A 288,358-nucleotide genomic window follows, 5' to 3' on the forward strand; every position below is an offset into this window, starting at 1 on the left:
TATAAAGAGCATATATGAAAAACCAACAGCCAGCATAATACTCAATGGTGAGAGACAGAGAGCCTTCCTTCTAAGATCAGGAATGAGACAAGGATGCCCGCTGTCACCACTGTTATTCAACATTGTGCTAGAAGTGCTAGCCAGGGCAATCTGGCAAGACAAAGAAATAAAAGGCATCCAAATTGGAAAGGAAGAAGTAAAACTGTCATTATTTGCAGATGATATGATCTTATATCTGGAAAACCCTGAGAAATTGATGATACAGCTACTAGAGCTAATAAACAAATTTAGAAAAGTAGCGGGATACAAGATTAATGTACATAAATCAGTAATGTTTCTATATGCTAGAAATGAACAAAGTGCAGAGATACTCAAGAAAAAGATACCATTTTCAATAGCAACTAAAAAAATTAAGTGCCTAGGAGTAACTTAACCAAAGATGTAAAAGACCTATACAAAGAAAACTACATAACTCTACTAAAAGAAATAGAAGGGGACTTTAAAAGATGGAAAAATATTCCATGTTCATGAATAGGAAGACTAAATGTCATTAAGATGTCAATTCTACCCAAACCCATCTACAGAGTCAATGCAATCCCAATCAAAATTCCAACAACCTACTTTGCAGACTTGGAAAAGCTAGCTATCAAATTTGTTTGGAAAGGGAAAATGCCTCAAATTGCTAAAATCACTCTAAAAAAGAAAAACGAAGTGGGAGGACATATACTCCCTGACTTTGAAGCTTACTTTAAAGCCACAGTAGTCAAAACACCATGGTACTGGCACAAAGATAGACATATTGATCAATGGAATTGAATTGAGAATTCAGAGATAGAACCCCAGATCTACGGCCAACTGATCTTTGATAAGGTCCCGAAAGCCACTGAACTTCGACATAACAGTCTTTTCAACAAATGGGGCTGGGAGAGTTGGACATCCATATCCAAAAGAATGAAAGAGGACCCCTACCTCACACCCAACACAGAAAGTAACTCAAAGTGGATCAAAGATCTCAGTATAAAAAACAGTACCCTAAAACTCCTATTAGGTAATGTAGGGAAACATCTTCAAGACCTTGTATTAGGTGGCCACTTCCTAGAGCTTACACGCAAAGCACAAGCAACAGAAGAAAAAACAGATAAATAGGAACCTCTCAAGCTTAGAAGTTTCTGTACCTCAAAGGCATTTGTCAAAAAGGTGAAGAGGCAGCCAACTCAATGGGAAAAAATTTTTGGAAACCATGTATCAGACAAAAGACTGATATCTTACATGTATAAAGAAATCCTACAACTCTATGAGAATAGTACAGACAGACCAATTATAAAATAGGCAAAAGATGTGAAGAGACAGTTCTCTGAATGGGAAATACAAATGACCAAGAAACACATGAAAAATGTTCAGCTTTACTAGCTATTAAAGAGATACAAATTAAGACCACAATGAGATACCATCTAACACCGGTTAGAATGGCTGCCATTAAACAAACAGGAAACTACAAATGCTGGAGGGGATGTGGAGAAATTGGAACTCTTATTCACTGTTGGTGGGACTGTATAATGGTTCAGCCACTCTGGAAGTCAGTCTAGCAGTTCCTTAGAAAACTAGATATAGAGCTACCATTCGATCCAGCGATTGCACTTCTCGGTATATACCCGGAAGATCGGAAAGCAGTGACACGAACAGATGTCTGCACGCCAATGTTCATAGCAGCATTATTCACAATTGCCAAGAGATGGAAACAACCCAAATGTCCTTCAACAGATGAGTGGATAAATAAAATGTATATACACACAATGGAATACTACGCAGCAGTAAGAAGGAATGATGTCATGAAACATATGACAACTTGGATGAACCTTGAAGACATAATGCTGAGCAAAATAAGCCAGGCACAAAAAGAGAAATATTATATGCTACCACTAATGTGAATATTGCTGGGGGAGAGTGCAGGGGTGTTGGGCTTCCCCACCTCGATGGTTGATGATGTGCTCACAGACATTGGGGACTGGTGGTTTGATGGGCTGAGCCCTTTACCATAGGACTTGCCCTTGGGAAGACTGTTACTGTAAAGGAGAGGCTAGGCCTGTGTATAATTGCGTCTAAGTGTCTCCTCCTGAATGCCTCTTTGTTGCTCAGATGTGGTCCTCTCTCTGTAGCTAAGCCAACTTGGCAGATGAAATCACTGCCCTGCCCCCTACGTGGGATCTGACACCCAGGGGTGTAAATACCCCTGGCAACATGGAATATCACTCCCAGGGAGGAATCTGGACTCCGCATCGTGGGATGGAGAATATCTTCTTGACCAAAAGGGGGATGTGAAATGAAATGAAATAAGTTTCAGTGGCTGAGAGATTCCAAAAGGAGCTAAGCAGTCACTCTGGTGGGCACTCTTTTGCACAGTATAGATAACCCTTGTTAGGTTCTAATGAATTGGAATAGCTAGCAGTAAATACCTGAAAGTATCAAATTACAACCCAGAACCCTTGATTCTTGAAGACAATTGTATAACAATGTAGCTTATGAGGGGTGACAAAGCCATATGGATCACACTCCCCTTTGTCCAGTGTATGGATGGATGAGTAGAAAAATGGGGGCAAAAAAAAAAAAAGCACCCAGTGTTCTTTTTTACTTTAATTGTTCCTTTTCGCTTTAATTTTTATTCTTATTACTTTTGTGTGTGTGGTAATGAAAATGTTCAAAAATTAATTTTGGTGATGGATGCACAACTATATGGTGGTACTGTGAACAATTGATTGTACGATTTGTATGACTATATATATTTGTATCACTATATATGTGAATATATCTCAATAAAATTGAATTATTGAAAAAAAGAATGAACATCTGAGACTACTAGTAGGTTGTGTTAGTAAATACATTCCGTACAGTTCAAAAAAAATTATAGTTCTGAGACCATAATATTCCATACTAAGGCATTAACAAGAGGATACTATCACTGAAGAACAGCTGATGGCGTCCAGGATACCTCTGCCAGCTGAGAAGGTACGTGACTGGCATCTGCTGGTTCTTTACTCCCTGGTTATGTTTCAAAATGGCTTTCTCCAAAATGTCTCTGGGCTTCTGCTTTGCTCCTCTCTCTCAGCTCCTGTGCATCCTTGCTTCTTTCTCCCAGAGCGTTTCTCTCTAAGCATGTGGGGGTCCTTTCTTAGCTTCTCCAGGGCAGACTCTGGGCTTCATCTCTTAACTTAGCATCTCCAAACGCCTTCTGTCTGCATCTCTAAGCGTCTCCAAGTGTCAGCAAGTGTTTGTGTTAGCTCTTGAGTTCTCTTAAGTAATCCAGAGAACCAGTCAAGACCCACCCTGAGTGAGCAGGGTCCACACCTCCACAGAAATAATTTACTCAAAGGTCTTACCCACAGTTGGGTGAGTCACATCTCCATGGAAACACTCAATCAAGATATCCCACCCAACAAGATTGGGTTAAAAGATCATCAATTTTGTGAGGGACATAGTATACCTAAACTGGCATACCAAGTGTCCATCAACCAATGAACGGATAAATAAAATGTGGAATATACATTAAAAAAATGAGGTAAAAAAATAAACCACAACATACTATATCCAATAAGTGGATATTCACAAAGAATAGAAGTAGATTAAAGTCATTAGATAAAAGGCACCCATTTTAAGATTGCTTTAAAAAAAGGAAGAAATGTATATGAGGGGGATATAGGGGAGGAATATGGGATTCTTGGTAGTGGTGTTATTTGCTGTCCTTACTAGTATATTGTATTGTATGACATGTTATTTTTCTTTTTATCATTTTTTTTCTTATTGCTAAAAAAAAAACAATTTTTCTTGTAGTAATCAATATGTTCAAGTGCTGATTGTGGTGATAAATGTACAACTTTATGATGATACCATGAACAACTGATTGTACACTGTGGATAAATGTATGGTATGTGAATATAACTATAAAATTGTAGGAAAATATACATATAGGAGTAAAAGTGTTGGAGAAAACATGGTGAGAGGGATGTACCTATCTACCTGTTGAGGAGCAGGTAGAATGGTGTAGCCTTTCTGAAGGTCAGTGTGGTTGTTCCACAAAAAGTTAAGTATGTGGGGACCAAAAGGTCCTGCAACCGCATTATGGGGTATGTCATTTGAAGATCTGAGAGCAGAGACATGAATGGACATTTGCAAACTGGTGTTCATGGAGGCAGTAATCATGATTTGCAAAGGGTGCAGATGACCTAAGGGTACATTGACTGAAGAATGGAATGGTGTACTGTGGTGTACGCATACAGTGGAACATTGAGCAACTACAAGAAGGAGTGAAGCTGTGAGACACACAACGAGGTGAATGGATCCTGTACACAGTATTTGAGTGAAGTACACCAGAAATAAATGCAAACACTTTAATGCCTCACCAATATGGACTAACTACAATGTGTAAACTCAGAATTGAATCTTAGAACATAGCCTAACGTGGACATAATAATTGTAATAGTCCCTAGATTGTAAGCTCTTACAGCAGTTAACTCTATCCCCGAATTGTAATGCCTATCTCTAAACTTTGAGATGCTGATCCCCTAGCATATAACCTGATTGGTCTCTGGAACAATGCGTATCTCTGAGACACCTGAAACTCAGAGCTAGAGCTCAGCAGATATGAACATCAGTATTAGTGCATACAGCCACTGTTAAAAAAAAAAAAAGCTGAAAAAGAGCCCAGACTTCAGTTAGTGATATGAATGAAGCAGGTCTGGTTAAGACCACGGCAAGCCAGGCCAAAGGGTAAAGGTTGAAACTGATTGTGTTTTAAAACTTCAGCTTCCATATGAGACCAAGGGAAGAGGTATCTATTTGGTACAGGATCTAAATTTTCTAAATGGTACAACTCTACAGTCGATTTGTTCAAACACCACAATTGCATGGAAATTTGATTAGGAAGTGAGATACGGTAGGTTAGTATAGGCTGGAGTGAAATAGTGACACATCCCTGAGTAATTTGGGCAGATAATAAAAAATATATTTACAGCCTCCCCCTCCTCAGCCCCAAGGATCTGGGGGAAGGTGCAGATGTGTTGGACTTCCTCACCTGGACTGGTGTTGATGTTGTCACAAACATTGGGAGTGGTGGTTTGATGTGCTGAGCCCTCGATCATGCGACTTGCCCTTATGAAGCTTGTTACTGCAAAGGAGAGTCTAAACTTGCATATAATTGTGCCTAAGAGTCTCCCCCTGAGTACCTCTTTGTTGCTCAGATGTGGCCCTCTCTCTCTCTCTAACTGAGCCACCTTGGCAGGTGAACTCACTGCCCGCCCCACTACGTGGGACCCGACTCCCAGGGTTGTAAATCTCCACGGCAATGCAGAATATGACTCCCGGGGATGAATGTGGACCTGGCATCGTGGGACTGAGAGTATCTTCTTGACCAAAAGGGGGATGCAAAATGAGACAAAATAGTTTCAGTGGCTGAGAGATTTCAAATGGAGTCGAGAGGTCACTCTGGTGGACATTCTTATGCACTATATAGATAACACCTCTTAGGTTTTAATGTATTGGAATAGCTAGAAGTAAATACCTGAAACTACCAAACTCCAACCCAGCAGTCTGGACTCCGGAAGACAATTATATAATAATGTAGATTACAAGGGGTGACAGTGTGATTGTGAAGACCTTGTGGATCACACCCCCTTTATCTAGTGTATGGATGAGTAGAAAAATGGGGATAAAAACTAAAGGACAAATGGGGTGGGATGGGGGGATGATTTAGGTGTTCTTTTTTCACTTTTATTTTTTATTCTTGCTCTGGTTCTTTCTGATGTAAGGAAAATGTTCAGAGATAGATTGTGGTGATGAATGCATAACTATGTTATCATACTGTGGACAGTGGATTGTATACCATGGATGATTGTATGGTGTATGAATGTATTTCAATAAAACTGAATTTAATAAAAAAAAAAAGGAAGAAATATGCCACTTAAGTTACATACCTAAAATAAAAGTACACAAAAAGGTTGGAAATAAAATGATAAATAATTAAATATTCTAGGCATATATTAACCAGAAAGAAGCTAAGTATAATATCAAGCAAAATAGACATTAAAGCAAAAAAGCAAAAAACACTATTACTGGAAATTCCACAATACTTTCTTCTCTTAGTGTCATGACACTATAACTATACTCTTTTATTTTTTGCCACATTATTTCCAATCTCTTTCTATGCCTTTTTCTGGAGTTTCCTCATTTCCCCGATCTCTAAGTATCAAAGGGCTCCAGGTCTCAGAACCTGGCTCCCCTATCACAACAATCTTTATTCTTTCCCAAAATAGTCACACTCAGATCCAAGACTGTGTAAGAAGCTGCCAGATCCTTTTCCAAAGGGCGTGTCCCATTTAACACTCCTATCAACAATGTATGAGAATTCAAGTTGCAGTTGTTCACATCTTTGCCAACATTTGATTCTCTTCTTAACATTAGCCATTTTGGTGGCAGTATACTGGTATCTCATTGAGGCTTTAATTTGTATTTATCTCAAGACTAATGATGTTGAAGACTTTTTTATGTGCTTATTGATAACTTACTTATGAAATATTGGTTCAAATATTTTGTCATTTTTTAAAAATGGGTTGTTTGTCTTTTTATTATTGAGTTGTAGGAGTTCTTTATAATCTGGGTACTGGATCTTTGTCAGAAATAGTTTTGTGACTATTATCCCTTTCTGTGCTTGCTTATTCATTATCTTTATGGCATATTTTGATGAGGAAGTGGTTTTCATTTTAAGTCTTATTTATCCATCTGTTCTTCACTAGTCAGGTAGGCCTGTGTCCCAAGAACCTTTGTTTACCCATAAGTCACAAAGATATTTTCCTGTGTTTTCTTCTAGATGTTTTAGCTTTTACGTTTAGTTTATACCTCTTACATTTAGGAGGTGTTTGCTCCATTTTGGATTGATTTATATATGGTGTGCAGTAGTGGTCCAAATCCATTTTTGTTTTTTTTTGCATGTGGATATCCATTCGTCCCAGCATCATTTGTTGAAAAGACTTTCCTTTCCCCATTGAATTATCTTTGGTTCCTTGTTGAAAATCAGTTTACTATAGATGTACAGGTTTCCCTTAGGCTTTTAATAGGCCAGGTGTCCAAAGAAGAACTCCTAATTTTCCCCTCTGTAACACATATGTACAGGTCTGGTTTATTAGATGATACATAACTCATCATGAAACTCATATATATATATATATATAGAAAAACAGGCAAGTGAAAGAACAATGAAGAAAACAAAGCAAAGAACGGGATAACAACAGTATGGAGACAATGATAGATCAGACGGTCCAGGAGAATCTTTCTGAAAAGATGACATTAAGGCTGAGACTTGAATAACAAGAAAGAGTTAGCCATGTGAAAGCCTGAAGGAAGAACATTCTTAACAGAATAAAAGCTTTTGCAAACGCCTCACTGTGTGAAAGAGTTTGGCAAGTTCAGGAAACACAAGGATTGTCAGTGTGGCTAAGTAGTAGTAAGGGGAAGACTTATAGAAGATGAGCTTGGAGAGGAAGGTAGAGCTGGTGCACATGGTCTTTTTGGCCAGGTAAAGCAAAATGGGTTTTATTTTAAATGCTTCAGGAAGCCATGGGATGGTTTTAAGCAGAAAAGTGAGATAACCTGTCCTACAATTTTAGAAGATTGTCTGGCTGCCAGGAGGACACTGGAGCATAAAGTGACAAGAGTGGAAGCAGGGAGACCATTAGGATGCTATTGCAGTATTCAAGCAAGAGGTGATGATCATTTAGACAAGTGTGGTAGCAATGACAATGAGGGGAAAGTAGAACAATTCAGGACATATTTTGAGGATAAAGATTTGGAGGCAGAGGTAATGGTTGAGGTGCTGTGCTGAGGGAAAAAAGGAAATTCAGGGTGATTTCTAAGTTTATGTTTGAATAAATGGATGGATATTTCCTCCATTACCTCCCTCCATTTGCTGACATGGGTCAAACCAGGAGAGGAACCAGTTTGGAAGGGTTGGGTGAACCTACTGGGAATTTCTGTAGAGGACAGACCTAGACCCTGAACTCCACAAGACCCATCATCACAGGTATAATTAAGTTGAATGTGTTCAGATGTGTCTTGAATGTTGATAAGCATCATATGTGCATCATATGTGACTCTTACACAGAGAACATAAAGGAAAGATGATATCAAGGATGGGAGAAAGGCTTTTAGGGGGTGGGAGAAGAGGAGGTGGGAAAGGAGGGGAGGAGAGGAGCTTAGAGGGCAGGAAGGATGCATAGAAGGTGGAAGAGGTAGTATGTGTATATACATAGAAAGGATTATGTGCTATTCTTCATTCTGCATTAGGAATACTAGAAAAGCCCACTACCACATTGTATAATCAAGCTAGTCCCCAGGAATAAGTGATATATTGAAGAATGTGAATGGACACTAAATTATTTCCACTAATCCACTGAGACTTGTACCTGTGAAATGTTATAAATTTTCTGATCAATGATATAAATAGGCCTTTGGCAAGTTACTTATACATATTTACAATGTGGTTGGAAGAATTAAATAAGATTAGATAGATACAGGATAGATAGATAGATGGATATATAGGTAGGTAGGTAGGTAGATAGGTAGATAACATTTATTGCCTGGCATACAGTAACCTATTAATAAGTGACACTAATTGTTATTAAATGACAAAAATAAAAGATCAGAATCAGCAGAAATTTCTGGTGGTGATAGCAGTACATTAAAAGATTTGTTTAATTAATTAGGGATTCTGTTCTCTCAGTTTCTTCTCTGAAAAACTGGTGATTTCTACATAAAAACATAACTTTGTTTCACTGTATATATATATATATATATATGAGATATTTTTTCTTAAGCTTTTACTCTCTTATATACTTGCAGCAATGAAGAATGCCAGATTCTTTGAAGATTAAGAGCTTGCGGTGTTATCTATAATAAAACTGTAAACAGGTGAAATAGAATTATTTTAATTAGTGATACTTAAATAAATTTTAATATCTCAAACATGATTATTTTATGAACTGTCATACATAGCACTTTGAAATGCTCTTAAATTAGTAAAGAGATGAAAAAATTCACCAAACAAGCATTTTCCACATGTGAATTACTCCTGGTTTCTATTTTCTCCTTGTTCTTTCCCTTTTTTGGTCAAAACTGTTTTCAGTCTTCTTAGAAATTTTATAAATTTGCTATTTGGTTTATAACAATGGTGTTATATGCAGTCTACTTATCTGCTGATGAAAAGAAGGATTCTAATTTTAAAACATCTTTTGACAACAAAATAAGACTCACACACTATTCCACAAATACTGTTGGGCAAGACACCTTAATAACTGAGGAAACATTTTCTTTCTCAGCATAAGTTTGACTGTATTTCTCCCAACCCCAACATTAAAGACTGCTCTTGATGAGGTGCATATGCTCAAAGGAGCACATCTATTTGTTAAAGAAATGAACACTTATTTTAAATATTTGAATTTTACTTTGAGTTCATAAATGATGAAGACTGAATTATACTTAACTCATATTTATTTCTCATTTTTCCCCACATTATTTTATCCCCTCTATTATTATTATTATTATTATTATTATTATTATTATTATTGCCTACTTTGCCTACTCTGTGATTTTTCTTATGGGGAAATACACTATATGTCCCTCCCCATCATTAAAGAAAATTGAGGGAAGTAAGATACCTTGTAACTTCTATTGCTCTTTTTAATAACATATAAAATACATGTTCTTTGTAAAGATTATAATGTTAATAAACTCTTTGAGTATAAATAAGGAGAAATGAAGGGAGTAACAAGTACAGAATTAGGAATGAGAAAGGAGTCATACAAGAGACATATGAGCAATTAAAAGAAGGTCAATAAATTTGAAAACCAGGGATAAATAGGTGATTTACTAGCAACATATAAACCAAACTAACCCAAGAAAAATGGTAAACCTGAGTAGACTAATTATCATACACAGGATTGGGAGAGTGTTAAACTCTAACATAGCAAAATGTACCAGAACCAAATGGGTTCCCAGCTGAGTTCCATCTATTCTTTAGAGAGCATAAAATTTCAATGTGATTTAACTTTTCTGGGCCATTAAGGAAAAGCATGGAAAGCCCACCAATTCATTTTATGAAGTCAGCAACTTTAAATCTATACTCAGTAAAGATAATACAAAAAGAGCAAACTATAACTAGTCCCATTTATGAGTACAGATGCACATTTCCAAATTTATGAATACAGATCCATGATTCCAAACAATTACATTGAACCAGCAATGAAATCTGGTAGGGTTTTTTTTTTTTTTTTTTTTTTTTTTTGAGGTGGTTTAGTAATAGAAAATCTATCAATATAATCCAATACATCAACAAATTTAAGGAGAAAGACTATATGATTGTGTCAATAGATGCTGAAAAGATATCTGATAAAATTCAGTAGCCATTACTAATAAAAATTCTATATAAAATCAAAATAAAAGGAAACTCTTAATATAATAGACTATTTACCAAAACCCAACAGAAAAGATTCTAAACACACAAAACATCAAAACCATTACATTAAAATCATTAACAAATCAGAGAAGCAACTACCAGCATTATTATTTAATATTGTCTTGGACAGTCTAGTATTTGCAGTAAGAAAAGAAAAATAGCATAAATATTAGGAGAAAAGGAGAAAAAACTCAAGAGATGCTGGTAAAAAAAAAACCCCACTAAAATTAAAGAATTTGATGAATTGATTGAAGATAAATAAACAAGAGCTAATAGCTTTTCTCTATTATTTTAATAAGCACCTAGAAAAGGAAATGAGGTGAAATATTGTATTCACAATAGGAGAGAAACCTCTAAATTATTTAGAGATAGTTTTGACAAGAAAGCCTCAGAACTTAAATGAGGAAAACAATAGTATCGTATTTCATAATATAAATCAAGCTTTGAATAAATGGAAAAATATTAATGTTCTTAGATGAGAAGGTTAACATTAAAAAGTCAATTCTTCCAAAACTGATACAGAAATTTAATGAAATTCCAAGTAGTATCCTAATGAGGTACGTGTATGGGTTAGAATTGGATAAACTGACTTTAAAGGTTATATGGAAAAACAAATGACTGAGAATAGCAAAATAAAGAGTGATGGGAGACATGAGATATCAGCATACACTAAAGAGTTACCAGATATTAGAGCACACTGTTATCAAATCATTACAGAACTCTAGAAGACTAGGCAAACATATCAATGGATTCGAATAAGAATCCAGAAAGAGATATTGTTACATATATGGCAAATAATATGTCACAAAGGTGGTAGTTAAAATCATTAGGAAAAAGATGAATTATTTAATAGGTAGTGCTGGCATAACTATCTATTTTAAAAGAATACATTTAGGTCTCTGGTTTAGCCATGAAATGGGTTGGGTTAAAGATTGGGAGCTTATTCCCTCATGATTTTGAGGCTAAGAGAAAGTTCAAATCAAGGTGTCATCAAGGTGATGCTTTCTTCCTGAAGACTGACATTCTAGGGCTGCTTGCCAGTGATCTTGGCTCCTCAGTCACATGTCAAGGCACATGGTGGCACCTCTTGGTCTTTCCTTTCTCTTCCAGATTGGGTCAATGCCTAGCCTCTTGCTTCCAGTGGCTTTCTGTTTAAGTTTCATTCAGCTTATATAGGACTCCAGTAAAAGGATTAAGACCCATCCTGATTGAGGTGGGCCACACTTTAACCAAAGTAGCCTCATCAAAAGGTCCTACTTACAATGGATTCACACCCACAGGAATGGATTAGATTTAAGAACATGTTTTTTCTGAGGTACATACAGCTTCAAACCACTACAACTTCTATCATATGTCAGATATAAAAATAATTTACAGATGGATAAAAAACCTAAAATCAACCAATCAAATGAACAAAAATCTTAGGGGGAAAAAACCTAGGAAAGTATATACTTAACATATAGGCAGGAGAGAATGGAAAGCCAGAAACTATAAAGGAAAATACAGACATATATGAGTCTATAAAAATTTTAAATTTTTGTATGAATAAGTATGTAAGCAATATAATAAGCAAAATCAATGGATAACTGACAGATGCAGGGAAAATATTTGTAAACAGAGGGGAGGAAAATATTTAATAACTGAAATATGAATGAACTCTTACAAATGGAGGCAAAAGAGAATAAAAGACTAATAGAAAAGTGTGCAAAAGATATGAACAGACAATTCACAGAAAAGAAAATCTAATGGCCAATAAACAAATGTAAAATACAGTAAATTCACTAGTGGTTAGGGAAAAGTAAATTAAAGTAACAATGAGCTATCACTTTAAATACATTTGTTTGTCAAAAATTAAAAAGAGCCATAATGCCTATTGATGGCAGACGTGGGGAGAAGGAAATTCTCATACACTGTTGGTGGAAATGGGAAGTATTAGAGCCTTTTGGTAAACCAATCTGGCAATAACTATTCAAGTTATATTTATTTTCAGCTTTTTCCAAGCAATACCAAACCTACTTTATATCCCTTGGAATAAAAGTATCAAGAAGTAATATTATATGTATGAGGACATTTCCTTCAGTTTTGTTTATATCAAAAAAAATTAAACAAAGCAGATAGCTACCAGTTGACATTGAGGGATTACCACAAGGAATGACTGAGTGAAAAAAAACATGATGTCCAATGTGGTCAACTTGCCCCTGAATGGCCAATTTGTCTCCTCAATAAATGGCACTATATTAAGTGCTCAGTGTTGATCTGTGTAGCTGGCAAGTTGGATATTCAATGGCAGCAATAGCTAGAGCAGCCTTGGTTCGGTCCACACATAACCTCAGTCTCTGCCTCCATAACCAATTCATTCACATGTCCCCTGTGTCAGCACTGGGATGGCCTGTGACAGAGGCTGACTGACATCAACTGGCTGAATCATTTTGTCTCTTTGTTAAATGCTTTACCCATGGTGGAGTTCTCTCTGGTGGGCACTGAAATTTGATATGAAGATCTGTACCCTTTGTGCCAACTCCCATAGGCCTATCTGTGTGCCTCTACCCCAGACCTCCTTGTCTCTGATCTGTCAGTTATTTTCCTTCTCAATCCCTGATCATTGACCACCGCCCAGTAATCTGCATATATTCGCATCTCAGGCCACCTAGCCCTTCCACACAAAGTGGATGGACCGGTAGTACCACTTACAGGGTCTGTTTATTGGGAAGATTTTCCCTCTCTACTATCATTCAAGGCCTTCCCTAAATGTGGACATAATGTAGCCATCCATAGTCAGCTTGAACCCAAGTACCTAACTGACACATCAGTAAACCAAATTTGGGCTTGTTCTTCCTCCTTTAGCTGGTTTTACAAGAATTCCCCGCCCCCTCAAATATAGCTATAGGTGCGATCTAGGGGAGAGGTACTTGTGTAACCATGTGAGTCTGGACTACCTTACTTGTGCTCTCTGTCCTGCTCAAGTGTGATCCTGGATATATCATTCCATTTTACGATGGACTGCTGCTGGAGTCGTCTGATTTTATTATTTGGCTGGTCTGACAAAACCCCTAATAGACATCTCTGGACCCATAGACCCTTGGTGTCCCATGGTCAAATATTCTGTTTCTATCATGGCTCATTAATACACCAGGAAATATTTCCTAAAGGTATATAATTCTTTGCTGCAGATGGCATGGCCTCACTCCAGAATGGTCTGCACTGTGAGCTTGCCATAAACTTCAAACTTCAAACTGAAGTAGATTTAAGTTAGTTAAATCTGAGCTTTTTGCAGGTTTACTTCAAAACACTGGTATGAGTGAAGGCTACTGGAGGGAGAACAATCTGAAAGATAGATATTATGCTATTCGGAGAATCATGCTATTTAACACTGGCTCATGGTCCTTGATGTTTCATGGTTCCCCAAGCCCTCATGCAAACAGGCTGTTGGCAAGCGTGTCCCACCAGGCTTCCAAATATACTTGAATCTGGAACACTGCTTAGACTCCATCTGGGCCCCAGCTGTAACAGAGTACAACAATCTCTGACAAGAGTTGTATAAAACTAAGTAACCAGGTGCCTAGATGTTATCAGACCATATGTATAAAATGAGGATGTATTGACTCAAAAGTCAAAATCACAATGGTTTAAGCCCCTACCAGTTTGATAGTTTGGACCTCAGCAGACCATGTAAAGCAGCCTCTAATTACTTCTGGGAGTCTCTAAAAAGGATACTCCAGGCCAAGCAGCCAAATTGCCCAACTCCAGGGGACACAATTGACATTGTATTCTGGGTGAATGTCAGCTCCTAGAGCACAACTGCGATTCACATTAAATAAAATGTGGGTGGTGGCCCTGGAATTGGGTATTGTATTGACCTGCACATCTTATGTGTTCATAAACCTGTTCCCACTCAGTGTCCACCATGTTCTTTCGCTTCTACTTTAGTTGCCGCTGGCCATTGTCCGCTGCCCTGGAACTGTTTAAAGGAGAATTACGGATGCTAATGCTGAGCTCCCGCCTTCACCAATTCCCTCCACCACTCATGCCAAGGATTCAGCCTCCTGATACTCCCAGAGCCATTGTTTACACATTTCCAGCACAGGGGCTGGGTTCTGTGGAGGTATGAGGAAGAAAGTCTCCCAAAGTCCATGACACTTTGCTACCCAGGGGCTCAGCCTAGATGTCACCAAGTCTGTCACCAAAGTGTCCCTTCAGCTTCTCCTCTTCATTCTTCGTCTCCTGCAAGCTGCTCTCAACACTACCCCCCAGCAACAAAAGAATTTGCCTTACCCTCAGAAATAAGTAACTGTGCTAGTAGGCTCAACACACAATATACCAACAACTCTGCATGCGCTCTCCAGTCCATCCAAACAGACAAAGAAGCAAATATCCAGATCAGAACACTCAGCATCGGTGATTATTTTAACGGTGACTTTTTATTTGTTTTGTTTGGTTATTTATTTATTTTTGAGGGAAAAATAAAGATTTTTGAGGATGGGCTTTATACCTAGGACCACGCTGGAAGTAGAAAAGTTGGTAACTTTTTGTTTTTAAAAATCTTAATTTACCAAGTGTATAATATTTCCAAAACTATTTTCCTATGACCTATTTTCCCATGGAGAATAATTAAATAAATCACATCTAAAGATGTGCAATTACCTGTATGCTGAAACCTTGATGATGAAATAAGTCTTCAGGGACAGAGAAAGGAAAACTGATTTTATACCTCCCATAATTCTTCAAGGTTCCAGTATCTAGTGAGATCAAATTACAAGCACAAGTGTCTTGAGGAAAACGATAATGACCTTGAAATAGTCATTCTTGTTCCCCATTATCAAAAAAATTGAGTATGACTTCCTGCTCACAAATACCTTAACAGGAGTGCCAATTCAATATGGGGGATTCAATTCTGACTCAGTAAAATTAAGCTGGTTAAGGAGTTTGATGATCCTCATCTTGGATCTTTGATACTTAGCATGTCCGTTCTTGAAGCAAAGGCTTTTAAATTTCTTTATTGTGTCATTCTAATTAGCTCATTTTTAGCTACAGCCCTCTCTAAGTGCGCTTCAGTATAGGTCAGGAGTTTCAACCTTGATCTATATATTCAAAAGCTTCCAGAAGTAGAGTAACATCATGAGTCTGCTGTCTGCATTTATCAATATCCTGTAAGCCAGGAACAATAAAATGCAGTTTCTGGGTGAGCCTGACCTGGCTGTCTGCCACCACCACAGCCTTGCCTTGCCAGAGAACTCCTGTTTATAACTTTTAAATGACCATTTTAGCCACGTCTTCTCTTCAAAATTTCAAAAATCTATGGACCCAGTCACACTCAGAACAACCCATTGCATTTACAGTATGTTCAAAATGTGTTAAGAAACATAAAATACAAAATCATAGACCATTAAATTTTCTCCTTAAACTAATAGTGCTCCTGACCCCTTAATTTCCTAACATCAAACTTTTTTCATTATTTTAGCAACTAATAACCTCTCCTAGAGATCGAATGATTGCCCTGTACAAATTCAGAGAGGCAAAATTTATGTTCATGAAAGAGAAGTTCTTATATGAAAAGTGCCACCTATAAAACCACACCTATTCTGAGGAGTGGGAGGGAGATACTACTATATATAATGAAAGGTCTATGGTCTACAGATGCACTAGAAATCTAAATCAAATATATGTACAAAATTGTTAACACTGACTTAAATTATCTAATATTGAGTCATTGAAATAAAAATGAAAGGAATTCGATTATTGATCATTTCAGATGCTAAAACCAAAACTCCAGATCCAGGAGGCAAAAAGACAACTAAAGAAGTAGCAAAGTAATAAACAATAGTGTTTTGAAAGGGAAAAAAGTCCAGATTTTCCTGCAGAGAAGGATGCCTTATATGGAAAAGACGTAAAGGGGAAGAAATATCCAAATAAGTTGACCAATCTTCTGTTGAAAAATTTCAGAGGCAGCTGACTTCAATTACTAAAAAATATCACTGGGATTATCTTATAGATTTTGTTTAATTTGCAAAAAAAATAAAAGATGAGATAAGTTTTTATCTTAAATAAAAAGTCAAAACATGTTGCCACCAACCAAAAGAAAAAAATACAAAATGAGCAGCCATTGGGGCAGAAAGTGGGGATCATAGAGCTCAGTTTGAGACTTGAGGAGTTTGTAGTGTCTATAACATATTCAGGTGCAGAAATCCAATAGGTACCTAGATACCGAATGTTGGGCCCAAGCAGAGGTGTCTAGATTGTAATATATATTTGGGAGTCTTCACTGTAGATAAAACCAATGAATGGGTAATAGGATAGAAGGAATTCCGTGAGAAATGATATGGGCAAAGATGGAGCCCTGGGTGGTGAAAGCAGAAAGAACTGACTTTCAAGAGGGTAACCTGGGGTCTGTGCAATCCTGATATCTAAGAGATTTAAAGGAAACAGCCAACAGTATCAAATGCAAAAGGAGGAGTAATACTTCCTACTGTAAGATTCAGAAGGAGAAAAGAATAAGTAAAAATGCATAGAAGTTTGTACTCGGAGAAATTGGAAGCTAGACAGTTCACATCTTAAAGTCTTATTTTCTCTGTGAAGCAGGAAGCAAATCCTCATAGTAAGGTTTTTATACTTAAGAATCAAAGACAAAACCAGACACATACTTAAAAATTGGCATTAGAGACATTAAGCACACAAAAAAACAATAATGGAAATTCTGATGTCCGTAAGTGTTGGGTAATATTAGAGATTTGTTCTTTAGAGCGGACTCTACAAAGCTCTCCCAGAGCTATGGAAAGTGTTAAAACAAACAACAAACAAACAAATCTAAGACTTTCATTATTGTTCAGATTATATAAAAGCCTAGCACATTGGCACATAGTAGGTACGTAATAAATATACTTTGAGTGAATGAATGAGTGAAGAAATGGAACCAGGGAACACCATAAAAATATCTAAGAACAAAAAGATACCAGCACAGGTTTTACTGCAAATATTTATAATTTTAAAAAATATGTATTCCAGATAGACATTTGAAAAATAAAACATTTAACAAATGGGAAAATTCCTAGTTGATAGGTAGGGAAGCATTACAGGATGTTATTAACACCTGAGTGAGAACCAGCAAAAACTTTGTCTCATGGGCTCTTATTGTCAAGGAATCATAATGCAAAATGGTTTAATTCCACAGTAGCAGAAAGTAAAAAACATCATCAAACTGGGTTTATCAAGAATAGACCCTAGGCAGATAATGAAAGAAGGTAAAACAATACAATATTTTCAATTAAACAACAAACTCATGTAATAGTGGTAGATGCCTAAGAAGTTTTTAATTCCCTGGAAGAAACGTCCCTTTAGAAACTTACAGAAATGTTTTTATTATCATAGTGTGTTGCTTTCATATTACAAAAGCAAATTTCCTCCAACTTAAAAAAAATTTCAAGTGTATAGACAAGTTAAAAGTACAACAAATACATTATCATATCCTTCATTTAAATTCCTGTTTCAGTTTGCTAATGCTGCCATTATGCAAAATACCAGAAATGCATTGGCTTTTATAAAGGGGGTTTATTTGGTTACAGTGCAGGCCATAAAAATGTCCAAATGATGGCATCAACACAAATAGACCTTCACTGAAGGAAGGCTAATGGCATACAGAAAACCTCCGCTAGCTGGGAAGGCACGTGGCTGGCACCTGCTGTTCCCAGGTTGTGTTCTAGCTCCACTCTCAGCTCCTGTTCATTCTTCACAGTGTCTCTCTTGGCTGCAGCACCTCTTTCTGTCTGTGAACTCTTTTATAGAACTCCAGTGATTCAATTAAGACCCATCCTGAATGGGTGGGGTAACACCTCCATGGAAATTATCCAGTCCAAGGTCTCGTCACAGTTGATTGAGTCGCATCTCCATGGAAACACTCAAAGGATTCCAACCGAATCAATACTAATACATCTGCCCACACAGGACTGCATCAAAGAACATGGCATTTTGGGGGACTTAATACATCCAAACTGTCACAATTCCCCTGTCCTTAGTATTTGTTACCTTTTCTGAGTCATTTTAAATAAGTTTCAGATATCATGACACTTCACCTTTAAACACTTTTGCTTTCATCTCATAAGAATAAGGATATTAACATTAATTAAATTAAGTATAATAACACTGATTCACAAATATCGTTTACTATATGGCCCATATTTCAATTTCTCCAATCATACCAGAAATGTCTTCTCTAGTTTATTTTTTTATCCAGGAGGCAGTTAAGTTTCATGCATTGCATTTTGTTGCTACATCTCTTTAATTTCTTTTTATCTTGTACAGTCCCTTACCCTTGTTTTCCATTTTTTGTTGTTTCATGGCCTTGAGTTTTTAGACTCAGCTGTCTTGTAGAATATTCTACATTCTGGATTTGATTGTTTCCTCATGGTTAAATTCAGGTTAAACATTTTTTGGCCCAAATACTACATAGATGATGCATCATATCAGGAGTTACCTAATGTTGAACTGTCCTCCTATTGGTGATGCTAAGTTTGATAACTTGGTTAATGTGATGACTTCCACATCTCACCATTGTAAAGGTACATTTTCTCCTTTATAATTAATAAGAGTTCTGTAGGGGTGGTATTATGAAACCATGAGACTATTCTGTTCCCTGACTGCCTTTTATTCAATAATAGTTTCAGCAACCACTGATGGTCCTAATATTATTGCACTGGTGGTTGCAAAATGGTGATTTTCTAAGCCTATCATTCCTTCTCTATATATGAACTGGCATTCTTCTCTGAAGAGAAGCTTTCTCTCCCACCCACCCACCCTTTCTTTCAATCTCAATCTCTTGCTATGTCTCTCATCACTATGGACTTAATGGATTTTTAAAGTTTTAATACATTGTAATCCATTACTGTCATTATTCCTTTCTATCTTTAAGTTGTCCCAAAGTCTGCCAGAGAGAATCTCTTAGTTGGCTCCTTAATTGATATGACCTAGTAGTCTTTGACCTAGTAGTGTACTTGCTCTCTAGTGTATTGTCTTAGTTTCCCAGCTGTTATGCCAAATACCATCCAAGGGGTTGGCTTGAATAACAGGAATTTATTGTCTCATGGGTTCAGAGGTTAGAAGGCTTCCTTATTCCCAGGTAAGTATTCTGACTGGCTGCAATCTTTACGTTCCTTGGTTTTCCAGACACATGGTGATATGCTCTCCTTTCTCTTTTGGGTTCCTTTGACTTCTGGTTCCTTCACATTCTCCATCCTGGCTCCTTCTCTTCCTAAAGCCTCTAGTAATCTCATTCAGTTAGGCCACAATTTAACTAAAAACAACATCTTCAAAAGGTCCCATTTATACTGGGTTCATACCCACAGGAATGTATTTTTTTTTTTTTTTTGGCTTTATGATTAGTATAATTCACAGGAATGTATTAAGATTATGTTTTTTTCTGGGGTACATAATTCAACCTACCACATTTACCAAGAATCATCCTATGAAAGCTCAATTTATACATTTCCTGCCCCAGACCTGGAATCAGCCATTTCTCCAAGGAGCCCTGGTTACTTTTAGTGGAGAATGATATTTTGAAATCAAGATCCAGTTACCAGATATATTCGTTGCTACTCTTAAGTGCCCTTTCAGTGGGCAGAGCTAAGAATGTGTGTACGTGTGTGTGTGTGTGTGTGTGTGTGTATCCTGCATTCACACTGCTACCTCTAAGTCAAATCCAACACGATCAGCTTCTCTGTTCTATATTTTTCCTCCCTTCTCCCACAGTAAAAACCCTGATTCCCAACAATATTGATGTATGTAATTAGTCATTCTATCACACAAGAAATACAAAATCATTTCAGAATTACAAAATCAATATGACTAACAATAACAAGCCTTGTAAATAAAGCCAAAGATTTATTTGTAGTTCTTTTAAAATATATATATATTCCAGTCAGTAATAAGAAGCAGAAGCACTAGGAAATGTAAAAAATAAGAAATTTGTTATAGGGATTTGATCTTATGACATTGTGAAGCTGGTTAAACAGTTTATGTGAGGCTGGTGTTTCTGTGTCTACTGCTGGAACCTAAAATCCTCTGGGCAGGAAGTCATGAAGGAGGAGAGAGGTGAAATGGAAGCAGCAAGGATAAACTGATCTGTGAGGCTGAGCTGGAACCCATGAGGAAAGACTGAAAAACACACCAGACTCTTACCACCTCAGACTGTCATCAGAAATTCTCCAGCAGGGGAAGCTGGAGTTAAACATGCATCCCATCGAAATAGTAGCAGTTCTTACTGTCATTTTTGGTTTACAGAGGAGAGCCACAGAGCTCAACGTATGCTGGGTTCCCCTCACAAATGCGGTTCTTACAGCTTTGGTGAAGGGTGTTGGCTCTGGACCCTCCCAGGGTCTATACTTAAGGGGGTGAACAGGTGGGAAATGGTTCCAGCTTAGCTAATTTGACACACTGCAGATCCACCATAGTCTACAGTCAGAACTCTACATTCAAAATCTACTTGGTTTAATCACTTTTTGTGCAATTTTCTTATCAATTTGGTTTAAAATTAAGTTCATTTGTTTCCTTTATATTTAAATTTAGATTATACTTTTTTATCCTTTTAATTTAATTTAATTTTGTTTGGAATGTGTAGAAGTATTACATCATTCATAAAGTAAAACTATATTAAAAGATATATTCACAGAAGACGTACTCCCATTCTATCCCCTCCACTTTGTTCTTATCCATCCCTTATCAGTTACCATTTTAATTATATAAAATATTCTATATCTTTTGTTTATCTGTTTGGTTTGTTTCCCCTTGCTCCTTACCTAACGGTAGAACACTGTGTACACTCTATTGCACTTGCAATAAAAGGAAATTTTTTAAAATTAGCACACACAAAAAACAAATTATCAAACAACATTTCAAAAAACTCTGTATCTTATTAACACACCCAAGGGTAGAATAAACTAGATATCCTTTGGTAAATGCTAGAAATACAATACCTAATAAATTTCATGACTCTAGAAGCAAAGTATTCTGTCATAGGCAAGAATTAAAGAGTCTGTGGGAAATGTAAGTTCAGTAGAGGAGATGGCAACGATGCAAAACAGATTGAAGGTCTAGACTTGGCATAATAGCACTTTATTTAAAAAAGAGCAGGGATTTTTTTTTTTGTTGATCACAAACTTCATATGCACCAATAATGTGGTGGGGCTGCTCACCTGCTCTTTGGTTCCATTAACAGAGGCGTGGTTCCCGAGGTTATGGCAATTAGAGATTCTATCCTCTGCTGGTCTGACCAAATCTGTTGGTCTGTTCCAAATTGAAGCAGTGTTCAATTCATGGGACCAAGTTTTAAGAAGGACATTGAAAAGAGTACACAGAGGAAAGAGAAAATGTTTCAAGCAGAGAATGAAAGGAAATGGAACTCCCTTCAAATATTTGAAAGAAGTTACATAGATCAAGAGGTAGACTTGTCTTGTGTTCCATTAGAAGGCAAAACTCAAACCAGTATATAGATGTCATAAGAGGAGGATTTCAATTCAACTTCAGAAAAAAAAGATAGTTACAGTTGAATGCATTAGTGAAGTTCCATCACTAAAGCATATAACAGAGTCTGGATCCCACAGAGGAGATTCCAAATATCACTTGGTGGAAGGTTGTGCTGATCAACTCTGTGATTCTATTCTCTATTCACACTTAGATCCTGAGAGCAGCCCTCTATTACTCAATGGAAGTTGTATGATTCATTATGATAATTTTATTCACAAAGAAAATATTAAATTATGATCAGCTATACATCACTGAACCTTGCTGGAACTACAGAAGCTTCTAGAGTCTACTTATTTGTTTTCTAGTAGTTGACCATATTCGTGGCCAGGCATGTCTGGGAGACTGGTGGGACTATTTTCTATTAGAATGCAGGATGTAGAATAGAAAAGCCAGTCAGAAACAAATATCTTCAGGGAAGAGAGAGTTAGACACATCAGCGAGACACTTAGTGTCTCGGTCATCAACAGAAGCAAATGGTTCTGAGGTAGTGCCTCTCACCTCAATTTGTCTTCCAGCTTCCCATGAATGCATGGGTGCTTTAGGGGTAAGGGAGTTTTAGGTGAGCAAAACCTAAAGGAACTGTGTCTAATTAAATGTCTGTAAGACTTTAGAATGCAAGGTAATACTACTTTGGTGCCTATATGACAAATAGCAACACGAAAAGGAGGTGTTCTTCCTGTTTTTGCTCAGAACACAGTCTGGCTTGGTTCATTACAAGGTCCAGGAATATAGCACCACTGTTTTGTGTACAGGGTTCCAGCCCATCAACACTGCCTGTGGCAACATTTGTATCTGAGGGGAAGTACCCAGGAGAGGACAGAGGCAAAGGACCTCCATTTATTTTTTTTTTTTTTTTTTTTTTTTTTAATTTTAATGGTTTTTATTTTTTTACAAATACACTGGAGAATCATGCAATGCTACCAGCATTGGATGCAATCCTGGGCCACAAGTCTGCACATTCCTTTGCAACTGGTCCTGTGATGGCAGAACCTTTCATCTCTCCTTTATTGTTTACTATGACCCCTGCATTATCTTCAAAATAAAGGAACACACCGTCTTTTCTCCGATATGACTTTCGTTGTCGAATTACCACTGCTGGATGTACCTTCTTTCTGAGTTCTGGTTTGCCCTTCTTTACTGTGGCCATCACCATGTCGCCTACACCAGCAGCAGGAAGTCTATTCAGCCGTCCCTTGATCCCCTTTACAGAGATAATATACAGATTTTTGGCTCCTGTATTGTCAGCGCAGTTGATCACGGCTCCCACGGGAAGACCCAGGGAAATCCGGAATTTTGCACCGGAGGACCCACCACGTCCTCGCTTCGACATCTTGGACGCCGGAAAAAGGCAGAAAGGAAAGTCCATTTATTTTTACATGCGGTGGAGGCCTCATAAGTTGAAAAGAGAAGGTAAGCGCTCATTCATTAGCATATTGAGATACAACTTGTTGATTCCCAGTAATAAATGGGAGAGAATTTGTGTGTACAATTCCCTCCGGAGAAGGTGAGGGTGGGTGGCCAGAATACTAGAGTAGCCAATTCATTACTCTGAACTTGAGCTGTAGTCATTTTAAAACATGCTTGTAAATTATTTGACATATTTCTTGTTAAGAGGTGGGATCTATATCCCTTCTTCTTGAATTTGGGTTGGGCTTAGTGACTCATCCACATCCAAAAAAATGCAACAGAAGTGATATTGTGTGACTCCTGAGACTAGGTCACAATGCAATACAGTTTTTACCTTACTTACTGGAACACTAGCATCTGGAGCCCAGTGCTGCCATGGAAGAAGTCTAACTACCCTGCAACTGCCATGGTATGAGGAAGCTCAGGTCACATGGAGAGAGCATGCTTAGGTATTCTAGCAGACCACCCCAGCTGAAGGCCCAGCATCAACCACCAGACTTGTGAGTAAATATACCTCTAGATGATTCCAACCCCAAACCTTCGCGGTACTCCCAACCATTGAGTCTTCCCAACTGAGACTCCAGACATCATGGAGCAGAGATAAGTCATCCCTGCCATGCCTTATCTGAATTCCTGACCCTCTGAATCTGAGCATAAAAAAACTGGTTGTTTCATGTTACTAGGTTTCAGGATGCTCTATTACACAGCAATAATAACCAGAACATGACCACATTAGAATCTCTCCACCGATGAGGAGTGGAGGGAATTAGGTGTTGTATTAGTTAGGGTTCTCTAGGGAAGCAGAACCAACAAGAGATATTTGTAAATATGAGATTTTATAAAAGTGTCTCACGCAACTGTGGGGATGCACGAGTCCAAATTCCGTAGAGCAGGATGCATGAGTCCAAATTCCGTAGGGTAGGCAGTGAGCCGGCAACTCCAATGAAGGTCTTCGATGAACTCCCCAGGAGATGCTGGCTAGCTGAAGAAGAAAAGGAAGTTCTCTCTCTTCTCCTTTAAAAGTCTTCAAGTGATTGGATTAAATCCAGCTGACTGAATTCTCTCATTGCAGAAAACACATCCTTCGTTGATGTAAGCAGCCACAGATGCAGTCAATTGACTGATGATTTAATAAACCAGCTTCTGGTTTATTAACCAGCCACAAATGTCCTTGCACTAACAGTTAGGACACTGCTTGCTTGAACAGACAGCTGGAAACCATCACCTGGCCAGGTTGACACATGAACCTAACCATCACCTAAACATCACCTTCAGGTCTCACCTTTAACACCATTGCCTCCTGGAAGCAATTCCTAATCCTTCAGACTAAGTTACAGCCCCTTCTTTTCCTTAATAAAATTTATGATAATTATAATTTGATAGTTATTTCTGTAATTACTTATTAATGCTTTATATACCATTTTTGTCTTTAGCCAAAGAGGGACTATCTCTCTATTCACTTATATGTTCTCAGTATCTAGTACAGTGCCTGGTGGTACTGCTTAATACATATTATATCATTTATGCATAAATTTTAATAATAATTCTTGTGTCTTTAACAGGTGGCACCTACTGGTATGACATATTTTTAAGCTATTCCTTCATGTAGGCACTTCCAAACTTGATTTTTTTAATAAAATAAAATTTGTCATTAAACATGAATTTGTTAACTTTCCTTTATAAAGGATGAATAAACAAAGAAATATAATAGATTTAAAAGAAATAAAGCTAGTAAGTAACAATCTAATATCCGCTTTGCTAAACTGCAATTGCTGTAACTATTGCTTGGTTTAAAATGTATGAATATCAATATTATAAAAGATTTTTAAAATTAAGTTAATGTGATTCAACTTCATTGGTTCCATTTGAAAGCTAAGAAAGCAGAAACAGCACGAGCCCTGGATCAGTCATGTCTAGGTTTTTGGTTTCAGGTTCCTATATATAAAGTGGAGATACTAATTCCTACCTCCCAATGTGGTTGTGAAGAATCAAACAAAATGATATATTTGAAGCACACTGAAATTATAATCCTAAGTATTAAATCAACTCTGAACTTTTTAATACTTGCAGATATTCTGGATGTTTAAAAAAAGCAGCATAAAATCTTTGTCCTCAGCCTCTTAAACCTTCTTAATTTTTAGTACAACAGCTAAAACTGTTGAGTTCTTATTCTGTGTTAGGTACTTGGGTGGGCATTGGAGACAGAAAGATGAATAAGACTGTAAACATCATGAAGGCAGGGACCATATCTTTCTAGTCCACTACTGTATAGCAGCCCTGTGTCTGAAAACATAGTATGGCACAGTAAGTATTTGGTGAATGAATGAATGAATAAATGGTGAAGTCCCTACCCTAAAGCACACCTTTGCAAACTCCTTGTCACCTAGGCATTAGAGGCCCTGAAGCTAGTTTAGCTCTTTCTGGGCTTAAAGCATTATAACTCTTATCTCTTTATCTGAAACATAAGTGAAAAGATGAGGGAGCTTTGGGAGGCTCTCAGGATGCTTGCTGCCACCTTTTTCCAGTATCTCTGAGGCTTTGAAATCATCACTCATAATGTATAAAGGTACCCTATAAATCCAGCTGCTCGTCATTTACTTTCACCTTTGTGCTTCTGCAATCTGTATGAGCCATGGCTCCTCTCACCTCTATAAAATCTACCCATCTTTCAAGATTGGACTTAAATATCAGGCAAGTTTCAAATTTACAAAATTCTTCTTAGAGTTAATTGCATAATACTCCATTCTCCTGTAATATTTTGCACATGCTGTTACTAAAGCAGTTATCACACTGAAATTTTTGTGATACTAATTTCTATTCCTTATTTTTAATTTTTTTAAACTTTCTGTTTTTAAATAATTTCAAACGTACAGGACAATTGCAAAAACAACACAAAACCCATACAGAGAACTCCAACATAACCCCCCACCCAGATATCTAGGTACACCAACATTTAACATTTTGCCACATCATTCTATCTATCTATCTGACTATGTATCTATGTATATCTATCATCTATCTATCTATCTATCTATCTACCTATATCTATCTATCTGTCTGTCTATGTGTCTACCTATCTATTCATCTATCTATTTTCTAAACATTTGAGAGTAGGTTGAATACATCATGCTCCTTGAACATAATATTTCCATGTCCTTTACCTAAGAACAAGGATATTCATTTATACCTATTCACTATACCTATCCACCTTAGGAGTAGTTACCAAGTTCAGGAAATTAAATATTGATTTAAAGTTTACAGTCTATATTTCAATTTTTTCATGTGTCCCAATAATGTCCTTTTGGGCATTTTCTCCTCCATTTTTAGATCCTGTCCAGGATCATGTATTACATTTAGTTGTTATTGTCCCTTTAGTCTTTCTTTCCTTTTTTGTAAATGGTGGAAACATATATACAGCATCAACTTTCCCATATCAACTACTCCCAAGCATAAAATTCAGTAGGATTAATCACATTGACAATGTTTTGCTACCCTCACCACCATCCATTACCAGAACTTTCCCATCACCCCAAACAGAAACCCTGCATCCATTATGCATTAACTTCTCATTCCCGCTCCCCCTCGCCGCCCCCCCCCCCACTTCCTGGTAACCTGCAATCTCCTTTCTGCCTCTATGAACTTGCATATTCTAGCTAATTTATATAAGTGGATTCATACAATATCTGTCCCTCTGTGTCTAACTTATTTCATTCAGCATGATGTCTTCAAGCTTCATCCATGTAGAAGCATGTATCAGAAATCACTTTGAATTTTAATTATTTTTTTCATATTTGTGCCCCTAGATTAGGTTCTCCCTCTTTAATTAACATAGATTTGCCCAGATCATCATATACCTAAACAAAAGGGGAAAGTTTATCAAAACCTTTTACATGTGAAATGGAAGTGGAATTGGAAAGCTGTTGGAAATGTGAGGAGGCTCTGAGTACCAGCTTCTTTGTTTGCTCCTCTCTTGGGGCCTGCATGGTTTTGCTTTCATGGTATTTCTCGTTCTCTCTGCATGTTTGCTTGGTTCTCCTCTGAAAACTAATTGAACAACCCTCTACATTGCCTCCACTTCAAATTCTAGATGGAGCTGGTATGGCTAGTCATCATAACCCCTTTTGGGCAAGAGCTCTGACTGACCAAACCATAAGTAAGCTACATGAGGGCCAGTGGCCCAGCCTTGCTCTACCTCTGAATGGATGGGGGGTCTCAGCCTCATCTTCCCTGGGTAGGAGGTTGTGGGCAGGGAAATTTTACCAGAACATGACTGACATGTACGTTATACCCTACCACTTTGGGAGGTAAAAGTGAAGGAAGGACAATGGTGTCCTACTAATCTCAATATCCCAGAAGGGTTGCCACAGTGTCTGCTCCATTGTAAATGGTCAATAAATGACTGCTGAAGGAAGTCTTGAAAGTGCATTAGATCTTTAAGGGATAGAATATGGAAGGAGAAGAGAAGGATGCTGACAATTGAACTGTGAGAGACCCTGATATTTTGGATTTGAGAAGCGGAGTCAGAGACAAAACAAAACAAAACCAGCAAATGTGCAGTCTGGGAGAAGGTATAAATTTGCAAAAATTAAGCGAGGAGATAATTTTGAGATGGTTAACAAGGTTGAATGCTGAACAGAGGCCATGGAGAATGAGATGCTAAATACTTATAGCACTTTATACTTTGCAAGGGGCAAACTATAATGTTAGATCCTCAAAATAATATAGTTATTTAGGACTAGCAGTATTATCATTCTCATTTTATAGATTTTAAAAACAAAAACAAAGGAGATTTAGGTTTAACTGCTTTACAGCCAAGATGTGGCATGGTGATACTAAAATCCTGATCTTTGGATTCCAAGGATTCTGTTCTATCTACTGCTTCCTATCTGGATACTGTGGGCCTTTAGACCCACCTAAGGAACTCAATATATCCAAAATTTGAAGACAAGTTCAGAATATGTTGAATGAAAGGGAAGCTAACAATAATCAATATTAAATGGATGAGATCAGCCATCCTCTGGAGAAATAACCATGCAAGATATGATCTATGGATTGTTGCTGATAAATAAGGCAACAATTTAAAATGGAACCAATAAAAACATACTATCATGACTTTTCACATGTTTTGAGGAACTGTGAAAGCTAAAATGATAAAATATTTTTAGAGGCTTATTAGAAAAAAATGAAATGGGAGAGTAAGAGAACAAAAAAAAACACAAAAACTGTTAGTGTGTTTCTCATGAAATAAAGGGAAAAGATGTCATGATTGGTTGATGGAGGCGTTTTAATTTGCTTAGAATGTTGTTACAGTAAAGAAGGGTGCTTCTTACTTACAGACTAGTATAGCTTGATGACATTATCCCTTATGATCACTGCATTTACTCTACATCTGTCAAGCCACCTTTTGATTTAAATGTTTCTCAGGGAGACTTTCCTACTTAGAAGAGAAGGTATAATGAAGAAGAAAAAATTCACTATGCTTATTTGATAGGTTGTATTTCTCATTGTGAAGGAATATTGGTGATATTGGTTCATCAATCAGCTTCACAAACAATACCTTGCCCTGGGAGTATAGATAACCTCCTGGGCTTTTGGTGACCCATGAGCATACAGATTATGCAGATATCCTGTTTCAGAAGCCAGTTAGCGAGCTTTATATTTCTTTAACCATCTCAAATACAATAAGGAGATCACTCCCACCCCATGGGAAATACAAAAAAGCAGAGTCCAGGAAAATTCTTATGTCCTCACCTTCAATTATATGTTTAGGTTAATTTGGTGATTACATGCATATTACTGGGGGCCCATAGTAAGTTCTAAATTTCTCATTCCTATTTATCCCTTCCCTAAAAAGTTTTTTTTTTTCTGATTATCTCCCTTTCCTTTCTACTAAATGTATTTTTAACAGCACTTTTGATTTCTTTAATTCTATTTTATAATTGGGCACCTCAAGGTGATCTTACCTCTCCCTTTCCGATTGTTTCAAGCATATTTAGCACAGAGAATGCCTTGGTATATGCTGTTTATAAAGAGCACAAAAGTATATGAATGATTTTCTTGAGAAAAACTGATTAGTTTTGATGCTTCAGATATCTAGATGCTATGTCCTTTATACAGGCCCTAGCACACAGTGCTCAAGTGATAACTGTTAAACGAATCGGTCTGGAAAATGAAGACTAAAGGAAAACATTTTATTGCTCAAAAAAGCTTTTAGACTTCCATTTAGACCCACTAAGCAGACCAATCCGTAGAGAAAAGGATAAAAGCACTACACTGATTATTTAGCTGTTCCAAAGTATGCTTTTTATCCAATCCTACTTGGATGCTTCAATCTTGGGGTTTAAAATCTTTTTTTTTTTTTTTTTTTTTTTTTAACCACGGAGATTTTCATTGAACTGGAATTAATTCGAGTACTATGGGCTTTCCCGTCTTCAACTTCTCAGACACCAGCCCTCCTCCTCTAATAAATCCTACATTACTGAACAGGCTTAGGACCAAGGAAACGATAATAAATAGGAAATCAGAGCCACGGAAACCAAGGAGCGCAGAAAACGCGACAGCGCGGGCGTGGGTAGGAGGGAGTAGAACCTTCTCTTGACTACGGCGCGAGAGCGCTCCTACGATTACGTCACGCACTACGGGGGTGACGTCACGACAGTGACACGCGGGTGACGCCGTTGCCGCGGCGACTTCTAGTCGTCTCCGCCCCTTTCCCGTGCCCCCCGCTTGGTGTCCTTCCCCCAATCCCCCCAGGCACCGTTTCGCCCGGGGCCGCGGGCCGGTACCTGAGGTGGCTCAGGCGCCCTCCTGCCCCGGCACCACCACGAGCGTCCCTCCCCGCTGCTCCCCGCACCTCTGCCCCCGCCTCCCGCCGCCCTCCTCCTCCCCGCCCAGCAGCGGTCGCTCGGGCTCCAGCTCTCGGTTATAAGATGGCGGCGCTGAGCGGCGGCGGCGCGGAGCAGGGCCAGGCTCTGTTCAACGGGGATATGGATCCCGAGGCCGGCGCCGGCGCCACGGCCTCTTCGTCTGCGGAACCTGCCATTCCCGAGGAGGTTAGTGCCGGCGCCACATTACCACTTTTTTGTCTCCTAGCTGGACTGGCTTGTGTTTATTTTGGGGAAAGAGGTGGTGGTGGGGCTCTGGTGTCCTCAGCCACCTTCTCCTTTCGGCTTTGCAAGGTGGGAGTTGGGCATCTCCCCGATGCCTCTCTCTGTTTTGCAGTTCTTCGCTACGTAAACACACACAGTGGCCAAGGGGGATTTCCCCTGACTCCTACCCCAGCTTTGGGGATAAGGGCAGCGGTGACTGAGCAGGAGGCTATCAATAGGGGGCGAAACTCTGGATTGGTCCGAGAAGGTCACGACTGGCTGAGGTATCCAGCCCTGCATCTATTAGATGTTTTCGTTTTCCGTTTTTTTTTTTTTTTTTTGTCGGGGGGTGGGGGTGGGCAGGCAGGAGGCGGCGGCACCGAGGTGGAGGATGTAGGCTAGAAGGTGGGACCGAGACCTCGGTCTGACTTACTGTTACGTGTAATTATTACAAGGTAATGAGGATGAGAGGGCCCATAATTCCCTCTCTACTCTCTCTGACCCTTTTTTTTTTTTTTCAGTCCACTGCCCTCCCTTACACTTGTTTGGTCATTTATATTTACCTGTTTTACTCGGCTGATGGTTTTGATTTAGTCTTTACTTTTTCAACTTAAGTACTACAGTTTCCGCTGTCATTTCCATCCATGTCTCAGGACACCCGTCCCTAAGGCTTATCAGTGCTCTGTCGCTGACTGGCCGCCCCTCATCCCATCACTCTCTGTTGCCCCGCTCATTTTCCAGGTGTTGGGACCTCCCTGCCTTTTAACCTCAACTTCTACTTAAGACCATAATTGCTCTTCTCTTGCTGTAGTCTTCTTGAGGCCTTCTACTTCATTCCACCGCTCTATAACATTATTAAATCCTTCTGGACACTTTGAAGCGTCTTAATTTCTGAATTCCTGAAGCTGTCAAAATTCCATCTGTCTTCCACACTTGTGAATCTTTTTTCACCCTAGCACTACTGTCACTTTTTCGCTAGTCTTTCATTGTGCCTTTGCACCTCTTTATTCCTACCTTTTTTTCTGTGATTTTGATTTGTTTCTCCTATTGCCCTCCTTTTTTATCCCCATTATTTCCTTTCACTTTTCTCTCTTTAGGCCTTGCTTTTCTCAGCCTGTTTTGGCATTATTCAGCCTCTTATATTTTCAAATTACTTATTTACATTTCATTTTTATTATGTAAAATTTAATGCATTTAGTATTTGGTATTTTATTACGTAAAACAATACACTTTAATGTACTTTACAGATGCAGATACTTTCGTACACTTTATGAATATTTTATTACATAAAATAATACACTATTATACTTTACAAATAATAAGATAACAGTAATAACTGTTTTACAATTATTATTTAAGTAATGGGGCTTACTCTGTTGACTTCGCTCAAAGTTTCATTTCCTTTCTACTACTTATATCTTGTTTCCCGTTTGCCATAACCTCTCATTCTTTCTTCTATCTACACAATTCTCTTTTTCCTGCTTCTTCATCTTTACTCTGGAAATTCATCTGGTAGGCCTGTTCACAATAGTATTTGTTTTCCATCCTGTTATACCACCTCCATCTATGCCCAAAATGTGTTTTGTGCCATCATTTGATCTAATCTAAATTTCTCATAGTTTTTTTTCTCCCTTCCTAACTTAACAAAATCACACCAGTTACCACTTACTTTCCAGGTTGCATTTCTGCTCAGGTAGGTTTCCTCTAATATCTGTTTATTTTCGCCAACTTCTTGGATCTAAGGATAGGGTTCTTCTCTTCCGTTTTCTAGTTTATTCTGTTTTCCGTGTCCTCAGTTACCATTCATTCTGCCTTGTTTCCTGGCTTTTGGTACTTAGTTTGCTGAAGCTTCCTCTGTCTTCCCCACACCTCCACATTCCTTCTTATTTATAAACAGCTGTGTTCCCTTGACATGGAAGTTTATTTTTAGGATACATTGTTTTTAATGGGTAAGTACTAAGGGTCACATCTGTTGTCTATTTTTTCCATGAATCGGATATGTCTTTGTCTTACCAAACACAGGTGCCTCTAGGCTTTCCTTTACTCTGCAGTGCATGTGTGTTTTTGTTGAATTGTAGCTTTGTTTGAAGACTATTAAGGAATGGAAGGGTGGATAAATCAATGGGTATAGGTTATGAAATTGTTTACATTGAGAACTTTGTTTCAGAGTTATTAGAACAGTTTGTAATGATAAGAGAAGACTTTAGTTAAGTAGAATCTTTACTCTGTTATCCTGCTCGAAAGGGCCAGATTGGAGTTTACGGATTCCTGGGCATATCCCCTGAACATTCTAATTCAGTAGGTGAGCATTAGGATCATGGGTTTTTGTACTTGGCACACTTGCTGGCCAACTCTTGTTTACACCAGGACTTGAGAACCTCCAGGCTAGATGAATTTAAGTTTAAATTACCAGTAATTGGAAAGCATATTCTTATTTCCTGAAACTATAAGAATACTCTGAACTAATTTTAAGTAGTTAAAAGAGATGTGTTTCTCACTGCCTTCTCCACCCAGTTTTTGATGTTTAGTGATGACTAGTTGTTTACTCTATATTTTCTTCTGTGCTGATAATAAATGTGTTGGGGGTGTGTGTATGATTTAAAAAGTTGATCTCTTGAATATAGGTATCAATATTATGGATGGTAGAATAAGTTCCTCCAAGAAATAAACTTAAATTTGGAGTTGATATTGTTAAATCAGTAGAAGCTGAAATGTGTTGTGGTATTTTGGTTAAACTGTCTTCCTCATATCCACTTAAAGGGATATCTTACGATTGCCAAGTACATGGAAAGAAGTGAAAATTTGTGCTTGTGTGTAATAACACATTTTATTGTAAAGAAGTTACCTGACATGAAAATAAAAATTCTTTTTGTCTTTTAAGTCTCTTAGAGGGGAATTTCAACTGCATTATTTTTTTTTTCTTATGACAGAGACAAAACATGTTCATTTTCAAAAAATTAGGAAAATGAAAGTATAAAAACAATAGAAAAGTCATCTGTAATCTTGCCACTCAGTATAACTACTATAAACATTTTGATGTATATCCATATATATCCATTTACTTTGTTTAATGTGTGTATAATATATGGTATATTGTTTTGTAATCTTTTCTAACTTAATATAGCAAAACTGTTTACTTATGAGATAAACTACCATTTATTTAACCAGTTCTTTTTTTTTTTTTTTTTTTTTGATTTTAGGTTGCATCTCATTTTTTACCATAACAAACATCTTGAACATAGAATGTAGATTTTAGCTTTTAAAATTGTAAATTTTAGTTTTTAAAGTTGTTAGGGAATGAACAAATTTGTCCTGTATTTGTAAGCTTAACTTCATAGATGCTTAAAATAGAATATTATAGTAAATGACAAGAGTTTATTAAATATTTGTGAAATGAATGGACTTAATACTTTAGGCATTAAACATCAACTTATTTATATTTCCCTGATGTTACTTTCTATGACTATATGGTATAAGATTACAAAAGTGTGGTATTAACTGCTCTCTAATGCTGTGTTTCTCTAGAAGGGCGCTACTTACAATTCCATTACAATTACAATTTTATTGTTTTCTGTTTTCAAGATCTCTTTTCTCTAATCTTGGTTAAGCTCTGTAATTATAATGCTAGGGAATATTCTAGAATGGAATCTCCTATAATAGAAGACTTCTTTATGAACCATGACAAACTAGATTGGATCACATCATACCTCTGGAAAGTGGTAGTCCCACTAAGGTATGTGCTCGTGTAGTTCTGCCTATTGCCACTAATACTTGCCTAGATATATTTGAAGGTGGACAAAATCTACCCTTTAGGCAAAACTATAAAATAGCCATTTGTCTTTGGTATTTCTACTATTCCCTTTTTGTACACTTTCTTTCTCCTCATTTAATGAACCTTCTCCTTTAGGTGTTCATCCCACCTCTTTATTTAGAAAATTTCTTTGGGATTGGCTTTTTTTTTCCCAATCAGCATAATTCCCTGGAGGTTCATCCAAGTCATTGTATGTATCAATAGTTCATTCCTTTTGTTGCTGAGTAGCATTACATGGTATGGACATACCAGTACATTTAACCATTCACCTGTTGAAGGACTTTGGCCTGATTCCAGATTTGGCTATTACAAATAAAGCTTCTATGAACACATGTGCACAAGTTTTTGTGTGAACATAGGCTTTCATTTCTCTGGGATAAATGCCCAGGAGTGTGATTACTGGGTTGTATGATAGTTGCATGTTTAGTTTTTTAAGAAACTGCCAAATTGTTTTCCAGAGGGGCTGTACTGTTATTATTTTTTTAATAGAGAAATTGTAGATTTACAGAAAAGTCTTGCAGAAAATGCAGAGTTCCCATCTACCTGCCCCCTCCTTACACACACAGTTTTCCCTAATATTAACACTTTGTATTAGTGTGGTACCTTTGTTACTTTTGATGAAACAATATTATCATAATTATTCTGTTAACTTTAGTTCATAGTTTACATTAGGATTCACTGTGTTGTACAGTCCTACGGTTTTTAAAAATTTTTTCATTTTAGTAATTTATGGATAATCTAGAATTTCCCTTTTTAACAACATTCAAATACATAATTCAGTGCTGTTAATTACATTCACAATCTTGGCTACTATCACCACTATCATCAAAACTTTTCCTTTACCCCCAACTCTGTACCAATTAAACATTAACTCCTCATTCCCTATCCCCACTCCAACCCCCTGCTAACCTGTATTCTAGATTCTGACACTATGAATTTGCTTATTCTAATTATTTCATAAGAATGAGATCATACAATATTTGTCTTTTTGTTTATGGCTTGTTTCGCACAACAGGATCTTCAAGGTTCATCCATGTTGTCACATGTATCAGAACTTCGTTCCTTTTTACATCTGAATGATATTCCACTATATGTATATACCAGACTTTGTTCATCGGTTCTTCCATTGATGGACACTTGAGTTGCTTCCACTTTTTGGCTATTGTGAATAATGCTGCTGTGAACACTGGTATACAGATACTTTGAGCCCTGCTTTCAGTTCTTTGGGGATTGCTGGGCCATATGGTCATTCCATACTTAACTTTTTCAGGAACTGCCAAACTGTTTTCCACAGCATATGCACCATTTTACCTTCCCACCAGCAATGTACAAGATTTATGTTTTTCTACATCTTCACCAACACTTGTTACTTTTCATTTTTTAATAGTAGCAGTGTACAAGTTCTACTGTTTCTCTACTCTTCACCAACCACTTGTTACTTTTCATTTTTTAATAGTAGCCAGTCTAGTGAATATGAAGTGGTATCTCATTGTGGTTTTGATTTACATTTTCCTAATGACTAATGATGTTGAGTGTCTTTTCATGAGCTTTTTTAGCCATTTGTATATCTTCTTTGGGGAAATGTCTGTTCAGATCCTTTGCCCATTTTTAAATTGGTTCATCTTTTTGTTGCTGAGTTGTAGCAGTTCTTTACATATTCTGGATATTAAACCCTTATCAGATACATGGTTTTTAAATATTTTGTCCTATTATGAATGTTGTCTTTTCACTTTCTTGATAGTGCCCTTTGCACAAAAGTGTTTTTTGTAATTTTCATGAAGTCCAATTTATCTGTTTTTTAAATTTTCTTGCTTTTGCTTTTGGTGTAAAGTCTAAGAATCCGTAACCTGATACAAGGTCCTGAAGATACTCTGTTGTGTTCTCTTCTAAGTTTCATATCTTCTGTTCTTCAGAGTTAATTTTTGTATATGGTGTGGGATAATGGCTCACTTTCATTCTTTTACATGTGGATATCTAGTTTTCCCAGCACCATTTGTTGAAGAGACTTCTTTCTCCACTGAGTAGACTTGGTGTCCTTGTCAGAAATCACTTGGGGTTTATTTCTGGACTTGTGATTCTGTTCCATTGGTCTGTATGTTTGTCCTTATGTCAGTACCACATTGTTTTGATTACTGTAGCTATATAATAAGTTTGGTAATAGGGAAGTGTGAGTCCTCCAACTTTGTTCATTTTCATGATGGTTTTGCCTGTTTGGGGCTAGTCCCCCAACCTCTTAACTACTGAAGTTTTCATTTCTCTGCATTACATGTTGGTTTCTCTGGGAAGAAAAAAAAAAAAAAAGTCTTACGGCAGTAGAAATTTTAGAGCTTCTTTGTATAGAAGAAAGATTTGTGCTGGCGTGTCATAACCTGTGTAGAAAATTTAGACTTGTGTCTAAGGCAGTGGTCAGCAGACGTTTTCTGTCAAGGGATAGATGATAAATATTTTAGGCATTGCAGCCCATACTGTCACTTGCACAACTATTCATCTCTGCTGTATAAGCACGAAAGTAGCCATTGACAATATATAAAGGAATAAATGCAACTGTTCTAATAAAACTTAGTTATGGACACTAAAATTTGAATTTCATATAATTTTCATGTGTCGTGAAATATTCTTTTGAGTTTTTTTCAACCATTTAAATATATAAAAACCATTCTTAGCTTGTGGACAGTACAAAAACAGATGGTGGGCCAGATTTGGTCCATGGGCTGAAGTTTTCTGACCTCTGGTCTTAGAGAGAGAAACTATATTATATTTGAGCCTCTGAAATTATGATGCAGGTTAGAGGTCTATAGAACATTCATAATTGCTTATTTTTAAAAAAATCAGGTTTATTGAAATATAATTTGTATGCAATAAAATTCACCATTTTAGGTGTACAGTTTGAAGAGATTGGACACATATATACATATATATATATAGTCATGACCACCACAGTCAAGATAATAGAACATTTCTGTCATTACAAAAAGTTCTATAGTTCTTTGCATTCAGTCATCTCTCCCTCCTCTCAGTATCTGTCAGACACTGGTCTGAATTCCCTCTCTGTAATTTTACCTTTTCCACAAAGTTTTATAAATGGAATCATATAATATGTAGTTTTATGTATCTAGCTTCTTTCACCTTGGGTAATATTTTTGAGATTGATCCATGTTGTTACATGTATCAGTAATAAGTTCCTGTTTATTTCTTAGTCTGTTTATGGATGTACTACAATTTGTTTATATATTTACCAGTTGATGGATATTTGGGATGCTTCTAGTTTTCAGCAATTATGAGTAAAGTTGCTGTAAACCTTTGGGTTCATGGTTTTGTGTGGATATTGGTTTTCATTTCTCTTGAGTGAGGACCTAGAAGTAGGATTGGTGGGTTGTATGGGAAGTGTATGTTTTTAAGAAACTGAAAACTGTTTGCCAGCACTTGGTATTGTGCATCTTCTTAGTTTCAGCCATTGTAGTAGGAATATAGGAATCTTTCATTGTAGTTTTGGTTTGTATTTTCCTTATAACTAATGATGTTGAACATCTTTTTATGTGCTTGTTTACTATTCGTTTATTTTCTTTGGTGGAATACTAATTTAAGTCTTTTTATTCGATATTTACTTTGTTATTATAGAATTGTAAGTGTGCTATATATATTCTGGATAGAAGTCCTTTATCAGATATGTGCTTTGCACATGCCTCCTAGTCTTTTTATTTTCTTAAGTATCTTCTGAAGAGTTATTTTTGATTAAGTCTAATTTATCAATTTTTTTTCTTTCATGTTTTTGTGTCCTATCCAATCTTTGCCTAACGCATGGTCATAAAGATTTTCTCCTATGCTTTCTTCTAGAAGCTTTGTAGCTTTAGCTTTTGCATCTAGGTCTACAGTCCATGTGGAGTTAATTTTTGTATATATTGTGAGGTGGAGGTTAAGGTTTTTTTTTTTTTTTTCCCCACATTTTGATACCCAGTTGGTTTATGATTTGTTGATACGAGTAACCTTTTTCTGTTAAATTACCTTGACTGCCTTATCTAAATCATGATTATTGATTATGCATTGGACTCTTCGTCTGTTTTACTGATCTTGTATGTCTATTCTTAGGCAAGTACCACATTCTCTTGAGTACTATAGCTTTATAGTTAAGTATTAAAATTAGGTAAGTCTGATTTATGGAATTTATAGAACTTTGAATTTTTATTGTTATTTTAAAAATTTCCTGTGTTGCTATATTTTTAGGAGGAGAGGGTGCATAATTTTCTTCAGATTCTCAATGTTGTCTTCAACCCAAAAAAGACTTTAGATTCACTGCTTTCTAGAGTTAATACATCTCTAGCTTGAGTTACATGGTGGTGAGATTTATGAAAAGTGGTGGCTAATAAAACATGTATAATGCAAAATTAACTTCTTTAAGAGAAATGAAGGAGGTACTCTATTAAGTTACAAAAGAGTTAAACATTTCCTTTTTACCATATTGCAAAAATATGAACTGTAATCAAGGTATGTATGGGGGGATATTGAATATATAAGATGTTTATTCATCAAAAACAAACTCAAAAAGTCATTGAAAATGTCAGTCTGCAGAATATATTAGTTTATAATACTAGCTATGTTATTCTTTTTTCTTTTTTTTTTAAATTCAGTTTTATTGAGATATATTCACATACCATACTGTCATCTATGGTGTACGATCAGCTGTTCACAGTACCATCATATAGTTATGCATTCATCACTCCAATCTATTTTTGAACATTTTCCTTACACCAGAAAGAATCAAGAGTAAGAATAAAAAATAAAAGTAAAAAAGAACAGGCAAATCATCCTTCCCCCCATCCCACCCTATTTTTCGTTTAGTTTTTGTCCCCATTTTTCTCCTCATCCATCTGTACACTGGATAAAGGGAGTGTGATCCACAAGGTTTTCACAATCACCCTGTCACCCTTGTAAGCTACATTGTTATACAGTTGTCTTCAAGAGTCAAGGCTACTGGGTTGGAGTTTGGTAGTTTCAGGTATTTACTTGTAGCTATTCCAGTGTATTAAAACTTAGGAAGTGCTGTCTGTATAGTGCCTAAGAATGCCCACCAGAGTGACCTCTTGACTCCGTTTGAAATCTCTCAACTGCTGAAACTTTGTTTCATTTCATTTCGCATCCCCCTTTTGGTCAAGAAGATGTTCTCAATCCCACTGTGCCAGGTCCAGATTCATCCCTGGGAGTCACATCCTGCATTGCCAGGGAGATTTACACCTCTAGGAGTCAGGTCCCACGTAGGGGGGAGGGCAGTGAGTTCACCTATTGGCTTAATTAGAGAGAAAGGGCCACATCTGAGCAACAAAGAGGCACTCAAGAGGAGACTCTTAGGCACAATTATAAGCAGGTTTAGCCTCTCTCCTTTGCAGTGATGAACTTCATAAGGACAAGTCCTGTGATAGAGGGCTGGGTACATCAAACCACCAGTCCTCAATGTTTGTGAGAACATCAGCAACAATCCAGGTGAGAAAGTCCAGCACTTCCGCATTTTCCCTCAGCTCCTCAGGGGGATACTGCATATATATTTTTATTCTCTGTCCAAGTTACTTTGGGATGTGTTGCTATTTCACACTAACCAATACAAACCTACCATATCTCACTTCCTTTTCAAAGTACTATGTAATTATGGTGTTTGAACAGACTGACTATAGAAGTTATATTGTTTAGAAAATATAGATCCTGCACCAAATAAGCATCTCTTCCCTTGGTCTCACATGGAAGTTGAAGTTTTAACACAGTCAGTTTCACCCTTTACTCTTTGGCCCGATTTGCCCTAGTCTTAACCAGATCTGCTTCATTCATATCTCTAATTGAAGTCTGGGCTCTTTTTCAGCTTTTTTTTTTTTTTTTTTTTTAACAGTTGCTGTATGCGCTAATACTGACATTCATATCTGCCGAGCTCTAGCTTGAGTTTCAGGTGTCACACAGATACCCAGTGTTCCAGAGACCAATCAGGTTATTCACAAAGGAATCAGCATCTCAGAGTTTGGAGATAGCCATTACAATTCAGGAATAGATTTGACTGCTGTAAGAGCTTACAATCTGGGGACCATTACAATAATCATTTCCCTGTTAGGCTGTGCTCTAAGGTTCAATCCTGAGTTTACACATTGTAGTTAGTCTATATTGGTGAGGCATTATAGTGTTTGCTTCTGTTTCTGGCATACTTCACTCAAAATACTGTCTACAGGATCCCACTCACCTCGTTGCATGTACCTCAGCTTCACTTCCTCTCTTAGTTGCTCAATATTCCATTGTATAGCTATGTTATTTTCCATCTTATTTATAAGAGTTCTTCTATTTGAAAACTGTTATGGTCTCTGATGTTCCAGAATCACCACTTTTAATAATTTTAGAGCCATCATTACCGTATTATTATTTTACTAAGGATAAGCATATAATGGCTTTTGGTCATATTTCCATCTCTTGTAGTGGGACTCATGGGGCCCTTCACCTTTTTTTTTTTAAATTCAGTTTTACTCAGCTATATTCACATACCATACAGTCATCCACAGTGTATAATCAGTTTGTTCACAGTACCATCATATAGTTGTGCTTCATCACCACAATCAATTTGTAAACATTTTCATTGCTCCAAAAAAAAAAAGATAAAAATAAGAATAAAAATAAAAGTATAAAAGAACACCCAAAACATTCCATCCCTCTATCCCACTCTATTTGTCATTTAATTTTTGTCCCCATTTTTCTACTCATCTGTCCATACATTGGATAAAGGGAGTGCCTTCATCTTTTTTTTTTAAGTGCCACTGCTTCTTAGCTAGGGGTAGGGTGGAGCTTCCCTACAATATAAAATTATGTTTCTAGTCATTATTTTTACCTAAGAAGTTAAAATAAACACAGGAAATTCATGCTCATAGAGCATAAGTCTTGAAAACCTGAACAGTACAGAGTCGTGTGACAATAGGGAAGGTAGATATTGCCTAGGAGATGGCTTTTGTTCATGTTGTAAGAACTGTCATTTCAGTTGTGTTTGGCCACCTTGCAGATTTTGAAACTGTACTTCCAAGGAGAGAGAGACATACTTTGATAGACTGTTTTCAACTGTTGTTGCAAAATTAGTTGTTTTTAAAAAGGTGTCTATTTCTTTATTGTAAAAAATGCTTTGTGTTTAGATTGAGAAATACTCTGCTTTTGTTTTATACCTTTTGTTTCTTATAATAAATATGTAAACTTTAAAGACACCATAAAAATTTGACTTTATTTTTACAGCAGCTCAAATAAAATAAAATTTTAGGATGCTTTCATTAGTCACTTACCTTTGAATGTTTTTAGGCAGTTTAAAATACTGCTTGGGGTTGTTCCCTATTGACCTAGGATTTTTAGACTGTATTTTCTACTTTGCAGCATTTTTGTGGCAGGTATAAATACTCATTTGGTCTTATAGATGTATTTTTAATTGTAAGGGGATTATTGATTATTGGCTCCAGCAGTTAAATTGTAAATAGTTATTAGAACCTATATTTTATATTTTGTATGGTCAAACTTGGATCTTATCCCATTTCTGCTGTTTTTAAAGTATATACACTCAGAAATCTGTCTGTAGCTTAGAGGGGAAAGATAACAATTAATAATTTAAGATCTTGGTTAAATAGGTGTTATTATTTTTAAAGAGTTCTTATTAGCATAATTTCTGGTAATGTTGTTTGGAGGTAATTTAATTCCCATTTGTTATAAAAATATCCTGTCTTTTTTATGAATACCAAGCAGTTATTGCCTTTATAACTTAAAAAAATTTTTGGACTCTAAAAAGTATCATTTGTTTCTAAATAACTCAGAATTACTCTTTTACATGTTATACTGCTGTACTTCCATGAGAAAAAGTGTCAGAGAACTTCAGATAGGGAAGAGATTCAATTTAGAATAGTCCTTAGATTCTGCTCTAGTACCACTGCAGGTGTTCATTTCCTCTTAGTTGATGTGTGTGTGTTTTTAAAAAGGTTTTTTTTACAAACAGTCCATATTCACCAAACGTACACTTCTCCTCCCTTCTCCCCTCATTCCCTGGTAATCTCTAATCTTCCTGTTGCTGTAAATTTGCTATTTCTAGACATCTAAGTGACATCATGCAATATTTGTCCTTATGTGTTTTGCTTATTTCACTGAGCATATTTTCAAGGTTCTTCCACATTGCAGCATGTCTTAGAGCTTCATTCTTTACAATTACCGAATTCTCTTAATTTTTACGATTGTCTCTAGCATTTGAAGTTATTCCACTCATATTCTTCCTGTATATGCCTTCTCATATTGACAGTAAGTTACACGATCTCAAGTTTAAGTTTCATTATAATGAGAATTCAGTTCAGTGTCACTTTTTTGATAACTCTGTATTACAGAAGATACATGATTTTTCTACTAAGCTTGGAACTTAGTTTAATTTTCTGTAAAGGTTTATGAAGTAAATGCTTGGTTGTTGATTATCATGGATACCTCTTTGAGAGAACAGTTTAATTATGTAGTCATAGAATTGACAGTCACATCCTGCTTTTCACTGGCATCCTTGATACTTCTCTACCCCCAACCCCCGTGCTATGTGTTGAACTTCTAGTAGCCCAAATGTATAGGAGTGGTTTGAGAATAAAGTGAGATGATGAATATATAAAAGCCTTCAGAAAAGTATAGTAGTATTATTTTTGCTGTTGATCTTCAAGACAAAGGAGAAATACATCTAAATTTTCTTTCAGAAATCTTTGTAGCATTTTTTTAGAATGTCCAGTGACATATTTAGCATGGGAATCTAGTTGTTAGAACACATCGCAGTTCTTAATATGGATGGTTGACCTAGTAGAACGTTGATTACATTGCGTTAGTGTTATCTCCAAATCATTGTTGAATCAAAGAGGCAGCATATTAGTATTTTGGGTAAGCATTTCATGGGAAAGAGATAAAACTTCTTAAAATGATAGTTGAAAGACTGTGTCCCCTGGCTTTAGAGGTAAGCACTGTGATTTGTGAGTGTTTTGGAATTTTTAAAATTATGTTCCACAGCTTGTTTTGTCGTTCATCCAAAGCTACAGTGATAATTTTTTTTATTGAATCGTTTAATAGGACATAGATATTCATCATTTAATAAATATTTGAATGCCTACTATATGCTTGCTGGATACTAATCTAGGTTCTTAGGAGTCTATTTGAAAACAAAGATAGCTACCCTTTTGTGACTTACATTCAAGTGGAGGAGTGTGAGTGTGAGGGGAAGACAAACAATAGATACATTAAAAAAGTAAATTGTATAGAATGTTAGAAGGTAATAAGTGCTATTGAAAAATGAAAGTAGAATAGGGTAAGTTTGGGGTAGATTCCAATTTAACAGGCCTCAGTTGAGAAGGTGCCATTTGGATAAAGACTTAAAAGAGGTTAGGGAACAGTGTTTCAAGGTGAACAACCAAGAAGTTGAAAGTTTCTGAGTCAGGAATGTGCCTTGTTTATTCAAGAAACAGCAAGGAGTCCAAAGATGCTGGAGTGGCTTGAAGAAAATAGGTGAGCAGTAGGAGATGAAATCAAAGAGGTGCTTGGGGAGGTTGGGGAGTATGGCCAAAAGCCTTTGTGAGGATTTTGCCTTTTGCTTTGAGTTAAATGTGAAACCATTTCAGGGTTTGAACACCCAGAGCCTAGTGTCATAATCTGGCTTATGTTTTAATAGGATTGCCTTGGTTGCTGTAGAGAATAGACTGTAAAGGGTCAACAGTAGAAGCAGGGTAAACAGGGAGAATGCTATTGCAGTCATTTATGCAAAAAGGTAATGATGGCTCAGACCAGAGTGGTAGCAGTAGAAGTATTGAGAAGTGGTCAGATTTTGAATATTTTGAAAGTAGACCCAATAGGATTTGTTGATGGATTGAATGTGAGGTATGCAAGAAAGAGAGGTGTCCAAGATGATGCTTAAGGCTTTTGGCTTGGGTGACTGGCAGTGATGTTATGATAAACTTCAATAGGGAAGAATTCAGTATAGCAAGTGAGGGGAAGAGGGAGGGCAATGATAAAGAATTCAGTTTTGAGCATGTGAAGTTTATATCTATTTGATATCCAAGATGTTGGGTATGTAGTTAGATATGAGTCTGGAGTTTGTGAGAGAGGTTCTGTGGTAGAGACTGGTCACCATATCCATGTATCATGGAAAATGTCTCATTTTCTTCTAGGATCTACAGGTACATAGCATTTCTCCCTTGTAGTTAGGTATGGTCATGTGTCTCCAGCTAATGGAAAGTGAGCACAAGTAATGTGCTCCATTTCTAATCTGACGCATGGAAACATCCTCTATCTTGGCTGAAATGGATCCCTAGGGTATGTTGGAAGCCATATTTTGTTTTTGTTTTTCTTCTTTAAATTCAGTTTTACTGAGATATATTCACATATCATACAGTCGTCCAAAGTGTACAATCAGTTGTTCATAGTACCATTGTATAGTTGTGCATTCATCACCACAATCAATTTTTGAACATTTTGGTTACCACACACAGAAAAGAATAAGAATAAAAGTTAAAATAAAAAGAATACCTGAAACATCCCATACTCCCCATCCCTCCCTATTATTCATTTACTTTTTTCCTCATTTTTCTATTTATCTGTAATACACTGGATAAAGGGATGGGAGCCACAAAGTTTTCACAATCACATGGTTATACAGAGTAAGCTATATAGTTATACAGTTGTCTTCAAGAGTAAAGGCTACTAGGTTGCAATTCAACAGTTTCAAGTATTTCCTTCTGGCTATTCAAATACACTAAAAACTACAAAGAGATATCTATGTAATGCATAAGAATAACCTCGAGAATGACCTCTCAACTCTACTTGAGATCTGTCAGCCAATGAAACTTTATTTTGTTTCATTTCTCTTCTCACTTTTGGTCCAAGAAGGCTTTCTCAATCCCACGATGCCAGGGCCAAGCTCATCCCCGTGAGTCATGTCCCACATTGCCAGGGAGACTTACACCCCTGGGAGTCATGTCCCACGTAGGAGGGAGTGCAGTGAGTTTACCTGTAGAGTTAACTTAGAGAGATTGGCCACATCTTAGCAACAAAAGAGGTCCTCTGGGGGTGACCTTTAGGCACAATATAAGTAGGATTAGCCTCTCCTTTGCAGTAACAAATTTCATAAGGGCAAGCACCAAGATTGAGGGCTCAGCCTTCTAAATTGGTAACCCCCAATTCTTGTGAAAGTATTATTAATTCCCCAGGTGGGGAAATTTAATTTTTCCACATTTTCCCCCAGTCCCTTAAGGGGGCTTCGCAAATACATTTTTATTCTTTGCCTAGATTACTCTGGGATGCATTGGGGCTTCACACTAGCCTATAAAAACCAACCAGATTTCCCTCTCTATTCAACATTCCATGTAATTATGTTGTTTGAATAAATTGACCATACACGTTAAATTATATAGTGTTGCAAAAAATATAGATTTTGCACCTAATAAACATTTCTTCCTTTGGCCTCACACGGGAGTTGAAGTTATAAAAACACCATCAATATCATCCTTTACCCTATAGTCTGATTTACCTTAGTCCTAACCAAGTCCATTTCATACATATCTCTAATTGAAATCTGACCTCTTTTTTTTCAGACTCTTTAACATTTGCTGTATGGGGTAATGCTGACATTCATAGCTGCCGGACTCTGACTCTGCGTCTCAGGTGTCACATAGATACCCAAAGTTCCAGGGGCTGATAAGGTTATACACAAAGAGCTCAGCATCTCAGAATTTAGAAATAGCCATTAAAACTCGGGAATAGATGTAACTGCTGTTAAGAGCTTACAGTCTAGGAACCTTTACAATAAGCCTTCCCCTGATATATGCTCTCAGACTCAATTCTCAGAGTTTACACATTATAGTTCATGTTACTGAGGCATTATAATGTTTTTCATTTCTGGTTTATTTCACTCAACATACTGTCCGCAATGTCCATTCACCTCACAACTTCACTCCTTCTTGTATCAGCTTTGTATTCCATTGTATATATACACCACAGTTTGCTAGTCTGTTCATCAGTCTGTGTACCCTTAGGCCACCTCCATCCATTGCAAATCATGAATACTGACACCATAAACCCCACTGTCCATTTGTGTCCCTCTTTTCAGCTCTTCCAAGTTTATACCCAGGCCCTGAGTTGCAGGACCATATGGCAACCCCATGCTTAGCTTCCTGTGGAATCATCACATTGCCCTCCAGAAGGGCTACACCATTCTACTTCCCTACCAGTGGTGATTAGGTACATCCCTTCTCCACATTTTCTTCAGCACTTGTATCCCTCTGTTTATTTTTTAGGCAGTTTTATTCACACACCATGCATTGCATCCTCAGTAAATAATCAGTGGTTCCCTGTATAATCACATAATTATGCATTCATCACCACTATTTATATGAGGACATTTGCATCTCTTCCGCAAAGAAAGAGGAAGAGGCAAAAAAAAAAAAAAAGACAACTAAAAAGCAACAAAAGAAAAAATAAAATTAAAATAATATACAATAAAGTTGTACAACAACACCAAGAATCCCATACCTCTCCCTTATATCCCCCTCTTACAGACTTTTAGCTTTGGTGTATTGCCTTTGTTACAAATAATAGAAGCATATTACAATGTTACTGTTAATTATAGACTCTAGTTTGCACTGATTGTATTTTTCCCCCAATACCATCCTCTTTTTAACCTTGCAAAGTTGAAATTCATTTGTTCTCCCTCATGTAAAAACATTCTTATATTTGTACCTTTAATCACAATCATTGACCACTAGAAGTTTTACTAACTTACACAGCCCCAGTCTTTATCTTCTGTCTTTCCTTCTGATGTCCTATATGCTCTTTTTTTTTTTTTTAGTTCGATTTTAATTGAGATATATTAACATACCATGCAGCCTACATGCTCTTAACCTTCCTTTTTCAATCGTACTCAGTTGCCTTTGTTTAGTGTACTTACATTATTGTGCTACCATCACCCAATATTGTGCTCCAAACCTCTCTCTCCTGTCTTTTCCTGTCTGTAGTGCTACCTTTAGTATTTCCTTTAGAGCAGGTAATACTCTCAATGTCTGTCTGAGAATATTTTAAACTCTCCCTCTTTTTTGAAGGACAGTTTTGCTGGATATTGAATTCTTGGTTGGCAGTTTTTCTCTTTCAGTGTCTTAAATATATCATACCAATGCTTTCTCGCCTCCATGGTTTCTACTGAGAAATCCACACAGTCTTATCACTCTTCCTTTGTATGTGATGGATCACTTTTCTCTTGCTGCTTTCAGAATTCTCTTTTTGTCTTTGACATTTGAGAATCTGATTATTAAGTGTCTTGGCGTAGGTCTATTTGGATCTTTCTCTTTCGGGTACGCTGCACTTCTTGGATCTGTAATTTTATGTCTTTCATAAGAGATGAGAAATTTTTAGTGATTATTTCCTCCATTATTGTTTTTGCCCCTTTTCCCTTCTCTTCTCCTTCTGGAACACATATGACACCTACATTCATGCACTTCATGTCGTCATTCAGTTCTTTGAGACACTGCTTGTATTTTTCCTCTCTTTACCCTATCTGTTCTTTTATGTGTGGGATTTCAGATGCCTTGTCCTCCAGTTTATGAATCCTTTCTTCTGCCTCTTCAAATCTGCTGTTGTATGTTTCCATTGTGTCTTTCATCTCTTCTATTGTGCCTTTCATTCCCATAAGTTCTGCCAATTGTTTTTTCGAACTTTCAAGTTCTTCCTCATGTTCACCCAGTGTCTTCTTTATATCCTTCATCTCTTTTGCCATATCCTCCCTCAACTTATTGATTTGATTTTTTAATTGATTTAGCGTATTTGTGTGAAGATCTTTAGTTGTTTCAACTCCTGTGTCTCATTTGAAGTGTAAGTTTGTTCCTTTGATTGTGCCATATCTTCATTTTTCCTAATGTGACTCATAGTTTTTTGTTGTCTAGGCATTTGGTTACCTTGTTTTCCTCAGTCAAATTTTCCCAGACCAGATGGGCCCTGGTCTCAAGAAGATTGTGTAATCAATATCAAGTGTCCTTGGGGATGAGACCCAGAAAGTTGTCAGACTTTCCTGTGAGGCCTCTAGATTCTGTGTTTTTTTTTTTTTTTTTTTTTTATCCTGTCCAGCATGTGGCAGTTGTCAACCTGCAGCTCCCCACTGGTGTAATGAGGTGCGGTTCCTTTAATTCCCAGCAGACTCTGTCCTGGCCTGGGCTGAGGGTGTCAGAAGTCAGGCTTAAGTTGTTTCTGTTTATACCCCCCGCCTCCCCCAGGCCCTGAATTCTGAGGGAGGGCAGCCACTTTAGCTGGGCCCCACCCCCCTTTTCTTAGGGAAGATACACCCTTTAAGGAATTATCTCCTACATTTGAATTCTTCCTTTGTCTGTCTGACTCTGTTAACTCCACTCTTGCCTGGGTCAGTGCTGATAATTGAAAATGCCCAAGGCTTTTTCTAATGAGCTACTTAGAATGGGAGAAAAAAATAAAGGAAAAAGAAAGCAAGCATCTTTTCAGGGCCAGTCCCCAGCTCCTCAGTTTTGCTGGTTGACTGGTGTTGGTACCTGGTTCTCTGTACCCCCTTTCTTGGGACACAGCCATTTTCCAGTATTCTGAGCTCAGTCACCTCCAAAAGACTCTGTTTTTATTATTATTTTTCTATCAATCCTGCCTTCTCTCTGCTGGGAGACACCTCAGGGTTCCTTTTCTGCTTGCTCTGGTTTATCTGTGCTTGTAGCTTGTATTCAGTAGTCCGGATTTGTTAATTAAAACTGCAATTGAAGCTTGGTTGAGTTTCTTTCCTTTGCTCCAGGTAGCCTGCTTCTTTTTTTCATGGGGAAGTGTTAGAACTCAACCTGCCATGGCAGTGGGAGAGGGGCACCAGCCTTGCAGCTTGGGGAGCTTTACTCTCAGTTCTATGCTGCAGTCTTAGCCATTCCACCCATTCCAGGCTGGTGTACAATGTGTTTCTAGTCACAGATGTCTCCCAACAATTTTTCCAGACTATTTGCTAGTTGTTCCTGGCTATTTACTAGTTGCTCTAGAGGACTAACTAAATTCCATACCTCTCTATGCCACCATCTTGCCCTATCTCAGCCATGTGTTTTAAATGTTAGAATATCCCATCTAACCTAGGTCCCAGAATGATTGTGTGTTTAAGGGTCACCCTGCCAACTTGTTTACTCACCAGTATACTGTCAGGTAAGTAAGAGATAAACTTCCATTTTGTTTGAGTCGTTACCTATTTTAAGTGTATTTGTTATGGCAACTAGCCAATCCTAAATTTGGCATTGTTGCATTTATATGATATTTAAAGCTATGACACTGATGTGGTTATTCTGGGAATGAGCATCAGTAGGAAAAAGAAATGATCTAAGGTTGGAGAAAAGAGGAGGATCCTGAGAAGGTACAATCAGTGAGATAGGAAATCAAATGAAGAACATTAATAAAGAGAGTGATTAATTGTGTAAAATGCTGCTGGTAGGTCAAGTAAGATGAAGACTAAGAATTTATCATTGGAGTTAACAAAGTGGAGGTTATTGGTGATCTAGAAAATAATAGTTTAATAGAGCATAGAAGTGAGGTAGTAAGGAGGTAATTGATGATAGGAATGAGCCATCAGAGAGTAAAACATTGATAACTTCAGCAGGGAGTGAGATAAAAATTGCCAGAGTGACATCTCTGAAGAGACAGGAGGGAAAGGGATTTAGTGTATAAGTAGGAAAGATTGGCTTTTATTAGTAGTATATATACTTTATGGTAATGAGTGGTATTAGTAAGGCAAAGTATGTGGATACAAATCGTGGTAGGTAGATGGATGTGATGGTGGGAGTTTGTCTGTATTTGGTATCTTCTGAAGGAGTATGGGAGGGTGAATGGACAAGGGACAAAAGGTATGATTGATAGGCAATATTAAGTTATTTTATATGAATTGACTAGACAGCATTGTGGGCCTGCATACTCTTTGGTGCAGGTCATCAGATCAGAGTTAAATGCAACTTGGCAAGGCAATTTAACAATCAATATGAATCATTCTCATTTTGACTTACAAACATGGAGTCATTGGGAAGTAGAACATGAATTATTACTTCTTTATGCAGTATCCGCCATTGTCCTGCCATTAATTTCAGCTAAATTTGGAGAGGTCTAGTTACTAATTTTCTTTTACTTTCCTTTATTCTTTCTTGTATTATATATTCTTTTGTCTACATAGACTATCATTTCTGTCGTTGTAATCTGACTTTTATATTGTACAGTGAAGCAGTATTATCCTGTTATTTTTTTTTTAAACAACACTTTCCAAATTTGACTTGTTTCTGCTCATACTTTTACTACTGTCTGGAATATAGATTCTCTCTCCTGTCCCCACACCCCAAACCTTGTAGACCCAGCTTACTTACCACTTATTGTAGGAAGCTTTCCTTAACCTCTTTTCCAGGCCTGGTTAGGTGTCTCTACTTTGTGTTTTTATAGCATTCCAAAGTATGCCTTTTATCACTTCATTTACTATATTGTATTATAATTATTTGTTGGTGTCAGTCTACTCCCTCTAGACCATTCCTGGCCAGTCAACCTTTCTGTGATGATAGAAATGTTCTGTGTTGTCTAATATGGTAGGTACTAGCCACATGTGGCTATTGTGAACTCAGAATGTGATTAATAGAAGTAAGGGACTAAATTTTAAATTTAATTTTTTTACCATACTCAGAACATATTGTATCATTTTATTCTATTTCTGTATTACAATATTTTAATGAAATGTTTTAAAAATAAAACTTAATGTAAAATAAGGATGACCAAAGATTAAAATTTTAAATAAAGAAAGGGTATATATTACTGATTTTTCTTGTGCCTTCAGTTCCAATGGCTCTTTCACATTCTGCCTGGAGGCAAGAACTCTGATCTTGTATCATTGTATCCCCTGCAGCCTCCAACCCAGGATCTGACACGTCCTGGGCATTTGTTCATATGACTGCAATTTTCTGCATCCTTCATGTCCAGATTGCTGTGCTACTATCACCCAAAATTGTGTTCCAAACCTCTCATTCCTGTTTTTTCCTATCTGTCTGTAGTGCTCCCTTTAGTATTTCCTGTAGTGCAGGTATCTTGTTCACAGATTCTCTCATTGTCTGTCAGAGAATATTTTAAACTCTCCCTCATATTTGAAGGACAGTTTTGCCAGATATAGGATTCTTGGTTGGCGGTTTTTCTCTTTCGATGTCTTAAATATATCACACCACTTCCTTCTTGCCTCCATGGTTTCTACTGAGAAATCCACAGATAGTCTTATCAGGCTTCCTTTGTATGTGATGGGTCACTTTTCTCTTGCTGCTTTCAGGATTCTCTCTGTCTTTGACTTTGATAATCTGATAATTAAGTGTCTCAGCTTAGGTCTATTCAGATCTATTCTGTTTGGGGTACATTGCGCTTCTTGGATCTGTAATTTTATGTCTTTCATAAGAGATGGGAAATTTTCATTGATTATTTCCTCTGTTACTGCTTCTGATCCTTTTCCTTTCTCTTCTCCTTCTGGGACACCCATGACACGTATATTCATGCATTTCATGTTGTCATTCAATTCCCTGAGATGTTGCTCATATTTTTCCATTCTTTTCCCTAGCCATTCTTTGTGTGTAGGATTTCAGGTGTTTTTTTCTCCAGCTCCTGAATGTTTTCTTCTGCCTCTTGATATCTGCTGTTGTATGTCTTTGTTGTGTTTTTCATCTCTTGTGTTGTGCCTTTCATTTCCATAGATTCTGCCAGTTGTTTTTTCAGACTTTCGATTTCTACCTTATGTTCGCCCAGTGTTTTCTTTATAGCCTTCATCTCTTTTGTTTTATCTTCCCTGAACTCATTGATTTGGTTTTTTATTTCATTTAGCATATCTCTTTGAAAATCTTCAATAGATTGTTTCATTTAAGTGAAACAATATCTCAGCTCTGTCTTGATTGAGGTGTAAGTTTATTCCTTTGACTATGTTGTATCTTCGTTTTTCCTAGTATAGATTGTAATTTTCTCTTGTCTAGGCATCTGGTTCCTTGGTTAACCCAGTCAGATTTTCCCAGACCAGAACGGTTCAGGTCTCAGAATAGGGTTATGTTCACGATGTATCTTAGGGGAATGACAGACTTTCCTGTGAGGTTTCCAGTCACTGTGCTTTTCCTAACCTGCCCAGCAGGTGATGCCTGTCAGCCTGACACTAATGACTGGTGTAAGGAGGTGTGGCCCCTTCAGTTTCTATTGTGGCTGTTTTCCTCCAGGCTCTGGGGTTTGGTTCTGAAGGGAAAGCTGGGCCCCTCCTCCTTACTCTTAGGGAAGATACACCCCCTAGGGATTTATCATCTGCATTTGAATGATCTCTCTGTCTCTGTTATCTCCACCCCTGTCTGGATTAGAGACTGGGAATTGAAAATGGCTGAGGCTTTCTCCACTGAAAATGATGTTTCTCTCTCCTCTTAGCCCCTCAGGTTGAGAGCGAGAAAAAGGTACAGAAAGCCCCTTTTTAGAGCCAGCACATGGCCCTCCAGTTTCACTCATCAGCCAGATGTAACACCTGGTCTTCTGGGCCCCTCCTGCCTCTACAGATGGGTCTTCTGGTTCTTTGAGGTCATTCGCCACTAAAAGCCTCTGTCTGCTTGTTGGGGGTTTGTAGCTTGTATTCAGCAGTTTACATTTGTTAATTAAGACCCCAGTTGGAGCTCAGCAGAGCTATATTTGCTTGCCTGGAGAGTGCTGCTAGTTTCTAGCACAGTGAGGTTTTGCAGGAAAGCCTGCCGTGGGGGGAGGAGCTCCCGGCATGGCTCTGCAGCTTTTACTTAGAGGTTCTGTGCTGTGATCTCAGGCCTTCCTTCCAGTCCAGGTTGGTGTATGATGTATGGACAGTCACGGCAGTTATTCCAAATTATTTACTAGTTGTTTCTTGTTGTTTATTAGTTGTTCCAGGGCACTGACTAAATTCTACTCCTCTTTATGCCACCATTTTGCCCCTCCTATCTAAATTTAATTTTAATTAATTAAAAGTTAAATAGCCACATGTGGCTAGTGGCTCCCCTGAACAGTGCAGCTCTAGACCCTTTTACAGTCGTCTGGTGTTGAATTTATCCTTGTTTTCCCATTGCTTAACAGTAGTTCACACTGGTACTTAAAGGTCTGACTTCTTTTGTTTATTCTTTTTCCCCTTTAGGACTGAAAAATCGGGTACTATCAGATTGCTTCAGGGACTGTCTGAGGGGTGGGAGATGCTAAGGAAGAAGCTCATTGGGCCAAGCACTGGTGGTATCAGGGTAATTTCTTCTTCAATCAAAGCAGTTCCATTTTATAAGTTAATATATTGGAGTTATGGTTAAGATTTCATTTGGAGGAAAAAAGGGTTCTAAAAGATAACAGTCTTAATTGAGGAGATAAGGCATGCATCTCTCAGTATATGATTAATTTCCAAGGTGGATTATAGAGAAAAACAAATGCTGTAGGACTTCGAGGGGAAGGGGGTTTATTATAGACTAATGAGGTCTTGATGTATTTAACCTAGGCAGGTAAAAGGAAGGGAGAAAGATGTAATAGGCGGTGAAAATAGAATTTGCAAAGAATTGGAGTTAGAAATACACGTGATAGTTTTGTTTAAGGAAAATTAGAAAGCTTATTAATTTTCAACCTGAATAGCCATCTCAAGAAGTATTTAAGCACCTGAAAAATAAATGCAAAGAAAGAAGGAAACAAGTAATAAGGATGAGGTGATATTAATGAAATAGAAAATAAACATATAATGGAGAGCATCATCAGAGCCAAAACTGATACTTTAAGAAGACAAATAAAATGGATAAATCTTAAGTGAGATTGATCAAGAAAAATGTCATAAATAACCAAGAGCAAGAGTGAAAAATCAGGATGTAACTACATATACTAAAGATGTTAAAAAATACTGTAAGCAAGAATTATGAACATCTAAGCCAATTAATTAGGAAACATAGCAGAAGTGGACAAATTCCTAAAAAAATAAAACCAAAGCTGTTCCAAGAAGGTACAGGAAACTTGAATAGTAGTATAATAATTTTAAAAAATTAAATCAGTTAAAACTTTCCCACAGAGAAAACTAGGCTCAGTGCTTTCACTGTAATCCTAGCATACATCCAGGGAAAGCATCTCAGTCTTGCAGAAATTCTTCCAGAGGAAGAATGGAACAAGAGAGAATGTCCTCCACTGCGTTAAGGTTAGCGTAACTTTGGTTCCAAAGCCAGGAAAAAGAAATGGTAAAGGAAAATTAACAGGTTCACTCATGTACATAGATACAAAATTTCTAAACAGGAATCAGTCAGTGGAGAGTTTCTTATGACTGAGTTGGATTTATCCCAAGAATGTAAGATTAGTTTAATATCAGAAATGTAAATGTTATGTATGTTACATCTTAATAGATTAGAGAAGAAACATGAATGGGGCAAACAATGCTTAATAAAATTCAGCGTTCATTCATCATAAAAATTCAAGCAAATCCAACATGATAAATTTTATTTACTTTTTATAAAATCAAATTTTATGATTAATGTTGAAATGTTTAAAGCTTTTCCCCTGAGATTAAGAAAGATTCAAGGTTGCTCATTATAAATACTTCTCAGTGTGTACAGAAGGTCCCTATTTCAGGTAAATATGGGAAAAATTCTGAGAAAGCAGCTAGTTCAGCTTGTAACTCAAAACAATCACATAAAGGCTTTTCCTAGAGGCAACTATTGTACTTCAGTTTGTAGGAACAGTGTGTTATGTGTATTTCACGTCTTGTCACATAGAATACTAAAAATATATGTACTTTGGTTGCTAACATGACCACAGACATAGGGGACTGGTGGTTTGATGGGTTGAGCCCTCTACCACAGGTTTTACCCTTGGGAAAGACGGTTGCTGCAAAGGAGAGGCTAGGCCTCCCTATGGTTGTGCCTAAGAGCCTCCTCCCGAATGCCTCTTTGTTGCTCAGATGTGACCCTGTCTCTCTAGCTAAGCCAACTTGAAAGGTGAAATCACTGCCCTCCCCCTACGTGGGATCAGACACCCAGGGGAGTGAATCTCCCTGGCAACGTGGAATATGACTCCAGGAGAGGAATGTAGACCCGGCATCGTGGGACGGAGAACATCTTCTTGACCAAAAGGGGGATGTGAAAGGAAATGAAATAAGCTCCAGTGGCAGAGAGATTCCAAAAGGAGCCGAGAGGTCACTCTGGTGGGCACTCTTATGCACACTTTAGACAGCCCTTTTCAGGTTCTAAAGAATTGGGGTAGCTGGTGGTGGATACCTGAAACTATCAAACTGCAACCCAGAACCCATGAATCTCGAAGACAGTTGTATAAAAATGTAGCTTATGAGGGGTGACAATGGGATTGGGAAAGCCATAAGGACCACACTCCACTTTGTCTAGTTTATGGATGGATGAGTAGAAAAATAGGGGAAGGAAACAGACAAAGGTACCCAGTGTTCTTTTTTACTTCAATTGCTTTTTTTCACTCTAATTATTATTCTTGTTATTTTTGTGTGTGTGCTAATGAAGGTGTCAGGGATTGATTTGGGTGATGAATGTACCACTATGTAATGGTACTGTAAACAATCGAAAGTACGATTTGTTTTGTATGACTGCGTGGTATGTGAATATATCTCAATAAAATGAAGATAAAAAAAACCCAAAAAACTATTTGGGAAAGAATGAAAAAAAAATATATATGTACTTAAGGATCAAAGTTTAACAACAATAAAAATGTCCTTAATAAAGCAGTAAAAATAATTAGCTGGCTTTTTTTTTTTTTTTTTTTTTTTTTAACTGCTGTTGTGTGGTGACAAAGAATATAATGACTCTTAGTACAATTAGGTGCTACTGTATTGATTCATGTGATGGGATTAGCAGTTTTACCCACCAGTGTACCATCAGTGCCAAAATACCAATGTCATGAAAAGGCAAATAACATCTAGGTATTAATTGGAAAATAGTTTTGACCTCTTGTATCTCTGGAAAGGGTTTCAGGACCCATAGTGTTCCACTGCCTACAGTTTTTAAAGTACTTGTCTAAATGGACTTATCTACAAATGTATCTGCTCTAAACCATATGCATGAAGCCATATATGCACATCCTTAGTTTGATGCTTGTTTGTATACTAAATTACCTATTATGTCCCTTTATTCCTATTTGATCCATGAACTACTGTCCAATATTGCAGATTTCTTTCAGCATGTTTGCTGTAATAAAATGTGCTTCTTCCATTCCCAGACACATGCACTTAATAATCTTTGAGTGGGTAAGAGATGAGTATTTATGCTCATAGGAAGGAGAGAGAATAGATACAAGGTATAAACTGGTGAGAGTGTGTGGGGGGAGGCATCTATGGTAGAGAAACTGGCTAGAGCAGGACTGTAGGTGTTTTTGAACTTGCTGATACTTTGTAGTGCACCACTGTTTTCCTGAGGACAGTTAATTTTGTAATCTTTATTTAAGATCCAACTTAATTCTTTGTTGGAAGGTTGCTGAATGTCCTGTACTAGCCAGCCAATCCTTAAGTTTTCAGAAATTGAACCTTGAACAATTATTTATTCTTAGGTGGGGTCCTATCAAATACATAGCGAAAAGGATTTTTGCATTTCACATTGTTTCCCATAGTCATAGGGTTTAGAGATATTTTGTTTATTTATATCCTGTCTCATTCCAAAAATGATATGAGGAAGTACAGAATTTAGAGTCAGGTAGAATTTGTCTCAGCTCTTACACAGTACAGATATTTCTTCTGTAGCATCCCTGACAAATGATTATTAGGTGTTCAGTTGAATATCTTTAATAAGGTGATCTATGCCTTGGTAAAATATCTTTGTTATTAATAAAGATAACTCATAATATGGAGCTCACATATACCTTCATAATATGGAGCTCACATATACCTTCCTTTTAACTTCTGTCTCTAGCTTCTAACATCATCCTAGTTTAGTCTCCTGAAACAGCACAGAACAATCTGTCTCTCTCTTTAAAAAAAAAAAAATCTATCTCCACCCCCTCATTATTTAACAGACACACATACACTTTTAGAACTTTCTTTGGCACTATTTGCTTGCTGTTTGCCTTCAAATGTATCCAGGTTATCCTGTCCAAAAGCAAAAATACCTTCTGTGACTGTGCTAGTTCTTGATCTCTTGTTTCTCTTTCTGGTCCCTTACTGCTTTCTCTTACTTAGTAGTTACTCAAACTTTGCTTCTTGAAAGTCGGTCATCCATTTCATAAACTCAACTGAATCTGTTCTTTCAAAGCCACTTTAACAGTCAGGCTGTCCTCTGAGCCGTACAGGGTCAGTCCTATACATGGGCATCTTTACCTGAATGTATCACTGACACCACAAATTCAGCTAAACTGAATTAGTTATCTTTCCCTTTAAATTACTTCTGCTTCCTTCTTGTAGTACTCTCTCCATTTATCATCTATGCTTGAAACCTTGGAACATATCTGATATCTTCTCTATTATTTTTTCCTGTGTAGTCAGCTCCCATATCTCTTGATTTCCCCTTTGCAGTAATCTTTATTTTTCCTCCCCTCTCAGTACTCTTAATTTATGCCCCGATTATTTCTCTTCAAGAACAATAATACTAGGGGTCTCCTATTATTTTCTCCTGTGTTTAGTTTCTTCCATTTCCAATTCATTCCATATACTGTTGGGCAAATCTTATATTGTAGTTCTGGTCATATCACCTGCTTGTTCAAAAATAGTGACTCCCTTTTGCCTCCAAACTAAATAAAAATTCTTCACCTCAGCATTCAAAATCCTCTATGATCTAACAACTCCAGTCTTATCTCCTCCTGCTCTCTTGAGTTCTGAACTTACTGAGCTCTCCTGTGCTTTGTTTCCTTTCTTTGTCAGTTCTGATTTGGCTAAAACTCCCAAATCTTACCTCTCACCTCTATCTCTATGCAGTGCATTCTTTCATGTCTTCCTTGAAGCCTTTCCAGTCTTCTCAGGTGCAAGAGTGTAGTACAAGACAGTTGTATGTGATCATGGACATATTTTAATTTTTTGAACCTCTTGTCCTAATCTATAAGATGGTAATGATAATACCTCTTTCATAGGTCAGTATTCTTATGGAGGCTTATAAGACTCTGACCCCAGGTGAGTAGGGACTATCACTACAGTATCTGTGATGCTCAGTAGATCATGTGGCACTACTATTAGGTTTTTTTTTTAATTCATTTTTATTGGGATATATTCACATACCATGCAGTCATGCAAAGTGTACATTCAGTTGTTCACAGTGCCATTATATAGTTATGCATTCATCACCAAAATTAATTTTTGAATATTTTCATTACCACACACACAAAAATAATAAGAATAAAAATTAAAGTGAAAAAGAACAATTAAAGTAAAAAACAACACTGGGCGCCTTTTTTTTTTTTCGCCCCCATTTTTCTACTCATCTGTCCATACACTGGACAAAGGGGAGTGTGGTCCATATGGCTTTCCCAGTCATATTGTCACCCCTCATAAGCTACATTTTTATACAATCATCTTCAAGATTCATGGGTTCTGGATTGTAGTTTGATAGTTTCAAGTATTTACTGCTAGCTATTCCAATTCATTAGACCTTAAAAAGGGTTGTCTATATTGTGCATAAGAATGCCCACCAGAGTGACCTCTCGGCTCCTTTTGGAATCTCTCTGCCACTGAAGCTTATTTCATTTCCTTTCACGTCCCCCTTTTGGTGAAGAAGATGTTCTCCATCCCATGATGCCGGGTCTAGATTCTTCCCCAGGAGTCATATTCCATGTTGCAAGGGAGATTCACTCCCCTGGGTGTCAGATCCCACATAGGGGAGAGGGCAGTGATTTCACCTTCCAAGTTGGCGTAGCTAGAGAGAGGGCCACATCTGAGCAACAGAAGCATTCGGGAGGAGTCTCTTAGGCACAATTGTAGGGAGGCCTAGCCTCTCCTTTGCAGCCACAGTCTTGCCAAGGGCAAGTCCCGTGGTAGAGGGCTCAGCCCTTCAAAACACCAGTCCCCTATGTCTGTGAGGACATCAGCAACCATCAAGCTGGGGAAGCCCAACACCCCTGCATTCTCCACCAGCTCCTCAAGGGGGCTCTGCATATTTTTTTCATTTTTTTTTAAATTAACACTTTTAAAAAAAAATAACTATTAAAAAAAAACAACAAATTAAAAAAAAATACAATAGAAAACCTTACGAACAAACCATAAGAAGGGCATAAGAAAAAGACAACTAACCTACAATAACTACTTTACTTCCAACATGTTCCTTCTCTACCCCAAGAAAATAACCTAATATAGCAACATTTCTGTGAACTTGTTCCTACCATACCCACCAAAAATTAACAAACCATTGTCATTCCTGGGCATTCCCAGAATGTTAAATTTACCCATGATAGCGTCTCTCTTCTTACTGGGTTATCGTTCCCTCTCCATTAATTGATCTCTATCGCTAGATCCCCTACATTCTACATTATAAACCATTTATTTTTCATTTTTCAATGTTCACATTAGTGGTAGCATATATTTCTCTTTTTGTGCCTGGCTTATTTCGGTCAGCATTAAGTCTTCACGGTTCATCCCCATTGTCATATGTTTCCCAAAATCGTTCCTTCTTACTGCCACGTAGTATTCTATCATGTATATATACTACATTTTGTTTATCCACTCATCTGTTGAAGGACATTAGGGTTGTTTCCATCTCTTAGCAATTGTGAATAATGCTGTTATGAACATTGGCGTGCAGATATCTGTTTGTGTCACTGCTTTCCGATCTTCTGGGTATATACCGAGAAGTGCAATCGCTGGATTGAAGGGTAACTCTATATCTAGTTTTCTAAGGAACTACCAGACTGACTTCCAGAGTGGCTGAACCATTATACAGTCCCACCAACAATGAATATAAGAGTTCCAGTTTCTCCACATCCCCTCCAGCATTTGTAGTTTCCTGTTTAATGGCAGCCATTCTAATTGATGTGAGATTGTATCTCATTGTGGTCTTAATTTGCATCTCTCTAATAGCTAGTGAAGCTGAACATATTTCATGTGTTTCTTGGCCACTTTCATTTCCTCTTCAGAGAACTGCCTTTTCATATCTTTGCCCATTTTGTAATTGGGCTGTCTGTACTATTGTCATTGAGTTGTAGGATTTCTTTATATATGCAAGATAACAGTCTTTTGTCAGATACATGGTTTCCAAAAATTTTTTCCCATTGAATTGGCTGCCTCTTCACCTTTGAGGTACAGAAACTTCTAAGCTTGAGAAGTTCCCGTTTATCTATTTTTTCTTTTGTTGCTTGTGCTTTGGGTGTAAGGTCTAGGAAGTGGCCACCTGATGCAAGGTCTTGAAGATGTTTCCCTACATTATCTAATAGGAGTTTAAGGGTACTGTCTTTTACATTGAGATCTTTGATCCACTTTGAGTTACTTTTTGTGTAGGGTGTGAGGTAGTGGTCCTCTTTCATTCTTTTGGCTATGGATACCCAACTCTCCTAGCCCCATTTGTTGAAAAGACTGTTATGTCCCAGTTCAGTGGCTTTGGGACCTTATCAAAGATCAGTCGGCCGTAGATCTGGAGGTCTATCTCTGAATTTTCTATTTGATTCCATTGATCATTATGTCTATCTTTGTGCCAGTACCATGCTGTTTTGACTACTGCGGCTTTAAAGTAAGCTTCAAAGTCAGAGAGTGTAAGTCCTCCCACTTTGTTTTTCTTTTTTAAAGTGTTTTTAGCAATTTGAGGCATCTTCCCTTTCCAAATAAATTTGATAACTAGCTTTTCCAAGTCTGCAAAGTAGGTTGTTGGAATTTTGATTGGGATTGCATTGACTCTGTAGATGAGTTTGGGTAGAATTGACAGCCTAATGACATTTAGCCTTCCTATCTATGAACATGGAATATTTTTTCCATCTTTTAAGGTCCCTTTCTATTTCTGTAGTAGAGTTATGTAGTTTTCTTTGTATAGATCTTTCACATTTTTGGTTAAGTTTATTCCTAGGCACTTAATTTTTTTAGTTGCTATTGATAATGGTATCTTTTTCTTGAGTGTCTCTGCACTTTGTTCATTTCTAGCATATAGAAACATTACTGACTTATGTGCATTAATCTTGTATCCCACTACTTTGCTAACTTAGCTCTAAAAGCTGTATCGTCGATTTCTCAGGGTTTTCCAAATATAAGATCATATCATCTGCAAGCAATGACAGTTTTACTTCTTCCTTTCCAATTTGGATGCCTTTTATTTCTTTGTCTTGCCAGATTGCCCTGGCTCGCATTTCTAGCACAATGTTGAATAACAGTGGTGACAGCAGGCATCCTTGTCTCGTTCCTGATCTTAGAAGGAAAGCTTTCAGTTTCTTTTGATTTGGGTGTTTGGGTTTGGGTTATCCATATAGTCAGGTTTTTTCATATGTTTTAAAATTTTCTGTTGTTTTTGGCCTCTTGGCATTTACTTAAGTTGATTGAGTTCTTTTAGGATATGTAGACTGATTTAGACACTTATCTCTAATTTGTCAGATCTACAGCTTTGTGGAGTACACTTTAACTAACCAGCAGGTGGTGTCCGCCAGCCACCTATTCCCCCCAAGCCAATTCTCCCCAACTTTGTCTTTGTGGTGAGTGGGGGTGTGAGTCTTGTGGGGTCCAATTGTTGTACCAAGTTTGTGTGTGTAGTTGGGGCTGCCCGCCCTGTATGTGGGGCATGTGTCTGAGTGGTTAGGCGGGGAGGGCAGCTTTATTAATCCATTCTCCCAGGTGTTCCTGGAGATTTAAAGCTATTGCAATAGTCTAATTCTTCAGTTCAGTCTCACCACGGTTTGTCTCTGCCACTGACCCAGAAGTCCTTGGTATTAGCTTGTGGTCCCTGGGACTTACGAGTGGGTCCATTTTCCAAGCCATGTCCTCCTAGGTCCTCTGCTGAGGGAAGACTGTGCTTCGTCACAGGTGTGCGCCGTCCCCCAAGGGAAGCTCTGGGCCGCAGTGCCATGTAGGGGCGTTCCCAGTCTGCTGAAAGGATGGCTGAATGGGGCATTAATTTCCCCCTTTTCACACAGCTCCGCCTTCCCATCTCTGGGACAGTTAGCTGTGTGTGTGCGAAATGCTGTTGTCCACGCCCTATATTTTGGTGTGTGCGCGTGTTGTTGGAAACACTTCCCGTCACACTGGGTTGTTTGGGGCAGCTCTGGGCTGTGGCGCTGGCTCAGGACAGGAGCATTCCCAGCCCTCTGGGAAGATGGCTGTTAAAGGGGACACTCGCCCTTTTCTTGGGAAGTTGTGGTGTTTAGCGAATTTTCTCAGCCACTAGACTTATTTCTTTGTCTCTCAGAGCTATTTTAGCTCTGCTCTTGCCTGGGCCGAAATTGCAAGTCTCTGAGGCTTTTTGTAATGGGCTTCTTAGAGTAATTGTTTTAGATAAAGAAGAAAAGATTAAAAAAAATAAAAGAAAAAGAAGGGCCCTCCTTGCAGATCTAATGGGCTAACGAAATGCTAAGAGGCAAGGAGATTAGGGTCATTACAGAACAGTCAAGAAAATAGAAACTGGCTCTTCAGACAAGGGACCTGCCCTCTGGATTTGCATATGAGCCTGATTCTGTTTGAGCCCTACGCTTCTCCGTTTTATGTTCACCAGAACTCCAAAAAGTCTGTTTTTATTTTGGGGTTTTTTTTTTTTTTTGCTGTTTTTGCTAGCCCTGTCTCCTCTCCACTGGGCTGACTGCTCCCGGATTCTCCAGTGTCTAGTCTCAGTCTATCCGTGTTTGGAGTTTCGATCAGCAGTCTGAGTTTTCAATCAGAACCGCAACTGCAATTCTCCCTCCTGGTGCCCAGCCCAACGGCCCCTCCTCCCACGAGACTGAGCCTGGCATAGAGGGGCACAGGTCCCCTGGCTGCAAGAACTTACAGATTTTGCTGATCTCAGCTGTTCCACGCGTTCGTAAGTGTTGTATGAAGTAATCCCAAAGTCACATTGCTCTGTGGTGTCCAGTCCACGCAGTTCCTGGCTTTCTACCTACTGCCTTGGAGAAATAACTCAGTATTATTAGGTGTTTATAAAATGTGTCAAAAAGGGTGATTTCCTTAGAATTAGGTAATATACATAGAAGGTACTTAATAAATGGAAATCATTTCCCTTATAAGATAGTTAATACTCTACAATCAGAGATTACATTTATTCGTTCACTTGTTTAAAAATGTAATAATTGAAAATTAAGCTCCTTTGTGCTGGTCATGTGCCAGGTGCTGGGAAACAGAAATGAATGACAGTATGTCCTCAAGGGACTATCAGTCTAGTGGTAGAAGGAGACAAGCAAATCTAGAAATAAGGACAGTGTATTGTGGTGAAGGTGTGCTCAGGTCAGAGGAATCACAGAAGAGGAGCTCACAATTTAAAATGGCTGTAGGGGATGGCGGGCAGAAAGTTTACCTAGAAAAGGAGATATTAAACTGAATTGTAAGTATTTAGGGTGTACAAGACCTTCATAGAGAATAATAATAAAAGAAAATACAAATAAATGGAATTATATATCATGTACTGAGAGTGGGTTAGAATACTGTGTATGGTAAAAATGTCAGCTTTTTCCCCAGATTATTGGTTGATTTCTCAAAATCCAAATCCTGTTTCTGTGGGACTTGTCAAATCAATTCATCAATTTCTATGAAATTATAAAGGGACAGAACAGTCAAGACATTCTTAAAGAACAAAAAGGTGGGAAGGCTTATTTATCCATTCTTTCATTCAACAAATTTAAATGCTTGCTTTGTGCTAGGCATTACTGGACCCTGGTTATTACCTTGACAGATATGAGGCATGGCTTACAATCAAAGCCACTTGTGGTGATATGTGGAATTTTTAATAGACCACTTCTGATGTATCAGATGTGTTATCATGATTATCAACAAACTTACTCTAATTTAATTCTGATTTTTATATTTAAAAATATTCCTGGTTGAAATGTATATGTGAATTGTGTTGTTTGTTCTGGGATGTGTGCAGCCTGCTCTTGTATGTTCAGAGGACAGAGCAGTGGATGATGGATGGTGGATGGGGAGGGAGATAGGGAGGGAGAGAGAGAAGGAGGGAAGTGGTGGTGTGACAGGATGTTGAAGTTGGTGGATTGGGGTATCGGGGGAGGGGAGTTCTGTGTGTGGGTTTTGTATTGTTTTTGCAACTGTTCCTGTGGCTTTGAATTTATTTCAAAATTAAATTAAAAAAAAAAATTCCTGGTTGTGGTGTCTTGAAAGTATATGTACCCCAGAAAAACATGTTCTTAAATCTAATCCATTTCTATGGGTGTAAACCCATTCTAAGTAGGACCTTTTGATGAGGCTATTTCAGTTAATGTATGAACCACCTCATTCAGGATGGGTCGTAATCCTATTACTGGAGTCCTTTACATAAACAGAATGAATACAGAGTGAGATTGAGAGTGAGAGAGTTTTTGTCTTTTTATTGAGTTGTAGGATTTCTTTATATATTCTGGATATTCAACCCTTATCAGATGTGTAGTTTCCAAATATTTTTTTCCCATTGAGTAGGCTGCCTTTTCACCTTCTTGACAAAGTCCTTTGAAGCACAAAAGCCTCCAGTTTGAGGCGGTTCATTAGTCTACTTTTTCTTTTGTTGCTTGTGCTTTGGGTATGAGGTCTAAGAAACCACCGCCTACAAAATCTTGAAGAAGGTTCTCTGCATTTTTTTCAAGGAGTTTTATGGTTCTTCCTTCTGGCTCTTATATTTAGGCCTTTCATCCATTTTGAATTAATTTTTGTATAAATGTATGACATGGGGGGTCCTCTTTCATTCTTTTGCACATGTATATCCAGTTGTCCCGGCACCATTTTTTTTCGTGTATTAAACTTTTTTTTTTTTAATTTTTTTAATGCATGTTTTTTTTACTGTGAACTTTAACATATATACATAAGTGACAGCTTTCAAAGTACAATTTAACCAAGTGGTGAGAGAACAAATTTCAAAGAATATTATGGGTTACAGTTCCATAACTTCAGCTATTTCCATTATTGTAAAATATAACATATATAAACAAAGGTGTTAACTTTCGATGTACAGCTCAACAAGCAGTTATATAGGTAATTTCAAAAATTGTTATGGGTTACAGTTCCACAGTTTCAGTTCTTTATTATGCAATATAGGGTATATACAGAAAGGTGAAGACTTTCAAAGCACAATTCAATGAGTAGCTGTAGAGCAAATTTCAAAGGATGTAACAGGTTACAGTTCCACCATGTCACTTATCTCCTTCCAGCTATTCCAACACCCCAGCATCTTAAAATATATATATATATTTATATGTTTCAGTATTCATAGACCTTTGTTAAATCTTACCTTGTTTATTGCTATCCCTTCCTTTTGCTTAATCTCTTTCTCCATCTAAAGGGGTTTCTAGGCAGTGAGCAGTCTAACTTGTTCATATTGAAAGAGGGTGTCGACAGTATGGGGAAGTGGGCTGCATCTGATTGTTGTTCTTAAAGAAGGCTGTTGCCTCTGGATTTTAGGATTTGTGTGGCATGGGAATACTCTGGTGGATTTAAGTTTCTAAGAGCTAAAACTTAGTGAGTGAATCTTTTATAGTATCTAAGGTAGGGACCTAGGTATTTGGGGACTACTTCTGGTAAGGGAATGGTATATCGTGGCCATTTGGGATGTCTAGCTGGAGCTGGTATAAGAGAAACCTCCAGGATAGTCTCTTGACTCTATTTGGGATCTCTCAGCCACTGTGACCTTAGCTTGTTACCTTCCTGGTAACTGTTCTGTCCCAGTTGAGTGGACTTTAAACAGCCTTGTCAAAAATCATTTGACCACAGATGTAAGGGTCTATTTCTGAACTCTCAGTTCAATTTCATCAATCAATATGTCTGTCTTTGTACCAGTACCATGCTGTTTTGACTACTGTTGCTTTGTAATATGCTTTAAAGTCAGGAAGTGTGAAGTCCTCCAACTTTGTTCTTTTTCAAGATGTTTTTGGCTTTTAGGGACCCCTTGGCCCTCCAGATAAATTTGGTAGTTGGCTTTTCCATTTCTTCAAAGTAGGCTGTTGGAGTTTTGGTTGAGATTGCATTGAATTTGCAAATCACTTTGGGTAGAATTGACATCTTAACTATATTCAGTCTTCCATTCCATGAACATGGACTATCTTTCTGTTTTATTTAGGTCTTTTAAAAATTTCTTTTAGCAATGTTTTGTAGTTTTCTGAATATAGATCCTTTACATCCTTGGTTAGATTTGTTCCTAGATATTTGATTTTTTTAGTTGCTATTGTAAATGGAATTTTTTCTTGATTTTTCCCCTTGGATAACTCATTGCTGGTGTATAGAAATACTACTGATTTTTGCTTGTTGAGCTTGTATCCTGCCACTTTGCTCAACTCATTTAATAGTTCTAGTAACTTTGTCATCAGTTGTTTTGGGACTTTTTAAATTTAGAATCATGTCGTCTGCAAAAAGTGGAAATTTTACGTCTTTCTTTCTGATTTAGATGCCTTTTTTTTTTCTTGCCTAATTGCTGTAGCTAGAACTTCTAGCACAATGTTAAATGACGGTGGTGACCAAGGACATACTTGTCTTGTTCTTGATCTTAGAGAGAAAGCTTTCAGTATTTCACCATTGAGTACCATGTTAGCTGTGGGTTTTTCATGTATTCCCTTTATCATGTTGAGGAAGTTTCCTTCTATTCCTATCTTTCAAAGTGTTTTAATCAAGAGAGGATGCCAGATTTTGTCAAGTCCTTTTTCTGCATCAGTTGAGATGATCATGTGGGTCTTCTTCCATTTGTTAATGTGATATGTTACATTAATTTATTTTCTTGGGTTGAACCACCTCACATACCTGGGATAAAACCCGTTTGAATGTGGTGTATAATTCTTTTAATGTGCTGTTGGATTCAGTTTGCAAGTATTTTGTTCAGGATTTTTGCATCTATATTCATTAGAAAGATTGGTCTGCAATTTTCCTTTCTTGTAGTATCCTTATTGGGCTTTGGTATTAGGGTGATGTTGGCTTCATAGAATTAGGTAGGTAGCATTCTCTCATCTTCAATTTTTGGAAGAGTTTGTACAGGATTGGTATTAATTCTTCTTGGAATGATTGGTGGAATTCACCAGTGAAGCCATCTGGTCCTGGGCTTGTTCTTTTTGGGAGAGTTCTGATGACTGATTCAATCTCTTTACTTATTATTCGTTTGTTGAGATCTGTTTCTTCTGGAATCAGTGTAGGTTGTTTGTATTTTTGTAGACAATTGTCCATTTTATCTACGTTGTCTAGTTTGTTGGCATGTGGTTGATTGTGGTATCCTCTTATGATCTTTTTTATTTTTGCGGGGTCAGTAGTAATGTCCCCCTCTCATTTCTGATTTTATTTATTTGCATCTTCTCTTTTTGTCTTTGTCAGTCTAGCTGAGGGTTTGTCAATTTTATTGATCTTCTCAAAGAACCAACTTTTGGTTTTGTTGATTCTCTATTTTTTGTTGTTCTCAATTTCATTTATATCTGCTCTAATCTTTGTTATTTCTTTCTCTGTGCTTGCTTTGGGATTGGTTTGTTCTCTTTCTAGTTCCTTCAGGTATGTACTTAGGCCTTTTATTTTAACTCTTCCTTTTTAATGTAGGCATTCAGGGCTATAAATTTCCCTCTCAGCACTGCCTTTGTTGCATCCCATAAATTTTGATGTGCTGTGTTCTCTTTGTCATTCATTTTGAGATATTTACTGATTTCTTGTGCAGTTTCTTCTTTGACCCACTGATTGTTTAGAGTGTGTTTAACCTCCATAAATTCATGCCTTTTCCAGCTCTCTACCTGTTGTTGATTTCCAGCCTCATTCCATTATGATCAGAGAAAGCGCTCTGTAGAATTTCTGTCTTTTAAAATGTATTAAGAGCGGTTTTGTTACCCAACATGTGGTCTATCCGTAAATGATCCAAGAACACTTGTAAAGAATGTATATCTTATTGTTTTGGGGTGTGTTGTCCTGTATATGTCTGTTAGATCTAGTTCATTTATCACATTATTCAAGTCCTGTTTCCTTATTGATCCTTTGTTTAGATGTTCTGTCTATTGATGAGAGTGGCTATTGAAATCTCCAACTATTATTATAGAGATGTCTATTTCTCCCTTCAGTTCTGCTACTGTTTGCCTCATGCATTTGGGGCATCTTGGTTAGGTGCATAAATATTTACAATTGTTATTTTTTCTTGGTTAATTGCTCCTTTTATTAATGTATAATGTCTTTGTCTCCTATAACAGCTTTGCGTTTAAAGTCTATTTTGTCCAATAATAGTATAGCTGCCCTAGCTTCTTGTTTTTGTTTGTTTGCTTTTGGATGCTGTTTGCATGGAGTATCTGTTTACATCCTTTCATTTCAACCTATTTGTGTCCTTGGTTCTAAGGTGAGTCTCTTAGAGACAGCATGTGGATGGCTCATATCTTTTTTTTAATCCATTCTGCCAGTCTGTGTTTTTTGGTTGGGGAGTTTAATCCATTTACATTCTGTGTTATCACTGTAATGGGAGTACTTATCCTTTGGCTGTTATATGTTGTATCTCATTTTTGTCTCTCTTTATACCCTTTTCTTTATACCTTCACCGATACTGTTCATTTCTACATTCTCCTTCAAGCTTCTTTCTCTTGTCCTTTCCTTTCTGCCTGCAGGATTCCTTTTAGCATTTCTTGCAGGGCAGATCGCTTGTTAACGAAGTCTCTCGGCTTTTCCTTATCTGTGAATATCTTAAACTCCCTCTCATTTATTTTTTCCCATATAAAAAGTCTGTATAGATTTTATAATCGTCTAGTACTTGAACAAGATGAGCCAGTAAACCTCACAGTCTTTGGATGTTCGAACTGTACAGAAACCCCATGCCATTGCCAGGAGGCTTGGACCTGAGGTGTTGACATGCAGCAGGCAACAGTTGGTCATTTGCTCATTGGCCATTGTGCTTTGAAACTTTTTTCCCTTCAGAGGCGTTGACGGCAGTTTTCAGATGTGTTCTGGTCCCTTGGGACTAGGGCTTTCCTTTATATAAGAAATGCTGTTTTAGCGATTCTCAGGGAGGGCATAAATCGCTTGCTTTATTAAGTTGCACTGCAGGTATAAGAGGACCTTTTCAAAGCAATCAGCCAAAAGGTACCAGTCCATTTCAGAGCATCTTTACAGCTGGCTGTTAATGGTAAGAGTCAAGTGTTTGCTAATCTAAGACTTGCATTGGGGACCACAGAAAACTGCAGTTAAGAATGCCCTACACAGTTGAATGGCTACATTTTCCAAAAATATTTTTTACAGCATTTTATAATTTATGAAAAGCTACAAAAATCATTTTTACCAGGACACCTTTGTTAATAAAAACATGGTTTTGTGTCAGTGTATGTATATACACAGCTGCAGAGAGCAAACCTGTTCCCACCTCCTCAATCACCATGTCACCTGCACGCTCACAGATACTCACAGGTACACACTGCTTTCTGCAAATGCAGTGGGAACCAGGACATGGACTCACAGTTTGAGGACCCTGCCCTTAATGACTGAGCCACCATCTTCCTCCACAGAGGTGTTACTGAATTTGATGGTATTGCTGCCCAGGGCCTCCTGGTTTTCCTCACCTCTATGGAGGACCCTCTACCTGTGCCACAGGTCTAACAGGTTTTTTTCGGCACCCAAGTTCCACATGTTGTGGAAATCGAGCCCAGCCTGAGACTTCCTGTTTGCCCAGTGCCCACCTTCCTTCTACATGAGCAAGTGTGAGCCTCCAGACACCGCCCATCGTGATCTCTTGGAGAGTGGAGAAGGACGGCTCCTGCAGAGGCAGACTCAGCGGGGAGCTGAAGAGACCTGCTTGCTTCACCTCCCCCCCCACAAGAAACGCTCTTCCCAAAATGGAACAAATCGGGGGAGAGCAACAAAGAACAGGTTTTTCTTGGGGTTCATCACAAGGTTGGGCTAGCACCTGGCCTGCCCATCTGCCCCCTTCTCTTTCTTGCTCCCAAGGCCCCCTTTCCACTTGGGTGTTTCCCCACTGAGTTCAGTACCCACATGTTCGGCAGCCTGCACCGTCCAGCATAATCGGTACAGTGGATGGCCAGGTCTGCCTGAGGCCATAGCTGCGACACATCCCCTGCGCCCCTGGGCTCTGAGTCTGTAAGCTTGGACTCTGAAAGCTGACCTGAAAAGATCCGGTGCTTTTCTTCTCAGCCACAGCTTTGGAACAGCTTGACAGCTGACTGAAAGTGTTCTCCACAGCAGTGGCCTTGAGCCCTCTCAAGCTCTGGTCTGTTACCATAAACATTTTTCCTGCTTGCTCATGACCCTTTGGCAGATACAGTTCCACTGGTATTCCTGGGTGGGTCTGGTTCGCACTTTGCCAAAGCTGCAGGGAGGCATAGTTGATGCTCTTCCTGCCCTGGCTATACTCTGCACCCTTCCATCTCATTTTTGAATGAGTTTTGCTGGATAGAGAATTCCTGGCTGGCAGTTTTTCTGTTTCACTATCGTGATGTATCATACCACTGCCATCTCCCCTCCATGGTTTCTGATGAGAAATTGACTCTTAGGTTTTATTGGGCATCTCTTGTATGTAATGGATTGCTTTTCTCTTGCTGCTTTCAGAATTCTCTCTTTATCTTTGGCATTTGGCCTTCTGATTAGTATGTGTCTCAGAGTAAGTCTGCTAGGATTTATTCTGTTTGGAGTATGTTGTATTTCTTGGACATGTATATTTATGTCTTTCATAAGAGTTGGGAAGTTCTTGGTCATTATTTCCTCAAATATTCCTTCTGCCCCTTTTCCGTTCTCTTCTTCTGGGACAACCATGACTTGAATGTTTGTGTGCTTCATTTTGTCAATTGATTCCCTGAGATCCTGCTCAGTTTTTCCATTCTTTTCTGTCCTTTTGTCTGAATTCGGATACTCTGTCTTCTAGCTCGCTGATCTATTCCCCTCAGCCCTATTCTTAGCTGTCAGCTCCAGACAATGGTGTAGCTGTGCCTGGCTAGGAGGTTGAAACCTCCATTCCCAGCAGTCCAAATTTGGCAGCCAAAAACTAGAGCTGTGCTAGACCATGTCCTGCCCTGCTCTCGGGAGAGTGGAAATCTGCTGCCTTTTCAGTCTGTAGCTGCCTGCTTGCCAGGGATTGAGACCCTTGAGAGTGGAGGATGGACACCAGGAGTTGGGGCTGAGGGAGGTTAGTTACAGTCTCTTACCACAGTTTGTCACTTTGTCTCACACTTAACTGGGTGTTGTACAGCACTCCCCCTGATCTCCAGAGCTCCAGAACCATTGCTCCAGACAGTTTCTGCCTGTTCCCTTGTTTTTCTGGAAGAGAAGTGAGCCCAGTCTCTCACTAATCAGCTATTTGGAATACTCTGTGGTCTCCTAGTTATATATTTTTTTTTGATAAGGTTGTTCTCCCTTACTATTTTGTTGTGTTTTCTATTTTAGGCGGGCTTTATTTTCTTTCTTATGGGGTTATGCATGTAAATGTGTATATTGTAATTTGTTTCCCATATTGTAATATCTGACGGTGTATAATTTTACTAATTCTATTACTGACTACTTTTATAGCTTTAATATTTGTAAATATCCATTTCTTGATTTTTCAAGATAATCAGGATTGTCTTAACTCCTTGCTATTAAAGATAAGGAAATCAGTGTACTTACACTTTTCCCCCACCACCCTTTCCTTCATCTCTTCTTTTGGGATATAATCCTTATCACTGAAAAAAGAATGCATTTATTCATGTGACTTTATCCTTAAGTCCCAAAGTAATATATTTGAATGGAATTACTAATTATTTTTAATTTTTTAAAACCATGGTTTCTTATTTCCACTATTTTACTCATCTTTTAGTATGGCTAGATTTTGCTTTTAAGTAATTCTCTTTTTTTGGGGTTTTTTTTGACCCCCCCCCAAATGGCTTCCTTGAGTTTTCAAATTGACTTTCATGGCCTTTATACTTGCATGAAGCTTGTGTGGCTCAAAATCTTAGGAATAATTTTTTTTTTCCTCTGATGCTGTATTTTCTTTATCATTAGCACTTTCTGTTGCAGCATTAAATATTGCTGGGAAGAAAAGTCTTAAGACAGCCTGATTTCTCCCCTCTGTTCCTTAGCCACCAAGTATAGTAACTTCTCCAGGATAAATATTCTTCTAGTACATTTGTTATGTTTTCCTCTCCCAGAGCATCATTTATGTTTATGTTGGATCTTCTTCCTCTTCCATAACTACCATTGTTTCACATTTTTAACTTTTTTCTTTTTCATTTCATTGAGTGTGACTTTTTCCCCCCTCAATCTTATTGTCTGTATTCTTGAAGTGAACACGGTGTCTATTTCAGTAGTTCCTAGTAACAATGTGGTTTTAATTTCTGAAATGAATCTTACTGTTGTCTACCATTTCTTTCCTGGGCCCTGCTAGTTCACTTTTCATCTCCTGTTTTGTCTATTATTCATCTTATCGTCTTTTTTAAAGCTCTTTCCTGGACTTGTTCTTTTGGTGTGTATTTTCACCTGCCTTTTGATTCAAGATCATAGGATTGGAGGAACGTAGAAGGAAAAATCACTGATTTTTTTATCATATGTCCTCATTGACTTTGGTGAAACAAGGTGTGTGTGTGCGCATGTGTATGTGTTTTAAGTCTGGAGGATAGGGGAATGAATTGGTTTGGCATAAGTATTTTGCTTGTAAAATATAAAAACTTTCAAGTTTAGGAAGCTAGATGTGTAATGTTGGGCGTATTTTTAGAAATGTGAAGACGACATCATTTTAAGCTGTTTTATGGTGTATTAATCAAAAGTTGCTGTATTATTTCTAAAATATGTGTAGATTATAAAATACTCATAAGTGGGTATTGGTGTTGAAAACTCTGCTTAAGTGTTTTAAGTACTTTAGTTTAAAAAGCTCCTTATAGTCTAACTTATGTAAATGAGTAAGTAAATTTCAGTAAACAGATTTTATCTTTAACCTTATTATTTGAGTTTAGCTTTAATTGTATAAATGTAGCTTTAGTTATATAAATTCTTTACCAGTTTAACACTTGGTCTTGAACCAAAACAATAGCTGCTATATAGTGGTTACACTTATCTATAGTTATGGCTTTAAGTTTATATACATTTTAAAAAAATTTATAACTAGTTTTTTGTTGGAATGTTAATATGTGCTCTTGTCAAAATTTTCTTTTAAATACCCAAACATATGCAGTGAAGGGTAAATTTCCATCCTGGCAGACCTCTAGGCTGTAACCACTGCCAGCAGTTTTAGTGTATCATTTCTGAAATTTTCGATACATGTATAAGCCAACTGTTCATGGACTTTGAAATGGTTCACTAAAGTTGTTTTAAAGTGTGTGATAGTAGTGTTTATGTTAACTTGCTCACAGAGCTGTCATTTTGATTACACTGTCTTGTTTTATGTTCAGCTATATTTAATGGAGAATTGGGGTTGGAAATAAAGATAAACAGAAGAGTGAATCTAGTCATTTAAGCTGTTTGATTCTTTTTCTCTCAAAATTTAAAATTGATTGCTTAAATTGTATTGGCGGTTTTCTCTTTTGTATTGGAAAAAGAAGAACACTAAATGAAGGTCCAGAATACTTCTAGTCTAGGGAAGCTTTTAAATTTAACTTTTAATGTTGAATAGATAAATAGTAGAAACAGCAAAAATTTTACTTTTCCATTCAATATTTTGAATTATTAGGGAAATTAATAGTCCTGTGAAGTATAATGAGAAAATTATTGGATATTTTTCAGATTGATATAATGGTCAATATCACTCTATCTCAATCTATTCATTTACCTATTGTCTGTGTTACTGTGTGTCTGTGTTGACAGTGAATGAATATAGATATTTTATTAATCCCCTTGGTCAAAAAGAATTTAAGAAACTTAGAATATTGTGAAGAACCAAATCTCCATGATTGCAGTGGCATATGAATAGCCCTTAAGAAGTAATATTTTACATTTATATGATCTGTACTTGTTCGTAAATATTTTAAAACATGAATCTGAAATTGTAGACAGAAGCAGAGAAACTAATTGTAGTCTAATTTCTACAGATTATATAATAGATTACTTTTTTAAAAAATTATCTTTCCTGGAAAATTCCAGTTTTAAAGTTCATTCTCTGTCTCCAGCTAGTGACAAAAATAGCTGAAAGTAAAAAGACTTTTAAATCAACTTGATAAAAGTTTCAGGATGTGAATCATTCACTGATTTAATAAACATTTGCTGAGTACCTACCATGTGGAATGATAAGAGGAGTTTTGTACAGAGATGACAGTTGAAAAAGATAGAGCCCTTATGTTGGTGCTCACAGCCTATTAGAAGAAATAGGCGAAAAGATAATAGATTTTTGTATTTTAGTTATCCATTCCACATCATGGGGCTTAAGAACACGTCACCCCCTGGATCTGGAAAATCCACGTAAAATTATTTTTTCTTTCAGGGTTTCAGGAAACTCCCTAGGCTGCCTCTTGATGAGCAGACACAACCTCTCCCATTACTTTTACATTGCATGGGCTAAACCTTTTTTTACTAAACTTTTTACAGTATCTCTGCATTTCTAGCCTTTGTGTGTCTTCTGCTGGCCTTCATGTGATGTCTGTGGTTTCTGTGAAACTCCCCCAAAACTCCCATTTAACTTCTCATGCCAACTCATGATATATCAAAACCGTGATGGGGAAAGTAGTGATTGGAAGGGATGACTGTACTATAGTGTGGCTGAGAACCAGACTTCTATATCCAACTGCTTTTACTGGTCATCTCTCCTTAAATATTCCATGGGGCCTGAAACTTGACATGTCTAAAATGGAATTTATCATTTTCTACATAAACAGTGTTCTTCTTCTGTGTCCTTGTCTTGGCATATGATACTGTCTTTCTAAGCCTTTCCCAGGCTGAAAGCCTTGATATCATTTGCAAAAATTGAAAGTTTGGAAGTCCTAAATGTTGATGAGGATGGTGCCATAAAAGCTGTCAAGTTTTGGTTGTGGGAATGTAAATAGGATTAACCACTTTGGAGAGCAGTATGGCAGTTTTTATAAAGTTGGTGATGCATATATCTTGACCTAGCAATTCTGTTTCATTTGCTGGTGATCAGTGCTATGGAGAAAAATAAAGAAGGGGAAGAAGATAGGAAGGATTGGGGGTGGGGTGGAATACTGGATTGTATAGGGTCTTCTTTGTAGGGCATTTTAAGGACATTGACTTTTATGGTGCCATTGAAAGGTTTAGATCAGAAAAGGGATTTCATCTAACTTAAGTTTCAAAAAGAAATCACTAGTGTTGGCAGAATAGATTGGTGGTGTTGGGGCAAGGGCTGAAGTAAAGGAGACCTGTAAGGACTGGGTTTCCATAATTTAGATAATTTTGTTTTTTGGCCAACAAATGGCCTATGCTAGAGAATTTTCTAATTTGAGAAGAATGTATATTCTGCTCTTGCTGGATCAAGTATTCTATAGATGTCTGTCAAGTCTAGTTTATAGTATTGTTCAACTCTGTCCCTTATTGATATTCTGCCTCGGTGTTCTATCCATTGTTGAAAATAGGTTATTGAAATCTCCAACTATTATTGTGGAATTGTTTATTTCTCCCTTCAAGTCTGTTAGTGTTTACTACATATATTTTGGGGCTCTGTTGTTTGATGCTTATGTTTATAATTGTTAGATCTTCTTGATTAATTGACCCTTTTATCATCATATAATTACCTTCTTTGCCTCTTGTAACACGTTTTGATTTAAAAGTCTGTTTTGTCTGTTAGTATAATTACCCCTGTTCTCTGTCTTTTCACCCTTCAACCTATTGTGTTGTTAAAGTAAGTCTCTTTTCGACAGCATATAATTGGATTTTTAAATGTTCATTTGCCAGTGTGTCTTTTAATTGGCGAGCTTAATCCACTTACATTTAAAGTGGTTACTGAGAAGGAAATACTGTTGCCATTTTGCTATCTACTTTCTGTCTTCTTATATCTGTTTTGTTCCTCAACTTCTACAATATTTCTTCTTCTGTGTTGATTTTTTTCTACTTATACTGTTTTGATTTCCTCTTCATTTCTCTTTATTTTTGTAGGCTTTTAGTTATTGTCTTATTGGTTACCATGGGGGTTGCAATTAACATCTTAAATTTGTAAAAGTCTAGTTTGAATTGAAACTAATTTAGCTCCTGTATATCTTGATATCCCTCTTTATGTTGTTACTGTCATATGTTACATCAGTATACATTATGTGCACATTAACATAGGTTTATTACTATTGTTTTATTTATTTGACACGCAAAGAGGAGTTTCAAACCCAAAACTCAACAATACTGGCTTTTATATTTGCATTTACCTTATTTTTAAATTTTGAAATAAATTCCATCATACCCTGACCCCCCTCCCCCGATAGCCCACTCCACCACCTTTAACGTGCTGTCACGTCGCTATTTCTTTCCCTCCCTCCCTCCCTCCCTGTCTATCATCCATCATCTATTGCTCTGTCTTCTGCACATATGAGAGCTAGCTGCACACACCCTTGAACAAGCACTATAATTCAATATACACTTCCCATGAATAAGAACATTCTTTTATGCAATCCCATTAAGCGCAGCTAAGAAGTACAAGAGATTCAACAATGATACAAAGCTTACATTCTATATTTCCTTTTCCTTGTGTCTCAACTGTGTCCCTTTGAGCCACTTGTCCTCCATCCTCCAATCCCATCCAGGCTCATCCTTGGCATTCAGTTGTCGTCTATTTAGACTGTCTTTTTTTTTTTTTTTTTTCAATTGTGGAAACATATATACAGCCTAAATCTTCCCATTCCACCCCCTCCCTAGCCTTCCATTAGTGGGATTAATCACATTTAGAATGTTGTAATGCTCTTTCCCACCATCCATTACTAGAAATTTCCCTTCACCTCAAACAGCAACCCTGCACTCATTTCTTAACTCCCCATTGCCCCTTCTCCCATTTCTCTTAACCCATACTCTGCTTTTCATCTCTACGGTTATATTCTCTGATAATTTCTTTGTGTTTACTGTGGGGCTTAAAATTAACCTCTTAAATCCGTAACAATCTTGTTTTTCTTTGATACCACCTTCACTTCAATAGGACACATAAACTATATTCCTATACTCCTCCATTCCCCCATTTTATATAGTTGTCTAAAATTACATATTTTACATTGAGTTCAAAACCACTGATGTGTCATTAGAGTTTGTGTATTTTATATCATGTAGGAAGTAAATAGTGGAGTTACAGTTCAAAAATTATTGACTGCTATTTGTATTCCATTGTGGTTGGAGAATGTTCTTTGAGTCTATTCAATTTTTTTTTTTTTTTTTAATGAGGCTTGTTCTGTGTCCCAGCTTATGGTCCCTTCTGTAGAAAGATCCATGATCACTAGAGAAAAATGAGTGTCGTGGTGATTTGGGATGTAAGGTACTACATATGTCTGTTAAAATTCTCTATATCTCTTTCTCCTTTCTTTGTTTCTCTGTTGGTAGGGCTCCTTTTAGTATCTGAAGTAGGGCAGGTCTTTCATTAGCAAAATCTCTCAGCATTTGTTTGTCTGTGAAAAATTTAAGCTCTCCCTCAAATTTGAAGGAGAGTTTTGCTGGATAAAGTATTCTTGGTTGGAAACTTTTCTCTCTCAGAATTTTCTTGCCACTGCCTTCTCACCTCCATGGTGGCCGCTGAGTAGTCACAACTTAGTCTTATGTTGTTTCCTTTGTTTGTGGTGAATTGCTTTTCTCTTGCTGCTTTCAGAACTTGCTCCTTCTCTTCATATTTGACAGTCTGATCAGAATATGTCTCAGAGTGGGTTTCTTTGGATTTATTCTATTTGGAGTTCGCTGGGCATTTATGCTTTGTGTATTTATATTGTGTACAATGTTGGGGAAGTTTTCCCCAACAATTTCTTTGAATACTCTTTCTAGACCTTTACCCTTCTCTTCCCCTTCTGGGACACCAATGAGTCTTAAGTTTGGACGTTTTATTTTATCTGTTGTATCCCTGAGATCCATTTCGATTTTTTCGATTTTTTTCTCCATTCTTTCTTTTGTTCTTTCATTTTTTGTTCTGTGGACTTCTAGGACACTGAGATATTGTTCAGCTTCCTCTAGTCTTGTATTGTGAATATCCAGAGTCTTTTTAATTTGGCCAGCAGTTTCTTTTATTTCTATAAGATCTTCTATTTTTTTTATTTACTCTTGCAGTGTCTTCTTTATGCTCTTCTAGGGTCTTCTTTATGTCTTTTATATCCTGGGCTATGGTCTTCTTGATGTCCTTTAAGTCCTTTGCCATGTTTTCATTCCTCGATTGTAGTTCTTTGATTAATTCTGCCAAGTACTGAGTCTCTTCTGACATCTTGATTTGTGTGTTTGGAGTTGGATTCTCCATATCATCTGGTTTTATCATATGCATTAAGATTTTCTGTTGTTTTTGGCCTCTTGGCATTTGCTTTGCTTGATAGGGTTCTTTCAAGTTGTAAAAAAAAAAAAAAAAGATGCCAATCTAATTTTTCAGAAACACAGTTTGGTGATGTACACTAACTGCCCAGCAGATGGTGTCTGTGAGTCACCTATACCCCTCAAGTCAGTTCTCAACCTTGTTCTGCGGTGTGTGGGGAAATGATTCTTGTGGGGTTCAGTTGGAGAACTCAGTTTGGGTGTGTTGCTGGAGCCGTCTGCCCTGAATGTGGGTCGTGTGTACGGGTGGCCAGGGAGGAAGGGCTGCTTTAATATTCAAATCCCCCAGGTTCCCGGAGATTCAAGGCTGCCGCAAGAGTCTAAGCCTTCATTTCATTTCAGCCCCAGACCCTCTCTCTCGCTGTCCCACAAACCACTGGACTTGGCATAGTGTCCCTGGGTTCTCCGAGCGGGTTCCGCCTTCCAGTCGCGATCCTCCAGGAGCTCTGCCAAAGGAATGCTGTGCTACGTCACCAGTGCACGCTGTCCCTCAAGGGAAGCCCTGGGCCGCCAGGCCATGCAGCGGCGCTCTCAACCTGATGCAAAGATGGCCGAACAGGGCGTCTCACCCCCGCCTTGCACAGTTCCTCCTTCTCAGCTCCGGGACAACTGGCGGGTCTCTGGGCTGTGGGCATGGCCCCGAGCAGGAGTTTATCCAGACCTCTGGGGAGCCAGCTGCGAGCCGCAGGGTTTCTTTCTGCTTCTGGCTCTCCCCTCTGTTCCCCTGGCCCCCCTCCAGGGTATCTGCAGCGGACTATCCTCCAGGCCAGACACCGAGAGGATGGCCCAGCCCCCTCTTGCTGTGTTTTACTGTGTGGTTCCCACTATTGCAACTGCAGCCGCTCCTGGGTTTTTCCCTTTGTTTTTTTTTTTTGTTTTTTTTTTTAAAAGAGCCAGTCGGTCTCCAAATGCCAAGCCCTGGCTTCCCCACAACTCCGCGCGGCTGCGGGTCTTCCAGCCAGCTTACTCGTTTCAGAATGCAGACTCCCGGTTTCACCAAGTATACAGCCCCTGTGATACTAGCAGACCTCATCCAGCTGGTGCGTCGCTGTAACTGGTATTCTGGGTCACTTTCTGGTTTTTATCTAGTGTTTTACACGGAGGTGTTTTTTTGCCCTGTCTCACCTACCTGCCATCTTAGTTTCCTCTTGCATTTACCTTTAATGGAGTATTTTATTATTCATGTGGCTTTCAGTTACTTTCATTTCAGCCTGAAGGACTTCCTTTAGCATTTCTTACAGAGTAGTTCCACTAGCAACAAATTCTCTCAGCTTTTCCGTATCTGAGAATGTCTCAATTTATACTTAATTTTTTCAGGATAGTTTTGTCAGACATAGAATTCTTGTTTGGCAGTGTTTTCCTTTCAGCACTTTAAATAATTATCCCACTTTCATCTGACTTCCATGGTTTCTTATGAGAAATTAGGTATTAATCTTGAAGATCCCTTGTATGTGAAGAGTCACTTTTCTTGCTGCCTTCATTCTCTTTGTCTTTGGCTTTAAAAGTTTCATTATAACATGTCTTGGTGTATATCTCTTTGAGTTTATCCTGCTTGGAATTTGTTGAGCTTCTCAGATGAGTAGATTCATGTCTTTCACCAGATTTGGGAAGTTTTCTGCAATTATTTCTTTGAATGTTGATGTTGTCCCTTTCTCTGTTCTTCTTCTGTGACTCCCATAATGCATATGTTGGCATACTCGATTGTGTCCCACAGGTCCCTTAGACTGTTCATTTTTCTTCATTTTTTTTTTCTGTTCCTCAGACTGAGTAATTTCAGTTGTCATATCTGCAAGTTTGCTATTTCATTCTCTTGCTTGATCAAACATGGTGAACCCCTTTAGTGATTTTTTAAAAAAATTTTATTTCAGCTATTGTAATTTTAAAATCCAGAGGTTGGTTGGTTGGTTGTTTTTGTTTTTGTTTTTTGTACTTTAAAATAATTTCTCTCTCTGTATTGGTATTCTGTATTTGGCCATACTTTATTTTCCTGGTTTCCTGTAGTTCTTCGTTCATGGTTCCTTTAGATTTTTGAGCATATTTAAGTCAATTTAACATCTTTGGTAAATTCCATGTCTGGACTTCCTCAGAAATGGTTTCTGTCCATTTCTCTTTTTTCCTTTGAATGGGCCATATCTTCTTGCTTCTTTGTATGCCTTGTGATTGTCAAAAAGTGTACATTTTGTGCATTTGAATGTGGTCACACTAGAAATTAGATTCTCCCTCTTCCCAGGTTTTGTTGTTTATTGTTGATGGCTGCAGGTGTCTATTTAAGTGACTTTTCCAAAGTATTTGTGTAAAAACTGTATTGCTTTCCCTGTGTGTCACTGAAAACTCTGTTCTGTTACCCCAGCAGTCAGCCAGTAACCTGACAGATTTCCTTAAATGCCTGGAGCCACCAAAACAAACAATAACTTGTGGTCTCTGAGTTTGGGCAACTACACCAAGCCAGTCTGCCTACAACTCTGCATTAGCATTCACTTCCAGCTTGCATGGCTCTCATAATTAAACAGAGATGGAAGCTTAGGGTACCTTTGTGTCTTTTCTGAGCATGTGTTTGGCCCTGGGCATATGTGTTGTACTCCAGCTTCCCCATTTGTCAGGATGCTGTGACAAATTCTACACAGTGGTTTGACTTAAACAACAAGAATTTATAGGCTTACAGTTTTATAGACCAGAAATCCCATATCAGGGTATTGGCAAGGCCATGCTTTCTCCCTGAAATCTGTAGCATTCTGGTGCTGGCTTCCTGTGATCCTTGGGTTTCCTTAGCTTGGATCTCTGCCTCCTGTCACATGGAGATGTCCCTGGTCTCCAGTGTAGTTTTTTATGACTTCTGGCTTTTTATAAGACTTCCTAATAAAGGACCTTTTGATGAGACTACTTCAGTTAAGGTATGACACATATCATTTGGAATGGGTCTTAATCCTATTCCTTGAGTCCTTTATAAATAGAATGAATACAGAGAAAGCGAGAAAAGGCCATGGAAGCAAGCCCCCGAAAGCAACAAAACCTGGAAGAGAAAAGAGAGACCAGTAGACACTGCTCTGCCATGCCATTTGGTAGAATTGCCAAGGATAACTGGCATCTGGTCTTCAGGAAGGAAGTATTGCCTTGATGATGCCTTGATTTGGACATTTTCTCGGCCTCAAAAGTGTAAGCTAATGAATTCCCAATGTTTAACCAACCCATTTCATGGTATTTGTGTGTCTTTCGCAGTATGTTTCTTCTAGTCCTTATGCCTTCTACAAGGAGTCTGTTCTTGTGTGCCATGTTCAATAAAACCAAACCAAATTCTTCCTTTAATGTTATTTGGCAAATATAGTGTTGTTCATAACAGAAACTTAACTCATTCCAGGTTAAGCAAAAAAGGAAAAGGAAATATACTAGGGTACCTAACAGAATTGAAGGTAGAACTTCATGAATCAGGCAAGGCTGGACCTTAGACTATCAAATACCAGCAATATTCTCTCTTCCACCTTTCATTTACTTGTCTCTATTAGCTTCCTTTTCTTCTGCTAAATAGAAGCTTTCCTCCATGATGGAACATGGCCCCAGACTTGTATGCTTCCACTTATGTGACTACAGATTCAAGAAAGCCATCTTTCAGGAAAATTCTTGGGAAATAATCAGTTATATGGTTGGGATCATGTGCCCACATGACCCATTTGCCCTGGCAGTGGTATGAAGTATGTGATTGACACAGCCTGCCTAAAATGCCCTTCCTATAGCCAGGTAGCATGGTCTAGTATCAGAAGAAGTAAGGGGTTACAGAATTATTATGGATCAGAGAACCACATTATATTTGTCATTTCATTACTCTGCTGGTTTGGATGTTTTATGCCCCCCAAAATGACATGTTCTTTAATACAATCTTATGGGGGCTGATGTGTTGATTAGGTTGGAATATTTGGATTTGGCCATTTCCATGGAGATGTGACCCATCCAACTGTGGGTAACACCTTTGATTAGATTATTTCCATGGAGGCGTGGCCCTGCCCATTCAGCGTAGGTCTTGATTAGTTTACTGGAGCCCTGTAAAAGGTCACAAATAGAAGGATCTCAGAGTAGCTGGGGTTTAAAGGATAAACATTTTGGAGGATGCCATTCTGAAACGCGCCCTAGGAGCAAGCAGATGCCAGCCATGTGCTTTCCCAGCCAACAGAGGTTTTCCAGACGCCATCAGTGTTCTTCAGTGAAGGTATCCTACTGTTGATGCCTTTGTTTGGACATTTTCATGGCCATAAGACTGTAACTTTGTAACCAAATAAATGTCCTTTATAAAAGCCAGACCGTTTCTGGTATTTTGCATAATGGCAACATTAGCAAACTGGAACAATTACACAGTACTTGTCTTATTTCCTAATTCCTCGTCTTTTCTTTTACCACCCATTGGAAGAAGAGAGGAAAACAGAACATTAAATTTCAAGTCCTTAGTTTCCTAACCATAATGGAATTTTAAAAATATGTTCCTTTTATTAATAATAGGGTGGCATATGGGATTCCTGTATTTTATGTGTAATTGTTTTGTAAAAACCACAACCTCTTCAATAAAGAAAAAAAAAAAAAAAGAAACGACTGTGCCCCCTCCCCAAAAAACCCCACCAAAATGAAAAATAAAAGTAAAATAAAAATATATTTTTTCCAAGTTTATGATTGTGCCATTCATTTCTACATGGATCAGCATAAGTAAGGCTTAGCCTTTTCCTTTGCAGTAACAAGCTTCATAAGGGCAAGCCCCAAGATTGAGGGCTTGGCTTTCTAAATTGGTAGTCCCCAATGCTTGCACCTTAATCATTCTTTCTAAACCAAAGTTTAAAGCTTTCTTTCTGTAAGTTTTCTTGCATCTCTGGGTTTCAGATGGATTAGTCTTCCGTGGTAGTCATTAGTTCTTCTCACCCATATCCAATTTTCCCATTCTTCTGATCATGCAGAAGACCATATGACTAGTTCTATTCAGTGTGTTCTGAGCAGAAGTGACCCATGTCACCTTCATGCCATATATCTAATTGCCAGCATCAGGCTCTCCTGAAACTTCTTTTTTGTCCAGCCTGGTGATTGGCTTTATTGAAAATGGTGGCTGCTCTGTTAACCTGTTTTACTGCAATGAACAGGACTTCCCTACCTACCTGAGGTGGGCATGTAGCACGAATCAGAAATAAACCTTTTCTATTTTAAGCCACAGAGATTTGGGGGGGGTGTTTGTTTTTGTAGCATAGTCTGTACTATCCTGACTGCTACACCTTCTCTGGAAACTGCCCATTGATAGAACTTTTGTCATGTACCTTTAAAAATTAAATGATAATATCAGTATCTAGTGATTAAGTTTAAGCAATCTCTAAATGTTTTATAAATATCTCACTAAATTCTCACAGTTCCCCTGTGAGGTAGGAACTATGATGAGGTAGGTATCTATCCAATTATCACAATTCCCCTATGAGATTGCAACTGTAATGAGGTAGAAATCTATCCTATTATCCCTTCTTTTCTCTATCTACTTTCATGTTCTTGGTGATCTTAATTCAGTTTCATCTTTTTAAATACTTACATCATTTTTCACAGAATTGATAATTTTGATAGTAAGCTGTGCTGTTGTTTCATGTACAACAAAGTATAGTGAAACTATTTCAGTGCTTATAACTTAAAATTTTTATTTTATGCTTATTGAAAGAGTTCTTTTAGGTTTATTTGCTTCACAACATCAAATTTATACTCCACATCTGTTTCTCTGCCTTCCTGCATACATAATAACCTCTGATTCAATGCTGAATTCTATTGTAATCTTTCTGAAAGTATTTTAAAGTGGCAATTAATCTCAACATATATAATACCAACAATGCACATCATGTAGTTGAAGTGACAACATTGGAATAGCCTTGACCACGTTGTAAATGTGCAGGCCATGACAACTACATCATGCCTGCCACCTGGACAACAGCAATGTTAAGATGTCATCAATTATAAGATGCATTCTGATTTCAAAATGTTATAATCTGAAAAAAGAAACCTCTTCAAATCACTGAAAAATGTGGTGTTTCTTAATTTCCGTATTTGTATCTCCAGCTCAGACCTTTTTCTTGATTTCCACATTTGTATAACCAGCTTCTATTTAACATCTTCATGCTAACATTTAATAGGCCTCTCAGAAAGTTTAAAATCAAATTTTTGATTCCACATGCTTGCCCCCTCTTCCTCACCCTTAGTGCTTCTCCTGTAGTCTTTTCCGTTTTTGGCCCTTACATCCTTTGATTTACTCAGGTCAAAATCTGTATGATCAGGGATGACTCCCTTTTGTCATACCCCACATCCAATTCATTAGCAAATCCTGTTGGAGCCACCTTTGTAATCTATCCAGGACCTGACCACTTAGGACCTCTGCCACTATCACTCTTGTGAAAGGCACCATCGTCTTTCATTTGGCAGTCATTTCTCATCTGTTTTCTTGGTCTCCACCCTTGTTTTCACTGTGGTCATTTTCAATATAGCAGCTAGAGTAGTACTTTAAAAAAATAAAGTGTTACTTTCTTTTTTTTCTCTAATAGCTTTATTGAGAGATAATTCACATATCAGACACATTCACCAGAATCAATTTTAGAATGTTTTCTTCAACCCCCCAAAAAAAACCCCACATCCCTTAACTCTCATCCCTTAAACTCCTTATCCTCCCCAGTCCTAGGCAACCGCTAATCTACTTTGTGTCGCTGTGCATTTGCCTATTCTGGACATTTAACATAAATGCAATCATATAGTATGTATGGTACTTTGTGGCTGGCTTCTTTCGCTTAGCGTAGTATTTTCAACGTTCATCCAAGTTGTAACATGTATCAGGATCTTTTTTCCTTTTTATTGCTGGGTGATATCCCATTGGATGCATATGCTGCATTTTATTTGAGTCATCAATTGATGGCCTTTTGGGTTGCTTCCCTTTTTTTAAATTTTTTTTTTTTATTTTTTTTAGCTCTTCTGAATAATGCTGCTATGAACATTCATGTACAACTTTCAGTGTGGGCATAAGTTTTCATTTCTCTTGGGAATATACCTAGATGTGGAATTGCTGAGTTACATGGTAACTCTGTTTAGCTTTTTTTTTTTTTTTAATTTAATTTAATTTTATTTAATTTTATTCATTTTTATTGAGATTGTTTGGATACCATACAACTATCCAAAGATCCAAAGTGTACAATCACTTGCCCCTGGGTACCCTCATACAGCTGTGCATCCATCACACTTAATTTTTGTTCAATTTTTAGAAACTTTTCATTACTCCAGACAAGAAATAAAGTGAAAGATGAAAAAAGAAAAAAAGAAAAGGAAACTCTAATCCTCCCCTATCCCTATTTGTTTAGCTTTTTGAGGAACTGCCAGGCTATTTTACAAAGCGGCTACACCATTTTAACTTTCTCACCAGCAATGTATGAGGGTTCCAGTTTATCTACATCCTCTTCAACCTTTGTTTCTGTCTTTTTTATTATAGCCATCCTAGTGTGTATAAATTGGTATCTCAGGATTTTGGTTTGCATTTCCTTAATGACTAATGATGTTGAGCATCTTTTTATGTGTTTATTGGCCATTTCATTTTTCTTTGGAGAAACATCTGTCTTTTGTTTTTGAGTTGTAAGTGTTCTCTATATTTTCTAGATACAAGTCCCTTTTCAGATACATGATTTGTCAGAATTTTATCCCATTCTGTGGGTAGTCTTTTTACTTCCTTGTTGGTGTTCTTTGAAGTACAAACTTTTAAATTCTGATGAAGTCTAGTTTATCTCCTTTTCCTTTTGTTTGTGTGACTTTCTCTTTTTAAAATCCTCTAATGGGTCACAGTGTCGCTCACAATAAAAAACAAAGTCCTGAAAATGTCTTACCATGAGTCCTATATTATCTGCTTTCTCTGACCTCCTACCACTTACTCCAATTCGGTAACACTGGATTCCTTGCTGTTCGTTGAACACAATGTATTGATTATCTGTGCACAATAATGATGTGTAAAAAAACTTCTCCCAAACTTAATGCTTAAAATAACCACTAAGAGTCTATGGGCGGGCTATTCTGGGATGAGCTAATCTTGGCTCGGCCTGGTTGTATATCTGTGACCAACTAGTGGTTCTAGGTAGGCTGGCTAGTCTAGGATGGCCTTGAATGACACAACTTAGTTCTTCTCCAAGGTCTCTTATATTCTTCTAGTAGATTAGTTCAGGCATGTTCTCATAGCAAGGTAAAAGTGCAAGGCAAGTAAGTTCAGCTGTGCAAGAAGGCAAGCAGAAACACATATTTGCATTTTATGCCTCTGCTTAGGTCATGTTCACTAATATCCCACTGCCCAAAGCAAGTCACATGAAGGAGCCCAACATCAGAGTGGGAAGGGACTACAAATTTAAATTGTAAGGCAAACGGTGTGACTATAGGGAAGCCATTAATTGGGGTCAATAATACAGACAGTCTATAAAACACACCAATTATATTTCTACCTTAATGTTTTTTACTTTGTTTCCCCTCTGTTGGACTGGTTTCCTATTTTTTATTTTAAATTCAATTTTACTGAGATATATTCACATACCATGAAGTCATACAAAGCATACAATCACTTGTTCACAGTACCATTATATAGTTGTGCATTCACCAGAATTAATTTTTGAATATTTTCATTACCACACACACAAAAATAATAAGAATAAAAATTAAAGTGAAAAAGAACAATTAAAGTAAAAAAGAACACTGGGTGACTCCCCACCCTCCCACCCCCTGTTTTTCTACTCGTCCATCAATACACTGGACAAAGGGGAGTGTGATCCACATGGCTTTCCCAATCACATTGTCACCCCTCATAAGCTACATTGTTATACAATCGTCTTCAAGATTCAAGGGTTCTGGGTTGTACTTAGATAGTTTCAGATATTTACTTCTAGCTATTCCAAGTCATTAGAACCTGAAAAGAGTTATCTATACTGTGCGTAAGAGTGCCCACCAGAGTGACCTAGGCTCTTTTTGGAATCTCTCAGCCACTGAAACTTACTTCATTTCCTTTCACATACCCCTTTTGGTCAAGAACATGTTCTCCAACCCACGATGCCAGGTCTAGATTCCTCCCTGGGAGTCATATTCCATGTTGCCAGGGGGATTTACACTCCTGGGTGTCTGATCCCACGTAGTGGGGAGGGCAGTGATTTCACCTGCCAAGTTGGCTTAGGTACAGAGAGAGGGCCACATCTGAGCAACAAAGAGGCATTCAGGAGGAGACACTTAAGCACAATTATAGGCAGGCCTAGCCCCTTCTTTGCAGTAACAGTCTTCCCGAGGGCAAGTCCTGTGATTGAGTGCTCAACCCATCAAACCACCTGGACTGGTTTCCTCTTATATACCTGCAGGATGGTCTTGCTCCCTCATTTCCTTCAGGTTTCTGCTCAAATATTATCTTATCAATGAGACCTTTCAAATTTGACCATTCTACAAAATTAATAGCTGCACCCCCCCATCCTGCTTACCAGCTGTATTATTCTCCATAACTTTTTATCACCATCTCATTTATTACATATTGTTTCTTTAGTGTTTCTTTTCCTTAGCTGTGATGTATGCTCCATGAAGTCAGGGACTTTGGTTTAATGGTAATGTCTACATTGCCTAAAACCCTGACACATAGTAGGTACTCATTATTATTCATTGAATGAAAGACTTAATTTATACTTATCCACTTTTACTTAAATTCTAATTATCTCAGTGGTCTAATCTGCCTTCATTCTGTGAAATGTATGAACTGTCAGCCACTCTTCGTTCGACTACCTAACAGAATATTTCTTCTGGTTCTCATAGAAACATTATTTATACAATCTAACTGTCTGCCACTAATTAGCTGTCTGGTTTTGAGTAGCAGTGTAGTGTTCAGCAGTTGTTGCGTTTTTAAAAGTTAAGTAAACTTAGTGAATTTTTGGACAGTTAAAAATAATTTGTACTAGTTTTTTTTCTCAGGCTCCCTGAAACTTTCGGGTTACCTGCTCTTAATTAGCCAGAAAATTTTTTGATCCTTTTATTACATTTTACATTATTTTGGATGAATTTCTATGCTTAATTCAAAGTTAGAATGTTTTCTGCATATTGATTTTAAGAGTACAGTTTCCATATTTTTATTTCTCATCCTCTTGGCCAAAGAACTAATGGAACTATGATCAACAAACTCCTGAGTCCTCAAGTCTCTGTCTGGCCTCTGCTTATAGTACTTTATCTCAGCTTTCTCTAGTCAGACTGTTTATTCACAACCCACATGCTTCAGGCCGAGATATTAGTTAGGAGTGACTATAAAAATGATTGATATCCTTAAATCTCTGGTCTCTCTACCCTTTCATTATTTGGACCTGGCAAAATACCAACTACCCACCTTCTTTCTGCCTGCGCTCAAACAAGTTGAATGTGCTGCTTTCACTTCATGCCATAAACCTTAACCAGAGCATCAGCAGTGTCTGAGAGTACTATTTTTTTTCATTTTCCCTAAAAAGATTGCATTTCCACTCCTTTGCAGATCTCTGATGTAACTTCCACTCTCATCTGTGGACTTTGCTTCAAACTTTAAGAAATTAGATGCAGCTGTCATCGCCTTCCCACCACCAAAACTTAACTGCATTGATCCTCATGTTCTTTAGTCTGCCTTTCACTTGTTATGAAAGTCTCTGACACAATCTAATTACTTGTGACTCAGATTTCATATCTTTTTACCATCTCTAGGACTACTTTGCTGCAGTTAACATCTTCTACATCATCAGTTTCTCCCTTTCTGTTGGATTTTCCCTTCAGCATACACACATGCTCTGTAGCCCCAAATACATATGCAAATTTATGTAAATATGCCTGACCAGGTACATACAAATATACAAATTCTATCTTACCTAGTGCCTTCTAGCTATTATCTCACGTTCCTATTCTTATTCAGTAAATTTTCTTCACTGAGTAGTTTTCCTCTTACTTCGGTTTCCATTTCTTCTCAATTATTTTGCTGTCTCTTTTCTTTACCAATCTTCAAAATATTGGTAATCCAGGTCCAAGTCTTCTTTGTCTGTACTCCTTTGGAGATCTCATTATCAGTGTGCTGGTTACCCCCAGTGTATTCCAGCCTTATCTTTCCACTTGAGTTCTAAACTTGCATTGCCAGCCACCTCTAGGATCATTTTGGTGACATAATGCTTGCTCTCTCTTTTTCATGGTTCCCCAGTTCAATGGATGTTGCTCACACCAAAATTTTAGAATCAGCATTGATTTTTGTTTTTTTCACCCCCCACCATGTCTAAACCGTTAGTGAATCTTATTTTCTCTACCTCTAAAATAATATTGCAGATGCACCAATTTTTCTCCATCTCTACTACTTCAACCTCGTCCATTATTACTGCTTAGTCCAAGCAACTGTCTCTTGCTTAGCTTGCAACCATAGTCTCAGCTGGTCTCCCCTGCTTCCAGTTTTGCCCAGTCTCTTATAATCCATCCTCCATTAAAGTGATATTTAGAGGCAATATAACATATAATGTCCCAGAGTTTACATTGTCTTGAATTAAATCCTGACTGCTTCTTTGACCAGCTCTGTGGCCTTAGGTAGAATAGATAACATCTCTGTGCCACAATAATCTCATCTGTAAAATGGGATGATAATACTGTCTGCCACCTAGGTTCATTGTGGGGATTAAATGGGCTAGTGCATATAAAGTGTTTAGAACAGCATTTGACATGCAGAAAACTTTTCAGAAATGTTAATTTTTTGCTATCATAAAATTATATTAATACTATTACTAATAAAAAAATATAAATCATATTATGTAACACCATGAGTGAAGGATTCTCGTTTCACTTAAAATAAAATCCGAACTCTTTATTATGGCTTTCAGAACCCTTCATAACCTGGACTCTTATCTAATTTTCCTGACCTCTTACTACCACTTTCCCCTCACTTACCATACTGTAGACAAACTAGCAGTCTTTAACTCGACTTTGAAGCATGGATTTTTATGGGGTATATTTTCTTTATTTGGACCAACTTATTCACATTCTGTTTTGTGTTTGTTTTGTTGTATGTAAAGATATGTTAATTCTAATTTTGAATTTCTGGAATTTAGTCATGGAAACTAGGATTTATCCAGATATGATCCTTTTTGCTCCTCATGCTTAGTCTTCACTAAACCCTTTCAGTTGAATCACTGGTGTTTTTCTTTAGCTCAAAATATTTTAAATTTCTTAGTTCCTTTTTTATTTCTTCTTTTCTCTTCATTTGGAACTCCTATTAAATGGGTGTTGAATCTCCTAGGTGCATTCTTTCTTTAAAAATTATTGTTGAGTGATGTCATCAACATGGCGACATAAACAGTTATTGAAAACTTCTCCCCAGTGATTCAATGAGAAAAACGACAAATTCTGAACTGTTTGAAACTCTGGAGGAGGATATAGACCAGAGAAGGACCTTACAAATGCCAAATTGATGAAAGAGAAGAAATATCAGGTAGGAGTTTTCTGTCCCAGAGCAGCTGGTTATCTCCTCTCCCCCTCACTCGGTCTCCATGCAGAAAAGGCACAGAAATAGCAGATGGGACCCCTCCCACCAGGGACACTGTATTAGTTAGAGTTCTCCTTGGAAACAGAATCAATGAGAGATGTCTCTGATTATCAAATTGTAAAAGTGACTCACGCAACTGTGGGAGCGCACGAGTCCAAATTCTGCAGAGCCGTCAACAAGCTGTCAACTCCAAGGAAGACGTCCGACGAACTCCTCAGGAAACGAACTGACAACTTTGACGAACTCCTCAGGAAACGAACCGGCAACTTCGACGAGCTCCCCAGGAAATGCTTCACTGAGCAGCTGAAGAAGAAGTGAAGGTTCTCTAACCGTCCGGCTTATAAGCCTCCAACTGATCACCCAGAGCAAATCCAGCCAATTGCATTCTCTCATTGTGGAAGGCATGCCCCTTGATGAGTCATCAGTCAGCCGCAGTCAACTGACTGATGATCCAACAAACCGGCTGATCACCCGGACCAAATCCAGCCAATTGCATTCTCTCACTGTGGAAGCACACCCCTTGATGAGTCATCAGTCAGCTGCAGTCAATTGACTGATGATCCGACAAACCAGCCCGTTGGTTTATTAACCAGCCTAAAATATCCTCACAGCAATCGTCAGGCCAGTGCCCGCTTGACCAGACAGCTAGGCCACCTAGCCAAGTTGACACATGAACCCAACCATCACAGACACATATTTTTAAATCTCACTGTTTGAAGACCTGGTGGACAGGGGAGGACATTTCAAGGCCCAGATCAGAGAGGGACAAATAGACTGAGAAAATGTAGGCGGAGACACATTTCCAGCCCTGAATCTGAAAGCCCTTCCCCACCCTTGAGGGCAGCAGCAGCCCGTGGCCTTTTCTTTGCCTTGGGGACAGCTGGAGTGCTGGATCAGCTGATGGAGTGCTTTGCCATGGGTAGAACCCCACATTGAGCTGATTTTTCCTGGCAGAGTGAGGGCATAGGAGTCCTGCAGTTTCAGCCCAGCTGTGCTCTGAGGCAGAGCAGCCTCTGAGGACGAGTAATTTACCAAGCAGCACCATCTTCTGGACAGTCCAGAGAGTGCAAAGACCATTGCTTAGGAACACAGGAGCTGGTCTACACACCCTGTATGGAAACCAGGTCCTGTTTTGGCTGAGAAATAGAGAAGACTCAAATGTTAAAGCAGGTCCCCAAAACAAACCTAGGTCTTGCTAGGCAGTGGAAAATAGAGCACCACTGGAAACCAGCAGATTTGTAATACCACCCACAGTGAACTTGCTGGGGTGCCCAGTGCCTACTTCCCATCCCTGTGGCAGGCCACAGTGGGTGCCTGATTTTATAGAGAAAACTAGGGGGCAGATCTGAAAACTGGCCAGGGAAAGGAAAAAGAAAAGATAAAGATCAAAGTCAACCAACAAGTAAGCCTTAGGCAAAAGAGAGAAAACAAACCAGAATAAACCAGTCAAGAAAATCAATGCCTAGACAACAGCAGAAAATCATGAGCCACATCAGAAAATGGGAAGATATGGCCCAGTCAAAGGAAGAAACTAACACTTCGACTGAGATTCAGGAGTTGAAACAACTAAATATAGATGTTCAAACAAATCTTTTAAATCAAATCGACTAGGTAAGAGAGAATGTGACAAAAGAGATGAAGGATATAAAGAAGACACTGGGTTACCATACAGAAGAATTTGTAAGCTTGAAAAAACAAATGGCAGAACTTATGGGAATGAAAGGCACAATATAAGAGATGAAAAACGCAATGGAGAATACAACAGCAGCCTTGGAGAGGCAGAAGAAAGGATCAGTGAGATGGAAGACAGGACATGTGAAATCCTGCACACAAAGGAACAGATAGGGAAAAGAATGGAAAAATGTGAGCAGGGTCTCAGGGAACTGAATGACAACATGAAGCGCATGAATATATGTGTTATAGGTATCCCAGAAGAAGAAGAGAAGGGAAAAGCAGCAGAGGAGTAATAGAGGAAATAATCAATGAAAAATTCCCAACTCTTATGAAAGACATAAAATTACAGGTCCAAGAAGCACAGCATACCCCAAACAGAACTGATCCAAATAGACCTACTCCAAGGCACTAATCAGATTTTCAAATGTCAAAGACAAAGAGAGAATTCTGAAAGCGGAAAGAGAAAAGCAATCCATCACATACAAGGGAAGCTCAATAAGACTAAGTATGGATCTCTCAGCAAAAACCGTAGAGTGAGAATGCAGTGGTAACTCTGTATCTGGCAAAACTGCCCTTCAAAAATGAGGGAGAGTTTAAATTATTTACAGATAAACAGACACTGAAAGAGTTCATGAACAGGAGACCTCCTCTACAGGAAATACTAAAGGGAGTGCTGCAGACAGATAGGAAAAGACAGGAGAGAGAGGTTTGGAGAAGGGTGTAGAGATGAAGATATCAGGAGATAGAAAGAAGGTAGAGATAGGGCATTTGATGTTGAAGGAGTGTAGAATGTTCTAGAGGATTGATTGTATAGATCTAGAAATGGATAGCACAATACTGTGTGATGGTAGCACAATAGTGTAAGTACACTGAAAAAAGATGACTGTGAATATGGTTGAAAGAGGAAGGTTAAGGGTCTGTGTGACACCAGAAGGAAAGATAGAAGATGAAGACTGGGATTGTATAAACCTAGTGAAACCTAGAGTGGTCAATGACTGTGATTAAATGTACAAATATTTAATTGCATGAGGGAGCAGCAAGAAGGAATGAAGTTATAAGGTATGCAGTGAAGCAAATGGACGATGAGGATAGATTGAATGAAATAAACCAGAAATGTAAAGGCAAACATTATAATGCCTCACTAATACGGACTAATAACAATGTGTAAACTCTGAGAATTGAATCTGGGAGCATGGGTTATAAGGGGAAAGGGAAGGCTTATGTAAATGTTCCTAGATTGTAAGCCCTTACAGTAGTCACATTTATTCATGAGGTGTAATGATTATTTCTAAATTTTGAGATTCTGAGGTGTTTTTTATGACATGGTCGGTCCATGGAGCTTCAAATGTCTGTGTGGCACTTGGGACTCAGAACCAGAGTTCGGCGACTGTGAGTGTTGACGTTGCTCCACAAATCAATGGCTAAAGAGGCTGAAAAGGAGATCAGACTTCAATTGGAGATATAAACGAAATGGACTTGATTTAGATTGGGGTAGATCAGACTAAAGGTAGAGAATGTTTTAAAACTTTGGCTTCCATGTGAGACCAAAGGAAGAGATGGTTATATGGTGCAAAATCTGTATATTTTGTAGCATAGTATATAATTTAACTTGTATGGTCAGCTTACTCAAATTGCCATAATTACAGGGAGCCCTGACTAGGGAGTGAGACCTTATTGTTTGTACAGGTTAACATGAAGCCCCAATATAACCCAGAGTAATTTGGGCAGAGAATAAAAAGTATTTGCAAAGTCCCCTTGAGGGACTGTGGAAAATGTGGAAATATTAAACTTCCCTAACTGGGGAATTCCTGATACTCTCACAAGCATTGGGGACCACCAGCTTAGTAGGCCAAGCCCTCAATCTTGGGAGTGCCCTTATAAAACTTGTTACTGCAAAGGAGAGGCTAAGCCTACTCATAATTGTGCCTAAAAGTCACTCCCTGAGGGTTTCTTTTGTTGCTCAGATGTGACCTCTCTCTGAACCAACTTAGCATGTAAACTCACTGCCCTCCCCCCTATGTGGGACATGACTCCCAGGGGTGTAAGTTGTCCCTGGCAATGTGGAACATGACTCCTGGGGATGAGCCTAGGCCCTGCATCATGTGATTGAGAAAGCCTTCTGGACCAAAAGGGGGAAGAGAATTGAAACAAAATAAAGTTTCGGTGGCTGAGAAATTTGAAATGGAATCGAGAGGTCATTCTGGATGTAACTCTTATACATTACATAGATATCCCTTCTTAGTTTTTAATTTATTAGACTAGTTAGAAGGAAATATCTGAAACTGTTGAACTGCAATCCAGTATCCTTGATTCTTTAAGACGATGGTGTGACTGTGGTATTGTGAAAACCTGATGTTTCACACTCCCTTTATCCAGCGTATGGAGAATTGAGTAGAAAAATGGGGACAAAAAGTAAATGAATAATATGAAGGTGAAGGTTATGGGACATTTTGGATTTGTTTTTACTTTTATTTCTGTTCTTATTTTTACTTTTTGGAATAATGATAATGTTCAAAAATTGATTGTGGTGATGAATGCACAACTATATGATGATGTTGTGAACAATTGTTTTCCACCTCTGTTGATTGTATGGTATGTGCATATATTTCAGTTAAAAAAATTAAAAATAAATAAATTGGGGGGGCAGGGTATGGGATGCTTTGAGTGTTCTCTTCTATTTTTATTATTTTCATTTTTTTTTTTATTCTTTGGAGCAATGAAAATGTCCAAAAATTGATTATGGTGTTGAATGTACAACCATATGATGAAACTTTGAACAGTTGTACACTTTGGATGATTCTGTGGTATGTGAATATGTTTCAGTAAAATTACATTTAAAATTTTTAAAAATTATTTTTAATTGAGGTAAAAATATATATAACAAAAATAAATTTAACCATTTTAAGTGGAAAATTCTTTGACATTAAGTACTTTGACAATACTGCATAACTTTTACCACTACCTATTTTCAGACAATTTCATGATCCCAAATCAAAACTCATTTACCAGTAACTCCTCATTCTCCCCTGCCTCATCCATGGTAACCACTACTCTGCTTTCCATCTCTATGAATTTACTTATTCTAAGTATTTTATATAAGCTAAATCATATGATGTGTATGTGTGTGTGTCTTTTTGTTTTTGTTTTTTTTGTTTTTTTTTTTGGTTTATGTCACGTCTTCAGGGTTCATCCATGTTGTTCAATGTACCAGCACTTCACTTCTTTTTATGGCAGGATAATTCTCCATTGTATGGATATAACACATTTTGTTTATCTATTTTTCTGTGGATGGTCACTTGGGTTTCCTCTGCCTTTTGACTATTGTGAATAGTGCTCTGATGAACATTGGTTTACAAATATCTGCCCCATTTCCTACCTTCCGTTCTTTGGGGTATATACATAGGAGCGGAATTGTCATGTCATATGGTAATTCCATTTAATTCTTTGAGGAATCGCCAAACTGTTTTCTACAGTGGCTGCCCCATTTTACATTCCCACCAACAATGTATGAAGGTGCCAATTTTTCCGCATCCTTGTCAGCACTTGTTATTTTCAAGTGTTTTAAATAATTGCTATACTCATGGGTGTAAAGTGGTATCATTGTAATTTTAATTTGCATTTCTTTAATGGCTAATGATGTTGAGTATGTTTTCATATACTTATTAGTCATTTGTAAATCTTATTTGGAGAAATGTCTATTCACATCCTTAGCCATGTTTTAATTTGGCTGTTTGTCTTTTTGTTGTTGAGTTGTAGGAGTTCTTTACATATTCTTGATATTAGACCCTTATCAGATATAGGTCTTAAATTAATACCAACCTATTTTCAGAAGTATACAAACTCTTTGCTTGTGTATATCTCTGTCTCTCCTTCTTTATATTGTTATTGGCTCAGATGACCTCTTTATAGAGTGTATGCCCATTAATAAAGATTTAAAATGTTATTTTACACATTTGCCATGGTCATATGGGGGTGGTGGTAGAGCAGTTAAAAATATAAAGTACAATAACACTGAAGTTTATATTTACCTATGTAGTTAACTCTACCAGTGTTCTTCATTTCTTGTATGGCTTCAGGTTACTTTTTTTGGTTCTTTTATTTCAACCTGAAGATTTATTTCAACCTGAAGATTTGTAGGCAAATCTTCTGGTAATGAACTCTTTCAGCTTTTGTTTATCTGTAAATGTGTTCATTTCTCCTTCATTTTTGAAAAATAATTTTGTTAGATGTTGAATTCTTGGTTGCCAATTTTTTCTTTAAGGATTTTAAATATGTGATCTCACTATCTCCTGGCCTCCATGATTTCTGATGAGAAATCAGCTGTTTGTCTTCTTGGGGAATCCCTTGTATGTGACAAGTCATTTATGTCTTGCTGCTTTCAAAATCCTCTCTGTCTTTGGATTTTAACATTTTTACCATAAGGTGTCTTGGTGTAGATCTCTTCAAGTCTGCCCTGCTTGGAGTTCATTGAGCTTTCTGGATATGGGTGTATATTCATGTCTTTCATCAGATTTGGGAAGGCCCTGTTTTGGCCTTTATTTGTTCAGATACTTTTTCTGATCCTTTCTCTCTCTTTTGTCCTTGTTGGACATCCCAGTGATGCATATGTTGGTATGCTTGATGGTATCCCACAGGTCCCTCAGGTTCTGTTCATTTTTCTTCATTATTTTTTCTTTCTGTTTCTCACATTGGACGATTTAAATCGTCATGTCTTCAAGTTTGCTGATCCTTTCTTCTGCCTGTTTATATCTGCTGTTGAATCGTCTGATCAAGTTTTTCATTTCAGTTATTGAACTTTGCAGCTTGAACCAACCTTTCTGTTTGGTTCCTTTTTATGATTTCCGTCTCTTTATTTTGTTCAGAAAACATTTTCCTAATTTCCTTTAGTTCTTTATATATGGATTCCTTTAGCTCATTGAACATATTTAAGATAGTTGATTTAAAGTCTTTGACTAATAGTTCCAATGTATGAGCTTCCTCAGGGATGGTTTCTGCAAAATTCTTTTCTTTGTCTGAATGGGCCATCCTTTCCTGTTTCTTTGTGTGTTTTGTAATTTTTTGTTGAGAACTAGACATTCTGATTATTATGTTACAACTCTGGAAATCTAGTTTTCCCACTCCTCTGGGATTGTCGATGGTTTTTTATTGTTGTTGAGGGCTGGGGCTGTCAATTTCTGACTTTTCCAAACGGTTTTTGTTCCCAAATGGGGAATGGAAAGAGAAAAGAGAAAACAAGTCTTGTATTTTTAAGACTCTCTGGCTGCTTTTTTTTTTTCATTTTCTATTCACTTTGTTTAAAATGCAATTTTATTGACATAAATTCATATACCATAGAAACCATCCAGAGTTTATAATCGCTGGTTCACAGTATCATGACATGGTTGTTCATTCATCCCCATGATCAAATTTAGAGCATTTTCATTACTCCAGAAAAGAAAGAAAAAAGAAAACCCAAATCCTCCCATACTCCATATTCCTTCCCCCCATCATTGACCCATAGTATTGGTGTACATTTGTTATTGTTGATGAAAGAGTATTGAAGTGTTGTTAACTGTAATCCATAGTTTGCAATAGGTATATTTTCCACATATACTCTTCTCATTAACTTCTTGTAATAGTATCTTACATTTGCTCTAGTTCATGAAAGAACTTTTTTATATTTGTACAGTTAAACACAGACATTGGCAACCATAAGAATGACTGTGTTATACATTCTCATGTTTTAACCTCCAACTTTCCTTCTGGTGACATATGTGACTTGAAACTTCCCCCTTCTGCCACACTCACACAACATTCAGCACTGTTTATTATTTTCACAATAACATGCTACTATCACCTCTGTCCATTTCCAAACATTTAAGTTCAACCTAGTTAAACATTCTGCACATATTAAGCAACTGCTCCCCATTCTTTAGCTTCGTTCTATATCCTGGTAACCTATATTCTATGTTTTATGTCCGTGAGTTTACATATTATAATTGGTTCATGTCAGTGAGATCATATAATATATGTCCTTTTGTGTCTGACAGAAAGGGGGGTTTTATTCTAGGTGTGAAAGGATGTGTTCTAGCTTGCTAGTGCTGCTGGAATGCAGAACACCAGAAATGGGTTGGCTTTTATAAAAGGGGGTTTATTTGGTTACAAAGTTACAGTCTTAAGGCCATAAAGTGTCAATCAACAAAGGGTATCTTCACTGGAGCATAGCCAATGGCATCCAGAAAACCTTTTTTAGCTGCGAAGGCACGTGGCTGGCGTCTTCTCCAAGTTCTGGTTTCAAAATGGCTTTCTCCCAGGACATTCCTCTGTAAGCTTCAGCTTCTCTCCAGAATGTCACTCTCAGTTGCTCTTCGGGCGTTTGTCCACTCTGAGCTTCTCTGGAGCAAAAGTCTGCTTTCTACGGCTGTCTTCAAACTGTCTGTCATCTACAGCTACTCTCTCAGCTTCTGTGCATGCTTCAAAGTGTCCCTCTTGGCTGTGGCAAGCCCTCTCCTTCTGTCTGAGCTTATATTGTGCTCCAGTAAACTAATTCAGGCCCATGCTGAATGGGTGGAGCCACACCACCATGGAAATTATCCAGTTAGAGTTATCACCCACAGTTGGGTGGGATGCATTTCCATGGAAACAACTTAATCCAGACATTCCAACTTAATCCCCACTAATATGTCTGCCCCCACAAGACTGCATCAAAGAGCATGGCTTTTTCTGGGGAACATAATATGTACAAACCAGTACAGGGTTGTTCAACACAAGAAAATAAATGTAATACACCACATTAACAAATTAAAAGGGAAAATCCACATGATCATCTCTATTGACACAGAAAAGGCATTTGATAAAATTCAGCATCCTTTCATGATGAAAACACTTCAAAAGATAGTAATCAAAGGAAACTTCCTCAATATGTTAAAGGGCTTATATGAAAAAACCCACAGTTAACATTATACTCACTAGTGAGAGTCTGAAAGCTTTCCCTCTAATATCAGAAACAAGACAAGAATGCCCTCTGTCACCACTGTGATTCAACATTGTGCTAAAAGTTCTAGTTAGAGCAATTAGACAAGAAAAAGAAATAAAATTCATCCAGGTTCGAAAGGGAGAAGTAAAACTGTCACTATTTGCAGATGACATGATCCTATATTTAGAAAATCCAGAAAGAATGACAGCAAATCTACTCGAGTTAATAAGCGAGTTCAGCAAAGTGGCAGGATACAAGATCAACACGCAAAAGTCAATGGTTGACTAGTAATGAACTATCTGAGGAGGTAATCAAGAAAAATATTCCATTAACAATAGCACCTAGAAGAAATAAATATCTAAGAATAAACCTAACCAAGGATGAAATGGACTTGTACACAGAAAACTACAAAACATTGCTAAAAAATCAAAGAAGGCCTGAATAGATGGAAAGACATTCTGTGTTCATGTATTGGAAGGCTAAATATCATTAAGATGTCAGTCTACCCAAATTGATTTGCAGATTCAAGGCAATACCAATCAAAATTCTAAAATTATTTTCCAGAAATGGAAAAGCCAATTATTATTTTATTTGGGAGGGTAAGGGGCTTTTGAATAGCCAGAAACATCTTGAAGAAAAATGAAGTGGGGAGGGGCGTATCATGCTTCCTGACTTTAAAGCATATTTTAAAACCACAGTGGTTAAAACAGCATGATACTGGCATAAAGACAGATATTGGTCAATGGAATCAATGAGAACTCAGAAATAGACCCCTAGATCTATGTTCAATTGATTTTTGATAAGGATTCCAAGTCCACTCAACTGGGACAGAACAGTCTACAATAAGCGGTGTTGAGAACTGGATATCCATAGCCAAAAGAATGAAAGAGGTCCCCTATTCTCATACCTTATTCAAAAATTAACTCAAAATGGATCAAACTCCTAGAAGAAAATGTAGGGAAGCATCTTCAAGATCTGGTGATAGGTGATAAGTTCTTAGATTTTACACCCAAAGCACAAGCAGTGAAAGAAAAAATAGATAAATGGGAATGCCTCAAAATCGAATATTTCAGTGCTTCAAAGGACTTTGTCAAAGGGTTAAAAAGGCATCTGACTCAATGGGAGAGAATATTTGGAAACCACATATCTGATAAGGGTTTGAAATCCAGTATATATATTAAAAATCCAACAACTTAAGAACAGAAAGACAAACAACCCCATTATAAAATGGGCAAAAGGCACAAATAGACATTTTTCAAAAGAGGAAACATAGATTGCTAAAAATCACATGAAAAAGGGTGAGACAAGATAGCAGCATAGAGAGGTGTGGAATTTAGTCAGTCTTCTAGAGCAACTAGTAAATAGCCAAGAACTAGTATATGGTCTGGAACAACTGTTGGGGAACATCTGTGACTGGACACACATCATACACCAGCATAGAATGGGTGGAACGGCTGAGATTGCAGCACAAACCTGTAAGTAAAGCTCCCCAAACAGCGGAGCTAGTGCCCCTCTGTCACTGGCATGGTAGATAGAGCTGAAATACTTCCCTCTGGGAAAAAGAGGCGGAGTGAGGGAAAGTAACTAAACCAAGCTTCAATTGAGGTATTAATTAACAAATTTGGACTACTGAATACAAAATACAAGCACAGATAAACCTGGAGCAAACAGGAAAGGAACCTAAGGTTCCACGTGGCAGAGAGGAGGCTGGGCTATCGGGAAAAAAATACATAAATAAATAAAAACAGAGGCTTTTGGAGATGGCTGAGCTCAGAATACTGGAAAATGGCTGTGTCCCAAGAAAAGGGGCACAAAGAACTGTGTACCAACACTGGTCGATTGGTGAAACTGTGAATCTGGGAACTGGCTCTGAAAAGGGACTTTTGTTGTTTTTCCTTTTTTTTTTTCCCTCTCATTCTTAACAGCTCATTAGAATAAGCCTCATGCCTCTTCATTTGTCAGCACTGACCCAAGCAGAGGTGGAGAAAACAGAGTCAGAGAGACAAAGAAGGAATTCAAGTGTAGAAGATAACTCCTTAAAGGGCATATCTTCCTTAAGCTAAGGGGATGGGGCCCACCTCAAGTGGCTGCTCTCCCTCACTGAATTCAGACACTGGGGCCAGGGGGAGGGAGGGGCAAACCAGAAACAATTTAAGCTTGGCTTCTGACATCCTCGGGCCCTGGCAAGGACAGGGTTTGCTGAGAAGTAAAACGTTTGCTTGCACCTATTTACAACAGTGGGGAGCTGGGGGCTGACAATGCCACCTGGACAGGACAGGAAAAGTACCAAGTCTAGAAGCCTCACAGGAAAGTCTGGCAACATGCTCCTCAGGGAAACTTGATACTGATAATACCTTCCTCCTGAGACCTGGGCCTGTCTGGTCTACGAAAGTCTGATTAGGGTAATCAAGGAAACCAGATGCATAGAAACAAAAAATTGTCTCATATTAGGAAAAACGAATATATGGCCCAGTCAAAGGAACAAACTTACGTTTCAACTGAGACACAGGAATTGACACAACTAATTATTATCAAACAAATCTCCTAAGTCAATCCAACAATCAAATCAATGAGTTGAGGGAAGATATGGCAAAATAGATGAAAGATATAAAGAAGACATTGGGTGAACATAAGGAAGAACTTCAAAGTTTGAAAGAACATTTGGCAGAACGTATGGGAATGAAAGGCATAATACAAGAGATGAAAAACACAGTGGAGACATACAACAGCAGATCTCAAGAGGCAGAAGATTCATGAGCTGGTGGACAGGATATCTGAAATCCTACACACAAAAGAACAGGACAGGGAAAAGAATGGAAAGATATGAGCGTCATCTCAAAGAACTGAATGAGACCATGAAGCTTAGAATGTATGTGTCATGGATGTCTCAGGAGAAGAGAAGAGAAAACAGGCAGAAACAATAATGGAGGAAATAATCACTGAAAATTTCCCATCTTTCATGAAAGACATAAAATTACAGATCCAAGAAGTGCAGTGTACCCCAAACAGAATAGATCTGAATAGACCACCAAGGCACTTAATAATCACATTATCAAATTTCAAAGACAGAGAATTCTGAAAGCAGCAAGAGAAAAGCTATCCATCACGTAAAGGAAAACTCGATGAGACTATGTGCAGATTTCTCTGTAGAAATCATGGAGGCTTGAAAGGCAGTGGTATGATATATTTAAGATACTGAAGGAGAAAACTGCCAACCAAGAATCCTTTATGCAGCAAAACTATCCTTTAAAAATGAGGGAGAGTTTAATATATTCCCAGAGAAAGAGACACTGAGAGAATTTGTGAACAAGAATCCTGCTGTACAGCAAATTCTAAAGGGAGCACTTCAGGCAGATGGGAAAGACAGGAGAGAGAGATTTAGAGCACAGTTTGGGTGATGGTAGCATGGTAAATACACTGAACAAAGATGACTGTGAGAACAGTTGGAAGAGGAAGGTTAGGGGCATGTAGAACACAAGAAGGAAAGATAGAAGATAAAGACTGGGACTGTATAACTTAATGAAACCTAGAGTGGTCAATGATTGTGATTGAACTTACAAATATGTTTTTACATGAGGGAGAACAAATGAATGTCAAACTTTCAATGTGTTAAAAATGGGGTGGTATTGGGGAAAAAAATACAATCAATGCAAATTAGTGTCTAGAGTTAACAGTAACATTGTAATATGCTTCCATTAATTGTAACAAAGGCAGCATACCAAAGCTAAATGTTTATAAGAGGGTGATAAACAGGAGGGGTATGGGATTCTTGGCGTTGGTGTTATTGTCTGACTTTTTCATTGTATTTTATTTTAATTTATTTTTTCTTCTGTTGCTTTTTAGTTGTCATTTTTTTTCTTTTTCTTTTTTCTTGCGTCTTCCTCTTTTTTGAGAAGAAATGGAAATATCCTTATATAGATATTGACTGTGTTCTAGTTTGCTAATGCTGCCGGAATGCAAAACACCAGAAATGGATTGGCTTTTATAAAGGGGGTTTATTTGATTACATAGTTACAGTCTTAAGGCCATAAAGTGTCCAAGGTAACTCATCAACAGTCAGGTACCTTCACTGGAGGATGGCCCTCTCTTAGCTGGGAAGGCATGTGGTGGCGTCTGCTCCAAATTTCTGATTTCAAAATGGCTTTCTCCCAGTACATTCCTCTCTGGGCTGCAGTTCCTCAAAAATGTCACTCTTAGTTGCTCTTAGGGTGTTTGTCCTCTCTTAGCTTCTCCAGAGCAAGAGTCTCCTTTCAATGGCCATCTTCAAATTGTCTCTCATCTGTAGTTACTCTCTCAGCTTCTGCGCATTCTTCAAAGTGTCCCTCTTGGCTGTAGCAGCTTGCTGCTTCTGTCTGATCTTATATAGTGCTCCTGTAATTTAATTCAGACCCACCCTGAATGGGCAGGCCAACACCTCCATGGAAATTATCCAATCAGAGTCATCACCCACAGTTCGGTGGGGCACATCTCCATGAAAACACTCAAAGAATTACAATCTAATTAACACTGATAGGTCTGCCCACACAAGATTACATGAAAGATAATGGCATTTGGGGGGACATAATACATTCAAACTGGCACAGGTGGTAGATGCATATTTATGTGATTATACAGGGAACCATTTATTGTTTACTTAGAATGTAATGTATGGTGTGTGAATAAACCATCTACAAAATAAACAGAGGGATTCAAGTGCTGGAGAAAATGGAGAAAGGGATGTACCTAATCACTGTTGGTGGGGAAGTAGAGTGGTGCAGCCTATCTGGAGGGCATGTTGTGGTTCCACAGGAAGCTAAGCATGGGGTTGCCATATGGTCCTTCAACTTGGTTATTTGGTATATACTTGGGAGAATTGAAAAGAAGGACACAAATGGCCATTTGCACAGTGGGGTTTATAGTGTCAGTATTCACGATTTGCAGTGGATGGAGGTGGCCATGGGTATACCAATTGATAAATGTTATAGTGAATTGTGGTATATATGTACAATGGAATATTGAGCTGCTGCAAGAACGAGTGAAGTTGTGAGGTGAATGGATATTGAGGACAGTATGTTGAGTGAAATAAAGCAGAAATGAAAAGAAAAACATTATAATGCCTCACTAATATGGACTAAGTATAATGTTTAAGCTCTGAGAATTGAGTCTGAGCACATAGTTTACTGGGGGAAGGCTTACTGTAAAGGTTCCTAGATTGTAAGCTCCTACAGCGCTTACTTCCATTTCTAAGTTGTAATGGTTATTTGTAAATACTGAGATGCTGAGCTCTTTGTGTATAATCTGGCCGGTCCCTGGAACTTTGGGTATCTGTGTGATACCTGAGACTCAGAGCCAGAGTCTGGCAGCTATGAATGCCAGCATTACCCCATACAGCAAATGTTAACTCTGAAAGAAGAGATCAGACTTCAACTAGAGATATGAGCAAAATGGACTTGGTAGGGACTAAAGTAAATTAGACTAAAGGGTTGAGGATGATATTGACAGTGCTTTTAAAACTTCAACTTCTTTGTGAGACCATAGGAAGAAATTTTATTAGGTGCAAAATCTATATTTTTTGCAACACTATATAATTTAACTTGTATGGTCAGTTTATTCAAACACCATAATTACATGGAACGTTGAATAGGGAGGGAAATCTGGTTGGTTTTTATAGGTTAATGTGAAGCCTCAGTACATCCCAGAGTAATTTGGGCAGGGAATAAAGATGTAGTTGCAAAGCCCCCTTAAGGGACTGAGGAAAAGTGTGGGAATATTAAGTTTCCCCACCTGGGAAATTAATGATATTCTCACAAGCATTGGAGCTACCAATTTAGAAGTCCGAGACTTCTATCTTGGGGCTTGCCCTTATGAAATTTGTTACTGCAAAGGAGAGGCTAAGCCTACTTAAAATTGTGCCTAAGAGTCACCACCAGAGAACCTCTTTTGTTGCTCAGATGTGGCCTCTCTCTCTAAGCCAGCTCTGCAGGAAACTCACTGCACTCCTCACTATGTGGAACATGACTCCCAGGGTTATAAATCTCCCTGGTAACATGCGACATGCCTTGTGGGGATAAGCTTGGCCCTGGCATCATGAGATTGAGAAAGCCTTCTTGGACCAAAAGTGGGAAGAGAAAGGAAACAAAAGAATATTCTGTGGCTAAGATATTTCAAATGGAGTCGAGAGGTTATTCTGGAGGTTGTTCATATGCATTACATAGATATCCCTTTTTAGTTCTTAGTGTATTGGAATAGTTAGAAGAAAATAGCTGAAACTGTTGAACTGCAACCCAGTAGCCTTGATTCTTGAAGATGATTGTATAAATATATGGTTTTTACACTGTGTGACTGTGTGATTGTGAAAACTTTGTCTCCCACTCCCTTTCTCCAGTGTATAGACACATGAATAGAAAAATGAGTACAAAAAGTAAATGAATAATAGGGGGGAGATGGGGCATATGGGATATTTTGGGTGTTCTTTTTTACTTTAACTTTTATTCTTATTCTTTTTTGTGTATGGTAATGAAAATGTTCAAAGTTGATTGTGGTGATGAATGTCCAACTATATAATGGTACTGTGAACAATTGATTGTACACCGTGGATGATTGTGTGGTATGTGAATGTATCTCAGTAAAATTGGATTTTTTTGACAAAAGCACATGAAAAAATGCTCAGCTTCAACTAGCTATTAGGGAAGTGCAAATCAAAACCACAATGAGGTATCATCTCACACCTACTAGAATGTCCTCTATTAAACAAACAGGAAACTTCAAGTGTTGGAGAAGATGTAGAGAATTTGGAACACTTATTCACTGCTGATGGGAATGTAAAATGGTACAGCCGCTGTGGGGGACAGTTTGACGGTTCTTCAGGAAGCTAAGTATAGAGTTGCCTCATGGCCTGACAGTCCTGTTATTTGGGATCTACCCAGAAGTTCTGAAAGCAGGGACATGAACAGACATTGACAAACCGATGTCCTTTGTGGCGTTATTCACAATTGCCAGAAGATGGAAACAACTCAAGTGTCCATGAACATATGAATGCATAAAGAAAAGGTGGTATATACATACCATGGAATATTATTCAGCAGTAAGAAGGAATGAAGTTCCAGTGACTTTTAATTGTGGGGATTTGGAACAAAGTCTGCCCTCAGAGCCAGCCCCTGAGTAATCTCAAGTTTCTGATCAAAAGCAGTGTTCAGCGATCTGACTACGCACTCCTGGATTTTGGAGGATAGACCCGTATAACCCACCCTACCATCAGCAAGCTGTATCAGGATCCAGGGCTACAGTCCTTACTGCTGCCTGCACATGGTTTTCAGATGGGGAATAGTAGCTGCTGCAATGAGGGTCAAAGTCACTGATGTTTACTGCAGTTTACCAGTCTCTTCCTTCAACGCAGTGGTCCCAATGACTGCACAATATTCCACTCCATAATTTCAAAATAGTTGATTCAGACAGTTCCTTGCATTTCCATAGCTGCTTTGGTGGAGGGACTGAATACTGGAGCTTTCTACTCTGTCATCTTCCCACAATTCTCCACCTTCTAGGTATATTCTTAATGTCTCTTCAACCTTTTACTCTTTTTGTTCTGCCTTCTCAGAGGTTTTCTTTAACTTTTTATTATAAATCTCTACCATGTTCTTCACCAATGTTCATTTTGTTATTTACCCCTTTTCTTAAACTGTTTTTCCAAAAATATCTGCACTTTCTAGAAAATCTCCTTTTCTTTTTTGACAATTGATTTTGTTTGGGGGATTTGATGTCTTTACAAGTGTAGTAGTGAATTTTGTAAGTTCTTGTTTTTTACTCACATTATTTCAGTTTTGTCCTTGGTCATTCATTTCTTTGTTCATTATGTTCTTTCTCTTTCCTTTCGTTGGATTTTTGCACTGTCTTGTGATTTCCTGAGTAGCTATCCATATTCGTTAGTAAAGGACTAAGTTGATTTCAGTAGAAAGCAGTTATGGGTCTAAGCTTTTTTTTAAATGGGAAGTCTTAGTGTGGGCTCTCTGCAGGTCTTATGTATTCATAGGCTTTCATGTAGGAGCAGTCAAATTTAGGGCTATCATAATTATAGAAAGTAAGGAGAGCTTTAGTATATTTTACTTCTGGGGGGAACTAGCCAACTCACCACCTCAATTTCTTCCTTCCCTTCCAAGTTGTGAACTATTTCAAGTATGAAAGTATAAGGAATAATATAATGAACATCCATGTGACCATTCCCCAGCATTGTTGAATTGTGTTTTATCATATTTGCTTCAGATATTTGTAGACAAATAAAAAAAAAACTATAGACAGAGATAAGGCACCTTGTAGTCTTACGTCTGATTCCTTTCCCTGCCTTCTCTTGCCCTTCAGAGATAACCACTCTCTTGTATTTAGTGTTCATCATATCCATGAATCTTTTTATATTTTTACCATGGCCATATATCCATAAATAATATAGAATATCAGTTACATGTTTTAAAGCTGCATGTATCCTGGAACTTTCTTTGTTGCTCAGTAGTATGTTTTTGAGGTGTATCCATGTTGATACATGAAGCTCTAGTTCTTCATTTTTACTTATATATTGTATTTCATTATACAAATATGCCAGAATTGCCCAGTTTTCTCTTAATGAATATTTGAGTTGGCTCCAATATTTTGGTGTTATAAACATTGCTGGTGTGAATATGTCTTGCACGTTTGTGTATATATAATAGCTGAATGACAGGACATACAGGGTATATGCAAATACCACAATATGAGTTGGCTTAAACAATGGGAATGTATTGGTTCATGGTTTTGAGGCTAAGAGAAGTCCAAAATCGAATTGACAGCAAGGTGATGCTTTATCTTTGAAGACTGTGGCATTCCCTGGCTAGCTGCCAGTGATCCTGGGGTCCTTGGCTTATCTGTCACATGGTGATGTCCTCTCCTTTCTCTTCTGGGTTCTGTTGTCTTCCAGCTTCTGCTCCTTCATGTGACTTTCTCTTATTATTACTGAATTTCTTCTGCCTAAAAGGATCAATAATCCAGATTGAGACCCACCTTGTTTCAGTTGGCCACATTATAACTAAAATAACTTCAAAAGGTCCTGTTTACAATGGGTTCACACTTACAGGAATGGATTAAGATAAAAATGTTTTTCTCGTGTACATAATTCAACCTACCACACATGCTCATCTTTGACTTTACTAGCTATTACTAGTTTATTCTCAGACATTTGTATTATGCTCACCTGTTGAATATGAGAACACCTTTTGCTGTATATTGTTGCCAACTCTTAGTAATCTCATGGGTGTGAAGTGCTATCTTGTTTTAGTTTGCATTTCTTAGATTATTAATGATGTCATTGATTTTTTCATGTGTTCATTGGATATTCTGAATCCTCTTTAAAAAACTACTTGTTAGTAAATCCTTAACTCATTTTTCTTCTGGACTATTTGACCTTTTCCAAAAAGAGAGCCAGTTATCCCAGTATTGTTTATTGTATAGTCCATTCTGTCTCCCACTGAATTATATTGCCAATTCAAACCATATAGCATATGTAAATACTTGTATCTTTGTTTTTGAGCAATCTGTTCTGTCCTTGTGGGTTCTTTGTCTATCGTATACCAGTACCATTGTTTTATAACTAGCTATCTAGTAATATCAGTCGTCTCTCCTTATTCTTCAAAATAGCCCAAAGGCTGTTATTGTGCATTGCTTCCGTAAGAACTGTAGTATCTGTTTGTCAAGTTCCATGAAAAAATAAACAAACAAAAAGAAAAAACCTCTTGGAATTTTGTTTATTTCAGTGAATTGACGTGGGGGAAAATTGGCATCGTTATGATACTGAGTCTTTCCATACAGAACATTTATGTAGGCAAAGTGGGTACAGACCCCTCTAGTCCTCCCCCACATACACACACATACACACCATGTAGTATAAATGTAAAATAAGGTTTTAGTGGTGAAAAATATAGAAGTATCAGAGCACACACAATTGCCTGAGCTCTATTATCCTCATTCCAATGTGTGCTTTGACCAAGTATAACTAGAATTAATGTACCATGGAAAGAGCTCCTATGTAATAATTGGAGCTTAAGGTTAATTAAATGGCATTATTAGAAAGGAGAAGCTTCCCAAGCTCTGTAGCTGTCGTCAGCCTTTTCTTGTACTGGGCTAACTCAGACTTGCTAATCCAGCTTCTTGCTAGGTTACCAAAAGAGGGAAGGAAATTATCCTCCAATGTCATCTGTGTTTCTCTCTTCCCCTCTCTTAGCCCTTGCATATTATTTTGTTGATTCCTCCATGAAGGTCTTGCAAAATCTTTTGTTAGATTTATTTCTACACTCTTTATAATTTCTTTGGTATGAAGAGTGTTTTTTTGTTTTGTTTTGTTTTGTTTTTAATTTGGCTGTGGCTGACGCATTGGAACGCTACATAATGTTTGAATCTTTGATCTTAAATCCAGCAACCTTGCAAAACTCTTGCATTAGTATTAATAGTTTATAATTATTAGTCCTTTTGGTTTATAGACTCTCTTGGATTTTTCTATAGGTAGTCATGTTTCCTACAAGTAAGTTTTTGTCTCTACCATTCCAATTCTTATGTCTCTTTTTATATCTTTTTATCTCATATGTTTAGCTATACTCTAGTATAGTTGAATGAGGGCAGTGATAACAGGAACCCTTGTCTTACTCCAGACCTTTCACTGTGATATTTTGCTGCAGGTTTCTTGTAGATGTTCTATATTAAATTAAAAGATCTCTATTGCTAATATTCTAAAATTCTGAAATATTTCTGTAAATATTCTATTTTTATGCCTGTTGAATTTTTCAAAAGTATGTTCAACTTTGTTATTGATTTGTAAATTAATTCCATTGTGGTCAGGAAATTGGTCTGTATGAAAACAACATTTTGTATTTATGAAACTTGTTTTTGTGGCTCAGAATATTGCCATTATTTAGAGGTAAAAGGAAGAATATCATAGCCTGATCAATTCAGTAGAATTCAGAAAAGCAGGAAAAAAATTACAGAAAAAGCAGTATAAATAGAAAGACATAAGGTGGTAGAAATAAATCAACTATACAAATGTAATTGTGCAATTTGTTGTAAATCAACAGGTGATAGCATTTTGATGTATTTCTATGTCCTGACAAAACATTATTTGGTTAAAATGCAGTCAAATATATTTGAAACAAAGCAGACAGACAGAAAATCAGCTATAATCCATTTATATGTGATGCAACAGTTGAAAGTAAAAGGATGAGAAGATAATCCTGGCAAATAGTGGTAAGAGGAAAACTTGTATAGATAGGTTAATAGATAATTGAAATATAAGAGAAAAAGCATTACTGGAAAGAAAGATAATCATTATTTAACATTAAAGGAAAAAGAAATGAGAAGTTTGGGAAAAAACTCAAACCTACAGAATAGTTGAATTAATAATGCAGTGAGCACCCATTTAAACACCACCTAGATTCAATGATTGTTAATTTTTGCTGTATTTATATCTTTTAAGAAAAAGATTTCACCTAACCAGAATACATTATCACATCTAGGAACATGAACAGTTCCATAATTCTAAGGCATTCACCTTCTCTTAAAAGTCAATGCCACTATAATCAGACAAACCCAAAATGTAGGACATTAAACATGACAACTGTCCTGAATGATCTAGTACATGATGAAATTTCCACAGTTGTCCCAAGCATTTCTTTCAGAGCTATTCCCTATCCCTGTTTTAAAACCCACTCTGTGCATGTGTTGCATTAATTGTCTTTTAGTAATTGTTGTTTTTTAGTCTTTTAGTCTTCCCACCTCTTTGTTTCTTCATGACCTGATTCATTCATTCAGGACAGTTGTCATGTTGAATGTCCTTCATTTTGGGTTTGTCTGATTATAGTGGCATTGACTTTTAAGAGAAGGTGAATGCCTTAGAATGCAGAATGTCCTACATTCCATATTTTTCTGATTATTTCATTTTGGCACTTTTCACATGTTTCTTTATCCCCTAGAAGCTAAGCATAAAGCCATGATTAGGTTCTATTTAAATGTTTTCCAAATATACTTTATGGGTAATAATCTGTCATTTATGTTGCATCACATCATGAAGCACATGTCAGATCGTCCCACTATTAATGGTTCTAAGCCACATCTCTCCTTGTAAGGATCTTTGCCTTTAATGCATTGGGGAATACTTTGAGATCGTGTGAATATCCTGTTCCCTATGGACTTTTTACCTAGTGGTTTTAGCATCCCTTGATTCTTTTCTGAATCAATTATTTTATATTAGATGGCATTCTTTTGTAAAAAAGAACTTCCCCTTATCAAATAGGAAAAAGTATAATTTTTCCTGCAAAGGCAGAATAAATATGAAAAACATATCTGTAGGATATCATACTCTGACTGATAAAGCAGTTCTGCTTGAGTAGTCAATTTAGTCATCATAAATGAAGTACCATTTGAGGGATGATCTGAAGAAGGCATTCATTTTTTTTTTTCAGCAAATATTTGAGTGTTTATGCTAAATACTGTTCTAGGCCCAGGGTTTACATAAGATAATAAAATAGACAAAACCTGCCCTCTTAGACTTTATTTATATTCTACTGGGGGGTAGGAAGTTACATGTAATTAACAAAATAAATAGAAAAAAATATATATAGTAAGGTGGTAATGGAGAAAATAATATTAGGAAAGGGATAGAAACTGACTCTGTGCTTGTTGGTTGGGGAAGAGTTGAAGAGGTTGATGCCATTCTGCACAGGATGATCAGAAAATGTCTCATCGGTAAGGTGACATTGTAATGGTAATAAACATTGCAGAAATATAGGGGAAGAGCATTCCAGGCAGAAGGAATACTATGTGCAAATATCCTGCATTGTGAGTATCCTTCGTATGCCCAAAGAGGAGCAATGAGGCCAAGTGATTGGAAGGAGTGAAAGAAGGAAAGGATAGTAAGAGATTGCAGAGGGCCAGGTCATGTAATGCCTTATAGACTGTTTGTGGTTTTTACTTGGGGAAGCCATTGGAAGGTTTTGAGCAGAAGAATGATATGTAATCTAAAGTTATATTTTTAAAAGACGACTCTGGCCACCATGCCATCTAAGAGTGGAAAGGAGAGACCACTTCAGAGACTATCGGAATAAACTGGAGTAGAACAGAGTGATAATGTTAGAGAAGGAGAGTTGTGGTCTGATTCTGCATATATTTTGATTTAGAGATGGATCAATTGTCAGATGTGAGAAAAAGAGTCGAAGATGATGCTAAGGTTTTTGGTTTGAGCAACTTAAAGGAGTTTTTGGGTGGGGGGGTGGGGAGGAAGAAGAGAGAAATCAGAGTTTAGTCTTTAAATACGTTAAGTTTGAGATGCCTCTTTTAGTTATACAAGTAGAGATGTTGAGTAGGAAATAGGAAAAAGGAGTCGGGAATTGAGAAGAGAGAACAGAGCTGGATTTAAAACTTTGGGTTTCACCAGTCCATAGTTGGCATATAAAGGCACAGGATTGGATGAGGTGTCCTAAGGAGTCACATTCGTTAGAAAAAAGTAAAGAAGATATCTAACACTCTCTGGGGATATGAGAAATCAGGAAAGGAGTCACAGAGAAAAGTATTGCAATATTTAACTATAGAAAGAATTTAAAACTTCTCTCATTGCCTCTCAAACTCTTAATGCATGTGTGAATCACCATGCAATTTTGTTGAAGTGCAGATTCTGATTAAGTAGTTCCGAGATGAAGCCTAATTCTGCTGTTCTATTCTATCAGGCTTCCAGAAGATGCTAATGCTGCTTGTCTGTTGACCACACTTTGAGTAACAAGACTTATTTTATGAAAACAAAAGAAACTTAACCTGGAAAACAAGTGAAAGTGTAAGAAAATAAGGATTAATATCCAGAATACATAAAGAGTATCTATAAATAAATAAGAAAAATCTAGTAACTCTCAGTTGAGTAAAATGGAGAAAGAATATGGATAGAAAATTTTACAAAGAGAAACTCAGTTGGCCAATAAACATGAAAAAATGCTCAACCTTTTGGGAACTACAAATTAAAACAACAAGATCACCCCCCCACCCCCCCACCGCCGCAGGTTGGCAACAGTTTGGAAGTTTGATAATACCCATTATTGGTGAGATTGTGGGGAAAAGATTATACTCATACACTACAGATATGAATACAGTTGATATGTATATGTATTTTTGGAAGACCATTTGGCATATTTATTACATTTTTAAGTATGCATATCCTTCAATATAGGAATCCTATACCTAGAAATTCAAAAGAAAAACTTGCATCTTTGCACAGAAAGGCAGTTCAGAGCTATACAGTGAAGCATTGTTTGACATTGAGAAAAATGGGATTATCTAAATGTCCTCCAATAAGAGAATTATTAAATAAACCAAGGGTCTTGAAATCATTTTGCTCGTTTAGTCCCTCTGTTGCACATTGAAAAATTGATAGCTAACATTTTTCATTATAACTTTAAATAGTTTAAAAGGGTGTAATTTCTAGTGTGTATTATATTTGTGTTTGATATATTTTGGTCAAAACTTAAGCTGCAGATTTAGGTCATTCCAATTTATAGACAGTATCTACCACATAATATAACTAGCAAAGCCAATTCTTGCTGTCAAACAAGTCAGATAAATTGGACTCGTTTTTCATCAAGTAACAAGTCTGACTTCATATTTAATAAACATGTTAATATTTACCTCTTTAACACCGAACACATTTCTGAATTCTAGGCAGACAAGTTGGCTAGCTGGATAGATTAATTTACAGTCAGATATTGTGAGGGATGGATAAGGCTTGGGGCCGAGCCAAGAATTTGTTTCTTTAATAAAATAAGGTCCTGCCCTTAATATATTTTTTTTTTTTCTCCTTTTCTCTCAAGGGACTTTCCCTGTTCTCTTAATTGTCTTGTTTGCTAAGTACCTTGGAGTTCATACTTCTCAGAGCAATGCGCCTTAGTAGGATTTGAGATAGATAAGAGATTTGCCTTTTTTTTTTTTTTATAAAGTAGAGAATGGTGATTGTAAAAGAGGAAGTAGGAAAGGAGAAACAGTTCTCAAGTAAACCAGCTAGGAAAAGTACAAGTAGAAATTGAGGCTCCGAAAATCAGTTGTCTTAAAATTATCATGTGCATCTAACCCCTGGTTACCATTGAAGTTTGAAGATCATTGAAATAAGCAGTGTCATATCCATATTATAAAATGAATGCTTATATAATCATTAAAAAGAATTAAATATATATGTACTTACTTGAAAAGAATCTGAGGCATGTTGTTCAGTGAAAAAAGCAAGTGTTAAAAATCGTTTTATATATAATTTTGGATCATGTATTTGTATATTCTATGTATATATGTATTTATATTTTTTATATGCATAAAAAGTGGGAGGATCCACAAAAAATTATAAACAGCACTTACCTTCTTGGTGGGGAGCTTGGGAATATAGGAAATGTGAAAAGAGATTTTCATGATTTATTCTGAATACTCATGTATTATTTGAAACTTCTATAGTTGAGAGTCTATTATATTACTAGTGTAGAAAAAAAACAAAGATCTTTAATAATAAAAAGGAAAAATCACTGTACTAAATGATCTCTAAGTTCTATAAACTCTGAACTTCAGGGAACACTGATGGTTACTGCAGTGTAGTTGTCTACATTAAAATATTTCTAATTCACATCCTAAGTGACTTTAAATTCTTTTAAAATATCTTTTAGGTGTGGAATATCAAACAAATGATTAAGTTGACGCAGGAACATATAGAGGCCCTATTGGACAAATTTGGTGGGGAGCATAATCCGCCATCAATCTATCTGGAGGTAAGCTTTTGAGTTATCATATTGTAGTAATATTGAAAAAAAAAATGAACTTATAAAATAAAAAGCATTTGTATTTATTGTATTGGTTGTCTTAGGGAGTGATATTAGAAATAGATATGGGAAGAGTTAGCTTTGTCTAGAAACTTTTTAGTATTTAGTTTCAAATACTGACATAAAGTTGTAACATAAAGTTCACAACATAAAGTAGTATTACTTTTTTTAACTTGGAAAACGTCAAATAAAACTAAGGGAAGGTCATATTTAAATTTCAGAATATTACTCTGAATAATAAATGGATTTTAAAAAAAGAGAAACGGAGGTCAGCAAACTAGTTACCATATCGGAAAAAGGAGGAGCTTTTGTAAAACCTCTTTTTTTCTCCCCGTCCCCCAATTGGTTTTGTTTCCTTATAGGTAAAATTTGCAATTTTAAATAGCCTAACATTCTTAGCTTTATTGTTTAACAGTGCCTTGAAGCTAGTCTCAAGACTTGAACATGATTGTGAATTTATTAAGTTAGTCATTGTTTTTAATCCTATGAGGTAGTTACTATTGTAATCATAGATAAACTTTCTTGGCATTCAGTTTCTTTTGTAAGTCATTCAGGTTCCACAGCCCACATTATTCACCACTACACTGTACTGCTAATCAGAATTAGACAACTTCAACACCAGTTTTTTTGCCAGCATTTTCTGAGTCTTAGCAAACTTTTCCCCATCATTAGATGTAATGCGTTTGCATCAGTAATCTGTGTCATATAGCAGTGATTCGCTCTCTCTTTCACATACACGCACACATACACACTCTTCAGGTTTTTTGGTATTTGAAAACTGATGATCATTAAAAACAACAATAACAAAATCTTTGAGCTTATTCTTTGCCTGGCACTGTGTTAAATGCATTTATTATTCAGTTTAATCCTTATAGTTACCTTTGAACTAGATACTAGGTACTAGGTACCTAACTCTAACTCAGAAGACTATGCTCTTAATCACTACCCTATCCTACCTTTGTCAAGCCATTGTCTCCCCTGCAACCCCTAAACTCTTATTTTCAGGCTGAATATTTCTAATTCCTCCAGCCCTTCTTTATGACATGGTTTGTGGACCTTTTCCTAGATATGTTTGGTCAGTTCCTTTTAAAATTTTTGAATTGTTTTAAAATTGAACAAACTGTTCAGATTAAGTCTAACTAGGGCAGCATATGGCAGATTTATAGGTTCTATCATTATTATATGGTGAAGCAGTAGATTCTTATTCTCGGGAGCTAATGCTACATGGTTACTGTGTAGAAGACAGTATAATATTGAGATTAAGATGAAATATGGAGTCACACAGACCCTGTTTGTATCCCAGCTGTCCTTAGTTTCTGCAGGCAGATTAACTTTCCTATACCTAAATTCATTGGTAAAATTTAATTCTGTCATACATATGGTGATTTAAGGAGTCTATAATCATCAAATAGCATAGTTTCTGATACATAATAAGTGCTCCATAAATCACTGTTGATTCATTCTTTCACCAGAAATTTATTGAGTGCCTTCTAACATTTGTGTTTGCCCCAAGGATGTAGAAATAAACAAAAAAAGACAAAAATCTCTGCCGTCAAGCAGCTTATATTCTGATGGTTGAGTGGGTGGGGTGGACACAAAACAAACGCATAAGTAAGTTAAAACTTTGCACTTATTCAATTTGATAATATGAAGAAGATCCTAGTTGGAGATGACAGGGTTCTTCCTGGGGAAAATTGACCAACCCAAAAGAAAAGACTTATAGGGACTGATATTTGAAGGTCCTTCAGTGAAAAGCCAGATCTCTACTGATTATCCACTTAAAGCCATCATTCTACAGACTTCCAATCAGCTATTAAGAGTTGTTAACTTTTAAATATGAATGGACAGTCTAAGAATAGCCAGATATTTAAGGAAAACTTTTAACCAGAAAAACAAAGGCAGAATTACGAACAGGAACTCAGAAACAGTGCAAAGAACGGAAGAGAACTTGAAAATAACTAATTAACATGAGAGAGAAGAGAAGATGTAGCACCTGTTCTTGTTTCATGACTGTACTGAAGAAGCAAAAGCAAAAGAGACCAAGAAAGAGCTCTTGGATATTAAAAATATTGTTGCAGAAATTTTAAAAATGTATGTGTGTACATGTGTGTGTATGCATATTTGTAAATGACTAAATAAATTTTGGAAGATAAAATTGAGGAAATCTTCCAGAAAGCATAATGAAAACAGAGATGGAAAATATTAGAGGAAAGATGAGAAAAGTTGAGGGTAAATCCAGGGAATTTGTAAAAATTGCCAGTCCTTTTAGCTGCAAGAAATAGAAACATCCAAAAACAAGTTGCCAAAACAAATAGGGATTTTAATTTTCCCTTCATTTAACAAGAAGCACAGAGGCAAATTATTCTAAGATTGGTCCTTCAACTCAAAGTTGTGAGGCACAGCATTAGATCTTTATAGTCCTTGTGGCTTGTTTGCATGACTGCAGCAGATTTGAGGACCATGCCCTAGTGCAAGGCCTAAAGTAGAAAACAGAGCCAGAAAGGTTCTCTTGTGTACCTAGCTCTTATCAAAGAAGTCTTTCCCAGAAAAACCCTGGAAGTTTTTGTTTGCTTCTCATTGCCACAGTGGGGTCACATACCACCCCTAGACCAATGACTATGCTTAATTTGCAATAAGAAGCTAAAAAGTCAGATTTTTCCAGAGTTTATAGTTTTGTTTCTGATTAGTTTGTGTACCAGCAAGTAGAAGTTGTGCTGTAGTTGTTTCATTCCATAACATTTCAGCAGAAACCCCTTTCATAGTTTTATAGGGAGATAAATTTTTAGTTATCCCTGCTTGCTTCATCTCTTCCTTGTAGCAAAATGCAGGAGAATCCGTTATATCACTATCAGAAATCCTCTTGATTTTCTATTTTCGGTTAATAGTTTATTAGAAAACTAGCTTTTAAGTTGTAGATTTTCTCCTACTGGCAACATGAATAATAATTAACATTCTTTTGATTTCCTTGTTAATAACTAGGTTGAAATTAGTTATAGTACTCTAAGTAGAGGTTTTAAACTTTGTCTATATGTTTTCCTGGTAGATTCTTTTTTTCTGGACTTGCAATGTTGGAGCACAAAGAGGGAAGGGTGGTCTTTCTGGAATTTCCCTACATATCTAGTGTCATTGAATTCTGGCTGCCTGAGAACTTACGGTTGTATACTAGGGTCCCCTGCAGACTTATGAGGGCAATAATAGATCCTAATATTTATTGAGTGCTTGTTATGTACCATGCACTGTTTTAAGCTTACTATTGTTCCTTCCATTTTATAGATGAAAAAACTCAAGCACAGAGGGATTTAGTAACATGGCCAAGGTTGCACAACTAGTAAATGGTGTAGCCAAAGCCTGAGGCCAGGTATTCCGAATTCAGAGCCTGTCCTCTTTTTTTTTTATGCAATTTTATTGGGATATAATCCCATAACATATAGTCATTCAAATTGTACAATCAGTTGTTTACAGTATCATCATATAGTTGTGCTTTCATCACCGTAATCAAACTTTGAACATTTTCATTACTCCAAAAAATAAAATAAAAATTAAAATAAAAAAGAACATCCAGAACATCCCATTCCCCTCCTCCCCCCATTGTTCATTTACTTTCTTTAATACAGTTTTAATTGATACATATTCACATACTCTACAGTCATCCGCAGTGTACAGTTATTCACAGCACCATCATACAGTTGTGCGTTCATCACCAGAATCAATTTTTGAACCTTTTCTTTACTCCAAAACAAAAATAACAGCAAGAAAGAACACCTGAATCTTTCTATCCCCTCCATTCCACCCTATTCGTCTAATTTTTGTCCCCATATTTCCAGTCATCTGTCCATACAGTGGATAAAGGGAGGGCGAGCCACGAGTTTTCACAGTCACGCAGTCACACTATACAATCTATGTAGTTATACCACCGTCTTCAAGAATCAAGGTCACTGGGTTGCAGTTTGACAGCTTCAGGTATTTCCCTCTAGCCGTTCCAACACACTGAAGACTAAAAGGTGATATCTATATAGTCATAAGAATACCCACCAGAGTGACCTCTCAGCTCCATTTGAAATCTCTCAGCCACTGGAACCTTATTTTGTTCCATTTCTCTTCCGCTTTTTGGTCAAGAAGATCCTCTCAATCCCAGAGTACTGGGTCCAGGCTCGTTTCCAGGAGTCATTTCCTGCGTTGCCAGGGGGGAGTTATACCCCTGGGTGTCATGTCCCATGTAGGAGGAAGCGTAGTAAGTTCACCTGCCGAGTGGGCTTAAGGAGAGGGGGGGCCGCATCTGAGCAACAAAGAGAGAGCCTATGCTCTTAATCACTATACCATCCTTATGATACTGACAGCCTTTCTCATCTTTAGTCTTTACAGAACTCAGTGTAACACAGAGCCATTTTATCAAAGCAAGTACTGTAATGAAAAGAGTACTGGGAGCTAGGTGTTTTCTGTGGAATGCAGAGTAGTCCATTTAATATCACTCTGGGGAATTGCAAGATTTCAATGTATCTTGTAAGATTAAGTTCAATAAGAATAAATTTAATGAACTAAAACAGTCAAAATTACTTTCACTGATTTTTCCCATTTAAATTAAGTAGATCCTTCCGTTTTTTCCTCCTTTCTTTTAATTATGTTAACATGTATACAACATAAAATTTCCCATGTAACTATTTTTAAGCATACAATTAATGGCACTAATTACATTTACAATGTTGTGTTACCATCACCACCATCCATTACTGAAATTTTTCTATCACCCCAAATAGATACTTTGCACACATGAAGCATTGATGCCCGATTTTCCCTCTCCTACACCCCTGATAACTTGTAATCTACTTTCTGTTTCTATTAATTTGCATATTCTAGATGTTTCATTCAAGTGAAATCATACAATATCTCTCCTTTTTGTGTCTGGCTTATTTCATTCATTTTGATGTCTTCAAGGTTCAACCATGTTGTAGCATGTATCAGAACTTCATTCTTTTTTCAGCTTAATAATATTCCTTTGTATGTCTATACCACATTTTGTTTATCCATTCATCTGTTGACAGACACTGTGTTGCTTCCACTTTTTTTGGCTATTATGAATTGCGCTGCTTTGAACACTGGTGTGCAGATAACCTATTTGAGCCCCTGCTTTCAGTTTTTTAGATAAATACCTAGACCTATTCTCCTAATATTTTTTAATTGAGAATATGTCAATACTTCATTCCTTTTGATGGCCAAATAATATTCAATTGTATGGATATATCACATTTGGTATATCCATTCATTAATTGATGGACATTTGGGTTGTTTCTATTGTTTGGCTAAGAATAATGCTGTTATGAACATTTGTGTACAAGTTTTTGTATAAACATATATTTTCACTTCTCTTGGATATGTATCTAGGAGTGGAACTTCTGGGTCCTATGATAACTGTGTTTTAACTTTTTGAGGAACTGCTAAACTTTTCCAAAGTGGCTGCACTGTTTTACATTCCCATCATTAATGTATGAGGATTCTAGTTCCTCCACATCCTCACCATCACTTGTTTGTCTGCCTTTTTGATGATAGCCATCCTGTTGGGTGTGTGAATTTGTATCTCATGATTTTGATTTGCATTTCCCTAGGGATTAATTATGCTGAGCATCTTATGTGCTTAATGGCTATTTGTGTGTTGTTTTGGGGGAAATGTCTATTCAGATCTTTTGCCTGTTTTTAAATTGGGCTGTTTGTCTTTTTATTATTGAGTTGTAATGGCTCTTTATATATTCTGGATACTAGACACTTATCAGACATATGATTAGCAAATATATTCTCCTAGTCTGTAAATTGTCTTTTTTACTTTTTTGATTGTGTTCTTTGAAGCACAAAAGTTTTAGTTTTGATGATGTCCAATTTATCTGTTTTCTTCTTTGGTTATTTGTGCTTTTGGTATCAAACCTAAGACTGTGTAGCCAAAGTAAAAGTCATGAAGATTTGCACCTACTTTTCCTCTAAGAATTTCATAGTTTTAGTTCATACTTTTGGGTGTATAATCCATTTTGAGTGAATTTTTGCATATGGTGTCAGGTGTCCAGCTTCATTATTTTGCATGTGGGTTTTCCATTATCCTAGCAGCATTTGTTGAAAAGAGTGTTCTCTCTCTATTGAATTGTCTTAGCACCATTGCTAAAGACCAACTGACCATAAACATAAGGGTCTATTTCTGGACTTTTCACTTCTCTTCTGTTCTTTTTGTCCATCTTTATTCCAGTACCACATTGTTTGGCTTACTGTAGCTTTATAGTAAGTTTTGAAATAGGGAGGTATGAGTCCTCCACCTTTTCCTTCTTTTTATAGATTGTTTTATAGATTGTTTTGGTTATTCTCAGTCATTTGATTTTTAAGATCAGCTTATCAATTTCTGTTAAAAAAAAAAAAGCCAACTTGGATTTTGATAATGATTGAATTGAATCTGTAGATCAGTTTGGGTAGACTTAGCATATTAACAATATTAAGTCTTCTTAGATTCTTTTAATAAATCCAAAAAATAAATAAGTCATGATCTGTACCCTCAATTAGCTAACCATTTAATGGAGTCATATTAAGAACTCACCTAAGTAATACAGTATTAACAGTATTAATAAAAATATTCATTGGGTTTTTGCTGCATCAGATTCTGTAATTATCCAAAATAATTATTATCACAGACAATTATGACTAGTATTATCTCACAGGTTTATCTCACAGATGAGAAAATTGAGCCATATAAAGAATGAATGTAATTAAATGCTCAAAGGAGGTAAAGAGAAAGCTTAATTCTTTTGGATTTTATCAAGCAGAGCTTAGAATTAGATTTTGAAAAATAAGTAGTATTTGGACAATAAATAATGGGATTTGGGAAAAGCTGCTGCCTGAAGAAGTGGTATCTTGTATTGCAACATCTTGAAAAAATAAAGTAGTTTGGTGGTGGTGGTGGTGGTTGTGGTGTGTATTTTTGAGGGAGAGACTTGCTCATATTTGTATGGTAAGAAAACAGAGGAAAAGAGAAAACTGGAAGATAAAAGAGAAAATGGGGATAATGATGGACCAAGGCCACCATAGAAGAGGCCCTAAACATCTAGTGCTAGCACTAAATTGAGAGTGGAAGAGAGATGGGGAATGATGTGGGTAGTTGTTTAAATAAAGAAAGTAGCAGAGGAACCTTTCATTTGATGACTTTGTTCTTCAGAATAAATTTGAAGGTATTGTTATTTTCAGAATGAGTTAAAGGTTGGGGGGATGAAGTTAGGTGCCAGAGAAGAATAGAAAAGTTTGGAGTAAGTATTGTGGAAAATGTGATGTGATGTTAAAAATATGTAAAATTTAACAGGCAATAGTGTGAAAGACCAGGTGAGTCTTAAGTTTTGTGGATTGATAATAGAACAAATTGATCTATTTTATTATATTCTCCAGCAGTGTATGGCAATCTGAGAGACAGAATGGAGTAATTGAATGGTAGGATTTACCCAAAATTGGGATTTGGCAGTAGTTGGTAAAAGAAAAAGGATTAGCCTGAGAATCTGAGGTGCTATGAATGGCATTGTTGAAATGGTAAGGTACAAAGTTGGTATGAAGACAAAAAAAATACCCACATCTGAGAAACTTGTTGAGTGATTAATGTTGCCTCTGAACAGATTAATGTGAGTGAGATAGAAATTTAAGAAGATTTTATAAGTTTGTGTGTACAGGGGTATAAAAATTTCCAAATTGAGGTATTTTCGTCATTTGGAACTCTTTTGTAAAGGGCCGAGCTGTGGCTGTGTTCCAGTTTGCTAATGCTGCCAGAATGCAAAATACCAGAAATGGGTTGGCTTTTATAAAGGGGTTTATTTGGTTACAGTCGGAAGGCCATGAAAATGTCCAGATTAAGGCATCAACATGAGTATACCTTCACCAAGGGAAGGCCAATAGCATCCGGAAAACCTCTGTTAGCCGGAAGACATGTGGCTGGCGTCTGCTGATCCCACGTTGTATTCCAGCTCCTCTTTCTCAGCTCCTGTGCATTCTGCAAAATATTGCTCTTGGGGCATTTTGTCCTCTCTTAGCTTCTCTGGAGCAAATTCTGGGCTACCATCTCCAAAATGTCAGCAAAAGTCTGCTTTCAATGGCTGTCTCCATAATGTCTCTCTTTGCTGCTCTCCAAAATGACATTCTCATCTGCTCTGAGGTCCTTCTGTTTGTGAGTTCTTTTATAGGACTCCAGGATTAAATCACTATGTAATTTAATCAAATGTTTTACCCACAGTTGATTAAGTCACATCTCTATGGAAACTACTCAATCAAAAGATTCCAGCCTAATCAACACTAATACATCTTCCCCCACAAGATTGCATTAAAGAACATGGTGTTTTGGGGGACATAATATATCCAAACCGGCACAGGCTATCTCTGGATCTTGAAGGGAGAGTGGAAATAAATGCCCTTACATATGAGAAGTTTAGAGAGCTATGAGCCAGGAGTGTTAAAAGAGGAGTCAACATCCACACTGAATACAACAAGGATAATGGGGTGAAGTGAGCCAAGCCTGGTACAAAACAAAGTATGTTGGTACCTTGGCAGATTGTGGCCTGTGAAGATGGAAAGAGGTAGAATAAGTAGATATTTCATATTTAAGAAAAGGAAAAGCTATTGATAAATGTGGTGAAATACTAGTTTGTAATCCACAATGAGGGGAATAGTATATTTTCAAAAATTAAGGCTATCATTTTGACAAGGAAATGACATTTGGAAAATTTAGTGTTTCCATTCATTACATACTCCACAGGGAAAGGTGTAGTAGATGTATTTCTCAGTGACAGGCAATAAGAATATTTGATCTATGCAAGAAGAAACCTTATTTTCTAGAGTGCATGTATATAATCCCCAAAGGAAAGGGATTGTGTCATTCTTACTTATTTTTGTCTTGTGAATCCCAAACAGGTAAGGCACATATATGCTCAATATAGATTTATTGAATGATTGAAAGCTCAATAAATGGATCATGTTAAAAGAGGTGCCCTGAAGGACCTCTGAACTGAAAGCTAAATAGAAATACAACTTAGAAAATTTTAGACTGATTCGATTATAAAGCCTTATCTGCTATGAAATATTTCAGGGTCAGGCTAGGACAACTAATAGGTTGTAAAGTGAGAGAGGGCATTTTGGTGTGGTTTACGCCCCTTACTTGAGAAGCTCATTTTACTATTTTTATTTTCCTTTTGTTTTTGAAATTATATGGTAAGACCTAGCATACCAGGATGCTATGGACTTTATTGAAATGAAATTTTTTATTCAATCTCATCCACCTTTGATAATTCTCCCTTCCTTGTAGGATGAAGTTAAGACTTCATAGCATGGCATATATGCATCCTATCATCTGGCCCCTCATCCACTATTCTCATCTTTTAGTTTCTCTGTGCACCTATTCTTCATTTAAGTTCCACAGCATTTACTGATTCCCTGCTTATGTGCCGAGTATTGTATGAGATTCAGCTACACCAGTCTGTGATTTTTCCTCTATGTCTTGAGCTTGCCCACCTTTAGTTTGCCACAGAATTTCTCCTGTACACAGGGTTCTCTCCTCCCCACTTTTTCCACCCATCTAAACGCCAATCTTTCAAAGACTCCTCCTGTTCCCGTTTGCTAATGCTACCATTAAGCAGAAATGGATTGGCTTTTATAAAGGGGATTTAATTAGGTTACAAGTTTACAGTTCTAAGGCCATAAAAGTGTCCAAACTAAGGCATCAACAAGAGGATACATTTACTGAAGAAAGGCCAATGGTGTCTGGAACACCTTTATCATCTGGGAAGGCACATGGCTGGCGTCTGCGTCTGCTGATCCTTTGCTCCTGGGTTCTGGTTTCAAAATGGCTTTCTCCAAAATGTCTCTGGGCTTCTGTCTTGCTTATCTTCTCTCTCTCAGTCACTGTGCATCCTTGCTTGTTCTCTCAGGGCATTTCTCTCTAACCATCTGGGGTCCTCTCTTACTTCTCTGGGGCAAATGCTGCATCTCTTAGCTTAGTATCTCTAAATGTCTTTCTTTCTGTGTCTCTAAGCGTCTGGGTCTGTGTTGGCTCTTAGCTTCTCTTGGGGGCAGACTCTGGATTACATATCTTAACGTCTCTCCAAAATGTCTCTTTCAGCTTCTCTGTGTTGTCTGCTCTCCTTGAGCTCTCTTAAAGGACTCCAGTGATCTAATTAAGACCCATCCAGAATGGGCGGAGTCATGTCTCCATGGAAACAATCAGTCAAAGGATTCTATGCAACAAGATTGGATTAAAAGAGCATGGCTCTTCTGGGGTCTGTAACTTTCAAACTTGCACACCTTCTTTCTCCATTCTCACCTTTTATCAAGAAGTTTCTTTGTTTATTGCTCATTTACAACACTTAAATAAAAATACATCCATCTGCTTCTCTGCAGCCCAATAATAAACTCCAGGAGATTTGGGAAGTGTCAGTTTTTATCACTGTAGCCTTTCATAAATGTTTGTAATATTGCATCTGTCTGGGGTTATAGGGAAAAATAGTGGACCATGTTGTGCATGAGGGGGATTACCACTGACTAAAAGAACTATAGACTTACATATTCCAAATGATTCCATCTTTTTACTTTCAGTATCATTCTCCAAGATTCTTTTTACTTTCAGATTTGATATATTGTACAGATAACAATTAATTTGATGTATTGCATGGCCATTTAACTTTATAGCTTCGGTGAGATGAAACTTTATAACCTGATGATTAGCAGTCCCAGAATTTCTTGACTACTGGGTGTTAGCTACCTTTTCAAATAAAATTTTATTCTCTAAGCAGTATTTGATGGGGAAGGAGGGCATCAGAGATCCATAGTGAGAAAAATAAAATATTTTAACTGATAACTATTTCAGAAATAAGATTCCAGCTACACATCTTCTAAGCTCTATTGAGGAGGTTTGGTGGTAATGGTGAGATGGCACTGTGAACCCAAGTCTTGCCTTTCTGACAAATCTAACATACTTTTCAATTTCTTTTTTTGTTCTTTATTTTTGAGAGAGAGAGAGTGTGTGTGTGTGTGTGTGTGTGTGTGTGTTATGAACTTTACGCTTAGATCTTATCTGAAAAAAAAATTTTTAATGGGAGGAGCCACTTATCCTTTTTGCATTGTAGTATTTTATCTTATATTAGGTAAGTAGTTGGAAGGTAAACTGCTATTTGAACAGAAAATTGGAAATATTATGCTTTTTTAAGTTAATATTCATGGACATTCTGTATATCATTTATATATATATATAGACATCACTTATACATATCACTTATAGTGATATGGACATCACATATATAGATCACATATATAGTTTCTTGAGGTAATATAGTGTACAAATTTCTCTTTGTAGTGTCTTAGCAAGGTTTTTAAGATTGTAATTGAAGACTTAAATTTCAGATTTCTTTTTGTTACTGTCAGGACAAAGTCCATATTCAATGTAATTCTACTTTATTTTATAGGCCTATGAAGAATACACCAGCAAGCTAGATGCCCTCCAACAAAGAGAACAGCAGTTATTGGAATCCCTGGGGAATGGAGCTGATTTTTCTGTTTCTAGCTCTGCATCAACAGACACCGTTACATCTTCTTCCTCTTCTAGCCTTTCAGTGCTACCTTCATCTCTTTCAGTTTTTCAAAATCCCACAGATGTGTCACGTAGCAACCCCAAGTCACCACAAAAACCTATCGTTAGAGTCTTCCTGCCCAACAAACAGAGGACAGTGGTGAGTTAAACTTTTAATATTGTCATTTTTCTGTTTCTTTATATTTTTCAGAAAGAGCAGTTGAAAATGAAGTATGTTATCACTTATACTCAAAGGTTATATAAATGAAAGCATTCATTTCAAACAAGAATGGAAAAGACATAATTATTGGTGCCTGTTTGTCTTCCTTAATTGGTACAAATTGTATTGTCTTTAGCGTCAGATCTGACATTTAAATATATCTACCAAACTGGAACCATACTCAAGTTTAAGTAATAGTTAAAAATCAGTCAGAGTTTGAAGACTTGAGCTTGTTTGTTGTCTACAATATGTCAGGTAAGATTTGTTGTTCTTCCTATTCTTATTTTTTTTAATCATATATTGAATTTTCTGTGTGCTTAATAGTCTTTCTTCTTGTTTATACAACTTTTAATTGTTGATCATTAGTAGCGCCATTAGAACATTAGAGAACCCTGAAAGAGATATTTAAAGTAGGGAAATCTACAGAATTATTGTGGATGGTCTGTAATCCCAGGCACAAGTATTGTCAGTGAACTTAATAAGTAACATGTCTGTATCCAATCACTGTTTTTAAATGTATATGGTTGTTTTAGATATTAATAAAAAACAACTTCATTTACAAACACAACTGAGATCAAAGTAGTTTTTAAGATTTTTCTCAGACAACTGCTGTCATTCAGGTTTCACAGGGTCTTTTTAAGTTTAAAAAAAAAAAGTTATTTCAAAGACATCATATTCCCTAAAGTTAAGAATTATAGTGTCAGAGATTAGACTAGGAAACTAATGGAGTTGCCAGTTATAAGCCTGTAGATATTGATGTTACTTAGGAAATCTGACTTTTTTAGGGAGTTGTTTATTATCAAGAATTGCATTTATTGATAATCTCCCTGCCCTTTCTTCCATATGCATTCAGCAGTTGATTGCAATAAAATGGACTTTTGATTATTCCTTATGCAGAATTATAGGGAACTATAAGTTATTTATTATTAATAAATTAATTTTAAAATTCAGTTTTCCCTCCCTTTCTCCTTCTTCTCCTAGGTAAAATGAAATTAAAGTCATTTCTTCCCACATTAAGATGGGGAATTACTTTCCCAGTATTGCTTCAGGAATACCTCCTAAAAGAAGAGTATAAAGTGAAATTAATTCATCTGTGGATAAAAATTCTGCTATCTTTTAAGCAGCCTGTGTTTCAAAACAATTTGTGGCATTCTGTCCCATTCACAATAGATCTAAAATTAATTCTTTATTGCCTACTTTAGTGAACAGAAGGTAGAAATTGTGTTCTTAGGTCCCAGGCTTTTCCTCTTCTCTTCATCACAGTATTTTACTCCTTTGAAGCTCTGCTGAAACTTAATAGTAGTGTGAGTTTTCAGTTAAAATTATTTATATTTGAGGTTGTTAGATATGCTCTTTCAAATTTCTCAGCCTAATCCAAATGATAAACTAATCTGTTGGTATTTGTGAGGGAGGCAAAGAGAGCTTTGAACATGCTTAAATTAACAAATATTGCTAAAGCTTATAATTTCCCACTTTAAAAAGCAACAAAACATGAAAAGATGCTCAGCATCATTAGCCATAAGGGACATGGAAATCAAAACTACAGTGAGATACCGTTTCATACCCACTAGGATGGCATTAATTTAAAAAGGGAAAATAAGTGTTGGGGAGGATGTAGAGAAACTGGAAAGCTGGTGGGGATGTACAATGGCACAGCTGCTGTGGAAAACAGTTTGGTAGTTTCTGAGAAAGTTAAACAGGGAATTACCATGTGACCAGCCATTCCACTCCTAGGTATATACTCCAAAGAAATGAAAACAGAAATGCAAACAAATACTTGTGCGCTGTGTTCAAAGCAGCATTGTTAACAGCAGCCAAAGGTGGAAATAGCTCAAAGTGTCCATGGACAAATGAATGGATGAACAAAATGTGGTATATATACAATAGACTATTATTCAGTCATAAAAAGGAGTGAAGTTTTGATACATGCTACTACATAGATGAACCTTGAAAATATTGTCTGAGTGAAATAAGCCAGACACAAAATGAGAAATAGTGTATGATTTCACTTATGTGAAATATCTGGAATAGACAAATTCATAGAGAAAGAAAGTAGATTAGAAGTTACCCAGGGACAGAGAAGAAAGGGGAATGGGGAGCTAATGCTTAATGGGTTCTGAGTTTGTTCGGTGTGGTAAAAAGTTGGGCAATGGATGGTGGTGATGATGATGCTTAATATTGTGAATATAATTAATGCCACTAAATTGTCCACTTAAAAATGATTAAAATTGCAAAGTTAGATTTTATATATATGTTACCACAATGAAATTTAAAAAAAAAAATAAAAAAGATTAGATTTAAAAAAACAATAAAAATTATCACAGTAAGTAATTAAAGGTCACAGGACAATGATGTCAAATGTCTTCAGGAATTAGGCAGATTAAATATGAATCAATTGAGGGTGTGAATTAGTTGTGTGTGCTATAGAGAAACAAAAAGAACCAGACCGAGCTAAAAACATTAAAATTCAGAATTAAAAATGAAATTTTCTGGCCAAATACTTTGATACTTTTGGTAATGGGCTACTCAGTTTACAGTACTGCCCTACATTGCATATCTCCATTGAATGCAATATGAATGGTACCCCCTGGAGTTGTGTAGAGGGCTTTGTCATTCCCTTTTTTACATGGCTGGAACAAATAAATGGTTATAACTATTACTCCATGATAAAACACTGAAAACTGTTTCCCCTAAAAAAATGAAATTTCTACCTAGAGAGTTTTGCATGAGTGCTGGAATGAGAGTGGAACTGAACATCAGATTTTCATCTGATGAATGCTCAAAAGGTAAATTCTATTTTTGTACCTATTGACTGAGCTTTATCCGTCACTAGGATTTTGGTGGGAAGAAAGACTCCCTTTATGGAAGGATCCAGCTCCTATGTATTTTGTTTCTTTTTCTCTTTTGGCTTACTCATTTATCCAGTCACATATTTTCTGTCTTCCAAGAATTCCTAAAAATTTCTAGTCAGAGAAGTACAAGAGGTAAAAAGTAAAGGCCCGTCCACAAACGAATAAAATAATATTCCATATCCCTCTAGAGCCTACCAGTATTTCTTCACCCATATTCCCTTCAGTAATCTGTCTGTTAGCATATTCAACCATTTACCATTTGATATATTGGATCTGTACAACTATAGAGGAGTATGTTCACACAAAATCAACCTAATTTTCATTTATAATTATGACTGGAAAACCAACAGCAACAGAGAAAGTAAACATGAAAAAATAAATTAACTGAACTTAGCAAAAAGTGGAATTAATGCAAAAACTAGAACTTTTAAGATGTTTAATTATGTCTGAGAAGGTACTGCATTTCTGAAACCAGATCAGGCTGATATGAAAATGGAGTTATTCAGAAAATCATGAAGAATTTGTGGAAATTCAAAATATGGTCACTAAATTTAAAAGTTAAATAATAAGAACAAATAACAGGATAACTAAAGAGAAAATGAATATTTTAGAAGATAAAGCTAAGGAAATTTCTTAAAATATCTAGCACAAATATAGAGATGGCAAATAGGACAGAAAAGATACCAGATATGGAAAGAGCCCAAATGTCCAACTTCTGTTTAGTAAATCTTCTAGATGAAGTAAACAAAAATGGAGAGAAGATGTAATCACAAACATATTAGAAGAATTTCCCTGCACTGAAGAAAGGTATCAGTCTTTAGATGGAAAGGGGTGACTGAGTGCCAACAGGAAAAAGAAAACAGAATACACCTGGACATGTACTGTACAATTTAGAATTTTAAAGACAAAGAAAAAAATCTTAAACCCTTTCAGAAAGATAATCTGGTAATCTACCAGGGAAAATAAGAATTGGATTGACGATTCTCAATGGCAGACAGAGCTAGAAGGCATGTAGCAGAATCAGTAAAAATCTGCTGAGAGCTGATAGCCAACTCATATTCAAGAGTAGAGAGGAAAGCAAGACTTTTTTTTTCTTTTATATCCAGGGGCTCAAAATTAGATTAATAGAATATGATAGGTATCTAGAAATAGATCCCAGAATTCAGGAGAATTTGATACGAAAAAGATAGTGGTTTAAGTAAGTAGGAAAAGGTGAGTTATTTAATTTTTGGTGCTAGCACATCTAGAAGAAAATAAAGTTGGACCACATTTTGGACCAATTATACAAAAAAATTCCAGTTGAGTGAAGAAATTAAATGGAAAAAATAAAATAGTAGACATCTTGCTGCAAAATCTAGTAGACTTCATGTAAAATCTAGCAGTAGAGGTCACCATCTTAATTAAGTTAGAAAATCCCAAAGCTATAAAACACAAACATATTTCACTAAATAAAAATTGTTTTATATGTGTTACTAGAATTAAAATTTCAAAAAATAAAAATAGGACTGTAGAGCATTGTAAATGTTGGACTGTAGTTAATATTACAATTATAAAGTGTTCTTTCATGAATTGGAACAAATGTCTCAACTACTGCAAAGTGTTAATAATAGGGTAATATATAGGAACTCTATTTTATGCATGATTTTTCTGTAAACCTACAACTTCTCTAATAAGCAAAAGAATTAAAACTTACTAACAAAGTCAATAACTTTGGAAACAATATTTGTGCTCATTTTGAGGGAAGTGCAAATTAAAGTAACCATGAGATCACTTCATCTGTCTGGCAAAAATTAAATTATTACTGGCAAGGGTATAGGGAGAAGCTACGCATTATATTGCAGGTGAAAATACAAAGTTTCACAACTTATGGGAAAGCAATTTGATAATATCTGATGAAATTTAGAAGTACTGTGTCTTCCAAGCCAGCATTCCTATTTTTGGGAAATTATCCTATAGAAATGAAAGCTCCACTCTATAGGACAGCTGTGCAAGGATATTTATTAAAGTATTGTTTGTGATGACAAAGTGAATGCACATCAATAAAATGATTGCATAAATGCACTGTATTATATGGAGCCACTAAAAAGAATGAACTAGAACAATACTTGTACTTGGAGGTTTTTATAAGATGTATTGTGAGAGTGAAAAGTAAATATATGAAATGATACTACCTGTTTGGGTTTTTTAAAAAAACCCTATGAATACCACATTGTGATAATCTTGTATTTCCAGCAATTTAGCAAACAAGAGGACTCAAAATTATCTCTGTCACTTAGAAATGCTGAATAATATACATTTGTTTAGACGTATGGTTGAACTCATAGAAAGTAAGGAAACCTGCATAGGAGTAAAACAGAGAGAACTGAAAAACCAGAGATGTAAATGAGTTGTTACTGTAGTTCAGGCACAGACAAACAGTGGCCTGTGGGCCAAATCCAGCCCACTGCCTATTTTTGTAGTCTGCGAGCTAAGAATGGTTTTTACATTTTGAAATGGTTGAAAACAAATCAAAAGAAGATGTCATGATACCTGAAAAGTATATGAAATTCAAATTTGCTTCCATAAATAAAGTATTGGAATACAGTCTTGTTCATTTGTATATGAACTGATTATGACTGCTTTTGTTCTATAGCTGTACTGTTAAGTAGTTGCAGTAGAGACTGTATGGCCCGCAAAACCTAAAATAATTTATTCTCTGAAACTTGATTGAAAAAATTTACTGTAGTGACCTCCAACAAGGACAGTTTCACCCTGTGTAACAAAGAGATGCAAGTGTCAGTGTGTAGGATTTAGGACTAGGCCTTAGGACAGTGTCACCAAATTAGTTGGAACTAGATCCTTACTTAAAGCTGTTTTTGAAGGACTTTACCCTCTGAGAAAGGGTAAACAAGAAGAAAATGTGTTCACTACCATACGTAAACAACAAGGGAACATTTTCTGTCTTGGCATGACACTAAGTGAAAGTTCAAGTTTCCCCTGTAACTTCTTTTTGGGTGGTAACATACATACAGTACAAAATTTCCTCTTTTAACCACTTTTATGTTTACAATTCAGGAACAATCAATTACTTTCACAATATTTTGTTATCATCATCATCCTCCATTATAGATGTTTCCATCACTCCAAACAGAAACTCTGTACCACCACCCCTGGCCTTTGGTAACTTGTAGTTGACTTTCTGTCTCTGTGAATTTGCTTATTCTCGGTATTTCATGTAAGTGAAGTTATATAATAGTGTCCTTTTGTATCTGGCTTATTTAATTCAATATGTATCTTCAGTGTTCATCCATGTTGTAGCATGTGTCAGAACTTCATGACTTTTTATGGCTGGATAATATTTTATTGTATGTGTATACCACATTTTGTTTATCCGTTCATCCACTGATGGACACTTGGGTAGCTTTTTTACCTCTTCGGTACTGTTAATAATGCTGCTATAAATATTGGCATACAAGTATGTGTTTGTGTGTCTGTTTTCATTTCTTTGGGGTATATACCTGGGAGTGGAATGGCTGGGTTATGTGGTAATTCTCTGTTTTAACTTTCTGAGGAACTACCAAACTGTTTTCCACAGTGGCTGTACCATTTTACATTCCCACCAGCAATATACAAGTGTTTCTATTTCTGTGTGTCCTTGCCAATGCTTCTTTTCTTTTTTTAATAACCATTCTAATGGATGTGAATTGGTATCTCAGGATTTTGATTTGCATTTCCCTAATGACTAATGATGTTGAGCATCTTTTTACGTGCTAGTTGGCCATTCATATATCTTCTTTTGAAAAATGTCTATTCAAGTATTTTGCCAATTTTTTAATTAAGTTGTCTTTGTTAAGTTGAAGGAGTTCATATATTCTGGGTATTAAACCCTCATCAGATATAGGATCTCCAAATATTTTCTCTTATCTATAGGTTGTCTTTTCACTTTCTTGATAATGTCCTTTGGTGCCAAAAAGTTTTTAATTTTGTTGAAGTCCAATTTAACTGTTTTTCTTTTGTTTCTTGTGCTTTTAGTGTAAAGTCTAAGAATCCATTACCTAATACAAGGTCCTAAAGATATTTCCCTATGTTTTCTCATAAGAGTTTTATAGTTTGAGCTCATCTATTTAGGGCATTTCTCCATTTTGAGTATATTTTTGTGTATGTTGTGAATCAGGGGTCCACTTGCGTTCTTTTGCTTGTGAATATTCAGTTTTCCCAGCATCATTTGTTGAAGAGACTGTTCTTCCCCCATTGGGTGGGCTTGCACCCTAATTGGAAATTAATTGGCTGTAGATGTGTGGATTTAACTCTGAACTCTCAGTTCTCTTTTACTGGTCTATTTGTCTTTTCTTGTGTCAGTACCATACTGTTTTGATTACTGTAGTTTTGTAATAAGTTTTGAAATAGGAAAATGTGAGTTCTCCAGTTTTTTCTTCTTTCTCAATATGGCTTTGGTTATTCAAGGCCCTTTTGGTTATTCAGGGCAAGCCATTCCATATGAATTTGATGACTGGCTTTTCCATTTCTGCAAAGTCTGCTGGAATTTGATTGTGATTGTAAATGGTATTGAATCTATAAATTGCTTTAGGTAGAATTGACTTCTGAACAATATTGTCTTCTGAGCCATCAGCACCAGATGTCTTTCCATATATTTAGTTCTTTAATTTCTTTCAGCAATGTTTTGTAATTTTTAGGGTACCATTTTTAGTATACCATTAATTTAACCATTTTAGGTAAAATTTATTTCTAGATATTTAATTCTTTTAGATGCTACTGTAAATGGAATTATTTTCTTGATTTTCTTTCTGGATTGTTCATGGCTGATGAATAAAAACAACTGATTTTTGCATGTTGATCTTGTACACACCAACTTTGCTGAATTTGTTTATTCGCTCTAGTAGCTTTCTTTTGGACTCTTTGTTAATATATAAGTCATCTGTAATAGGAATAGTTTTACTTGTTCCTTTCTGATTTGGATGCCTTTTATTTCTTCTTCTTGCCTTAGTTTTCTGGTTAGCCTTTCCAGTAGATTGTTGGATAGCAGTGGTGAAAGTGGGCATCTTTTTCTTATTCCTGGTCTTAGCTGAAAAGCTTTCAGTCTTCCGTTGTTGAGTGTGATATTTGCAGGTTGTTTATAAATGCCCTTTATCATACTGAGGAACTTCCCTACTTTTCCTAGTTTTCTGAATATTTTTATCATGAAAAGGTGGTGGTGTTTGTCAAATGCTTTCTCTATGTCAATTGAGGTGATAATGTGGGTTCCTGCCCACCCCACACCCACCCCACCCCCGTTTTTCTGTTAATGTAGAATATATTGATTGGTTTTCTTATGTTGGCCAATCCTTACATTCCTGCAATAAATTCCACTTGCTCATGGTGTATAATCCTTTTAATGTGCTGTTAGGTATGGATTACTTATATTTTGTTGAGGATTTTTGCATTTTATTTATAAGGGATATTACTCTTAATTTTTTTTGATGTGTTTATCTGGCTTTGGTATTAGGATAATACTGTCCTTGTAGAATGAGTTAGAATGTGTTCCCTCTTCACTTTTTTTGGAAGAGTTTGAAAGGATATTTGTTAATCTTGTTTGACTGTTTGGTAAAATTCAGTTTGCAGCATCTGGTCCTGGACTTTTCTTTGTTGGGAGGTTTTCGATTATTCATTTGATCACTTTGCTTGTTATTGGTCTGTTGAGATCTGTTTCTTTTTGAGTCAGTGCAGGTAGGTTGCGTGTTTCTAGGAATTTGCCCATGTCATCTAGGTTATCTAATTTGTTGGTGTATAGTTGTTCATAGTATCCTCTTTTATAATCCTTTTTATTGGCTTGGTAGTAATTCCCCTGATTTTAGTTATTTGCATCTTTTCTTTTTTTATTTTGTCAATCATCTTGAAGATTTATCGATTTTCTTGGTCTTTTCAAAGAAACTAACTTTTGGTTTTACTAATTCTCTCTGTTGTCTTTCTGTTCTTTATTTCATTTATTTCTTCTCTAATCTCTATTCTTTCTTTCCTTCTGCTCTCTTTGTTTTTAGTTTGTTCCTTCAGGCGTGAAGTTAGGTTACTGATTTGATCTTTTTTTTTAATGTAAGCATTTATTATAAATTTCCCTCTGAGCACTGCTTTTGCTGTATTCCTTTAGTTTTGATAGTTGTGTTTTTGTTTTTATTCACCCCGAGTTTGTTTAATTTCCACATATTTGTGAATTGTCCCGTTTTCCTTCTGTTAATGACTTTTAGCTTCATTCCATTGTGGTTGGATAAGATACTTTGCATAATTTCCTTCTTTGTAATGTATTGAGACTTGTTTTGTGACCTAAACATATAGTCTATCCTGGAGAATTGTCCATGTGCACTTGAGAAGAATAAACATGTTTGTTCTTTGAGATATTTTAAAATGTTCTGTAAAAACCTATAAATTGTGGTTATCTGGGGAATGGGGACATTGCCTGGGGTGGGACAAAGGGACTTACTTTTACCTTTTACCCTTCATTTACATAATGCATATCTTTTTTAGGGTTCAAAATTATCATTTATAGTGATAATTTAGCTATTTGTTTCTTGCTTGATAATTAGATAACTAGATAATGCTAAAATACATATTTAAATAAATGTATCCTGGAACATTGTGAGAATATTTTTATAGATTGGAATCCTGGACATTTTTATTGGTTCATGGAGTATACATACTGTAAATTTTTGTAACACCTTTAAATGGGAAAATTTTGCTAGAATTTAATCTCAACTGTGTATGAGATGTCCTTTTCCTCCAGACCCAGCCAACATTGAATGTTAAATTTTAAAAAGTTTTACCAATCTAATAAAAATTAAAGTATATTAGATCTAAGATAACCTTATCCATGTATATTTTTCTGTGCTTATAAGGCAAAAAGTTAACCAGAAAAGTTTTAGATTCACCAACTTAAGCTGTCTTGTCCTAAGTCTGCCTTCTTGAATTCATAATTGAAAAAACAAAATTAGCTTTCTTTTACAGCTTTATTGAGATATAATTCACATACCATACAATTCACCCAGTTAAGTATACAATCCAGTGATTTTTTAGTACATTCACAGAAGTTGTATGTGACCATCACTATGGTCAATTTTAGAACATTTTCATCACTCCAAAAAAAGAAACCCATACCCATTAGCAATCTCTTCCCATTTCTTCTCAATCTTCCCACCTCTAAGCAGCCACTTACCTACTTTATGTCATTATAGATTTGCCTATTCTGTACATTTCATATAAATTGAATAATGCAATATGTGGTCTTTTGTGATTGGCTTCTTTCTTCACTTGTCATAATATTTTGAAGGTTTATCCATGTATGTATGTATCATGCATATATCATCATTTGATGGACATTTGGGTTGTTTCCATTTTTTGGCTTTTTGTGTGGACGTATGTTCTCATTTCTCTTGGTTAAATGCTTGTGGGAACCCTTTGAAGAATTGCTGGCCTGTTTTCCCAAAAGGCAGATATAATATTTTACTGTCTCACCAGTACTGTATGAGGGTTGCAGTTTCTCCATGTCCTCACCAGCACTTGCTATTGTCCTTTTGACTGTAACCATCCTAGTGAGTGTGAAGTGGTATATCACTGTGGTATCAATTTGCATGTCCCTGAGCTTCTTTTCATGTTCTTATTGGCCATTTGTATATCTTCTTTGGAGAAAGAATTTACTTTTGTAAATAATTTTACATCCTAGACATAGATAAAATGCCAGTGGTCTGAGGTCTTATTAGACAGGAAAAACCGTAGGGGTTGTTAAAAACAGCATAATAATAAAATCATTATAATAGAAATTATTATAGTAACAGAAAAGGAAAAATAGCCAGCATTATTTAATCTAGAGATAGAAAAAGGTGCAAGCTTTGTAAGGACTTAAGCCACAACAGGAGAAAAATGGAGAGAACAGAAGTAAAACTGATTGTTTTACTATATAGCTTATATGTTGTGACCATGTGATTGTGAAAACCTTGTAGCTCACACATTTGGGTTGTATGGACAGATGAGTAGAAAATTTGGACCCAAAGTAAATGAATAATAGGGGAGTATGGGGGGTATGGGATGTTTGGGGTGTCCTTTTTTACTTTTATTTTTATTCTTTTTTTTTTTTTTTTTTTTTTTTTTGAGTAATGAAAAATGTTCAAAAATTGATTGTGGTGATGAATGCACAACTATATGATGATATTGTGAACAATTGATTGTATACTTTGGATGATTGTATGGTATGTGCATATATCTCAATAGTATTGCATAAAAAAATTTGAATGTTTTAGGGGCCAAGATGGATACTACTGAAGATAGGTAAGCCTGAGATTAGAAAGTAAAAACAAGGTGTACTGAATGAAAGGATTATAATGTCAAGAAATGTAATAGTAGCTAACCTCTACTATTTTCCTTTTATAACTGAAACAAACATCTAGGTCTAGTCACCTACAATGAACAAATTTTAATTTTTTGTTATATTTGCTTCGTATTATTTACACGCTCACACTCAAATTTAGGTTCTTCTTACCACTTCCATTCCCTTCCCTAGCACTCACTGTCCTACTTTATCCCTCAAGATATAGTCACTATGATGAATTTGTGGTATATTTAATCCATATTTTTATATTTACCCCTGCAGTTACCTTTATTTGTGTTCATTTCTTCATGTGACTTCAAATTACTGTTTAGTGTCCTTTCATATTAGCCTGAAGAGGAATCCCTTAAGCATTCCTTGTTGGGCAGACTTGGCTAATAATGAAATCTCTTAGCTTTGTTATCTTGGAAGGTCTTAATTCACTCTTGGATTTTTTTTTACCAGATATAGAATTCTTCATTGACTAGTTTTCGTATTTGTTTTTATTTTTTTTTCTTTCAACACTTTAAATATTGCATCCCACTGCTTTCTGGTTTCCATGGTTTCTGATGAGAAATCTGCTGTTAATCTTATTGAGGATCCCTTTTATGTGAGGAGTCACTTCTCTCACTCCTTTCTAGATTCTTTGTCTTTGACTTTTGACATTTTGACTATAAATGTGTCTCAGTGTGGCTTTCTTTGAGTTTATCCTGCTTAGAGTTTGTTGAGCTTCTTGGATGTGTAAATTGATGTTTTTATCAAATTTGAGGAGATTTTATTAATTATTTCTCCAATATATTCATTCTCTGTCTCTCTTTTCTCATTCTGGTACTCCCATAATGTGTATGTTGATATGCTTGATGGTGTCCCACAGGTCCCTTGGATTCTATTCATTTTTCCTCTTCCTTTCTTCTTTCTTTTCCTCAGGCTAGATGATTTTAATTGTTCTGTCCTCAAGTTTGTTGATTTTTCGGCCTGCTCAAATCTGCTGTTAAGCCCCTCCATTGAATTAATTTCAGCTAATGTACTTTTCAAGTCCAGAAATTTTTTAGTTCCTTTTTATAATTTTCATTTATTGATATTCTTTTTTTCCATTTTCCTGATTTGCTTTGTTCTTTGTCCGTAGTTTCCTTTAGCTCTTTGAGCATATTTAACACAGTTGATTAAAGTCTTTGTCTAATAAATCCAATGTCTGGGCTTCCTCAGGGATGATTTCTGGCATGTTTTTATTTTTTTCCTTTGAATGGATCATACTTTACTTTTTTTTTTTTTTTGGGGGGGATGCTTTTGCTTTTTTTGTTTAAAACTGGACATTTGAATATTATAATATGGTGATGGAAATCCGATTCTCTTCCTTCCCCAGGGTTTGCTGTTCTTGATTATGAAGGCTTTAGTCATCCACTTGTTCCGTGACTTTTCCTAACTATTTTTGACTTTATTATTTGTGGTGTGTGGTCACTGAAGTCTCTATACCTTTAAGCTTTTTTTTTCTTTAAATATTTTTTATTGTGAAATATAACATATGCAAAAAAGTGATAATTTTCAAAGTACAGTTTAACAAGTAGTTATAAAGCAGATTTCAAAGTATGGTAAGGTTTATAGTTCCACAATTTCATTTATTTCCTTCTGGTGTGTTCTAATACACCAGAGACTAAAAAAAAACCATATAATGTTACAGCAGTCACAGTCATTTGCAAAATCCTGTCTTCTCTGTTACATCTCCTTCTCATTTGATCAGTCTCTCAGTCTTCGGGCATATTTGGGCAGTGACCATTCTAACTTCTTCATGTTGAAAAGGGGTGTTGACATTATGGGATAGGGAGATGCAACTGGTTTTTGTTCTTGGAGAGACTAGTACCTCTGGGTTTCAGGGCTCATCTGGCATATGAACAATCTGAAAGTTTTAAGTTTCTGAAAAATAAACTTAGTGAGTGGAACTGTTATAGAGTTTCAGATATAGCCATAGGTGTTCTTTAGGATTTATATTGGTGGGTGGGGCTCAGTGTACTGTGGCAACCTGCGATGTCAAGCTGAAGCTTGGATGAGAGTAACCTCCAGACAGCCTCTCAACTCTATTTGAAATCTCTTAGCCACTGAAACCTTCTTTTGTTAGGTTTCTTAGCCACTGAAACCTTATTTTGTTACATTTCTTTTCCCCCCTTTTGGTCAGGAGGGCATTGTCGATCCCTGATGCCAGGGCCAGGCTCATCCCTGGAAGTCATGTCCCACATCAGGATGGGGGGTGGGGCGTGAGTAATGAGTTTATTTGCAGAGTTGGCTTAGAGAGAGAGGCCACATCTAAGCAACAAAAGAGATTCTCTAGTGGTGACTTTTAGGCATAAGTATGGAAGCTTAGCTTCCCATTAGAGAAATCAGTTCCAGAAAAGCAAGCCTGATGATCAAGGGCTTGGCTTACTAAATTGGGGGTCCCTAATGCTTGAGAGAGTATCAGGAATTTGCCAGGTGGGAAAGTTTAAAAGTTCTATATTTTTCTCTATTCCCAGAAGGGACTTTGCAAATACTTTTTTTTTTATTATCTGCCCAGCATACTCTGGAATGTATCAGGGCATTACATTAAGCTATGCAGAATTACAGGATCTCATTCCCTATGCTAGGCTCCATGTGTTTAGGTTGTTTAAATGAACTGGCTACACAGGTTAAGTTAGATTGTGTGCTACAGAAAATTTAAATTTTGGACAAAATAAACGTCTCTTCCTTTGTGTACCTGTAGCTTTTGTTCTGCCAGTGTTTTGACAGATTTTCTTGAATACCAGAAGCTAAGAAAACAACTCTGCATCAGCTCAGACTTCACTTTGTGTTTTCACTAAGCCTAGGCATCAGCCACTGGTGAAAGCTTAGGGTCTTCTCAGTTATTTTCTGTGCACATGTTCTGTCCTGAGCATGTGGTGGTTTTCTAAATCTCCAATATACATGAGTACTTTGGAATGCCTTAATTTCCCAAAGAACCTCTCCCCAGATTTTCCTCCTAGACTTTAGGTGGTCTGTTGTATGTCTCAACCGTAATCTTTTGCCCCAGGCAGCTTTGGGGTTTAGATTGGCCTTATAATGTTTTTATGCAATGCCCACCATTTTACTGCCCTGAGTGGTTTGCAAGTAGGCCAAACATAGATGAGCACTTTGTGACAGTCATTAAGGTAACCCTCAAACAGATTAAAACATTGAAATGCAATAGTTTGCAAATAAGGTCTGTTCTGTTTCCTTCAGAGCCAGGGACCATGGTTCCACACTTGGAATGCTGCAGTCTTGAAAAGCCAGGGAGAGGGGCAAGCAAGCACAAATGAAAACACCACAAAACTTTCCTTTTTTTTTCCCCCATATACTTCACGTTTTATAACAGTTTTTCAGTTGCTTAATTGAGTAACAACTTTTCTGCACAGTGGGAATTAAATTTTGGCTTAGTTCACCCAGTGGGTGGTAAAAGTTGACTTTTTAAAAAATTGTTATTGAAAAAAAAAAAAAAACAACCAGGGAGAATGACCAGTGTAGGGAGTCCTAGGTTTTCTGAAATAGTGGCCTGTTCTGGGAGCATTTTTGTCTCCTTATTTTGTACCTTTTTTTTTTTTTTTTTTTTTTTTTTTTTTATTTAAGTTTTTCCTACATTTGTAAACATTGCATCCCAAAGAGTCTGTTAGTTCTTAGTATGGGTTCCTTAGAAAGCAGACCTGAGGCAAATTTTTTATTCAGGAGTAAAATCCCAGGGACCAGGAGTGAGGGAAAAAGTGAATGAGACAAGGAAGGAGGGAGAGCTAACACAAAGATGTATCAAACTGGTCACTACTTGCTAGCAAGAGCAACTAGTTGCTTAAGCTCAAGGCTGTATAGACAGCGGGTCTGGGGAAGAAAAGAAGAATTCATTCATTCTCCAGCACCCATCTTCCATTAGTCGAAATTAATCCCATTAGTACTTAATTCCCACTGCAGTTTGGAGTTGTGCATGATTGGGCTCTAAGAAGGTCCCTGGTTTTTATGTTCTGATGACAACAGGGAAGCCCAAAGTAAAGAGGCAGGCAAGAGGTACCTGGTTTAGGCATGAGGCAAGGTGCTTTTATTTGTCCACATGAAGCAGGTCAGATTCTCACACCGAATAGCTTGTCCTTTTGGTAGCTGGGGATGTTAAGAAGTAGCCAGAAGCCCTGGAATCAGGTATTTCCTTTTTTTTTTTTTTTTTTTAAGTAAAAAAAAAAAATACTGGGTGCTTTTTTTTTTTTGCCCCCGTTTTTCCTATTGTTTTTAAGTTGCTTTTTTCTTGATTCAACATTTGCTTTGTTGATGTAAACCTCTTGAGTATTTTCCATAGTTTTGAGAAAGTTGGTTCTGATACTTTTCTGCTTGTTTTTCAGTGTTTTTGTGGAAGGATGGGTATTTGTCACTGCCTACTCTCATTTGTTGACATCACTCCTCAGTGCGTATTTTCATACTTTCACTACACACACACACGCGCACACACACACACACAAGTATGTATACATAAGAAACAGCCAGTATTTTTGTTTTTTAATTTGGTAAGTAGTCTCATACTTTATGTAATGTGCACATCTTGTCTAATTAGTTTTAAATTATAATGTCGAGGTATACATATATGTATATTTATATATACAGATTTATTTCATTCACTTTAACTGCTATTGAGTATTCCAATTGTTAGCTTCATTCACTAACCCGAATGTTTTAGTGTAGTCAGGAAGATAGCCCCTGTGGGCTCCAGATTTATGTCCCCTTGTCGTAGCAGCTACAGTAGAGACTGGAACTTCTCTTAGCCAGTGTCCCTGTATTAGTCTAGGGAAGAACTTTGGTACTGTTTGGTTCCTATATTCAGCCCTGAAACAGTTACTATCAGTTACTATTAACCGTTTAAGTCATCTATAGGCAAAGAAGTAGCAACTGTTGATTGATAGCTTCTCTAATACCACACGGATTTTAGGGAAGGGCAGGTTCCCGGAGGAAATAAAGTGGTAGGCAACTAAACAACACATATCAATTATACATACTGAGACAAATATTCTCTTCCTGTCATGTTTAGGGTCAATAAGAAGTCTCTTAAGGACCATCAGTGTGATTGAAGGATTACGTATTTTTCAGCTTTGAATAGTGTTAGATCAAAATTGATTTTGTTTTAAATGTTGACATATATAATTTCTCAGTGGTGGGTACATAAGGATCTGTTATATTTTCTGTTCTTTTTAGTATGTTTCAAAAGTTTCATTATTTTAATAAAAGACTAAATAAAATATCAATTTAAAAAATTAGTTTTGCTTTGATTCAAGTTGGTGAATAGATAGTAATAGATACTTGGGTCATAATGAGAAATGATGTATCTGACACAGTAATTTATATGACAGTTTAGAGGTGTTATGAAGGTGAATTATTGAGGTTTTTTGTTTTTTTTTTTTTTAATGATGTGAAAAAAAACATAGTTTATTCACTTTACATCCTATTGTTTATTGATGATACTTTGTAGGTACCTGCAAGGTGTGGAGTTACAGTCCGGGACAGTCTAAAGAAAGCACTGATGATGAGAGGTCTAATCCCAGAATGCTGTGCTGTTTACAGAATTCAAGATGGGTATGGTTTGTATGTGATGTGACATTTTATATTTTAAAAAAGGAGGAGAAACCTTAGACATTAAATTTTGGGGTTTTCTGTAGAGTCTTTACCCAAACTTAGGGAATTGAAAATCAACTTTAGAAAAAAAATTGTTAAATATTTATTGTTAGCGTAAAGAAATCTTGTAGGCCCTTTGAATAGTTTGTGTGACCATCATGTCTGTGACTCTGATCAAATGACTATATGGAGTTTGAGGTTCTTAAGATTTTTGAACTATTTAGAACATGACTTAGTGAAATAATGAACTCTTCCCCACTCTCTCATTTTTAATATTAACTTAAGGTTTCATAAAAGGCTTATAAAAATTAACATTTTATAGTGAACTGTTTTTCTTTCAAAAAGTGTTTAGCAGTGTGCCAAGGTCCCCAAATTTTGAATCCTGTAAAAACAAAACAAAAAAAAAAACGAAAAAAAAAACAAAAAACAAACTTTTGGGGGCATGTTGTCCCTTAAGTACTCTTTTTCTTTGAATGGATAGATAAGTCAGTACCTGTGGGTTTTTGTTTTTTGTTTTTTGTTTTTTTTTAATTTTTTGGACCCCAGGAACAATCCATTTTCTGCTGTTGTAGGTCTTTTCTGGAGCTGACTTGAAGAAAAGAGTACATCTCTTTACCCTGCTGTTTGTCCAAGAGTGATACATTTATTTGGGGTAAACTTAAAAATTAATTTATTGCCATTTAAATTTCTAACGATGGAAGACCAGGGAGTCAAACCTCCCTCACTATTACTAGCCCCTCAATAACCAATTTTCATATCTTCAGCATGAGGTATTTGGTGAATTTTAGGTATGATAACCCAGAAAAACTTGTGTCTATACTTTTCAGAGAGAAGAAACCAATTGGCTGGGATACTGATATATCCTGGCTTACTGGAGAGGAATTACATGTAGAAGTGTTGGAAAATGTTCCACTTACAACACACAACTTTGTATGTACCTTTACATTTTTTTGAAATGTCAAAAATTTTCAAGTTCTCAGGAATGAATTTTTACTTAGGGAGTATGAAATATAGATGAATACTTTTGGGGTTAATATTTTGCCTAAGTTGACAATCCGTTCTGTTCTTTTAAAACCTGTATTTAAACTAAGGAGTTTTATTTTAATCATTATAGTTTAATTTTTAAAAAAGGGCAATATGTGCTCATTATTAAAAGAAAAAACAATTGAATGGTACAAAAGTATATGAAATAAAAAGGTGAAAATACCCTCTTAGAGGTAAACTTCTGTCAATAGGTTATTATGTAGACTTTCATAGTTTCTTCTATATGCACACAGAAGCATGTGTGCTTGTACCTACAAACCCAAAGTTTTCATTTTCTTTTCTTTTTCCTTTTTCCTTCCCCCAAAACAAAGTCATGCTGTGTGTAATATTCTTCACTTTAAAAAAAAAAAAAATTCAACAATATCTCATGGACATCTCTCTATGTCAGTGCACCTAGCTTTATTTTTGTAATGATTGCACAACAATCTGTAGGAGTAGGATTTTTTATATTTAATCATTCGTCTACCAAGACATTTAGGTTGATTTTGCTTTCATTTTTGAATCTATTATATACAAAGCTAAAAGGAACCTTTTCTACATGCATCTTGACACACTTGTGTAAACACTTCTGAAGAATAGGTTAAGGGATGTGGAATAGCTGGATATTAAAATCTTCTTGAGAACTTCTTCCTTTATCTGGTTTTTGCATTTGGTGGAGCCTAGCATAAGCTGTGTCAAGAGCAGAAGGCCTGGAAAGTGACACCCTTCCATTTTAAAGAGAAGGATATAGTTTGCAGAATTTGAGAACCTGTCCTTTAAAAGGATGGCAGGAACCAGGATTAGAATGGTCTAAAAGGCAGGAATGCATTTCTTACTCTTCTATATATATGAAATTTTGACCACAGATTTTTTTTCTATTTAGACATTTTTGGCATCAAGTGTTTTCCCATGTGCCTTATTGGAATAGTCCAGCAGGCCTCTTAAAGTAGGGGATTGATGAGACTATTTCCTTGGAGGTTTGTGCTTTGAGAGGTCCATTAGTGGTAAATAATGAAATCAGGTTTGTGCTTCAGTAAATAAGGTATCTTTTGGATGAGTGAAAGAAACACCTAATGTCAATAAAATTTAAACTGTTTCATAATGATGAGCTAGGAAGTTCATACGTGTAGACATTGTTTTAAACTTTTAGAATTTTGAGAGGATGAATCTTAAAATTTTTATTTGTTCTTAAGAATCCAGAAACAGTTTAGCTTACATTTCATAGTGATTACTACTCATTTTCTTAATAATTCTTAGCTAGAAATTGCACATGAGGAGGTGAAAGATGTAAGTTGCCAACAAAATAGTATTAAATAGTACTTTAGAAAGGTCCTTTCCAAAAGAGGATAGTGAAAGCAAACTTCAGATTAGTTCTAGAGTATGGAAATCCTCACAACATGATCTGATACCTGCCAGTAAATTTTCATTGAGAGACTTCTATTTGTCTATGCAATAAGAACGTTCATAACACTCTTAATAACTGGGTTTGTATAAAGTGCCCTATAGATGCACAGACTAAACACTCCTAACCTGGACTTTGAAGATTCAGGAAAGCTTCTCAAGGGCAGAAATACCTAAGCAAAGGCCTGGGGATGAGTAAATAGCAGGTAAAGAGTGAATGAAAGAGCACTCTAGGCAGAGGGAGCAGCAAGAAACTATCTTACCTTGGAAGTTTTGAAAGAAGTTTAGATTGGTTGTACAAGGTTGGAGATGGAGGTGTTACAGTGTAGCAAGAGTTATGGGTGGAAATGTAAGCAGAATCAAGCTCATGAAAGTATTTAAACTGAGTTAAAGATTTGGACTTTTCCCTAAAATAGTTGAAAATTTAAGGGTTGTGAGTGGAGGTTGTGTATGTGTGGTTAGATTTGTGTTTTAGAAAGATTGTTGAGTACCATGTAGAATTCCTCTCTTTGCTTCTCCGTGTTGTATTTTGCTGGCTACTCAAGAAGTGCTGCTTATTCCTTCTGGTTTCATAGAGTCCATCATGAAAGCATTTCTTTCAGGGTCTACCTACATCCTAGGAGTACTTGGAAAATAGCAGGAGGTGAGGTAGGGTAGGGGAATAAGATTTGAAACAAATGCCATGTGTTCCCTCCCCCCCTTTTTTTTCTATAGCACTCAGGTTAATTTATTCCTTCATTTAGCCCCACACCTTGTAAATGAATGCTTGCAAATTGGTCTGTGCCTCCCATTGGTTTAACATATGTGTCTAGATATGTATGAATTCCAGATTAAGCATAAGCTGTGACCCAAAAGAGATTTATTTATTTGCGCTCCCCTATTTTGACAGAAGTGTATGCACGGAACTCAAATGCGTATCCATGTTTTCTCCCCCTTCTATGTTTTCCTCTCCTCCCTCCCTTCTTCGTCCTCTCTTTTTTTCTCCTTGTATACACAAACAGTGCGTTACACATAGTTTTAAAATATAAGTCAGTGACAGGATGAAAGACTACAATTGAGTAGATTAATGAAGAGAAAAATCGAGGGTTTCATTTAATCAAATGAGTGAGAGTATGAGTGATTAGCAAAGAGGATCAGATGATTGTAAAATGCTAAGAATCTGTGAAAATGTTTTGTATTTTCTGTGCTCTATTTCCTGAGATTCTGCTAGCATTTATTTAGCTAGCAGTATAAAAGATGCTTGACTTGGTGAATAGTGGCCATATAAAAAGAATTAAATAAGATTTTCTAATTTCTTGTATGTCCAGAGTCAAATGGAAAGGAACAAAGCTAGAAACAAGCAGTTTCCTTTTTACATCCCCTGTAAGGTAACACAGAAAAAAGATAAAGAAAACAAAAGCTATTGAAATGTTTTTTAAAAAAAAACCCATAATGGATTTTTATGCCAGAATATCATTTTCTTGATGAACCATTCTTTTCAAACAACTTTTTATTCCATTTAATATCTGTTTATTGAAAATAGAGTTTGGTAAACTGTAGGTATTGAAATAAATTAAATGGATCATGAAAAGCATTTTAAATATAATTAAATGGATTAGAAAATGCTAATATATATCATATATATGCAGCCTAAATATTATTATATGAATACAAGTGTGTGGTGAGTCATGATATAAAATACATTTCTTACTGTTGTTTATGGTCAAAACTGTTTGGATAACCAAGATGAATTTAGCATATATAGCAATGAACAAAGAAAGAAATAGAAGTCATCCATACTCTCACTCTGTAGTAGCCATTATTAACATTTTGGTATTTGTTTATCCTTTTATGTTTTCTGCTTATTATATACACAAAGCAAATACTTTTAAAGCAATTTCTGGTTTTGGTAGTTATCAAGATAGGGTCTCCCTAGCACAATTCTGTTTATATGACCCATGTTATAGATCATTTGCCTTTTTAACATGGAATTCTTGCATGTTGCCTTTTAAATTTCTGCATGGAAGAGCATTCTAATCTTTTGACAAATTAATAATTTGTTAAAAGTAGTTCTTAACTACTTTTTTCCCATCCCTTGTCCTAGTTAGCAAACTAAGAAGAGTTATTCTAATTTTCATATAAAACATACTAGTTTTAATCTTTTTTGAATAATTGTTTTTGAATTTTATCAAAGTAGTGTATGTGTATAGTTTTAAAAATACTGCAGAGGCGCTTATAATGAAAAATAATCTGTTGCCCCAGCATTCTTGCTAACCTCTAGTGCTGCTTTCCTGAGGAAACCACTCCTAACTTTTAAAGTTCTTTGGTCATTATTTTCATATTACTAAATGAAATCTTTAAGCTGCAATTTTTTGCTTTATCAACTTTCTCATTTATTGATTCCTTAAGGAATTAGCTCATTTGTACCATTTCAGCCTTTCCTCCATTACTCCTTAGACCCACAAGATGATTATTTTTGTTCCTCTGTTGGATATCTTTGTAACTTTAAATAATACAGCTATACCTTTGTTTCTTGCTCCATCAACATCAGACAGCATCTCTTAACTCCTGTCTTTGTCAGTAATTAAATTATACTCTTATACTTCTTTCAGTTCTATTCCCTCCTTCTACTTCTCATCTCTTCATTTACTTTTATGTTATCAAGCTTGAAATCATTTGTTAATTTTTCGTCATTTCCCATCTTCTTGAATTTTGTATTTTTCAGTTGAATTTTGAAGTAGGGGATAAATACATATAGCCATCTACTATCTTGAACCCACTAGTTTATATTTTAGTATCTTAGTATGTAAGGCAGTTTTCATGGTATGAACATACTGCGTATTTATAATTTTAAACCAAAGAGTAAATATGTTGCTTTCTTAAAAAATTCTTGCAAGTTTTTGAAATCCTCTGTGATTTTTTTTACTTTGCAGGTACGGAAAACATTTTTCACCTTAGCATTTTGTGACTTTTGTCGAAAGCTGCTTTTCCAGGGTTTCCGCTGTCAAACATGTGGTTATAAATTTCACCAGCGTTGTAGTACAGAGGTTCCACTGATGTGTGTTAATTATGACCAACTTGAGTAAGTGATTTGAAAATATATCTTTCCTATTTGTCATTTTACACGTAAATTTTCTTTATCTGGAACAAGTTTGTGGGAAATTTCCTGTCCTGTACAGTTGTTACAGGGAATTTAAAAAAAAGTATAAAGAGAGTAACATATAGTATAGCCAGCCCTTCTCTCCAAATTGTAATTTTGGTAGAGCTATACATTTAATTTATATTTCATATTCTCCTTTAATTAATAAAGACCCCCTTCCCTATAGAAATCAATTTCGGATAGTTTTTGGGAGGAGAGGGGTTGTTGCAATTAAGTTAACCGTTATATATTTGAACCAGTTTGTTCAGCTGTTTTATAAATTGTGTTTATTTTCTCCCTCCTTTCCTCCGTCTTCCCTCCTCATTACTCCCACCCCACCTCAAAATTACTTAAAAGTAAGATATAAAATCTTTGTACCCAGGGTGTCTCTTTCTAAAATTTCTTTTTACTTTATGCCAGAGTTTCTATCATAGTTTAAGTTGAGTCTATTATAATTTTTTTTATGTTAGTGTTGCTCCTTTTGTTAAGGTCTTATTATTTTTCTTGATCACTTGAGCAAGTAGAATTCAACTCTATGCTTTTAACTGTAAATTATAATGATGTAATTTAACATAGCATTGGATACTGTTTCTTAAAATTCCTTAACCATAAAGAATGATTTTCTTCCTCTAATATATAAAAATTTACTTTCAGAAAAATGAGTTTTAGATTCTGAGATTGCCTTTGAAAATACAATATAATTTTTTTTTAAATCAGCCTTCAGCCAATATACAACTAATTGAATGTTAACAATTGTTTTTGAAATGGAATTTGACCCCAGATTTTTCTATTAACTATGTAATGTATACTGGTATATGAAGTTTCTGGGTTTTGCACAAGTTAGGTTTGTTTTGTTTTGTTTTGTTTTTGCCTCACAGTTTGCTGTTTGTCTCCAAGTTCTTTGAACACCACCCAATACCACAGGAGGAGGCCTCCTTAGCTGAAACTACCCTCACATCTGGATCATCCCTTTCTGCACCTTCCTCAGAATCTATTGGGTATGATTTGACTCCTGCTGTTCAGTGACATGCTATTTAAGCTAGTTTCTTTCAAATTTTTGGTTGCTTTAAACTTTTCCAACATTTGGATTGTTCAATTAAGGATTATTTTCAAATACTTTATTTTTATCACATGTTAGAATTTTCATGCATTTGGTATAGATTTCAAATGGGATTAATGCTGACATAGAGTGGTTCAGGACCAGTCCTAAAAAAAAATCAAGCATCGAATAATGATCAAATGATTTAGTTTTCCTGCCTTGTGCTCATCACTTTATTAGGTAATAGCAGATACAGAAGTATATGATTTCCATTTTGAAAAGTAGCATTAACATATGAAACAATGGCAAAACAATTTAAAAATAGTATATAATTGTAATCTACAGTTTATGATGGAGTAGATTAAACTATGTCTTAAAGACACAAGTATTGTCATGTTTATGGGAGGAGGGAGAATAATGAGAGAGACGGTAGTCAGGAAAACTTGGAGGAGGTAGGATTTAGACTAGGCCTTAAAGAATTACTAGGATTTGAAGGAACCTAGGGAATGAAAAGCATGGTGATGGGGGAGGGAGACAATTAAGATAAAACATAAATAAAGGGAATGAGGATGGTAGGTTTGGGAGCTTGCAAAGAGAGGCTAATCTAAATTGAGGAGTACTTTGTTGGGGACTAGTGGTAATAGTAGATTATATAAAGTCCTGGAATTTAGACTTGACACTGCTAAAAAATAGAAAGGTTTTTAGCAGAGTACTAACCTGATGGAAGTGATTTTAAAGAAAGAGTCACCTAGGCTTGACATACAGATGGATTGATGAAGGAAAGTCTAGGGTGAAGAAAGTCAACTAGGGTGTTGTTGGTATTGAAGACTGTGAGAGACAATGAAGGTTTGCACTGGAATGTCAGCAGTGTGGAGAAGAAGGGATGGATATTCCTGAAAAAATTAATAGCATTTACTGATCAGTTGTGGGGGATAAAGCAGAGAAGTCACTTTAAAGATGATGCAGAGGTATCATGTATTCAAACTTCCATAGTAGGAAAAAAAGATGATAATGCTCAGTTTAGTGGATTTTGCTTTGCTTTGGAGCATTTCTTTTTCAGTCTGCTTACTCTTTCCCTGTTGAATTTGAGGCATAATGCTATATATGGAAGCATATGTTTTAAAAAAAAAAGTCCCCACACAGCATTCTGTTTTAAAATATTCCAGAAATATTTAGTTAAGGTCAGAAACACTTATTATCAGTTTTAAACCCTAATTTCTTCCACTCGTCATAATGTGAATAATGCTTTCTTTAGACTTTTTACCTAGAGAGAGTAGGAAAAAAAGTCATTTGGCACTCCCAGTATACCTGTAATTTTGCTAAACCAACCTTAGTATGGGGATGCTTTCTGGAAGTCTCATGAGTTAGAAAATGTAGCGAAAGATTTTTGTCTTGAAGAACAGATGTATTTATTTTGGAACACTAGAAAATGCAGCCACTGTATTCTTTTGTCAGTTATCCCCTCTGGTGGAGTCATTTTCTTCAAGCTGGCTGTATCTTTAGTTGTGTTGTAGCTGTGTGTTTCTTAGATCAAATAAAAATTAAGATTTTGTTGTTGATTTTATTTTTTAATTAATCCTTTGGTTATGACATTGACTCCTGACAGATTATATAAACCATGATGGCTTTCTGATGGTAGGTACTGGTTCTATGAGCAGAGTTACAGAATACCATAATAAAGTTAACTTGGCTTCTCTGAAGGTTTATAATGGTAATGCTCCAGGACATTTGCTTACAGTGAAGGAGTGCTATCTTAAAATTGAGAAACCATTTGCCTGTGCCACATGTATTTTATTCAAAACTAAACTGAAGTAGACATTGGTCTTAAGCAAATGACAAGAAAGATGTTCAGACTCTTCTCTAGAAATAGTGGTCCTGATTCTTTTATGTCACAACTGTATATGGGTGCCTGTGTAAAAATGCAAGCCAGTCTTGTTCAATTTCAAAATTCTTTTGCATGTTGTTAATAGTCTTGATAACAATTATAATGGTCATGGAACAAATATTATGCATGTAACCAAGAAATATTGGAAAAGTGATGCATTATCCAGTTTTAAGTAAAAAGTTAGAGGTACTCCTTTTTTATGTTAAAAAAAATGGTGTGGAATGTATAAATTTATGCCTCTAATGAAAGGCTAGCACTTTAAAAGGCACATTACTGAATAGAAGCAGTCACTGTGCTTCAAAATTTTTTAATCTTCTAGATTGAAAATGAGATCTAAACTAACTGGTAATTTGCCGCAGGGTGTTAGAGGTGAAATTCTTTTTGTTTTTAATTTGATACTGTTTAAGTTTTAAAGAGGTTTGCAGTAAGATAGGTAGAGATATTGAGAAAAAGCCAGTTTGCTGACTGCTAAGATACTTCACCAGGGTATAAATCATCTTGGTTCAGGTAAAGATTTCCCAGTATAGAAACTCAATTTTATCAGTTCCCCAAAATGATAGAGTTAGGGACATACTGGTTTACATTAACCAAAATAAAAAAAGACTAAATCAGTATGCCAAGTTATTCATTTCATTGAGAAATATACCTGTTGTGTAGATCAGACTTCTAGTGTTGGATGACCCAGCACTCACTCGGCTTTTGGAAGATATTTATAACCAAATTATAATTAGAAAATTATTTTTGTTAAGCATGGAATTAGGACAGGGAAGTTGTTTTCATGATTCAGATGTTTAATGATAGGCATCAGGGTATAATAACATGAAGTGTTTTCCTTAATTATAATATATACTAACTTCAGGGAGACAGGTTGCCTTGTGGGCCAAGGCACACCTTCCCCTGGGTGGTGTTAGATACAACTGCCAAACTTAGTCTTTTTTATTATGTGTAATATGCAGATACTTTCCTAATGTATGCATTCTTTTCTTTAAATATGATAATGAGACTTAGATTTTATCCAGTGTCTTGAGTTTCCTGCTTCTGGATCAATGTTCTTTGTATATATAGTTCTGATTTGTTAATCCACTACATCTTGCTTTCATAGTTCTAACTCAGTAAGTTTTAGGAATGAACTTGCTATCCCTTCCGCCTATACCAAATCAATTATTATATCAAGTAGGCTGACCTCCACAGTTGCAATTAATTCAGGCTTTTTCTCATTTAAGTCCTGGCTTACACTATTCTAGTCCCTTGATTTTAAATTGATCCTTAAGAAGTCAATGCACTTTACAAAGCTTTTTTTAAAAAACTTTTATTGTCATTTTTATGTTCTTTTTCCTGTTCCCCAGATCTCTTGGCAAAGGCCTTATATTTGGCTGCCTAAAGCAAAAATAAAGGCAGTTCTTTCACAAAAGTAAAAATTTCTCAGTAACAAAAGAATAAAAAGGACAGTTTTCCTAAAGATCGGTTTAATTTGTCTTAATTTTCCATTGGGCTGATAACAATTTGTTTTAAGTATGTAATATTTTATTATTTGCATATCAATTCTAAATGAATTCATGTAGTTAATGTGAACATTTGAAGTCAAAATCTCTCTTTCTACCCCTAATAATATGCTTCAAAGAAGTTAAAGTATAAACTGATATGGTTTATATTCCATTAATATGCTTTATTTAGAAACTGTTTTCACTGTTTGGCTTCCTTTGCTCTTTAAACTTTTATCCATTCCTTTTTTACTATGTTTTATTCCTATTCCTCTCCAAGCCTTCTTCCCTCACAAGTTGTCTTTTTATTCCCTCACTGTTGTCTTACTGCCAGTGTTTTAATAACCACTCAAAATGCTGATTAGAGAGTTTACATAAAATTGGATGGAATGATTACCAATATGTAAAGAGAAGCTATTAGCACTGATTCATTCATTAGCCCTGAAGAGCTGTCTGAGACAGCCGTACTCCATGTATCAAGCTCACTTCATACCTGTTCCCTAGGACATCCTTTCTGAGGGTCATAGACTCCTTATAGGGGCTTACATTGTATTCTCCAAACTTTAGTGATCTCTGTAAGTACTACTTTCATTTTGGGGACAGTAAGAGATTATTAAAGGTCTTGTTATTTGTTTCATCAAAAAGCAGTTTTTTAAAATATTTGCTTTAATGTTTAATATAATAGATGAGTCTTCTTGGTCTCTGGTATCAATGGTAGAAAATTTCAAAAATATGATGGATGTTGCCTGTATAAAGACATTTTTCTGAATTTGGAAAGGGATCTTTTGCTTTCCATAAGATTTTCATTTTAGTAACTTCAGATTTCAAGAAATGTCAAAGTTAGGAAAAATGGCAGATTTTATTCAGTCAATCTCTACCTAGAACATTTTTGTGTACCTTTTAATGACAAGAGCTTCTTCAACTGATTAACCACAAGTCATTTTTGGCTATTTGTAGATTCCCCTGATAAGAATCATTGTTATTACAATGATAGTCTCTGGAGGGTCTGCTGAGTAAAGCAGCTTTGTCAGTTTTAGGTGCAGGTATAATTAGGTTTTTCAACCAGTGCTTTTAAAAAACCATCCCTGCTGGATTTTTAATGCTTTATTTTAAAGATTTTTTTTTATATTGATATCTCCATGAAGTTGGTCTGAATCTTATCTTCCAATCACTTGATTTTTCCAGGCCCCAAATTCTCACCAGTCCATCTCCTTCAAAATCCATTCCAATTCCACAGCCCTTCCGACCAGCAGATGAAGATCATCGAAATCAATTTGGGCAACGAGACCGGTCCTCATCAGCTCCCAATGTACATATAAACACAATAGAACCTGTCAATATTGATGTAAGTATCCAGCATTGTTAGAACTTTAAAAATTCAAGTATATTTCTTTGTTTTTCTGCTACGTTTATGATATAGATTAGAAATAAGTGCCAAATTTCATTTATCACAGTTATTATAAGTGATAGGCTTTTCATGAATCACAGATCAGAAAAGCCTTGTCATCCTTTTCTAATGACATTAAACACTTAACTGATACCAAATTATATTATCCTGATTTTTTCCTTATGACATCATCTCAGTAAATGTACAGCGTAAATGAAATGACTTATCCTCGTTGACAGAAAACCCAATTTGCCATTTTGTGAATAAAGAAAAAATAAGTATACTATGCAGATTTCCATTGACTTCATATTTAGATCTATGTGAAATCTTTACCTAAATGTCCTGAAGTGCAGCTTTGAGTTAAATAACCTCTAAGGATCGATCATTACTTTATGTACTTAACATACATTATTATCTTTTACCTTTTTTACTGTCTTGAGTATATCATTGTATTCCATCCCATACAGATCTTAAATTTAGACATTTTCTTCTTTTTGTGTAAAATTTGTGAAGTTTTACCAATTCTTTCTTTAAAATGTATTTTATCTTCTCTCTTCCCACCATTGTATATTGTACTCTCACCTCTTCAATTATTTTAGCCACTTTCTGGCTGTTCATTCTTGACTTAATGGATTTATTATGTACGTTAGTGTTGCTTCTTCTGTTAGATTTTAACTCCTGGATGGTAGGAAGCATTCCTAATATAGTTCCCTTGGCCATCTTAGAACCAAACACATAATAGGTCATCAAAAATTATTTACTCATTTTAGTAAAAGGCTTAGACAATAAAGCAGAGGAAATGTCCCGTTATATATACTAGGGGTCAGCAAACTTTTTCTTAAAGGACCAGATAGTCAATATTTTAGGCTTGTGGGCCAAATGTTTTCTATTGCAGTTAATCAGCGCAGCCATTGTAGTGCAAAAGCAGCCATAGACAATGTATAAATAAACAAATGGATATGGCTGTGTTCCAGTAAAACTTCTATTTACACAGACAGGTAGCTGGCCCACTGTATTTTGCCACCTCCTGATATAATCAAAGAGAAGGAAGAGATGAAAAAAATGAGACACAGAATTAATCCAAAAGGGCTAGTCCAGTTAGCCGCATCATCCAGATAACTGAGTTACATAAAGAGAATAAAGTACCCTTATGATCAGAGTTATAATGGGCCTGGGGGTCCTAGGTGTCACTTCTGCCAGAACCTGCACTTTAAAATAAAGAGTACAGATTATCCTTAATCTCTGTTTCTAATAGGCAACAAAACTGAGAAAACCCGCCAAGTTTGTTTAACTTGGAAATTGACTATATTAACAAGGAAGTTGAAACTCTCCCCATGTAAAGCAGGGTACTGGAGTTAGTGAAGTGAGTTATGTGTGTATTGGAGGGCAAGCTGGTTCTCAATATACAGGCATTCTTCTTGTGAGTTCTCACAGTTAGAAGGTTGAGTAGAGAAGCAAAAATTGTCATAATAGGAAAATATTTACTAATAAACAGATTACTTGAATAATAGTCCCCACTCAAACATTCGTCCCCATTTCATACCAGCTTGCCTTCCCTCGTCCTTATATCAGTGTCCAACGTTTCAATAAAATATAATGCAAGTTGGTTCTGAACCTGCCCCACCCCACCCCCAAAAAAAAGGTTTTATGAAGACAGTGAAAAGTGATTTTAGAGGGGCTTTGCCTGGGGAGCGCCTTGGGCCCAGTGCACTGCCTTGGATGATGCCTTGCAGTGCACTACCTTGGATGGGTACCGGATGTAACCTTCTGCCTGAAATATCTCAGGTGCTTTAGAAGTATCAGTGTACACCTGAGACCCGTGGGCTCAGTCTGCTCTGACTCAGCCTCCCTCAGCATCCAGGGCTCTGGAACAGAGGGTCACCATCTCCTGTGCTGGAAGCAGCAGTGACATCGGGGGTTAAAACTATGTTTCCTGGTACCAACAGCACCATGCACAGCCCCCATACTCCTCATTTATGAGGCCACCTGCATTATAATGATGCCTCACTTATAACTTGTTTTGTAATTTTGAAAAACAACTGATTTCATTAAAAATGTTATTTATATTTTTTAAAAAAGTGACTTTAGAGAGCTACTCAAATAACATAAAGCCATTGGAAAATGAGGATACAGCAGAATTAGTAATTAACAATAGAAGAAAAATCCATAAGAATGACATAAGTCTTTTCAAATGAAAATTATTTAAATAGTGAAGGATTGATAGAGGCCTTTGGGAGAATTGATGAAGTCCTCTAAAATTTTCATTAAAATGATTATGTTATACTATCGTAAGTTTGTCAGTAAGACCAAAAAATTATTCTTTATGTGTTTATTCTAAGAATTAGCATATAGTTGAAATTGTAACTGAAATTTTGTTATGTGAAGGAAAAGCAACTTTATTACACATTTTTATTTCATTTTTTCAAGATGAAGTCCCAAATCTGACTTTCCTGCCCACTTTTACTATAAAATTTTTTCTCTATTTTTATTGGATTCATTTTAAGTGACCCTTTTCTAATACCAATTTTTCTCAGCTAATAAGGCCCACCTCTATGTAGCCAGACCTGTCTGTATACAAAGGAAGAAAAATATAGAAGGAAATATGGGAAGAAAGCAGATTGTGAAACAAGAAATCAAGCAGTATTTCTAGGTTAGATCTGTTCTTTGTCCAAAATTTTAACCTTTAACAATAGTTTCAAAACTAACATCCTTTTAGACTATTTCCCTTTTTATCTTATTTTTACTGCTGTTCTCTTACTCTCTTAGGCTTGAACATTTGGATTGTCATCTTTATATCTTGCCTTGTCATCCTCCTTTATAACCAAACAGTCATAAGGTATCACCTTTTCATTTTGATGTGCATCTCAAACTGTCTCTTACTTAACACCATCCCCTTTGGGCTTGTTTTTATTCACTTGAATTACTAACTACATTAATCTCATAGATGGATTTCCTGTCACTAATTCCTATTTCATATCCATTCTTTATGTTATCATCAGACTAATTTTTTTACATCACTTCTATCACCATCTATTCCCTTGCTTCAAAACTTTCAGTGGCTTCTCATTGATTATGAGATAAACTCTTTAGCATTTTCACTCATTCTCAGTCATTTATTATTCCAGTAAACAAGATTTAGTATTAACTCTGGGTTAGTCACTGTGTTGGGCATTTGGGAGTTAAGGGAGAATTAGCACACAGTCTAATGGATAAATCAGACCATGTAAACAAATAATCACAAAGAATATAGTGGTAATTTAGGGGAAGGGGGTGATAAACTCTACCTGGTTGTTAAAAATATTTAACAGTGAGGGGAGAACATTTAAGCCAGATTATAAAAGATGAATGGGTAGAAGTTTATTAAATACACTAGGTGGAAGATTCAGGAAGGAAGGGTGTTTGTTAAAGGAACTAGTATGTGTAAAGGCATAGAAGTGCCTTTACATGGGATGTAAGTAATAGTTGATATTGTAGGAGTTTATGGTATAGGGAAAGAGTGGAGAATAGTGGAAGATGAAACAGAGGCCACACTGAGAAGCATGGTATAGTACTCTAAGGTATCTAAAGTAGGTGGTGAGGAGTCTGAAGAACTTTGGGAGAGAAAATGATCAGCTCTGCATTTTAGAAAAATCTTTGGTGGTAATATAGAGGATGGATCAAATGGATAATACACCTAGAGGCAGAACTTCGAAAAATGTGGCCTTTGCAATATTCCAGGCAAGAGATGGTAACAGTTTAAACTCAGGTAATAGCAGTGTTACCACAAAAGATGGTGTGTATGTGTGTGTGTGTGTGTGTGTGTGTGTGTGTGTTTTGAGAGAAGGGAGTCTATGAATTAGAGATTTGGTAGGTAAGACTGTTGGGAATGATATTGAAAATGGCTGCTATTTATGAATGCTTACTGTGTGCCAGGTAATATGCTGAGTGCTTTACGTATATTTCCTTATTCCATCCTCATAAAAACTCTCATGAATTAAATGCTGTTATCATCTTTATTTTATTGTTAAGAAAATTAGATTTGGAGAGGTTAAGAAACTTGCCCAAGGTCACACATCTAGCAAATGATTGTAATAGGGTTAAAACCTGACCTTTTTTTATATGCTTAACCACTGTACTACATAGTGGAAGGGGAGAGAAGTGAAAGGGATGAGAGGTAGAGGAGTATAGATTTCTGGCATAGGTGAATAGGTGGATGATAGTACCATTTATAAAGATAGGAACTACCAAAGGAAGAAGAACATAGTTTGCAGAAAAGAAAATAGTTAACTATTACTTTGGACATTTTACCTTTAAGATGCCTGTGGAACTTTCCTGCTGATTTTAGAATAATTGGCATATTTGTATAAGTTAAAGCTGAGGATATAATATTGCTCAAAGCGTATAATTAAATTGAAAGGAGGATAGGAAATGCAGTCCCCGTGAGCATTAACATTTGAGAGGCAGGCAGAAACTGTTTTCCTCTATCTTATTTATGGGCTCTTCTTCCTAAGTCCACCTTCAGATAACTAAGGGAGAGTAGTGATGCAGAAGCCAAAGGCAGAAAAAAGGTTTTAAGAATGCTGAAGTGTAATTGATATCAGTTGCCATTGAGATTCAGTTGAAAGAGGACTGAAAATGTCTGTTCAATTGGTCAGTTAAAATTGATTCCATAGTGAGCTGTTTTAGAGGTCTAGTAGAGGAAGGCAGGTGATGCAATGGGATTGTCAGTTCAAGAAAAGTTGCTGTAAAGGAATGATAAAAGGGCAGTAGCTTGATTTGGAGTTGAGGGACAATTTTTTTTAATGTAGAGACTTGGGCATATTTGTAATATGCGAGAAAGAAGCCAGTGAAGACAGAAGAGATAATGAGAGAGAGAATAATTGATGTTGTAAAGTTCCTTAAACTTTGAAATGGTGTGCCTCAATCAATAAGGAATTAAAAATAGACATAGCTATGTCTGCTGCTCTGTTCAGGCTGTATGGCTTTGTGCAAATTAAAATTACTTAACCCTGAGGATAACAGTGTCTACCTCTTATAGTGGTTTGAAGATGCTTATTATGCCTGACACATAATAAGAATTCAAAAATTATAGCTATTACTACTATGGAAATGTCCATAGGAATAAGAGGCAGGATAGAAAGTTATTTGATGTCTTCTATTTTCTCTATCATGCTGATGGGATAAAAGTATAAGAAAGGTAAGGAGAGTGCAAAAAAATTTTAAATAGTCATGTTGGAATACTAGAAGATCCTGTTTAACCTAGAACAAGTAGAAAAGATTGTCAAGGAGCTTTAGGAACACATGTGAGATTGAAAAATATGTGCTTATGGTGGTGCTAGCAGCAGGTTGTAAAAGTGGAGAAAACAAAATTTGGTTGCTCCATGGTTGTGTGGGGAGTTACAGGACAAGTGCAACAAAAAGGAGAGGAGTATGGCATTTTTCTCTTTCTCTCTGTCTAAAAACATCTGCTTTCCTTTTCTGTACTCCTGTCTATTCCTCAAATCTCAACTCTTAGCCCGTCTCTATATGCTTGACAGATGCCAGGTCCTATAGTTCTTTTCCTTTGACCTTGTATAGCACTAAGAATCTTATCACCCAATTATTTGGCAATTAACTAAGCAATAACTGTTGGCATCTCTTTTATTGTTTTATTAAACTGTTTTTCTTACATCATTTAACTTCTCGTGTTTGTACATTTTACCTCCAGTTAGATTGTAAGCTCTCAAGAACAGAGAAAGTTATTGAGACCACCAAGATTTTATGTATTTTTGGTAGCCACGCAACTCTTTGCATTAGCACCTTGTTTGCAGGAATATAATGAATGTGATTATTCTGTAGAAGTTGTTGAAGGCTTTATATAATACATTGAAAATGATAGAAATACATTTGTGAAGAATTTACTGTTTTTAGCCTATAAACAAAAAATTGCCCGTTTGTAAAAAGCCTATTTAGATATTTGGGGCTATTCAGTCCCCCTCTTAATAAGTTAAACTAATTAAAGTAATCCAAGTTCTGCCTATCAAAGTCCAAATTTCATTGCCAGTAGACCCGCCTCCCCAGTATTGTCTGTGGTAAAAAGCTGTATTTTAATAATAAAGACAGATTTTAATAAAACCTTTGAATTGTTTTGATTTTCCCCCTATGATTCCATATTTTTATGCTTCAGTATCTTTTATGATTGCATTCCATGTACATTTAATTTTGTAATCTTGTTTATTGTATTGTAAACACTTTTCATGATTCAGGCTTCATAATTGTCTTTGGTAGCTATATAATACTTCATGAAAGTGATACACTATAATTTACCTATCCAATATGCTTATAATAAGGAAATAATTATTTCTCATATTTTAGTATAATAGATAATGGTGCACTAAACATGTTTGTGCATATCATTTTTTCTTCTGAATTATTTCCTTAGGAAAAATTCCCAGAAGTGGAATTACAGTATCAAAGATAATGAACATTTTTACATCTTTTAATATGTGCCAGTAGAATTTTTTTTTTAAGAATCGTATTTTTTAAGAATCAAAGCCATTGGTTTTGAATGGCCTGAAATGGATTTCAACTTTTTTTTGAGCCTCCCTCTCTGACCTCCTTTCCCCTCTTACGGGCCATGGCTCACTCCCAGACCCCCTGAGTCTCAGAGTACCTCCCCTGGGCTGCTCCTGATTGAGCTGGAAGGCAGGATTTAATGTCAATGACTGCAAAACCCCGGCCTGCAGCACAATGGATGCACTCACCCATTGGTCTGAAGTGGGACCTGGGCAAGGGTTGTGTTTTGTTTTTTAAAGCAGTTTTATTAAGATAAATTCACGTCATACAATCCTTCTAAAGTTACAATCACTGTCTTCTAGTATATTCACACAGTGTGTATACATCACCAAAATCCTAGAACATTTTCACCCATGAGGAAGGTTCATTATGTTAAACAGTCCCATGTTTCATCCTCTGGCTGGGATTTCAACGTTGAATCAAAACTAGTTATCCCTTCAATATAGGGTTAAATTGGCAAGTACTTCAAAATTTAGGTTTTTATCATGTTCGCTAGCTAATTCATGTTGTTTTGTGAGAAATTGTAAGACTTCATATTTTGAATTTGCCTTTCTGTTAACGCTTAGTGGAAAATTCAATGCTGTTACTACTTTTCTTACCCTGTGCTTTGAATAAATATTCATTACTGTTTATTTGTAGGACTTGATTAGAGACCAAGGGTTTCGTGGTGATGGAGGTAAGTAGTGATTTTAGTTTAAAAAATGAAAAAACCATCAGAAAAATGCAATTGCTTTGCTGCTTGTCTCCTTTATACTTCTTTTATGAAACACAGACACAGAGAAAAATGTATAGGGAAAGCCCCAATTATTTTCTTTAGTATTTATCATTTATCTCTAATAAACTTTTAACTAATTCGTGAGTAGAGAAAATTAGAGGACAGAAAGGAAATCTTAAATATGCTGTCTGCAATTTAAAATTTTTGTACCAAAGGGAGATGCTTAATTTTCCTCCCCACTCTGTTAATTCCTAAACACTTCAAAGCCAGAGTTACTAAATTTTCTTTGGAGACCCTACTAATACTTAAAGATTGAGCTTAGAATTTTAATCTGATTCTAAATGAATTTCACAAGTCATTGTTGGGAGATTCCCTGGATTGCCTGTCACACTGCTGATTTGTGAGACAATGTTGAGCATTTCTCTTCAACCTTCTAGAAGAGTTTGAAATGTACACCTATAGAATGAACCTCTAATGCAAAAGCCCAGTTGCCCTCTTAGTCTAGTAGATAAAATAAGCAAATGAGAAATTTAATTGAGATTTACTCTAGTACCCACTGAAAAGTGGGGACATAAGAAAACATTGTTTAAGAAAAAACTTTTTATAAAAAATACGCTCCATTTAGTGTTTTCCAAGAATTGTTGTTTGAGACTATCTTAGAGGTTTTTTTCCCCAGAGGTCCACTATACTTATCTTTTCAGCTGTCTTCATATTTAATAAGGAAGGCTTGTAACAACAGCTTATTTTGCTTAGAGTTATTCTATTGCTTTATCTTCAAAATATCTAAGCCCAGACTCTAAAGTTATTTTATATTGAATAAACATTATATGAGCCATCTTTTGGTGTGTTTTTGTATACCTGTGAGGCTCCTAAAATGATGACACCCTGCATTGTACACTCTGGACTTAGTATTTATTGTAGCACATAGTTATACAAGTTTGTTTGGCTTTTTTTCTGTTTGTTATTCCATGGACCTGCCAATTAATGTTGCTGCCAGTTTGACTTTCATATGTCATAATAGCTGTGGCTTTTGATAATTTTGCCTAACACATCTAGCATTTCAATGTTGCCATCATGTTAGCATCACAAAGTTAATTTAGTCATAAAAACTGCCTGCTTAGTGTCTAAAATCAAGTGGCATTTGTTGTCCTTTTTATGAATCACTTTTTAAAAATCATTGGTTTTTTGTTTTTTTTTTTTTTAGTTGTCATATACATTCCTTGGGATTTTCTACCTAAATAATGTCATTGCAAAAACAGATTTTTTAAAGATCCAGAATTATTTTGTTAAGCAGGCTTCATAACATCTTATTTATTCCCCCATGATTTCTTTCATTTTTTTCTGTGTGTCTGTCTTCCTGTGTTTGCCTGCCCCTCTCTTTCTCTTCTAACAGCCCCTTTGAACCAGCTGATGCGCTGTCTTCGGAAATACCAATCCCGGACTCCCAGCCCCCTCCTACATTCTGTCCCCAGTGAAATAGTGTTTGATTTTGAACCTGGCCCAGTGTTCCGAGGTAGTTGGGCTATTCTTTCTTGTTTTCACCCAAAGCAAACTAAAGATAAACTACAGTTGCTGTTTATGTGTTACCCTCACAGTGTGTGTTTGTGTGTGAGTTTCAGTACTAAATTTCTGCTTGGCCTGGCTGGAATGCTTTGAATGTGCTTCTCACACATACTACCACAAGCTTTCTGTATGCTATCATAAATTTTTAAAAGGAAGGAAATTCTGAGCTAAGATTTCCATCTTGTTTTTTATTATATTACTTATTTCTTGGTCTTTTTAAATTCCAAATTCAATGGGTAGGAATAAATAAGGTGGTGGTAGTGGTGGGTCATCTTCAATCTGAATTCCTTTTATTTTAATCCATTTAGGTGATAACCTTGAAGACTGTTAATATTTGTTACCATCAAGTTTTATGGTTTGCAAAAAAAATAAAAACATAAGTGGAAACCTGTATCACATGAGTTTTTACTGAGCTTTGGCTCTTATTGTGATTCTATAAATCAGCTGTATTTTTTTTCCTAATGTGGAACATGTATATTTTTTATTGTGTCAAAGGTAGGGAGGTATGAAAAATATTTATATGTATGTGTGGGTATTATAGCATACTTCAGAAAATTTGAGGATTTATGCTTTATGCCATAATTTGGAGAAAAAGTTGGCAGTATAATTTCACTCTCTCATTTCATCTGGCATATTTTAATTAGAGGTTAAGTTGATTTTTTAAAAGTTTAAGTCAAAATGGGGCAGGTATCTTGCTATGTATATTTTCAAGTAATTATATTTACTGATTCTTGCTAGTTATTGTCTGCCACTTATTCTAAATGTAGTAATGGTGCTTCACGTTTTTGATTGCTCACTCAGCCCAACTGTTGTATCTATGAAATTCCATAGGATAGCAGGGAAGTCATATGGTATGGGGTAATATAATTAAACTGAGTAATACAATACAGTACTGATTAGGTCAGGACCTTGAACCTGGTCAAGCAGTTATGGTTTTATAATGTTGAAAATTTTTAGTGGAAGGTAGAAAATGGATTGTGTTCTAGTTAATAGAAATTCCAGATACCATTTTCTTTTAGAAAATTGCTTTTGAGATCATAGAAATTCAACATAATGCATGTAGTAGTAAAAGTTTTATACAGATTTAATATTTAAATGTTGTCATATTTAATATTTAAAGTGTTAAGTGTTTTGTCTCTTAATAAGTCCATACCTCATTGGTATTCTTGTTCTTTGAATGATAGTGGCTCTTCACAGCCTGCCTCCTCCCCACCCCCACTCCCAATAGTAATCATTAAAAAAAATTTTTTTTTGAGGCTTTTTTTGTTCTCTGTATGAAGATATTACTTGGATATCTCAGTCTATCTAGCTATACTCCCATGAGGAGGCATTGCCCTCAGCCTCTCTGAACCAAGTCCCTACTATATGTGAATTTAGGATGTTTGCTACTGAGTTAGCATTTGGAAAGTACCCATAAGAAAGGTGTGCAACCCTGCCAACTGAGTCCACTTCCAAAGAGTATACCACTCAGACTCACTTGACTGATAAAGAGTACTTGCTTTGCGGTAACTTGGCTGTGAGGTCATAGCACTTAGCTTTCACTTATAAAGGCATAGATTTTTCAGGAAATCTTGAGAAACCTGCTTGGTTCTGTTTATATTAACTTTGTTATGCAGATAATTGCTGTTTAGTAGAATAAGCCTCCAAGAACCAATGAAACTGAACAATATCTTTTACTCTTAAATAGCATTGTATGTGGTTTAAGATTTTTAAAATTTAGTGACTATAAAAGAGCCAGGTATTTTGAACATTAAGGCCATTATTAGAAGATGTTTCCATTGGGAGTTTCCAGCATCTTTTTAAATATTGATTGGCTGTTGAGGTAACATAAAATAATTAAAAGTTTATTTGTTATATAGATTTTTAGGTTGATTTACTTTTTAATTTTTTATATCAAAGAAATAGAAAATTGGGAGTGTTGTTAAGTGTTTTGTCTCTTAATGAATCCAAACCTCACACACACACCCTTCCACTCTGCCCCCTGGTAAATTAGCATGCTTGACCCTGCTTTCATAGATAACTTTTTTCCCTTTCTCAAATTTAGGCTCAACCACAGGTTTGTCTGCTACCCCTCCTGCCTCATTACCTGGCTCACTCACTAATGTGAAAGCGTTACAGAAATCTCCAGGACCTCAGCGGGAAAGAAAATCATCTTCATCCTCAGAAGACAGGAATAGAATGGTAAAAGTATTTGACACCTTTTTTTCTCTTAAGTTATTTCTTTGAAGAAGTCATAGCCAAATGTAATTTCACCTTTTATCTACATTGATATGTCCATATGTGACATGGAATTCCCATCATTAAATAAATTTAAGAGCTGGTGTTTTTTGCTTAAAGCATATTACCGTAACTGATTTTTGCTCTCATTTCTAATATAATCGAATAAAGGTAGTTTGGGAAGAGAAAGAATGGTATTCTGCTTCTGCAATAAGGAAAAAAAGAGCAAGCTGATATTTAGGAAGAATGTTTAAGCATGTGTATTCTAAAGGGCCAGTTCAGAATTCATATATCTGCAAAATGACATTCTTCTCTATTTGAAAACTGAACTTTGTGCTGCATAATGACTCTATATTAAAAACTAATAATATAATTTTAGCAACAGTATACAGTATATTGGATAGGTGAAAACTTTACCCTACTAAAGTTATTTTATAGGTTGATAATGTTTTTTTTGAGTGAGTGGATCATATAAGATACATGAGGAAATTTAGACTTGGAAAGAGTAATTAGATAAATTATCAGCAGTTGCCATCATATGTTAACTTAAAATTTTTGGGCTAGTCACAAACTATATATAAACAAATATATAGTACTTATCATGCCCCTAGTGGTCCTTCAAATGATATAAAGCTTTTATTTTATTGATTTTAGGCATATACATTTCTGCTCATACCCAATAAATTATACTTTTTAATCAACTTTTTCCGTCCTTATTCTGACTTAGGCTTAAATTTAAGTTTTGTATTTTAAGTTAATACTTTTAGCTATTGTTTCTTGTGTGTGTGTGTGTGTGTGTGTGTGTGTGTGTGTGTGTGTTTAAAATCTTATTCTCTTCCTAACTTACGTCCCTCTTAGACATAGGGGAATGTATAGTCTGAAACATAAGATTTTCTTTTTTGTTTGGTTTGGTTTGACTTTGGCATTATTCTTATCAAGAAAACACTTGGTAGACGGGATTCAAGTGATGATTGGGAGATTCCTGATGGACAGATCACAGTTGGACAAAGAATTGGATCTGGGTCATTTGGAACAGTCTACAAGGGAAAGTGGCATGGTATGTATGTAATTAGTGACACTGTCAAAAGTTATAATAGGATAAAAAAAAAGTTGGATAAAATAATAGGATAAAATAGTTTGGTAAATAAAATATAATAGGATAAAAATAATATAAATAAAATATAATAGGATAAAAATGTTACATCCTATCATAGGATATAAAAGTTGTTTTAACAACTTTTATTAAAAAAAGCAAAGGGAGAATTCACTACTTACATTATGAAGCTATTTTGATCAGGTACTGGAATCCTCTAAAGGTTTCTAACACAAATGATAGGATATAAAAACTGGATTCTCATACTTAGAATTTATAAGACAGATAGTAGATTACAGGTTATCAGGGGCCAACAGGCAAGGGGAATGGGGAGCTATTGCTTAATGGGTGCAGTTTCTGTTTAAGGAGAGTTTGAGTAATGGATATTGGTAATGGTAGCACAATATTGTGAATGTAATCAATACCATTGAATTGTACACTTGAAAATGGTTAAAATGGGAGATTTTGAGTTGTACATATTTTACTACTAAAAAAATTTAAAAAAACTGGATTCTCAGCAATCAGGACTGTTCTATCATTATATTACAGTAATAATTTTTTAAGACGACGATCCTCTAGGTGAGCCAGGCCCCCAAATGATGTTTTTTTTCCTTTTAGAAGTCTTTCTACTAATAATTACATTTGTATTATAAACAAGTAAACATTAAAAGGAAGGAATGTAAACAACCAGTAAACTTATAAAAATATTCAGCTTCACTAGTTATTAAAGAAGTGCAAATTTTAAGCATAGAAATTATTTACCTTTCAAATTGACAAAGATTTTAAAATTGATCACATTTAGAATTGTGATTGTAATGCTGCTTGTGGGAAAATAAATAGCTACAAACTTTCCGGAGAGCAGTTTGGGAATATGTATTAATCTTTACAGAATGTATAACCTTTGAGCCATCAATTCCGTTTGTAGAACTTTATTCTGAGGAAGTAAATGGACTGAACAAACTGATGTATGTGCAAGTATTTTCATCATAGAGTCAACAATAATGATAAATGGAAATCAACTGAAGTGCCCATTAATAGAGGATTAAATACATAGGTATCTTCATATATGATTGTATAGGAGTTACAATTATATATATATTTATTGACATGGAAAGGTGTCTATGGTACATTAAATTTTACAAAGCAGCATATTTAATATCTCACTGTATTACTTTGATAATCATGAAAAATTACTGTTTATTTAACTTTTTATTGAAGTATAACATACTTCATACACGTCTCAAGTGTAAAAGTAGCTGAAATCTCACAAAGTGAACAAATCTGTGATCAAAAAACAAAACATTACCAGCATTGTAGAAGTTCCTTTTGTGCCCTCTTCTAGTCAACTACACCCTCCTCCATGGGTAACCACTATCGTAAAATCAATAGGAATCATATAGTATGTACTTTTTTTATCTGGCCTGTTAAAACTCAACATTGTGTATATAATATTCACCTGTATTCCTTAGATAGTTGTAGATCATCCATTCTCATTGCTGTATAGTGTTCCATTGTGTGACTATAAAATATTTCTTTTTCTATCCTGTGTATTGAACATTTGAGTATTTTCCAGTTTTGGGCTATTATGAATGGTGCTGTAATGAATATTCTTGTACATGTCTTTTGGTGAACATATATTTCCATTTTTGCTGGGTATATGGCTAGGAGAGAATTTTGGGGCCACTGGATATGCATATGTTCAACTGCTAACAGTATTACAAAGTGGTTGTGCCAATTTACATACCCACTAGCAATGTACGAAAGTTCTAGCTGCTTCACAATTTTTTAAAAAATTATAGGTATTACTTTAATCATTTTACTAAGGAAAAGCAGCATAAGTGATCCATGGACTAAAAAAATGTAAACCACTCTGATAAAGAAGCTTTTGCAGTTTTCTATTTTAAGCCCAGCTCCATTAGGCCTGTCATTTATAGTTTGAACATTCAATTAGCAAATGCATCTAATTTAATATTGTTAAATAACCAGGAAAATACCATGAGTACTTAACTGATTAAATTTCCAGGGGAAGAACAAGGTTGGTTCTTTTTTTAATTGAAAAGGAGTACCAGTTGTTCAGTTTTTATCCTTAGAAAAGTAATCCAGTTTAGGAAATTAAGGTATAATTTATTTGTAGTTTTAATAATGGTATTGATTTTGGGCTATGGAAATTAGTGAAAAATATCAAGAATTTTAAAATATTTTTAAACTTTAAAAAATTTGTATGACAATTGGAATAACAATTACCTTTTAGGTGATGTAGCAGTGAAAATGTTGAATGTGACTGCACCCACACCTCAGCAGTTACAGGCTTTCAAAAATGAAGTAGGAGTACTCAGGTGAGCTTATGTGGATTACTGTTTTCTAGAAATTATCTTAACTCCTGTTTTCTAGTAGTAGCCACTGTTAATAACTTTACAGATTTACTTGAAAATGGATAAATATGTAGAAACAAAGTCTGTCTGAGTTATATTGTCTCTTTAACTGTGTTCTCTTAAGTGGTATGTAGTACATGTGGGTCAGTCCCTCAAGACTTAATCCCAGACTGACTTAACAGAAATAAGGTATTCCGATTATGAGAACTAGTGGATGGCTCAACGTACAGAAATAATACTTTCAAAATTCTGAGACTATCAGAACACATTTGGAGATTGTATTTAGTCCAGGGCCTTGAAACTTGAAGAACATTAACAAACTAGAGTCCAGAGGAGAGCAGCCTAGATGGGAAAATTCTAGAACTGTGACATAGGGAAAAAGTAGTTAACAGAATTGAGGCTATTTACTCCAGAGAAGGCTTTTATGTTCAAGAGAGTGCAAACTTATTCTGTTTTATTCCAGAGACAGCAAAGCCAGTGGTGGAAGTTGTAGGGCAACGATTTTGTCTCAACCCAAGAAAACTTTCTAATACTAAAACTATTAGAGACTGCGTGGTATGTGAATATATCTCAATAAAATGAAGATTAAAAAAAAAAAATAAACTAAAACTATTAGGAAAAAAAAAAGAATAGGCTGCCTTCTCAGTGATGAATTTTCCATAAGTGAAGGTCTTTAACAATCTCAGAGTTCCTATCTGTCAGATATATTTTTAAAAATATTACTGAATAGGGTGGGAAGTTAGACAATTTCTAAAGTCCTTCTAAATTTATGATTCTGTTGCCCTTAACCCCCCCCCCTTTTTTTCTAACATCTTACTGATAGACTACTTTGACCTTCATTTTTAGGATTTTGCTAAAGTTTGTTAACTTTCACTATTTTTTATCATTTTTCTTTTTACAGGAAAACACGACATGTGAATATCCTACTATTCATGGGCTATTCAACAAAGCCACAACTAGCCATTGTTACACAGTGGTGTGAGGGCTCCAGCTTATATCACCATCTCCACATCATTGAGACCAAATTTGAGATGATCAAACTTATAGATATTGCACGGCAGACTGCACAGGGCATGGAGTAAGTTCCATTCTGTTAAATCTTTTTAAAATTACTTTTGAAGGACCTTTGAGGGTGTTTTAAAGATTTTGGCTGATAATCTTTTTCATTACATTTCAAATTGAACTGTCCAGCAACATATGTATACTTTAAGGTCTAGCAAAACAATATTAAGAAATAAAATAGTCTCTCTGTAGTACTGTTTTCAAAACACATGTCAAGTATTTAACAGTAAATTGTGTCTGTAAATTTGTGTTTGGCACACAGTGGTTATTAAGCAGTAAAATGTCAGGAAACAAAAATAGGCAAAAAAAAAAAAAACACTAAAAAGTCATTAACTGTTAAAATACACAAAATGATTGTTGTACTTTCAAACCATTTTTTCTAAGTGCCTATATTTCCTATTGCAAAATGGTCAGTTGATAAAGTTAAATTGAAAATCTGCATTCTGATCCTTTTTGAGGATTTCAACTTGAGCTCATATTTATTGAATCTTGCCATGTAATTGAAAAGAAAGTTATTTTCTAAAATTTATCATAGGCTAAAATGGGGAGCTGACTTGGATAAATCTTGTGTGCAGCTCTTAAGTGCAAATGAATAGGTAGACTGAAAGGTAAAATTAAATAAATTTTGAAAGCGCTTAGATGAAGAACTTAAATCTGAGTAAAATATAAATTGGAAAGCTAAGTAGTTTAAAAATATGTATCTTAATATAACATTTTGTAGTATAAAATTGCTTCCACATGTACAGGTAATTACCATGTCCTTTAATCTTTATAATGTTAAAAATTGGGTATTTTATCCTCTTTTTACAGATAAAGAACCTGAGGTTTTTAAGTTAACTTGCCTAAGGCCACACATTTAATAAATGACAGCAAAGGTGTTTAATTCGGGATTTCTGATTTTCTATCCTATATTTTTTCCCCATAACCACTGTAATATTTTTACATTTAAAACATTAGTGTAAAAGTGTAAAGGGTATATATATATATATATACACCACCTCTTGGAACTCTGACTCAGGATCACGTATATCAAGTAAGTGTAGATCAAGGACCCAAAATCAGATCTAGGTCTTAAATCTTTCCACTATACTACTGTTCTGCTTTGCTAATGCTGCCATTTTGCAAAACACCAGAAATGGATTGGCTTTTATAAAGGGGGTTTATTTGGTTATGGAGTTACAGTCTTAAAGCCATAAAGTGTCCAAAGTAAGGCATCAACAATAGGGTACTTTCACTGAAGGATGGCCATTGGCGTCCAGAAAACCTGTGTTAGCTGGGTAGGCACATGGCTGACATCCGCTTGCTCACAGGTTGTGTTCCAAAATGGCGTTCTCAAAAACGTTGCTCTTGGGGCATTTTGTCCTCTCTTAGCTGCAGCTCCTCTTCAAAATGTCATTCTTAGTTGCTGTGAGGTCCCTCTGTTTGTGAGCTCTTTTTATAGGACTCCAGTGAACTAATCAAGACCCACCCTGAATGGGTGGGACCACATTTCTGTGGAAACATTGAATCAAGCGGTCACACCCTAATTAAAGGTGACACTCACAGTTGAGTGGGTCACATCTCCATGGAAGCAATCAGAAGGTTCCAACCTAATCAACACTAATACATCTGCCCCTATAAGATTGCATTAAAGAATATGGCTTTTTCTGGAGGACATAATGTATATTAACCAACACAACTACCCTCTCTGTCTCAAAATTAGTCAATATAATATACATTGTTTACAAGCCTGTGTACAGCTAAAATGCTTATTACAGCAAATTATTACCTTATTCGGTAACATTTCCACTTATTTAAGGCTTTAAAACAGTCTCAGCCTTCCAGAGAAGTTAGCATCTTAATCTGTTAGAAATCAGAAGATTATACTGAAAGCTTGTGAAGAATTAACCACGGCAATCTTATATTGTTTGTGACAATGACAGAAATAGTAGACATTCAGAGAAAAAGTTTATTCTGCTCCAACTCCACTGGTCTCTCTGCTGTTTTCTACAGCAGTTCAAGCGTGCTCCCACCCCAGGGCCTTTATACTTGTTATTTTTCTCTTTGGGATGCTCATGCCACAAATATCTGTAGAGCTTTTCTCTTAAATCTGTTCAAATGTCACCTTTCAGAGAATCCTTCTCTGATCACCTTATATAACTAACATATCCCCATCCCTCCCTTTCATTCTCTATACCCCTTATCCTTGTTTTCCTTCATTAAAATCCACCTCCCCTGACACATTGTTTATTGTCTGTCACCCCCACTAGAAAGCAAACTGTATGAAAACAGGAACTTGTTTTATCCTTAACGCCTAGAATAGGGCCTGTCCTATGATAGGCATGTGGTACATATCTGTTAAATGAGAAAAATGAAGGAATGATTGATTATACACAACTGCACAGAATTGACAGATTTACTTTCCATAAGAGCAAGAGGCCACGGCTATTTCGTATCAAAAACAAGAAATGTCCAGTAAAGGAAAAGTAGTGAAAAAAAGTTATAGAAGAGAATAAAAGAGGAAAAAAGACTTTTGATATAAAGAGGCAGCAAAGAAGAGTTCTAAATTGTTTTTAGAAACAGTGTTGGGGCAGTGAAGTGCCAATATTAAGACAAGAAGCAACAGTAGAGAAGAACACTATAAAATTGAAATAGTTCTCTAGCCTGGGGACAAGTCAGTGAGGACACTATTATTTTCCATCACTTTGTAGTTTGGAATCTGTACGTTAAACCTTTACAGTCTATTTATCTACATAAAACACTTTGCTTATATTTTGGTTTTTTTTTTTTTTTTTTTTTTTTTTTTAGAATAACCATAGTTGTATTTTGGTTTATTTCTGCCCTTTTTTTTTAAAGTTTTATTTACACAGCATACAGTCCATCTGAAGTGTATAATCAGTGGCTCTCAGTATAAATCACAGTTGTGCATTCTTCACCACAATCAATTTGAGAACATTTCATTGCTCTGAAAAGAAAAATTCCATAACCCTTATACCCCCCTATTACTGACACTTAGCATTAGTATGGTACCTTTGTTACAATTGTTGAAAGAATATTATAATATTACTATTAACTATAGCCCATAGTTTGCATTAATTGTATTTTTTCCCATATGCCACCCTATTATTAACACCTTCAAATAGTGGTGTACATTTGTTCTAGTTATGGAAGAACATTCTTATATTTGTACTATTGACCGCAGTCATCATCACAACAGGATTCACTACTTTATATAGTCCCATGTTTATCCTCTACCTTTCCTTCTAGTAACATACACGACCCTAAGCTTCCCCTTTCAACCATAGTCACACCCATAATTCAGCAATGTTGCTTACATTTTTAAGTAGTTCTCATTATGTAATGAATATTCCTGACTATGAATGTAGATCATCCCATCAATTTTATCCTAGATTTTAATAGCTGAAAAAGTATTAATTATAAATTTTAAGCCCTCTGACCGAGTTTACTTTGTATTACCAGCTTAAAGTTAATTAAAGAAGATATAGTTCCTTTTCCCTTTTTGTTCCTTCTTATGAGATGATAATGTGCAACTAAATATACCAGTACATCTTTATTTTCTGGAGGCTTTGGAAGACTGAGAATCCTCTTATGAAAATGGCTCTGTAGGTTTCAGATTTGACAGATTTACGTTCCATAAGAGAAGGAGGCCACATGTATTTCATATCAAAAACAAGAAATGTCTAGTAAAGGAAAAGTAGTCAAAAAAGTTATAGAAGAGAATAACAAAGGGAAAAAGACTTTTGATATCAAGAGGCAGCAAAGAAGGGTATCAGGTTAACATGACAGATTTTTGCTTCCTCCTGAAAGGAGCTATATAAATAAAGGGATTTTTTTAAAAGTGTAGACGTGTAAGGATGGGGATAACAGAAAGGAGACAGTATCAACATTTTAAAAGCTAGAAAGTAAATGAAGTAGTATTGGGCTTAGTTGGCAATGCTAAGTCCTGAGTTGGCAATGGAGAAATGAAAACCAACCTGATTTATACAGTAGAATCCTCAAGACTCAGAAATTGGCAGTACCAGGTATTTCTGGAATTGGTAATGAAATGGCAGTAACTAAAATTAAAAGACCTATTTGAAATGCTATTATTTCTCTAAATACCTTCTCCTATTCAGTGCTCCTGGGTAACTGCCCCATTCCTATCCTGACTGGCAGACTGGAAGTTTATTCTCTAGGGAGGATAAAACAACTGTCTCTGGGCTGATGGACTCCATGCCATTCAAGGACATGGATACCTTACCCAATACAGGGCAATTGACTGAATATTTGCGTACTGAATGACGAATGGAGATTTCCCCAGCCCTCTCTTTTTCATTTGGTTCCTGGAATGCTGACAGCCAGACCTTACCCTTCACTCAGGAAATTCAGAGTCTTCTCTGAGGAATCTTATGTATATACACACACACACACACACACACACATACATACATACACATACACACACGCACTTTTTATTTTGAAATAATTTCAAACTTATAGGACAGTTGCAAAAATAGTACAAAAACCATACAGGGAGCTCCAGAACCTCTCTCAGCATTTCTCTCCCATCCAGATGCCCATATCCACCAACTTTTAACATTTTACTACATTTGCTTTATCATTTTATCTATCCATCCATCCATCCATCCACCCATCCATCCACCTACCTATCCATCCATATACCTACCTATCCATCCATTCATCTACTCATCAGCTATTCATCAATCTCTTTTCTAAATATTTGAGAATAACCTGTACACATCAGGCTCCTTGAACACTTAATAGTTTCAGATACTTTTCCTATGAACAAGGATATTCCCTTATGTGACCACCTTAAGTATAGTTATGAAGCTCAAAAAATTTAACAACAATACAAAGTTTACAGTCTGGATTCCAGTTGTTTCATATGTTTATACATAACCTTTCCCACCTTAACCACTCCCAGGCATACAATTAATTCACTGGGAATAATTACATTCACAATATTGTGCTACCTTCAGCATCCATTACCAGAACTTTTGAATCACCCCAAATAAAAACCCTGCTTCCATTATGCATTAACTCTCCATTCTCCTTCCTCCCCCTCCCCCCCCATAACCTGTAGTCTACTTTCTGTCCTATTCTAGCTATTTCATGTAAGTGGTATCATACAATATCTGTCCCTTTGTGTCTGACTTATTGTACTCAGCATGATGTCTTCAAGGTTTATCCGTGTATCAGGATGTCATTCCTTTTTATGACTGAATAATTGTATGTGTATACCACATTCTGTTTATTCATTAATCTGATGGACATTTGGGTTGTGTCTACCTTTTTGGCTCTTAAGAATAATGGCTGTTATGAACATTGGTGTACAAACATCTGTTCAAGTACCTGCTTTCACTTCTTTTGAGTATATACCTAAAAGTGGAATTGGCAGGTCATATGGTATTTCTATGTTTAAGTTTCTGAGGAATCACCAAACTGTTTTCCACAGTTGTGCTGCACCATTTTACATTCCTACCAGTAGTGTGCAGAGGTTCATTTTTCTCCGCATCCTTGTCAATGGTGATTTTCCGTTTTTTTTAATGGTAGCCATTCTGGATGTGAAATGTTATCTCATTTGATTTTGATTTGCATTTCTCTAATGAGTAATGATGTTGAGCATCTTTTCATGTGCTTTTTGGCCATTTCTATATCTTCTTTGGAGAAATGTCTATTTATATCCTTTGCCCGTTTTTGAATTGGGTTTTTTGTCTTTTTTGATGTTGAGTTGTAGGAGTTTTTTTAATATATTTTGGATACTAAATCCATATCAGATATATGGTATTAAAATATTTTCTCCCATTCTATAGGCTGTCTTTTCACTTTATGTAATGTCCTTTGATGTACAAAAGCTTTTGATTTTGATGAAGTACAAGTTATAGATTATCTAATTTTGCCTTTGTTGCTTGTGCTTTTGGTGTAGAGTCTACGAATCCATTGCCTAATACAAAGTCCTGAAGTTATTGCTCTATATATAGTTTAGCTCTTATATTGAGGTTGTTGCTCCATTTGATTTAATTTTTGTATATGATGTGAGGGAAGGATCCACTTTCATTCTTTTGCATATGGATATCCATTTTTCCCAGCACCATTTGTTGGACTAGTCTTTCCCCATTGAGTGGACTTGGTACCCTTGTTGAAAATCATTTGGCCATAGATGTGTGGGTTTATTTCTGTGCTCTCACTTCTATTCCATTGGTCTGTATGTCTGACCTTGTGTCAATATCACACTGTTTTCATAACTGTAACTTTTGTAATAAGTTTTAAAATCAGGAAGTGTAAGTCCTCAAACTTTGTTCTTCTTTTGCAAGATGGTTTTGGCTATTTGGGGTCCCTTGCCCTTCCATATGAATTTGATGATGCTATTGGAATTTTGATTGAGATTGTATTAAATCTGTAAATTGCTTTCAGTAATATTGTCAACTCAGTGATATTAGTTCTTCCAATCCATGAACACAGAATACGTTTCCATTTATTTAAGTATTTAATTTCTTTCAGTAATGATTTGTAGTTTTCTGTATACAACTCCTTTACATCCTTGGTTAAATTTGTTCCTGGATATTTTATTCTTTTAGTTGTGCTTGTAAATAGAATTACTTTCTTTTCCTTTTTGGATGGTTCCTTTCTGGTGTATATAAACACCACTGATTTTTATGTATTAATCTGGTACTCTGCCTCTTTGCTTAATTCTTTTATTAGTTCTAGTATCTTGTTTCTAGATTCTTTGGAATTTTCATATATAGGATCATGTCATCTGCAACTAGCAGTAGTTTTAGTTCTGAGAAATCTTACCAGCACAAGAGGAAAGACCCACCTATATCACTCTATAGTCGATTTCAAAAACAAGCCCATCTACATGCTCAAAACTTCCAGATGATCTTTGGTCCTTCACTTAGTCTGAATAAAGTGATCTCTGGATCACTAGATATTGAAGAGAAAGTCTCTGATATGAATGAGAGAGACCAAAACAAACAAACAAGGGGTAAAAGGCAATTAGAAGTTCCTGTTTGCTAATGCTGCCATTATGCAAAATACCAGAAATGGATTGGCTTTTATAAAGGGGGTTTATTTGGTTACAAATTTACAATCTGAAGGCCACAAAAATGTCCCAGTTAAGGCACCAACATGAGTATACCTTCACTGAAGGAACCCCAATGGTGTCAGGAAAACCTGTTAGCTGGGAAGGCACGTGGCTGGCGTCTGCTGATCCAGGGTTGTGGTCCAGCTCCTCTCTCACCTCCTGTGCGTTCTTCAAAATGTTGCTCTTGGGGCATTTTATCCTCTCTTAGCTTCTCCAGAGCAAACACTGGGCTGGCATCTCCAAAGTGTCAACAAAAGTCTGCTTTCAATGGCCGTCTCCAAAATGTCTCTCTTAGCTGCTCTCCAAAATATCACTGTCAGCTGCTCTGAGGTCCTTCTGTTTGTGAGCTCTTTAATAGGACTCCAGTGATTAAATCAAGACCCACCGTGAATGGACAGGGTCTATATGTCCATGGACGTAATTTAATCAAACATTTACCCACAGTTAATTGAGTCACATCTCCATGGAAACACTCAATCAAAGGATTCCAATCTAACCAACACTAATACATCTGCCCCCACAAGATTGCATTAAAGAACATGGTGTTTTAGGGGACATAATACATCCAAACTGGCACAGAATTGAACAGACACAATGCAAGGAGAAAAGACACCCACCCCCATTTAAAAAAAAAAAAAGCTTGTCAATTTCCTCAGAGAAATAAAAGAAGATTTTCTGTCCATGAAACAGGAACAGAGGCTTAAAAAAAAAATACAAATAACAACAACAAAGATGTTAAAATACTGATATTTACAGCACACTGGAAATTATATCATTTGCAATTATTTAAACTTAATTTTAAATATTAATTTATGCAAGTTACATAGTTTCTTAGAATTGTTTTGAGGGGTCCTCTGCAAAAAAGTGTGAAAACTGTTATACAAAATGCTATATGATTTAATATTGGTTCATCTGTAGCAACATAGCTCAGAAAGGACATCTGGACAATATTTTTACAAATCAAGTTGCATAAGTATATATAGTTAATTGGAATGCATAACCGGGTTGTATAAGTGGTTCTTGGTGAAGTGGATATCCTGTTTTCTTTTCTAGTACTAATGATGAAAACACAATCTTTTCATTACATTTTATTGAATTGTGTTTTTGTTGTAAGAAGTCAGTCAAAATCTGTTCTAAGGTATGGGCTGGTAAATATTAGGACAAATAGGATGGACCTAAGGGTTATAATCTGGTTCTTCTTTGGCTTCTGTATCCTCCATTTCAGCCTCATGTCTGGTTCTCCCTTTATGTTTCTATTTCACTCTGGCTATTCTCATGGATCAAATAACACAGGTAGAATTCTTTACTTACCTTACTTTTCCTATCTATTTCTAATGCTTGTTCATTCTGAATACTATCTATAGTTTCATCCTGAAGACTTGGTTTGGGAATTATTTCCAGTAGCTCTTCTTAGTTAGAAGCCTGATTGGATTATTAACAGCTTCTTAGTACATTCAGCTCTCTTTCTGTCATTCCCCTGGCCCCACCCTTAGTTCCCTGAATACAAAAACGATACTGCTTCCCTCTGGTCATCCTCAGCTACCATCTTACTGTACTTCCTCTCAGCTTTTCATGTTCTGGTTCCACTTCCACTTGTCCTCCACCATTAACTTACACAGGATAGAAGAAGCTAGATATAGCTGAACAATAAGTTCACAAGCTTTAAATAGCTTCTTAACAACGTAGCTCTTCTAAGCCTTCATTTCAAAATAGTCTGCGTCTTGAATGTTTTCCAGATGCTGTTGAAAGTGATCTTTTTTTTACTACTTACCAAAATTTATTCTAAATTGCCAGTCTATACAGCAGAATAAGAACATACTAACTCATTGTACAAAGTGCTGGTGTTGCAGTTACTTATAAGATTAAAAATTTTTTAAAAATATTTAATAGTTAGAAAAATTGAATCATTAGGACTTTCAAATTTGTCACCTTTATTCAATTAGCAAATATAAGCAGACAGTGGAGAGGTGACATTTTTTCCCATCTGGTTATGTCTTCTTTTTTGTACCTCAGTAAAAAGTCATTTCTCATTTCTGTGTTTACCTTAAAAGAACAGAGCTATTCTAATGGTTAGATAATTACAGATTAACCCTGAACAGTCAAGGTTAGTATAATATGTTTATAATCTTCTAACTGGCCAGTCACTGAGTCAGCCTAAGCACCTAGGTATTTTAAGAATATTGTTACTAAAGAAATTTTGGGAATGGTCCATCCATCATGCCATTTCTTTTCAGGACTTTTAATTTCATTATAATATTGATGATATAATTTCTAATTTAGCTTTGTTGAAAAATTTACTAAATATTAAATCAAGGAGGCACATAGAGAAAGTTGTGGCTTGCTATAGTCACAAAAGTGTTATTCTGGAAATTAGATGATAAAAAACAATTTGGGGATAAATCCTCAGAACTTAACTTTTTTAAAAATAGTGAGTAAACACAGTTAAAGATACAAGGATGAACTGAAGCTAAGAAGATGGTGAATATGAATTAGTGACTGAAAACAGTAATTCTGATTAGTCAAAGAGTAATTTTAGTGAGCCTGATTTTCTGGTGCATAAAAACAGTTATGGAACGATGCTGATAATAGTCAGAGAAATGCAAATCAAAACAGACACACCGTTTTTCAATCCAATGGGATTGGCAAGATGTCTAAATTCTGACAAGATCTTTTGGCAGGGATTAGGGGAATTGCTTACTGGGACAGTCCTGATGTATACAACCACCCGGGGGACATTTTGGAAGTATCAGAATTGAAAATGCTTGGTCTGACCTCAAGAAACACTAGCTTGTGGTCCAAGAGATGTGTACAAGGATGTTTATTACAGGAAACCATATAATAGTGAAAAATTGAAAACATAAATTTCTATCAGAAGACTTGAAAAATAAAATATTGGTAAAGTGGAATAGTATACAGCAGTTAAAATGAATTATATATGTATCAACATAGAGCTTTAAAATATAATGTTGAATAAAGAACACAAGCTGCATCATGAGACTGCCTAAAATTTTAAAAACATTTTTATTTTTGCATTTTTAAGTGGTTCATCTATGTGTAAAGGTATTAAAATAAGGATTAAAAGGCTGTACACAGCTCCACCAAGCAGCACACACCAAGCAGCTGTCAGAGAAGGGCTTTATCTTTACCTGTAACATTCGTTTCTTTTTTTTAACAAAAGAGAATGACAATTACATTTTAACTTCTGTAACTTTTTTTACAAGTATAAACTTTAAAAAAAGACAGAAGGCAAATGAGCAAAAACTTCAACAGAGTATGTTGAGAATATGAGTGATTTTTGTATGTTACCTTTGGTTGCAATTTTTCTTAATTTCAAAATAGAACTTTTTTACAAGATAAATATATAACATTATGGAAAATTCAGAAATAATATAAATAAGCACCAAGAATCCATCATCCAGAGATATCTCCCATTAATATTTTGATATGTATTGTGTATCCTTTCAAAATTGTGTATTTTAATACTATACAGTGGTTTGCTGTTGGTAATTTTTTTTATTGAGATTGTTCACAAACCATACAATTATCCAAAGATCCAGTGTACAATCAGTTGCCAATAGTACCATCATACAGCCATGCATCCATCATCAAAATTAATTTTTTTTCAATTTTTAGAACATTTTCATTACTCCAGAAAAGAAACAGACAAAAAAAGAAAGCTCAAATCTTCCCATAACTCTACCCCACCCCTCCATTAATTGATTCATAGTATTGGTGTAGTATATTTGTTACTGTTGATGAAAGAATGTTAAAATAGTACTAATTGTAGTATATAGTTACAGTAAGTATATATTTTTTCCTGTATACCCCTCTATTATTAACTTCTAGTTGTCATGTCATACATTTGTTCTAGTTCATGAGAGAGATTTCTAATATTTGTACAGTTAATCATGGACATTGTCCACCACAAGATTCACTGTTTTATACATTCCCATCGTTTAACCTCCAACTTACCTTCTGGTGACATATGTGACTCTGAGCTTACCCTTTCCACCACATTCACAGACCATTCAGCACTATTAGTTATTCTCACAACGTGCTACCATCATCTCTGTCCACTTCCAAACGTTTGAGTTCACCCTAGTTGAACATTCTGCTCATAATAAGCAACCGCTCCCCATTCTTTAGCCCCATTCTATATCCTGGTCACTTATGTTCCATGTCTATGAGTTTACTTATTATAACTAGTTCATATCAGTGAGACCCTGCAATATTTGCCCTTATGTGTCTGTCTTATTTCACTCAATATAGTGCCCTCAAGATTTCTTCATCAACCCATTTTTTTAAGATGGTTTTGTTCACACACCATACATTCTGTCCTAAGTAAACAATTGATGGTTCTCTATATAGTCATGTATGTAAGTATTTACCACCGTCACCACTATCTATATAAGGACATCTCCATTTCTTCCACAAAGCAGGAGGAAGAATCAAAGAAGGTAGAGAAACAAAAGAAAAAAAACAAAGGAAAAAAAAACACATGACAGCTAAGAAGTGACAAAAGGAAAGACAGCATTAAACCAAAGTAGAATAAAGAGTCAGACAACATCACCAATGTCATGAGTTCCATACTGCTCCCCTATGTCCCCTCAACCATATGTATTTAGTTTTGGTATATTGCCTTTGTTACATTAAAGAAAGCATGATACAATATTTCTGTTAATTGTAGTCTTTAGTTTGCATTGATTGTATTTTCCCCCCAATTTCACCCTATTTTTAACACCTTGCAGTGTTGACATTCATTTGTTCTCCCTCGTGTAAAAACATATTTGTACCTTTTATCACAGTCATTGAGCACCTTAGGTTTCACTGAGTGATGCAGTCCCAGTCTTTATCTTTCCTCTTTCCTTCTGGTGTCCCACATGCTCCTAACTTTCCTCTTTCAACCATACTCACAGTCATCTTTGTTCAGTGTACTTACACTGCTGTGCTAGTATCTCCCAAAATTGTGTTCCAGAGCTCTCACTCCTGTCTTTTCCTTTCTGTCTGCAGTGTTCCCTGTAGTGTTTCCTGTAGAGCAGGTATCTTGTTTACAAACTCTGTCATTGTCTATTTGTCAGAGAATATTTCAAGCTCTCTCCTCATATTTTGAAGGAAGTTATCCTGGATATGGATTCTTGGTTGGTGGTTTTTCTCTTTCAGTATCTTAAATGTATCACTCCACTTCCTTCTTTCCTCCATGGTTTCTACTGAGAAATCCACATGTAGTCTTATCAAGCTTTCTTTGTATGTGATGGATCACTTTTCTACTGCTGCTTTCAGGATTCTCTCTATCTTTGACGTTTGGTAATCTGATTATTGTCTTGGTGTAGGCCTATTAGGATCTATTCTGTTTGGAGTATGCTGCACTTCTTGGATCTGTAATTTTATGTCTTTCATAAGAGATGGGAAATTTTCATTGATTATTTCCTCTGTTATTGGTTCTGCCCGTTTTCTCTTCTCCTTCTGGGACATGGGTATGACACGTACATTTCTGCATTTCGTGTTGTCATTTGATTCCCAGAGACATTGCTCATATTTTTCCATTCTTTTCTCTATCTGTTCTTTTGTGTGTAGGATTTCAGGTGTCTTTTTCTCCAATTCCTGAGTCTTTTCTTCTGCGTCTTGAGATCTGCTGTTGTATGTCTCCATTGTGTCTTCTATCTCTTGTGTTGTGCCTTTCGTTTCCATAGATTCTACCAGTTGTTTTTTCAAACTTTAGATTTCTACCTTATTTATGCCCAGTGTTTTCATTATATACTTCATCTTTTTTGCCATATCTTCCCTAAACTTTTTAAATTGATTTAGCATTAGTTGTTTCAATTCCTGTATGTCAGTTGAAGTGTAAGTTTGTTCCTTTGACTGGGCCATAATTTCATTTTTCTTAGTGTAGGTTGTAGTTTTTTGTTGTCTAAGCATCTGGTTTCCTTGGTTACCCCAATCCGATTTTCCCAGACTAGAATGGGCTCAGGTTTCAGAAGGAGACAATCATATCAGGTCTCCCTGAAGGTGTGTCTTAGAAGATTGATACACTCTTTGAGGCCTCAAGCCACTGTGCTTTTCTGCCCAGCAGGTGGCGCCTGTCAGCCTGTTACTCCAGACTGGTGTAATGAGGTGTGGCCCGTGGCTGTTTTCCCTCAGGCTCTGGGGTCTGGTTCTAAATGGAAGGTGGGTCCTAGAGCTTGGCACCACCTCTTTCCTCTTAGGGAAGATACACCACCTGGGGAGATATCATTTGCATTCGAATAGTCTCTCTGACTCTGATATCTTCACCCTTGTCTGGGTCAGAGCACTGAGAAATGAAAATGGCTGATGCTTTCTCTACTGATCCAAAAAAGGGACAGAAAGCCCCCCTTCAGGGCCAGTCTGCGGCCACCCTCAGTTTCACTCATCGACCAGGGATAGCACCTGGTCCTCTGGGCTCCCCCTCCCTCCCAGAGAGGTCCTCCAGCTCTCTAAGGTCAGTCATTACCAAAAGCCTCTGTCTGCTTGTTGGGGATTTGTAGCTTGTGTTGAGCAGTCAACATTTGTTAATTAAAACCTCAGTTGGAGCTGGGCTGAGGTATATTTGCTTTCTCAGAGAGTGCTACTCTCTAGCACAGCAAGGCTTTGCAATTTGGGTTGCCTTGGAAGAGGGGCTCTTGGCTCGAGTCCATAGTTTTTACTTACAGATTTTATGCTGTGATCTCTGGCATTCCTCCCTATCCAGGTTGGTGTATGATGTGTAGACAGTCATGTTTGTCCCCCAGCAGTTATTCCAGATTATTTACTAGTTGTTTATTAGTTGTTCCAGGGGCCTAACTAGCTTCCACTCCTCTCTATACCGCCATCTTCTTCCGACTCCCGATAATTGGTTTTTGTTTTTAGTATTGACTCTTACTGAGTTTGCCTTCTTTTTTCACTCACTCTTATTTTAAACATCTTTACTGGATAATAAATATTTTGTTATGACCCAGCTCTGTTACATTCCAGTGATCTCTCTTTCTTTCTTCTTTTTTATACCTACCATATTCTGTGGCTTTTTATATACAGTGTATTCGTTTATTTGTTTAGCAATTTTATGGCATTACTTTGTGCCAGATATTGTTCAGTTTACTTTAAATATACTACCTTGTTTAATGCTCAACAATCCTTTGAGGAAGATACCAGTATTATCCCCCATCCTACGGATGAAGAAACTGAGATATGGAAAAGGTCAAATAACTTGCCCAGGCATTCTGGCTCCAGAATCTATTCCCTTTGCCATTATACCATGCTGTTTCACCAATTTATTCAGTCTTTTCAACAATCTCAAATGGGCTGTTAATGTCATACAGCAGTCAACTTTAATTTTGTTTAAGTTTATTCATTCTTCTTTTCTCCTTGACAGTGTGTTATAACTCCTTTGTCCTCAAACCTCCAACACCTTTTCCCCAAGAACACTGTCAACTGATAACTTTGCTCATCATTTCATTAAAAAAATTAGAAACATGCACCATGGCATCTACCACCTACCTGCATTCATGCCGATTTTTCTGCCTTATCCCTAAGAGTAAAAGCCAGCCCCTCCACTAATGCACTACATCCTATTCTCTCTCCACTACTCACAGACATATTTTGGGTAATTCTCCCCTTTTTTTTCATCATCAATTCTTCCCCCCCTTTTTTTTTTCTTGAAAATATTGACAAGTTTTGAATTTAGATGGAGGATATATTGTACATTCCTTCAACTCTACTATATATTCTTAAAATTTTCATCATAAAAAGTTGTGAAGGATCCTCCCTTACCCCACTTCCCTCTCCGGCTGTTACTCATTATTCTTTTACAGTAAAACTTCTTAAAAGAGGTGTTGGTATTCACACTCTCCACTTACTGTCATCTCCCTTTTTCTCTTGGACTCCACTCATCAAGTTTTTGCTCTTATCACTCCACTGAAATCTCTCTTAATAAGGTTACTGATGATTTCCATGTTGCTAGATCCAGTGGTGAAATTCTTAGTCCTTAATACGTTTGACATCTCAGAAACATATGATGTAGTTGATCACACCTTTCTTCATGAAACACTTTTTTTTAAACCCTTGCCACTTAAAATGTGATCTGAGCAGCTTCCATACCCCACCAGGTAGCTTTTTAGAAATATGGAATTTTAGGCCTGACCCCAGATCTCCTGAATCGCAGTCTACATTTTAACAAGATCCTCAGATGATTCCTTTGCATGTTAAAGTTTGAAAAGCATTACTTTAAAGCATATTCTCCTGGTTTTCCTTCTGTTCACTTTGTGCCCCTTCTCAGCTGCTACTCCTCAATTCCCTAACCTCTCTAAATTTTGGAATACTTCAGGGATCTCTAAACTCCCTTGGTGATCTCATCCAGTTTTCTGGCTTTAAATACCATTTCTAAGCCAGTCTCCAGCCAATTCATTTCCTCTGAGCTCCAGACTCTCATATCCAGCTGTCTACTTAACATCTTTACTTGATTGTCTGATTGTCATCTTGATTTAGTATGTTTATGACTGAGCTCCTGATCCTTTTTTGATCTTCCCACATTCTTTTTCATCTTAGTAACTGGTAACTGTTCTTTTAGCTGCATATTTCTAACGTTTTGTAGCAACCCTTGACTCTTCTATTCACACCCCACAACCAGTCTATCATCAACCCCTGCAGTCACCCTGATTCAAACCACCATTATCTTTTGCCTGGATTATTGCCCATTTCCCTGCTACCACCCTTGCCCACCTTTAGTTTATTATCAAACAGTAGCCAGAGTGATCCTGTTAAAATTTAGGTCAGATTATATCACTCCTCTGATTCTCCAGTGTCTGCACATTTCTCTCAGAATGAAAACCACAGAGTCCTTAAAATGCCTTCCTCAGTGCGGCTCACCACTTCCCTCCTCTACCTCCCGCCTTTTCTGTTACCTCTCTGAACTCATTTACTATTCTCCTTCTAGCTTACTCTACTCAATGCCACATTTTGCCTTCTTGCTATTCTTAGGATATGGGAGACACATGTCTCTAACATACTCTTGCTAATTCCCTTGCCCGGTATGTTCGTATCCCATATCTGCATGACTCTCTCCCTCTCTGCCTTTGAGTCTTTAATCAAAATGTCACCTTTGCAAAGAAGCCCTCCCTAGCCTAATATTATAACCTCCTGTCATCCAGAATTCCCTGTCCCCCACCCCTGCTTATTTTTCCTTACATTCATTACTGTGTTATGTACTATATATTTTACTGATCTCTTTTTCATTTTCTGTCTTTGCACTAAAATGTAAGCTCCTTGAGGTATCAGTTTGCCTGTTCTGTTCACTGCTTTATCTCTAGGGTCTCTAATGATTGTTGCCTAGCACAAAGAAGGTCTTTCAATAAACATGTATTAAATAAATGAAAGAAAGAACCCATAAAGGTAAACATTATTATCTGCATTTTACAGGTTAGGAATCTAAAGCTGAATGAGATTATGAAATGTACCCTAGGTCACTGGCTAGAAAGTGACATAGTTGAAATTCAGATCCAGATCTGTGGGCTGAAAATGTATTTCCTTTCCACTGTGTCTCTATGGTCATGCCCCCCCCCCCTTTTTTTTAAGATTTATTCACATACCATACAATCATCCAAAGTATATAATCAACTGATCACATTACCATCATATAGTTGTTCATTCATCACCCCGATCTATTTTTTAACATTTTCCTTGTACCAGAAAAAGTGAAAGTAATAAATAAGAGTAAAAAAAGAACACCCAAATTGTCCCTCCCCTCCGCCCTATTTTTCCTTTAGTTTTTTTGCCCCCATTTTTCTACTCATCCATCTATACACTGGATAAAGGGGATTGTGATCCACAAGGCTTTCACAATCACATTGTCACCCCTTGTAAGCTACATTGTTATACAATCATCTTCAAGATTCAAGGCTACTGGGTTATAGTTTGATGGTTTTGGGTATTTACTACTAGCTATTGCAATTCATTAAAACCTAATAAGAGTTATCTATATTGTGCATAAGAGTGCCTACCAGTTCCTTTTGTAATCTCTCAGCCACTGAAACTATTTCATTTCATTTCACATCCCACTTTTGGTCAAGAAGATGTTCTCCATCCCATGATGCTGGGCCTAGATTCTTCTCCAGGAGTCATATTCCATGTTGCCAGGGAGATTTACACCCCTGGGTGTCAGATCTCACATAGCATGGAGGGCAGTGATTTCACCTGCCAAGTTGGCTTAGCTAGAGAGAAGGGGCCACATCTGAGCAACAAAGAGCCATTCAGGTGGAGACTCTTAGGCACAATTATAAGCAGACCTATCCTCTCCTTTTCAGTAACAGGCTTCCCAAGGGCAAGTCCCATGATAAGAGGGTTCAGCACATCAAACCGCCTGTCCTCAATGTTTGTGAGAACATCATCATGCCACTTTTAATTCCTTTGGGGCTGGTTTTCCCATCTGCATAATTGGAATTATTCCTTTTTGCCTGTTATAACAAAAGTTATGAAGCCAAATGAGGAAATTAATGTAAATATATTCTGAAAGCTTTAAAATGCTATACAAGGTGGTGATTCTGTTTTTTATATAGAAGATTTATAATTTTAGCTCTTGGTTTTAGGTCTTCAATCCATTTCAAGTTAATTTTTGTGTCTGGTACAAGGTAAGGGTTGAGGTTTATGTTTTCCACATGAATTCTCCCCATTGAGTTACCTTGCTCTTCTAAATAAACAAATACCATGCTTCTGAGTTTATGAATTTGGGCTTGTAAATGTTTGAAATGTACTTAAAAAAAGAGAATAGCATAGTTTTTTAATTCTTTTTTTGGGGTGTGTTTGTGGCTACTTTTGCTAAATATAAATCTATACAGTATTTTCCAGAAGAGCATCAGTGCCCTCTCTCTTATATAGATCCCAGTAGAAATATTATCTTCATTGATTGGAAGACTCAAAATTATTAAGATGTTAGTTCTTTCCAAATTGAACTATAGATTCAGTGTAATCCCAACAAAATCCCAGCCCAGCCGTCATTTTTCTAGAACTTAGAAAGCTGATTCTAAAATTTAAATGGAAGCACAGAGAACCTAGAATAGCCAAAACAATTTTGAAAAAGAAGAGCAAAGTTAAAGGATTTATATTGTGAGATTTCAAAACTTACTGTAAAGCCACAGTAATCAAGACTGTGCGGTAATGGCATAAGGATAGACATATAAATCAATGAAACAGAATAGAAAGCCCAGAATAGAAATAACCCCATTTATCTATGGTCAATTGATTTTTCTTTTTTTTGACCAAGGTGCCAAGGCAATTCATGGGGAAAAGAAAAGTTCTAGAAGAAACATAGGAGAAAATATTTGTAACCTAAAGGTAGGCAAAGATTTCTTCGGACCCAAAAAGAATTTAATAGGGAGAAATAGAAAAACCTATTTATGTCCAAAAAAGTATACAAATGTAGGATGGAGAACATGTTTAATCATAGCATGGCAGAAAGAACAATACTCTAAGGGTTATAATTGACTATAATCTTAGTAAGAGTCAGTAGATTGAGTAACTGCCACAGTAATCACAATAATAGCTAATTTAATACATCTTTTATGCCTGATGTAAGGGAGATGAAGATGAGAATCTCTCTAGATTGCACTAGTCAGATGAAATCTAGAGTGTTGTATTTAGTTTGGGAATCATGTTATACTCTAAAAAGAATGTTGAAAAAACAGAATCTTGGATAAAAACTCGAAAGAAGTGGTATAGAGAACAAATTTTACTAGATGATTTCTCATTTTTAAGGTGAAATGATTTTGTAGGTGGACTCTTTCTTCAAGGAAGAAGACTCCTAAGAGAAATATATCGAGAGAATGTAATGTTCCTTTGGTTGATAGCCTTTTTATCTTTCCTAGTACTATGGTAAACCTGTAAGGCTCTCCTTCACATCTTAAAAAGGTAAAAGGGAGGTCCAATCTAATTGGTCCTGAATAGTGGATAGACATATATATCATCTGTAGCAGAATAAAGCTGCTTTACTCTTGTTCCCTTCCCTACCCCCAACCAGTTGTGTCTTTTTTGGCATCTTCCCACTATAACTCATTGGTGCTTAGGGGATCATATTTTAGTGTTAGCCTACATAGAATTAATTTAGGGTTGTTTTATTATATTATATATTATAAACATTAATTATATTATAGGGTCTGATACTCATCCCATTTTTCCAGCTCCTCCCTTCTGTTATACAGATTGGATTTTGCTGTTTTGTTAAAGAAATGTTACAGAAAGAATTAAATGAGGTAAAAATTAGGAATGCAGTTTGTATACTAAGATTACCCCAGTATAAGTTGTTATTCCAAATTGTTGCTATACAGCTTTGGCCTATGATGGATTTATGTTATCCAACTTATGCTATGGTTATATCACTAGCTCTGCAATCATAGTTTTGTCTTGTTAATTAATCTAGTGCATTCTTGGTCAGGAATTTTCTCTCCTCAATCCTCCAGTTAAATTCCTATCTGCCTTATTCTTACTATATTTTTTTGTATCAAACTTGTTGAAAAGATTGACACCATCCATTGAGAACATCTTTATCTTCCCTTCTTTTAACTTCATCACGCTTTCACATTTTCATATCTACTGCCCATTTGTGTTTTTAATTTCAAAGGAGAGAGAACCGCTTTTCAAAGACCTGTGCATTCAATCATAGATCTCTCTGACTGGAGGACCTAGTTCCAACAACAACAACCCTCTTTCTTTCAAATAGAGAAAAGGTCTCCCCATCTTTTATTATTATTTTTATTTATTATTATTATTATTATTATTATAGTAACTTACATAACCTAAAATTTGCCGTTTTAACCATGTTTAAGTATACAATTCAGTGTCATTAATTACATTATAATTACAGTTATAGTGTTAAACAGCTGCCATCCATTACCAAAACCTTTTATCACCCAAAACGGAAATCCCTATCTTTAAAAATCTTTTGATTTTTACCTTTGTCACTGCTGAACTTTTTTAGCAGGTGAAGTCTCCAACTGATATCACCTGTTCTTCAATGAATGTTAGAACAACACTGGGCTTAGAATCATGACAAGATAATTTTAGATTGTATTAAATACTATGAAGTAAATAAACAGTGTGATGTGAGAGACTAATTGGAGGAAAAGGGGTTATTTTGGATAAACAATAATTTGAACTGAACAAAATATAGTTTAAAAATCTTAATCTCTGGGAGAGTGAGAAACTGTGAATAATGTGCTCAGGTTATTTCCAAATCTTCCATTTTTTAACAGTGTTTCTTACATAATTTTGATTGTACCATTTAGATTTTAAATTCTTGTTTTAAGGCAAAACTTATTTCCTAATGATCAGTATCTATCCTCTTCAATATTAAATGAAGAAAGATAAGCTTAACAAAGACATTACATAAATTGCATTGTCTGTTAGTTCAGCAGACATATGTTGAATACTTACCACATGCCATGCACTGTACTTGGCAGTGGGGATAAACAGAGATAAACTAGACCTTTTCCTGAGTGAACTGAACCAATGCAATTTTTAGAGATAACAAATGATTTAAAGCTTACTGACTTTTACCCCTGGCAGTGTGGGACATGACTCCCCCAGGGATGAGCGTGGCCCTACCATTATGGGATTGACAGTGCCTTCCTGACCAAAAGGGAGGAAAAGAAATGTAACAAAATAAGGTTTCAGTGGCTAAGAGATTTCAAATAGAGTTGATAGGTCATTCTGGAGGATACTCTTATGCAAGCTTCAGCCATATATATATGCAAATTGCCACAGTATGCCAAGCCCCAACTAACAGTCTTCCTGAAAACCCTAAAGAAAACCCAGGGCTCTATCCCAGTAGGTTTAAGAAGGTATTTTAAGAATATATGATAATACTTTTAAAAAGTGGCTTTAATTTATCAATCAAACTTGCATATTCTAGAAGAGTTTATGCTCTCTCTAGAAAGTGAACATAGGCATGTGAAAAAAATATATGAATCAAACTTGTTACAATAATTACTACATGAAGAGTGAAAGATCAGTTTCAGTTGGGTTAGTCTAATGGGAGAGCTTCACTCAGGAGTTAGAATTTGTGTTCAGTGTTAAAGGATGGATATGAATTGGTGGAGAATAGAGTGAAAGCTAATTTGGTGGTTGGATGTGGGAGGGGAGCATTGAACACAAAAGTGGGATTAAATATCAAGATATGTTTAAAGGACATGGATAAGTAAGCTTGCTAGAATAAAAGGTTTGTATTGGTAAATTTAAGACAAAGCAAAGTTGTTCAATAGAAAATAAGATTTTTGGCTGTATAGTAATAGTAATATGTTCCTATAACCCTAAATTCACGTACCAGACTATTTTAATATTTCTTATGTGAAGGGGTTATCACAATGTAACTGCCTGTCTACAGTTTGCAATTGTATCATGATTCTAAATAAATAAGCCTTTACACCCCTAAATATGTTCTGTAGATTTTTGAGGTCAGAGTCCTTCCCCTACTCAGGTTAAAATGATGTTTTGTTTTTCAGTTACTTACACGCCAAGTCAATCATCCACAGAGACCTCAAGAGTAATAGTATCCTTCATGAAATTTGTCTGCGAAGTTCGAAAACATCCTGATTTTTTCTTCTGCATTTTGTCTTCACACTTTGTAAAAACAGTTTTCATGCTAATTTCAGTGTTAAGAGAGTTAATAAGTGGGTTTGCATGAGAGTATAATAGAACAGGATGCTACAACTTGCTTTTAGTTTCTGAATGATTATTACAAGAAAATCTTATCAAAATCTTTATTATAGAAGAACTTTTTTTATTGCTTGCTTATGTTCTATCAGCAGTATAAAACCTATAGTTAAGTAGCTATCTACTAATTTCTGACTTTCAGCCACTGACCTTGCTCAGTAATAGTTTAGATGTAATAGTTTAGATGAAAGTTTAATTTAGGCTCTAAATTATATATCACATGAGGTGAGAAAAACAGAATTTTTCTTCTTCGTTAAGCCCAGACTAAGATCCTGTCTCCCAGCAGCTTTGTTCCATTGAAAGGTCTCTATAGCTTTCCCAGGACTGCCAGAAAGATATTTGGGCCTATGTTAGTAAAATCTAAAGGATAGGGTCTTGGGACAGTATCTCACCTCATCCTAGCACATTATAGGCCCTAAAAGTCTTAAAAACAGGTCATATAGACTAAATAATACTAATTATTTTTAAAAACGTATTAACTTTAAAAGGAAATGTGACGTACTATACTTTTTAAAAGAATACCATATTACATAATTATATAAGATCTCTTACCTAAAATTTTCATAATGCTTGCTCTGATGGGAAAATGGGATCCTTTGTTTTCCTTTACTTAACAACACCTCAGATATATTTCTTCATGAAGACCTCACAGTAAAAATAGGTGACTTTGGTCTAGCCACAGTGAAATCTCGATGGAGTGGGTCCCATCAGTTTGAACAGTTGTCTGGATCCATTTTGTGGATGGTAAGAATTGAGGTTATTTCTCCATTAGTTAAAGTTTTGGACCCTGAGATGCTGCTGAGTTACTAAAAAGTCATTGAAGGTTTCAACTATAGCATTTTCATAGCTCCCAGTATTTACAAAAATCAATGTTGATCTTATTTTTTATGTAAATAGATTTAATTTTTTTCTGTGTAATAATATGAAACCAAGTTTAAATATATTTCAAGCAAAAAAATATACTTTATAAAGGCTTTAAATTTTATTCAGAATTGTCTGTTTAAAGTATTTTATGTTCAAAATGTTCTGTATACCCTGTTTAAAAAAACAGGTATTCAATTTAAGGCAGGTGTGATCTGTAAACTTCATTAAAGTTTTGCTAAGAAAACTATTCCTTTTGAGAGAGAGACTGTTTCACAATCTTATTTAAGCCTAAATGGGAAAGTTACTTCATTCGGATCAGAAAGAATCTTATAATTAATGGGGCACCTGGGAGAGGAAAGACAAAGAGAGTGAGTGGTAGATTTTTAACACTGTCAGCCTTCTGCCTGTGTAACTTTTCCTTTTTCTTTCTTTATTCCTATTTCTCCTGCATGGAAAAGCAGAAAGAGAAGTTCTGAAAGAAGGAAACTAAAACTGTGGCGGAGTTAGTTTAGCAGGCTGTGAAAAGGGCAGTCATAGGACTCAGCCCCTAAGTCACTGGTTCTCAAAGTGTGATTTGAGGACTCCAGGTAGTCCCTAAGATCCTTTCAGAGGGTCCACACGTTCTTCCCTGTGGGAGCCCAGATTTTTTTCATAGTCTTTAACCAAAACAACAAGCAAGAGTAAATATGAGAATTGAGGCTGTTACTAAACCAGACATTTAAAGAGAATTGCAGTATTATTCTTACCACTAATCTTTTTTCTGTTGTTGTTTTTGAAAATGTAGTTATTTTTTATTTTTAAAAAATGGGTATCTGTGTTAACATGTAATGGCTTATTATTTGTTTATTATTTAAATGAGTTAATAATTATTTTAATTTCTCAATTAAGTTTTAATACAATAAATATTCACAGGTAGAATCCACATAAATAAAAGCTTTTTGGGGGTCCTCAATAATTTGTGAGAATAGAAAGGAGTCCTGAGAACAAGTTTGAGTACTGCTGTTCTAAGCTAAATAAGGGTGTCCCAAAAGTCTTAGTGCAATTTTAACTAATCTGCACTAAGACTTTTGGAACACCTTGATGGAAACAGAAAAGTTGCAAGGGCTTTTGAAACCATATATACCTGAATTCCCTAAGCATACGTTGCAGTCTCCAAGAAGGGAATTACAAGGTAGGATTCAGTTAGTCAAGAAAAGCCTGAGATTAAATAAAGCTATGATTACTTACAACAATAAATGGAACCTAGGACTAGTGGCAAGGTGGAAAGGGGGACATTGGACTTAGGAAATCTGTATTCTAGTATCTTGTTTGGCCAGTAACTTGCAAGTTTCTTTACCTCCTCTGAGACTCCCCATCTGTGAAATAATGAATTGTGCTAGTGGATTTCTAACACCCCTTTTAGTTCTAAGATTCATAATTGGAGCTACCTAAATTCTTTTTTATTCTTTGACATATGTTTAACTGTTTTAATAAATAATTATAAAAATGGAGACTTAATAGTTGTAATCTGTTTAGCACCTTTAAGGCATACACGCCTTGTTAACAAAGATGGCAGTGTATCCTAAGAAGAGGGGGGGGAAACAGATTTTAAGTGCTGAAATTGCAAAAACCAAAATTACAAAGAAACAATTGTCACATGTTTTAAAGATGTGTTTGTTTTGACTAATGTGGGAAAGTTAGGCTCGGTCAAGTCTCCAGGTTTGTTCTTTTTGAAAAAGTTTAGTTTATACAGTTAGATTATTATTCATCAAGTTTTATGTTTTCTTCTGATTTCTTTTTGTTGATACCTGGGTAGATAGGTTCATCCTTTACCAATCTGGGTTTTAAGATAAGAAAATAGTCAGAATTATTCAGTTTGTTATTGAATAAATCCTTCTGGGTTGATACTACCTTCAGAAACAAATATGTAACCTCCATAGATTAGAAAAGTTTGGTCAAAATTAAGGTTATGTGGTCCACAGAATTATTAACAGTGGTCTTCTCAACTTAATTTTATATATATTTTAGAGAAGAAAGAATCCTTTGTGAGAAGTTTTTACAAATTAAATTGCTAAGTTAATTGAGGCTCAATCATACATATCTTATAAATAGGTGACATGCAACTTTTTCTGAAGCCATCTATCAACAACAGTGAGGTAAAAGTAAATTTTAAAAAGACAGTTCTTCAACTGATTCATTACTCTGTCCCTGACAAAAATTGTGTTCAGGCTGTGAAAATTATGTCTGTATCATAGCCAGTCTCTCAGTATTCTAACTCGTTCATTACATCACAGTTGCATGTGGTTTATTTTATACTGTTCATCAGTGGATTATATTAAAGGAAGTATTACTAAAAGCAGCTGTCAACAAAATGTATGACAAAAGTACATATATAACTTTCTTCTCCTCTCCCCACATTTTCACTCTCATTAGGATCTTCCAAAGATCTTTCATCAGTGGTTGTTAACCTTGGTGGTACATTAGAATCATCTGGAAAGCTTTACAGAATATTAATGCTTGGGTCTCACCCCTGGAGATTCTTTTGTTAGGTTATTGGTCTGGCATGTAATCTGGGCTTGAGAGTTTTAAGGGCCCTACAGATGATTCTGATTGCAGCTGAGGTTGAGTGCCATTATTGCCTCTCCATGGCTTGCCCAGAACAATAACCAGGAATCTAGTCCTAAGTCTTTAAGCCATTTTTGGAGTTAGTCCTGGTTTGGGTATCAAATTGATGCTTCACAAAATTTTCATTAATACTCTGCATTTTCTCCAGTTCCTTTCAAATAAGGCAGTAGAGAAGATACAAAGTGAGAGAGGAAATCTTTTAAGCCAACATTTAACCAGCCATTTATTATATTTCATATAAACAGCCAATAAGACACCTAATTGTAGAATACAGTGGCTGAAATGTGTAAAAATGTAGCAAATGTGATTTGGACTGTATCTTTGCTCAAGAAGTGGCAGGCAAAAGATTCTTTATACCATCCTCTACTAGTCTGCCTGCTCTCTGTTGTATTTGTTAAGAAAGCATCCATTGCATATTTACACCATGTTTGGAAGCAGGAAAAGGGTTTGAGTTTATCATTCCTGAAATTCTCCTATTGTTGTCTAAGGTGCCCTGAGATGAGGAGAATCATTTGTACTAATAGAAAAATTAAAATTCTAAGGCAGTTACTGTAGCTGTTGTGCTGCTCCCAAGTGTCTTATAACCACACGTCTAGTATTTCTTTGCTGAATCAGGAATGGGAAATGAGAACTGATTCTTGATATGGGGTAAGTTGTGGAAAGAACTCAAATGGCAGTGAAGAAGTTTTGTGCAGAAAGAAGGGTGACTGGTAAATGAAATTGTAAAATCTAGTAGTGCATTATAGAATTTCAGCCAGTACTGCTTCTTTTAGAGTTTGCAGGGAAGATTTTTTTTTCTTTCATCTTAAGTTTTATTTCTTTGTTTGAGCATTTATAAGAAAATTGATTATATTTTAGATAGGTTATTAGTGATAAAAGCATTGCTCTGGGAATTATGGTAGTTTATTTTTCGATCTCTATTCAGTTGAAGTGAAGAATAAACTGGAATATTTTTCTTTTTATGTCCTAACAGGCACCAGAAGTAATCAGAATGCAAGATAAAAACCCATATAGCTTTCAGTCAGATGTATATGCGTTTGGAATTGTTTTATATGAATTGATGACTGGACAGTTACCTTATTCAAATATCAACAACAGGGACCAGGTAATTATTTACCATCTCTTGAAGTTTATTTTACTATTTGCATAAGGGGTCTACTTAGTTGTAGAAAAGAAGTGCTGAGTCCTGGGTAAATCTGAAGAATAGGATCTCTTGATCTTTGTTACCAGTTTTAGAAATCTTCTGCATAGTTTAAGAAATAATAACCATACATAAGGCCTTTTGTTGAAATATCAGTCTTGTTAAGTGTTACAAATGGTGTAAAAGTCCTGATTTTCTTACTAAAAACTAGAAATACAACAATGGATATGCCTGAGGTTTCTTGACCATAGAATAAAAAGAATCGGCTCTGCTACTATCTGCGCTTTATACCTTTTATTTTATCATGGATTGTGTTATCACAGCAAGTACTGTGCCATGAGCTTCTTTATATCCAATTGTTTTAAAATTATTAAGGTTTCGCTATGTGCTTGTTTTGAAAATTTTTTAAGCCAGTTAGCTAGAAAGTATGTCACATCATGCTTTGATTCTTGTATGAGAATTCTAGTAGATGGGTAATTTTTACTTCTCTTTTTCCTAAATTCCTAATCTCTTTCCCTTGCCTTCCAGAAAGTACCAACATAACCTCATGCAACTTTTTGTCTTTTCTATCTCAGCCGCAATAAATTTACTTAGGTTTTTAAAACAGGCCAAGAAAAGTTAATTGTCTTTACTGAAATTATATTATATACCTCAACACTAAACATATATACATAGAGGGTGGGGTGGATGCAGTAATTCGAGTGTTAATATAACAGTAGTTGAATGTAGAATCTGTGATGCATACCATGATGTGCATCGGAGTCATCTGGGAATTTGTTTTAAAAATGGAGATGCTTGAGCAGATTCTGGTTCAATAGTGTGGGTCCCAAGTACCTGTATTTTTAATAAGTTTCCCAGGTGATTCTGATACATACCAGCACTAAGAATCATCAGTTCCAAAGAATTTTTTTTAAAAGGGTAAACTTTTTATGTGTTTCATCATACCTCCCAACCTAATAAAATACGATAGTTTTGTCTATAAATGGGTTACATCATTTAAATGGTGTGTTTGTTGATTTGTTTGTTTTGTCCTGTTCAGTAGCTCAACTCTCAGTCTTTTGGGTGATAGCTTTAAATGGCTGTCTCACTAAAAACTTTAGCTATTATATATTAGAGAACTAGTAATCTGATTTGTCATGTACTTTGTATATTCTTATTGATGGTCATATGGCTCTTATCGAATATTGGTTTTGACTCTAAATTTTGAGGTTTTAAAAAATATGACTATATTTCTGCTCAATTCAGCAGGAAACTGATTTTTTAGTTGCTGTTTGGTCTTTCTAACTACTTCATGGCTTTAGAATGTTGAGTCTTCATTTTGAGTATTAAAACAACATATGACCTGTGTTCTGATGATCCAGTATTTTTTAAGTCTACATGAAACTTAGATTCAGAGTGTACCAAAATGCTAGCTAACGAACATAATTGAAACACTGTGGTTCCTGTGCTTGTGACTGATCTAGATCACTGAGATGATTGATTTGATAATGGCAGTCTGAGTAGCAAATTGTCTCTAATTTGCATGTTTCTTGTGCTCTGCCTTTAACAGTCTTATTAAATTCAAGCATAACAACCTATTCCATGTTCACTTTTCCTGTGCATATTATTTTTCTGGAGGAATTAGTAGGGATTTTAGTTTATTTTTAGTTGATTTACCATAAATACTACAAATTAATAAAAATTTAGGAGCCTAAAATCTGGATGAAATCCATTTGTAAATTTATTTTAATAAAATAATAAAAATATAGTATTGAAATTAGTATTATTGTCTCCAAAAATGGATAAAAACATCCCAGGGTTCTGCACTCACCCACTTCTTGGCATTTTAGGTGCTTTGTCCTCCATGGGAGTATAATAAATGATGTGTGACAAGGGCTTACTCTCCATGAGAGAAGTAAGCGACTGACCAACAGAAGGGTAAGGCCTTTACTAGTTAATTCTTTCTGGTAGCATAGTTAGAGCTTTCTGGAATTTGCCACTCTGAAACCAAGTTAAGTATTTGATAAACAAGAGGGAAGTAAAGAAATGATATACTCCCCCTATTAACCCCTATTTTAGTTCATTACCTTCTAGTCTTCTTTCTTCAAATGGCATTCTCCATGGAATTCCCTGTTTTGAATTGATAACCCTCAATGAAATAATCCCAAGTATTGCATCATCCATCCCTTTGATTAATTTTTTCTTTCTCTTTTTCTTATACTTTGATCTTCATGACTCTGAGATTGGACTTCTGTTTGAGAATCCAGAAATATTTTTCTTTTTTATGGGAGATGAGGCAACTGCTTACTATACAAAATAGGAACCGTTCCCATATACTCTTAGCCCCATGGTCTTAAGTAGCAGGTTTTGCCTGTAAATTCAAGACAGGACTTTGATAAAGCAATGTGATGTAATAGCAGACTTTGGACTCATGACCTGAGTGACCCGAGAAGGTCACTTTACCTCTCACGGTATCTTTCAGTTATAAAATTAAGAGATTGAACTAAAGAATTCCTTCTAGTACTAAAATTCTGATTCTTTCCTAAAACAGATCTCTTAGCTCCTTGGGAGACAACCATCCCTATATTACTTTGTAACGTAGTATGTGTGTTTACCTTTAACCACCCTAATGCTGAAAGTCTGAAAATTGCTTTTTCTCTTTTCCCTTCTTCATCATTCCATTTTGCTCTCTAATCACCCTATTCTCTCCCCCTTCTGTACAGCTTCTCTGTGAGGTTGGGAAATATAATGTGTTGGTTTAAGCTAGGTATATTGACTCGATACTCAATGGCTTTCTTTTGTTGGAGCAAAAGTGCTGTCTTCTTAAAATAAAATAACATAACATTTATATTTTATTTCAAGTGTATTCCATTTATTATTGCTGCAAATCAAACTACCTAAAACTTAGTAACTTAAGGCCTCCCAAAAAGTAGTGGCTTAAAACAAATTACAAATCTGCAATTTGGGCTGTTCTTGTGAGGAAGGTTTATCTCTGTTTCACATGGTATTGCCTAGAGTTGCTTGACTGCGTGCTATAATGATTCACTTTAAAAATGCCTCATTCACATACCTGGCCATTTGGTGCTGTCAGCTGGAAGCTCAGCGGGACTGGGAGCCAGGGGCCTCATTTTTTCTCTATAGGGACCTTTCCATAGATCCTCTCCATGGGCTGTTTGATCTTCCTTACAGGATGGTGGCTGGATTCTAAGACTAAAATCTCAGGAGACAGGGAATGATAAGTACCAATGTCTTATCAACAGGCATATTATTGTATTTTAGTAAAAAAAATTTCCCAGTACCTTCTATGCAAAGCACTATGGAATATAGAGGAATACAGAATGCATAAAACATAGGCTCAGCTCTCAATGTAGTTTACAATTGTGTGGGACAGTGTAGGGATGATGTTGAAGATAAGCTGACATATATTCTGATGATATAGAAGAATGAATGAAGGAGTGGGGATGCCAGTAGTGCTGCTTGTAGATTGAAAATAAAAATGACCCATTCCGGAGTTTCAGACTTGAATCTTCTACCTATGAATTACATTCAGGAAAGACTTTCCACAGGAGATGTTTATTGAAAGTTTATTGCTTTGTGCCCTGCATACTAACTGAATTCTGTGAGAAATACAGAAGTATAAAAGAGATGTCTTTGATTTTTTTCTCACATTCCTCCTGAAAGAATTTTGAAAAACTGTCTACCCCTTGTACATTTTTTATTTGATGTTTAAAATTTTTCATTTTATGTTGAGATAATAGTAAAGAACATAATTTCCAGTGTATTCTTACTATTAACATTTTAAACTAAAATTGTTATATTCCTCTTTTAAATGTATCCAATAAAATCTAAAAACCATACTGATTTGATACCTACTATGGTAATTTGGAGTTATGTACCCCAGAAAAACATGTTCATATTGAATCCATTCTTGTAGGTGTGAACTCATTGTAAAATAGGACCTTTTAATGTGATTATTTCAGTTAAAGTGTGGCCCAACTCAATCAGGTTGGGTCTTAATCCTGTTACTGGAGTCCTTTATAAGTGGAATGAAATTCAGACAGATGAGCCATAGCCACAGGGAGCCAGAAGCTGAAGATCAGCGGAACCTGGAAGAGAAGGGAGAGGCCAGGAGAGACCACCATGTGACAGAGGAAGCCAGGACCAAGGAACACCAGCAGCCAGCCTCAGAATGCCAGTCTTTGGGAAGAAAGAATCGTCTTGATTTGGACTTTTTCCTAGCCTCAGAACTGTGAGCTAATAATTTCCCATTATTTAAGCCAACCCATTGCATGGTATTTGTTTTGAGCAGCCAAGGAAACAAAAACGGATTTTGGTACCAGGAGAATGGGGTGCTGCTATCACAAATACCAAAAATGGGGAAACATCTTTGGAATAGGGCCATGGGTAGAAGCTGGAAGAATTGTGAGGTGCCGGATAGAAAAAGCCTAGATTGCTTTGAAGAGACTTGTTGGTTGAAATATGGATGCTAAAGTTACTTCCAATGAGGCCTTTAAAGTGACACAGAACTTGTTGAAATTGTATTCTGTTGTTGGATGGCAGAACTTGAAAACAATGAATTTATATGTTTAGATGAGATTTCCAAGCTAAGTGTGGAAGATGCAGCTTGGTATCTCCTTGCAGTTTATAGTGAAATGCAAAAGAAAAGAGATAAGCTGAGAAATGAACTCCTAAGCACAAAGAAACCAGAAATTGATGGTTTGGAAAATTCTGAGCCCATTCAGATGATGTGTTCTGAGACTAGTGCCAGATGTGGCTCTATCAGAGACTATCCTGACCTTTGGGAAAATGAGTCCCTGGAGAATTGGGGTCTGTTTGAGGGTTTGACTGAACATGGAACCTGCCAGCCATTTCAGTGGAAGTTGGGATTGGAAATGTGGTTATGCAGGCAGAATCTGTGGCAAGACCTATTGTCTGATGGTTTGGAACCCTGTGAACTACATGCAAAACTGACAGAGTTTTTGTGAAATTTATATAAGCAGAACCACTGCCAGCCTGTACTGAAAGGGACAGAGAAGGAACATTGAAGGAAGAGTGACTTTAAGGGTAGAGCCATGGAAACTGAGGTCTGTGGACTGAAGATATCTCCTTGGCCAAGAGAGCGGGCCCACCCATGTGTGTGGAAATGGTGGATCCACTCCTGCCCTTGAAGGGAGCAGGTCATCTGCCCCAATGCTTGGAGGGAGCAAGCCTTCTGTCCCATTGCTCAATGAAGTGCTGCCATCCCAATTCTTAGAAAGGGGAAGGCCTGTGCCCAGCATTTGTTTAGAGCCTGGCCACCATCCCAATGCTTGGAGAGGGTGGAGCCCCCACCCCGGTGTTTGGGCAGGGCATGTCCTCTGTACAAGCACTTGGAAGGAGTGGGGCTGCTACTTGATCAGGCCCAGAAGACAAAACATTGGTCCATAGATGACTCTCAGACCTTGAATTCTATTGATATATGCCCTGCTGGGTTTCAGAATTGTTTGGGAGCCGTGACTCCTGTTTTCCTTCCTATTTCTTCTATTTGGAATGGTAATGTTTGTCCTCTGCATGTCCCCACATTATATATTAGAGACAGATAACTTGTTTTCTGGGTTCCACAGAGAGAGGGTAATTGTGCCCCAGGACAGACTATACCCGTAACAGATTTTGAGACTTTGTACTTAGCATTGTTTCTGAAATGACTTAAGGCTTTTGGGGTATTGTGATGGAATGAATGAATTTGCTTGTAGAAGGAACATGTCTTTTGGTGGTCCAGAGGGTAAACTAGGGTGCTTTGGAGCTGTGTCTCTCAGAAAAGCATGCTCTTAAAATTAATCCATTCTTGTGGGTGTGAACCCATTGTAAGTAAGGCCTTTTGATGTGGTTACTTCAGTTAAAGTGTGGCCCGATTCAATCAGGATGGGTCTAAATCCTGTTACTAAAGTCCCTTATAAGTGGAATGAAATTCAGACAGATGAGAGAAAGCCACAGGGAGCAAGAAGCTGAAGATCAACAGAACCTGGAAGAGAAGGAAGAGGCCGGGAGAGGCTGCCATGTGCATTGCCATGTGACAGAGGAATCCAGGACCAAGGATCACCAGCAGCCAGCCCCAGAAAACCAGTCTTCGGGAAGAAAGAATCACCTTGATGACACCTTGATTTGGACTTTTTCCTAGCCTCGAAACAGTGAGCTAATAAATTCCCGTTTTTAAAGCTAACCATTGCATCATATTTTCTTGAGCAGCCAGGAAACTGAAACACCTACCATCACTCATTTAAAAAATATAAAAGCTCTTCATCAATTTTTGGATGTTTTACCATGTTTTACTTGATTATTTTTTCTTTGAACTTTTTGTATTCTGCTCCCCTCACAAAATTTTATCCTAAGGTAACGTTGTTATTCTTTAAGGCCTTTTCTTGATCACCTAAGTTACATCCCTGCAACAAAAAATATGTACATAAATTTTGAATTATAATATTATAATTATTAATATGATTGAAAATGACCTGAATTTTGATATATAGAAACATAAAAGGTAAAATTTTGTTGGAACTATATGTCAATGCCCAATATGGAGCTTTTCTTTTCAATTAATTCATTATCTTTGGATAAATATAATTTTTTTCTTAGAATGACCTAAGGTTTGGCATCAGTCTTCCTCATTTGATTTTCATGGAAGAAAGCACTGAGAAATCTTGTTCAAATAAGTAAGATGATGGGAAGGGAAGGATTTGTTACAGCTATATATAGAGTTTGGGAGTCCCTAAGACCATTGTCACAGTTCTGACACTGATCACAAGTTGGAGGTCCCCAAGACCACCCTCAGGTTTGATAATTTACCAGAAAGACTCACAGAACTCACTTAAAGCTGTTATACTCAAAGTTATGCTTTATTACAATGAAATCATACAGATTAAAATCAGCTAAGAGAAAAGAGTCATAAGGCAGAGTCCAGGAGAGCTCCACACACAGAATTTCTAGTTGTCCTTGCCTGTTGGAGTCATAAATGGCACTAAAATCTCCCAGTAACAATGTGTGTCAATAAGCACAAACTACTGCCAACCGAGGCTTGGTGTCCAAAGTTTTTTGGGGGGCTTGGTCACATAGATATGGTTGACCTCCCACATGGCTGACCTTTGTTTCCAGCTCCTGTGAATGTCCAGCTGATACCATGGAACCCAAATGCCCCTTGCCCCATGAATCACACTGTTAGGATGGATTGTCTGGCTTGGGCTGAGGTCCCCAAGTAAACAAAGACCCTTAGGACATTCCAAATATTTAGCAGTTAACCTCCCAGGAGCTGAAGGCAAAGGCCAGACCTCTCTTTGGGCAAGGTTAATTTTTTACTGCACACCATATCATTCAAATATTTGAATGCATTCCTATAACATTCCCACCACTGAGTTGTACTTACAGGTATACCTAGTCTCATTGGGGAACTACGATAAGATATATACTCAGAAAAAAAGATTAATAACCATACAAGACAGTAAATGATCATCACAACTTCATGGTGGGAAGAAGGGAGAAATTACTTCTAGATGAGAAAGGAAAAGTTGGATGAAAAAGGTTAGATTTAAATTAATGCCTTGATTCATCTAGATTTTAGTTAGCTAGAGCAGAGGATCTGGAGGGGCATTACAGTCAGGGTAGGAGCAGAGGCAGTATAAAATTGGCAAAAAACAAAACGAAAACCCAGAAGATTTGTATTGTGATCATCTTCTCTCCAAATTCTCTTTTGTCACTTACTAGATGTATCTTGGACAAATTACTTAATTTGTTTGAGCTTTTGATTCCTCATCTATTAAATGGGGTTAATACCTATCCCCAAATAGAATTAACCAAAATAGAATTATTTTGTTTATTAAATTAGATAATATCTATAATTTGTGTCCTAAAGTTTTTTCAGCTTTTCATCCATTGATAGTCAAGAATATCTAAGCTACCATCCTATATTACTTTAAGCAGTGCATACCCTTCCCCTCAACTTTAAAGACCTCTTAGAAGTACTTTTCATTCTCTTACTTGTTGTTTATCACCTCTTGCTCCAAGATGTTGTTCCTGATGGCTCCTGGAATTCTGAGACTACCCTCCTTCATTAAAATGATAATGTTACAATTGCTTGGCTTCTGAAGGGGGCAGTATGGAAGAAAACTCTTCTCAATATTTCATTCCAAGTTTTATCCCTTAACCTGTCCGATAGAGAGTAGACTGCAATCAGAGTTTTACTGAAGGCTCACAGTTAAACACGATTATTTTTAAATCCTGAAATTGTATAAACACAGTTAAACAGAAAATAAAATAGGAAGCCAATATCAGACTTGACCTTTCCTAAAATTCTTCATTTCTGCCCTATTAGCCTTTAGTCTGCCCCATTAGACCTGTTCCCTCTAAGATCAAAATCCTCTCATACCCTTATCTACATCCGAAAGACCCAAAGTTAGAAAATTTAAAAATTAGAAAAATTGTATATCTCTGCACTGGAGTAAGATTTTAGCTCCTAATTCCTTCACCTTCTGTCCTCAAGATGAGACTCTGGCTCTCAGGTTTGCATCCATAACAAAAGAGCTTAAACTGCAGATGGCAAAACAACTGCTAAAAAAGGTTAATTTTTTTGGTTTATGCTATACATATATAAAGAACTTAGCATAGTGTCCAACAATCAGATGTTTGTTTTGGAACAATTACCCTGTTTGTGGGGAAATTGGATTTGATTAGGAGAGACTGGTTACACAGAGAGTAAATAGGAGAACATTGCATTAGTCCAGGAGTTATGAAGATTTGAATTTGTAGCACAATAGATATTGGTTCCCCATAGCCTGTGATTTATAAGAATCAGAAAACTGATTCCCATAAATCAATTTTAATTAAAAATATACATGTCATAAGTGTACAGCTTGTTGAATTTTCATTGTTCATATATTTTTCACCTTATCTGCAAGTTTGTGTGATTTGCCTTTTTTTCCTACCCAGATAATTTTTATGGTGGGACGAGGATACCTGTCTCCAGATCTCAGTAAGGTACGGAGTAACTGTCCAAAAGCCATGAAGAGATTAATGGCAGAGTGCCTAAAAAAGAAAAGAGAGGAGAGACCACTCTTTCCCCAAGTAAGAAAAAACTTTATGCTGCCTAAAAGAGCAAACTAATATTCAAATACAGGTTTTTAAGCACTTTTTAGGATGCACAGCATGTATTTCATGGTCAGATTCCATGTGATTATGCGCAAATTCCAGATTAAGTAAACACATAAATATGATTTTATAAAGGTTAACTGGTGGTGCACCTAGAAATTTAGGATCCCAGTACAAAATATTTGAAATATTTTGCTTTTGTCTAGCAGTTTTCAAACTTTTTGATCTCAGAATCCTTGTACATTCTTCAAAATTATTTGCAGACCATGAAGAGCTTTGGTCCGTGAGTAATAATTACCATATTAGAAATTAAAACTGAGGTTTTAAAAATATTTATTTATGAAGTTGTTTAAATATAATATTTAATTATAGGAATAAACATTTCATGTTAAATAACATTTTTGTGAAAAATAATTATATTTTCCAAAAAAAAATATTTTCCAGATACTGAGGAGTGGCATTGTTTTACATTTTTGCAAAACCTTTTGACATGTAGCTTAATGGAAGACAGCTGGATTTTTACTTTTGCATTCATTACGTTGGAATATCACCACAGAAAAATGATTTTGGCCTTGTGGACCTTTTAGAGGTCAGCAAGACCGCACTTTGAGTACCACAGTTTTAACTCTTCTCAATGGTTAAAGAAACAGATTCCAATCTTCCCTTTAGTACTAGGTCCTTTAAAGGGGTGTTTCTACCTGGAGCAAAAAGAAAAGGCAACTCTCAGCGTTGTCTACCTTCCTCTGATTCTTAATAACTTTTCATTGCTTTTTATCCTTTCGTGTTTTATGGCTAAAGCCTTTAAGTTAATTTTTAATAAGCTTCATAAAGAAGTGAAACTAAGTACCCAAACAAGCTTAGAAAGTTGAGTTATCACAGATGTTGTAATATAAATGTGTTTTATGATGCTCGGGAAATTCCTGATAGCACTACATTAATATGCCTTGATAAATCAGTACAGTTTTTTCAGGTGGGAAGTACTGACTAACACAGTTGCTCTACCATAATTACTGGGTTGTTCCTTTGTGAATCCTTAGGCCTTTGAATATTCATTCCTAGCTGGGTTACTTAGAAGTCACTGTTAGAGGAATGGGTGAATCTTGTTCTTATCTGAAAAATTAAAGATCAGTTGATTTTAACAAGTCTTTCAGGGGCTGCCTTAGAGAATTACCATGAATTATCATATTCTATGCCTTTAAGGGTCAGAATCTGTTTCTTTGTATCTTAAAATATCCTGTATTTCTGTTTTGTATATTTGTGTCAATTTGTAGGGTTTTCCTGTGTTCTCCTTCACTCTTGGGTTGTCACCTCTTATTCTCAGTCATGTGCCACTAGCAATCTGGGTCAGTGGGGTCCTACTTTTAATTGTGTGTGTATAAGTCATTTCTCATTACTGAATTTTTCAAAACAATGAGTTGCCCTGATTGAACTGTTTAGGGATAGTCATATAGTGCTTTACTTACTTACTTATTATACTCTGTCTTCTTCCCAAAAGGAACTTGCAATCTCTGACAGATGGGTATATAATTGGTTTTTAAATTTTGCTGTTGACTGTTCCAAGCCTAGCAAATGATCTAAAATGTAAACCAGGGCTTATAGGTTACTTCCCCCATTCGGGTTACTAGGATAAAAGCTGTAGTGGTTGGTAGTTTTGTTTTTTTTTTCTTCTTAAGGAGAAATATCATTTTCCTTAAATATTTTTCCAGGCACTCAGGGTAATACTAAAAAGAACGTCAGATTTCAGGTGCTTTCTTGTAAAGTATGATGGGGCTCTTAAAAATTTATACCACCCAGATTCTCATTATTTATTTTCCTCTTTTAGATTCTCGCCTCTATCGAGCTGCTGGCCCGCTCATTGCCAAAAATTCACCGCAGTGCATCAGAACCCTCCTTGAATCGGGCTGGCTTCCAAACAGAGGATTTTAGTCTATATGCTTGTGCTTCTCCAAAAACACCCATCCAGGCAGGGGGATATGGTGCGTTCCCTGTCCACTGAAACAAATTAAATGAATGAGAGAGTATAGAAGGGTAGGGACAAAAGGAAAATGAACATGTTTGCTTGTGTATTTGTTAGATTGAATAGTGTAATTTTTTTCAAAAAGGTGAACCAAAGAACACATTTTTTTTGAAAGACTGGATATAATTTTTTCCAATGTAAATTTCATTCTCAGCACTGGATTTTCAACATCCAAGAATTTTCACAAAACACAAACATTACTTAACATTTGCAATGCCTCTTCCAGAGGTTTTACTTCCTGTCCCTAGGTGGGTTTGGTTTGCTTGGTTAATTTTGTTTTTCCAATTAATTGTTTCTCGTGCAAGTTATGTTATTAGCCATAACATCGATTAGGAACTCTGGAGAACAGCACTACTCCTGTGTATGTTTGAAGGTGGAAAGTAGACAGTAGGTTAGCCTGTGTTAGATAAGGCAAACTGAACATATCTAATTTAGGAAGACACTAGAATTCAATAATCCTATTTCTCTTCTTAATATTTTTTCAATAACTATCTCCTTTTACTACAATTTAGAAAATTTGGATGTCCTCTATTTCCTTAAAGCAATAGACTGAATTTCTTTTTATAAATAATGTGAATGCACTTAACCAGAGATATTGCTGAGGAGTGGCATATTTGACATGAGTAAAATGGTTTAACTTTGGATTTTCAGTGGGGAAAATGTTATAGAGTTCCTTTTAGATAATGTTTCTTTATGTATTAAAAATGCCTTACATATATAAAAGTTGAATTTTCTTGTAAATGCAATGCTTCCTCCTCCACCCAGAAAAAAAGCGTCACAGAATTCTGAGAACTTTTAGATTTGTTTTGCTTTTAGATAACTCTGGCTGCCAAACAACCAGATAATGGATCTCTTTTTCAAATTATTATTAATTACTTTAGATTATACTTACCTTTTGTGAAGCATATTTTAGCAATCACCTTGTCAAATGTGTTGCATAAAATTTCTGCCTTCCGTATATCCTTTTCCTAGCAAGATTCTACTTATGGATGCTTTTCTCTTTTTGCATTCCATGGTATTAAGTATTTGTGAACACTTTCTAATGCTTACACTTTCTTGTGTAGAAAATGATTCTAATGTGATAGTCAATGTATTTTTTACTGCGATTCAAGGGGAATCAGAAGTGAAAGAAGCAGCATTGTCTAATGGCCTTATTAAAGAAATTGCCATCTCTACTTCAGAGTCAACCTGAAGATCAAAGCCAGCCTCTTAACTACATCTTCATTTACTCAGTTTACTTCATTGACACAAATTTGGATTTGTGGTAATTTTTAGATATAACCAACAGTTCAAGGTTATTCCAGCAGAGAATATCGGCATAAATGCCATTCTTCTTTGAAATCAATAAAGAAGAAAATTGGACAGACTTTAAAATAATAAGTAAATTATGGCATAACTTTTTGCCCCTCCCTTGAATAGTTTGATAAGTTAATGCCATCATGTTTTTAGAAATTGATTCATGGCTTGGAGTTTAGGCAAAAATAGTGAAAAAGGACATTTCTCATAGATAAAAAACAAGAATAAAAAAGGGATAGAAAGAATGTAACATTGTGAAATATCAGAGTGCATGATGTCTAAATCCTCCAGTGAAACTAAAGATGTGACTATATTAGTAATTATTAGATGGGGCTTTATTTATTCACAAATAGAATAGCAAGAATGTGTCAAGTTTTTACAAAATTGACTTGGTCTCAAGAATGCTGAGAAGGTTTGGACTTTTTGAGGTACAAAAATCAGCAGATTTTTTATTGATAGAGCTATTTCTATAATTTCCCAGTACATGTGCTTCACTTTTATCTTCCTTTCTTCTTCCACTCTCCTTACCCAACCAACACTAACCTGCCCAATCTCCCACCATCTTTTCCTTCCTTTCTTTATCCGTCTCCGTTGCCAGGAGGCAGAGCTAAACTATAAAGCTGCTCAGAAATTCATTGTGCCATCCCATAGACATTCTAATGTCTCCAAAATGTCTCAGTAATTCTACTCTCCCTTCCAAAGTGGGTCCACTGGAAATGTTAGTGGAAGAACATTAAAAATATGGCAGGTAAGATGTTTAGATAAATGGATCTGGAAAAGTAGCATTAGAATTAAATCAGTTATTTGTGGTTGTTTCCCTTTCTGTTTTGTTTTGTTTTATATGGAGCTTTAGATATATTCTCCAAACAAAGAAAAACATCATTTTTCTTAATCCTACGTAGGGTTTATCTCTGACTAGTAAATGATAAGGAATAAGAATTGTCTTCTTGATTTTAAATAATTTAGGAATCATGGGATGTAATCAAATGCTTCAGGTTTGTTTATTTTCACATATGACAATATTGAACTAGCAATTTTAATACTAAACCAGTAGTTAAAATCATCCCCTCTAAAATAATGACTATTTAACACACCAACTTAAATGGCCTTTCTTTGAATGGGTCATTCTCAATTTAAGAAAATGATCTGACTTTTTTTTACTATTATGAAATGTGAACTACATGACTAAAACATCTCACCAGTTATAGTTTTATTTGATTGAAAATTATTGAATTATTCAATATTTCTATAACACTTTATTTTACTAAATATTTCATCTCTCCTGTGACCCTTTCTCTAAGAAAGGCCAGAATATCTATGCCAGAATGTTTCACATCCCTTTTAAACTGCCATATAGGCCATCACAAAGAAAGTCAAAAGGAGACTTTTCTAGTTCAAAATGATTGCACCCCCATCTCTAAAGCAGCGATTAATAATAAGAAATAGCTTATTAGATTTTTCATAGTATATTTTGTCTTTAAGGAATTTTATCAAATTATTCATTTTATCAAATTATACATTTATAGCATGAAAATACATTTAATTCTGGAATAAAAGGTAATATTATTTTCAGGCTAGTTAATAAAATCTTTAGCTTTCACATAAATCATGAAACATGATATTCTTCCCAAATTCTATGCCCTATTCCTGAATAAAGTCAAATGGAAAATAGGGGTTAGGTTAGTCTCAACCATGGGGAAGGGGAGTCAGGGGGAATGTTTCATTTTGGCCTCTAATTGATTTTTTTTTAACTTTTTATTTTGAAATACTTTCGATCTTACAGGACAGTTACAAAAACAATACAAACCCCCACAGTGAACCCCAGCATAACTTACCTCCCCAGATACCCAGATCAACCAATTTTAACATTTTTCCACATTTGCCATATCATTCTATCTATTTCTCCAATTATCTTTTTACCAATACATTTTCTGAAGACTTGAGTGTAGGTTGTATATAGCATGCTCCTTGAACACTTAATACTACCATGTATATTTCCTAAAAATAAGGATGTTCACTTATGTAAGCTCCTTAAGAGCAGCTATCACATTCAAGAAATTTAACATTGATACAAAGCTTACAGTCTATATTTCAATTTTTTTCATATGTCCCAATAATGTCCCCTTGAGCATTTACTCCTCCCTTGCTACATCCCATCCAGGATCATGTATTTCATTTAATTGCCGTTGTCTCTTTATTGGCTCTTTTTTTTTTTTTTTTTTTTAATTGTGGGAGCAAATATACGACATAAACTTTCCCATCTCAACAACTCAAGCATACCATTCAATGGGATTAATCAAATTAGCAAAATTGCGGGATCATCACCATCTTCCATTATTAAAACTTTCCCATTTCCCAAAACAGAAATCCTACACCCTAGTTGCATTAACGCCCTGTTCCCCCTGCCCTCTGCCTCTGGCAACTTGTACTCTGATTTCTGTCTCTGTGAGCATTCATGTTCTCTGATATTTTTTTGTAGTTACCATGGGGCTTATATTTAACATCCCAAATCTATAATGTTTTTGCTTTGATAACATCCCAAATCTATATCGTTTTTGCTTTGATACCAACTTAACTTCAGTAGTGTACACAAACTGTGTTCCTATACCCCTTCTTTGCCCATATTTTCCTTTAGCTCTTTGAGCATATTTAGGACCATTTTATTTATTAGTTTTTGTCTGGAATGTCTCAGGTCTGATTCTCCTCATTGATAGTGTCTAATGCGTCAGTCTTCTCCTTTGTACTTCCTGTTTCTTTGTATGTTTTGTAACCTCTTGTTCAGACCTGGACATTTTGATATTTTAATGTGTTATCACTAGAATTGAGACTCTGAGGCCTCTGTTCCCTAAGTGTGTGCAGCTAGTGTTATGACAGAATTTTCCTTGAATACTAAGCGCCAACAACAACAAAAAAAGGCAGGGAAAAAAAAGAAAACACCTTTCCCAGTCTTTGTAGATTGACCTGTGCAAGTGCTCTCCTTCAGGGCTTGTCCACACAATGATTTCAGAGAATAGATCAAGGCTAAAGAAAGCATAGGGGCTTCCCCGATCCCTTCTGTGCGTGCATTTTGTCTTCATGCTCCTGTGGCCTTAGGAATTACCCTGTTTACAACGGTTCCAAATGTGCCTCTTCCCTAGGAAATAGTTTCCTCTGGATCCCTGACATTGCAGTTGTGTGTTCTATAGCCAGCAATTTCTTACCCCAGGCAGCACAAACTGACTGCTCCCATGATGTAGGAGAGCTCTATGATCTGCTTTCTTACAGGACAAGTTCTGGGATGGCAAGTCTCAACCACCAGACAGATTGACCCAGACATACATGCTCCCATTTTGTGCACGAGGGTTACTCTGCTCCCTCCGGAATCGGGATCAGCACTGGTGGCGCAAGCCAGCTCCCCATCAAGTTGATGAGGGGCAGGTGGAGGAGAGACCAGCCAGGGTACCACGAGATCCTAACACTTTAAGTAGCCTTTTTCTTGATTTGGCACTCACCCTGTTACTGTAGTCCGTTAACTGTTTTCTGGAGCTTTGAAAAAGATGGTTCTGCCAGTTCTTGCTGGTTGTTCAAAGTTTCTGTGGGAGGACAAAGCCTTGAAGTGTCTCACTCCATCATCTTGATCAGGGCTGACCCCTCTAATTGATTTTTCAGTTAATTAAATTAATTGCCAAGATTCTCAGGAAGTCACAGAAAGTTTCTGGGTGTTTCACATCAGATAATTTCACAGAAGAGTTGGTTCTTACTTCAAATAAAATAGGATAGAAGGTAGAGTAGTAGAGATTTCCAGATATGCAAGAAATAATAGAAAAGTGGGGTTTTTTCCCCCCAAAACCAGATCCATCACTTGTTACTCTGATCTTTCTCCATGATTTTTATTGATCCTTAACCCATTCATTTTACCTTTTTTTCCCTCTTGGACTAAAGTCTGATTATAAATAGAACTGCATTCCATTAGAAGCTGTAGACTTTTGGTAATGATTTTTGTGTTTGCTTTTTTTGTATTTGTTTTGGAATTTGTTGGTAAGATTTTGTGCTTTCAGAGGTTGTTTTGTTTGTTTTCATATTTAAGAGTGGAGAATAAAATACCACTCAACAAAATGGAGTATCTAAATGTTATAATGAATGGAAGCATCATCTGAAGATTTTTTAAACTATTTTTTAATATGGTATATAAAATTTTGCTTTGATTTTGTCATCTTCTGATACTCATTTAATAGATGAATCTAGCTATTTTTTATTAAGATTTCTTTTATATAAATCTTGTTTTCACGTTGGCTTCCTTTAATACTATTTAGATTCTGCTGGATATGGTGACTACTCATACAAATATCACAGATCAGTTTATGTAATAAATTGTATGAAAATAGCAGTCCTAAACCATAATATTCTCAGACCATATGCAACAAAAATGAGAATGCTTGTACATTTCTGAAACCTTTGATAACATAATACCTCCCATGATTGTGTTCCAAGTGTTTTAATCTCCAAGATTTTAGTAATTTGGCCCTTTCTTTAGCAGTGTCTAACTCCCCAGTTCTTTTCACTTTAAATAGGAGGTAATAATTCTTTTACCCTTTCTTGCTCTCCTTCTGTCACTTAAATTTACTGACTCTGACCTCACAATTCCTCAGTTAATGGTTTGTTCAAAGGAATCCTTGAGTGGAAAGAGTATTAATTAGAAGTTATATTCAGAATGGGGAAACAAATTATTAATTATTGAAAATTGTTTAAGGGTTTGTTAATTGTTGAAACTCTGGGCTTTTGAGGTCGGCACCTGTGTTTGAATTCCAGCTCTGCAGTTTTCTAGGTGCATGATCTCAGGCAAGTTACTTACCTACTCCTAAACCCCAACTTGCTTATCTTATAAAGGAAAAGGACAGCATATGTCTCATAGGGTTATTATAAGGATCATAGGAATGTGCATAAAGTGTTTACTGGGCACCTGGCATATTACAGGCACTCAAATAGTAGCTAGTATTATCATCCTACAAATCTGAGGATTTGTAGGACTCTGTTATTTGTTGGGATATGCCAATGTTCTGTAACAACTAGTTGGAATCTAATAGCAATGAAAAATGGTTAGATTATTTCTGTATTAGTTAAATAGTGTATTCATAAAAGCAGTTGCTTGGATCCTCCTCAGAAGCTGCTGTTTATTCATGAAAAGTGATGTTAAAATGGACTAATTCTAATATTTGTAAGTTATTAACTAACCCCCAGAATTTAGCTCTGGGATGTATAATAAGAGGACCTGCCCTCTAGTTACAAATAGAAGCTGTGGACAAAATGGTAGATAAAAATAATGGCATGAACATCCAAATTCAGTAAGCTAAATGAGTGTAATATTTCAAAGAGATTTTTTGATTTTTAAAGAGTTTCTTTTGCTGAGAATTATGTTCTGTAATGTGCCTGTATTGAATTTTTTAGTAGTTTGAGAGGTAAAATTAATTAGAAAATGGAAGGCCTGAGTTTATTCCTGTCAAATGTACAGTGAGGACAAATCATTTGACTTGTTAATTTTATCTTTTGTAAAATGAGGATCATTCCTGCTTCTCCTTTCCTGATAGTGGCATTATAATAATATAATGTGATCTATGAAAAAGGGTTGATAATTCAGCTAAAACAGTATTCTGTAAATCAACTATTTTACAGTCATATTCTGAGAAATTTTGTACATTGAAGTCTTTTCAGCTTGATTATAACCAGAGCACATAAAACTCAGCTGGAGAAATCACCTGCAGACTTTATTATAGCTGCCTTACATTTGACTGAACCATATTCTGCATACATAAGTTGTGTTCTTTCATATGTTTCAGCCATTTTTGCTTTTAAATTAGTGCTGTTGCTAGATTTGTAATATATAACTCACCTTTCATTGAGGTTTCAATGAGCCTTTTCTATGTCTCCAGGCTATTTGAGATAACTTTTTTTAAAATTAGCTCTTGTCCTCCCTCTACAGGAGAATTTGCAGCCTTCAAGTAGCCACACCATCATGGCAGCATCTACTCTTTTTTTCTTAAGTCTTGTGTTCGTAGAATTTGTTAACATCAAAACATCAAGTTCTGTTCCTCAAATCTTTTTTTTTTTTTAAGATAAAAAATTTTCATTGCATAAGCTAGTGTGGAACAGAATGGAATTTCCCATCCAGCAAAAGAGGGAAGAATGTTTTAGGAACCAGAATTCTCTGCTGCCAGTGTTTCTTCTGCAACACAAATACCACGTGCATACAAGTCTGCCCACTCCCAGGAAGAAAGAGGAGAGACCTTGAATTCTGACCTTTTGATGGTCAGGCATGATGGAAAGAAACTGCTGCTACAGCTTGGGAGATTTGCTATGGAAAGTCTGCCAGTCAACTTTGCCCTTCTAGCTACCAGATCAATAGGAGTCTGATCATCTGATGGGGGCAGTTTCAATCACCAAGCATCGTTCTCTTTTCCTGTTCTGGGATTTTGTTATGGAGCTCTTTCCCCTAGCCACCATTGGATAATTTCTGGGGAATGGAACAAAAATGCAGCATGCCCTTTCAGTGTGGTGCATGTTCAGTCCTTGATAAATTTTATCAAAATGAAGTAATTTAAATGCAGAATGAGAGGAAGAGGAGATAAATTTTGGTCTAGAGGAAGGGGAATGCTGCATCTTTTTCCTAACCTACTGGGTTTCTGACCTTTTCTTTCCTTGCTTACTGAGGGAGTCTGCCTAACCAAGCAGGCTGGAAAACTGCTGGTACACATTGCGTTCTTTTCTCATTGGGTCCAGCAAAGAAGACAGGTTTGGGAATTTTTTTCCCTGCACAATGTAGCTAGTTCTCAGGAAAATACAGTTTATATCTTCCTCCTAAGCTCTTCCAGTCACCAAGTACTTCTGTGGCTACTTTGTCCAAGGCACAAAATGCCATGGCAATATCTGATTAAAAACCTACAAAACTACTTAATAATAGTTTTGAAGGTGAGAAAGTTATGTAATTTAAATGTAAGGTACAGGTTTTAATTTCTAAGTTTATTCTATTTATATTTTTATTGAAAAGAAAATAATTTTCAGATTTAATTGAATTGGAATAAAATACTTCCCACCAGAATTATATATTGTGAAAATTGTATTTTGTTATATGAACCGTTAAAGAAAGATCAGTTATCCTTTTCTCTACCTAAATATGGGGAGTCCTAGCATAATTTCAAATATTTATAGTTTTTAAATTAATGGTACTTGCTGGATCCACACTAACATCTTTGCTAAAATCTCACTGTTTCTTCCAACTTACACTCCTTCCTACATTATATCCTACATGTCTCTTTCCAATCCTTTATCTAGAATATGCATCCTAAAATAAAAATGGTGGTGTCCCCATTAATTCTTCTTCTTCCTTTTTTTCCCAGGCCTGGTCTTCAAAAGGTTGGGTTGATTTGAATTCCTTGGGCAGAGAATAGAGACATTTTAGGGATATTGGGACTGAGGGATGATGTGTGAAACTTAACATCAGTTACATTTATAGAAAGAGCTGCTGTGGTATTAAGAACCTCATTCTTTATAATCTTTGTACAGAAATTTTAGCTTCCTTTGGCCTTTTCTAAAGGGTAGTAAAAAATCACAGTAGTAGCAAAGCAAGTGACTCTGGATGTATTAATGGGGCAAATTTAATATCTCCCTTATGAATCTAGGATTTAAAAATGTAAATTAAACCAAATCTACTTAGCTCAGCCAGGCTATAGCCAAGGACCGAAAATAAATCAGGGAATTAGGAATCGTTATTTTAAATTTCAAATTGGAACTCCTAGCTCTGCTATCTGCATTTCAACCTTCTAAAGCTCACTTGGAATACCTGTATTCCAAGGAAGGCCCACTGAAAGTTTCATGGACTTGTAAAAGATTATCCAAGTAGAATGGAAATATTCTGAAGTTATTAATCATTTTGGAAAACAGCGTGTTCTTAAGCAGAGCAGTATCTTACAAAAGCAGAACAGATTCTTAAAAAATTCAGACATTGCAAAGATGGAAATGTTTTATGCTGATTTGAAGAACATCTTTGTGCATAATACTGCCTCTTCTAAAAGCATTGTTTATTTTTCTTTTTAAATATGTCCCCATGGATTCTTTTAGACATGATTGTGTTCTCCTTACTAAGACTGGCTTACTAAGTCTCTGTGGGTTGAGAGACCTGAGCTTGAACAATAGGGGTGTGTATTCAATGGCTGCTGAGAAAGTGGAATCTTTTGGAGTGGCTTGGGTGCAGGACTACCTCAGCACGGCAGGTGGGCACACAGAACTAATCATGGGAGAAGCTTCACGTTTGAATTTTCGGAGTAAAATTTGAGGTGATAAACTTTTTCTTCCCTTTCACTTCAGAGTATCATTTGAAAAGGGGGAGCAGATTTAACTTGATCTGAAACAAAACTGTGCCCAGAAGCCAGGCTCAGGGTATTCTTGAGAGATTGTATAGAGCTCTTAAAAATAAAAATAAGTAAAATTTTTCAAGTTCCATTTCTTCCTTAATCCATCAAATTTTTCTTCTGATTTGCAAATGACATGAAAAAGAGGTTACTTTTGAGTCTTATTTGCTTTATTTTTTGATGCTTAGGCTACAGATAGACTTTTGAGCTCCTAAGAAAACACGAGGAATAACTCCTTGTTTGTGCAAAGCACTTTATGAATAATTTGTTTAGATAGTATGTGCTGCTTCATGGATTATCTCTTAAGGCTGTAATTATCAGTCTTTTCATAAAGTGGCTGCAGTGCCTTCTGTAATGTATTTTATCTTGATAGGGAGAGGTAAAGCCTTCTGAAAAAAATTGAGAGCAATTGTAATTGTTAAACTAGCGTGTAGGACCTACATGTTTGCCATTGAGGTAATATTGACCAAAAAAAGCAGTTTGTAAAAGGAACTTGTGAATAGAAAATCCAGTGTGATCATTTATACTTATGTGCACCTTAAAAAAAGACACTGTCAAATTCTGGTTCCTGAACATTCTGTCCCTGCTTGTATTTGAGATTTGGTAGGACATAATGGGGCAACCTAAAAGATAAAATCCCATATAAATTACATGCTTTATGTTGGTATTGGAGAAGAAAGAGCATTATAGTTAAATAATTCAAGACTTCAGCACTGTCAACCTGAAACTTTGTACACATTTCCTAGATCCTTGTTCGGTGCAGTCACAGCTCTCTTATCACACAACTTTATCTTTTATTGATCAGGCAGTGTTAGAGCTGCTGCACACTCCTACTCAGATCTCACCTGTCCCTACTGTACATTCACCTCCAGCCTCAGGCAGACCTCATTTAGCTTTAGTTTGAAACACACTGCAGGGTTCAGGTGACCTCTTCAAAAAACTACCTCCTCAGAATGAGGTAATGAATATTTATTTATTTTAAAATATGAAAAGTCAGAAGCTCTAGAACATGAAGATGATTTAAGATTTTAACTTTTATGTGTACTTGTATATGAGCATTCTCATTTTGTCCTAAAGGGCATTATACATTTTAGCAGTAATACTGGGGGAAACAAAAAAAAAAAAACCTGTAGTGCAGAGTATCAGAATGTTATTGAAAGTGGTGTCAGAATCTGTGTAGGGGTATGTTTCAGAATCTTAACCTTAAGTCACTTGCATGAAGTTAAATAGTTACAGTATCACTTCACTAACTGATATAATTTTGATTTTCAGTAGGCTTGGCAAAACAGTGCATCTTAATGAGTGAGTGAGCCACAGCTTGGTCACATGCACAGATATTCATATAGAGAGACTGCCCAGCTAAGAGGGTAGACAGGTTACCCATTTTGCAAGATTCTCTCCTTTGTCCAGGTTGGCATTGTAAGTGCTAGAATATCAGCACTTTGTGATTCACATATTCCAACCTTTAGGCTATAAAAATCCACAGCCAGAGATGGAAGGGTTACTGTATGAACAGCTAATAGCTTACAGGTCATACATAGAAAAGTTGTAGGTGAGGTTCTAGAAAATACCTTGACAATTTGCCAAATGATCTTACTGTGCCTTCATGATGCAATAAAAATAAAAATTTTAAAAAGGTAAAATTTTAACAGAAATCTGATTTGTGAAGAGAGCAGTCACTCTGGTTTAACTCAGCTGTGTTAATACTTTTTAGAGTGCAATTTAGACTGCAAAGATAAATGCAGTGAAGAGTTTATAGCCAAAATTTCATTTAAAAAAACATGAGAAAACTGGTAAATTTTCAGCAAACAAAATTATTTTTTTAAAGCACATAATCCCTAGTATAGTCAGATATATTTATCACATAGAGCAACTAGGTTGAAAATACAGTGGTGACATTTCTAGAGAAACTTTTTCTACTCCCATATGTTATTCAAAGCATGGAATTTTTATACAACAGGAATGTTTGATAGACATTTTAAGAAACTGAAGTTTAGTGTTTAATTACTGTATGCTGGGCAACAATCATGTGTAAGAACTTAAGTGAGAAAGGGGAAATTAAATGTTAGACAGAATTTCATCTGTTTGCAGAGTATTGCTGCCAACCTTGACACTGTTTTCAGCGTCTGATATGTCAACTTTCCTCCCAGGACTTGTACGCAAATTAAGCAAGGCTGTGCTACTAATGTTCATTGAGTACTGTGGGGGCCAGGTGGGTGGTCTCTGGAGGCATCCCTTATGAAGATGCATTGAAATTTTTAACAACCTGCCCAGGTGGGTGTAAAACTGGACGTGTACTGCAAGGTGTGATTTTTTTGAATCTTGCTTCATTCCTCACCACCCCCAAGATAGTCAATATTTTGTCTTCAGCGAGTTCTTCAGATGTTTTATTAAGATGAATCACTAATGCCCTTAGGTAGTGGAGTGTAATAGCATCTGTGCCTGCAGAGATGACAATTTATATATTGGCCAGAGGAGAATGAAGTGGCCAGTGTATTCACATTCCATATTGCTAGCTCTGGTGAAATATAAATAACGGTTAAGATTTTTATTTTATCAGTACACTAGAAAGTAAGCTTTGTTTTCTGGCTTTCAGATAACCTACTTTCGGCAAAGACATTGAAATTAAAATTCAGTCCTAAATTTTGTAATTAACAGTTCCTATCAGGTATTTTTAAGGTAGAAAAGGACAGAAACTTAAGTCCTAAAATCTTAAAATAAGGTGACAGTGCTTTAAAAAAAAATACATACACATAAGGACAGTCCCTCCCTCCCCATAAAGTGATCAGGCTTGATTTCAACACGCACAGCCTCAACTATTAATTTAATTTTGTTACTCATTAAGTCAGTTTCATTAAAGTGTAGTTTCATTAAAGTGTTTCATTTTATTTAACTGTTTGGACTAATTACAATGATACATAACTAGTTGTCCATGAGGACACAGCCAGTGTTTCCATTTTCTGTGGTGCAGTTTTTAAAGAATTCTGTAGATTGAAGTACTCTTTGAAAACAAAGAAACAAAGTAAGTTTTATCTGTGTTAGTATAAAACAAAAGGGGAGAGGGGTTGTGTGCAAACCATCTGCTTATCCTGGCAGGCTGAACACACATCCAGCCTCCATGACTGACTAGTTCTCATTCATGTAGGGGAATCGACATAAAATTTACTTAAATGCAGTGGAGGAATGGTGAAGTTTACAGGGTAGGAATGGGGGTTATGAGTAAGTTGCTTAGTACTGGTGTTGGTTTGAAAATTACTCTGTGTTGAATTTGTGTGTGGTAAGCCTGTTTAACCCCACGTGTTTTGGTGAAGTATGAGTTATATAGGATGAAATTTCAGACTAGCATAAGCAACAAAGCTCACATACTAGGCACAATGTAGAGAAAATGGACCAAAATGGGGGGAGGGAGGCTAAGTCTGGGGGTAGGAAAAATTGATGTGAGGGTGGGAAGTAAACTGTAATTACCTAAAATAAAATGTAAGCGTGCAATAAGTGTGCTTTTTATTCTAAGCTGTGAACAATTTTTTTAAAAATCATTCCTTCCTAATGCATTTGTGTGTGTTCCATAGCTGATTAAAACCAGCTATGTAAACACGTATCTTTTTATTCATGTTAATTATCAACATAAGTGGCTAACCTTTATGTCTTATTTATCTTCATGTTATATTAGTTTACATACAGGGGCATGTGTGTGTGTGTATATGCTGTACTCTTCCCCCCCTTCATTTGAAAATGCATCCATTGGGTTGTTTCCTTTAGCCATGCCACATGTTAAGTCTTGATTTGCCTTCCTGATACCATGATTTGAAGGACTATCACAGTGATGTTTTTCTGTTGTAATCTCATTTGTTCATTGTATACTCCTGACCCTTCCCTCATTTGGCAATTGCTGCTTATCCTAAAATAGGAGAGGGCAACTGACTTAAAGGGATTGACTTTCACTGTTCATTGACATATGTCCCTTTGAATCCAGTAGTTTTGAATGTTCTTTGGTTTAGACCAAGAAAAGGAAATCACCCCCCTTTTCATGTACTTCTTGGTTAAAGGACAATTCTCCTATAGAGGAGAAGAAAGAGCTATCCTTCATGTTTTAACTGCAGTGAATGAATGGCTCCTGTTCTGCCACTCCAGACCTATGGCAATTCACATACATTCCTCTTCTCTCTGTTACTGCCAAAGGTTTGGTTTTAGTTCACTTCAGTTCAACTCAAGCATTGAAAAAGGTTCTCATGGAGTCTGGGGTATACCCAGTGAAAAGATGGGGACTTTTTAATTGTCCACAGACCTCTCTATACCTACTTTGCAAAAATTACAATGGAATAACTATTTTTAAAGCTTATTTTTCAATTCATAAAAAAAAGGCATTTATTTTCAGTTAAATGGATGATGTCTCCCTCTTGTCCCTTAATCCTCAATGTTTGCTTGAATCCTTTTTATTTTTCACTCTTCCCCATACCCACTTCCTGTTATTTTGGATCTCTTTCTTGCTCAGGTCCCTTCATTTGTACTTTGGAGTTTTACTCCTGTAAATTTGTACAATGGAAAATATTGTTCAGTTTGGATAGAAAGCATGGAGAATTAAAAAAAAAAAAGCTGAAATTCAGATTGAAGAATTTATTTCTGTGTAAAGTTATTTAAAAACTCTGTATTATATAAAAGGTAAAAAAGTTCTATGTACTTGATGTGAATATGCGAATACTGCTATAATAAAGATTGACTGCATGGAGTACTCTTTATCAAGATTATTTTTCTAGTACTATCACATTCAATAACAGAAACAGGGGTTTTGATGGTTCTTCCAGGCAATGGAGGGACTGAGAAATGTACATTTTGTTTCATACATGTTTAGTGCTTGTTGGTTATTTATATGAGGAGTATTTTAAAGTTAGTTGCCAAGATTAATGCCTGGCACATTAAACATGCTTTACTACTTGTAACCAAATTTTTGTCAGGTGATGACCTTCAAGTATTTTGTGATGTTGTGAACCAATGTATTTTTAGTTTAAAATGATTGCTCTTCTCCTTGTGTTTCAGATGAAATCTGTGCTGTAATTAAGTAATTTACAGAATGTATCTGTAGTTCACCTTTGAATTGTAATTTTCAAACTTTTTTGACACAATTCACAATACATTTTCTATGGTGACACACAAAATATACACATAAACATATATATATTTGAAACTATGCATTCGTTTCCTATTCTATTTTGTTTTTTCAAAGTGCTGGTTACTCCCATAGAATTCATTTCTTGCATTTGATGTTGTGACCTGAAGTTTAAAAAGCACTTACATCTTCAGACAAAATATACCAAAATACTGGGGTAAAGTTTCCAGAAGACAGGTAAACACTGTTTTAAAACATCACCAGAAATCGTCTGAGAGAACAATAGAGAAATCTTCAAGAGGACATTTGGGGAATCTGGTTTCTGGTCCTCATGCCTCTTGAATTAACTGTAAAATGTTATTGAGACTTAAAATTTTCTTTGAACTGCATTTTGATCATGTAAAAAATATAAACGTGGATAGAAACTTATTTTTAAAATAACCTTCATACATAAATGCGACAGTAATTGTGCCCTTATTTTTTAAGAAGGTATTTATTCTATAATAGAGTTGTTTAAAATTTAGCACAGAATTATGAATGCCTTTGTTACTGTGATCAAATTCTGTTATAAAACCTACCACATTAGTGCTTCTGGAATTTTATCAGGTGCTGTGATAATAATTGGACCTAATGTCTGGGTCATATAGTTCTCCTAGACTCAGAAAATGATAGTGCATAAAGAAAAAGGTTTACACAGTGCTTTATTCTCAATCTGACTTGACCTAGAGCCAGACAGCCAGTTTTTGAACCTCAGCTGTCCCAATACCTTGCGGTATGAATTTGGGTAAATTATCTAACCTATCTATAGTTCAACTTCCTTATCTATAAAATAGAAATAATAGAATATGAGAATTTAATAAGTGAACACATGTGAAGTGTTTAAAACAGCACCTGACCCATAAAAAAGTTTTAGATATTATTTCCTTTAGATATAGCCATCAATCAAATGTTCTACTTAGCTTCTCTTTGGGGCCCTCTCCCACTTAAGTGTTTTCACATATGCTACACAGCAGGAAAGAGGCCCATTCCTTTGAGAGAAGGCTGGGAACAATTTACTGCACCAGCTCAAGTTGGTTTCATAAGCATGGAAAAGAAGATTCCAGTTTATGGAAGCCAGGTGAACTGAGTTTAAAGAATGCTGCTTTTAAAAGGTATCTTTTACTTCAATTCTGATTGATGTCTAAGGAAAAGAGCTAACAGGGTTATGAGTTCACTATTATGGGTTATATTCTTTCAAAATAAAAACTTTATATAGTAGAGGGAGAGGAAACAACAAAAATGAGACCTAAAAAGTGTGAAGAGACCTGATGATCTTATAGTAAAGACTTTAATATCAGCTGAGACGTCACCCTTATATAGGCGAGTAAACAGCAAGCCAAGGGTAAGTGTCTCCAGCACCCCCTTGGAACAGGTGCAGGACTACTGGACCTGACAGTAAGAGAGGGGTGAAACTGTACCACTTGCTTCAGCTTTTGCCACCATTATACCCACTTTGTAACAACTGAAGAGCACCAAATGAAGTGAAAATCTGAGTATTAGGAAATCACATCCTATCCCACTCCTGCTTAAAGCAGGCCAGAGACTTCACGCTGCATTAACATAAAATCTAAACCTTCGACCATGACCTGCTAACCTCAGCTAGTACCATCCTCTCCCTCACTGGACTTGTTTCTTAAACATAGCAACCTAGTTCCCATCTTAAAACCTTTGTTCTTGCTGCTTCTGGTCCCTGGAACACTCTTTCCTCAGACCTTCACACAACTGGTTCCTCCCAATTGTTCAGGTTTCCGTTCAGAGGCCTTCCCTGACCACCCAAAAGATTAACACCCCTACTTCCACCCACCTCTAGCCTATCACCTAATGTTATTTCCTTCATAGCACTTATTAGTAAATCTTATGTATTTATTTGCCTATTGTCTGTTTTTCCTTTCTGAAATGTAAGTTCTCTAACAGCAGAATCTTATCCGTCTTCTTTAGTTCTGTATTCCCAATGTGTAGGTGAGATGTCTAAGTTAAAAAGAAATGAATAGTTGTGCTTTGGGGCAAGTCATTAAGCCATTCTTTACCACAGTTTTTTATATGTGGATGGAGGAAAATCCTGTCCTATCTACTTTCAAAACTGTTGTCTCAGAAAGTTGGAAAATAGTTTGAAACAAATTTTAGAAGAATTGAAAAATCCTTTGTCAACCTTGTTTCCCATTCCTCCATGGAAAGAGTTTTCACACTGAGAATATGCATATGACTAAAATACTAGCTAAATAGGCAGTATAGCATTCTTGGAATCAGAACTAAACTCACACACCAGTTGTGTGACCCTAAGCAAGTTACTTCATATTCTTGAGTCTCAAAGTCCTCATTGGTAGATGGAGCTAACGCCTACCTACAACATGTGGTACCCAAGAGAATCTAATGAAAAGGGTATCACTTAACACATCAGTTGGAACACAGGAAATAATCCACAAAGGGGGTTGTCATTACCAGAAATACCCATAACTCAGTTCCTCATTCTTGACCAAATCACTTTATGATTTTTATTTACAATATGAAGTCTTTTGTTTCTTGATGTTCTCACTTGGCTCCTGCAGGAAAAAAAAAAAAAAATAGAAAACTTTCAAGTACTTTTAAAAAATTCAAATCTATAATTCTTGATTATTCAGGCATTTATAGAGCACCAATTACATGAGTAGCCTTGAAGAGGAGAGAAGCAAAATCACTCTGCTCTCTCAAAGGGTTTATAGTCTAGTCATTAAAACAAAATGTTAATGATTATGTATGGAAATATTGGGTAGTTTTAAAAATATTACCAGATCCTCAAAAGAGAAAAAGACCAGTATTGTAGGAAGATAGGAAAAGAGGTGATCAGTGTTGGTTAGACATGTTAACACAGATGGAGTGGGAGGCCTGGTAAGGACTAGGACTTCTTACTGTCTGTAAGCAAAACTAAAGACACAAAGACAAGCTGTAAAACAGCTTACCTGTATCCCCTATGATGACATTTTATCCAATACTACTACTACTTACAACCCAAAAATTGCTGTAACTTTAATGCCAATATACTACTACTAATTAAAGTTTTAATGGTAATACTAGCAGTAGGATTTAATTGGAACACTTAACTATCATTTAATGCTTACTATCCTTTAAAACAATTTCCAAGGCATTTTGAATCATGGCAATTATTAAAATGCAATCATTCATTTAAAAACACGTTAAATGAGAATGTTGTAACCCCTGAGGATCTGGCAGGTGCAGAGGGGAGGAGAGAATTCTCCCTTTGAAAGAAGACTCTAACTTCCTAATCTTAAAAATGAAAGAGCCATAACCTTTTACTATCTAAAAAGTTATTTTTCCATATGGCTTTATAGAGTAACTTCATACATGGGATCTTCCCATTTTTGTCACTATTGACTTAAACACTGAGAGCAGAACATTGTATTTTTGCAACTACAAGTTTTTTTTATGTACTATAAACTCCATATCTGTCTTGTTTACCTTGTACTCCCTGTGCCTTGCACAAAGAGTTGGTACTTAAGTATTTGGTCAATGAATAGATAAATGGGACCCTAAATTACAACATACCTTAGGAAAAATAACTTTAAAACTTACACTGAAAAGGAAGATAAGACCAAAAAGGTGAAGGGGGAAGGGTGGCAGCAAATGAGAAAATAATAAAGGCAGAAATTAGACAGTTGGTATGGTTAATTGTGCCTTGTGCAGTTAGGATATGCACTGTTTCTTTGAGCCCACCATAGATTCAAGATCAAAATAAATCATTACTGACAAAAACTAAGATGACTTTTAAAATATAGGAATTTTGGGTATACCCACTTGTAAAGAGTTGAGTCTACATTTTCAGTCTTCATCATCAGGAGGAATACCTAGTTCTTCATCTGTCCATTGAGAAGGATCTGGATATGGAAAGTGACCCTGGTGACAACCATTAAAAAAGTCAAGAATCTATGATCCATCCAACTAATTAAATTTAATGAGAAATCTTGAAAGAAAAAAAAAGGGGGTAAGGCTAACTGCCTAATATTACAGCCCTTGACATACCACAGGAACAAATCTAACTACTTTACTTGATGGCCCACCGGTTCTTCAATCTGTCCATTACTGGCTATAGATTGAATTTTAAAAACCTCCCCACTTTGGAGTTACCAGCCTGAGCCAACATTAAGTGTTTGTGATGGGTGGGGAAATGGAAGCAACAGATTTCAAAGACACCCATATCTTAGCCATGTCTTGAGGGCCTGGCAAAATATAAATGTTTCAAACTCTCCTATCATTCCTGCTGCGAGATTTAGGAGTCTTGAGTTGACTTCATCATCTTCAATCCTCACCTAAGGGCATCTGGCTTTGTCATCATTTCATGCCAGACAGTCACATATATATTTCTGACACCTGACCTACAATGAAATATGGGTATTAAAAGTAGGAAATGTGCTGTCAGCTCAAAGACCACCTAAGCAGCTCTTTACCAGAGGTAAGGCACAGAGATGTTCTAAAAGAAATGGTATATTTAGCAACTTGACACTAAATCTTGTATACTGTTTAAATTTAGGATTTTTTCTTATCCTAAAAACAAAGCCTGATTTACGAAAATTAGAATATTTTGGATCAGCAAGCACAGATTCCAATGTCTCAAAGGTATTAATTCCCTAGAAAACAGGGTCTGCAGATGTGATAAAAGCTCAGTTGAGGCTAATGACATGTTACAAAGTCTCACCAGTAACTAATTTTCCTCCTCAAGACAAATTAATCCACAGCCATCCCACCCAAACCTGGCTGCCTGGGGACTCTCAAGAAACTATATGACACTCATCATGTTAAGATATTCAAGTGTGAAAAAGTGAAAACTGGCCAAAACATGCATCCTTTACCTACCAATGAACCCCTAGTTCAGAAGGTAAAGAATTAGCTTCTAGTCTCCCTTCCAAATAATGACACCTTAACAGAAACCACAAAACATGGACTACCTAAACGTACATCCTCGAATAGAAAAGGTCAGAAGATACATGTTTCATTAAATAACAGAACTCCTTGCATACTCCTTGCATATAATATAGACAACATGGTGGAGAACAATATTTCCAGATAGAAAAATGGTCTATAAACAGAAAAATAAGCAAGCTAAGCTATTAATATATCTGTCCTTCCCCCACCCACAAAAGGACAAAAATTATTATCCTGCACTTACCAGCACAGCATCTGAATCATGCCAAAAACGCCAGAGAATCCAAAACCACATGGTTGCGCTGAAGAACTCAGCCTGAATCACCTGAGATCTAGTCAGCTGAGGAAATTGTCTATAACGAGGCTCTATATGTGCACCACCACTAGCACTACAAGACAAAATGAAAAAGGTGTTAAACTGTTTGCTGCATCTTCAAAGTATTAAGTCATTCAAAACCTGGATTTAAAACCTAGAAACTAAACTTGATGTTTCTCATCCCTTCATCCGAAATACAAATGACAGAAGTCCACAATCCCTTAAAATAACCATTTTTTCATAAGCTTTCTTTAAACTCTGTAGCAGCAAAAACTGTCCTGAAATGACAAGAGGCTAACTGTGGTTTTCATTCAGTGACTATTCATGACTATTAATGTGTTGTTGACTATGAGGTGTTGGCCCCAAGGGTTTTGGTTAAGGGGTTGTGAACCTGGAGTAGTAGTTAATAGCTTATCCAGAAAAAGAAACAAGCAAATTTATTATGCTCTCTTTAGCCTTCTATTTCAAAGGCCAATTATGTCCTCTGCCGTATTATGATCTTTATTAAAAGATAACCATATAGGAAAGAAGATTTAACAAATCCCTTTTCATATGCCAATAGCTCTGAACAAAGTAAAGAACATTAAACAGTAAGACTGTTGTGCTTTTTTTTATTTTGAAATAAATTCAAAGTTATAGGAACAGTTGCAAAAACAATACTAACCCCATACACAGAATTCCATCATACCGACCCTCCTCCCCCGATAGCCCAATCCACCAACTTTAACATGCTGTCACATCGCTATTTCTTTCCCTCCCTCCCTCCCTCCCTATCATCCATCATCTATTCCTCTGTCTTCTGCACATATGAGAGCAAGCTGCACACATCCTTGAACATACACTAGAATTCACATATACACTTCCCATGAACAAGAACATTCTTTTATGCAATCCCATTAAGTGCAGCTAAGAAGTACAAGAGATTCAACAATGATACAAAGCTTACATTCTATATTTCCTTTTCCTTGTGTCTCAACTGTGTCCCTTTGAGCCACCTGTCCTCATCCTCCAATCCCATCCAAGTTCATCCTTGGCATTCAATTGTCATCTATTTAGACTTTTTTTTTTTTTTTTTCAATTGAGGAAACATATATACAGTCTAAATCTTCCCATTCCACCCCCTCCCAAGCCTTCCATTAGTGGGATTAATCACATTTAGAATGTTGTAAAGCTCTTTCCCACCATCCATTACTAGAAATTTCCCTTCACCTCAAACAGCAACCCTACACTCATTTCTTAACTCTCCATTGCCCCTTCCCCCATTTCTCTTAACCCATACTCTACTTTTCATCTCTATGGTTATATTCTCTGATAATTTCTTTGTGTTTACTGTGGGGCTTAAAATTAACCTCTTACATCCATAACAATCTTGTTTTTCTTTGATACCACCTTCACTTCAATAGGACACGTAAACTATGTTCCTATACTCCTCCATTCCCCCACCTTTATATAGTTGTCTAAAATTACATATTTTACATTGAGTTCAAAACCACTGATTTGTCATTAGAGTTTGTGTATTTTATATCACGTAGGAAGTAAATAGTGGAGTTACAGTTCAAAAATTATTGACTTCTATTTGTATTCCATTGTGGTTGGAGAATGTGCTTTGAGTGCATTCAAATTTTTTAATTTCTTGAGGCTTATTTTATGTCCCAGCTTATGGTTCCTTCTGGAGAAAGATCCATGATCACTAGATAAAAATGAGTGTCCTGGTGATTTGGGATGTAAGGTACTACATATGTCTGTTAAAATTCTCTGTATCTCTTTCTCCTTTCTTCGTTTCTCTGTTGGTAGGGCTCCCTTTAGTATCTGAAGTAGGGCAGGTCTTTTATTGGCAAAGTCTTTCAGCATTTGTTTGTGAAAAATTTAAGCTCTCCCTCAAATTTGAAGGAGAGTTTTGCTGGATAAAGTATTCTTTGCTGGATAAAGTATTCTTGCAGTTGCTCCTTTGCAGCAACCGTCTTCCCAAGGGTAAAACCTATGGTAGAGGGCTCAACCCATCAAACCACTATATGTTTCTACAAATTTTTTAAAAACCAAAAACATCAATAATTCAGAAAATAACAACAAGAGCAAAGCCCTATAGATTTGTGAACCTTAATGTTTCTTTGGTTCTTGATACATTTCACCAGGATCCTTCTTAATCCTCTCCCATTCTAAAAGATTGTTATTATTTATGCAGTGTTAACCATGAGTCAGGAACCAAACTAAGCATTTTATATGCATTATCTCATTTAATTTTAATAGTAACCTTATGAGATAGATCTTACGATAATTAAGATCTGAGGTGTTGTTTGATGGCAATGCCCAAGGTCTTAAATGTTGCCTGCAAACAAGCAACATTAATAATTTTCTCATTTTATGAACCATAAATTTTCATTAGAATTCTGATCAACATGATAAAACCAATGTTACTGAAGAGAGATAAATTCCATTTTTGTGTAAATATTTATCAGATTATACAATACTTTTATTTAAAAGGCTCTATATAAAATATTAACAGCAATTAGCTATGGAGGGATGGTAAAAGAGGGAATTTTTATTCTTTCTGCATACATATGTATCTTTTTTTACACTGACCATGTATTACTTTTAAAAGATGCCTTCAAGCATCAACACTTTACAATCTGAAAAATATATCATACTGTTTCTATTATTCCCTCAGATGCTGTGACGGTTAGGTCCACGTGTCAACTTGGCCAGGTGACTGATAGTACCCAGCTGTGTGGTCAAGCAAACCCTGGCCTGACAATTGCTGTGAGGATGTTTGTGGCTGGTTAATAAACCAACAGGCTGGTTTATTAAATCATCAGTCAATTGACTGCAACTGTGACTGATGACTCACCAAAAGGCATGTCTTCCACAATGACAGAATGCAATTGGCTGGATTTGATCCAATTAATGAGTTGAAGACTTACAAGCAAAACAGTTAGAGGACCTTCACTTCTTCTTCAGCTGCCCAGTGAAGCGTTTCCTGAGGAGTTCGTCGAAGTTGCCGGTTCATTTCCCAAGGAGTTCGTCGAAGTTGCCAGTTCGTTTCTTGAAGAGTTCATCGGACATCTTCCTTGGAGTGGAGTTTGCTGACTGCTCTACAGAATTTGGACTCGTGCATACCCACAGTTGCGTGAGTCACTTTTACAAATCTGATAGTCAGAGACACCTCTCATTGATTCTGTTTCCCTAGAAAACCCTAACTAATACAGATGCCAATTCTATATAGCAGTATTTATTTAGGATCTATCTGTGTAAACAGATATCATGTTATACAAACAAACACGAAGTATACTTTAATATATTGTAACAACAGTCTTCCTCTTTAATAGGTTTTAGATACAATCTAGTTCTAAGGGCCTATTAAAATAAATAATAAAATTTATTTTATTAAAATAAAAGATTTGAGTGGTAGTAGGATTATAGTTCCAGTCGACTCTCAGCAACTTTCTAGATTTCCTAATTGCTATAGTGGCATGCGGTTATTTAACTATGACCTGAAATAACTGGGTCATTTACTGTGAGGCAGAAATCTTTTTTGAACAAAGATTTGAGAGACTACAGTTATTGAAAAGGAACATATAACCTAACAATTGCCATGATTAAGGAATGCAGCAATTCAGTAAATGCCTAATTGACTGTCATGTTCCAAACCAGGTAAACTGCACTATGGAAAACTAGATAACCTGAACAACCCTCCAAACTCAAACAATTATAATGTCAGCTGAAATTTTAAAAAAAATAAAAAAAATTTTTAAAATACATCACTGACCAGTAACAAAAAGAAGGAATCTGTGAAGTGCAAAATCTAAATAAAAATAAAGCTTGGAAAGTAAGCAAGAGCCAAAGCTGGCATTCACGCTGAAGGTTTCTGCCATACCCTGGAGTTCTTGAACCTCTACCTAGTCAGCTATGGGAGTGCAGGAGACAGGAGAAACAGCCTGGGGTCCACCCAAGATGAAGAGTATAATTATTAGACCCCTGAATAAACTAAACCTGAAGTCCCATAGTCTGAATGAAAAAAAGAACTTCCATGAATAAGGAAAGAGGAATCTGTTACGAAAAGCCAGTCCTCAAATGGGTTTGCACCCAAATTCACACTGCCTGGGTAGGACTCACATGCTGCAAAGCATCCAAAGTCAATAATTTAATTTAAAGTGATCTTGGACTGGTTGCACTCTCAGGAAGCTAAGAGATACCACTTCACATCCATCTAGCATGGCTAATATTTTAAAAATGGAAAAAATCAAGTGTTGGCCTGGCTGCAGAGAAATAGGAACCCTCGTACATCATTGGTGGGAATGTAAAATGGTGCAGCTGCTGTAAAAACAGTTTGGTGATTCCTCAAAAAGTTGAACAAAGAACTCATACAAACCAGCAATCCCATTTCTGAGAAATGTCTGTTCAAGTCTTTCCCCTATTTTTAAATTGGGTCGTTTTCTTTTTATTGTTGAGTTGAAAGACTTCTTTATATATTCTGGATATTAAACCCTTTTCAGATGTGTACTTTCATATCCCAATGATATGAAAACAGGGACTCAAACAGATATTTATACACTGATGTTCACAGTGGCATTATTCATAATTGCCAAAAAATGGAAGCAACCCAAGTGTCCATCAACCAACAAATGGATCAACAAAATGTGGGATATCTGCAATGAAATTTATTCAGTCATAAAAAGGAATGAAGTCCCGATGCATGTGACAACATGGATAAAACTTGAGGACATTATGCTGAGTGAAATACACCAGACACAAAAGGACAAATGTATGATCTCACTGATTTGAACTAATTATAACAAGCAAACTCATACAGTTAGAATCTAGCATATAGGTCACCAGTGGATGGAGTGGGATCAGAGAATGGGGAATTGATGCTTAATTTGTACACAGTTTCTATTTTGGTTGATTGTAAAGGCTTGGAAATGGATGGTGGTGATGATAGCACAATATCGTGAGTGTAAATAACAGCACTGAATTGTATAGGTGAATGCGGTTAAAAGTGAAAACTTTAGGTCCTATATGGCACTAGAATAAAACTTGAAAGATAAAACAGAACTGTGTAACACAGGGAACCATATCATAGACAATGGACTATAGTTAATAGTACAAGAATGTTACTGCATGAATTACAACAAATGTATAACTTGTAGTACAAGGTGTTAATAAAAGGGTAGTATATGAGGGAAATAAATACCTAATGTAAACTATGGACAATAGTTAATAATACTATTTTAATAATTTTTGTTCAATTGTAACAAAGGTAACTACTGTTAAAAAAGAATAGTAAAATTATTTTAAAAAGTGCTATCAATTGTAACAAATTTCCACTTCAATGCAAGGTACTGGTGGGGTGGTGGTATATGGGAATCCTGTATTTTATGCATGATTGTTCTGTAAACTCACAACTTCTCTAATAAAAAAAAAAATTTTTTAATGAAGGAGACAGACAGAAGATGGAGGCACAGAGAGGACTGGAAGTTAGTTAGTCCCCCTGGAGCAACTAATAAACAACCAGGAACAACTAGTAAATGACCTGGAATAACTGCTGCAGGACAACCATGACTGCCCACACATTGTACACCAACCTAGATTGGGAAAAATGCCTGAGATCACAGTGTGCAATCTGTGAGTAGAAACTGTGTACATGAGCCAGGAGCTCCTTCCCCCAATAGCAGCCCAAACTGCAAAGCCTGCTGTGATAGAGAGCAGCACTCTCTGAACAAGCGAATATTCCTCAATCCAGATCCAACTGCGGTTTTAGTTGGCAAACGTGGACTGCTCAATGCAAGCTTCATATCCCCAACAAACAGACAGAGGCTTTTAGTGACAACCGACCTTGAAGACCAGGGGATTTCTCTGTGCCGGGCCCAGAGGACCTGGTGCTGTCTCTGGCTGGTGGGTGAAACTGGGGACTGTGGACTGGCCCTGAAAGGGGGCTTTCTGTCCCTTTTTCTCTCTCTCAACCTGAACGGCTCAGTGGAGAAAGTCTCAGCCATTTTCAGCTCACAGCACTCTGCACTGGAGAAAGCCTCAGCCATTTTCAGTTCCCAGTGCTCTGACCCAAACAAGGGTAAAGATAGCAGAGTCAGAGAGACAATGAACCCATTTAAATGCAAATGAAAGCTCCATAGGGGTGTATCTTCCCTAAGAAGAAAGAAGTGGTGCTCAGCTCTACTACCTGCCTTCCATTCAGAACCAGACCCAAGAGCCTGGGGGAAAACAGCCATGGGCTACACCTCCTTAACACCAATCATGAGCTAAAGGCTGACCAGCGCCACCCGCTGGGCAGGTTAAGAAAGGCCCAGCAGCTTGAAGCCTCACAGGGTGTGTCAATCTTCTAAGATACACCGTCAGGGAGACCTGATACTGAATATTTCCTTCTTCTGGGACCTGAGCCCATTCTGGTCTGGGAAAACCTGATTGGGGTAACCAAAGAAACCAGATGCCTAGACAACAGAAAACTACAACCTACACTAAGAAAAATGAAATTATGGCCCAATCAAAGGAACAAACTTACACTTCAACTGAAATACAGGAACTGAAACAACTAATGCTAAATCAATTTAAAAAGTTTAGGGAACATATGGCAAAAGAGATGAAGGTTATAAAGAAAACTCTGGGCATAAATAAGGTAGAAATCGAAAGTTCGAAAAAACAACTAGCAGAAACTATGGAAATGAAAGGCACAACACGAGACATGAAAGACACAATGGAGACACACAGCAGATCTCAAGAGACAAAAGAAAACACTCAGGAACTGGAGAACAAGACACCTGAAATCCTACACACAAAAGAACAGACAGGAAAAATATGAGCAACATCTCAGGGAAATGAATGACATGAAATGCATGAATGTATGTGTCATGGGTGTCCCAGAAAGAGAAGAGAAGGGAAAAGGGGCAGAAGCAATAATAGAGGAAATGATCAATGAAAAGTTCCCATCTCTTATGAAAGACATAAAATTACAGATCCAAGAAGCGCAGCATACCCCAAACAGAATAGATCTGAATAGGTCTAGCCAAAGACACTTGATAATCAGATTATCAAAGGTCAAAGACAAAGAGAGAATCCTGTAAGCAGCAAGAGAAAAGTGATCCATCACATACAAAGGAAGCTTGATAAGACTATGTGCAGATTTCTCAATAGAAACCACGGAGGCAAGAAGGAAGTGGTGTGATATATTTAAGATACTGAAAGACAAAAACCACCAACCAAGAATCCTATATCCAGCAAAACTGACCTTCAGGTATGAGGGAGAGTTTAAAATATTGTCTGACAAACAATGACAGAGTTTGTGAACAAGATACCTGCTCTACGGGAAATACTTAAGGGAGCACTTCAGACAGGAAAAGACAGGAGTGAGAGGTTTGGAACACAATTTTGGGTGATAGCAGCATAGCAATGTAAGTACACTGAACAAAGATGACTGAGTATGGTTGAAAGAGGAAGGTTAGGAGCATGTGGGACACCAGAAGGAAAGAGGAAAGATAAAGACTGGGACTGTATAACTCAGTGGAACCTAGAGTGCCCAACAATTGTGATAAAATGTACAAATGTTTTTTCATTAGAGAGAACAAATGAATGTTTACCTTACAGGTGTTAAAAATAGGGAGGTATTGGGGGAAAATACAATCAATGCAAACTAGAAACTATAATTAACAGAAACATGTATTATGCTTCCTTTAATGTAACAAAGGCAATATACCAAAGCTAAATGCATGTAAGAGGGGGGCATAAGGGAGGGGTACGGGACTCTTGGCATTGGTAATGTTCTCTGACTCTTTAGTTTAATGCTATCTTTCCTTTTGTTCCTTCCTAGTTGTCATGTTTGTTTCTCTATTTCTTTTTCTTTTGTCTCTCTACCTTCTTTGACTCTTTCTCTTGCTTTGTGGAAGAAATGGAGATGTCCTTATATAGATAGTGGTGACAGTGGTGAATACATAAATACATGACCATACAGGGAACAATCGATTGTTTACTTAAGACAGAATGTATGGGGTGTGAACAAAACCGTCTTTAAAAAAATGGGTTGATGAAGAAACCCTGTGGGCACTATATTGAGTGAATTAAGTCAGACACATAAGGACAAATATTGCAGGAGTCACTGATATCAACTAATTATAATATGTAAACTCATAGACATGAAATGTAAATTACCAGGATATAGAACAAAGCTAAAGAATGGGGAATAGTTGCTTATTATGAGCAGAATGCTCAACTACGGTGAACTTAAAATGTTTGAAAATGAACAGAGGTGATGGTAGCACATTGTGAGAATAACTAACAGTGCTGAATGGTGCATGAATGTGGTGGAAAGGGGAAGCTCAGAATCACATATGTCACCAGAAGGAAAGTTGGAGGTTAAAAGATGGGAATGTATAAACAGTGAACCTTGTGGTGGGCAATGTCCATGATTAACTGTACAAATATTAAAAATCCCTTTCATGAACTAGAACAAATGTATGACACTATAACTAGAAGTTAATAACAGAGGGGCATATAGGGAAAAAATATACCTATTGCAAACTACATACTACAGTTAACAGTATTTTAACATTCTTTCATCAACAGTAACAAACATACTATACCAATACTATGAGTCAACAATGGAAGGGGAGTGGTTAGGGGTATGGGAGGATTTCAGTTTCCTTTTCTTGTCTTTATTTCTTTTCTGACGTAATGAAAATGTTCTAAAAATTGGAAAACAAATTGTGGTGATGGATGCACAGCTGTATGATGGTACCATGGGCAACTGATTGTACACTTTGGATAGCTGGATAATTGTATGGTATGTAAACAATCTCAATTAAAAAATACATATTTAAAGATAACTGATTATAGTCTGGCTATTAGATATTAGGAAGTGATTGTTAATTTTTTCAGGAGTTGATGACAGTATTATGATAATGAAGGAGAGCATCCTTATTTTTAGAGGTGCACACTGAAGTATTTAGGGGTGAGGTGTCTTGTCCGCAACTTAAGGATGATTCAAAAAAATTACATTTACATGTATTTATATAAAGCAATATTAACAATTGTTGAATTGTGGCTTCTGGGTATTGGGTGCTATTGTTGAGTTACTACACTATAGTAATCTTTCAAATTTTCTGTATATTTGGTAATTTTCATTATAAAATTTGGGAAAAAATTTTTTTTAATTTTAAAAAATGAAGGAGAGATTAAGACATTTGTAGATAAACAAAAATTGAGGCAGTTCATCACAACTAGAACGGCTCTACACAAGATGCTAAGAGAGCTCTGCAGGTTGAAAGGACAATAGACAAAGACTGAAGCCACAAGAATAAGGTAAAGCTATACAGTGAGACTAACGATGGGTAAATATATTTGGTTTGTAACTCCACTTTTTATTTCCTACAAGATTTAAAAGGCAAATGCGTAAAATGTAATGGTAAATCAGTGGTTCGGACTCATAATGTATAAATCTTTAATTTTTTAGAACTACATAAAGATGGGGGATAGGGGAGCATAGAAACATTGTGTATAGTACTGAAGTTAAAATTGGTATCAAAGAAAACAAGATTGTTACAGATTTAAGATGTTAATTTTAAGCCCCAAAGTAACTACAAAGAAAATATCAGAGAACCTGCAAGCTAATAGAGACAGAAATCAGAATACAGGTTGCCAGTGGCAGAGGGCAAAGGGAATGGGGAGTTAATGCATAATGGGTGTAGGGTTTCTATGTGGGAAGATGAGAAAGTATTTAAAAATGGAAGGTATGGGTACCGCAATATTGAGAACGGGATTAATCCCACTGAATGGCATGCTTGGGAGTTGTTGAAAAGGGAATGTTTATGTTATATATATATTCCCACAATTTAAAAAGAAAGAAAGAACAATTAGAGAGACAATGGCAATTAAATGCAATATATGATCCCAGATGGGATCTAGCAAGGGAGGAGAAAGGTTCAAAGGGACATCATTGGGACATATGAAAAAACTGGAATACAGACTGCAAGGTTTATATCAATGCTGAATTTCTCAAACTTGATAACTGCACTTAAGGAGGTTACACAGTGAATATCCTTGTTTTTAGGAAAGGTACATGGTGGGATTAAGTACTAGGGAGCATGATGTGTACAAGCTACACTCAAGTGTTCAGAAAAGGCACTGGTGGCTAGACTGACAGATGGATGGATGGATAGACAGAATGATATGGCAATGTGGCAAAATGTTAAAATTGGTGAGTGTGGATATTTGGGCTGTGTGATGGATTGGATGTATTATGTCCCCCAAAATGCCATGTTCTTTGATGCAGTCTTGTGGGGGCAGATGTATTAGTGTTGATTGGTTTGAAATCCTTTGACTGAGTGTTTCCATGGAGATGGGACTCAATCAACTGTGGGCAAGACTTCTGATTGGATAATTTCCATGGAGGTGTTAACCCACCCATTCAGGGTGGGTCTTAATTAAATCCCCAGAGCCATATAAGAGAGCTGACAAACAGAAGGAACTCAGTGCTGCTGCAGCCAAGAGAGTCATTTTGGAGATGGCCATTGAAAGACTTTTGCTAGTCCAGAGTCTGCCTGGAAGAAACTAAGAGAATATCCCCAGACGCCTAGAAACATCCTGGGAGAAAGCCATCTTAAAACCAGAACCCTGGAGCAGACACCAGCCATGTGCCTGTGCCTTCCAGCTAACAGAGTTTTCCAGACATCATCAGTATTCTTCAGTGAAGGTATAGCCTATTGTTGATGCCTTTGTTTGGACACTTTTATGGCCTTAGGACTATAACTTTGCAACCAAATAAATTCCCTTTATACAAAAGCCAATCCATTTCTGGTATTTTGAAAATGGCAGCATTAGCAAACCAGAACAGAGTAGTAGGAGTATATTTGAGTTCTCTCACTGGCTTGCTTGTCAGTCACCACATTCATGGCCTTTACACTTGCTATGTTCTTTGTCTGAAAGCCTCTTCCCTAGGATCTTTGCATGGCTGGCTGCTTCTCATCACTCAGGTCCCAGTTCAAATCACATTCTCTCAGACAGCCATTCCCACATCATCCTAGGTAAAATAACCAATCCACCCCCATCCCAGGCACACTCTTCATCAGCCCCCTGCTTTATTGCCTTCATACCACTTAAAAGTATCTAAAATTGTTCTTACTTTCTAACTTTTGTCTTCTCCGCTCCAGAATGTAAGCTACATTATTTTTCTTGTATTCTGCTATATCCCCAGCACCTAGAAAGAATCCTGACATATATATATATATATATATATATATATATATATATATATATATGATGCTCCATAAATATTTATTCAATTAATTAATTATCACACACTGTGAAATAAGCATGTTATTATGAAAGTGCCAATACCTCAGTGAAGAGAAGCACTCCCTAATCTTCTCCTGCAGGGTCAAGGGCTCTCACTATAGCTCTCCATCACTGACTCTGATCAGTTCATACATGGCTTTTCCTTCTTCCCACCCCACAACTGTCCCATTTCCATATCCTTAATAGATCCATGAATTTAGGCAGGTCACACCTTTAATATTCCTGAGCCTAGTTCCCTAAAAACAATAACAGTTAAATAATACTATATAGTCTTAATTAGGTGCCAGAAGTGGTTTTAAACATTTAGAGAATGGTAATTCACTTAGTTCACTAGGAAATGTACACTACTATTCTTTCATTATATGGATAAAGGAAACTGAGACGTTTAGATTTTAAGAAACTTTTCCAAAGTCATACAGAGTGTGGCAGAGATGGGATTTGAAAACAGGCAGTCAGGAGCCACAGTCCTGCTTATTATCACTACACTGCACTGACTCTTGGTAAAGTATGGATGATGGTCTAAGGAGCTTGGAACATCACCCTCAAAAATCCAGGGTACTAATTTTAGTTCTGCTGTTAGCAAATCTCTCTGCACTGATCACTAATTTTTTGGAAGGTGTGCCCTCCCTTGGCTTCCCAACACCATTCTTTTGTGTCTCCTTCTAGAGCTACCTCACAGATGACTCTTCTTTTGCTTACTCCCTTAAATTCCAATGTTAGCTTTCTTCTCTTCCCAACCTATTGATTACCTCTACTCCCGTGACTGACAGAACTAATTCTCCACACTACAATCGGAGTGATTTTTCAGAGTTAAAATCTGGCCATGTGACAACTCTGATTAACATTTCTCAAGGACCACTATCGTTTCTATTCTAATTTCCTCAGCCAGGGGCCATAACCCTATTCCCCAAGAGTTATAGCCTCATCTCTGCCATTCCCTGCCTCGCACTAGACGCTTCAAAACACATCTTGTTACAAGGTACTTCGTCTGCCTGGAATGCCCTCGCCTCCCCTTTACCAACCCTTGCTCTAAGTACCTTCCACACTTAGCTCAGTCTCGTCTTCCCACACAACAATAAACTTCAGAAGAGTAGGAAACGCCTGGCTCTCCCTACTACAGGGATGGTTCGCCAGTTAGTACTTAATATCTGCGAAAGGAACTCGCGCAGCAGGTGGACCCAACGCGGCGTCAAAGAAGAGCTCCCCAGTTTCTAAAAGAGAGGTACCACCTGACCCGCGGCTGGACTACAAGACCAGCATGCCTCGGGGTGGAAGTCGCCGCAGGGACTCGTATCTGCTCCAGGTGCCCTGTGTCAAGGTGAGGGCGTCCCGGAGACGCGCGCGTTTCAGTTAGAAGCAGGCGAGGCCCCTCCCTCACCCCGACACTCACTGACGGATTCCACCGCCTCCAGCTGTACGGTCGCCGCAGCCTCTGAAAAGACGGCCTCCAACGCGAACCAAAGGCGCCAGCCGTGCCAGAGATAACATGACGGCCTGCGTCTAGATAGCGACCCCCGGGCCGAACCGCCGCTTTCTACGTCACTTCCTCCGGGGCCCCGCCCCGCTCCGTCGACGTGTGCGGCGCCGTCCATCTTTACTGAAGGGGGCGGGAGGGGGGGGCAGAACGGGTAGCTGCTGTTAGCAGGTGTCAGCCATTGCGTTTCAGTCTCTTCCATAGTATGGAGAGCGCTAGGGCCGCTCTCAGAGAGTGCCTGTACGCACGAGCGGGCCCGCAAAACTACTCTTCTGCTAGCCAGCGTTTGGTGGCTTAGATGGTTTGGGTTCTCCCCCGCTGAAAATGAGGATGGTTTAGGCGGGCGTTGGCACTGCTAAGAGACGGCGCTGACAAGGTGCAGCTTGGGAGGAGCCACTCGCTCTTCTACCCCAGAAAAGTTATTTCGAAACTCTGAGAGCGAGTCAGGTTTCTTTAAGGGGTTGTTTCTTGGCTAGGTCTGTTTAGGCCTCGGCGCTTCTCTTTAGGAGCCCCTCTTTTTTGTTACATGTTTGCCAAGAAACTCTGACACCGTCTGAACTTGCTCCTTTCTGCCTTTGAGGACAGACTCTGTTTTCACATCCCGAACTGCCATCTCTGCCTACCCCTCTACTAACTGCTCTGCAGACCTTGTCTACCGGCCAAATCCTTTCTAAACCAGTGGTCCTTCTTAAAGCTAGATCCTTGTACTCTTCTGTCCTCCTAGAGGCTCACAATGGTATCTTCAATGTCTTCATTGTGTTAAAAGAAAAACTTTTAATACAATTTAGGATCTTAAGGCTTTGAGTGATTCATGAATCGGGCAACACGCCATCAAGAAAGTAGAAGGGAGCGCCACCTAGGAGATGGAAAAGGAGAGTTTATATAGGGCAAATGGGGAAGCATGTGAGAAAATGTTGATTGGCTGACGGTATGTTTCAATTTTACATGGTGGGGGAGCGGTCTTACAAATTGGAGAGGAGATATATATTGATCACCAGATGTTGCTTAGCTGCAGTTCTGTAGCGTACATTCCATTGTTCCATTTTCTCCCAAAGTCCCTGCAAGACAATTTTTTTTTGTCTTCTGGAAAAGCCTTTCTTGGAAAGGGGTCCCTCTGGGCAATGCCCAATGCAGGTGGCCATTTTATTTTACTGAATTGCTTTATTGTTGTTTTGCAACCTTGGACGTGATATTAACCTGGCAGCCAGTGGTTCCAAATATCAGTACATGGGCTGGTGGTATCAGAATCACCTGAGAAGCCCAACCCCAGATACTCTGATCATGTAAGTCTGAAGTAAGGCCATAGAACGCGCATTTTGGCACAGCCTCCAGGTTAGGAATGCTCTGAATTACTTGAGCTCTAGCCAGCCCTGAATTCTTGGTTCTTGTCTCTGTTAACCTTGGGACCCTTAATATTACCTTCTATTTAATTGTGGATGGACTCCCCAGCTTCTCTAGACCTCCCAAATTCTTAGGGCCTCCCCTCTGGGTTATAGTATTCCTAAGAACCTCCAAGTTTGATTAAGTTATAAATGAAGCGTGAGACAGCTTTATACCTTGAAGATTCCATTTTGAAGTGGATCTACTAGCTAAGTTCCATGTTTTTTCACACGGAAACCTCCACTCTCACAATCTCAAGTGTGAAAAATAGGACATGTATGGAGAAAAATATAATGGGTGTCTGAAGATCTGGAGTTCAAACCTCAATTCTGCCAAGTATTACTGTATGAGTTTGGACAAGTCTCTAATCATCAATGCCCTTCATCTGAAGGTGAGTCATTTAAGATAATATCTGGACCATGGCAAGTAGGTAGGAATTTTTATTCCTTCATTATACCTTCCTTTCCTAGTAGCAAAAGCTACTCAGACGGACTAAAAATTCATTCACTCTCCTCACTGTTCTTGCTGAATTACCATATATGTATTAATGTCAATCTTTATTTGTATTTAAAGCAATATTGATCTATAGACTGTTTGTAGTCCTTAGCCTGTACTGTTTTGCATCTCGAATTCTGATTTTTTTAAACTATAAAAAGTTTATGGTCCCAATCAGTAAACTATTTTGACTATGTAACAGTAAAGCGTATTTGTTTTCTGGATACTCTGTAAGAACTCTTGAGGGCCACTATCCCTCCCTGCCTTCTGCAGGTTGTGTTGGCACCCTATTTGAGTGGATGTGTTTTATAAGGTAAGAGAAGGGATACAAGTGCTGACATTGTCTCAGCTTCTAAATGCAAATCAAATTCCAGTCAAATTTTAACAAATAGTAAGGATAGACTTTGGCCTAACACACAGCATCTAACCCCAAATCAAGAACCTATTTGTGTTGGTTTGTATATATTATGTCCCCCAGAAAAAGCCATATTCTTTAATGCAATCTTGTGGGGGCATACGTATTAGTGTGGATTAGGTTGGAACCTATTGGTTCAGTATTTCCATGGAGGTCTGGCTGTGCCCATTCAGCATGGGCCTTGAGTTTACTAGAGACTTATAAAAGCTCAGACGGAAGGAGCTCATAGCTAGCTGGAGCTGAGACAGACATTTTGAAGATGGCTATTGGAAGTTGATGCAGACATTTTGGAGAACACCATTTTGAAACGCAACCTGGGAGCAAGCAGATGCCAGCCACATGCCTTCCCAGCTAACAGAGGTTTTCCAGATGCCAATGGCCTTTCTCCAGTGAAGGTACCCTTTGTTGATGAACAGTTTATGGCCTTAAGACTGTAACTGTGTAACCAAATAAATCCCCTTTTATAAAAGCCAATCCATTTCTGGTGTTTTGCATTCCAGCAGCATTAGCAAACCGAACACTATTCTATAGCTGAAAACAGAAAACAAAACAAGGGAATGAAGGGGGGTGGGAAAAACAACTTTCTTTTTTCACAAAGCATTATGTTTATTTAATTTCCTACTCTTAAAGTCTTCCTTGATCTCCATTTCCCTGAGTCTTGGAAAGAAGAAAAGGATTCATCTCTCCAGTGGTTTTAGTAGCACTGAAATGAATCTTGTACTCTCTACAGAGGATTGAGTTGTGATCGCTCTTCAGGGGAAATGCTGTGCTGCCACTTCATCCCCTTACGCCCAAGGAAGTAGCTTTTTTTACTTAAGAAGATAATTTTATAAATCAAATTTAGACTTTTAAAAAGATAGTTATTTTTTAAATCAGCAAATTACCCATTTTAAAGTACATCTGTTACCATTTTTCTCCCCTTCAATATAGCCTGTATTAGTTTTCTATTGCTGCTGTAACAAAGTACCACAAATTTAGTGGCTTAAAAGAAGCAAATTTATCATCTTCCAGTTCTGTAGATCAGAAGTCTGACATGGGTCTCCCAAGGCTAAGATCACAGTGTCAGTAGGGCCACATTCCTTCCTGGAGACTCTAGAGGAGAATGTTTGTCTTTTAACTTCTAGAGGCCACCCACTTTCTTGGCTTATGGCCCCCTTCCACCATATCTAAAGCAAACAACATTGCATCTCTGACCCATCTTCTGTCATAACATCTCTTTCTGACTACTGCCAAGAAAGGTTCTCTGCTTTTAAGGCCCATTTTGAGCCCACCCAGATAATCGTGGGTCATCTCAATCTGAAGGTCCTTAACCTTAATCACACCTGGCAAGTAAAGTAACATATTTACACGTTCTGAGTATTAGGTCATGGACATTGGGGGGATGGGTAGGGGGATATTATTCTGCCAACCATATAGACTTTAAAAATCCAGAGTTGGAAGGGACACTACAAGACCTGAGACCTTTTGATGATTTCCTTATATCCACCCCAAATCAATTATTAGAGTTCCTTCTATTTGTAACACTCCTCTAATATCTAGGTCTAGATTGATAGACTGCCTTGAAAGGGTCATATATCACTCCAGAAAAAGACAGATGGCATACCAAAAAACACTGACCTGCCATCTACCAGCAGTGAACCCAGACTGAAGAAGAAGGGCCAAAAACACAGGCCTTTCAAAGCTATATCAAGTTTACTCCCTGCATCAGAAAGGCCCATATAGCCCAACAGAGTCCTGAACATACAGGGGCACCTAACATGAAAGAAATTCCTTTGCCGTCAGGCTTGTTCTTTACTTTCTTTCCCTTCTCACAGCCTCTGTAGCTCAGTGCAGGTAAGCTCAGTGAAGTATTTGTGAAGTATCCTTTATTCCATCATGCCACGTGGTAGGCTGCCTTCTAAGATGGCACCCAGTGAATTCCTGCTTCCTGGTATTCATGCCCTTGAGTGTGGGCTGACTTGATTCTACCAAATAGAACACAGCAAAAGTGGTGGGATGTCACTTCAAGATTAGGTTACAAGGCAGTGACTTCCATTTTGCTGGCACTTGCTCACTTTTTCTCTTGCCTTCTCTCTGCTGCCATGCTGCCCTATGGGGAGGTCCATGTGGCACAGGACTGAGGGAGGCCTTGGGCCAATAGCTCTTGAGGAACTGAGGCCCTCAGCCCAATAGCCCATGAGGAACTGAAGCCTGCCAACAACCATCTGAGTGAGTTTGGAGGAGAATCCTCCCCAGGTCAAGCCTTAAGATGACTGTTGCCTTAGTCATCTTGACTATAGCCTTGTGAGAGACCTTGAGCCAGAAGGCTCAGATAAGCCACATGTAAACTCCTGACCCAAAAGAAACCATGAGATAATAAACATTTTTTGAGCCACTAAGTTTTGGGGTAATTGTTTTGTAGCTATAGATGACTAATACATGCCAAAGATGGATGATTAAATCCACAGCCCTTAAGGAAAGGCTGAGTGGTGCTGGCATAGGTGACAGAGGTGCCTGCTCTGTTTGTTCATACTCTGGTGCCCCCACAATATAAATGTATGTGCACTTGGTACAGTGAGCTCTGTATCTGGCTTGCATGCCCATGAAGAGGGTGCTGAACAGTGCCACTGCCTCCTCCCAGCTACCTGCAATCAAAAAGCTACCCTATTCCCCACTGACTAGAGACCCCTCCCTTGAAGACTTGGGAAGTAAAAAAATATCTACATCAACACTTCATACAGGAAGGATTGAGGGAAGATGGTGGAGTAGAAAACTCCAGGAATCAGTCCTTCCATCAAAACAACAGTGGTTACCTGAGGTGGAGAGGGAGGAATGGAGAATTAATGGTAAATGATTAAGTTTTGTTTTGGGAGGACAAAAATAGTCTGGAAATAGGTAGTAGTGAAAGTTATATAGTATTATCAATGTATTTAATGTCAAAGAGTTGTCCACTTAAAATGTTAAAATTTTTATGTATATTTTATGACAAAAGTAAACAAATTATTTTTTTAAAATCATTTCTCTGAAAAAAAACTTCAACAAAGGAATCTGTCCAACTAAACCTTATTTGTTCCCTAAAAGGAACTTTTCCTTGGGTACTTCCTTGGGAATGGAATAATCAAGTTCTCTTATCAGAACAAGATCTTCAGAAAACAGACTTGACTTTCCACTATCCAGGGCAGTGGTCTCTGAATGACAATGTATACTCCTGGGGGTGGGGGGTGGGGCGGTGGTAAACAAAATAATCCACTGGGATTTTATCCAAAGAATAAGAAAGAAATTAAACTTTACTAATATCTACTCCACAGGCTAACTGTGGTACCATCTTAGTCTATGTCTGCTGGCCACAAGTCATGTTAAATTTGACAGATTAGCCAGTGGTTAAGCCCAGTGCACAGGGGCTGCCAGCAGCCCTTACCCCTTAGTGCTAGAGCATTACTGTGTACTACTGCAGATTTTAAACACTTGTTTAAGAGTATGTACTGATTATATTATCCCTATATTAACCACAATATGGACAAGGGCCTGAAAAACACTGCTGCAAAGAAACTGCCTTCTGAACACTAATAATGCGAGCACAGGGAACTTTAAGAAAATGGCAGAACTGATTCTTCTCCTATCCCTAGTATGTCAGCCACATTAATCATTTTTTTGCCTTGTAATAAAATTTAACAAAAAGTTGGAAAAAATATAAAAATTATCAAGAAGGATGGCAATGTAAGACATCCCCTGAAAAACCCTCCCCAGAGATTCAGTGAATAAAAGGACAAATCCCACTTGCTTAAAACTCTGGAGGATGGTGAAGACTGAAGGACTCCACAGATGCTGAATCAAAGCAAAAGAAAAATATCAGGTAGGAAATTTCTGTCCAAGACCCACTGGTCCTCGTACCTCCCCCTCACTTGATCCCACGCAGCTTGGGAGTTGTTCAGTGGTAGTGGCTAGGGTCCCTCCCACCATGGACACAGACTACATAGCCAGTCACAGCAGGAAGTTCCACTCACAGCAGCAAGTCAGAACCCCATGCATATCCAGGCTCAGGGACCCAAGACCACAGAGACCCAGGGTGGAACACAAATCGCTGAGGAATGCTGCATGCAAAAGGGCCCCCGGGGGGGGGGAAAGAGAGACGGCAGTAGAAAGGCTGGCAAGTGGTGTGCTCACTCAATCCAGTTTCAGTTGACTGGAGCACATAAACCCAAAACAGACTTTTCTGGACTGACCCACCTTTCTGGATTGACCCCAGCTGGCTCCACAGTGTGGGATACTCTAATGGCAAAGAAACTGGAAGCAGAAAAGCCTCACAGAGAAAAAGAAGGGGGATTCATCTGAATTGCTATAATATGGGGAATCGGGGGAGAACTAAAAACTGTAAGAAAAATGGGGCACTGAGTGAGGGAGAGAATCAAACAAATCATAGGAGCTATGGAGAAAATTCTGCACCTAAACCAGCAGAAGAGATCAAGATTCCCAGAGAAGGAACAGAGGAAAGGAAGATTTCTCCTGGAGATGAAACAATTGCACAAAATGTATAACCTTAAAAATTGTACCACAAGAATCGGTTGAAGAGCTGAGAAAATCTGATCAGTTAACATGGGCTTTTGTAAAGGTCTAGAATAAGTTGGACCATGAAGCAAAGAAGAGCCTTAATACAAAGCCAATCAACAATAAACCCCTAGACAAGAGGAGAAAACTGACCAATCAGAGTTAACTCATCAAGATAATCAGATGCCTAGACATCAGCAAAAAATTACAACTTATACAGGAAGACATGGTCAGTCAAGGGAACAAATTAAAATTTCAGAGGAGACACAGAATTGGGAAAAACTAATCAAAGAAAGTCAAACAAATCTCCTAAATCAATTCAAAGAGATGAAGGAAAATATGGATAAAGAGATAAGACAATGTGTGAGCATAAGGAAGAATTTGAAAGCTTAAAAAGAAACGTAACAGAAATTATGAGGATGAAAGACACAATGGTAGAGATGAAAAATAAACTAGAGCGATACAACAGCAGATTTAAACAGGTAGAAGACAGAATCAGTGAAGTAGAAGACAGGAAAATCGAAATCCTACAGCCAGAAGAACAGATAGAAGAAAGACTAGAAAAAAGTGAGTAGTGTCTCAGGGATTTCAGTGACAGCACGAAGTACACAAATGTGTATGTCATGGGTGTCCCAGAAGAAAAGGGGTAGAACAAATATTTGAGGAAATAACGGCCAAAAATTTCCCAACTCGATGTAAGATGTAAATATACATGTCCAAGAAGTGCAACATACTCCAAACAGAATAAATCCTAATAGACCTACTCTGAGACACATACTAATCAGAATGTCAAATGCCAAAGATAGAGAATTCTAAAAGCAGAAAGAGAAAAGCAATTACTCGGCAGGGCAAGATGGCGGACTGGTGAGCTGTATGTTTTAGTTACTCCTCCAGGAAAGTAGGTAGAAAGCCAGGAACTGCGTGGACTGGACACCACAGAGCAATCTGACTTTGGGCATACTTCATACAACACTCATGAAAATGTGGAACTGCTGAGATTAGCGAAATCTGTAAGTTTTTGCGGCCAGGGGACCCGTGCCCCTCCCTGCCAGGCTCAGTCCCGTTGGAGTAGGGGCTGTCAGCTCCGGGAAAGAGAAGGGAGAACTGCAGTGGCAGCCCTTATCAGAAACTCATTCTACTGATCCAAACTCCAACCATAGATAGACTGAGACCAGACACCAGAGAATCTGAGACAAGCCAGCCCAGCAGAGAGGAGACAGACATAGAAAAAAACAGCACGAAAAACTCCAAAATAAAAGCGGAGGATTTTTGGAGTTCTGGTGAACATAGAAAGGGGAAGGGCAGAGCTCAGGCCCTCAGGCTCATATGCAAATCCCGAAGAAAAGCTGATCTCTCTGCCCTGTGAACCTTTCCTTAATGGTCCTAATTGCTTTGTCTCTTAGCATTTCAATAACCCATTAGATCTGTGAGGAGGGCCCTTTTTTTTTTTTTTTTTTTAAATCCTTTTTTCTTTTTCTAAAACAATTACTCTAAGAAGCCCAATACAGAAAGCTTCAAAGACTTGCAATTTGGGCAGGTCAAGACAAGAGCAGAACTAAGAGAGCTCTGAGACAAAAGGCAATAATCCAGTGGCTGAGAAAATTCACTAAACACCACAAATTCCCAAGAAAAGGGGGGTGTCCACTCACAGCCATCATCCTGGTGGACAGGAAACACTCCTGCCCATCGCCAGCCCCATAGCCCAGAACTGCCCCACAAAACCCAGTGTGACGGAAGTGCTTCAAATAACAGGCACACTCCACAAAACTGGGCGTGGACATTAGCCTTCCTTGCAACCTCAGCTGATTGTCCCAGAGTTGGGAAGATGGAGCAGTGTGAATTAAAGAAGCCCCAATCAGCCATTATTTCAGCAGACTGGGAGTTTCCCTACACAGCCCAGCAGCCCAGAACCGCCCTGGGGGGACGGCACTCACCTGTGACATAGCACAGTCATCCCTCAACAGAGGACCAGGGGGTGCATGGCCTGGAAGAGGGACCCACTTGCAAGTCTCAGGAGCCATACGCAAATACCAAGGTCTTGTGGGTCAGTAGCAGAGACAAACTGTGGCAGGACTGAACTGAAGGATTAGACTATTGCAGCAGTTTTAAAACTCCAGGATCACCTGGGAGATTTGATTGTTCGAGCCACCCCCCCTCCCTGACTGCCCAGAAACACGCCCCATATACAGGGTGGGCAACACCAACTACACACGCAAGCTTGGTACACCAATTGGACCCCACAAGACTCACTCCCCCACTGACGACAAAGGCAAAGCAGGGGAGAACTGGCTTGTGGAGAACAGGTGGCTCGTGGATGCCACCTGCTGGTTAGTTAGAGAAAGTGTACTCCACGAAGCTGTAGCTCTGATAAATTAGAGATAAGGACTTCAATTGGTCTACAAATCCTAAAAGAACCCTATCAAGTTCAGCAAATGCCAAGAGGCCAAAAACAACAGAAAATTATAAAGCATATGAAAAAACCAGACGATATGGATAACTCAAGCCCAAGCACCCAAATCAAAAGATCAGAAGAGACACAGCACCTAGAGCAGCTACTCAAAGAACTAAAGATGAACAATGAGACCATAGTACGGGATACAAAGGATATCAAGAAGACCCTAGAAGAGCGTAAATAAGACATTGCAAGACTAAATAAAAAAATAGATGATCTTATGGAAATTAAAGAAACTGTTGACCAAATTAAAAAGATTCTGGACACTCATAGTACAAGACTAGAGGAAGCTGAACAACGAATCAGTGACCTGGAAGATGACAGAATGGAAAATGAAAGCATAAAAGAAAGAATGGGGAAAAAAATTGAAACAGTCGAAATGGACCTCAGGGATATGATAGATGATATAAAACATAAAAATATAAGACTCATTGGTGTTCCAGAAGGGGAAGAAAAGGGTAAAGGACTAGGAAGAGTATTCAAAGAAATTGTTGGGGAAAACTTCCCAAATCTTCTAAACAACATAAATACACAAATCATAAATGCTCAGTGAACTACAAATAGAATAAATCCAAATAAACCCACTCCGAGACATATTCTGATCACACTGTCAAACACGGAAGAGAAGGAGCAAGTTCTGAAAGCAGCAAGAGAAAAGCAATTCACCACATACAAAGGAAACAGCATAAGACTAAGTAGTGACTACTCAGCAGCCACCATGGAGGCAAGAAGGCAGTGGCACGATATATTTAAAATTCTGAGTGAGAAAAATTTCCAACCAAGAATACTTTATCCAGCAAAGCTCTCCTTCAAATTTGAAGGAGAGCTTAAATTTTGCACAGACAAACAAATGCTGAGAGAATTTGCTAACAAGAGACCTGCCCTACTGGAGATACTAAAGGGAGCCCTACAGAGAAACAAAGAAAAGACAGAGAGACTTGGAGAAAGGTTCAGTACTAAAGAGATTCAGTATGGGTACAATAAAGGATATTAATAGAGAGAGGGGAAAAATGTATATGACAAACATAAACCAAAGGATAAGATGCCTGATACAAGAAATGCCTTCACAGTTACAACGTTGAATGTAAATGGATTAAACTCCCCAATTAAAAGATATAGATTTGCAGAATGGATCAAAAAAAATGAACCATCAATATGTTGCATACAAGAGACTCATCTTAGACACAGGGACACAAAGAAATTGAAAGTGAAAGGATGGAAAAAAATATTTCATGCAAGCTACAGCCAAAAGAAAGCAGGTGTAGCAATATTAATCTCAGATAAAGTAGACTTCAAATGCAGGGATGTTTTGAGAGACAAAGAAGGCCACTACATACTAATAAAAGGGGCAATTCAACAAGAAGAAATAACAATCGTAAATGTCTATGCACCCAATCAAGGTGCAACAAAATACATGAGGGAAACACTGGCAAAACTAAAGGAAGCAATTGCTGTTTCCACAATAATTGTGGGAGACTTCAACACATCACTCTCTCCTATACATAGATCAACCAGACAGAGGAGCAATAAGGAAACTGAAAACCTAAACAATCTGATAAATGAGTTAGATTTAACAGACATATACAGAACATTACATCCCAAATCACCAGGATACACATACTTTTCTAGTGCTCACGGAACTTTCTCCAGAATAGATCATATGCTGGGACATAAAACAAGCCTCAATAAATTTAAAAAGATTGAAATTATTCAAAGCACATTCTCTGACCACAATGGAATACAATTAGAAGTCAATAACCATCAGAGACTTAGAAAATTCACAAATACCTGGAGGTTAAACAACAGACTCCTAAACAATCAGTGGGTTAAAGAAGAAATAGCAAGAGAAATTGCTAAATATATCGAGACGAATGAAAATGAGAACACAACATACCAAAACCTATGGCATGCAGCAAAAGCAGTGCTGAGGGGGAAATTTATAGCACTAAATGCATATATTAAACAGGAAGAAAGAGCCAAAATCAAAGAACTAATGGATCAACTGAAGAAGCTAGAAAATGAACAGCAAACCAATCCTAAACCAAGTACAAGAAAAGAAATAACAAGGATTAAAGCAGAAATAAATGACATAGAGAACAAAAAAACAATAGGATAAATATCACCAAAAGTTGGTTCTTTGAGAAGATCAACAAGATCGACAAGCCCCTAGCTAGACTGACAAAATCAAAAAGAGAGAAGACCCATATAATCAAAATAATGAATGAAAAAGGTGACATAACTGCAGATCCTGAAGAAATTAAAAAAATTATAAGAGGATACTATGAACAACTGTATGGCAACAAACTGGATAATGTGGAGGAAATGGACAATTTCCGGGAAACATATGAACAACCTAGACTGACCAGAGAAGAAATAGAAGACTTCAATCAACCCATCACAAGCAAAGAGATCCAATCAGTCATCAAAAATCTTCCCACAAATAAATGCCCAGGGCCAGATGGCTTCACAGGGGAATTCTACCAAACTTTCCAGAAAGAACTGACACCAATCTTACTCAAACTCTTTCAAAACATTGAAGAAAATGGAACACTACCTAACTCATTTTATGAAGCTAACATCAATCTAATACCAAAACCAGGCAAAGATGCTACAAAAAAGGAAAACTACCGGCCAATCTCCCTAATGAATATACATGCAAAAATCCTCAACAAAATACTTGCAAATCGAATCCAAAGACACATTAAAAAAATCATACACCATGACCAAGTGGGGTTCATTCCAGGCATGCAAGGATGGTTCAACATAAGAAAATCAATCAATGTATTACAACACATTAAAAATTCGAAAGGGAAAAATCAAATGATCATCTCAATAGATGCTGAAAAAGCATTTGACAAAATCCAACATCCGTTTTTGATAAAAACACTTCAAAAGCTAGGAATTGAAGGAAACTTCCTCAATATGATACAGAGGATATATGAAAAACCCACAGCCAGCATAGTACTCAATGGTGAGAGACTGAAAGCCTTCCCTCTAAGATCAGGAACAAGACAAGGATGCCTGCTGTCACCACTGTTATTCAACATTGTGCTGGAAGTGCTAGCCAGGGCAATCCGGCAAGACAAAGAAATAAAAGGCATCCAAATTGGAAAAGAAGAAGTAAAACTGTCATTGTTTGCAGATGATATGATCTTATATCTGGAAAACCCTGAGAAATCGACAATACAGCTACTAGAGCTAATAAACAAATTCAGCAAAGTAGCGGGATACAAGATTAATGCACATAAGTCAGTAATGTTTCTATATGCTAGAAATGAGCAAACTGAAGAGACACTCAAGAAAAAGATACCATTTTCAATAGCAACTAAAAAAATCAGGTACCTAGGAATAAACTTAACCAAAGATGTAAAAGACCTATACAAAGAAAACTACATAACTCTACTAAAAGAAATAGAAGGGGACCTTAAAAGATGGAAAAATATTCCATGTTCATGGATAGGAAAGCTAAATGTCATTAAGATGTCAATTCTACCGAAACTCATCTACAGATTCAATGCAATCCCAATCAAAATTCCAACAACCTACTTTGCAGACTTGGAAAAGCTAGTTATCAAATTTATTTGGAAAGGGAAGATGCCTCAAATTGCTAAAGACACTCTAAAAAAGAAAAACGAAGTGGGAGGACTTACACTCCCTGACTTTGAAGCTTATTATAAAGCCACAGTTGTCAAAACAGCATGGTACTGGCACAAAGATAGACATATAGATCAATGGAATCGAATTGAGAATTCAGAGATAGACCCTCAGATCTATGGCTGACTGATCTTTGATAAGGCCCCCAAAGTCACTGAACTGAGTCATAATGGTCTATTCAACAAATGGGGCTGGGAGAGTTGGATATCCATATCCAAAAGAATGAAAGAGGACCCCTACCTCACACCCTACACAAAAATTAACTAAAAATGGACGAAAGATCTCAATATAAAAGAAAGTACCATAAAACTCCTAGAAGATAATGTAGGAAAACATCTTCAAGACCTTGTATTAGGCGGCCACTTCCTAGACTTTACACCCAAAGCACAAGCAACAAAAGAAAAAATAGATAAATGGCAACTCCTCAAGCTTAGAAGTTTCTGCACCTCAAAGGAATTTCTCAAAAAGGTAAAGAGGCAGCCAACTCAATGGGAAAAAATTTTTGGAAACCACGTATCTGACAAAAGACTGATATCTTGCATATATAAAGAAATCCTACAACTCAATGACAATAGTACAGATAGCCCAATTATAAAATGGGCAAAGGATATGAAAAGACAGTTCTCTGAAGAGGAAATACAAATGGCCAAGAAACACATGAAAAAATGTTCAGCTTCACTAGCTATTAGAGAGATGCAAATTAAGACCACAATGAGATACCATCTAACACCTATTAGAGTGGCTGCCATTAAACAAACAGGAAACTACAAATGCTGGAGGGGATGTGGAGAAATTGGAACTCTTATTCATCGTTGGTGGGACTGTATAATGGTTCAGCCACTCTGGAAGTCAGTCTGGCAGTTCCTTAGAAAACTAGATATAGAGTTACCATTCGATCCAGCGATTGCACTTCTCGGTATATACCCGGAAGATCGGAAAGCAGTGACACGAACAGATATCTGCACGCCAATGTTCATAGCAGCATTATTCACAATTGCCAAGAGATGGAAACAACCCAAATGTCCTTCAACAGATGAGTGGATAAATAAAATGTGGTATATACACACAATGGAATACTACACGGCAGTAAGAAGGAACGACCTCGTGAAACATATGACAACATGGATGAACCTTGAAGCCATAATGCTGAGCGAAATAAGCCAGGCACAGAAAGAGAAATATTATATGCTACCACTAATGTGAACTTTGAAAAATGTAAAACGAATGGTTTATAATGTAGAATGTAGGGGAATTAGCAATAGAGAGCAATTAAGGAAGGGGGAACAGTAATCCAAGAACAGATATGCTATTTAACGTTCTGGGGATGCCCAGGAATGACTATGGTCTGTTAATTTCTGATGGATATAGTAGGAGCAAGTTCACAGAAATGTTGCTATATTATGTAACTTTCTTGTGGTAAAGTAGGAACATGTTGGAAGTAAAGCAGTTATCTTAGGTTAGTTGTCTTTTTCTTACTCCCTTGTTATGGTCTCTTTGAAATGTTCTTTTATTGTATGGTTTTTTTTTTATTATTATTATTATTTTCCATACAGTTGATTTAAAAAGGAAAAAAAGGTTAAAAAAAAAAAAAAAAGAAAGAAAAAACAAGGAAAAAAATATGTAGTGCCCCCTTGAGGAGCCTGTGGAGAATGCAGGGGTATTGGCCTACCCCACCTCAACGGTTGCTAACATGACCACAGACATAGGGGACTGGTGGTTTGATGGGTTGAGCCCTCTACCATAGGTTTTACCCTTGGGAAGATGGTTGCTGCAAAGGAGAGGCTAGGCCTCTCTATAATTGTGCCTAAGAGCCTCCTCCCGAATGCCTCTTTGTTGCTCAGATGTGGCCCTCTCTCTCTAGCTAAGTCAACTTGAAAGGTGAAATCACTGCCCTCCCCCCTACGTGGGATCAGACACCCAGGGGAGTGAATCTCCCTGGCAACGTGGAATATGACTCCCGGGGAGGAATGTAGACCTGGCATCGTGGGACGGAGAACATCTTCTTGACCAAAAGGGGGATGTGAAAGGAAATGAAATAAGCTTCAGTAGCAGAGAGATTCCAAAAGGAGCCGAGAGGTCACTCTGGTGGGCACTCTTACGCACAATTTAGACAACCCTTTTTAGGTTCTAAAGAACTGGGGTAGCTGGTGGTGGATACCTGAAACTATCAAACTACTACCCAGAACCCATGAATCTTGAAGACGATTGTATAAAAATGTAGCTTATGAGGGGTGACAGTGGGATTGGGAAAGCCATAAGGACCACACTCCACTTTGTCTAGTTTATGGATGGATGAGTAGAAAAATAGGGGAAGGAAACAAACAAACAGACAAAGGTACCCAGTGTTCTTTTTTACTTCAATTGCTCTTTTTCACTTTAATTATTATTCTTGTTATTTTTGTGTGTGTGCTAATGAAGGTGTCAGGGATTGATTTAGGTGATGAATGTACAACTATGTAATGGTACTGTGAACAATCGAATGTACGATTTGTTTTTTATGACTGCCTGGTATGTGAATATATCTCAATAAAATGAAGATAAAACAAAAAAAGAAAAGCAATTAGTCACATACAAGGAATCCTCAATAAGACTAAGTTTCAATTTATCATCTGAAACCATGGAGATGAGAAGGCAGTAGCATGATGTTTTTAAATTACTAAAGAGAAAAACTGCCAGCCCCGAATTCTTTATTCAGCAAAACTTTCCCTCAGAAATAAGGGAGAGTTTAAAATATTCACTGATAAATAAAAACTGAGAGAGTTCATCAACAAAACACTTAAAAGAACTACTAAAGGAGTTCTGCAGGTTGAAAGGAAAAGACAGGAGAGCATGGCTTGGAGTAGTGTAAAGAAATGAAGATTATCAGTAAGGGTAACTAAGAGGGCAAATGCAAAACCTAAATAGTACTGTATCCTCAATGTACAACTCTACTCTTTAATCCCTATAAGAGTCAGAATACAACTGAACAAGAAAAAAACATATTTCCTGATAATGGACATGCAAAATATAAAGTGATAAAGTGAAACAAAAGCTACATAAAGAGGAGAAATAGAGGGATATAGGAGTACAAAATGTGTATCCTATTAAAGGTTAGTTGGTATCTTTTCAAATTAGTAGGTTACAGATGTAGGCTGTGTAATATAAACTCCATGGTAACCACACAGAAAGTATTTTTAAAATGTACAGAAACAGAAATGAGAAAGGGATCAGTCAGATACACCGCAAAAGATCACCTACACAGCAAAAGAGGTTGCAACAAAAGAAAAAAAAAGATAAAAAATATTAAATATAAAAACCAAAGGACAAAATGGCTAAAGTACTGCCTTTACAGTAATAATACTGAATGCTAATGGATTAAAATCCCCAATCAAAAGACACAGACTGGCGAAATGGATTTTTTAAAAAATGCATGATGTGTTGTTTACAAGACTCACCTTATACCCAAAGACACAAAAGGTTGAAAGTGCAAGGATGGAAAAAGCAACCAAATAGTATGCAAATAGTAACCAAAAATGAGCTGGGGTAGCTATGCTAATACCAGACAAACAGACTTTAATTCATAAGCTGTTATAAGAGACGAAGAAGGACACTATATATTAATAAAAGGGGCAATCCACCAAGAAGAAATAAGAATCATAAATATTTATGCATCTAACCACAGTACCTCAAAATACGTGAGGCAAATGCTGGCAAAACTGAAGGGAAAAACAGGCACCTCTACAATAATAGTTGGAAACTCAACATACCACTCTCATCAATAGATAAAACATCTTGACAGAAGATCAATAAGGAAACAGAGAACTTGAATAATATGATAAAGGAACTAGACCTAACAGACACATACACAACATTGCACCCCCAAACAGCAGGATATACATTCTTCTCAAGTGCTCCTGGATCATTTTCCAGGATAGACCACATGCTGGGTCACAAAACAAGTCTCAATAAATTTTAAAAGATTAAAATTAGACAAAACATCTTCTCTGACCATAATGGAATGAAGCTAGAAATCAGTAACAGGCAGAGAACTGGAAAATCCACAAATATATGGAAGTTAAATAATACACTCTTAAACAAATCAGTAGGTCAAAGAAGAAATTGCAAAGGAAATCAGTGATTATCTTCAGACAAATGAAAACAGAGCACAAATATATCAAAATGTAGGGGATGCAGTGAAGGCAGTGCTGAGATGGAAATTTATAGCCCTGAACACCTACATTAAAAAGGAAGAAAGAGCTACAGTCAAAGATCTAACTGCACACCTGGAAGAACTGGAAAATGAACAGCAGATGAATCCCAAAACAAGCAGAGAAGGAAATAATTAACAAAGACTGGAGGAGAAATAAATGAAATTGAAAATAAAAAGAATAGAGAGAATTAACAAAACCAAAAGTTGATTCTTTGAAAAGATCAATAAAATTGACAAAACCTTAGGTAGACTGACAAAGAAAAAAACAGAGAAGATGTAAATATGAAACCAGAAATGAGAGGGGGGATGTTACTACTTACCCCACAGAAATAAAAAAGATCATAAAAGGGTACTATGAACAACTGTATGCCAACAAATTAGATAACCTAGATGAAATGGACAAATTCCTAGAAACACACAAACAACCTATAATGACTCTAGAAGAAATAGAAGATCTCAACAGACCAATTACAAGTAAAGAGATTGAATCAGTCCTCAGAAACCTCTCAACAAAGAAAAACATAGGACCAGATGGCTTCATGGGTGAATTCTAGGAACCATTCCCAGAATAATTAATACCAATCCTGCTCAAACTTTTCCAAAAATTAAAGAGAAGGGAACACTACCTAACTCATTCTGTGAGGCCAAAATCACCCTAATACTAAAGCCAGATAAAGATACTAAGAGAATAGAAAAGTACAGACCAATTTCTCTTATGAATAAAGATGCAAAATCCTCAACAAAATATTTGTAAATTGAATCCAACAGCACATTAAAAGAATTATACACCATGATCAAGTGAGTTTATCCCAGGTATGCAAGGGTGGTTCAACATAACAAAAACAATTAATGTAATATCCCATATTAACACAACAAAGGAGAAAAAAAAACACATGATCATCTCGATTGATGCAGAAAAGGCATTTGACAAAATCCAGCATCCTTTCTTGATAAAAGCCCTTAGAAAAATAGGAATAGAAGGAAACTTCCTCAGCATGACAAAGGGAATGTATGGAAAACCCACAGCTCACCTCTTACTCAATGGTGAAAGACAGAAAGCTTTCCCTCTAAAATCTGGAACAAGACAAGGATTCCCACTGTCACCACTGTGACTCAACATTATACTAGAAGTTCTAGCCAGAGCAGTTAGGCAAGAAAAAGAAATAAGACTTCCTTAGGAAAGGAAGAAATAAAACTTTCCCTATTTGCAGATAGCATGATCCTATATACAGAAAGTCCTAGAAAATCTGCAACAAAGCTACTAGAGCTAATAGACAAGTACAAGATCAAAATACCCAAATCAGTAGTGTTTCTATACACTAGTAATGAGAAATCTGAGGAGGAAATCAAGAAACAAAACTCCAATTACAATAGCAACTAAAATAATCAAATATCTAGGAATAAATTTAGCCAAGGATGTAAAGGACTTGTACACAGAAAAAACTACAAAACATTGCTAAAAGAAATCAAAGACCTAAATGAATGGAAGGACATTTGTGTTCATGAATTGGAAAACTAAATATTGTTAAAGTGGTAATTCTACCCAATTTGATTTACAGAGTCAATGCAATCCCAATCAAAATTCCAACAGCCCACTGGGAAAGCCAAATATCAAATTTATTTGTAAGGGTAAAGGGCCCCAAATAGCTAAAAACTTCTTGAAAAAGAAGAATGAAGTTGGAGGGCTCATACTTCCTGAATTTAAAGCATATTACAAAGCCTAAAGGCAACAGCCCCTTTAAGAACAACAGCCAGATGCAGCCCCTTTCCCCATAATGTTGACATCCCTTTTCAATACGAACAAGTTAGAGTAGTCACTGCTTAGACACCCCTGAAGATCGAAAAAGCAATAAAATGACAGGAAGGGGTAGAAACAGACAAGATAGGATTTTAGAAAGGATTACAAATACTGAATCTTTATATAAAAAATTTTTTAGATGCTAGTGTATTAGAAAAGCTAGAAAGAAATAATACTGAAATGGTGGAACTGTAACCCATAACATTCTTTGAAATTACCTATATAACTACTTGTTAAAGTGCACCTTGAAAGTTGTAACCTTTCTGTATATATTTCACAATAAGGAAATAACTGAAATTGTGGAACTGTAACCCATAACATTCTTTGAAATTTGCTCTCTAATTACTTGTTAAATTGTACTTTGAAAGTTATCACTGTTAAGTACATATGTTAAATTTCACAATAAAAAATATATTAAAAGAGCATATTACAAAGCTACAGTGGTCAAGACAGCATGGATATAAAGTGATAAAGCTACAGCATAGTCATGGCACAAGGACAGATATCTTGAGCAATGGAATTGAATTGAGAGTTCAAAAACAGACCCTCCTATCTATGAGCAATTGATTTTTGACAAGGCTGCCAAGTTTATTTAATTGGGAAATAGTAGTCTCTATAACAAATGGTGCAGGGAGTATTGGATATCCTTACGCAAAGAATAAAAGAGGACCCCTATCTCACACCATATACAAAAATTACTTCAAAATAAGTCAAAGACCTAAGAACCATGACTACAAAAGCCCTAGAAGAAAATGTAGGGAAGCATCTTCAGAACCATGTGGTAGCCAACGGTTTCTTAGACTTTACACTCAAAGCACAAGCAATGAAAGAAAAAAATAGATAAATGGGACCTCCTCAAAATTAAAAACTTTTGTGCATCAAAGGAACTGGTCACGAAAATGGAGAATATAATTAATGGGAGAAAATATTTGGAAAGTACATATCTGAAAATAGTTTAATATCCAGAATATATAAAGAAACCCTATAATTCAACAATAAAAAGGCAACCAGTTTTTTAAAATGGGTAAAAGACTTGAATAGACATTTCTCCAAAGAGGATATATAAATGGCTAAAAAGCAAATGAAAAGATGCTCACCATCACTAACCACTAGGGAAATGCAAATCAAAACTCCAAAGACCTATTATTTCACACCCACTAGAATGGCTACTATTAAAAAAAAACTGCAAGTGTTGGAAAAGATGTGGAGAAATAGGAACAGTCATTCATTGCTGGTGTGGCCACTGTGGAAGATAGTTTGGGAGTTCCTCAGGAAGCTAAGTATAGAATTACCATATGACCTGTCAATCTCACCTCTGGATATATACCCAGAAGAATTGAAAGCAGGGACCCAAACAGGTATCTGCACACTGATGTTCATAGCGGCATTATTCACAACTGCCAAAAGATGGAAGCAACCCAAGTGTCCATCAATTGATGAATGGATCAACAAAATGTGGTATATAAATACAATGGAATATTATTCAGCAGTGAAAAGGAATGAAGTCCTGAAGCATGAGACAACACTGATGAACCTTGAGGACAGTATGTTGACTGAAATAAGTCAAACACAAAAGGACAAATGTTGAATGATCTCACTGATTTGAACTAATTATAAGAATTAAACTCATAGAGTTAGAATCTAGAATACCAGTGAATTGAGTAGGATCAGAAAATGGGGAGTTGATGCGCAATTTGTACAGAGTTTGATTTGTAGGTTGATTGTAAAGGTTTGGAAATGGATGGGGGTGATGGTAGCACAATATTGTGAGTAAAATTAACAGTCCTGAATTGTATAGGTAAATGTGGTTAAAAGGGGGAACTTTAGGTCTTATGTTACTAGAATAAAAATTAAAAGATAAAACAAAGGACTGTATAACACAATTGAACCCTATTAAAGACGATGGACTATACACAGTTAATAGTACTGGTATAAGAATGTTCATGAATTGTAACAAATGTATGACACTAATACAAAATATTAATCAGAGGGGGTATATAGGGAAAAATACACCTAATCTAAACTATGGATGATAGTTAGTTGTACTATTTTAATCGTCTTTCATCAATTTTAACAAAGATAACTACTGTTAACTACAATTATAAAAAAGTGCTATCACCAATCACTGCCCTCCCCCCTATGTGGGATCAGACACCCAGGGGAGTGAATCTCCCTGGCAACGTGGAATATGACTCCCGGGGAGGAATGTAGACCTGGCATTGTGGGACGGAGAACATCTTCTTGACTAAAAGAGGGATGTGAAAGGAAATGAAATAAGCTTCAGTGGCAGAGAGATTCCAAAAGGAGCCGAGAGGTCACTCTGGTGGGCACTCTTATGCACACTTTAGACAACCCTTTTTAGGTTCTAAAGAATTGGGGTAGCTGGTGGTGGATACCTGAAACTATCAAACTACAACCCAGAACCCATGAATCTCGAAGACAGTTGTATAAAAATGTAGCTTATGAGGGGTGACAATGGGATTGGGAAAGCCATAAGGACCACACTCCACTTTATCTAGTTTATGGATGGATGAGTAGAAAAATAGGGGAAGGAAACAAACAGACAAAGGTACCCAGTGTTCTTTTTTACTTCAATTGCTCTTTTTCACTCTAATTATTATTCTTGTTATTTTTGTGTGTGTGCTAATGAAGGTGTCAGGGATTGATTTGGGTGATGAATGTACCACTATGTAATGGTACTGTAAACAATCGAAAGTACGATTTGTTTTGTATGACTGCGTGGTATGTGAATATATCTCAATAAAATGAAGATTAAAAAAAAAAAAAAAGTGCTATCACCAATTATAAAAAATGTTCCACTCCAATGCAAGGTATTGGTGGTGCGGTGTTGTATGGGAACACCCTGTATTTTATGCATGATTGTTTTGTAAACCCACAACTTCTCTAATAAAAAAAAATTATCAAGAAGATAACTTGGAACACAGTGAAATTTGCCCTAGCTGTATATTATGCCTCAAGAGATTTGCTAGTGGTGGTAGGATCCGTATAAATTTTATAAATAAATTACACATTGTGTGTATATACACACACATACATACACTTGCACAGACATATACAACTTTTTACCAATAAGGGTACATAATTACAAAAACAACGGGCATTTCTTCCACAATGAGAGAATTCAATCAGCTGGATTTAATCCAATCAGTTGAAGACCTTTTTAAGGGAGAAAGAGAACCTTCACTTCTTCTTTGGTTAGCCAGCAAAGTGTCTCCTGAGGAGTTCGTCAGAGTTGCCAGTTAGCTGCCTACCCTATGGAATTTGAACTCGTGCATCCTGCCCTGTGGAATTTGGACTTGTGTGTCCCCTCAGTTGTGTGAGACACTTTTAAAAAACTTTACATTTATAGATATCTCTTGTTGGTTCTGTTTCCCTAGAGAGCCCTAACTAATACAGGGAGTATAGAGTTAAGAAGAGAAGAGAGAAAAGGAAACAAAATAAAAGTAATTTTATTCTTCCTCCACATAACATTGCCCCTGAAATATAAATATCCTTGATACCAGGCCCAGCTTCCATGACTGAAGGATAGGACCTTTCCCTCCCTTTACTTCCCCAAATAATCCAAAGCTTTTAAAAGAAATGCCTGAAAGCAAATCAAGAGTGGGAAAAAAATGTGTGTCCTCCAAGCAATCCCAATCTTCAAATGTCCAAACTGCCAAAAGAAAGGCTGTTAGGTGCAACCTACAGTTCTCAGGGAAAGGCCTGCCCAGTGTTCCTGCCAGTCAGGCAGAGGATGCTGGCCCTTTAAAAAGAAAGGGCTTTGCTGCCTCCAGTATATCCAGTTTGGGGTCCAGTGAGCGGCCAAGCCCCTCTAACACCATGACTGCAAACACAATTGAGGCAAAGTTACTCTCAAGCTTTACCTGAAATAGAAAAAAAAAAAACAGTGGTTCTTTCCAGAGCCTACTGATATATAGAGAAGTAACCTGGATACTCATATCAGTGTCTACTTTTGGACTCTTCTTGTATCTACTCATATGATTTTTACTGTTTACCTAACATTCTTTTTCCTACCCCACCATTCCATCACCCCACCCCCACCCCCCACTTGTCTACTCACCCACTGATTCACAGATATACCAAAAACTATAAATTTAAATACAGGTCATTCTTCAAAATCTACAGTAGCCTTTTTAAGAGACCACACACAACTAGTTTTGCTGAAACATAACAGAGCTTCCCCTTTGGAGCCAGGTTAATAATAATGGCAGTTTACATGGATTACTCACTGAATCCCCAAAAGTAATATCATTATCCCTGTTGTATGGATAAGGAAGCTAAGGCTCGGGGTGGTTAATGACTTGCTCAAGACTACTGGGTAACTAAGTAGAGCCAGGATTTGAACCTAGAAGAATAGGAATCTATTTTTCAAGTGGACAAGTCAGGAAATGGAAGGTTGACTCATGGAGAAACAATCTGTTAGATATTAATGGATATTTGTCTCAAATAAGGACTGGAACACTGCCTAGGGGATCAGATAGTATGACCCCGAAGAAAGCAGCATGATCCCATTAGCAGTTCCCTCCTGGAAGTTTGGGTAGACAGGGGGCCCTTAGCCACACAGTATGGGGACCCTGCCTTCACACAACCGGTAATGCTTTAATTCTTAAGTTGAGCAGTCAGTTCTTGGGTGTTTGTTGTATTATTCTTTTTACCTCTACGTTATCGTCAAATATTTTATTATTTTAAAAAAATGTAAGGACCTAGTGAAGTGCTTAGAAAACAATAGTTGCATTAGGCCTTCTCTTTGCTCTTCCATCCTAGGAATAACAACTACAAAAGCAAACATTTAAGAAACTGATTTCATGTCCCACAGTGTGCATAAGGAACGATACATGCAGAGTAAAAATGCAGGAGGCAGGTGAAAAGTAGCTGGGAGTGGGGCTTGGGTCAGTCTGATGGAGTCTGGTCCTGGCACTGCCACTGGGGGTTGTATGGCCTTGGAAAGTTGTCTGGCCCTCAGACCTCAGTTTCCTTCTCTGTAGAAGGGGATGCATGAGTGCCTGCCTTTCAGGATTGCTGACAGGATTCAACTGATTCCAACATAGATATTATACAGCTAAATTAGGTAAATTAAGTGCCACAGAGCAGAGTGGTGTCTGGGACCCTGAGGGAGCTCATGGCCCACCGCTATGATACTACTGTCATGGCCTCATCTGGCCCTCCCGGTGGCCCTGTGGGCTTGGAGAGGCTTGTGCAGGTCACAGGTGGTGGATGACAGGGTTGAATGTGAATCCTATCCGCCTAGCCCACATCCTGTGCTCTTCACTGCCAAGAGTTTATATATGTTCATTTCTATTTATCTCCAAGTCAACTCCCTTAGCTTCCTCATCCATACAACAGGGATAATGATATTACTTTTGGTGATTCAATGAGTAATCCATGTAAACTGCCATTATTATTAACCTGGCTCCAACAGGGAAGCTCATGTTTCAGCAAAGCCAGTTGTGTGTGGTCTCTTAAAAAGGCTAGTGTAGGTTTTGAAGAATGACTCTTATTTAAATTTATAGCTTTTGGTATTATCTGTGAATAGATGAGTGAGTAGTAATGATTAAAGTTTTCCCCTAATCCTAAGGTAATATTTAAGTAGTTTTTAAAACAGAATTTTGTCAAAAGTTTGGAAAGTATAAAAGCTTTTCACCAAAAGCTAAAAGCAAAAACAAACAAAAAGAATTAGCCAACATAGGCTTTGGAGTTGGGTTCAACCTTTGGCTCTGCCATTCACTGTTGGTAGGACTTTGGGTAGTTGCTTAACCTCTCTGTGCCTTGGTCTCTTCATGGGAGATATAATACCTATCCACGGGATTCGCCTGAGATAGTGAGACAGTATATGAAAGTGAGACAGTATATGAAAACCACCCAGCACAAGTTTTACACTAATGCTAGCTATAGCCTCATCTCTTATCATCTCTAGTCCATGGGATGCCTTGGGATTTCATTAGCCTATGTGTTTGAGCTTTGTCCAAAGTACACTGCTGTCGCAGAGTGCTTTGGGAGCAGCAGAAATAGCACTGAACAGAGACCTGCATTAAGAGCATGTCTTGGTACTGCCTGTGAGGTCCTGATCCAGTGAGCTGACCTCCCTGCCTCCAATGCACCTGAGGATGCTGGACCAGGCAATTTTAAGATCCTTTTTGACTCTTAATTATATATTATGATCCTTGCTAAGTGGCAACCTTTTCCATGCTGTGTTTCATTATCAGACTGATGGGAAAGGCCATGACTTGAAGGCTCAATATTCAGAGAAGACTCTTCCCCTTCCCTGTTCTTAATAATTTCTACCCTTTGATGGTAGCTGTAGTTTAGGGAGTGCCCCAAGTCCACACTCCTTCACAAGGGGACAGAGCTGGGCAGAGGCTAAGGTGCAGGACTGTGATGCCATCTTCCTCCGAGGAACTGGAGTAGCCAGGCAGGGGCCAGGGCAGTCCCTGCGGGCCGTCTGGAAGTGACAGGCCAAGAGGCACCTCCCTTTCAGGCAGCCACACAATCAAGGGACTTCATCCCACTCAGGAAAGAGCTGTGTAGGCATGACTTACATCATTTCAAACTTCACTAATGTGAACTTAGTAAGGAAAAGGCTATTTTAAATCTATGAAAAGCCTGAGCTAGACTATTTTTACTTTTTTTAAAATACATTTTCTACATCTAAGTATCACATATTTAGACTGCACAGACCGATAAATACACAGACTAAAAGTTGCAAAGGAAGGGTCTTACATTAGATACCTACCTTAGGAAATAAAAACAATATTCTAATGCAAATGGATTCTGTTATTAAAAATGCTTTTTAAATGTGACTCATAGAAGAGAAGTACCTCCCACTGCCCTCTGGCCACACCAGCTTCCCCAGAGCCTTCCCCTGGCCTCACCAGCACACAGCCTCCAAGCGCAGGAGGCTCCAGGGCCTCACCTTGTACGCCATCAGTAACTTAAAGACACTGGAGAGGAGGCTGGAAACTTGAATCTGGAAAACAAAATAAAGCCTTACTGCAGAGGGTGCAGAGCTTTAGGGAAGCATTTCTTTCTTTTCCAGTCCCTTGTGCAGCCCTCCTTTCCTTTCCCACCATACCCACATACACACACAGAACTCCAGAAAGAACCATACACACACCAATCCAAACTTCCATCTTGTGATTCAGTTCACCAACTTGCTTTTGAGGCCCATCTACCCCGTTCCTCACACACACAAAAATCATATTTGAATAAATGTCAAATGTCACTCCTCACTGCCAGGGGTCCATTCCTTGTTCTGACTCAGTCTTGCTAATGAATGCCATGAACTTGGGAAGAAAGCCCGTCCGATCTGTAGAACTGTGTATAAAAGACAAAGTAAGTGGGCTCTGGTTCCGGACTGAATAAAAGACATGAATGCTAGCAGAGTCTTTTGGCTGTTCAGAGACCTTATTTCCCTGCCTCTTTCATGTGTGGCTATGCTCCAGTTAGAGTTGAAGCAGCATAACATCTACCCCCAGATAAGTGAGGTGCTGCAATCCCAGAAAAGCAAGGTGGGCGATACTATAAACTTCACTGCCACCAGAACCACCCCAGGAGAGCCTGATGAAGGAATCATCCTTTTGAGAACCAGGGATGTCAATGGGCCTCGCAGGCCTGGAAGATGTGTGGAGGGGAAATGGCTGTTTATCTACCTTAAAACTCAAATCCCTTGGAGACCTCTGCCCATTAGACCTGAGATTTACAGTGAATACCCCAAGGCCGAGAGGCAGGGGTCAATGCTCCCTGCCAGCACTGGCCCTGCTCCTCCAGTGGCCTGCCCACCTTTTCCAGAGTGATGGCATTTTTCCGGGCCTGGGTCACCAGGGCAGTCATCTCGGCCTTGAATCCCTCCAGGTCTCTACATTCACTGGCCCGGGCTTGATGCAGGAAGAGCTCAGCCACTCTTTGGCCCTGGAAGATGCAAAAGAAATGAAACCTGTAAGGTCCACCCTCAAGCAAGCATAAAACTTGATGCTCTACCTCTTAGTTGCTTCCACCTTCATTTCCCCACCATCCTGCTTTTGGCCACCCTTTCTTTCTTAATTTGGACCCTCCAGAATACCTGGTCACCAATCAAAATCTCTGTGTGTTGGTGGAACCAAACCTGCATCTTGTTCAGCCAGGGTGAAGGTATATGCTTGCCCCCTTCATCATCTGGGGCCAGGCAGGACCCTGGAGAAAAGCCAGTCTCCTGCCTCTCATGCTCTGCTGGGCACTGCTACTAGTCAGCTTGTCCCTACACCCCCAGGCCACCCAGAGCTGCCTGCAGAGCTGGACTGGCCAGTATCTCCTCGTGGGCACTCTGCTGGCCCTGAGAATTCCCCCCTCAGATGATCCAGCTCTGTGCTCTAACCTTCTCTTTACTCCTCCACCTTGGACACTCCGACCAAAGCCTCCACAGTCTCCCTGAACGCTCAACCTGGTGGTCACCACTGATACCCTTTTACTTCTTGCAGTCCCAGCCCCAGGAATCAAGGTTTTCCTCCTTGGTCTGTGACCTGCACAGAGGGACACCCTTAGCCCCACCTCCAACCACCCCTCAGTGCCTTACCTTGGCCCCGGGTAATGGTCAAACTGGCTTCAGGTTCAATCTTTGGGTTTGCCCCTCTGACACCTCCTAATCAGGGAGCCCCCTGAATTTTGCTTCTCTTTTTTCTTACAAGTGCTTTCTTTCCCAGGGTCTTTCTTGCTGGATAATTGTCTACCAGTTGGCCAGAGGGTCTCTTCATAGTCATCCTCAAGGGAGCACTTCAACATGGCTCAAGAGAGATTTCTTTGAATTTCTCTCTCTAAATAGTAATTCTCAACCACCAGAGCCCCTCAGAATCACAGGGGAGGTTTTAAAAACTACTCTTATTCCCCAGCACCAGGGATTCCAGTGTGTCTTCTCCTACTTTGAGAATCACTTCTCACCAGCCTGCCTCTCCCCAGCTTGCTTCTCTCCGGCCTGCCACCTTGCATCAATGGCACAGACTAGTGGTGATCATCACAGTCAAGAAACAAGTGCTCCTGGTGCCCACCCAGACACTCGCTGAGGAATGAAAAGAAACTACTAATACGTGCCAGCATTCAGGAAGGAGGCATTCCTTCCCATTATCCCAAACCGTAAGCTGCTCACAACTGGCCGCAGACACCAGCCCCAGCACACAGGAATTAAAGACCCCTTAAGGGTGGCTTTATTTCCTCTCCTTGCTCGCTCCTTTTTCCCTCATTTCACTCTACTCTACCCATTTCCATCAGGAGCAGCTTTCGCAAACGTGGGCATTTCCAAGAATGCTGACGGTCTTAGGAGCCCCACAGGAAAGACAGTGGAAGTTCCTGAGAGCCCAAAAGATTCAGCCGCAACTCCTGTGGTCACAGCATGCCTCACCTGCCCCATCACCACAGCTGTGAAGACCGCCCGGAAGTTCTTCAGGTCAGCCGCCTGCAGCTTGGCCACGATGCCGGCATCCAGCAGCACCAACCGCAGAGGGCAGAGGGCAGGCATCACAGCCACTGCCAGCGTGCCACAGACCTCCTCCTGCTGCAGCTGAGCCTCGGGGCTCTTGGGAAGACCGTTGGCACCCTGGACCAGGATGTTCCCAGGGTGAAGATCCGCATGGACAAAGTTGTCCACAAATATCTGGAAAGTGATCAGTACTACTTATGGCTAAGCCAACCCTCACCACCCCACCAACACCAAGCCACAAAGCAGAAAAGGCTTTTAGGGTGGCAGGAAGTTCCCAGTGATCTATTACAATGACAGAGAGGTGTACATTTTATGAAGCCTCAGTGTTTGGGTGTCATCAATTCAGAATTTTTACAAAGACAAGCCAGGTTGAAGTTTTCAAGGGAAAAATTATTTTCAAAGCAAAAAGCATTAACAGAGATTATAAGGGAACATGAAAAATCTCAGACAAAATTGCATTTCAAACTTTTTACTTGATGATTTGAGAAGATAATTAATATGCTTATTTAAACAGTCTATTCAATGTTTAAAGATTCTCCTGAAACTATGTTCTTTAAATTAACAAACAGCTTTCTTCTGAAAATATTTTATAAATCATTACATGAATTTGTCCTTATTAGTGAAGTAATAGTAACAACTGTCTGTGCATTGCTGCCCTTCATCTGTGCAGTAGTGAAAATACAACCTGGGGAAGATTCCTGGCAAGCAGAATGGGGGTTTGGGGTGGGGGGTGGGGGTAAGGGGCAGGGAAAAACTGGTTTTGAACCAACTAGGCAGGGAAGAAAGCCCAAGGGACAGCAAAGGACAGGGAAGCCAGCTATGGCTTTGTGGAACAGGAATCCACCTCTTATGAAAGGTCACCTTGGTGGTCAGAGAAACCCCAGGAATCCTTTAAAGGGGGGATGAGAGGGGACAGCATGATGGAGGCACAAAGCAGGGACCTCAGCCCAGCCCCATCCCCTTTTCCTGAACCCCTGTCCCTTGCAGCTGCCGTGACACTTGGCCATAGAGAGATCCTCCTAGTCCAGATCCTGGCTTTCCTGGAGGTCAGCAGGCTGCTACTATGGTGAACACTAGGAACTGGGGAAGCCCAGGGCTTGCACCCCTGCAGGACGATGGCCTTGCCAAAGGCTGAGCTGCTCCCCCAGAGAAGCCAGAGTCCTCCCTCACCCTAGGACTGAATCTCCTGGAATCTTGCTGTCAGCTCAGCCCTCAGGCTTCACCCCGTCATTCTTGGTCCCAAGCAAGCTGGACCACCCTCGTGATTTCTCCACTACTGGGTGCTGCTCAGTGCTGCTTCTCCCCGGCTACTTCCCCACTGCACCCTCCCCACCTTCTCTCAGTGCCCTATGGAGCCCTGCTAATGGTGACCAAGTCCTCTTCCACTGAGCCATCACTACAATGACTTAGCTGAAACCAGATTCTACCCCGGCAATCTTGGCTCTCCAGGTGTCTTTTGGATGGGGGCTGCTGACTTTCCACACCCATGGCCCTTGAGGTTGGAGTCACAGCCCTCCTCATACCCCAGTGCCAGCTGCAGACCCTCATGCAACTCCCCACCCTTGCACACCTCCGTTCAATCACCCACCACCTCCCTCTCTGAGGCCTCTCCCTAGGAGCATCTGCCTCTCAGCCTCCCAGCCCCCAGTGCATGCTGCAAGCTCTCCAGACTTCCTCATCCTGCTCTTAGCTCCTTGTTCTCAACTCAAGCCCTTTGCCTCTGCCTACTTTGCCACCTGTCTCATGGCCACACACCAGACATATCTCTGCCCTGACGGCTCCTCCTCTGATATCATCTGTTCAGTTGCCCCCTCTCTCACCACACACCTGGTTCCTTCTGACCCCAAGTCTTTACCCTTGAGACCTAAGATCTCCCGGTACTCTTCCTCCCCGTCCAGCCTGGAACCTGTCATCGATCGCTTCAATCACTCTTTTGTCTCAACCACCAGGAAAATGCCGGACCTCGGACAATCTAATATTGTCTTTGTCCCCCTCATGTGAGCTGCTACTCATGCTGGGTCACTAGTATTTCCCCTAATGATGACTAACATTACTTAGTGCTTACTGTGTCCCTTTATGAATATCAATTCATTTAATTCTCATGGCAACCTATGATGAAGGTACTTCTGGTCCCTTTTTGACAGATGAGAAACCTGAGGACAGAAGTTGAGTAAAGCCCCAGCACTCCCCACCCAGCTAGTCATCTCTGTCGAGCTGAATTTGAGCCCAGACAAGTGCAGCTCTGAGGTCCATGCTCCTGGCCACCAAGTACACTGCAACAGGTATCACGCCCTAGCATGCCTCCAGCACCTACATGGGTCTGAGGCTGCCTGGCACCCCTCCCTGGTTGGCCCACTCTTAGTCCCAGTGGTGGTTTGAAGCTATTATGTACCCCAGAAAAGGCCATGTTCCTCTAATACATTCCTGTGGGTGCAGATCTAATGTAGGTGGGACCTTTTGGTTAGGTTATTTCAATTGAGATGTGACCCAGCCTGTTCAAGGTGGGTCTTAATCCTTTTACTGGAGTTTTTTATGAGGATAAAAGACAAAAAAAGCCCAGAGAGCTGACAGAGAAAAAGCCCAAGAGAAATTACAGAGAGGACCCACTGAAGCTCAGAGAGGAAGCTGCTGGAACCAGCTGAAAGCAACAAAACCCAGGAGTGAAGGACCAGCAGATGCCAGCCATGTGCTTTCCCATGTGACAGAGGTGTCCCGGATGTCCGGAGCCTGTCTTTAGAGTCCGGGTATCATCCTGTTGATGCCTTAATTTGGACATTTTCATGGCTTAAGAACTATAAATTAATAGTTAATAAATCCCAATTGTTAAGTTAAAAGTTAATAAATCCCAATTGTTAAAAGCCAGTCCATTTCTGGTATATTGCATTCAGGAAGCTTTAGCAAACCAAAGCAGTCCCAAAACAGCAATTTCAAATCTCCCTGTTCCTCTCAAACCCCCTCTTCCACTAGCCCCTCCATCCCACCCCAAGCAGTGGGAGTGCCTCTTAGTTCCCTTGAAGAAAAGAAGAAAAGAAACCTTCCCTCAGGAACTCCTTCAAATACTGTCCCTACTCCTATAAGTTGCTCCAGTGCCTCCTTCCCTCTATCCCAAGGTTCTTCAGTTCTTTATTTGGGATGGAATTGGGGGCATCTTGTGCACTGTAGGATGTTTTGCAGCATCCCTGGTCTCCACCCACTAGATTCCCAAGTTGTGACAACCCAAAATGTCTCCAGACATTGACAAATGTCCCCTGGGTGGCAAAATCACCCCCTGTTGAAGACCAGTCTAGCTCCTATGGGAGACAACTCCTTCCTGACAAAGGCAAGGCCCCTCCCAAATGACCCTTAATACTCTGTACTGGCTCCAAGTATCATTTACCTATTTGCTGCCTGTCTCCCCCACTGAACAGTAGTTCCATGGACATTGTATTCATACCTGTTTTGCTCACTTTTTTAAGTCCAGTACTTAATTCAGTGCCTGGTACATGAGAGATGCTCAATAAATACCTCCTGAATCAATGAATGAAGTAGCATTTGCTGTATTTGGCTGTTTGTCTAAACTGTAGGCAGCTTGGGCAGGGACTGGGTCTTGCACAGTGACGGCGTGCATACCACTTAGACAGTACATAATAGAAAGCAGTAGAATGAATGGACGGTTTTAGCAGGCTCAGCTACTTCTAGAGCAAACTCTGTCACCCTCCTACCCGTGACAGCCAAGTGGTATCTCAGCCATTTCCTGGCACAGGCCCTTTAACCCTGTGCTGGGCCTGAGCATCCACTCTTGGCTCACGAGCTTACCATCTTCAGGAGCATGTGGATCCCCAGCTGTGCAATCTTCCTCTTCAGGTCAACAGGAATCCCTGACTGCTGGTAAGTAGACACAGGTACACTCTCCTTTAAGAAAGATCAGGGGTCAACAATAAAAAGACATACAACCCAATTAAAAAAATGTCAAAAGACATGAATAGACATTTTTCCAAAGAGGAAATACAAATGGCTAAAAAGTGCATGAAAAGATACTCATCTTCACTAGCTATTAGGGAAATGCACATCAAAATCATAATGAAGTATCATTTCACACCCACTAGAATGGGCACTATTAAAAAAAACACAGAAAACTACAAGTGTTGGAGAGATTTGGAGAAACAGTAACACTCATTCATTGCTGGTGGGAATGTAAAATGGTACAGCCACTGTGGAAGATAATTTGGCAGTTCCTTAGGAAGCTAAGTATAGAATTACCATACGACTCAGTAATTCCACCACTAGGTATATACCCAGCAGAACTGAAAGCAGGGACTGAAACAGAAATTTGCATACCCATGTTCACAGTGGCATTATTCACAATTGACAAGTGATGGAAGCAACCCAAATGCCCACCAACTGATGAATGGATAAACAAAATGTGGTATATTCATACAATAGAATATTATTCACCCTTAAAAAGGAATGAAGTCCTGAAGCATATGATAATACTGATGAACCCTGAGGACATTATGTTGAGTGATTAAGTGGTATCTTAATATTCTATCATTATACTACCAAATGTACCACACCAATACTAGGGGTCAATGATAGGGGGAGATAACGAGTCTGGAATGTTTGGGGGTTTTCTTTTTTTTTTTTTTAATTTTTTTTCCTGCAGTAATGAGACTGTTCTAAATTGATTGTAGAGATGAATGTGATATGTGAGCCACTGACTGTAAACTTTGGATAGATTTTATGGTGTGTGAATATATCTCAATAAAATTGCATTGAAAAAAAAAGATCAGGGAGAGAACGACTTTACCCTGGAAAGCCTGATCCACTGCCTTGCTGTTCCTTATCCCAAAGTGACATAACAGCATTGCCTCCCCCTTGAACAAGGAGGCAGTGGGCATTGGGAAATGACCCAAAGAGTTTTACCTTTCTTAGAACCCCTTATGAATCTATCATCCACAATTTATTATAAACTATTTACATTTTCCTTCCTTAATACTTCTCAAAGGAAAACAAGTCCCATTGGTTTATTAAAGAAGAAACCCATTGACTCTGCTACTGACAGGTAAGAGATATTGTGATGTCCTGGAGAAAGAGAGCAGTAGGCTGCAAGAGAGCCAGATTCTAGACAATTAGCCAACAGAGACATGAGTGAGCTCTGTGGCCTTGAGCAGGAAAATGGAAAAGAAACGGAAAGGGAAAAGAGAAGAAAGAGGAGCTAATAACTAAGCATTTTATATAGTACAGTTTATTTGATTTTAAAAACAACCCATTGAGATAGATGTTACCCATAATTTACAAATAAGAGAACTAAGCCAGAGAGTTTAAGTAACTCATTCAAGGTCACACAGCTAGTAACACTGGGTTGCTCAGGTCACCTCCTTTGATCGCATATCACCGCCTTGAAAAAGGAGGCTGGACTAGGAGATTGCAAAGGAAAATGACAATGACACTAACATTTGTTGACCACTTTCTACGTGAGAAGCACTCTGCCAAGTGCGTTTTGCATTCAATATTTCATTTATTACTGTGACAACCCTATGAGGCAGGAATTGTTATCCCTATTTTATGGATGGGGAAACTGAGGCCACTCAGTTACTAAAAGGGTAGAGCAGATTTTCAAACCCAGGAAGTCTGACACCACTCCTGGTATTGCCCTCAACCACCTCGCTACATTGCCTCCCGCCCTCACACCAATCCTATCCAAATTCCTCATGGTTTTACAGACAGTAACACATCCTCTCAGCTTCTGTCTTTTCACACTAAAGCCTTAATGTGGAGTTGTGCTGGGACTGGCAGTGAGTCAAAGGTATGGCCAGGAGAAGCTGCCACACTCTTACTTCATAAGTTTCCACCAAGACATCTCTGGTGACAAAGGGATGCAGAGGAGTGGGGAATTTGACAGAATTCACATTCAGGAAGTTGTTCTGGAAGTGTTCTAGATTCTGAGCTTCATAACGCAGGTCAATCTACAATAAAATGGACAGAGAAGATGACGGAGCCATCTGGGCAGTAGGAGAACATTATCTGAGACACCAAAGAGCTACTAAGTCAAGAGATTCACTCTGCCTTCCCCACCAATTTTTCTTGCATAACTCCCTCAGAAACTTGGAAAAAGACATTCTGTGGCTAAAGCAGCTCTAGAAGTTCAGATGAACTCCCCTAAGCTATAGATATCAGATACCCTTGTAGGATTTGGGCTGTGCTGCTTCTCTGCTATTACTTCTCTGCCCCCAGCCCCACTGCCCCTCCACTAGCCCGACTCTCCAGCCCCTTCATTCTATTAAAGTCAACATGCCATAGCCACTTCCAACACAGGGCTGGCTCTGCCCTGCACCCCACCGCACTGATTCTGCTCTTGTGAATATCACCAATGACCTAAAAAAAGTTTACATTTTTATCTTAATTAACCTCCCCAGGGCATCCAGTACGGTTGAAGACTCCATTCTTCTTGAATCACTCTCCTCTCAGCATATGCCCCTTTCCTCCCCCTGGTTCTCCTCCGCGTCTCTTAACTGTTCCTTCTTGGTCTGTTCTCCCAACTATTCTTCCTCAGTGTCCCCCACAGGTGCTGATCTAAGCTTCTGCCCTTGTTCTCCCTCTACATCCCCTCACAGCCTCAACTAATGCCTCCTAGTAACAGGATCTGGAGCTCCAGTTTAGACCTCTCTACCAATCTGTCTCTCTACCAGACATATTCAACAACATTGGGACATTTCCCCCTGGAAGCCCAGAGACCCCTGAAACTCTGTGCCTAAACTTTCACCACCCACCAACCATTCAATCACTCGAGTGTCACTGTAGGCTACTGCTTCTCTCTTGCCCTCTACATCTAATCAGTGACCCAGTGCTCTCACCTCTGCCTCCCTACCACAACTCCACCCCACTGCTACTTCCAAGGCTCATGCCTTCACAACCCATCACCTGAGCCATAAAAGAGGTGTCTCAAATGGGCACCTGGCCTCCCATCTTCCCTCTCTCCAATCTATCTGCCTGCAGGATAAAGTCTAAATTCTTCATCACCCATATCTTCGTAGTTGCTGATCATCCCACACTGTCTGATGCCTCCCACTATCCCTTGCCTTCTTGACTCCCTCTGATTGGAATATTCCTCCCCCATTTGGTCCAACTGTGAACACCACTCATCTTTCAAGATTCAGCTCAAGTCTAGGGAACCTATGTCCTCAGGTGAAATCACCACTTCCTCTCTAAAGCCCCAACTGAACCCTGAAGATACTCTTGTTGTAACTCTGTTAAGACTTTATTTGCAAGTATTTACATATCAGTTCCCCTCTACCTACTGTATATTCCTGAAGGACAAGAAAATCTTATTTGTTTTCTTAGTTTACCAGCTTCCAACACAGTTTTCAATAAATGTTAAATGAATTTGTGAATGAATGAATAAAAGAGAGATGCTCACATACAGACACACAGACCCACAACTCTAAGGTTTCCAGCCTGGAAACATGATGGGACTACTGAGAGCTACAGACAGGCTGGCAGGAAGAGCTGATTTTTAAGACACAACTGGGCAAGATATTGAGATTGGAATTTTGAAGTGATGGGACCCCATGATGCCTATCAGACTTCTGGAAGAGAACTGAAGCTCATGTAGATTTTTCAGGTAGAACTAAGAGTAATCAATACAGAGATAGTTGTTGGAATAGAAGCTGTTTTCTCTGTTTTAATTTTCTTTGCATTATCAAAACTGCACTGTTCCACAGAATAAAGGAAAGCTTTCTGAATATTAAAATGCATCCCTGCAACTTAAAGTCTTAAATCACAGGGGCTAAATAAAGACTTGACACACTGCTTCTGAAAAACTGCCAATTCTGTACTATACAAGAAGGAGCCAAAGCTGATGCTTACTTGGAGCCCTGACCTCCCTCCTCCCCAAAAATGTGTTTGCCAAATCTGGCTCCCAAACAAGCGTCCTGTGTCCCAAGGGCCCTGAACAGGGAGGAGGTCGTTGTCTACTCAATTAGCCCTGGGAACAAAGCAAAACAAAGGCACACTGTGCAACTTTGCCACCTAGTCTTCTCACCCTGGAGTTCAATCATTAATTGTGGCAGAGATAATGCTATATGTTCCACTAGAATCATTTCATTTTCCTCCCAAGCACAAGGGAAGACTATTTCCCAAGCCTCCTCGCAGTTACACTGGGGCAATGTGGTTAAGCTCTGATGGGTAAACTGTGGGAAGAAGTGATGTTTATCATTTCCAGGCCCGCCCACAAAATCTTTTATGATTCTCCATGGTCTCTCTTGCAGTTCCACAGCAACCCTAGATGACACATGTTGTAAATGGCAGTGCTAAACTTAGGAGGAGCTTGGGTCCCTGAATAACTATGGAATAAAGCTCCTTTTCTCTCCTTCACTTGTATGGAACTTCAATATAAGCAAGAAATAAGATTTGGGTGTTCTTTACTTAACATCACCTACCCTTGACTAATATACCACACTAGCTATGACATACTATGAAATTAATCATTCATTCAGCATTTACTAAGCTGTTGCCAAGGGCAGGATGCTATGTTGGCACTACTTACAACTGAGGGCAAGAGAATTCACCTGTTGGACCATCAGCTTCTTAAATTCCTCCACAACTTCAGGCAAGCTAAGCCACTTGATTCCTGGCAAAAATCCAAGGAGTTGGCTGCCAATCTTCATCAGCAGCAGGTCCATATGTACCTGAGAGAGCAGGCCGGGGTGCAATACCTGCCAGAGGAACCATGAGACAAAAAGAGGGATCAGGGGCGAAATAAAGACTTGACACACTGCTTCTCATCCAGCCACGATAGGTCCCACCATCAAGGACAGCCGGTTGGCTTCTCATCAGAGCAAAAGGGAAGTAGTCACAACACCCAGCAGGCTCCTGCTTCCTTCATTCCCACAGGCCTTTCTCTGAGAAGCTTGGAGCAGCTCCTCTGCACAGCACTTAGCTTTGACAGAAAGAATGGTGGGCCTTTCCTGTTAAATATACTAAGTTTGGATCAGTGGTTTTCAAATGTTAGAGGGCATAAAAGTCACTTTGGGGTACCTGTGAAAATGTGGACTCCCAGGCCTCCTCCAAGACCCTGAGAGTGGAACCAGGAATCTGCACTTTACTGAGCTCACCAGGTAACTCTGAATCAGGCAGTCTGATAAATAATGCTGCAGAGTCTCAGAACTCCAACAGGGGTATGCTGAGGTGGGATGCAAAGAGCTCCAGTTTCAAATTCCAATACCACAACTCATTCCTTATATGAAACTGGGCACACTACTCAAGCTCTCTCAACCTCATATTCCAGCTTTTAAAAAATGAAGACCCATTTTTACCTCCATTTCAAATCCTTTGAAGACTAGAATGGGGCCAGGCTGAAGACACCACAAGCACTTACTTTCACCGCCACAGGGATGAGGTGATTTGGCTTAGGTTGCCGGGCAGGGAATGAAGCCTGAGACATGACCGCATTTGATCCAATCAGGTCAGCTTTAGGGAAGAGCAGCCTTTCTAGAAACAACTGGTCAGCAAGACTTCCTTCAGGCTTCCACCCCTTCCCAAAGTGTCCAAAGACCTTCCAGGCTTCCGGGGAAGGCTCCAGGCTACAGGCCTTGACAAGTTTCTGGAGGCTGTCATTCCCTAGGAAGGCAGCATTGGCATACGCCTTGTACACTTGGGCCACGCAGCCTGAACCCACAGGTTCCTGATTCTCAAAGCAGAGGACTTTCCCCCAGTCCTCTCCAAATGCCTGCTGGAGGAAGTGTTCAGTATGAGTCCAAGGGTGAGGGGTCACTCGGACATGCAGTTTAGAAAACTGGACACAGAAAGCTTCTGAAAAGAGATCTCGCCGGGTGCTGGCCCACTGGCCCAGTTTGATGTATGTTGGGCCTGAGGTCTCCGTGGCTTTCAGGAGTAGGTAGAGCCAGAGGTTGGAGATGTTGGGAGCCAGGTAGGTGAGAGGGTAGAGGAGAAGGAGGGGAAAGAATTTCACAAAGAGAACCCCAGCCCGGAAACAAATACGGAGGTGCAGGAAGAGGCAGCCTATCAGCCCATCTTGGGAGACTCTCTCCACTGACCCATTTTCAGCCAGGTCACTCCAGTCAGCCCTTTGCTGACAAAAGCTCTCAGCGGTCCCTTCACCAATGTTCTCCTGGGCTGAGATGAGCTTGGGTAAAGTGCCCAGCAGAAACCAACAAAGTCTGGCATTATGACAGCACCTGGAGGATCTTAACAGGCCAAGTCCCTTTCTGAGCTCAAAACATCTTAGGTGTGACAAGCAGACTCTGACAGAGAAGCGCCAGGGGATCACCATCCTCTCCCAGAGACCCACCGCCTTGGCTGCCTGCCCCACTTAAGGAACAGCCATTTATGTTCACGCTTTTGACAAGTCTGTGATGAGGCCACCTAAAAGGGGGACAGTCGTGAAACCCGGCGACGCTCAGATTCTGTCTCCTTCTGCAGTCTAAACCCAGTCCTGATCCTGTAAAGTCTGCCTTGGCCGCAGGAGGGGGCCTGCCCCATCTGTCCCGGGCTCGCCCCCAACCCCAGCGCTGCGTTTCCCTCCCCCGTACCTCGCCCGGGCCTACGCCCCAGACCAGCGGAGCCTAAGAGGGGGTGATCAGAACTGAACCGTCTGTGAGAACGGGAGGAGCCATTAGAGACTAGAAGCCAGGCCTGAGGCGGGGACGCGACCGGCGCGAAGTGGCTGCGAGGTCTCCGGCGCTGTGCCGGGGCTGTTCTGGAGCGGGCCGAGCACCGGGGCGCGGAGGGCCGGAAGCCGAAGGTGATGGGGTGAGGATGGGGCGCGGGGAGCTGAAGGCCGGGGTCGGTAAGCTGAAAGCCGGGGTGAGGGCGGGAGGTGGAGAACCGGGGTGCCAAGGGCGGGGGTAGGAGGCGGGGAGCACCGAGAACTGGGGCGCGGAGGGCCGCGGAGAGGCGGAAGCGGGGCGCAGAGCGGAGAACCGGGATGCACAGGGCGCGCGCGACCGCGTCTTCCGAGAGCGCCCCGCCCGCGCGCTGGAGTCCGCCCCTTAAAGCCGACGCCGCGCAGACGCAGACGGAGGCCTCCCTGGCTCTGAGCTCTGGGTCTCAGAAATAGCTTGAACATAAAACGCAAAAGCAGACTGCATGGCCCGCCTGTGAGTCTGTCGCAATTATAGCTTTCATTATCACAGAGAGAATGGAAGCGCTGAAACACTCGATTAGTTGAAATCAGGTTCTGAACACAGGTCCGGCTTTTCAGCTGAGCAGTAACTTGCAGGACGTAACTCACAGGTCCTTGGACGGGTGGGGAGGGATTGTGCCTGGACCTTGGGGAGTGGCTCCGGAAAGATCATGTTCATTCATTCAACTTATACTTATTAAGCTCAACAAATATTTCTTGAGCCCAATCTAATATTTATTGAGCTTCAGTAATATGTATTCAGCTAGGCATTGTGCTGGGCCTTGGGGAAGAAGGTACACATAATGAGACCCAACGGGTGAACACATACTTGTGCAATTTCAAAATGTGGAACTAGCCATGAAAGAAATGAAGAGCAGGGAGCGCTGATGGGTGGAGCTCCTTTGGAGAGCGAGGCCAGTGTTGGCCTTGGGGGGTGGGGAGTGTTCAGACACAGAAAGAATAAAGCCCTGCATTAGGAAAGAGCTTGGTAAGAGCTTTTTAAAAAACAAGCAAACCCAACACCGAAGAACCTTGAAGAACCAAAGGGGGATCAGATGGCTATGGTGAACAAAGGAGAAGAGAGCTGGAGCTTGGAAATCAACCATCACAGCCATTGGAGGGCTGGTGGTACCGGTTCTACAGCCCATCTTCTCTGCTTTTCTGGATTTCTGAAGCTGCCTACCCTGGGATACCACATCCACGTACTACATGTAAAGCAGCTTTCATCTCCATGTCAGTGATAGGCTTACTCAGAAGTCTGGTCAGGGAAGAATCTGTGGGCCTCACAAGTGGAAGGCGCTCTTGAGAGAGAAATAAGTGTGATTGCTACTCAGCAGAAAAATGTGGGGTCCTGAGCTGCTGATACAGACAGGCATGGAGGGAGTGGCCAATGGCTACTCCTTTTCCCATTTCTACAAGACGTTGCAGACTGCTTTGCTGTCCCAAGGCAGAAGTCATACCTACCTACCACCACTGATTTGAAATATGATCAGCCATTCATTATCCCCTTCCCAAATTTCCTTCTGATTTATTTACCCACTGTGTACCAAAGATGTGTAGAATATTCTTGTACATTTGTGATTCACCAAGGGCTTAGTGAGGACTTGAATTGGAACCAGGGGCCCAGAGTTCTAACTCCCTAACTAAGAGGTAACAGTGTGAGCTCAGACAGGTCTCCCTGGGCCTCTTTTTCTCCTTAAGCAAAATGGAGAGGGGAGTTCAACTAAAATTGACACAAGTCCTCTAGGCTTTTGGTTATGATCCTGGGAGTTAGAATGTTTAACAGCATTTAAGAACAAAATTTGGAACTAAATAAGTCCAGCTTCAGTTCCTGGCTTTATGTAACCTGTACAACCTTGAAGACAAGTTTTTTAACCTCTCTGAGCCTCCATTCCTCATTTTTAAAATAGAGAATAAGAATAGTACCTACCTCCCAAGGCTGTTGTGAGGATTAAGCCAGAAAATGTATGTGACATGCATAACACCATGCCTCAACAAATGTCAGCAAATATTGTCATGTATATTATCTGGTTAAACAAACAGCACATTTGTTCTGTTTCTCTCTTACTACTTCATCTGACAGACATATTTTCATGAATTCAAAGGCCTTAGGATAAAGCCTTTGTAGCATCTTCTGTGGCTCTCAAACTTGAGCAACATCAGAGTTACCTGGAGGGCTGGTCACCTCCATTTTCTGACTTGGAAGGTCTGAGTGGGGCCCAAGAATTTTCATTTCTAATAAGTTCCCACATAGTGCTGATGCTGCTAGTCTTGGAAATAGTTTGAGAACCCCATGGGTGGTGTGGGGGGGGTGGGGGTGCAGTGCCCTGGAAGCACCTTAAAGAGCTAAGAGTCAACTCCCAAGCAGGTGGGGCTGAGGGATTACTGGGGCCCATGTGAATGTCAGTTAGGAGAATGATGCCATATATGTTAAAACACCATAGAAGCAAAAACAAACAGTAATACTATATATGAACCCTAAATCTAAATCAAAATTTCTAAGAGCAACCTTTGAAAATCGCAGGTGTTGACTGTAGTCAAGCTGCTTCTTGCATGGGTAACTCTATAGAATATGTCTCAGGGTTAGTAAGAGAAGAAATGTATATATTTAGAATTATTAATGAATTAAGAGACTGAATGTACAAATGGACAATGGCCAGACCACATATGACAACAGAACTTTGACCTATAACCTCTGCAGCCATTAGCCCAGGAAATCAAACAACAATCTCTGCACTAATTGACCCAGAATGGTCACCCCCACTTCCAACTCAAAACAACCAGAGAAAGCCAAATATCCTCCCCAAATCAATCACATAAGATGCCACTGCCTCCAGCTTCCCCCAAGCCAATCAGGGCATACCTGAAGCCTTTCCTTTTTTCACTATAAAGCTCTATCACTTCCCTTTCCTGTCAAATGCAGGCGATGGTGGGCAGCACCCTTGCTATAGCAAGCTCTGAATATATAGCCTCTGCTTGTTCTCATTTGGGTGGTCTTTGTTTATTTCACAGACCCTTCCCAATAGTGGTAGGCCAGCTGATTCTTAATGGTTTCCAGTCCTTGGAAATATGTTCCTGCTGGTGTTGTTAACTCTAATACCACTGGGTGGCACCATTCACTTACGAAGTACAACAAAGGGCCTGTCAAGGAAAGGGAAGGGGAAAGAGATGCAAGACCCATCTGGCTGTGCTTATCAATGCACATGAACCAAATTACTGTGATTTTAGAATATCCCATGAAACATTTTTACATAGCAGATGTTATGCAGGGCAAGTATTTGTTGCTCAAGTAGCCTGGGGAGTGGGGTGGAAGTGGGAAACTGTCTGGCTCTGGATTTCTCAACCTCAGCATTAGACATTTTGGGCTGGGTAGTTCTTGGGCTGGGGTGGAGGAGGCAGGGTAGATGTCCTGTGCATTGTAGGATGTTTAGCAGCATCCCTGGCCTTTACTCACTAGATGCCAGTAGCACCCACCCCTCCCAGTTGTGACAAATAAATATGTCCTCAGACATTAACAAATGTCCACTGGGTGGCAAAATGGCCCCTGGGTGGGAATTACCGGGCTCAGCTCCTTGTGGGGGAAGGGTTCTCTGCCGAGACCCTCTCAGCACCCACTCCCTCTCTCTTACCACCCCCCAACCCCCTACTTTCTTCAGAACAGAATATGGGGAAGGGTGAACCCTGCACATCTGCTGCAGCTTCAACTTGTTCATCTCCCCTTGAGTAATGTGTCTCCAGTGGGGGCTTAGGTCACCTCCATCAAAAACACCTGGGGTGCTTGTAAAACTCCAGATTCCTGGGCTCCATCCCAGACACCCTGCCTAGGATCTCTGGGGGAGGCCAGCAACTGTGGGTTTTTCACCAGCCCAAGAAGTGTCTCAGGAAAATAAGTTTGAGAAGCAGAGAACCCCCACCCCTTCCAAGTCCCACCCACCCATGTCTTCCTTGGTACACCTGGCCTGCAAGCAGCTCCTGAGAGTTGGACCCTGATATGGTTGGTGGCTCTGGGCCAACCACATACATCTGCTCCGCAAGCCTGGAAATTAGAAAATATCAGAAATAATACTGAAAAAAGAAACCAAGGGAGGAAGCCGTCGTAAGCATATAGAGTCTTTTTCACCATTCGCTGTAGTGATTTTCACATTCCTTCCTCATTCGGGCCCAATTGCTGCCTTTCCCCCTTTCTTTTTTCTCTTTAGCTGAATTGTTTCCGTTACTTCTTCTCATGAGTATTTACCCCCTCTCTGGCTCCCGTCTTCTGGTTTTCTAGATGGGTTGTTCTCCCTTTTATCGGTGCTGTGGAATTAGCACTACCAGGTGTGTGGCCAGGGAAGTCCCCTCCCGTCCTTCTACCCGTGGGGCTGGAATGCCCCTTTCTGGGGCCCCTTCCAGCTCTTACATGCTAGGCACCAACCATGCTGCTCAGGGTCCTTTAGCTTCTCTGTTCTAACACCTGTCAGATAACAGTAGTAGCTCCTGGCCCGGTGGTCCTGGCTGTGACACGGTAAAGGTGTTGTCCTGGGATCAGACTGGCTGCGTTCCTCCCAGCTCTGGCACTCACTCACGGCGGGCTCAGGCAAAGCGTCTAACATCTTTTGGATGTTTCAGTAGAGGAGATTAACATTAGATCCTACCTCCTAGGAAATCTCTGTAAACCATGACACTACCTTGCCCAATAATGAGTACCCAAATAATGTTAGCTGTCAAGTCATACAGGAAAAAGCAGAGTAAGAATGTGAGCAGACAGCTCCTTTTGTGCTTTTTCTACCTATCTGAGAAGGCTGGAGCTGGGAGGGAAGGGCCCATCTAGCCTCACCTCCCCAGGAATCTGAGACCCAGAGAGGGAAGTTAACTTCCCCAAGGTCACACTGCTAGCTAGCGCAGTCATATTTCACATACCTTGCCTTTGGTTGATTTTATTTGACCTAAGAGATATAGGAAGAAGATCAGATTGCAGCGCTTTTCAGAAAAATGTTACCCCAAGCAAGGTATAGCCTATGAGAGGTGGCGTGGTGGTTTGCTGTCATTCAGAGGTCTAAAGGCTGACATCAGGGTGGATGTCAGCAGGGGGAGGGGAGAGCTGGCAGCCTTCAAGTCCATGAAAGCTATTCTCTGAATGCAGTGCCCAACTCATAACCTTGTATGATTAAAATGTTTGATGATGCGTCTCACCTCACCCTGCCCCCTAAGTCTGATGAGATTATCTAGTTGTGCCAGGAAGTATGCGGAGAAGACTCCCAGAGTAAGATGTGGGAGCCTTGCATCCTGAGCACCAACTGCCATACAGAAGAGTCAGACTCAGAGCTGGTCTGACTTGCCTATTGTGTTTTGGAATCACAAAAAACCGAAAGAGCTAGAACTGCTTAAATACAGAAATTCATGCCTCTAAAAAAGGAACTAAATCACCACAGTCTAGTTCCTTCCCTTAATGTTCAACTAGATCCCCCCCAAAAGGAACAGAAAAGAATGTAAGCGTAGAGGATATTTGGCACTGCAGGCTTAACATTTGAGATTTTGCCTACTGAGGAATGACATGGAAAATCCATGACTTCCTTCTTCAATTTTTGTCATAAACACACTAATCCTTGTAAAGTTATGAGCGCTTTGTGGAAAAAAAATGATCTTCCAAAGTAAGTTAGTACCATGGAAGTGAAACAGATGGTTCTTAACCAAAATTTATATGTCATTGTGCTATTTGCCAATTTGGAGATTCTCCATGATTTGAGGTGGTACCTGACAAATGTCTAACCGTCTGTTGTGATAAATGCCATTTGCCCCCACAGCACACCCTGGAGGGACCCAACAGCTGCCCAACTTCCAGTCCTTGCACAGAGGTGGAAGGCACAGGAGCATCTGGAGAGATGGGGCCAAAGAGATCTCTGCCAACAACCTACCCTTCGCTGCCAGAGAATGAACCAGCCCTGGTGCCTCTCAGTTGGGGCTCTGCCCACCCCTACTCCTGGGTGGCCTCTGCTCCCCCTCCTAACCTCCCGCTCTCATCCCATACTTCCTGGATTACATTTGGTTAGAACCAAGAACAAACCAAACTTTGGTTTGAGGTTTGGGTGAGATGTTGGGTTTTGTTTCCTTTAGAGGGAAGGCAGCTGGGCAGTTGTGGTGGGACTGGAAGGAACTTGCATCCAGATGACTCTAGGCAGGGAAGAATGGGCCGAGGATGGGACTAGGGACGGCATGAGAAAAACCGGAGGGAGGTAGCCTCCTAAGAAGGAGGTAGATGACTGTGAGAGATACAAAGAGAAACAGACAGCTGTCCAAGATGGCTCCCTGGACTGAAAGTCTGCTGGGCTGTCTGATTTGCAAATCCTAGGGAAGAGGCTGACCTCCAGACAAGGGTGTCCAGGTGAGACTCTAGACTTTTCCCTGTCCCTAAAATAAGTTCTTTTCTTGTTCTCACTGATCCAAATGTCACGTGCTTAAGCATAAATAAATGATTCCTTTCCCTACACCAGCTTTCTTAATAAAAAATAACCAATCTCTCATCTGTCACCTACTGTGTGTATACCTTTCAGCTATACACTGATAGGCAAGTGGCATGGAGACAAAAGAGGGATCCTGCTGGCCAAGAGGCTGAGAAGGAATGGATCACAGTGACCCAGGCAGGGTACCAGACCTCAAAGGGATGGGTTGTCAGGGGTGTCCAGAGGAACTGCACTACTTGTATTTTCCAAAGGGGAAGCCATAACCAGCTCCCGGATTGAATACTGATTCCAAAATCCCTGTCTAAGCCCTGTGGCCCCTGGCAAGGCCAATGCTCCCAAGCAACGATGTGAAACAAAAAGAACGTGGCTTGAGCCAGGCCTAGTCTGTGTAACCTCAAATATGGCACATAACCTCTTAGAGCTTGGTCCCCTTTTCTCATCCATAACATGGTAGGGATGATACTTAATTGCTCAGGTTTATGGTGAGGATTCCAGCTTGATATCTGTAAAAGTACCCAAAACAGAAAGGGTGCTCAGAAAATGCTTAGCATCCAAAAGGAATTTAAGTGGAGATTAACAACTTGGAGTAGATGTTCAAAAGGCCCCATCTTGGGCTCTTTCCTCAGTCATAACTAGGTTAGTCTTCTCATGCTCCTCAATTCTCATTTCACTTGGCTTATGTCTGAATTAAAGTGAGCTCCGTGTTGCCTCACTCTGGTAGAGGGCATTGGACCTAAACGTGTTGGGGGAAAAGGGGATGTTGAGCTCTGATAGGGGAGAAGAAAACCTGCCTGCCACCCTCTTCTTCAAGCCTAACACACCACATTTGGTGAAAAGAAGGGGGAGGTTAGGAGCAGAACAACAGCTGTGAGTTCCCCGAATGAGCAGACACAGTACTAACACCTTTGGTTGGATTACCTGATTTCATCCTCACTATAGCACACTGTGCGGGAGGTTAGAACTGTGGCAACTTCCACTTTACAGATGGAGATGCTGAGGGTGAGTGGCTAAGCAACCTCAGCAAGCACTGGGTTTGGCCCTCTGACTCCAGTCTGTGCTCTTAAACACCATGCTGACAGAGGAGGAGGAAGAGGAAGTAAGAGATATTCTGCAGTGGTCTCTGACTGCTCGGCAAGAAAGAAACAGGGTAAGACTCAACAGGAAAAATCAACTCTGTCCCTTTCCTTTCACCCTCACCTTTCCCTATTTAGGCCGGGCTGTACTTGGTCAATTCCTATCCTATGTGGAAGGAAGTAGAGGACAGACAGACAGGACAGCGGGTGAATGCACTACTTGAGTAGTCAGGGTTGGAGTTGAGAGAAGAGAGGAGCCCTGAGATGGTCTTCCAGGCTGCAAGGCACAGCCTCTACCTTGGAGGGCCCCTGGCTACCCTGGGCCACCTTCCCTCCAGAACTGGAGAACCAGACTTGGGAGGGACCAGGGGTAGAGTCAGCTGGGAAA

The 288,358-nt window shown here is 37.5% G+C and overlaps 4 protein-coding genes across 8 annotated transcripts; 1 reads left to right on the forward strand and 3 right to left on the reverse strand.

Moving 5' to 3' along the window:
- Window positions 1-22,886: 22,886 nt before the first annotated feature.
- Window positions 22,887-23,355, reverse strand: LOC119534868 (60S ribosomal protein L23). The gene has a single exon (XM_037837424.1). It carries the CDS (start codon window positions 23,331-23,333, stop codon window positions 22,911-22,913), a length of 423 nt encoding a protein of 140 aa, XP_037693352.1. The 5' UTR covers window positions 23,334-23,355; the 3' UTR covers window positions 22,887-22,910.
- Window positions 23,356-30,165: 6,810 nt separating this feature from the next.
- Window positions 30,166-223,054, forward strand: BRAF (B-Raf proto-oncogene, serine/threonine kinase). Of its 4 annotated transcripts, XM_037836016.1 has the most exons (20): window positions 30,166-30,462; window positions 115,534-115,635; window positions 127,143-127,406; window positions 144,124-144,227; window positions 145,094-145,196; window positions 149,603-149,751; window positions 150,687-150,806; window positions 155,399-155,558; window positions 162,774-162,810; window positions 164,243-164,362; window positions 166,457-166,593; window positions 167,569-167,686; window positions 169,974-170,058; window positions 170,996-171,172; window positions 192,721-192,767; window positions 193,557-193,675; window positions 197,373-197,504; window positions 206,475-206,609; window positions 208,456-208,609; window positions 215,903-223,054. In XM_037836016.1, exons 1-20 carry the CDS (start codon window positions 30,340-30,342, stop codon window positions 215,923-215,925), a joined length of 2,409 nt encoding a protein of 802 aa, XP_037691944.1. In that variant the 5' UTR covers window positions 30,166-30,339; the 3' UTR covers window positions 215,926-223,054. The 4 variants fall into 4 exon arrangements, with proteins under 4 accessions (XP_037691944.1, XP_037691945.1, XP_037691942.1 ...); XM_037836014.1 differs by lacking the exon at window positions 164,243-164,362 and having other exon boundaries at window positions 30,168-30,462; window positions 144,124-144,236; XM_037836015.1 differs by lacking the exon at window positions 164,243-164,362 and having other exon boundaries at window positions 30,169-30,462.
- On the reverse strand, window positions 222,927-241,539 carry NDUFB2 (NADH:ubiquinone oxidoreductase subunit B2). The gene is made up of 4 exons (XM_037836018.1): window positions 241,383-241,539; window positions 228,629-228,773; window positions 227,260-227,358; window positions 222,927-226,010 (listed from the first exon to the last, which is right to left on the reverse strand). The coding sequence occupies exons 1-3, from the start codon at window positions 241,478-241,480 to the stop codon at window positions 227,284-227,286; spliced, it is 318 nt and encodes a 105-aa protein (XP_037691946.1). The 5' UTR covers window positions 241,481-241,539; the 3' UTR covers window positions 222,927-226,010; window positions 227,260-227,283.
- Window positions 241,540-263,754: 22,215 nt separating this feature from the next.
- Window positions 263,755-280,697, reverse strand: ADCK2 (aarF domain containing kinase 2). 2 transcript variants are annotated; one of them, XM_037836019.1, is made up of 8 exons: window positions 279,192-280,691; window positions 278,383-278,529; window positions 275,653-275,781; window positions 273,632-273,727; window positions 269,759-270,010; window positions 268,171-268,299; window positions 267,305-267,358; window positions 263,755-264,257 (listed from the first exon to the last, which is right to left on the reverse strand). In XM_037836019.1, the coding sequence occupies exons 1-8, from the start codon at window positions 280,104-280,106 to the stop codon at window positions 264,117-264,119; spliced, it is 1,863 nt and encodes a 620-aa protein (XP_037691947.1). In that variant the 5' UTR covers window positions 280,107-280,691; the 3' UTR covers window positions 263,755-264,116. The 2 variants fall into 2 exon arrangements, with proteins under 2 accessions (XP_037691947.1, XP_037691948.1); XM_037836020.1 differs by having other exon boundaries at window positions 264,135-264,257; window positions 267,264-267,358; window positions 279,192-280,697.
- Window positions 280,698-288,358: the final 7,661 nt, after the last annotated feature.

Source organism: Choloepus didactylus, chromosome 5, assembly GCF_015220235.1.
Source record: "Choloepus didactylus isolate mChoDid1 chromosome 5, mChoDid1.pri, whole genome shotgun sequence".
In the NCBI taxonomy this organism is placed as follows: domain Eukaryota; kingdom Metazoa; phylum Chordata; class Mammalia; order Pilosa; family Megalonychidae; genus Choloepus; species Choloepus didactylus.

Bases quoted from the DNA above. Each gene is read 5' to 3' on its own strand.
- LOC119534868 (XM_037837424.1), bottom strand. From the start codon at position 23,333: ATGTCGAAGCGAGGACGTGGTGGGTCCTCCGGTGCAAAATTCCGGATT.
- BRAF (XM_037836016.1), top strand. From the start codon at position 30,340: ATGGCGGCGCTGAGCGGCGGCGGCGCGGAGCAGGGCCAGGCTCTGTTC. The intron at 30,463-115,533 runs GTTAGTGCCGGC...AATATCTTTTAG, and splicing joins AACCTGCCATTCCCGAGGAG to GTGTGGAATATCAAACAAAT. The intron at 164,363-166,456 runs GTAGTTGGGCTA...TCTCAAATTTAG, and splicing joins ACCTGGCCCAGTGTTCCGAG to GCTCAACCACAGGTTTGTCT.
- NDUFB2 (XM_037836018.1), bottom strand. From the start codon at position 241,480: ATGTTATCTCTGGCACGGCTGGCGCCTTTGGTTCGCGTTGGAGGCCGT. The intron at 228,774-241,382 runs GTGAGTGTCGGG...TTTGTCTTGTAG, and splicing joins GGAGGCGGTGGAATCCGTCA to TGCTAGTGGTGGTGCACATA. The intron at 227,359-228,628 runs GTAAGTGCAGGA...GGTTGTCACCAG, and splicing joins ATGATTCAGATGCTGTGCTG to GGTCACTTTCCATATCCAGA.
- ADCK2 (XM_037836019.1), bottom strand. From the start codon at position 280,106: ATGGTGATCCCCTGGCGCTTCTCTGTCAGAGTCTGCTTGTCACACCTA. The intron at 278,530-279,191 runs GTAAGTGCTTGT...TTCCTCTGGCAG, and splicing joins TCATCCCTGTGGCGGTGAAA to GTATTGCACCCCGGCCTGCT. The intron at 273,728-275,652 runs GTAAGAGTGTGG...TCTTTCTTAAAG, and splicing joins TCTTGGTGGAAACTTATGAA to GAGAGTGTACCTGTGTCTAC.